Consider the following 229308-nt stretch of genomic DNA (forward strand, 5'->3'; position numbering starts at 1 on the left):
AAATTTATGTTAATTTTGGGGGAAGAAGCTCCCAAATTTAGGTACAGTTTTTACCAAAATAATACCATAATTTTACCATAATAAGTTGCCTTGAATTAGGTGGGGTTTTTTCCCTTTGAAAAAAACATAAACACCAACTTTTCTCTTTGAAGCTGGGGTTTTTTGTTACTCTTCGGTAATCACTTCACAACCCACCTGAAGGAAATAGTTGGAATTTCTAACAGCAGTTTGCACTTTTTTTTCCAAATATGGCCTTAAAAATTCTGACTCTAAAGTTCAGAGAGCAAGTCAGAGGACAAGGCTTTATGCAATTTTCTCTCAAGAAGAGCTTCCCTGTTTTCGGTCCCACTGCTGAGTAGGTTAGAAGGTCAGCTGGAGCTGAGCTTGCCTTGTTTGTTTCAGCTCCACTGTAAATATCGATTTCTTTCCCTGCCCTCCCCAGCCATCAGCAACAGCAGCACCAGGAAAACGTAACATGATTCCAGGAAAGCAGAGAGGAGAACTCCACAACAGTTTAAAGGTTTCTTCACCTTTTGCTCCATTGTTGTTCCCGAGCTATTGAGCTGCCAAGCCCTGGCAACTGAGTGCTCTGCATCTCGACTGCCGCGCTCAGATCAGATTTCCATTAGTGATACTGAATTATTTAGTGAATGCATTGAGGATTGAAATCAACTACTTCTGAGCTGTTTACCCTCTCACTCTATCTTTCATTTCAAGCCCTCATACTATCATCACAGAGACTATCAATCTTATAATTGGAGTAGAAAAATCCACGGAGTTCAGAAATAATAATTCATACCTTACTCCCTAATATTAAAGTAATCCAGAGTATAAAAAATCAGATTTCCCAGAGGTATGTGGAAGACAATGGCAAGACCATGAACCCAGAAGAGTTATTCTTTCATGCACATATGCTAAAAACTTAAGATATTTGAAAACAAAGCCAGTGGCCCAGAACTTGATCTTAAGCTTCAGTCACCAAACCATGAATACATGTCGTAACTTTACACATTTGACTGACTCCATTTTCTACAAGGGGATTAAAGCTCTTCTGCTCAAAATTATTCATGTGCATACATCTGCATGCTGCAGTTTGAAATCCACAAATATAATGTGACACAGCAGGCCTTTCCAGATCCCCAGCATTTAAAAGGCTGCTCTTCATATGTTGGCTTCTCTCACTACTTTCTTCTTTTGTTTGTGCTGGCATTCCTGGGAGTGGAAGTCTACTGCATTAAAAATAAAATACCTTAGCTATGATGAAAAAAAAAATTGCTTTGAGTACATGGCCACCTTTTTTTTTTTTTTTTTTTTCCATAAACAAACATGTTCATTTCATTCTAGTTTTGCAATTTAGGGAGAAGTTTAAACCAAAAGAAAATGGCATTTTATTATGAAGGGCTGAGCAACAGCTACCACTTCTGTTCTGTATTCTGGGGGTTTGTCACTATGCATTGTAAAATCGAAGCAAAATGCAAAAACAACATGTTTTTCCTTTGAAAACGAACCAATAAAATTGACGTTTTTAATTTATTTCAAACTTATGGCAGAAAATTACTCTACAATTAGAATGCAAATTTCCCTTTCAGTTTCTCCCAGGAAGAACCTGATTTGCTAATACCTATTTTTTCACAAGGCACTACACCCACGTGCCTAACTATTCTATGAAAGGACTGGCTTTAGAAGTAGAGAAGATAGCATTTATAATCCCACCAAATCTGTCCTTGATGCTTCATTAAGGCAATCAGCCAGTATCAGACACACTACTAAATAGCTTTGCCCTGGGCACTGGACTGAAATGGTCAATTTTACTCTCTGCCAAGCTAGCAATAACAGATTAGAGGCTCTAACTCTTTAGCAGGCAAGTGATTAGAAAATTAGAAGTATTCTGATCCTTTCCCTATGATCTAAATCATGACACATTGTATTTTTCAGTTAAAACTCTAGTAACCACCTTTTGAAATGCATAATCACTAGCTTTCAATCCAATTGTGCGTATATAATAAAAAAAAATATTTCTTACTATATTCCCTTTAAGGTGAATTGGTAGTATTTTGGGAACAACCATTACAACACCCTTTGCATCTGCAATATGATGCAACCAGCGCAACTCTGAGCCTGAATGCATGAACAAAGAAGAAATTCCACTTACCAGAATGTTCTCTTGCCTTCTGATTTGTTTGTCAATTTGTAAAGAGTTCACCTGTGTAATTATAATGATGCTAAACTTCACATTTAAAGATAAATATAAGTGGTTTTAACAAGTCTTTCTTATGCACTATCAAATGTTAAGAGTTCTCCTTTGGAGCAACTGCAGAACAGGCAGCTAAATCATTGATTACAAATCTGAGTGAAATCACAGCAATAGAAGGAACACTGAGAAAATAATATTGACAAATTAATATCAAACATATTCAGAAATACCATTACTGAGAGTTCTTTACAGCTGTTTTTCCCAAGACTCTGGTGGCTTAGTTCACAGTTAAGCTCATCAGCTCTCAGTGGTTACAGTACAAGCTTGCACATACTAACAGAGGGGTTTCTCTTCACTTTAGTTAGTGGCAGTCACTGTAGTAAAGGCAAACATGTATTGAGACTGACAGTTGTGGAAGTGACAGCAACTCATCCATTAAGTAGGACATAATAAAATTCAGGCCCTAAAATGGTTGCTTCTGAGGATGATAGGGTTGCAAAGCACTTTAGGAGCTAGCTAAGTAGATAGATACTTTCACAAGAGAATAAAATAAAAAGTGAAATTGTATTAAAGATATGTAGTACTCCTTCCCTGATACCATGTTTTTAGAAACAGCTGTGGCAAATGGGAAATTTGGGCGATATCACATCCAGAGATAACAAGAAACCTACATAAAGGTCTGTTGTTAAAAACACAAGAACTGGAAGACAATCAGCTATAACCTGCACATGTGCAATACCTCATTAGTTAATGTAATAGCCAGGATTTTTTTGCCCATAAGAACAAAATTAGGTACATCTGTTCTTAACTTACTGGCAATTTCTTGCTGGAGATTTGAGCCAGTTGCCCTCATAAAGCACAATACATCTTTGATGGAAACTCCTGTGGGATGCTGTTGGCTTCAACGCCAGCTTGATCTAGGCTTTCATGTTCAGGAGTTTAACAAAATGTGGCATCATCATCCACAGGCCTAGACCTGGACTGGCTGTTATTAAAAAAAAAATATGCACATTAAAACCTTTTAACATTCACATTAAAAATTTCATTCTGATATCAAATTATGGGGATTACTGTGGGCAGTGCTAACACTTCTTGCTAAATGATGTCAGTTTTTTCCCCAAAGACCTAGTTCCCAGCATTATGTGATTGATTTAGACATTTAGTTTTCAATAGTAAAAAGTGCAAACATAGGGGAGAAAGTCCTGATTCTTCCACTTATGCTTTACAGGAAGATCTCAGAATACAAATGTTAAAACATTGCTAAAAAAAAATCCAGAGTCAATAAAAATTCCCAGAATATGTGTCAAACTGTATATAATAAACTTCTATATTATAATATATAATACATATAACTGTTTAACACTTGGAGCCTTTCTCACAAGAGCTGGTGGGAGTTTTTTCACATTTTTAATTCTTGGAACCATCAACATAGTGAGAAAGGCTCGATAAAATGGCCACACATGTTGTTCTTTTGGTTATTTCCTCTGGTACATCCTTCACTTCAGTAGTTTACTTTGCATATTGGGAATCTGAAAGGAGTAGAACACAGGGGAAGGTGTCTTCCCATTCAGAATAATTTCTGACATCACTTAAAAAAATCCTAATTTTAGGCTCATTTCAACAAAACCACTACAGCTATTGCTCATAATAATTTTGCTTTTACCATTCATTTCTACAGTGGAATTATGGAGGTTTTAAAAGGAGTTAGGTCTGAGCAAAGATACATGGTTCTACTTTAAAGAGAGGGAACAATCAGGCTTACCCTGTATCATGCACAGCTCTTCTGGTCATTAGTCTTCTTATTTCTACCGAGAAGTGGATAGGAACAGGGTCTCATCCTGTTTTCTAAGATCCCTCAGGTACTTTAGGCCTTTTGAAGATACCATGTTTTTTTAGTAGTATTTATGCAATCTTTAAAACAGAGGAACACAATCTTAGCTAAGGTTCTTTTTGTCTTAACTTTAGTATTAATGTTAATTAATTAATATCTGACTTTATTGATGAAATTATAGTCAGAATCTAAGAGGATATATGTACTTGTACTTCAGTAGCAATATTTTTGCTTTTTCAATTTCCTTTTCAATGCTACATGAGATTGTTCAGAATTGTTTTTACCTCACCAGAGGTACTCTTGTTCTAGTTATTCTGCCTAAATGTTATGATATTGCAAAGTAGACCTTTCCAAACAGTTGAGTTCTGTCTCTCTCTTCAGCATTCATCCCTCTCTTTAAATAACCTGCATCCTTCTCTTTGTCTAAATGATGCTAATATAAGATCTGATTAGGACAGCATAAATAATGCACATCTAGAAATTGCAAGGAGTTGAAAGCTGCAACACCACCAGATTTGTCTTAGGAACCACAGTTAACTGCCTAAAGGCAATATTGTATATATTGGAATGCTTCCAATATTTTACAAAATTCCCATGCTTCTGGTACAATTTGCCTATCTCCATTGCCTTCATCATATCTTTTCAGGAGGTAGAAAACGAGTTTGTAACAAGGAGCTCATATGAGTCTGTGACCCTTTATCACTATTGCCTGAATTCTTTCTTTGGTGACATGTTTTAGATTTTGATTAATTTTTTTCCCTTTTGTGTATGTGTGTGTGTGACATCTGTTTTGTTTCAGCTGTCTGGGATAGGAAATGAGGAGCACTTTCCTCGCTGCATTGCCTGTCTTTACTCCAGCATCTATGGGTACCGTTCATTTTCCAGATGAAATATTGTTTTGGAATGTTGTAAAATGATACTCCCTTTATGTTTCAAATTATTCTTACAGTGTTGGTCAAAAAAATGAAAAACACCTAATTTTGAAGCATAGGCATAGGACCAGGTCACAAATGTAATTCAATGCTTTTTATATAGTGTTTTTCCCCTGGTTATTCTGATGATGAAAGAAGTGCTGGGAATCCATGAACTTGTTTAGCAAGTGTGTCTTTTGTGGGTTTGTTTATTCATGAAATTGAAAAGTGAAGATGGGTAAAATCCATGCAAACTGATACACTACCTGATCTGGACAGGAAAATGCCATCCTCCATGGAATCCTAGTTTATTAGCAGGGATAACATTTTTATTAAATCCTAGATGAACCCCCACAGCTGGATTCCCCTGCTGCCCCAGCCTGGCTAGGAGGTAGATTTATCCTGTAAGGAATGCCCAGATCCCAGTGCAGGCACATTGCATCTGGGCTCTTCTCCTGTGGAGCCGATTCTCACCTGTGGTTTCCCCACTAACTCAATAAGCCAGCTGTGTGACTGAGTCTGAAATATTACCTGGTACTTTGCTACAAGAATTGTTCTAGGAAGGGGATTCAAGGCAAATTTTGCTGGGCTTACTGTTATTAAAGGAAGAAAAAAAAAAAAAACACAAGACAAAAAACCCCAAGACCTGCTCTGTTGAGTAGGTAAATTCATTGGAATTTACACCTTCTCAGGCTGCAATAATAATATGTTTATTAAACTTCAGGATCACAATTCCCGGGACATCAAGGTATCACCCAAGATGTCTCAAAACCATGACTGATTCAAACTTTTCTCTGATTACAACCATTCAAAATTCAAATCCCACCCACTAAGATTATTGAATAGAATTTGAGAGAGGCCAACAATATTGTTTTAATATTCAGGTGCTTTTTTATGTGGGATGGTTGAGAAGAGGAAGAGTGTTGGATTTGGAATCTCTTCAGAATTCAGATAATTTTTAAGCTCAGGCTGTCTAAAAAAATGAAGATGAATTAAAGAAAATGGAAAGTGATTTCCTGTTACCCTTGTGCAGAATTACTCGACCAACTTGACTGTTAAAATTCTGGCATTCATATCTGTTAAAGTCATTAACTAAATGTCCTCCAGCTTAAAGAGGTCTTGTTTCATACATCTCATCAATACTTGAGACATGGGACAAGACTGAACTGCTGGTTTTGACCTCATTCTTGTGCCAAATTTTTCACTATGAACTCTTAAAAGCCTTTGTGCAATTAACATATGAAGAGGATTAAATTAGTCCCTTTTGGTCAAGGTTTGGGGTTTTTTTGGTGTAGTTTTTTGTGTTGCTTTTTTTTTCCCCTTAATTAATATTTTAATATATTAATAAGAGCAACAGCCAAGAATGGGCATAATTGTTTCAAAAGGTAAGTTTGAAAGATTGAGAAAATGAAAAAAGAAGGCTTGGAATAGTAGTTCTACCATAAGGATAATTAGTTTTCTTCATTTGTTATTCAAAACTGTAGCAAATTTCATCTGAGAACTGAAAGCTACATCAATATTACTGCATGCTCTACACTGGTGTTTATCCCAATGGTTAAGATAAGTTAAAGCCAGTATTTGCATATTTTTTAATTAGTAAGCAAAATAAATGCTAAGTTCAAGCCTCTGGATGCTGGCTGGCCTCTGTGTGTGTATGTGTGAGACAGGAACTGGCCCTTCTGCCCCCCCCGGCTGGAGCTTCAGCCCTGCATTTTGCCTTCTCCCATTCTAGGACAAACCATGCTGGCACTGGTTGCTCTTTGCCTTGTGGCTGCACCAGATCTCATCAGATTCCCTTTCTTCATGGTTATTGAAGAAAATGATGACGAGGACTGGAAGACAGAGGTCACTGAGGCCTGAGTCAGTTGGCTGAGCTGTATCTACATCGTGACACCTCCGTGGGAGCCTCCACCTCACACCCTTGTGGCAGGAAGATGAGGAATTACCTACCTGCTTACCTGGAAATTCTATGTGCTTCTTCCAGTCAAACACACTGCTCCTCCACGACCATGTTTGGGTAAGCATGAACTCAGCTGTACCCTGAACAGATCATTTTTTAACTGTTAGGTTCAGCTCACACTGAGATAAAGCCATTTTGTTGTTGTTGTTGTTGGCCAGTGCAGTGGTATTTGAACCTGTGGAGAAAGCAGCTCTCTCTTTTTCCACTGACTGACAGTCTTAAACCAGGCCCTGTAGTGCTTTTTACTGCTATGCTCACATTAAGATGGACAGAAGAAAAACGAAACAAAGAGAAAACATTTCCATGTCTATTGTTTTAGGGGATCAGAATCAGACTTTTTCCTGGTGTCCATGTGTATCAATGGAAAGAATGTGGCAGGGCTGCAGGCTGTCCCTTCCTTCTCCTCCCAGTTTCCATTTAAAGACCCAACACATTTGAGAAGAACAAATCTGTTTTCTGTTTCCTATTTTCTGCACAATAGGAATGCAACTTTTAGCTTCAAGGGAAAAAAAAAAAAAAAAAAAAAAAAAAAACACCCACAAAAAAACCCCCACCACCACAACAAACCCTAACAACTGAAAGAAAAGTGCATAAGTTCATGAAAATACCTTTGGCACAAGAGACTGCAGAAACTGGAAAACTCAATAGGAGACACACAGTGCAACAGAATTTGCCAGATGTGAGGTTAACATAGTGAGAGTCAGAGGACTTACAGGTCTATTCTTTACACCCACCAGTGATTTCCTGGGTGACTGAGTAAAGGAGCCTCTCTTTAGTTGTCTGTGGTGTGTTCAGCACCTGATTCTGAAAATCATACACATTTTGTGTTTCTATTTGTCAATTCATATTCCCTGTTCCTTATAGCAAATACTTTTTTCTTTCTTTCTGCTTTTATAAAAATCCAAAGAAGGCCTTGATATGACCTAAATAAGGGTCCTAAATTCAAGGATCCAACCCTGATAATCCTGCCCTAACCTCAAAGTTGACCCTTCTTTGAGTGCAAGACTGGATCAGATGTTCCCACCAACATAAATTAGTCTACATTTGTATAATAAAATTTATATTTATGTATAGGTTATATAATATACGCAAACTGTTTCTGTAATCTAGTGAGGAAACATAACAAAGAGCTTCCAAAAAATCTCATATTGGTTAGAAAAAAGGGCAGTAACAAACGGAAGGTTCAATATGCTTGGGTAGAACCAAAGTTCAGATCTGAGACAACTAGAGCTGGACATCACAGTCTGGAAACAGAATGTTAATTTCTCACACCAAAAAGTTTTGTTTCCTCAAGACACAGGTAGTAAGAAAGAATCTAAAGCAGAGAAACTAGCTTTGGCCAATGAAGTTCCTGAATTATCCACCATTCCCAAATCCTTGGATCCAAGATCTTCATAGAACCACAGAATCATTTAGGTTGGAAAGGACCTTTAAGATCAGTCCAACCATTAACCAAACACTGTCAAGTGCACCACTAAACCACATCACTAAAAGCCACATCTACACAGTTTTTAAATGCCTCCAGTGGCTCCAACACAACCACTTCCCAGGACAGCCTGTTCCAGTGCTTGCCAACCCTTTTGATGAAGAGACTTTTCCTAAAATCCAACCCAAACCTCACCAGGCACAACTCAAGGCTATTTCCTCTTGTACCATCACTTGTTCTCAGGTAATGGTAGAGAATGATAAGGTCTCCCATGAGCCTCCTTTTCTCCAGGCTGAACAGCTTCAACTCCCACAGCTGCTCCTTTTCAGACCCTTGCTCCAGACCCTTCACCTTACACATACATAAGGCCCTTTTTACAGATGTCTTTTTTATTGGATGACTGAGTTGAGACACTGAAAAAGGTTGCCATTTAGAAGGAACTGTGAATCAATACTCTGAAAAGATTAATCTCAGTGTTTGTTATTAATAATAACAAAAAAAAAAAAAAAGAAGATCATCAGATCCTGTATCGCTGAATTTTCAAAATTAGAATACAGGAAATTACAGAAACTTTAAAAAAAAAGAAATCTTAAATGAGAAGGTCAGAAAGTATTGGCATTCTAAATCAAACAGCACTTCATAATCCTAATTATCCCTTATTCTCTTTCCCCCACATAAGCACAAAGGTGATTCATTTCTGGCCACAGATTGGACCTTCTTCATTATTAAAAAGGTGAAGAAAAGCTATAGATGATCTCCAGAGCACTGCAATACTGACCTTGCTCTCCCATTAAGAGGTCACTTCTTAGAGATGGGCACTGCAAGTAAAAATCAGCTTGACTGCAAATCTAGTATAAGAATTTCAGGGTGACTTATGGAATCAGACACTGCTCACTTGGTTTTGTATTGGTGAAAACTTCAAGCTACAAAAAAAACCTTTAAGTGACTGGAAAGACTAACAAGAACTTTTAATAGCAGTGTTACATGGAGAAACTGCTGGTTATCTAGTGACCCCTTACTGTACAATCATCGCATTCAGCTGGACACCACTGTTCATTATACATTTCATAAAAGGCAGAAGGGAGGAACAAGGAAAAAGAGTGAGCAGCCAGAATAATAACCCCTTATATTTATATGGAGCCTTGCATCCCATTAAGATGTACCTCAGGGATGATAGTGAGACACATTAGCAAAACACAGATACTCCTGGAGCTAAGTATGTATTCATAAATGGACTGAGAAAGACCAGAGCTTATTAGAATATCATCAGCTCTGTCAGTGAAGAAATGTATGAGGTACATATATGTATTAACAAAAAGAGAAGGCAATCATACCCTGTTTAAAGCAAACACAGTCCTCAGCCTGTTGGCTGATTATATCAAGAAGAAAATCCCCAAAATCTAGACACAAAACACTAGTCTGAATCAGCTAACACAGTTTTTGACTCAAGGTCAGTCAGATTTGAGCTCTGGGATCCAAACTATTCAGAACTACATTTTAAATCTTATTCTTTCCTTTTTAAGTCACTTCTTCATTCCCTTATCACCCTTAAAAAAGCCAACCAACCAACAACAACAAAAGAGATTCTGACTACTCTGTGCCCTCAGTGTTTTGTGGAGAGTAACAGAACTTCCTCCTGAGCAGGCCTATTTATATCCTTTGGTGAGAAGCCTCCTCCTCCCTCTAATTTTAGCAGAAGGTTTCATCCAAAAGCTGAAACCTCTGTGGCTCCCTGTCAAGGTGTTACATGCTTTGGAGACAAATGGAGAACAATGGAAGCTGCAGTCAGAAGTTCTTCTGACAGTCAGTCCTACTAATTTTCATTAGTTCCCTGATAGCAAACTGTTTATAGGTGTTAACCAGGCAGCGTTCGATTCTCCTGGCTTCCTGTCGTCTACAGATTGTCCATCTGAATCAACACCTAGCAGCCAACTCCTGTTTCTTATCCATGGGAAACAAACCCTTTACTTTTCTGTATCTTGAAAATCACAGCTCACCTTTAATACTGCAGAAGTGCTTGCCTTACTGAATGAGAGCAGCAGAATCTATGCACTTGACCCACTAATACTTCTAACTCCACACTCATACGGCAACAGCTCCTGACAAACACACTCTTATACATCCCTGGTGCTAATTTAGATTGTGGATAGGTGAAGCAGAAGCAGAGAGGGTGCACCTCTGAAGGTTTCCTTGTGCTGCTGTGAACAATACAGCTGTAAATACAATACTCATGTAGCAATATCAAGCCTTGAATGTGAAAACATGAGATCAAACACCTTGAAATTATGGGACTGCTTCCAATATTTACCTATTTTTAGACTTAACAACCTTGGCAACATGTCTTACAAGCATCACTACCTAGTTTAAAAGGTCCCTTGTTAGGGAGAACCACATTTTAACTGCAGGGAAATGCTGAAATCACTTGGCTGCGGTGAAGCTGCAGGGGTTTTGGGGAGAAAAGGTTTCAAAGCAAATAATTCCTGTCAGGATTGGGTTTTTTCCTCTCAAGAATGGGGTTTTATTGTTTTCATTGTAGTTACATTCCTACTATGAAAGCCTTAGCTTTTTAAAGAAACGTTATTACATTTCATATGTAAAGAAAGGTTGCATGAAAAAGGGAATTCCTCAGTTAAGTATATTAGCCTATGAGATAGATATTTTAATATATATATGTGTGTGTGTGTATACAGTTATGGATTTCACCAGCTCTATTAAAGAATTTTGTAGGGAATATAAGCAAGAAACAGCCCTGTGTTAGAAACAGTTAACAGAGCTGAAATTACAGGAGAAATTACAATGAATGAGAAAAGAGCAGTTGGACTCTCTTCAGAACATGTGTAAGGCCACACACATGCAAGAATTTGGGGTTCAAACCCAGTAGGATGCAAAGCTGTTTTCTCATTTTTTTAGATGCACCACTGAGCAGCTCTGCCTGCAGGTGGTGGAGCACCTCCAGAGGTTGCTGTGGGGGCAGCCCCGAGCACATCAAAAAGCACCACTTCTCCGCACACATTTCCAGAGAGCAGCTGGCAGCCATTTGGTGCAGCTGGTGGCTGTGAAGGACCCCAGAGGAGCCAGTGCTTTGTACCACAGGGCTCATGAACGTCAAAGCAGTGCTTGGTAGTTATTTCTTGCTGTGCAGGGAACTCATGACTAGGCTACATCCTCATCCAGCCCCAGCCAGTCCTGCACAGGCAGAACAGTCAGTGCTTTTAGTACTACTCTTATTAATAATAATAATATTCCTAAGCTGTCTGAGACAGCAGGAAAAGGGAGCTTAAGACATCTTTTAAAAGACACGCACACAGCTGGCTGCTGGCAACAGCAGCGAGCATCAAAGGGCTTGGAATGGAGGAGGGAGACAGAACCATGTGTGAGGGAGGTGTTTTGGGGGCAGGCACTGTCCCAGAGAGAAAGGACAAAGGAAACATCACAGAATGATTCAGAAATACAATTTCAGGGTGGGACAATTTCAGAGGCAGGGGAGCTGTTAGGAAATACTGACTTGCATAGAAGAAAGATTACAAAACTTTTGTGTCAGAAATGGCACAGAAACTCCTGAGTGAGGCAGGGAGGGGAGCCGCTGAAGACAAGAAAGCAAGCAATGGCCATGAAATTCTCAAAAAATTTTCCATCAGACACAGCTGGGCAGAAACAAGCAAAGTTTCATTATATGCTTATGGGTTGGTCCTGAGATAACATGGAGGTGAACCAGAGAATGCACTGGAGAAACTCTCCTGAGGTGGTTACCTAAGATCCTGAGGTGACCTACACACCTACATTACAGTCCTGCTAATCTCTGCTGGTTCTCTCCTGCACACACTGAATGCTGTGCTGGCAATCTGAGTTTACTAAGGGACTGAAAAGATGTTCCTGGAAGTATTAAAAGGTACTATAAACTTTTTTCTTTACCATGAGCTTGAAGCTGATTTATACAGAGGTTTAACACTCCCTTCTCTACACCAGCAGATATGCACATATATACACACATATGCAGAATTTTGACCCCTGGCTCCCTTTCCTCCACTGCCCCTCCACTCTTCACAACTTCCAAGTCACACCAGTCTTTCCACTCTGTCAGAAGCAGTAACCCAGCTCTGCTGGCAAATAACACAAAGAAATTCAGCCCAGCCAAGGCATGCACTTCTTCACTTTTTATTCTGTACATTTCCACACAAGTCACAATACAGAAAAAGAGTCCAAATGGAACATTAACCAGCTCTTTCACTGTATACATATTTCTTCCTTCCCCCACTTTAAAATCTCTTTAGTTAGCAACACAGTGATAAAGATACTTTGTATAAATAGGAAATGCAAGAAAATAGTGGAAGAAAATACTTTCTTACTTTGTTACAAAAAGCCCCTCCTCCTTCTTGTGTTCCCCCTCACGGATGATTACCTGTGCCTTGATTCTCTGTTAAACAAGCATCCTCCATTCATGGGTGCTGCTGCATGCCTCAGGTTCCTTTTGCCAGCTGGCAGCCTCAAGATGCTCCAGCGCATTATGCACAGGGTCAGGTAGCATAAAAGAGCCCTTTGAGGTGTTATTACAACTCTTGGAGCAGATGTGGGTTCAGATAATAGGATATATACAAATACTGGAACTCTGGATGCCCACGAAATGTAGGTTAAAAATGCTCATTTGTTATTTGAATTTACTGCTCGGTTCAGGGGGCCAAACACATTATAGAATGGTCCAGCTTCTGACCTCAGTCACATCTTGGTTCACCAGGAGTGAAGCTAGTGCAGAGGAGATCAAAATCTGCCCATTGTCCTTTCTCCACCATCTCCAGGAAGCACATACATATATATATATATATATATATATACATATATATAGCTTGATGAAACTCAGCCTTTCCATCAAGAGTCTGTTCATCACCATCCCACTCCTTCCTGGCCTTGATGACTCCTTCCTAGCCTCCTTCCTTTTTGCACGAGACACTTCCAGCTCCCTAAATCTTTGCTAACCCTTGTCCTTGTACTTTACCAATTTTCATATCCCATTTGCCAGGTGGCCAGAGGAGATGTTAATATGAAGGCCAGAGAATCTGTTCCCTCAAATGTTTCTGTCCATTGCCCAGAAACCTTTCACATCAACAAACCAAAGTGATGATTTCTGGACTCTTAGGCAATATTCTGTCATAACAGCATAATAGCAGAGAGGTGACAGAAAGAGTTATTTCTGAGATGGGCACTCCCAAAGGAAACATTCTGTGCTCAATGAACTCAATACAATGGAATAAAGCTGCTCTAAAATTCAGCAAAATACTCTTCTCTGAAGAGAGATAAACCACCTGAATGCTTTCATTGACTTGAAATATTACCTGAGTTGCAACTTTTAATACAAGATAGTTCAAACATGGAAATCAAGCATGAAAAGTGCAAAATAGCTCATTGGAAAATTCTCATTCTCCATCCCTCTTTGCTATCTCAATTTAAACCAGTTAAACTAAAAATCATGGGACAGGGCTACTCTCATTCTCTGGAGCAAAAAATGGCTTCAGAAGAAGCAGAAGACGAGTAACATTACAAGGCACAATATAAAATAATAATAATAATAATAATAATAATAATAATAATAATAATAATAATAAAACCCACACAAAACAAAACAAAAAAACAAAAAAAAAAAAAAAAAAAAAAACCCAAGCCACCAAACAAGAAAACCAAAGCCCATACAATTCCAAAACATATAATATAGAGCATATTTCAGGCTTGTAACACAAAACACCTTACCTATTTGTGTATGGGAGATTATATTATCCCCATTTTACAGATAAGAAAACTGAGGCACAGTAAGGATAAATTATTTACCCAAAAGGACTCAATGGAAGTAGCAGGAATACAACCTCAAACCCGTGATTTGCTACCTTTGGACCTATCTCTTCGACCCCAGTACCTCCAGAGAGAATTCTGATAAACTCTGAAAGCGAATACTTTCCCTATTCTGTGACACAACCATGTGGCACATAGTTAAACTTGTTAACTATCCTAAGACAGAAGCATACCATTAAACTAAGTGATTATTTTTTGCATAATCTTCTTTGTTTTGCAGCAAAACAAAAAGTCAGGTCTTGCTGGAAATAAATCCTCACCAAGCTAGCTGTGACAGTCTCATAAACAGAGCTCAGTCTTACATACATTGCATTTTCATTTGCACGAAACTGCAGCTGAGGAGTGTTTGTGTCCATAGGAAAAGCATGTTTTCCCCCATACCACTGTGTTTTTCCCCACTGCAAGGCTGCAAAACCATAGCTGTTCTAAAAGCTGTGCAAAGCAGCAATACCAGTGGCACAAAGGCAGGCTGGTAGCTTGTAGCAAAATATTCTGCTCACTGACTCAGAGAGGACACTGAAACCTCCACGGACTGCCAGAAGGTTTGTGTGGGAGCTGCAGAACACAAGTCCTCAGCTTCATCATTGGCTAGACTTTCAAAAATCTTTCAAAAGCCTCCTGCTTCCAAAAAGCTGTCTGCATCCAAAATGACTGGCACAGGGCTTGCAACACAAAATAATATGGGCAGGAGAAAAATAACCTTCATTTCCCACTGTGAAAGCACATTTCACCTTGAGGAGATTTCTACAGAGAAATGTTGGCAGTCATATTCCATTCCATATTCCCCTCCCCAGTGCACTGCACCCTGGTGGGCCGGTGGCCAAGCTCCTAAGTCCATTTTGAAAGGGATTTTAACTCTTGATTATTTCATTTTCCAATGGAGTTACAGGACACAGAGCACATGTACCACATGGTGTGAGGGCAGCTGGATGGCACCCATTACAAAGGACATCCTCAGGATGATTACTCTGGGAAGACACAAGCAGGAATCCCTGTCATGAGGCACCAGGAAGAGAATCAAAATGTGCTTGGAAGAGCCCTTAGGAAAGGAAGTCAGCCCCTACAGGCTTGCTGCTGTCCATATGTATTTTACACTCTACATGGCACTGGTGGGGTGTCAGAATAGGTCCCTTCAAAGAGTTGTTACTTTTGCCAGTGAGGTGTGAGATTGATCTTTCTGCACATAAAGCATCCCCTGCTTTCCCTTTCCCAGCTCTGTGAGGTACAGCAGCAAGCTAGGGAGAGACAAAGCTCCCAAGAGCTGCTTAGTTCTTTGAAGGCTCAGCCACTTCTTTTCTTTCCTCCCAAAGCTGTTGCATGATCAAAGGAGGCAGATGGAAGAGAATCACTCTGCAGTGACATGTAAATGGAACAAAAAATCCTGATAAGCCCCTGCCATCTCCCTGTGATTTCTGTGAGGTACATGCTGAGCAGAAAACTGTACAGTAGCAAAGCCAGCCTTTTTGCATGAGACCAGCACGCTCGCTTGCCAGTTGGAAGCAGCTGCCTCTTCTTGCAAGCATAAGCACAGAGTAACAAAATTTCATTTGCCCAGGAAAAGATTTTTTTAACAGGAAGATCACAAAGGGAAGAAAGATGAGAGTAGACAAAAAAAAAAAAAAAAATAGATATAAGAATTTTCCTATTGATATTAAAACTAAGTCTGGAAAGGCTGAAATCAAGCCCTCAGGTATGAAAAACCAAAGTCCCTCATACTTCCCATCTGTTTAATCCTGAGATTACAACTTGGGCATTACTGCCCTCAGAGGAGTCTTTAGTACTGCACATCCAGCTCATTCCTAGTACAGAGAATTTCAACATTCCCTACCCATGTCTTTACATGGTCAGAGGACATCCAACCATCTGTGACTGGTCAAGCAGAAGTGTCCCAAGGGTAAGCATATGAGCAGGACTTTGACCTTTCCAGTCAAAAATGAAGGTAGAATCTACTAAGGAAAGAAGAGGTAATGAAAGATTAAAGACCTCAGTACAGAATCTCTAAAAGGGGGGGGGGGGGAATGAAGAAAAAAGCAAAGAGCACTGAAGAATATTTAAAATTAAATTTAAATAATATTATGTTCTATTTCCTTCCTGTCATTAGCTGCCAGCAAGATCACTTTTTTCCTTAGCTTTGACATGAATGTACTCCTCCCCTATGCCATGTAGATAAGGTCTTACAACAGTAGCAAGACCACAGACAGCAACAACAACTGCACCCATCTTTCTATTAAAACAGGCACATCAACAGACTTCCCATTCTGATGAAGAGAAAAAAAAATGGTCCTGGAAAAGGGCTGAAGCAGGGCACAGGAGAAGAAGGACAGCTATTCACTTTGTGACCTACAGCAAACATTTATTTTGATGTGGCATTGCCTCCATTCATTTGAAAGGAAAGCCTCCAGCGTGGCTCAGGAACAGGGAGGGCTGACCTTGCTCACCTTAGGGCTCATGTCTCACTTCACAAAGCCTAAAGCTTTGCAAACAGAAGGGGCCTCCTCTAGACTGTCTGGTGATCTCTACAGGGGCAGGAATACCTCTGCATCTGGGTGACATAAATATTGGACACAGTGAGCACCTACCTCACTATTAAAATTAGATATATCTAATTATGATACATAATTACTCATTACAGTGTCATTCAAGAAGTAGCATTGCAACCCCCTATCGAGAAAAGAACAATGCATGTGGAAGCCATTCTGTAGAATTCCCCACTCCCAGGGGCCAGCTTAACTTTGCTTTTCTAATTTTGTCATCTTTCATTTTTTATGTGAATGTCACACAGGAAAAGCAGCCCTAGAAAAGTGGGACTGCTTATTAAAGCCTAATTAGCCAAGTAGAAATCACTCATCTCTGTTCCATCACACTCAAGAGCTTCTTGAGCTTCTTCTCCACACCTACAAACCTAAGTGATTTGTACAGTTCCTAGACAGGATTTGGATTCTGTAGGAACAGAGATTACCTTCTACTTCTTCTTGACCAGAGGTTGAGGAAAAGAGTGGAAACTGAAGGTAGCTGGAATCAGAAGGGCATTTTTCTTATTAAAATGAAGAGCAACACTAAGAAATGAATTTCACATGGTTCATATGCTAGTAGTTAGGTAATTGCAGCAGCACTTGGGCATTGGATTGCCACAGTGCACACTTCACTGAGTGCTGGGCTACACGTCAAGCAGCCTCCCAGACGGGGACTAATTGAAGAGCCAGGTGTGGCACTTCACCAGCAAAAGGAGGCTGGCAAGAGACGAGGCAATTATATATGTAGTATTATATTGCTCAAAGAAATAGTGCTTTTTTTTCTTGCATTTCAAAATGCTGCAGTTTCTAAATACTTTGCATATGAATGCTGAGGCTGTTAAAATATTGGTGAACTCTGAAATAGCATTCCCAAATCAGAGCTCTGATTCTAGTGGATGAGGGTGGCAAAATAGAAACAGATTTTTGAAGAAAGTAGTTTTTTTGCTCTTTTGGGCATTCACCTACCTTTATGTGTCTGTCAAGAGAATTTCTGCCTCCTTGGATCCCCCAAATCTCTGACACAAAGGAGATCTAAGCTGACTGTTTTAACAGGACTTAGCATCAAATTATTTCCTGAAATATAGATGTGTTAATATTGAAACAAATGCTTTTGTTGGCAGGCTTCCCCCTGCTCAGACTTTAGAAGTCATGAGGTACTACCTCAGAATCAGGAGATTTTTAAATGATCTGCCTGCCTTCCCTACTCTCCGGGTAACTAGATACATGTGTACTGCACAGGATAGATTGGTTTTTTTTGTCTTTTGGTTTGGATTTTTTTGTTGTTGTTTTTTTTAAATCAGTCAGGGAAACAAGAAACTACAGCTGAGACTGGAATGTGGCACCTTATAAATAAGGCAGGAGACAAGATGCACTCTGATGGCTGAATACAGTAAGGTTATTCAGCTCTAAGCCTGCCTAATCACTGAAGTCAAATGTAATGAATTTACTCGTGTGATCAAGGCCCGAGGGAGGGAATTTTCCCCTTTTGCACACATGGCACAGTACGTGGGCCAGGAAATTCCTTGGCCAAGGTAGGGGGTGCTGCTCCAGTGCACATGTACAGGGGGTGAGAGAATACCACTCTGTGGGCACAACCATGGGCAGCAGTGCTGGAAACACACCAGGGAGGGGAAACCCCTGAGCTCTGGTACCTGCAGGGGACCTCAGGCAGGCAGTCCAGAGAAGTCCAGTGCCACGGCAGAACCTGGGCTAAGAGTAGCCATGGTCACTTGCTGTGGCCACCTGGAGTAGCTTGCACCACATTAGTGAGTTGCTGCTGCAATCAACAGATTTTGGCAGGCAGATAATGGAATTTAAGGCTGTAGCAACCTATTGCTAAGAAAAATAGTTGCTAAGAAAGGAAAATGAGACAATGAGTACCACATAGCCTCACATGTATCCAGAAAGGCACAGGAATATAAGCTGTTTCCAGGACTGCTGAAATGTCCAAATATACTCACATTTGATGCTTTAGACTAATTAGGAAATTAATAACCCAATGTAATTTTGGCTCAGATTCACTGAGGAAAATAAAAAGATGAAACATTATCTTATTAATGGAAAAGAATAGGTAAAATGGAGGTCAAAATGGTACTTGTAGCAAGCTTAAAAACAAGTCTAATAAAATACTTCTCTATAGATGTTAGTTTGGTGCAAAAGAAGCAAAAAGTGGGAGAAGGAAAATGACACACCTCAATTGGATCAGCACAAGGAACTGCTTTTTTCTTGTAGTAGATAAAGTACAAGGAGAGAATTTCCTTGGGGCTTTTTCAAGGCATTCAAATTTCCAGCATGCCCATACATTCCTCAAGTACTATTAAGCTCCCAGAAAACTTAAGGCTACCAATGTATCTTGCCCATTTCATACCTCAGAGACAGATCATGTCAACATACTTTTGTCATCCTGGAAGGGTCAACACATAAGCATGTCCCACAGAAGGCATCTGGGATGGCTGAAAGGGAAACAGCCCTTTCTAGATTAATTTGTGTTAGAAACTTTCACTACCATATGTTTCACCATCACAGCAAAGACAAAGACAAAAATGAGCCAAAGAGCCATGAAATATTACTGAAACAAACCTCCCACAGCCACATGACCAGAAAAACTATGTGCCCCATCTATTCTTACACAACAGTACCAGCTCAGCAAATACACCTGGGAAGACCAGTGGCAACAAAATATCAATTTTGTACTATTTTCTTCGTCTATGGTTCTTCTGTATGACAGTCCTAATGTAGCAGGGGACATCTCATGTAGACTGATTCCAGGCTACAGCACCATGAGTTGGGACTGAGCAATTCTACTGCTGCTGGGGGAAAGCAAGAGTGGAAACACCTTGGTTTTCAGTAAAAACACCTACAAACATCTTAAAAGGCTAAAACACAGACAAGCAAGACACCACATGAAAGGGTGAAAGAACCACTGGAGTCTGACACCTGTTTTGTAACAGGCAAAATTTGTCTTGAACCCCTGTTCAAGGCATAACTCAGCATAAGCATTGCATAAGTTTTGCATAACCAAAAACTCAGCCTCACACTTCACAGTATTGAGGGATGCCCAGAGAAGTGGTGGATGACCCATGCCTGGAAGTGTTCAAGGTCAGCTTAGATGGAGCTCTGAGCAGCCTGGTCTAGTGCAATGTGCCCCTGTCCACTGCCATTCTATGCTATAATGAGTAAAAAATGTATGACATCATCATGCCTTGAATAACACATAAAAGATACCTCTAGCATTGAAACATGAAATAATAAGAGTAACTGATGCTATTAAATTACAAAATTAAATTTATTTTATCAACATTATAAATACTTTCTTTCCCTCCATTTAACTCCAAAATGAGATAGTAAAACCAGTACAATGGAACAATTCAGAAGCTCCCCAGTCCTACTGAAAAAGCTTCCCTTTAATAACAAATTAAAATGGAAAATGACATTTTGTCAGTCCAGCAATCTCAGTAGCTGAGCATCCCTAGGGGCTTTGTCATTCAAATGGCACAATTTCAAGTGTGTTTGCATGTGTATGTGTGCACCTATATACATGCATACTGATATTTATAAATATGCATATATATAGTAATATACACATATTAACAGACACAGCCACTGAACAGATGCTTTAGTAAATGGAAATGTTTTACATGTAATTTAATTGGACTCCCAGCTGCATGCTGGAATTTGGGCCCTGCCCAGTGCAGGCACAGTTGTACTGTACTAATCTAGACTCCAAGTGATCCAAAGATTCAATACATATGAGTTACCTTTAACTGCTGCAGAGTTTGCCTGCTTCTGGTAATCCCACCACACATGAAAAGGATAAGGAATAGTCCTGGTCCCAAACTGCCCTCGGTGAACCAACTTTTGATATTCCTTGCCACGCACGAGCCGTTGTGGAAAACAACAGATGTGCTCTGTTACCTGCAGATAGCAAACCCCACCAGTACCTAGTGCCTCACGTGTGCAGTGCTTCAGGACACCTCAAACGTTAAAGGCACCACATCCAGCCTGGTCCTGCCCTCCCCCTCCAGTGCTAGGGGCTATTTTTATCAGACAGTAGCTGTCTCCTACTGAGCACACAGCACAGGCAGTTTTCCAGAGACACAACAGGCTCACTCTGATCATACCATCATAGTCCAGCTTTCAGTGAAAAAGGCAAGCCACGCTCTCTCGCATGCTCCAAGTTCCTCTGAGCAGTCCAAATGGCACAAAATTGCTCAGGAAATCTGCCTATCCTGCCAAGCTGCTTCAGAGCCAGCCACAGCTGCAGGCATCTCCTGGGTACCAGGGATGAACTGACAAGGGGAGGACAACTGGGGACAGAGGGACCAGAAGCAGCTCCCTTATCATAATCCACATCTGGCCTCTGGAGGCTACCTGTGATGAAAGTAAACTGCTTCATGGGCCTAAACGATCAGGGAGCTCTCACAGGCTCAGTGACCATACTCAGCTTGGCCTCAGCACAGGACAAAGCCAAGCTCCTGTGCTATTGAAACTTCCTCCATTTCTCAGATCAGTAAAGCAACTTGTTTTCATCAAATGTATAGAAATATTACAGTAATGTCTTTTCTCACAGCTGGGAAATGATGCAAAACCATGAAACCACAGTGTGAGGGTCTTTTCTTGTGGAAATATCACATACACCAAAACGATATTCTGAGTTTTTATTTTAACAGTTGCCAAATTCTGTTCTAATATATACACACACTTATTTTCTCCACAAGCCCCTGGATAATTATCAAGGGAAGTAATTTGGCTTTCATATTTTATTTTTTAAATGAGAAAGGTAAAGACAGAAAGTAAGACAAAATACATTTCATGGTGCCATTGATCTATAGATTACAAATATATATAGTTTCCTTCCAGAGGAAGAAATACTAAAGAAATATTTTGCCCATATCAAATTAACTTTTGAAAAGAGGAAAAAAATTAAAATATATTGTTCAGCTCCCCACTCCCTACCACAACAATCACTCGTGCTTAAAAAAAAAATTGCATTCATTTGATTTTCTCCACTTCTACCAAAGAAGAAAAACTTATCTGGATAATGACCTGAGTTATTTTCATGGTTTCCAAATGTATGTAACCCCAATGATCACCATCTATCAGAGAGCTACCCCTAGCAAGGGATGTGAAAACAAACACTGGTGGATCTTTTGACTTAAACAACAAAGCAAAATTCAAAAATGTATTGCAAGAGTTATGTCACAAGTCAGCCATGAGCATCTTCATGGGCATTGGTCTGACAAAGTAGAAGTGGAAGCTCTGCTATTTTGTCAACTGAGATATCTGTAGCAATTGGAAACCCAAAGATGAAACATTTTATTTATGCCTGTGTATTTGTTTGCTTTCTCTTCTTTTATGGTTATAAGACAGAGAACAGATGAGTACAGAAGACACAGCTGGCCTTTACAGCAGCTAAGCTTTACATTTCAAACCTATTGTGGGTAACAAGGCAAAGAGCTGCTGCTTGTCTTTCTCCAGGGACAGACTCCCCAAAACTTGGTTCCCCTGAAAAATCAGATAGTTTACAGGTTCAGTCAAAGAAGGTTTTCCCATTCCCAATGTGACCAGGCCAGTGCCCATTTGTTTGTTGGCAGCAGCAAGCCCAGGCTAGCTGCTGATGTTCCAGGTCTCCTTCCTCCCTCTGGATGAGCTGCAAAGGGGACTAGGTCTGTCACTGAGTCCATCAGAATTCCCTCAGTCTTGCACAAATCTCTCCCCAGTGGAAAACCCATCTTTTCAGAAGTAAAGAACAGCTATCAACTTCTAGGCAGGCCTGAAACCTAAGAAGAACTGGGTCAGCCATTACACACACAAAAGTGAGATGAGAAACCTTCCTGGTGACTTTCTGCTCTGCCATTCAGCATGGAAAATCCCACAGAGCTCCTCTCCATACAAATGCCTGTCTTGTGAGGATGCCATAACCGTATGCCCAGCAATGATAAGGTTGGGTTTTATCACTGCTGTAAATATGACTGTGCCGCAAACCCTGGGAAACAAGGCAATAAACAGCATCCTCTCCAAAAGCAAGGAAAGTCCATGGAGGCTGGGTATGGACAATACAGCTTCTGAGAGGATGGCAGGGGAGGGAATGTAGCTGGTAAAAACACTGGATATTTCTTAAGGGCATCCAGAGCTCCTCCAACATTTTGCTACTGCCTGACCATTTGTGAAGACAACACAGAGATAACAAGTAATATTTAACTGATGAGAAGTGAGGGGAACAGGAGAATAAAAACAATGCAGGAAACTGTAAGGATGGAGCAGAGCCTGGTTGGGTGGCTCAATGTACCAGTTAGTTTGGATTTTGTTCCCCTACACCCTCTTGACTCTTTCATTTTTTTCTTTTTTTTTTAATAAATTATACAGATGAACATGGGAGAAGTTCATGCTACTTGCTGGAAGCAATAAAGGTAAATTTTTGTGGCCTATGGATTCCACAGACCTTTGAGTGTCCCACCTCATCCATCATGGGCTAACTTATGGAACATAACCGTTCCGCAGCAAGACTCAGTAGCCCTTAGAAACTGGTGGCATGTCCTCAGGTATTTTCCTCAAGAATGAGACACGTGGGTTCCATCAGTTTCTTCCTCACACGATGCCCGAGTGCCTCAGGTGCAGTCTCAAGATTTCCAGGGATCCTCTCAGACATCAGACTGCTGTCTCTAGATCCTCGTGGGAAACCATTTGATAGTTTTGTCGACTCTCCAGGTAGGAGGCCAGATCTGGATCACCAGCTTGCTGAGCCCTGTCACGAGGGGTCTTACCCTGTAATAGGAAACATGAAGAGAAAGTCTTGTGCTAACACGTTTAGAACAACAGATGATTTCTAGGCACAAGATGATTAACAAATCAGAAGCCACTTGTCTGGATTTTATCTGTTTCAGAAAGCTTTTTGCAATGTACAATTCTGCCATCTGAACATGAGATGATAGAATCATAGATGACCTCTCTTCCCATTACAGGCTACCTCATAGAGCCCAAGAAGGCAGAAATTGGTTTTGATTGCCCAGCTGCAGCAAAGGTGCTCCTGATTGTGGAGTCCAGAGAACCAACTCGCTCTCAAGCTGCTGACCACAGGGTGCTTGTGCACAGAAACTCCAGAGAGGCAGCTTCTCGACCATGTTCCTAAGCAGATTGCTGTAATGACAGAATATTCCCTGGATTTCATTTTTCCCAGATTTCTTTCTCAGTCAAGCTTACACCAAGAGAGTGCTGTGGTTAGTGTCACTCCAGTGAGCATAGGGGCAAGCCAAGGCAAAAGAAAATAGCCATCCTCACAAAGCAAGCCAGCCACAATAATCAAGCCTCACAGATGCTGTGCAATCAGAAACCAAGGCTCCTGCAGGTGGTCCTTGCCCACAGGCCTCTCTTTTGACCACACAGGAGGAGAATACTGCTGTGCCATGGAGATGTCTCATTCACACCCAATGCACCAAATAGTTTGAGGCCATACTTTCACTATGGTGACAGTGACCCACATTGGGGACAGAAGTCTCTTGTGTTTGTTTAAATCAATACAGTTTTCTCTATAAAAATAGCTTGCTTAAAAGGAGCTGCCCTCGGCACACACACGGAAGCCTGAGTCATGCAAACAGCAGGGCCGGATGCTGCTGTCTCGCTCGGCTGCAGGGGTTTGTAAGTGGCTGATGGAGCTGCGTTACCTTGGAGTCTGTCTTTCTCAGAGAGGCTCCCGCATCCACCAGGAGCTGGCAGACGGCGCGGTGGCGCTGGCAGGCTGCCTTATGTAATGCTGTCTCACCCCTAGACCAAAGTACAGAAACCAGCAGTGAGACACATCACACCAATGTACATTTACGAAGCATGAGGAGCAGATAGACACAGAAGGATGCTGCATTTCTGCGAAGTTCCCTCTTGCTGGCAGAGGTAGATTGTGCACTCTCTCCCTTAGCATCTACATCCTTTGACTCAGTAGGAAAGCCTGCAATGCACAAATAGCAGACGAAGAACTTCTGAGGGATGGGAAAGAAACATTGACAGATTTTACGTATTCAGAGGACTGAATGTCACATTCCCATCCAACCACCAACTCTGTTAACTGCTGCAAAGGCAAGCTAGCCACCTTCTTATTTCACAGCAGGCAAAACAACAACAGGGTTTGTTTCTTCCTGCAATTTCTTTCCTCAACCTCATTCTTGGAATCATCCTAGAAAAATCCTACCCATCAAAGCTATGACTGGTGCACTTGCTGCCCCAATTCTGATACCCTGCTCTCTTGGATGTATGAGAGTAAGAGCTCTCATGTGTTTTCCACCACTGGACTGCTGAGCTACCGGGGAAGATTAAATACATGTTTTCCAGCAGAGAAGAATGTGTGGTGGGAGCACATTTGTTGCAAAGCTTTTCACTCAGACTGCAGCTAAGTCTGACAGGATTCTGAAACTGACTGAAACTAGCTTACTCTTTACTGAGAGTAAAGAAATCTATCTAGATTTGCCTAGGAAAAAGAGGAAAGTATGCTTTGAGTGGGTTGAAAAGGAGTCCTTAATATCAGTATCCAACAACTAGGGCCATTACATAACTTGTGAAAGAGCAAATTACAAGAAATACATGTAGCAGGACAAATCTTGCACCTACCTACACAGAGTACATAAAGGAATCTCAGCCCCCATCCATGACAGGGGATGTTGAGATACTAAGAGGCAACCTTGTCATCAATATGCCCTTGCTGCACCAGAACCAGTATCAGAATAGGATACCATCCTATTTCCCCCTGAGGACCAAAAGACAAATTCATACTGCCAGTAACAGCTTGAACCTTCCCTTTCCAAGAGTTAGAGGTAGAGGAACCTCTGTAAAGGGAAGCCCTCATAGCTGTGCTCACTGACACTTTATGTGGTTGTACTACATCCCTGGATGAAAAGAACCAGGCAGCCCATCCCATCCCTGTCACCTCTGGACTTTGCTCATGCACCTTGTGCAAAAGGTGTTCTCTATTAGCAGAGGAGGGCACTGTGGGATGAGAAATGGTAGGCTTGATCCCTATGAGAAAGACTGTTTTTATTTCATATGTATTACACGTATTTTCCAGGATTATTCATGCTTCCCTTGCATACTTTTGTGAAATTTTGATTATACAAGGTGTAAAAAAATTGAGACTTGGAAAGGAAAATAATTTGTTTGGGTTGGGTTTTTTTGTTTTGGTGGTTTTTTTTTTTTTTTTTTTTTTTTTTTTTTTTTTAATGAGAACAGAGCTGATTGACGTTTTTGCTACTTGATGGAAACCTTCAATTGCACAAGTCCTGGCCACTTGGGAGAGCTAAGGCAGAGCACCCTGGATGAATCAAGACGGGACTGAAAAAAAAGGTGTAGAGCAAGAAAAGTAATTTCCTGGCTTTTGGAATTTACTCTTCAGGTTGGTCCATTAGTAGCTGGAGGCCAGAAACATCAAAACACAAGGGAGGGCTTCTATTCCTCTAGAAAGATTAAGGAAGCATGGGAAGCAATAGGGAGAAAGTCCTCTGTGAATCCAATTAATGTTTGTTTTAGGCAAGAAAGCCACATATGAGGTGGTTGATGTGTGGTTTTTAGGGGGCCTTCTGTTTGTTTGTTTCTAAAGAGTTGTGCCTTTTTACAAGCTTTTTCCACTTGAAAACCAAGAGGAGTCTGCTCATTTAACACACATAACATGAAGGACAGAGTAGGTTGTACTTACGTTTCACTGTCTGTCATGTCCAGTAATTCAGATGGACCTGCAAAAGATAGTCAGGTATGTCATAAAGCATTTGCCTGCATGACTAAAAAATATGTCTACCAGGAGAAGATTCCCAGCAAAAATATATAAAAGAAGCCAAGTGAAAGCTCAACCTGTACAAATATATCAAACTTCAATGTAATATTTGCTTGTGTGAGCCCTTGCACTAATAAAATTCTGAAAGCACAGTTACTGCTGGAGTGTCAGCAACAGGGAGTAGCAGCCTCTAAATTATACTGGGAATGAATATTCATGGAGTTTATTTTCTCACTCTTCACCTTGCTCAATTAAGTGGCTCACATAAGTACAGTACACTGAAAATGCTGATATACTGGAAACCCTGATATATTGCAAGTTAAAATCCATTGTTGGTATTAGAGGGAAAATGTCATTAGGAATTTGAAATTAGCCAAATTCCATCCTGAATGACATCCCTGTGCTACTCCATTTAATAGCGTTATACAAAATGTAGATCAGGGTGGAATATTCCCAGCGGTCTTTATATTGATATGCAAATCCTGTACTCTACTAGTTAGCAATGATCAGGAAAGTAAGATTAAGAAAAACAGAGAAGATTTTTGTTAAGTGAGAAAAAATAATACATTTATGTTAATGTCCCTCTGTCCTTGATATTCACTTCAGGCAGATATTTATAGTGGCAAATTCCATTGCTGAATTACAGTGATATGGAAAGGCTGGAATCTGGATTATCATTTGAAAAAAATCAACTTTTCCTTTGCAGTCTGTCATAGTATTCTTCTCTCCTGCGCTCTGGAGTGTAGTGTTAGATGGTATAGAGCAGTTAGCAAGGGGAACAAGGAAACGTCACAAGACTTCTCCTTCCTGCACATGAGTATTTCTCTCCAGCACACTGTGACTTTGAAATTCAGGAGTCCTCAAGAGCTTACAGCAAATCTCACCTGAAACTGAGGAATTTCACACTACTTGCTTACAAAGGCTTACACACAACCTCTCTACACTCCCTTTACTGAGTCTGTGTCAAAACGGATCAGAGCAGCCTGTCTTTACCTCACTACTTTTACGAAGTACACATGGAACATCACTAGGGCTCCTGGAGCTGCAGGCAGCTCCTTCATTTCATCTTCTGTCGTCATGAGAAAGGGTGACGCTTAGTCCACAGTGCACAGGGCATTGTGTACCACTGCACACTTGTCATGACAGTTCTCCAAACTCAGTGGCCACCGTCAATTATTTAATGCAGCCTGACTCTACCACCATGCATCCTCATGTCCACACTTGGCAGTTGTGTGTTCACTCCTGCCTATCAAAAAGAAGAATCAGTCACTACCCCCGAGCTCCCAGAACCATGAGGAAGGATAAAGGGGGATAATCAGAGCCTCTTGTTCAGAGGAAAAAAAGATAATGCTGAGAAATTAAAAAGACAAGTAAAGAAGTACATATGAAGAAAAGGAGTCAATACATATGAAGAAAAGGAGTCCTTTACATTTCCTAGGAGAAAATTGTGTTCTCTCAAAATTAAAGGTAATTCCCCATAGCTTCCTGCAATGCCACATCCCTTTGATAAGTAAGCAAGAATAGAGAAGACACTGCCACCTATTATTTCTGCTCATGGTTGGAGCAAGGAAGGTTGTATTGCCAAGGTGGAGCAGGATGACAGGTTTAGCTTTATGGGACATAGATGTACTTGCCCAGGTAAGCAGAAGAAGCTGTTATAAGGTAAGTAAAGGTAGTAAAACAGAGAGTATTCAGAAGAATATTACCTGAGAGGGAGAAGAAAGCTGAAGCAGAGTGGGTCTGGAGAGAAGCCAAGGGTAAAGGACAACTGGTGTGAAGCAGGAAGAAATAGCAGGGCTAGGACAGAGGAGCTCAGTGCTGAGGAGCATGGGGGCAGACCTGAGTACAGACCTGAGGAGATGATAAGTACACCCCGCCTAAGTGTGAAGGGTGCTCTCCTGGATACTGTCCCAAATTAAGCATTTCATGGAAGAACCCTGACTCCATCTGAGTCATACATAAGGGCCAGATACTGTGGTTAATAATTAGCTGCACACCATGGTACCAGGATTCTTTAATTTCATTCTCTCCGGCCTGTCTCTGAAGCTGGAATGTCCCAACTCACAGCCTGAGCGGTGCCTTTTCCTTCTTTATTTTATTTTCACTTGTGCTTCTCTTAAACCATCTCACGCCCTCCTCTTAATTCCCTTTCCCCTCTTTTTTGGACCTCATTTTTATATCAGTCTCCCTGGCGCTGCCAACCGACCATTCCAAATCCCCCTCTGCCCGGGGACAAAAGCTGCACAGATGTGGGAAGGGCTGGCACTGGGAAAGCTAACGGCACTGTCATCCTGACCCAGCGGGGAGGCGGCTGTTTCACTCTGGGACAAGAGGCAGAGAAAGAAAAGGGGACCAAGGCACGGAGAGAAAGAGGACAAAATAACCCAATAGAAATCCGGAAGGGAAATGCATGAGTGAGATTTCTATCAAGGAAAACAGCAGGAGGGGAAATAAAAACAAAAGATAGAAATGTGTGGAGAGGTGGAGGGAGGAAAAAAAGAGAGAGAGAAAGGGAAAAAGAGACTGGGGGGCTGAAGAATGGCAGGATGGGGACAGGGGACAGGGTGGGGGGAGGATATTCACTTGAAAAGAGCTGAAAAGCATGACATACTGAGGGGAAGCCCAGCTGAGATCACTCTCTTTCCTCAACATCGCCCATAGGCTGTCTGTGTAGAATTATTAACTTTTTTTCTTCTCTCCATTTGCCCTCTTTCGCTCCACCAAAGCCCTTCTCCAGTTTCTCAGAAAGCAAAGCAGCCTGAGCTGGGTATGGGAGGAGAGAATGCAAGGATACTCAAAAGCAGCTGCTTGTTCACTGAGCTCACTACAATAAAAAAAAACCCCAACATTTTAAGTGACCATATTTCAGAGGCATTTCCAAAATATACAGCTCCACGCATTCTTGAAAGGCCTCTGAGCCCACAGCTTAGCCCTCTCCAATGGATGTGGTTACAGCTACCCACAGGAGACCCACAGATACTAACCCCTGCCAGTCCCATGAAGAAGGGTATTTACTCTAAGCAGTAATGTCAGACATTATCAACATTTCTGGATGTTTATCTGTCAAAACCCTCTTTGTTTATTAATCTGATTGAGGTTATTATCTGGGGAACAAAACTGGATGTGGATCCTTACCTTCAAAGTAGGAGTATTTTTAAAATAACATTCTGGAAATCCAGAACTATTTCAAGTCACTCCCCAACACCACACTTTTTTTTTTTTTTTTTTTTTTTTTTTTTACCTGATGGGAAAATTAACAGTGGTCTTTTCTACTAGTGTCTTTTAGCTCAGAATTTCCACTATAATATAGAGGCTAGACAGGTTATGGGAGCATTCCTTCCTACATGTCCATCAGCCACGTTGCCCAAACATTTGGTACGCTTGAAATTAAAACAAACTATGTTATACCTTGTGCCTTCCAGAAAAACTAAACTGTTTTCTGCTCAGGCCCCTCACAAATGACCACTACCCTAAAACATTCTGCAAACCTAGACATACTAACAAAGTGTCATGCAAACTCACTCTCATCCAGTGCTGCTTTCTGATGACTATTCAAACTTTGCCTCCAACACACATCTCTATCACAGCAAAATTTGCTTTTCCAAAGCCTTCCAAGGAACTTCTGAATCTGATCAGGATGCAAATCAGTGATGGCTCTTAGCTCTGGACTTTGCAATGCTAAGATTAATGAAAGTATCATCATTTTTTTTTAAATCAGGGGATGCTTTCTAGTGAAGCAAGGACAATGCGGTTTGAGGACACAGAAATATTAAGGATGGGATGCCCTATGTACTGTCTGTTGCAGCAGAAGTTCCCACCACAACCTCCTGAGGCAACTGTAAACATCTTTCCTCTCTTCTGTTTAAAATCAAGATACCATAGATGAACTTTACAATTCTTGCTTGTCTTTTGAATGTCTAGAGAAGACAAAGGCAAATGGGATTATTTGTATAAGGTTTATAAATTACAAATTTTTCACAGCTGCCAGATAAAGACTCCAATCCAAGTTTGATACCAAATACAGATGATTTAGAAGGCTCCTTTTCTAACAGATGTTCTTAAGCCTTCCTTAATTCTGCTTGTGTTAAGCAAGTAGACAGTTAACTCTTCTCTAATGTACATGCATTAGGATGCAATGCAGTTGCTGACTGCAGCACTAAAAAGCTGTGGTTGTGATACCCACTGAGTTTGGCCCTCAGTTTCTAGCTAAGCATTTCTTACCTCGGCTACAGACAAGTTTTTAAAGCTGACCCTCCTACTAAAAGCAAAAGACCCCTGATTTAGGTGGGCAATCTTGAACGAGTGATAGGTCTGTGTCTCTATGTATCTGCCCTTCCTGCACAGGGGATAGAACAAACTGTTTTACTGCAGCAGCAGCCAGCACAACTCTTCTTGCAGCAGCAAGCAGCTGTTGTCCTGACACCTACTACATTGGTGCTTCAGCTGCTATTCCAGGCTTGTGCTGGGCCACTGTGAATTATCTGGCAGCACTGCACAGCAGTCCCCCTGTGTGACTCATCCCTGCTATTTCTAATTTAAGATAGGTTATTTTCCTTCCCTTAACATCTGAAATCATTCTGATCATGATCACAGAATAACCTTGCATATAAATGTGCCCTGCATGTTTGCAGAAAGCTATCTCCACAAAGGACAGCTTTAGCACCACTACACTGTTTTTCTTCCTTTGTAATTCTAGTTCTATGGGTGCCACTCCTGCATTGCATTGGATTCATCCCACTGTTTTTCAGACTAGAAAGTTAAAGTTCCTGGAGCAGTGGGTTTTTTCTTCTTTTGTTGCTGTTGTTTTTTAGAGATATTCAGAAGATTTTTCACTGTGTGGTTAATAATAGATTTTCTGTGCTCTGTGCTTGAGGGTATTTTACAGTGGAGCTCCTATTATCATTCACTATCCTCAGCCATGTATTGAGAAGCAGACAAACTCCAGAGGAAGTGTAACTGGGCAGAGGTAATTGTCAGAGCAGAAGTAAGATGCATTTTTATGAAATTTTTATGGGTAGATATGGGAAGAATCAAGAAGCTCCACATAGGGAAGCCCTTAGATATTAGTAGCATTGGATCAGGTCATGTACAGTAATTAATGCTGAGCAGATGCCAAATGCAAGAGAATGCAAAGAAAAACAAGGGCATGATGATGATGATGATTCAGCAAGAGAGCTCATTTGTGGCTGAGAAGTGCCCAGAGTAGAAATAAGTTTCATTAATTGCTTGGTGGGAGAACAGAGGAGGCCTCTATTAGATTGTGCATTGTCCCATGCACTCCCTGATCCCCAAAAGAATGCATTTGGAGAAGCCCAGAGGACATATGTCTGGAAAGATGCAAGAGCTTCCTGCCATCCTTGGGGATAAAGAAGGGAGAGAGGAACTGAGCTGACATTTGCTCAACCTTCTGATTTGCCTTTGTCTAACAGTCCGTAATCCCTCACGTTTCTCTATTTACTTAAAAAATTCCCATGGATTCCCTGCTTACATTCTTATCAGTTTAAATTATCTCACTTTAAATATTCACTAAAAGAACAGTAACTGGGTCGGACTGTGGCTAAGTTAAAGTATATGTGTCAAATAAAAATCCTAGAGAGGCATCAATGACAGTGAGTTGGCATGGGCCATGTGCAGTGTGAAGAGATCAGGGCCAGTAAGAAAACAAAGCAAAATTATGCCTGTCTACAGAATTCAGTGGCATATGTGTGCACTGTGACTAATGCAACAATCCAGAGCAGGTAAATAGGAGGTAGAGCTGGCACTGGTAAGGTTTGCTATAACTGGTAAGAAAATCAGTCATTATTTGGATATACAGCCAACTGCACTGACCTATCCATGTGTAGGTATCTATACATAAAGGAGTAAAAGAACAATTCAGGCCCTCTCAGTCAGATTTTTGGAACACGGTTCAGTTGTCCACACACAGATATTTTGTGCTGTTTGATATACCTATGGGCAAGCCTTGGGATGCACTTGGAATGACAGAGATGCTTGCTTGGGCTTTGGCTGTCAGTGCAGGTCAGGCCTCCTCTGGGCCTTGTGTTTTATCTTGTAGACCCAAGCAAATGTCCTGGATATCCAAGGGCAAATGACATTAGACATTTATGTTTATCTAAATGAATAAAGTGCACAGGTAACTGCTGCCTGAATTACTTTCTGGGCTCCAGTGACTACCTTGACTAAGATGCCCTTTGAGTTAGCCATGCTAGAAGCCTGCTGCTATTAAGGATGCCCTCTTCACTTCCATCTGCCACCAAAAGTGCCTCTGTCATACCAGAGCAAATGAATTAAGTCACAGATTGCTGCTGACAGTGCAGAAACTTGGACATATAGAATACCTGACACCTATATGTTAATACCTAACTTAGGGGTCAAGATTGAAGAGATGCATTGCTGCTTCTTCCTTTCTTAGGAGTTGTGCTTTTTTCTTCTCTCTGTACAATTTGTGCAACATCTTGGAGCAATAGCTAACACTTATTCTAATTACCAGAATTATTAATTATTAATTATTCTAATTCTCTCTGTTCACACTAACACCTCTGCTGAAATAATGTAGCTGATTTTGACATTCAGAAGCCAAAATAGCCATTGATATTTTGAAATGGGGTCAGAGAAGAGTTAAACTAGAAAACTTTTCCTATAGTGAAGGAGGCTGATAACTGTGACTTCAGCTCTATGTGCAGGGCAGTGACTATTTTACTGTGCCACTCTCCAGCAGTGAGGGAACAAGGTTACAGTGGTTTAACAGTGAGAAGCTCCTAAATGTGACTGCCTCAGACACAAAAAAAATTCTGCATAGCCTGCCATCTCTGCTACTGACAAAGATGAGTGAAAAGGAAAAAAAGGGCAATAGAATGATCACAGTCCATAAATACAAAAAGGAGATCATAAGTTTTTGCTGTTGGGTGGTCTTGAATCTAACAGACATAATATTCTAAGGCTGGAATGGAAGCTAGATGAATTTGTCTAGAAGTAAGGAAGCAGATTCCTGACCAGTGTGTTACTAAATGGTGAAATAATAACAATGGTTGTATGGGCTCTTTGTCACTGTAAATGTTTTAATAGAGATTAGATGCTTTCTACAACATATGCTCTAATTGAAAAACAGTTCAGAGGATCCCTGTGCCAGAGGTTTTAACTAAAGCTTCACACTGCTTCTTCACAGCGCCCCAGCTGCTGCAAATGTGAAAACACCATCCTCTTCAAAAGCCATTCTACTTCATCTTTTCACACTTTATCTGGAGCCATCACTCTCATTTCTACCCCATTCCCAGCCTCCTGCTCACACATGCTGCAGGTGGACATTTCACTGAGGGACACCACAGGTGAGTGAGGCAACTTCCAGCAGCCCAGTGTGGTTTTGCCTGACTGACACTTGGCTGAGGTACAGCTCTCTGTGGATTTGTCCGCCGGGACTCACCATGCTCCAGGATGTATTTCACAATCTCGCCGTTCCCAGTCTTGGCAGCGTGGTGCAACAAGGAGCAGTGATCAGGTCCTTGGATTAACAAATTGGCTCCTTTTTTACAACATTCTATGAACTGGAAAACAAAAAAAAAAAAAAACAAAAAAAAAAAAAAACAAAAACAAAAAAAACCCAAAACAAACAAAAAAAACAAAAACAAAAAAAAAAAAGAGAGAGAAAAAAAACATACAGAAGGATAAGATGGGAGGAGCAGAAAAACAAATATGTCAATAAATTCTCTTCTGGTTTTCACTGCAAGTCAGTACCAAATAAAATATTAATTTAAAGCCATCTTTTAGGCCCTGATATGAAACATCTGAAACCAGAAGTATTGACAATTACATGGGTTAAGGAGAACAGTCTGTATTTCCTAAACAATGAGACATTGCTACTCTGCTGCTGATGATTTATTGCTTGCTAGGAATTCTTGCAAACCACATCTGGCAACACTGTTGGGATATTTTAAAATATATGTACTTGATAGAAAATTCTGGCTTTTTTTGCTGAAGACTCAAATTTTTCCTCAGCATAGGAGTCAAAGATTTTCTGACTAAATCAGAAAAGTCCAACTCAAAATTCCACAAGGAGGCAAGGTGACTGTCATGGACCTCCTTTCTCACAGTGCCCCCTGTTCAGGGCTGGCCGAGGAGGAAGCACTATGTGTGGTAAGAATGAGAGGGGAACAGCAACCAGGCAGGTCTCAGAAATACTGCAAGCTTTGGGGGAGAAAGGGTGGGATTTGCAGTGCAGATCACTGCAGAAAAACGAGAGAATTGCTACAGTGAGGACTCATGATGCGGTGCATCTGAAGAAGGGCAAGGAGTTTGCCCATCAAAGCCAGCTCAGGAAAAATGTTTTCAAGAAGTGCAAAGGAGACAATATTTTTATGACTGCTTGAAGGACTGCTCCCTAGATGGTGCAGCCACAAGAGCTGAAGCAGTGGTATAGAAGGGAGGCAAAATACCTGCAGGCAAAAAGTTGGCCTAACAGCACTGTCATTTTTACAAATGGCTCCAAGCTGGCTTCTCACAGATAAAATTGCAATCATTAATCACAGTCCTCATCCAAATTCGAGAGCATGTTTTCAGATCCTGACTTGGCTACTGAGGCAGGCAGCCTGAATAACTGTCTGATGTAGGACTTCACTCATTGGCACAAAAAAATTTGCATGAGTAGTTTTGCCTCCCAAACTTACTCCCAAGGCACTACATGTTTTGAGACATCCATCAGGTGATGAAACAAACCAGCTGAGGTTTGTTCTACCTGGTCTGGTGGTTACCTAGGTAGACTTTGACAGAGCTAGCACTTGGGGGCTTGGCCACCAAGCTCACTGGTATAAAATATCCTTTCCTGTGTAAGGCTGTGTCAGAACTACCCTGCTATTCAACACTGCCAGTATAGTAATTTCCCTGTTAGTAACTGGCACATTGCTCTGTGCAGTGGGCTCTGAATCCTGGGCAAAAAGGCTCTGGCTAACACCAGATCCTATTCATGCAAATTTCATGCCTCACCTGAATGATGTGTTCCCCTAGTATTCAGGGTTTCCTGGAAAGGCTGTAAAATGGCACTTGCCAGAAGTCTCCCCAGCAGCCTATTTATGATTTGAGCAGAGGTGTAATAAAATGTACCGTACATCTGACTGGCAAAAAACTGTAAGTGGACACTCAGTGCTCTGTACCTACCTTCAGTAGATCACCAGATATGACTGCTTGTAAAAGTGCTGCAAAAGACAAAAAGAAAACTGATGTCAGGCAGAAAGCATTATGCATACAGCTTCACAGCTGAGGACACAGCTCAGAACATGTGCAAGTTAAGACTGACATCCCTTAGTCACCTTGCATTCTCATATACTACCAAAACCAGTGTAAATCCTGTGCTGACACATATTGGAGAGGCAGAATATAACCCATGGTGATGAAAGCTGTATGGACATCAAGCCATCATTTCCAATACTCTCCTGGAACTGCAGGCTTCTGTCTGAATTTTTCACTTGGGACACTTCTGAGACCTTTCAACAGTGTCCACAAGGTGGACAAGGTCAAGTCTCCAACACCTGAACCATCACTGAAAATATCAGTGTTATCTGCACAGAGAACCTGAAACTGTCTACAGACCTGTCAGACTTTGTCATATTGATGGTGGAGTGGTAAGTCAGTCCCCAGTACACAGAGAATCCCAAATTGTAGATGACTGAGTGACAAGAGAGAAATTTCTTAACAATTACTTGTATTACAAATACATTTTGAGATGCCAGAGGGGGGCAAGTCCCCTGAGTTTGGCAGGCAGGGTCAAAGACAGAGCAAGAGCCAGTCCTCACCTCATCAGCCTTTGTATTTTAAACAGACATAGAAGCAAAAAGAGACAAAGTGGACAAGGACTCACAGCAAGCCAGGACAGCTGCAAACAGCTGGGAGTTTCTCACTACCCACTACTGTCTGCCCTGAGCCTGTTAAAAAACAGAAGGAAGCAAAAGCCTGGGACCCTCTATTGCCCAGAGAAGCTGTTACAAACTTATCACTATGTGGCTATCTCCTTCTTTTCTACTCCTTCTCCCTGTCATGATATATATTGTAAAAAACAACGATGAATAATCTTTCTGAGAAAGCATTTACATGGTTTGCATCTTAGAAAGCACTAAACATGTGCCTCAACTCACACTTTTTCAAGAGTGTCTAAGCCCATTTCTATCTTTGTGTCTAGGCAGGGCAATCAAATTAGGCATTTGCTCAAGTGTCATCCATTATAAAGATGCCAAAAGTTCATGTAAGCAGGAGCAAGGGGGGAAAAAGAACCACAGCATAGCCCTGCCTCTGAAAAATAACACACAGGAAAATGCAGAGTGGGAATTCCATGATGAGCTTGCTACGCTTTCAGAAATGACAAAGCATCCAAGCTAAACACTGCAGAAGAGGAAGGATGTTCAGAGGCAACTCAACACATGTCCTTTTCTTTGAAAACACCTGGAGTTATTATGTGGCTTTCTGGTCTCAGTAATGCCTTGTGCCCTGGCCACACCACATGGGAAAAGTAAAACCCCAGTCCAGGTAAGCTCTGCCTTGAGGAAGCAGTAGCAGCAATTCTTGCAACTTTTGATTTAGGGCGATTTTTCAGTGACCATGAGTTAAATCAAATCCTAAAAATACCCCTGCATCTGTAAGAGTGAGGACACGCAGATTTTAGGAATGGAAGGCAAACATCAGCAGGTAAGAGCTAGAAAATTCTTCAGTTTTTATTTTCAGTGGTTGACATCCTTCCTTTTTTCCCAATATTTCTAACAATTGCTCAGACCATATTAGTAGCAGAGCAGAATTTGACTCATGTAATTTGCTTTATCTATTTCCCCTTTTTTTTGGGTCAATCTGGTCTCACTGACAGCTTTATTCTTTAGGCTACTGCAGTCTGAACTTGCAGTAGCCTAAAGAATAAATATTTTGCACTCCTCGCATGTGAAAATTAAATGAACTGGTGACATGAGTTTTTCATTGCCTTCAACATCCAATTTTTTAAGACATAGCTTCCCTGAAGTCACTTTCCTAAAAGGCAGTGGTACATTTTCTTATGCAAGCCATGCTGAAGATTACACTTCAAAAAAAACCAGGAGAGAGAACTATGATTCTATGAAAAGCCTGACAAGATGTGAAAAATCTTCTACACTGAATATCCATAATCAGAATTGGTCTGGTGATAAGGCTATTAGGATAAAACAGCTCTAAAACAAATTCAACATAATTAGACCAATCTTCTCATCTCTTTCCTAAGCCTCAAATCCAGCAAAGCATTTAGGCAAGTACTTAGCTTTGAGCTAATTACATTCTTTTCACGCCAAGTCTACCTGCACTTTTAAAATTAAGTGCTTTGCTACAGTAGAACCTACTGGATAAACAAATACATTACAGATCAACAAAACCAGCTGGCATAACAAGAGATTAGACACCAGTAAAATAATTCAGAGCTGTACACCCCGACACAGGAAGATTAGAAGCTGTTGAGCTAGAAATGGAGAAAGGTTCTTTAGAATCAGGAGCATGTTTACATAAATATATGAATATTGCTTAGCACACTAACCCCATAGACCCAAATGGGGCTGCTGGGCATACTGAGGAGGAGGGTGAAGATGACAAAAATCACCTGGTTCTTAAAGAGGTGGTGAAACAAGCAAGCAGATGGCATTGACAAGAGAGAGCAGACTGAGAAGTTGGAGAAAAATGCTGTTAACGTGCAGTGCCAGGCTAGCTTAACATTAGAAGGATTAAAGTGAGAATTGTTTTATTTCTTCTAAGCAACACTGGTGTAATACATAAAATTAACTATGCCACTGTTTTATCATATAGAATATACCTTCAGGTCTTAAAGATGTGTCAAAAATCACTTGAATTAATTAATATTTTAATCATGCCATTGTTTTCTCTGTTTCTCCCAAGAAAAGCATTTCTCATTACTAATAAAAGTGTTTTATTACCTTTTATATTTATTTATTAAGTAGCTTTATTGCTGATGTGACAGCTTGGCAAAACTGCCAACTGGAGTGCTCTGTTTATGTATTGAGGAAGCACTCGGGCCTCGATCCTCAGGCTGCCTCCTCAGCAAAGCTCTAACTACCCAACTTAGAAAAGAATCTTCATTTAAAAAAACCCAACAAAAAAAAAAAAAAAAACAAAAAAAAACCCCACAACAACAAACAAACAAAACAAAAAAAAAGCCAAACAGAAAAAAAAAAAAAACCCACACAAAATCTAAACATAACCCCACCATACCCAGGCCTGCCAGCAAAACCAAAAAATGACTAGCAAAACAAACACCAAAAACCACCCTCTCCAAAACCCCCTCACACACACACACACCTCTCCACCTCTCTTATAAATTATTATTGAGCAGATACAGGTGTATAATGCACCAACAGGAAAAAAAAAAATAGCCACGTTGAAAAGGCTGCTAATTGAATTGTGGTAATGCTGCAATCTAATACAGATTGAGACACAGGATAAACAACTACTAGTAGTCTCTCATGCTGAAAACAATACTTTTCCTAGAGCATATATCACTCATCTAATTTCTATGTTATTGTCTATTGCTTCCATTGGAAACAGCTATTTTTATTTCATATTCTAAAATCTATATTAATGTCACTGAGTTACAAAAAATATTTTTGTTTCCCAGACAAAATTAACTTCTGAAATAACAATTGCTCTCTGGCTCTGCATGTGAAGCCAGCACCATTAAAACAGTGCTGCAAAGTCAGTCATTAAACACTGGGCATCAGAGAAAGGAGGAGTGAAGTATTCATACTCCATAACTTCAGAGGCTGCAAGATGCCTGAGAGGTCTCACAGTGTTGCTTGGATGGTCAGAAGAGAAAATAACTCTCCATAGAAAATAACCTCATTTGCCCTGCAACAGTTCATGTTGTGCTCCATAGACTAAAGAAGCCCTAGATAAAATTTCCTCCAACCTGCAGCACCTAAATTAAGAGTCAAACTAAGACAGAGAAGGCATCCTTCAGAATGGCATGACTCCAGGAGACATGTCTGATCACCTCCAGGAATGACAACCAAAAAAGGGCAAAATGAGAGGTCCTCTTTTAAGGTTTTCCAAGGTGTGATACTCCTAGTTCCAGGCAATGCTCACGGTCTTGGAAATTCCAGTTTTTCATATACTGTACAGGCACAGAATGAGAATGTCTCATAAATGTAAGGGCTAAGGCCACAACTGCAGCACGTCAGAATACAGCAGAAGAGAGGCAGAAGTCATCACCATCTCATTGCTCACTTCAAAAGCTATGAAAATTCTCAGAAGCATCACAAGCAACAACTACCCCTTCCTGTGTGCCCTGCAGAAAATTTTCCTCCGAATCCCAAAGCTTAATACCAAGGACAGACGCAGGGTTATTATCACACCAGAAACTTTGCTGCTAAAACACCTTCTGAAGGAACATGAAGACAAAAGTTCTTACAAAGCCTTGTAAGTAATGCCTCAGGATCACAAGGTTCTTTGCTTAAAGTAGGTTGACATGGAAGATATTAAGTTATTTGAATAATCATTAGTGAGACAGTAAAAGGAGATGGTCTGCACTGAAAAGAATCTCAAAGAACAGGGTGGTTCTAGAGCCTGCCACTGTCAGCAGTTCAGGGATGACATGTCTTTTCACTTGAGTAAAAGATTCATAAACCAGAAGTAGCCTCCAGATTTTATTAGTCAGATTGCACACCTGATCTGACTCTTTCAATGCCATATTTGAATCCACTACTTCTGTGCCAACTAAGCCACAAGGAATGCAGATAAAAATGTATAGCAACTTTCAAGTTTTCAACACTTACAAGCAATTCTTTAGAGAAGATCTAAAAATTTTGAATGAAGGGAGCAGAATTATTTAAAACTGTGTTATAAAGTATAAGCACCACACCAAGGAGTTGTCATATTCATGATTAAAATGCAGACAATTATAGACCTATGAATGAAATACAGTGTGACAGCAGAATATTTGCAATAATGCATCCTATAATGAGTTAAAAAATACCAGAGTATCAATGCATGTAATCAGAGTATGACAATATTTAAGCACATGGGAAATTATGGCAGAATTCAGCTACCATAACTCAAGACCTGGTTGGAGGAGGGTGCTTTGACCAAAGTGGTTTGGTGGGTGGCATCCCTGCCCATGGCAGGGGATTTGAAACTAGGTGCTCTTTAAGGTTTCTTCCAATCCAAACCATTCTATGATTCTCTGATCTCAAGCAGAATTAGGGCTCATAAAACCCTTAGCTCTTTCAAAAGACACAGTAAGACAGTTGATAATCTGAAGTGATCAGCTCCTTGCAGAAACTTCATTTAACAGACAACGCCTGCATCTGTCCAGCCCTTTCTAAGACACATCTAATGCACTGATTCAGCATTTGGAATTGATATGCCATCAGCATCAGTGCTGAATGCTTCTTACTGGTTGGAGGCAGCTAATAAAAAATATAAGAGCTTTGGTGTGGAGTGCCCAGAATTTGAGTGTCAATGTTCACCACCATCTCCTGCTAGAGTGCTCAAGGGAACTCTTAAGGAATATCTCATAAAATACTGCTTCGTTCAAACCTTGTAGAGCTGAAAATGGAGAAGAAACTATAGGAGAAGGTGACATCATCAGATTTTTGAGTTATTAAACTTAACTTGGACTATCATTAGCTTCCAGAACATTTCCAACCCTTTATTGCTGTTTTAGTCTCTGTGTAATTCATAGAGTCAGAAATTTAAAGTAATTACTGCTTTACATATTGAGATGTTAAAAGTGGACCCTGATTAGAGGAGTACTTTTACACAGTTGGAGTCTTCCGAGCTGTTAAAGATCAGCATTACAGAAAAGATAACAAAAGAAGCCCTCGGGGTTTATTTTTCACCAGTTTTACAGAAATCAATAACTTCTATTTCAATCACTCCAAAAGCTATGCCCTCAGAAGACTGGAGCCCATTCAGAAATACACTATTTCTCACAATTTGTTCATAAAAGGTTTATGACAAACTGACATTAATATAACTTACCCAGAAATGTACACAACTGATTTTTTTCTACTCTAGTCATGATCTTCAGCCTTGACCTCCAGATGAAAGGAGTGAGGAGTACCACAGAAAATTGCTTTGTGGATTACTTCCCTTCTGAGAAGACTGTGAGAAACAGGCATGTGACGTACAGAGCAGTGAATTCACTTGGTGTTTCTGAAGGGCCTGACAGTCCCATAGAACCATTTTAGGGATCCATGAAGAGAAGTTGCAAATCTCTGCACTTGAGCTTTCACAAAAACTACCTCTTTCCAACATTTTATCTGCTTTTAAAGTTACAGAAAGAAACATAAACCACCTATAAAATACACATGCCAAACTGTCTACATAACTGAGAAATTCAATTACAAAACTAATAACGCTTTGTTGGAATGACTGTGAGCTCACAGGTCTTTGATCTACAGACAATCTCAAGTCTCACCAAATCTGATGGTGATTAAATATTTCCTTTGAAGATAAGCTGAGTGAAAGGAGCAATTAAATTTTTCTTCATGTATTTTATGCACCTGCAAGTAGTGGAAGTGACAACTGAAAACCATGAAAAAATTAGACAGAAATTAAACCTTGCAGGTTAAGGGGTCTTCTAGATGCTGGCCAAAAAAAAAAAAAAAATCCAGAAATAAATGCTAAAACCACTTATTCTATAGTCACTGAAAATATATTCACTATATTCACCTAGACATATTCACTGATATATATTCACCACATATCACTTATTCTATAGTCACTGAATTCACTGAATATAGTGAATATATTCACGGAAATATTCAGTATATTCTATTCACAGGGGATGGAAAAAGGCTCCTGAACTTGCTAGATGAGCCCAAAGACTGCAGAAGAAGCACGATGGAAATAGGACAGCAAAAAATAGATGCAGTTTAGAGGTTTCCTGCCTAAATCATAATATCCCTTGTGCTGAATAAAGCAAAGAGTCATTGATTTTTAATTTCTTTCCAACATCTATCTGTTTGCTACCACTGTCTTAAAGAAACAGGGGTTAAACAAGGGTTCCCCACAGGTTTTCAAATTCACAAAAGTCCTGGCCTTCTTATGGAACCTGAAGGCAATGCCACCAGTCCAGGCAGGTCACAAGAGCTCTGCTGTGAGGCACTCTTTTCCATGAAAGACAACAAAATAAAGAGCCTGAGAGCTCAAAATACTCCCAAGAGACCAAGAAAACTAATAGTGCAGCAACCTGCTGCAACCAAGAGCTCAGCAGCGCATCAGCTGAGCAGCAGCCAGGCACACACACCTGTTCAGCAAGAGGGATATTAGGAAGGCCTTCACACACTATCTTCAGCTACTTTGTCTGGACAGGAAAATGTGCAGAAGGACACATCTTCTTGTGGTCTGAGAGAGACACTTCTGAAGTCTGCTGGCTCTCTGAATAAGTCATGCCTCAATAACATCTATTTCTAGGATTGGACAAAAAGGTAGAAAACCCTTCTAAATATTTGAGGGCTGTTCTTTAGTTACAAAAGCACCACATCCCATGCAGATTTAGAGAATTGACATCGTTTTGACTACACCTGTTTGCCTAACTTGTGAATAAGAAAAAAATTTAACATGTAAAAAAATGAATCATTACTCAGGTAGCTATAAATATGCATTGTGAACATTTACTTTTTAAGAATTTAAAAACTCAAACAACTGCACCAAAACACTGATAAGAGAGAAGGAGCTTGGGGGGGAAGGCGAAAATAGCCACACATGCTTGCTGAAGGGAAAGAAAAGCTAAATTCTCACTCACACAGAAGTCCCTTCATACAACTCTGGAAGGATAAAGAGGCTTTCAAGCAGATGTAAATTACACTTAAGCTGCCTTTAAAGCCCCATTTTCACTCAGACTAGTTTAAAGCTACTTTGATGCCAATTAGAGTCCAACCTGAATTGTTTCTGTGGCACTAGTCAGAGCTGAGAGTGCAGTTGATAGGAGTGAAAATATTCATACTCTAATGTTGAACTTTTGCTGCAAGACCATTTAACTCAGATTTATAAGAGAAAAATATGGTAAAAAAAAAGAATTCTTCCTTTGTAACTACTTCATAACCCTAAAGAAGAGTCACAGATAAACTAAGCACCATCTGGCTCACATCATCACTTTTTTGCCTTCCTTTTCCCTTCCACCATTTTAATTTTTAAACCAAGGCAACAATTTATGTCATTCTCAGGAGTGATGCAGTGGAAGAAAATGTCTGTGATGAAGTGAGAACGCAAGGCAGGGAAGACTTTGGCTGACTAATGCAGTAATTTTATCAATAGAGTGGCACTACCTTGGCAGAAAGAGAATTCTAGGTAAAATAATTAAGCAGAGGTTTATTTTTAATTTAAAAATAAATAGGACAGCAAAAAAGAAGCATTGTGGGCCACACTGTTCCTCTTCTCTGGCTTTGTGGACCATTCCCATGACAGGCACTCTTAGCACACTCCCTTCAGATTTTTGCCACTGCAACACTGGCTGCAGTGCCTTTGCCTGGCAATATCTAAGTAACCCTTCCTCAAAAAGCTAGGGCTTCACAGGAGGACTACATCATCCGAAATTCAGTTCAAGAATATTTTTTGTAGCCAAGTTCTTTAGTGGGTGAAGTGATTGCCACTCTTATCTGATTATGAGCAAGCTCCATCAAAAAAACCCAAACAAAAAAACAAACAAAAAAAACCAAAAACAGACACAAAGTAGGTAAGTAGGTTGCAAGGTTACCCAGAGCTTCGGCTTGAAAACAAGCACTCTGATTCAGACAACATATTCCTCACTCATACTTCCTCCAGAGGGGAAAAGGATAATGGCAGTGGCTATCGTGAAATAAATGTTTTTCTGGTCTCATCTATTACTTATTCATATGCCCACATCTGCCAGACATCTCCCCTCAGATGCCTGCTGACCCCTCCGACTGTTTGGATATGATGAGAGGTGGGGTGTAGGCACCTTTTAAAGGTTTTATCCAGAAAGGACCTCCCTCAGCCCTAGACATGTGCTTTCACAGAATGCTTTCTCTTGCCAGGGGGACCCCAGGTCTGCATCAACACCAGCCTCTGCTGAGCTGAGAAGCAAATGAACAAACCCAGAGCAGATCCCCAAGGCATCATTGGCTCAGCCACAGATACTTTCAAAACACTATCCAGGAGGGCTTTCTTCTCAAAGTGATTAATTAATCAAAATAAATACCTGCAGTCGGGAGCCTCCCTCCAACACCTCCCATACTCTCTTTAATTTGCACAGAGAAAGCATTCCAAGACAGATCAATTTGTTGCTGGGTAAAAAGCTGCAGCATCACCATTAACAATACAGCATCTCCTCTCTCTCTTTCAAAGGCCTCTGGTGTACAAAATAGCCATTCATTTCTTTATTTTTTCAATTCTACCAGGACTTAAATGTTTGGATTCATCTGCAGCACCCTGCTCATCCTTTTCATCAGTATGGCAGACTGCTTCAAAACTCTGGAGAAGAACATCCCTTTGCAGACTGTGACTATTAAGATTAGTGGAAAGTGGCTCCAGAAAGAAGAAAGGAGGCCAAGAGAGTGAAGTCTGCCTTCCCACAGGCCACCACGGGCAACAGGAAATCCCATCTATCAGAGGTTCCAGGAAGTGTTATTCCTTCTTGTGCTATTTTCTGGGACTCCTGCAACCATCTTCCTCCTTGCATGCATTTAGATGTCCTCTATTTAATGGAGCTGGAGCAAATGCCAGAGTGTACAGGGCATTCTGCCTCCAAGGCAGGAGCAGATACTGCATAGTAAATCATTTTCCTGTGTGGGATGGAGCCACCACTGCCTTCCATGGACTCACTGGATCAGTCCCTTCCTTATCTATTCAGAGGGATATCCAGAGACAGAATTACACCTCCCACCTAAAACTTCTAGTTTGAATCCATGCCAAGCCATCCCTGTGGAAATTTTTTTTCTAATAGAGACTAATTTAGAAGTCACCATTATAAACTCACTTTACTTCTAATGCACTCCTGGTCCTGCACAAATTCCTCCCAGGTGTAGGATATCCAGGCTGGATGACTCCTAGTGATGGCATGACTCCATGGCATGGAGCCAGCATCTGGCAGAATCTGAAAGACTTTTGAGGGTTGCTATTTGTCTTTTCAAGCAGAAAATCCATCCTTTATCTTAATCTCTTATATAATATTATTACTTTGTAATAACTGTCTTCAAAATTTCTCCATTGAATGTATTTCTCTCTTGTCTTAATTTCTCAGTTGTCCCCTATTCCCTCATGAATTTTGGATCTATTACAACAAAATGCCCAAAACCACAAACCCTAAATCACAGAAGTTATGCTGATGCAGCAAAACCACATGTCTGCTGGAAGCAAACAAGGCAAAAAGCCCAATCTCATTGGTTTATAGAGAAATGAGTAGGAGAGCAGTGACATAAATATTTGAAACCTCGTGTCTCCTGATCAGAATGCAACTCAGGTGTGTAAGGATTAAGCTCTGGTTGACTGCTACTTGAGGTGCATTAGTATAGCTACTTAAAACTGAATAATTCCATCAAAGGCAAGGTTCCTCTGTTTGAAGTCAGACACAAAATTATTGAGCAGCATCAGTTCCAAGTTGAATAACATACCAATGAATAACCAAGTTGAATGACACACCAATATCCCTACGTCATTAATAGCAACACTCAAGAATTTGCTGGGTTTTTTTCAGAATACTTGAAATGGAAATAGAACTCATTGTACTCTTTTTAAGGCCATTTCCTTCAACTGCTCACGTGATAATGAAGAATCAACCCAAATGTACAAGGTAAGCAAAGAACAGTAGAGAGAACCTAACTTTGGCCAGATGAAACTACAAATATGAATATTTAATGTAGATTTCTGCAGGGTGGCTGTAAATAGGAGTGGGCAAGGCATGATCCAGTGTGCACACAAAATACAGTGCAGCTCTGAAAGGTGCTGGGTGAATGAAGGGTTTGGCAAACCTCAACCATTCACCTAACCATAACCAGACAAGGGTGCACTGGATAACCAGGCAATGACTGTGTAGTGGTTATACAATGTATTAGAAGTCTGCATTCTCATCGCACTATCATACTTGTTCCAGAAACAATGGATGCAAGAACCTCCAACAGTGTCAGACCTCCTGGGCATATCACCAGGACTTTTTATACAGCAAAAATATAGCAGGTGATACCCTTCACTAAAAGATGACTTGCCTGGCCCTCCATTATGATATCTACCAGGTCTTCCGTGGGCCTGACACTTTACCATTGTTGAGTCTCATTTAACCCCAAAACCCAGAGAAAACCACTGACTTCCAAGGCTGCAGCTGCACCAGGGTGTACCTGACTGACCAGGTCCTTTTTCAGAGACATCAATCCCCTGTCTAAACTGGTATGCTTTAGGATTTACTTGGCTTGTATCACTTTGTCAATCAGAGCATTTGAGGGTTAGGGGCTTTGTCTACTCATTTTGCTAATTTAAAAAAAGGAGAAAAAGAAAAGAAGAAGCTGATGGATTTCACTCTTTGGTTATCTGGTTATTTGGTTATACCACTCTTTGGTATATTTGGCTACCTGTACCAAGAAAAAAGACACAAACTTTAAGAGGTTTTGGGTATTTTTTTCTTTTGAAATTTGGGATCTTCTAGCAGTTCTCTTTCTCTTTCTGTGCCAATTAAAATGGCTCTGTTTTGCAGCTGATAAAGGTGCCTCTAACACGTGTCCCCAACAAGGAGCATGGTGTGCAGTTACAATTGTTCAATAGATGCCCAGTCCCAGACAGATGGTGTTTTATCTTCACCCACTTGTCAAGACAGCATAATGCATTGTCCTGTCAGGAATTAATGGAAGTGCCACTCACATTAGATGCTAATTCTGGTACAAGTCTGTTAGATGCTACAGTTACTGTTTCCCACTAGTGCTTGTGACAGTCTATCCACCCTGGAGCAGAAGCAGGACATTCAGAAACCAAGGTGAGGAGCACAATGCAAAAATCTATGCAGAACGCTACCTTGTGGTCAAATAGGAAAGAGTAATTTAAAAAGCAAGAGGATGATAATAACAAAAACCCTACAGAGAAACAACAGTAGAAAAAGTGACAACTGAATATTAAAGCAGACAAAACACAGATCAGGAACCAAGAGGGAGGTTAAAACAAAAGATCTGACACAGAGAAAGAGCCTTTTCTCAGTAATGATCAACATATCACATCATCAGAAAATCAGCACTAGAATGGTGTCCATAATGGGGAAGAGCAGCTGTAATACAGGACAGAAAGTAGGTACAGTAAAGGTACATTATTCTGCTGTTGGGTCTTCCCGCACTATGTAGGCCAAAGCATTATTGTCTTATAAAAAAAAGTAAATGTTTAACATATTGAATAGGTACACAGTTGAGTACTGATTATTAATGAACAGATAAGTCTCAAAACAGATTTCAAGATAGATACTCCAAGACAATATGCCAGGAAACATCTGCATAAACACTATAAAAGACAGGTAATTCAGAGATAAGTTTTCAGCTCTCTCATGGACACTGTTTTGTTTAGATAAGAGATTTGAGATCTAAGGCTAATTTGAGATGCCTCCACACATGCAGTCTCAGCGGACTGAGAACCTTCTAGACTCTAAAGAGCTTATGCTGCAGCACTTTTATGCCATTTTCCTTTTTGTACTGTGCCCATTTCACATGGCCTGTAGCTGGCATAGTGGGATAGAGGAAATCCAAGTATTGGACCCTTCTTTCTGAAAAGTCTCTGGAGAATGGGAAATCTTTCATGCTTGAGAGAAGCTCCTACATACTTATAGGAATGACAAACCTAGTTAGAAACTCCATGGTCACAAAACTTCTAATAACTAGCATTATCACATCACTAATTGGTCAAGGCCTTTCACTCTGCATTTCAGAAGAGGTTGCTTATGAGAGAAAGGGAAGAAAGGCAAGGAAGAAGAGGCTATTCAGAGATTTTGATCAAACCTGAAAAGCCAAACCATGGCAGCAGATGGTAGATGGCAAACAGGAAGGTTCTATCAAAAACTCAAATAGTATAAAAATAGTGGAAAGAAGAAAAGCATTCTGACAGCATGAAATACTAACCTTTAAAGATACACAAGGAAATGCATATACACCGTCTGTTGCTCCATTAATAGATAAAGATGGAGCAATAGAGTAAATGCAAGGGAAATGAAATAGCAAGAGCAGTCCATAACAAGTTTATGCACTGAGATGCAGCTTGAATCCAGGTCCTGAAATAGTATATTAGACCATAATGATTTCAAATCTCTTCTGAAAGTTGGAGACATGAGGTATACTGTTAATTTCTCACAGTCCTGTACTGCATATTAGAAGCTGTGGCCATGGTAAAAAGCAGATGAACTATTAAACAGGAAAACTCCATCTGGTTCACAAAATCAATGAGCTGTAAATCAAAAAAAAATCTAATAGGGCATACCAGGAAATTAAACATGTATATTTCTACCAGTCTCATACTTTTATTTGTCACAGGATTAGCTGCTACCAGACACTAGGAATGGACTAGATGGGCCAGATATATCATTGCATGTTTGTTCATTTTTATGGCTTTCTTTACAACTTTTGTTATTGAGAAAGGACTCACCAAGGAGATGGAAGAGAGTTTTTTAATGACAATATGTTTGACATCCATTATAGTGGACTTGGCTGGGGCCAAGGACAATGTAGGTTGATACCTAACTAGTCACTCCACACTCCAAGTGAACATAGTTCAGTGACACACTTCCAGGCTCAGACCTCCTTACACCTCCATTTGCAGCAGTCCTTACTATTCCCATCTGGACCTTCCTTGAGTAATGCTTATGGTATTGGCCAGAAAATGTTCTGATTGTGTGACTGAATACAAATTGGATGCCAGAAGAACATAGATATTTCTTTATTGGACCAAAAGTGTATTCCCAGTTCAGAGCCACACAATGAGCTTTTTTCTCTCAGTCTCCCTTTTTTTTGTTCCTCATTCCTTATGCAACTCTGGCAATGCAATTACCACTCCTTCACAGTATGTCTCTGGATTTCACTACCAATGTAGCCATATATTGATATACTGCAGATGGACTTAAGTTTGCCAAATTATTAAGCAGCTGGTCACCACAAACTCCCTCTTTAGCCCATAGGAAAAATCAGATCCTTCAAGTCTCCCTCACAGCAAGCTTATTGCTATAACCTGCAGCTCCTGCTACTCAAGCCATGAGATTTTTCCATGTAGAAGAGCCTAGCTAAATTCCCTACTGTCCTACTAAACTGACTTTACTGGCAAGCCAAGATAATGTGTGCCCAAGCCTTTAAAACACAATGCATTCTTCTCTCAGTGACAAAGATGCTATTCTATGAGAGTCATAAAAGATGTGCTTATCTTTACAAAAAGCATGTATTGTCCTTTAAGCCACACATTTTCCACAGGTGAAGCTCTACACAGTTGGATGAATAAACTGTAAACTCTTGCAATAGTTCCATTTGATTAAGCAAGATTCATTTTACAAATAGCTCAACAACTTCTGTCAGTGCCAATTAAACTAACCAAATGATCAAGCACTTAATGTCTAGGGGTGAACAAAGTTTCATCAACATCAAAGTTTCATTTTTATAAAAAACCATTTTTCTCCACCACAACTGTGTTAAAACAGAGCTTACTCACTAGTCTTTGGTCTCATTTTTAATATGCTGTTAGTATCTATAAGACAGATCTTACCTTGATCTTCTGAAGAAACTGGTGACCTGGAATAAAACAACAAAATCCAGTCAACCTTGGGTAAAAGGAAGGTCACAAATAAAGTTCAGTCTCAGTCTGGGGAATGGGATATGGAATAATTTGAAATTGTTATTCTTTATTCCTTAGAAGAGAGGACTGAAAGGCATCTGACAAAAAAAAAAAAAGAAAGAAAAGAAAAAGAAAAAAAAAGAAAAAAAAAAAAGAAATAGAGCTGAACAGGTCATCTAGCAGCAGATTCTGCAGGCCAGAGTGACCATATGGAGGCATCTCCATGAGGACTGATGCAAAGACTGTTTCTTGGCAGAAACTCATCTGCTACTGCCACTGCCAGGAGAAAACCTCACAACAAGGGGTGGTCAAGGAAATTACATCTCACACTCATTACACTGGCCATTTGTTTGCCATAAATCAATGTAGTGGTTAGCATAAAACAGTAGTCATAATTAATAAGAACTCATGCCATCTTCACAAAAGTAACACAACAGATCCAAAAAAAAAAAGTCTGGACAGATGTAAATACAGAAAAAAGCAACCTACCAGCATCTACCAGCTTTTGTGTTATATCCTATAACACAAAAGCTATAGAATACCCTAGCCAGTGGATTAGGACTCTGATAATACCCCAGGAGAGGGAAGGGTTGTAAAACACAAGTGACGTCTCTGTGTCCCTGCTGACAAAGAGAAGAACCCCAGTGAATTCCAGGGATGTGTGTCACAGTTTCCTTCTCTAAGGATCACACTCCTGATGATTTTGGTCACCACCTAGAACAAAGGAACACCTCCATTTTTCCCTTTGCTGCAGTAGCGTGGCTTAGCAAAACTGAGGCTAACCATGGAGCTGAATCTGGGATGTACCTTCATTACTCAGACCAGACTGACAGCACACAGTCCAGGGGACTGGACCATTCCTCAGCACTTCCCCAGCACAGATTTCAGTTGTATGCACAGCCTTCCCACCCAATGAGTTTGTTCCTGCAGCGAGTGGGGCAACCCATGTTTCCTTTCCAAGATATTTAATTTCACAACAATGTACAAAAATAACAAATTAGAAAAGATTTAAAAATGTTAGTGTTGCCAGCAAAGAGATCAAAGTCAACATATGAAAAGGAGCCGCAGAGGGGTGAAGAGAAAAGAAGGAACAAAGGGGAAAAGAGCACATGTATATTTAACTGAGTCAGCAGGGGCTGAGGGCTGGAGGGGGAAAAGAAGTGAAGGAACCCCGGGTTAGAGGAATAAAGGAGCTGAGGAAGAAGCCATGATCTCATTTCATAACAAGGGCTTGAAAATGAAGTTGAGGGATTATAGAACATCAGAAGCAGATATGCAAATATGTAGATGCAAACAGGAAAATTTGAAAGAAAAGAAGGAAGCTTTCCTGCCAAAGTATGTAAATTTTTTTGCTTTAAAATAGAGAAAAAATTGCAAATAAAGAGAGGAAAGAGTTAGAGCACAGCTGGAGCAATGGTCACTGTGAAAGGAAAAAAAAAACTTGATTGCCTAATTAGGATTCTGGCTGCACAAGAAGCCAGTGTGTCTGTATGGATCAGAATTAATTAATCCTCTACTCCCATTAAAGGCTCTGATTGCTGCTGAACATCCTAAGCATGTATCCTTATCCTGTTCTGCTGCAACCAGGCCAGCTCTGCCCTCACCCTTCAGCCATGTGTGTGGAAACACAGCAGGAATGCAGGTAACCCAAAGGATTTAGCAGGCACCACTAGAACTGTCCTGCTTTGACCAGTCAGTTACAGACTTTTATCCTTAACTCGTAGCAGAACCCCTTTTGAACATCAAAACCCACTGCATTTTCTACAAGGCTAAACAAATCAGAATGGGTCATATCAAGAGGTGAAAGTTTTTTAGATACTTGAAAATATTTTTACGCACAAGAGTCATACAAGGTTCCTTGGCTCACATATTCTGACTCTCCACACATTGCTAATGCAGTATTCCACTGCATCAGCAGAATTTATTCCTTTGTTTTGTTTCTTAATTGCCCAGTTTCATCACCTTTCAGTTCTTTATTTGAAACAATAAAATAAACAATAAAGATTATCCTATAATTTGGCTCTTCTTTATGCTTGGTTAAACAGATGTCATTAGTTCCTTAAAGCATCAACAACAGAAGAGATGTTATTACAATACCACAATGACTTCTCAATTAAAACATTGATTGAAGGGGAGGATGAAAAATATGTTTATTCATATTTTGTGTGCCTAAAATTATTATATATTTTTCAAAATATTATTGCCTTTCTGCTTTGTTGCATGTCTCAAATACAATGTTTGTAAGAAATTTAACAATACTACTAATGCTACTATCAGTGGTTTTATTTGAAAGGATCCAACAAGTAACTGTGTAGCCTGGTATCCTGAGAAAATAAGGTTTATATAACCTTATTTATATCAGTTTCATCAGGTTTATATCATTATCTTGATGTATACATATGCACCTTTCTGTATCACCCTGATAAACACTGAGCTTGCTGGCTCATTTCATCCCTTGTTAATTGACAGAGAGTCAATTCCTGCTTTCACACAGCAGGAAACAAAATAACATAAGCTCAACTTTTCCGATGTAGCAACAAAGCCACAAAGGAAGGTTTTGAATATCCCAGCCACAGGAAAAGCCTCAATGAGAGCTTCCACCACTGGAGATACCAAAGGCTCAACCACAATAAACTGGGCTTCCTTTATTCCACTACAGACATGAAGTATTTTGGCAAAGAGCAGAGAGGACTTTCAGCATCCTCCTACAATTCCAGGCCATACAATCTAGCAAGGGGGAAGGAGGCTTTCCTAACTGCTCAAGTCCTCTCTAACTACACCAAGGGGAGTCTTGTTTGTGGCTATGATGGAAGGAAGTGAGGCTGCAGAAACCTCCACACTAAAGAGAATTGGGCATTTTGTGCACTGACTCGTCCACCCCATGCTTATGGCAGGCTCCAAGGGAGGAAGGAGAGAAAACCTAATCACCTGCTCTAAACCACATGACTCACTCCACAGCCACAGGGGCCCTTCCTGACAGGAAAAAAAAAAATCCAGTAGATGCTCATATTTCCGGTCACACATCTTTCTCTCGGGTCTGTAAGAAGTGTGAGAGACATGCTGTGGCAGCACTGGTCACCAGACAGGTGTTCCAAGAAGGGAGGATTCTCATCTGCTAACATCCACACAGGAACCATCTGTCTAGTACCTGTCAGCTACCCTCCCAGTATGATCCTGGCTATGTGTTTTACTGTCATAAAGAAGCAAGTTATCATCTTCACAGCTTCCATGCCTTAAAAAAAAAAAAAAAAAAAAAAAAAAAAAAAAAAAAAAAAAATTAGAGACAAGTCAGAGATACTTCAGGAAAACTAATATACTGTCAAGATCTGTGGTCTCACCTGGGTCAAAACACTTTGCCAAATGACATCTTGAAGAGATTTTCATTTGGTTTAACAAAACAGAAAAAAACCTTCAGGAAAAAGTTCAGGCACTGCAATATCCTCTTCTTGGCCATTTCAGAATGGAATAACCTTTTTCTTAATATGTATAGATATACACATCAACTGGGTTTGGTTTTATCTTGGTAAAATTAACTTGTAGAAAGAAAGGGTCACCATCTCCCCAAGAGAGTAAAGGCAGGCCAGATTATCTGTGACTGACTACATTTCCAGAGTCATGAGATTCAACTATCTCTTCTACCAAGAGTGATTTTTATTTTCTCATGCATAAATGAAACTGGGGAGCCTGATTTCACATATTTTCACCAAAGGCTTTAACCTGTCTTTCCTCCTGCTCTAGTTTTACAAACAGCTATTGTTGTAGCAGATAGTTTGAGTAAAGACATATTTCTGTGATAGGAAAGAGGATCAGAAGGGAGGAGCAGGAAAAGCATGTTGTCAAGAAAGGTCTTAACACCTCTGTTTGCTTTCCATGGTGTTCATAATCCTCCCTTCTAATAGGTCCTGCAGCAGTGTTGTCCTGTTGCAGAGTGGCAAACTCAATCCAGAGGGATAACAGAACTTGCAAGCCTCAGCCAGCAAGGAGAAGCTGTGCCAGGTCTGTTCCACCATCCCTTATGCAAGCAAAGCAATACCCTTTGGGCTTAATGCAAAATCCTCAAGCATCTTCCAGAAATCAAGGTACACATCTTTAGAAATGCATTAAAAAGCCATAAAAATGGTGTAAAAAAAAGCCTGATCATACACACACTAGATGAATCCAGCAAATTGGAATACTTAAAATATTGAAGTCATGAGACCTGCCCACCCGAAACCACAACAGGCCTCCAAGTTCACTGTCTGATCCAAAGCTCCCTGGAATTTTCCCACTCAGTATTGCAGGGTTTGGATGAACTGCTGCAGAAATCTAATCCTCAGAATAGGCAAGGCAACCTTCAGTATCATACAAACCTTTCTCAAAGAGCCCAACAGTAGAGCTGTTTCCAAGTGCACATTCCAATATGCAAGCTCTAGGTTTATTCAGCACTAGGTGGGTGGAAGAAGGAATATTCATTTCTAAGGAGGGAAGTGCAGGGAATGTCACAATTTTGAGCCTAGTCAACTGAGATTTAGGAACCTAGAGATATACAGCCAGACTCCAGGAAATGAATTGTAACAAAATTTCAGTAAAATAGTACATTATTCATGAAGACAAAAGCCTCTGAAGAAACTAAGTTGAAGGTGATGCAAAGCAGCTATTTCAATCAATAAACCTGTAGCAGAAACCATCTGCACCAGGCCCATTTAAAACCAGACATTTAATATTTAAAGGCCAAATAACAACCTCTATGCAGGCAATTCTACTGGGGTTTATGACCATTCCATTTTTTTTCTGCTTAAGGAATGTATTTCTGCAAACTTTTTAATTCAGTCTGATAACAGCTGCCTGTGATGAGGGGAGAGCAAGAGCTGTCAAATTAAACCCATTCCTTCTCATTTTGCAAATGCTTCTCTTCAGAATCAAAAGTGGCATCCCTGTTGGGATTTATTCACATATCCTGATTGCAAATGAAGAAAATTTTTAGCACACCAAGTATTTTTAAAATATAGGTGAGGAAACCCTCTCATTCAGCAATTTGTATCAATATCCCTGTGAGTTCCCTGCAGTCCCAGCTGCAAACAGTACATCATTTTACTGGTAGAAAGGCAGAACTGCTTGCTTTCCTGGTCCCTGACTAGATAATGCTCAGTCTGGGCATCACCATTTTCTACCATGGCACTTGATGAAAAATAAAAGCCTAAGAATTTTTGAGAGCTTCCCCACACTTTCACTTTGATCCGATACATTCCCAGATCAGACTGACCATCAGAGGCTGGAGAAGTACAGCAAGTTAGCAAGTTCAGCAAAGGCAAATGCAAAGTCCTACACTTCAGGGGGACTAAACCCATGCAACAAGACAGGCTGGAGGGTCTAACACCTGAGAAGAAGCTTTTCAGAAAAGATGCCTGATGTACAAGTTGATCATCTGTCAGCAGAGTTCCCTGCGATGGAAAGGTCCAAAGACACACTGAGCTGTATTTGCTAGAGCAGAGCCATAAAGTAGATGGAAGTGATTTTTGACCCTCTAGTCCATGCCTGTGAGACCTGAGAACAAGACAGACATTGACAAATTGGACTGAGTTCCAGAAAGGCCTGCAGAGAGGCTGTGGGCATAGGAGGACAGGCTATGGAAGCTGGGTTCATTCAGTAAGAGGAGAAGGTTTGGGCAAAATCTAATTGCTGCCTTTAACTACTTAACAGGAAAGGCTAGAGAAGACAGAGTCTGCATGAAGAAGCAACAGTCACAAACTGGCACATGGGAAATTCAGATGGGATGTTAAGGAAAAAAATTTCTACCATGTGGATGATCAAAGAGAAGAACAGGCTGCATAAAGAGATTGTTGAATCTCTAGTTTTGCAGATATTCAAAACTCATATGGAAAAGGCTCTGAACGTCATCTATCTGGATCTATCTTGAAGATTTGTATTAGATGACCTTCAGAGTTTTTCCCAACCCAAGTTCTCTGCAATTCTTTAAGTCTCTCTACAAAGCTTTCTGGGTTTACTACCTCATTTTTCCTGTCATTCTTTCTTCTCAAATATTTCTTATAGACTCATACTGCCTCACACACATGGGAAAATGCTGACCAGCAAAGCCCCCGGAATCTGAGCAATTCCATTCAAGTTATTTATCAGTTTGCAGAAATCTGTCTGGACATGTCCTGTAACCTCCAACAACCATCTACTGACAAACACAAGAGATATTATCCTTTTTTAATCCTGCTAAAGGACAAGTTCAGTATTCCTTCTAGCATCTCTGTAACTTCTGATGCCTCAGGTAGTAGTTTTCATATTTTTCAGATTCTGTACTGCTTTAGAGAGTACTTCTGAGCTTCATATTAAGGAATGGTAAGCTCTCTTCACAGAGTAGGTAGACAAAGCAATTCCTTTCCTAGCTTAGGACCAAGGAAAACTAATCCAAATCTCAGGCCCAAGAACATAAACAGTGTGGATTGAAGAGAGAAAAACAAGGAAGATGGGACTTCATAACCTAAAGCTATAATTGGACAATTAACTCCAATATGCTAATGGATGAGACTTATAAAAATGTGAGACCCTGTGACCGATTGTTCATTTTTTATGACCATTTTGGATTCATCTTGGGTGTAGCCCTGGCTGGGCTCTTGTCCTGCCCAAGATGTACCTATTAAGGCCTCCTAATAAATACCTACTTTATGTTTTAGCTCTGTCTAGTCTCTGTTCTAGGTAGCTTTCATAAGGCATCACTTCCTTCAGCAGTCTCCGTCTCCACCTGCACAGCCATCACTGCCTCAGGCTGTTCACATGCAGTCCAACACACAGGAAAGTAAGTGGTGCTTCTTAGGGAAACCAGGGTGGCTCAGATGTGTTCTATGCTGGGTCTCAGGCATGTCAGTGTCCCCTGTATTGTCTCATGTCTTTTTGCACTACTACTTAAATTTTTATCTCTTACCTTTCCTCTGTCCACTGTGGAATGTTTTACTGAAGGCTTGTAAGACCACAATGCAGCTATACCTGAAGCTGCACTGACACCCAGAGGAGTTGTCTGGGAATTGCTGCTTAAAAAGGGAACAGAAGATTTTATTGCAAAATCAGATATAAACCCAAACACACCTGTCATTAATTTTTTAAAAGGAGAAGAAGAATAGAGAAATGTTCTATGAAATTCATCTTGGATAAGATAGTTCCACCTCAAAACATTACCTGAGCAAGCTAGCTTGGTATTTACTTGAAAAAGAAGGTATTTCCAAATGAGCAGCAAATTCATTGTAGGATAATCACAGCTTGTTTGGATTCGGTTTTTTGTTTTGTCTTCTTATAAATGCTTGGCCTTTCCTTCTCTTATCATCACATGACACTAAAATATCTCAGTGGAATGCAAGAGAATTATTTTGAAGAGGATTCTCTCCCAGGTTTTTGAAATGCTCTTCTTCCATTTCTGTACTTTAATTAAATCTTCATAATCCTATAGAAAGCGAGATCTAAGGACACCATGTAATGCTTTAGAGAAAAAACAATCTGGATGTCAAGGCATTTGATGTTGTTTGACACAGGTCACTGTTAAGAAGACCTGGAAAAGGAGCTAAAGTGGGTACATTTATGTACTTCCTTAGCACTCTACACAAGCATAAAAGCATATCTATTAGGTAACCATAGGTAACATCTGGCTCTTCCTCAACAACAAATCACTGCACTTTTACTTCTTTCAGGAAAAGATTAAAGCAGAGGTCACTTTGTTAGGACTTCAATTTTTATTTAACCCAGAAAAAGAAATTATTTTGCTAAGCACAATGCCATGACAGCCCCATTTTGGGCACCTCAGGTATAACCTGGTTCATAAGATACATCTTCATTTGGCCCTCAGGCTAGATGGAGGTGAAGCACATCAGCTGCTTGGTTTCTTGAGATACTACCCAAATAATTTTAGGCCACTTGGGGTTTCTAAACAATCCAGAAGCTACCCTAAATGGTGTGTTTGTTATGACAATGCAAACCACTTTTGAGAAACAGCATTTTGTTCCCAAAACACATTAATCTCTTAGAAACAGATTCTTGCAATTATGTTTTAAAAAGTCATCTGATTTTCACAAGTGCTAAGCACTAAGAAACCCTCACTTTCCTGCCATCTTTTAAAAATAATCTGAAAATTAAAAAATCACCTTAGTTAATATGCATGACATCCTAGGCAGAGTAGAACTGCTGAGCTGCTTACACTCCTGCTATAGATTAATTGATGGAGAAAAAAACTTCTATTGGGACTTTCAGATATGGCTTTTGTGCTGCACTTTTAGATGCCTGGCAGAGAAACAGGAATCTAGGAGTCAGGGTTACACTGGCTCCAAGCCATCTCTGGTTCTCTGATTTCAGCTCTTGGCACAATTTAGCCAGGTCCATCTATCCCTGCTTGCCCATGGGCATCAGCACTGCCAGAACCTCAGCAAGGCTCTCTGTTACAGCCCTGCTCCCCTTTCTCTCCCTTGCACACACGTCTGTGCCAGCACTCCTAAACACCCTGTCTCAGCTACCAAGACAAAGCTGTGCGTTTCAGTGGGTCTTTCCTAGTGCAGAGGAGCAGCAGGCAAGCAGGGACAAACGGAATGTTTTTAAGCTTTCAGAAGTTTCTCTGCTCACCCAAGTCCTTTGGCAGGCATGTAAAAGAGGCACTGTACCTCCTACACCCTGACATATAAGCCCAGAGCCAGGGGATTCAGACACTCACACTAGACATGGAACAGAAAGGGCAGCTCCCTGCAGAGCAGCCATGCCAAGACATACAGACTGGGAAACAATGAACTTTCCAAGCAGCCCCAGTGAAAAAAAATCTCACTTTTTGTTCAATGAGTCAAGTGAAGGCTCATGTCAGAATATCGTTCCCAGCTTCACCCAAACAAGTAATTTCTGCAGGTCTAAAATACCCCATTGCAAACCTCAAAAGATGACCTCTTTTCACACAACTATCCTTTGTCTTTAGCTTTTTGTCACATGGTATTTTTGACATTTCCCAGTTTTCAGCCACAACAGAAATACAAACATGAAGATATCTGAAGAATTATGGAAAGGTTTGGCTTTTTTGAATTTAACACAGGCAACTCAGGTGAAGCAGTACTTCTGTGTGATAGTTTAGAGCAGCTATTTTACCAAACTACATTTCTATTCTCTCTCTCTTTGAAATCCTGTTAATCCAGAACTTAGTGATATGAACAGGAATAGAAATAGAAATGTAGTCTGAATGCATATAATGAGATGTCCAGGTGTGAAAGCTTGAACACAGTATGTAGCCCAATGTGTGTGTAACACATGTACAGGGCTGTGTTTCTTACCCAGGCTCTGAAGCTCACTAGTTTTGGCTTTCATAAGACAGCTTGGTACTGAGTGAGAACACATTAAGAACCAGTCTCCTCTCCAAGCAGATGGCAGCTCCTTATGGCAGGGACAGAGCACATGGACACAGGCTTGCTATTCCTGTGCAACGCTCAGAAAACTAGGACCAGGAGGTTTGGGGTTTGGTTTTTGTTGTTTTGGTTGTTTTTTTCTTACTTCAACTTTTACAAATGAGTAAGAGGTACACATAAATATAGACATACATGTCTAAAACAACAAGGTACACAACTTTTCCAACCTTGATTGGCTTTTTAGTCTGCCATGTTGGAGAATATTTGACCTATATTTATAACAGTGCTTAAAGTACACCCAGAAGAATATATCTTTCTGTCAATCATCCTTTATCACCCCAGTAAACCCATCCATCTCCTTTTCCAGCGCCTTTAATGTCACTGGGGACCTTAGGTCTGTTGTTTCCAGTCCATAAAGCTGGAGAGAGGCATATTCACATTCTACAGGGGCATTGTCAGGTCCACTATTGCTACCCTGCTCCTGCCAGGTACAGCTACCACATGTCCAGTGCTTGCAGGGAAAGCAGTAGGCCCTAAAAATTAAATTTTCAAATGTCATTTTCTTTTATCCAGAAAAAAAGAAAACAAGATTATGAGAAGTTTTTCTCTTGATATATTACTGCCTTCTTTGCTGTAAAGCTGTTTTACTTCTCAGAGAAGGTTCTGCTTTGCAAACCAAGAACTAAAGTAGGCAAGCAAGGATGGAAGCAAAGGAGCAAAGGAACACAGGGTTTTTTTTGTTTTGTTTTTGGTTTTTTTGTTTGTTTGTTTTTTGGTTTTTTTTAAGAGAAAAGAGATTCTACTGCTTCAGTCCTGGCTATCAGCCAGAGTGTGTAAAGCAAATTAATAACTGTTATGGTAAACCACTTAAAGAAAACCAAGGTACCCAGCTGTCTCTACTTTGCCAACATGATTTTTTTATTCTTTAAATGCACTCTAAAATAAAAAATTACATTCCATGTGGAAAACCTGGCTTTGCCCCTTTGTCTACTGGGAATATTCAGAAGGCATTTTCAAGATAGGTGGTAGCTGACTTTTTAACATTCAGGTAAGATGGTTCCTTTGTCAAGTACATGTGCATTCGGTTGCTTGAAGTTGCCCCAAGGAGAGGAGGAGAGCTGGACTGCTTGCATTTCCCTTTTGGAAAGTGGAATGCCAGTCAAGAAGCAAGATCTCTCTAAAGAAGCCAATTTGTAGTCTCATCGTGTGTGGGAGTGTTTTGCATGTCACTGTCTGTCAAAATAATTTGCCAGCAGGGTGAATTTCCTCAGCTGTGCATCAGGTGTTGAGATGGTACAAAAGTCATTAAGAGGGGGCAGCTTGGTGAAAAAAGAGGTAGACAAAATCCCACCTAATCCACTCTGGGGAGCTAAATGCTGAGTAATAAGATGTACTGGTAATAAATACTGAGGAGAAAAAGAACACTGTACAGGACACAGTACAGGATGTGCTCTGTTTCTGCCATCTATCGAAGGAGTGGATGCACAAACCCACCTCACCTGTGCCCACTGTTACTAAAACCCCTTTGCCTCAACAGCAGAGGCTGGAGACTTCATTCTTGAAGAAAACACACTCTCTGCGTTGCATTTACATATACAAATAAGGTTATAGATATGCAAATCTAAAACAATTTCTGATTTGTTCTTTTCCCAATTATGGTTAACAAGTGCAGAAGCAAAACTTGTGTCTTAAAGCTCAGTATTACTGGGCTGGGGTTGTCAAGATGACATGTAAGTACCAATTACTAATGACTGTTGCAGAAAATTTCAAGAAGTAAAAGCCATGAATTTTCTACAGCCCAGTTCTCCGTAGATAAGGCCAGACTTGGCAGTAGTGGCATAAAACTTCTACTAATCAAAACAGAGGAAGAGATGATTAAATAAGGATTTGCCTGTATGCAATCACTTAAAGGTAACACCAGAAGTTGCTGAAAGTTTGTTTTGAATAGCTTCCAGAACCATCTGATTCTCACTGTTTGCAAAGCTCCCACAGGTGCAGTGCATGCCATCACCACAAAGCCATGGCTCATCCCCTGACCTAGCAGGGCTTGTGTGTGGCACCACTTTGTTTTGTCCTGCTTTTGTGCCTTCAGACACCACAACTAAATGCCAGGATCTTTCCATGCCCAGAACCATCCCTGAAATGGTACCACTCCAGCTGAAATAGCACAAAGCCTCTTGAATCCTGAGTTGAGAGCATCTGTTGTCATGTTTTACCCACTCAGAATAAACCAAGAGCATATCTCATGTAGGCCAGTCTTTGCAAAGATATTTCAGTATGAACATTCCTCTCCATTCTCTCTCTTTTTACCATTGTTTTCCTCTCACAACTCTGCCTTTCTTCTACAGCTGAGTCAAGGTTTGTCTGCTAATCAGACATGGCCAGGAGTCCTTGAATAATTCTTGTATTTTTCCCCACTGAAATCTCCCAAAACAATGAACATAGCTAAGAACTTGATTTGTATAGAGAAATCATATTCAAAACAGAAGCTTAAAATACATGACATTGTTTATCACACCTGTGCGCTAGACTAAAAAAAAAATTAACAGGTGCCATCCTTGTCAAAGAATTCTTCATAAATGGAGGTAAGGGAACTGAAGAAAGGTTTGCCTAATGGAGGATAAATTGTAGCTTTTATGTAGGATGTGTATAAAATTTTAAGTATTTAATTGCATCATGCTGACAAATAGCAAAAGCTTTAAAAATACAGGATCAGACCCCGCACCAAAAAGCATCACTTTTTTCATGCTCAGTCTCACACAGAGAACTTGTTCTCCCTCCAAACAATTTCTTATTCCTTTGCTGTATTCTTATAATTTATTTTTCCTGCTTTGTTTGAAGTTCTTTTCCTATTTAACCCATGTTTACCTTCTGAATAATTCCAAGTCCTCTTTACAACACTTTTCCCCTTCTTTGGGTCTACATCTTCCTTTCCAGTGACAACCCCACCTTTTTTACATCACTTCCCTAGCAAGAGGCAGAGTTGCTTTAGGCAAATCTCTCCACTTTTAGGTAGTGAGAGAGATGCTTTACAAGCTATTTGTAAGAGTATCCAAGACAACAGAAGAGAAAGAAAAGAGAGAGTTGAGCAAAAAACAGACACTGCACTCTGGTATATTCAAGTTCTGTTATATGGACTACACAGGAGTGTACAGTAAAGGTAATGGTGATTTACACCTTCACTAAAATAAGATTTGTTTGAAAGCAATCAGTACTCATAGAGCCTCATCTGCAAAATAGAAAGCAATTCTTATAGGTGTACAAATAACTGAATAAGACATACACACTTCACTCTTGCAGTGTAATTTTATTAATGCAGCTTGAACTAAATCTGAACCTGAAAATTAATTCAGATGTTGCTATCAAAAACACCAGGGTAGACAACTCTGCCTATTAAGGAGCTGATGCTGAGTTTTCCAATACAATATTTTTCGGGCACACCCTTGGATTTCTCAAGTCCTTACCAACCTTTGAAATTTTAAAGATTCACTGTCACCAGACAGCCTGCTTAGCATGTTCTGAATCACCTCTTTATAGTTCCTAAACTTCTACTAAATGAGCATTCTTTCTCCTTTCTACATGCAAGTTTGTATCCCTGATGCTCTTCTCATCTTATAATAAATGAAGATTTATCTTTAAAAAATACCCTAAAGCACCTTGTAACATCTGTGTTGTCACACTGATTTCCTGGGCAATGATCAGATTCTTGTGGCTGAGTGAAACACTTGGCATTTAGCCTTTTTCTTCTTCCCTCTTAGAATCTAGGTTATTATAGCTTCATAAAGCAATGCTTGGATGGTATTACTAGCTAATTAATGTCTATTTAGTGGAAAGGGCTGCAGCCATCTTCCAGCACCTACAGGCTATTTTTTCTTCCTCTCCTTGACAAGACCAGATGGCATTCTGGCCAACCTTCACCCACCCTTCACAAACCATGCACTTGATTCAGAAAATGCAGCCAGCAGCTTGGGAAACACATTACCATCACAGCTGGACAGATGCTAGAAAAATGCTGGTTACTGCCACAAATGGTGGGAAAATTAATGACTTCAATTAAAAGATGTAGATTAAACCTATACCAAAATATAGTCACCTTTTAATCTCTGTATGCTTTTGGGGTTTTGATTTTATCAAATTTTCCAGCTCTCATCATATAACAGGGCGACAAACAACTAAGAAGAGAAATATATGGCCAACAACAAACACACAGCAGGCTGTGAGGTCTTCTGCATCTCACTGCACCATTTGATCATAGGATGAAACTACTCATGTACAAAGGAAGTGTCCAATTTCCTGTATCAGTGCAGTCAGACCAGAATATTTATCTTTTTTCAAGATCAAGCACCTCTAGTCCTAGCAAATTGTCTTCCCAATGTGGGATTTTTAATACAGTGTTCACACTAATTGATGTTCTTATTAAACTACAATCTGCCCCAGCTCGTGGTTACTGCATCAAGACACTGTTTCATGTCCTGTTCAATCCATCACAGATCAAAAAGCCACCAAATAAGGAACAAAACATGAAATACTATTAACCAACAGCTACCTGAAAATAACATGAAGTTCAGTTAATTGAAAATAAAAGCTTAATTTTTCTCTCAGAAAGACCCCTGCCTCAAAACCATTATAGTAACACTATGCTTTAAACAAACAAGCTTGTGATCAAAAGCAACACCTAACATCATAGTTATTTTTGGATCACGTATTCCATTCTCTGCTTTCATTTATTGAAATATTATAAGGGATCATTCAACTTTGAATTTTTAGTTACATTCCTCACTTGTCAGAAATAATTACTTCATCTTAAAGAAGTTTTATAGGTATGGATATATATAGACATATATAGACACATATATATATATATATATATATATATATATATATACGCATATACACACATCTGTATGTGTGTATATAGGTGTATATAGTGAGGACAGATACACTCTAAGCATCCTGAAGATATTTTATGACCAGCTCTGGTCATACCCTGTTAAGGAGAAAAAATGACCCCTGAGAAAGCACTCCCAGTGAGTCAGCTATGGCACTTTCTCTCACACCTAGTCCCCTGTCATTTGCCCTAGGCTAAACTATAATGCATTTTGAGCTGTACAATATTTCTGACTAGATAAAAACATTGGATGCTGATGACTCTTAGAAGATCCATGAGAGCTCTGTGTACAGAAGGAATTGACTGCTCTGTTCTCTGCCATGTTCTTGTTTAGGAATTTTGCTGAGATCCTTTTCTCAAGTTTTAATTGAAAAATAATTTCTGAAGGGACAAATCTCTGCAAAGAACCTGTGAGCAACTTCAGCTGCCAAAATATAAAAATGCTTTCTAAAGTACTAATTTTTTTTCTTTAAAGCGTCATGTTAAAGAGATTTTTTAGATTGCTAAGTCAAACATCCAGAAGCTTGGAAATTTGGGATCTCACATCATACTGTAACCCTGTTGCACTCAAATGTTATGAAAATTTTTAGTCACGTTGCTACTTTCTATTTTCTTCTACTGGACTCTTGCCTCCGTGTTTAAGTCAAAACCTGCTTGATATCCTCCATATATGCACTGCAAAGCCTCCAGATTTATTTCTTCCACACTGCCAAAACTGTGCACAGAATGCACAATGATCCATGCCCTGCTAAGCATCTCTGATAGAGTCTCCCCATAGTATCTAGGTTTCTCAAGACCATGAAATTTACCCTGTGCTCCTTTAAGGTGAGGTTGCAATATTATCTGTACTCTACAGCCGGGAAAGCAGGCACAATCTTTCCATTCATTTTAGTCATACAACCTGAGGTAACAGAAATCCTATTTCTCAGTTTCCAGCCTGAGAAGGTCTTTCAAGACCTCCTTGTAGTGGCCTCCCAGTAACCAAACCTACTTCACAGTTGATATACACAGAATGAGGAGCCCATGGTTAACTAGCCACTTGCAAAAACTTGTTGCAAATCCTCACCATTCAGAAATTCTGTCTTGGATGCTGAAAGGAGAAGCCAGTCCCACAGAGCATCATTCAACTGTCTTAAATTTAATAATACCTCCAATGTGGTCCCCTGACTCATTTACCATACACCTCCCACCTTGGTAGCAAGTGAAGCAGTGTCTAAACATATTTCAGAGCTTGCCCACCTGTGTAACAACCTGATTAAAGTCAGAATTCTGTATTCTGGAGAGAAACAGACATAGACCCTTCCCCCATGCCCCTAGCCTGTCTCCTTCATCTCTTACCTATCTGTACCCCATGCCCGCCTCCTTTTCATTATTCCCATTCTGACTCCCCAGACACCTGGTTGTCCTCTGTGCCCTGAGCAGCTCCATCCTTTAATCCTGTTCCCCAAGTTCCTGCACATGCTCCCTTTTTGCTTCTACTCCTTTGGCTCTTGCAACCTCTTTTCCTTGTTCCTTCACACACCTTCTCCTGACCATCTCCATCTGACCATGACTGATGCATCCCTTTTCTCCTTGCTGCTGGAGATCAGCTAATGAGCAGCACAGTCCCACTTCCCTCAGCCCTGCTGGCAGGTCTGCAACCTGAATTAAGCACTGAGGAGCATAACTCCTCTGTGAGCATGTACAGAGAGAAACTTTTGGAAGCAAAGCTCTTGAATCTGAGGTGTCTCCAAAGTGCACAAACAACCTCATCAGCAGGGCAAATTCAGGGGTAATTTTCAAGGCAGCAAAAGGCATCTCCCTGGTATTATGATGACATTTTACTAAATGTCAAGCTTCCAAAACTTAATTCCAGTGAGGTTCATTCCACTACCAGCACTAACATCTCAGGAAAGAACCACTGGATTTATTTATTAGAAGGAAGGTCATGTAAAGGAACACATTTCCCACAAATTTTGTCTCCAGAAAGAACTGGCTTTTTTGTTAAAGTTTTTACTAAAATAAAAAGAATCAGTCATAGACTGAGTCTTAGCATGAAAAATTTCAGCCAAAACATTTAAAGTTTAGAGAAATTGTAAAGTTAACAATTCCTCATAGTAGGCAGTGACAGGGACACTACTTTGAGCAATGCTACTAGCTTACTTCGTACTTAATAAATCCACCAAATGTAATTGTTACAGCTAAGCAAGCATTTCCAGTCATGCTGATGTAAACTTCCTATCAATAAGAAATTAGTCCACATGTTCTCACCATCTCTCTACACTGCCTAAAACTGTCTAAGCATAATTTTTCTCACAGACTTTCCAGGTTCAGATTTTAGGCCCTTCCATTCCAGTCTATGGAAAAATGAACCTAAATTCACCATTCTTCACTTTGCAAAGAATATAAAGAACTGAGCCAGAATCCCTCAGGGAGAAAAGCAGGCAATTTTCTCCTGACAGTGGTACCTTGATCAGCCTTTCTTGCCATGACATCTCCTCCTGACAGCAGTATACTGTTAGCTGGAAAGTTTCCAGTTGGTAGCTTCATGGCTAGACAGCCTGCCATCCACACTGCACCTGTCCCAAAGCTGTAGGCTCTGCCTGCCCTGTACCTTGCAGCCCTCTCCCACACACATCCTGGCAGAAGAAAAAACCTGGAAAAAAGGCCCCATTGTCACTATGCCTAATTTTTCTATACGAAGTTTTAAAACCTGCCCATAGGGTTGCTGATACAGTAGAACAATGAACTCAATTATACATAACATAATTGTTGGGGGATGGGGGGAATAAGACACCAAAACACAAATAACTTTCAAAGCCAGCAGCAGAGTTCTGACAGACATTTCCCATCTAACCTTTGGTAGTGATCCATTGATGGTTTTGAAAATCTAAAGTGAAATAACCAAAAAGTTGAGAACAATATCTAACATAGGTAAGCAGAATAAGAGTTATTTTTAAATCAATCTGAACATAGTAGATAGTACTAAGGAAATAACTTATTTTATGGGGAAATTATCAAAAAGAAAACCACTGTACAGCCACCCTACATGATTCAAGATTATATAAAAACCTTTGCCTATATCTTTGACAGCAAGCAGCAGTTATAGTGGTTTCTGCTTTATCACATTGCATCAGAGCTGCCTTGAGGGTAAATGCTTTGACCTTTCACCAAACCAGCTGACAAGATGATTTTCTTAGCTGGAACTTCAGACATCCAAAAAAAGATATTTTCTTTCAAAAACTTGGATTTAGGTTTATGAAAAGGGGAGGGTGCCCAGAGAATGAAACGAAGGCAAGAACATAAAATGATAGACAAAGAGGACAAACATAAGGGAGAAGCAAAAGAGAAATGGCAAAAAAGTATTTGTAATTTCAGCATGTCAGCCCAATTCATTAAGCTTAAAGGAGACATTAGGAGTTGTCTGTGGTGACAGGGACAGTGCATCATCAAGCAGAAAAATGCAGAGGGCTCTTACTGCAGCATATGTGTCTGGTTGGCGTCCTTTTGTTTGTCAGGTACCTCGTAGTGGGGAGAAATCTTTCCAAGGCCACTGTCACTCAGCATCCTCTTCCGAACCGCAGGGTTCCACCGCTCCGGTATTCTAAGGAGAGAAGGAACAACAGAAAGGCATTCACACCCCACTTGGAAGCTGTCTTTCATTGCTCATTGATTGCCAGCATTTTTCAGCCCACGGCAAGTTCAAATAGATTAATTCACTATGAGTGCTGTTCCTAAAGACGAATAGAAGCATTTCCGGTCTGTCAAGAGGATAATAAAAACCAGACATACTTCATGATCATTCTTCGACACAAAGGGCTTCAGGTCTTTACACAGTGGGATCAGAGCTCTGGCCATGCAGAGAAGTTTGTAACTCAATTGTTAGAGATTTGTGGCAGGATTTAGGGTCAGGTGGTGTGAAGTGATCAAAAGGTGCTGAAGCCCACTAGTCCTGCTGTGTATTCCAGGAAGCCTACTACTGTCCTCCTGTCATTACCACAGCTGGATTTGTTCCTACAGAATACCTGCCCTCCCACATATCTCCTAATCCTTCAGAAAAGGGGACCAGAAAGAGATGCCCATCTCTAATACAACTGCTGAAAACCAGATTCCAGCAGCACTCACCCAGTCGCCTGCTCCACTACCAGGTCAGGCATTCCTGGTGGCGTCCCCACCTGCTGAGACATTACCATCTCTGGGTCCAGAATAAAAATCTCGTCCTGCGAAATTTCCGTCACAAAGTGCAAATGTTCCTGTCAGAGTGACACAAGCAACAAATAATGAACCTGCAGCATCACTGGTCCCTCAGAGTACCCAGCTGCCCTAGAATGAGTTGAGTGCATGTCAGGTTCCCTGAAGAATATTCAAGGGACTATGTGTATTTAAGTGTGTACTCATATATACACACACATTAAAATCAATGCCACAGAAGTAACCAATTTATATGTCATTGATTTCAAGCCAAACAAGATGCCCCCTGAGCAAGCTGCACACTCACAGCAATATTTAAAAGGCTGTTACTTGATGACTATGCCATTCTGATGAAACCTGGAGGTCTACCCATAAAGCTGAGGTTTGCATTTTGAAATGAGGACCAACACCTGGGGTCTCTTCTTTGATGATGGTTGACAGAACTTTTCATTGTTTGGGGGTACTCTTCCAGACCTCCAACAGTTGTACATTTGGTATTCACATCTCCATTACCAAAGAAACCAAAAAAACCACTGAGTGTGAGTATGCCTGTCTATGTAGAGAAATGGGCAGAAAATTTGCCACTGTTTGTGTTCTGGGACCAACACACAGTATTTAATTTTTTCCCCACAGAATCACAGGATGAAGAAGTAGGCATTAAAAATGGCCATTACTACAGTACCAAGGATTAGAGGAATGCAGAATAAGCCAAACAGAGTCAAATTGCCCAGTTTAATCTGTAGCAGCATCTTATTCATCCCTGCCTTCTGAATGTTAGATTACAACATCAAACCATTTATTTGACTGTGTGCAAAGAAGCCCCATGGTGTCTACATGCAGACACTGAACATAGGAACTCTGAACTAAAGTCACAGCTCCTTCTGCTTGAGCTAAAGCACCATCTGCTTCTGCTAAGAAACAGCAAAGTGTTCATGTGATTCAGAAACAGCTTACACAGCTCTCAGGGGGACCAGATACAAGCAACCACAGTGTGAAATCAACAATTTGCACTTAATGCTGGGTCACTAATTGGCCTGTTCTGGCTACAAATCGGAAACACCAAAAGCTGTGTAAAATTTTATTTGTCTTTTAAAAAATATATTCAGATTGTCAGATCTATGCCACAGGTTTGAATCCAGCAGAGATACACATTGTTTTGAGGTCCCTTGTGAATATTTTGTGCATCTCTGTTCATAATTCTCAAATTGTAACAATATCTTAATTTCCATAGCTATTTCATGGTGCGCACACACACGCAGGATGAGGACTTCTGATGCCTAAAAATATCAATGAAAAGATAAAAACAAATACAACGGTGCCACACAGATGCCCCTAGTAAGATTTGATTAGGAAAACAATTGCAGAAAATTCTGATCTGTATCAGATTGGTAGTAAAAAGAATGGCAGATGGTCAGCAGATACAAGACTTCAGTGAAACAACGTGAATTAGATCAATTAAAAAACAGCCCAAGATTTTCTTCTCTACTTCTCATGAGACATCATGAGTAACATTTTGCAATACACAGGAAGAATGGCAGATAGTTCATTTTAAGCTGCCTTTAATGTAGCTTTAAAATAAAGAAATCTATAGAAACAAAAAACAAATAAGGATTTACCTGAGATCTGTCAATGCGGTAAAAACGATCAGCAGAAGTTGCTGCAAGACAGAGAAACAGCAAAAATAGTCTGAGCAGGACTGCATGGACAAGATGGGCTGCACTAACACTGGCTCCTAAAATAACCCCTGTGTCACGGAAGTCACAGTCGCTCCACAAGAACATAAGTTAATTCCTATATGAGTGGCGTGTCTCAGGTCGGTACTGTGACCAACATCTTTGCGCGTGGCACAGACAGTGGGATTGAGCGTGCCCTCGGCGAGTTCCCTGCTCACACCAGCCTTGGTAGAGCAGTGAACGTGCTTGGAGGAAAGGGACACTAGCCAGGGGGACCTTGGCATGCTTGAGAGGTGGGCCAGTACAAATCTCATGGAGTTCAACAAAATGCAAGGTCCTACACAGGAGCCATAGCAATCCCAGCACACCTACAGCTGTGCTGTGGAGAAGAGATTTAGAGCAGCCCTACAGAGAAGGACTTGAGGGTGATGGCTGGTGAAAAACTCAGCATGAGCCAGCTGGGTGAGCTTTTAGTCCAGAAAGCCAGCCATGTCCTGGGCTTCAGTAAAAAGAAAAGTGGCCAGCAGGTCAAGGGAAAGGATTCACTGCCTCTGCTCTTGTGAGATCCCGCCTGGAGTGCTGTGTACAGTTCTGCTCCCCCAGCACAAGGAGGACCTGGAAGTGTCAGAGCAAGTCCAGAGGAGGGCTGTGAAGTTGATATGGGGACTGGAGCACCTCCCCTACAAAGGCTGAGAAAGTTGGGGCTGTTCAGCCTGGAGAACAGAAGGTTGCATGGAGACCTCAAAGAAACATTCCAGCGTCTGAAGAGGCCTACAGGGAGGCTGAAGATGGACTCTTCATCATGAACTCTGGTGACAGGACAAGGAGTAAGGGGTACAAACTGAAAAAAGGGAAAGTTTCAGCTGGATATTAGGAAGAAATAACTGTGAAAGTGGTGAGATAGTTGAACAGATTGCCCAGGGAACTTGTGAATGCCCCAACCCTGGCAATGTTCAAGGTCAGGCTGGGTAAGGCCTTGAGCAATCTGAACTAGTGAGAAGTGTCCCTGACCATGGCAGGGGGGGTCAGGCCTAGATGATCTTTAAGGTCCCTTCCAACCCTTAACATTCTACAATTTTGCAATATTCATATTGCATTAAATGCTGAATTTAAAGATAAGGCTTAATGAAACAGTAGTCACTGAAAATATTAACTTAAAATAAATATTTTAAAAATGCATAAAATGGATTTCAGCCTTATAAGAAGAATTGATTACATTAAAATATGTGACAGAAAAAGCTGCTTTGTTCCAATGAGAGTATAGCAAGCATATATTGAATTTGATGGGTCGAATGGGATTAATTCAAATTCTGAATCTAAAGAACAGTAATGTGCTTAGGAGCTCTTTATAAATCAAATGCTCGGCCACAGATATTGACTCTGAATTAGCAATATGGTCAAGGAAAATTTATGCTACTCATGAAAAACACATGAAAATAGAGGGATTCACTAAATAAAGCAGGTATTATGAATCTTGTCATTGCCAAATAATTTATATTACTAACCCCACAAGTATTTATCATCTACAGTGTGTTTCACCAGATGTGATTTTTTTTGTATCTGCTTTGCATTTATTTGGGTGAGTGAAATCAGGTTCATTCACTCTGCAGTTTTGACACAAGAGTACAGTGATGTAGGATTGTAGGTTTTGGCACTTCACAGGAATATCAAATACTAAAGACAAAAACTGAACACATCTACCCATCCAGCTTTCTCCAAAAACCAAATAGATTCTCACTATGGCTTTAATCAATGTCCCTCATAAGAGACAAGGAATGGTGATTAGAAATTGCCAAGGAGAATTTGGTTTTGTTTTGAGCATTAAAAATTTAAGCCTCCCCATGCTGAAGCTTTTGTAAAAGCAGATGCCATCCATTTCAGCTGCTAATTCCTGTGCTCTGGAGCCTGATGTAAGGCCCAGTTAAGTCACCTGCTTTGACAAAGTCTGGGTCAAGCACAAGTGCAGCTCTCCAGCACAGAGTTACAAGGAAAGGGAGGTACACCTTTCTGTCACCTAAACACTGTAGTGCCTAAAGACTACAGCACCTGCAGAGAAACCAGGGTGAAGAACTCAGCCTTTACCAGCAGCAGTGAATTGCCACAACTGGCTGCACTCTGAGCACAGGCAGTGCATGCAATAAATTCTGCTCATCACAGGAGAGGCACTGATAAACCAAGCTTCTAACCTGCCTCAGGGGAACACCTCTCTGTGGCATGAAAAAGCTACAGCAGGTATTTTGATTGTTAGATGAAGGGCCTGTTTCGTTTTTTTAGAGGGGAAAGGGGGACACTCAGCTCCTTTTTTACATGCTCAGTGTAACAAGAAGGAACAGTTACCCCTCTCTAGTAATCCACCCAAAACTATCCTCCAGAAGCAGGCAGCATGAAGGGAGATACACTTACCATCTAGGAAGCACCATCTAGGAGAGAGCCTCTGAACAGAAAGTACTCTGGGGAAAGAGCTTTCCTGGTCCTGGATAGGGCATGAAAAATATGTTATTTTAAAAACCCAGCAACTGTTTCTTCTCTGAAAAGGACTATTTTCTAGACTTTGACTTTTTCATTTTGCTTTACTGACATTGCACAATGTGCAAAATCAATATAACCCAGGAACCAAATGAAATTGCTGAGGAGGAATTAAGATCTTCCTGAGCTGTATATCAAAGATTCAAACAGGCTATCCCATGTGTTTTTTACTCTTACTGGAGAGACAAAAGGGATCAAAAGGGATCTAAGAGAGCAGAGGATGATTGTGGCTCTGCTCCATGCTGCCAGTGAATGGTCAGCCAGCTTCCTAAATCTGCTGCATATAACATTTAAACACAAACATATTTGCACAGGGAAAAACACAGTAGCATGGATCTTTGGCACAGACAAATTGTATAGACACAGATTCTATCCTCATTCACATTTTAAGCAGTACAATCAACATATCCATAAATGTTGTCAGTTCATGTTGGCTCAAGATTAAATTTTACTCCTCTTTCAGACAACAGACCACAGAGAGTATATCAAGTCACATGGCAGGAAAATAAAAAGTAAAAACAACAGGGAGGATTTTACTTGATCCCATAAACCTTATTCTCATATAAAGCTTATGGTATCCAGCATTACAAAGATGGAGACAATGACAGCAAAACATCCCATTAAGTGAACTATAACTGTACATGAGGAGCAAATAACACATCTCAGGGATTTAATAGAATCAGATTTAAAATACAGCTTTGTCTAATATGGGCAAACCGATTTGTGGGATTTTAGGTTTGATTGTATTGCCACTGGAGTGCTTGTCAGAAAATCAAAAATCTCTGAGATCCACTAGGCTTGCTGACATTGTTGTATCTACATGCACAAAGCTTTATGTATCTTAATATTTAGTCCACTCTGGGTCGAATGCAGGGGACTGCAGCACAAAGGACAAAAGGAAGAAAACATCCAATGGTGTGTACTAAAATGCAGTTTATAAATAGAGACGAAATTATTAAAATTCATAGAGTACAAAATGCTGAGAAGATGAAGATAGGAACACTGCTGGTAAATGCCAAGTTGAGTCACAAATTGCACATTGTGACATACTCCCTTCAAGACTTCATTATAGTTCAACTACGGAACTAGCTTGCAAAGTTTCAGGCCCACGAGAATATTTTGAAGCATTAAACTCATTAGAGAAACAAAACAGAATGAGAAAACACTTCAGTATACTTTTTCTCATTTGCACCTGGGTTTGCTTATATTTCTGCTGACTGCCTATGTTTTGAACTGCAGAGGAATCACACAAGAAAACTGCATTTATGAGATTTGAAAGTACCCATGACACTTTATTAGTGAGATATGAAGACAATTCCATCAGCTCAAGCACTCTATTCATGCCCTTTATCCCCCTCTTTTTCCCATTTCTGTAATATGTAGAGGCATACCAACAAATATGGAACAAACCTCAAATTAACCTAATGAGACAATTTGCAGAAATGAACCACTGAGGGGAAAAAAAAAAAAAAAAAACAAAACCAAGAATACTAGACAAATAAATGCTGAAGACAAAACACAGAGAGGGTGCATTTCAAATGTGACATCATAAAAAATGAATGGCATGTTAGGGATTTCACACTGCTGTGCATTAGAGAAGATGGGTAGGCAACTAATTTATATACTGCTGCAACTGCAGAGGTTAGAGCCAAGTATGGAGCTGATTTCTGACATTTCATACTCTCTTGTACATCTCCCCATATACACAGATTTTGTTCTTCATTTTACCTCAGGCAGTTTCCTACACATGGAGCAGTCAACAGCTACTTAGGTTAATTCATAATGAGTGGAACAGAATCATACATGCTGGTTTATTAGTCAATTTTCTAGACACTAACACTGTTCTAAAACCCAGTTCCAGGGCAATGATTGATGGAAATGTCAAAAATATGAAGTTAGCATTGGATAGGGAAACAAAGAAACAAACCATCAACTGATATAAAGAAGGGCAAGTCCAGGAAAACATGCCAAATTGCATTTTCTTTTAGCGTCTGCAGTCAGTGCATCTACAGGCATTCTCATGAAACTGGAATTCTGCATCCCCTGAGTAATCATTAGCCCCAAAGAAATTATCTGCAATTTCACCACAATTGGTTCCTGTAGGTTGGGTCTCTGTATGCTTTCTCAGTGAACTCATTCCTGCTGATCCAACAAGACCTGCATTGTTATTTCTAGGAAGATGCTATCAGCACCATGCAAACTTGTCCTGTGATCCTAAGCATGTCAACTGACCATGGTTTGTGCCAAGTCTCCAAGCTAATATCAAATCATTTCAGGAGTCAGTAGAGTTAGTCTCACTAGTTTACTTCCAATTTAAGCACTCTACAATGAATTGTTTTACTGAGAGAAATATGCACTCTCGAATGATACTTCCAACTGAAAAGTTCTGTATTGCATAAATTGTAGAATAAAGTAGTAAAACACAATGAGACCAATTTTAAGAACTATCCACCTAAACTAAAACCTATTTATCTTATGCAGAAAACACATATGTGCTTAGGATGGACTAAAAGTTATCCTGAAGATTATGTAAAGTAAAAGTAGATGGCTGTCCTGTACAGAATTATTAAGAGGCTGGGCCTGCTAAAACACCTTTTTTTCCCCTCAGTGATAGACCTTATTACAACAGCTATGCAATACAACATGTCATTGTTCAGTTTCTCAGAGAGAGAAACAATTTTACTTTTGTCATTTGTCTTACAGGACACATTTTCTCATTCACTTCAATATTGAAAATACTGCTATTGCAATACCACTAGCATCATCAAACTTTGTTAATTTTAAAGGCGATTCCACAAAACTTTTCCAAGACAAAGCAGAACTAGCTTCCAGTATTTAAGGGTAAATCAGATAATCAGATAATTAGAAATTAATCTAACATATGGGTTCAAATGCAAAGAGTGTCATTCCCATTTTTAAGCCTCTTTCTGTTCTGATACTAAAAGGAAAGTTTATCTTACCTGGTAATGAACTCTCTGTGTAGTAGAGGTTACTGACTGTAGGTCCTAGCAGGAGAGTGAAAGAAATGGCAGTGATGAAAAAGATTAAAGCAACAACAAAAGCTGTTTGTAGTTCTACTGTCTGAAGTGGTTGGGCAAACACAAATCATTTTGCAAATATTTTTCACTAGTTTTAAGCATATGAAGCAAACTCCACAGAAAAGTCAAGGAAAGCTCAAAGTTTAGATTTGTATGCATTTGACCTAAAAAAATCGTTTCAAAAAGAGATCACACTAATGTATCTTTATCAGGTTAAAAAATCTATTTGTCCCAAGAGATCTAAATTTACAATATCAGCAACAAAATTAATGAAAATATGCCAAAAATCTTTAAGACACCTTTGCAAATATTTCTGAGTGATTAATGCACTAAAGAAAATCACTGACAGTTCTCTCTATTTTAAGACAACCTCACTCCAAGAAGGTCATATCAGAATGACCCTGACATTTAACAGGGTTCAGGCATCTCATTTATTTTAATAGGGATTTTGTCAAATAGTTACAGCACATGACATAGTCTACTAAAGAGCCTGGCCTGCAGATCATTGCCCTCCAGCAACATTCAAATTGGCAGAGCTCAGCAAACCTTGGCATCTATTCGCAGCAAATGGGACCGAGCCGAACCAAGCACACATGCAAAAATTAGTACAAGCACTGCAAAATGTTGGAGAAACACAGTTCCTCCACAACCACTATGGATAATTCAACCAGAATATCTAGCTGTGCTTCCTTCAGGGGTTGTACCTAAAACTGCCTGAACTCAGTGTGAGATCACATTTCTAATCTGATGAGACCATCATCATTATTATTTCACTGTAATTTTCTGTACTGCATACTTCAAATATGCACCACCTTGCAATATGAATTTATGTCTGATAATAATAGCCATACCAGTCTGATAATAAAAGTCTGAAGTGAGATACTAAGTTTCATAGTCAGACTGCAAGTGTGGAGTCTCAAAATCTATTGGAAGTCAATGGCTCCCAAAGAGTTCAATGGAAGGGATGAGCTTCATAGTTCCTACATAAACTAGACCAACAATTTATAAATTCTTATAAATGTTCATATATATATATATATATATATATATATATATATATTGTTTATAAATGTAATGTCATCAGACTTGTAAATGTTATTGACAGCTATCACTAAGAGATTGAAAAAAAATCAGAGTCAATACATAAATGAAAATCCATTCGTTTTATCACTAAAGTTCACATTTAAAATTATTCGGGTAATGAGGCATTTGGAGTCTGCATTTTCCAGAGTGTATTGCAGTATGAACTCTCATGAGACAAGGTGTTCAAGAATAAGAGCAAAACTATTGTTAGCTGCATGAACACCCATTTCTGTGTCTTGAAAATATCTAGTTGATATTTGTTGTGTTTAGTGGCCTCTCATATTACTCCATTATTAGAGAATGGTATTTGCATAATTAGACCCATTCAAATGCCACAGTGTTTATCCTTGCATAACACACTTTCTAATCCATAATTTATGTAATTTCAACAAGGTATATGCAAAGTCCTAGTATTCCTTTATAAATCAAGGAGAAGTAAATACACCCATCCACTTCAATTCTGTTATCATTTAAAAGGAATCAGTATTATTTTTAATTTCCTGTTTAAGGACTATTTTTCAGTCCTTTTATTGTCATATCTTAATTCTAGAATTTTGGTTTAAATAGTAGGCAAATTGCAAAACTCTTGAAATGTGGCTGTTGCAATTATTAGACCCCTGCACTCAGAACAGAAAGAAGCATAAAATAGGTTTGTGAATGACACCTGAATTCACAGAAGCCTCACCTCTTGCAGACGGTCGATGTACATACGACAAGTCTCCAAGTCACAATCTCCTCGTACAACTATGATTCCTAGGGGAATGGCTGAAAAAGTCAAAAACAAAGAAAAACCTCTTTAAATGAAGTCTCTTGAACTGTAACAGACTTGCAATGGTTTCTGATTTTTTTTCATATCCTCATGAAAGTTCTCCGCTATCTAAACCTTAACAGTTACGTAAAAGCAAGAGCATATTATTCATCATCAGTTTCACCCATTTATAATTATCAAATATTTTGTTTTCAACCACCTTTCATGGTTTCATGAAATAAGCTAAAATATATTCAGTTAAATTGAGTACTTCATTTTCAGATCTGAACATGAAATATTATCTGTAAAACAAAGGAACACACCCCAGAACAAGAGTTATGGGAGGCACCCTTGTATCTTGAAATAAGAGTGATATTTCATTCTCAGAACTCAAAGTCTACAGGTTTAAAGCAATGGAAATCACAGCCTGATTTCAGGGAAAACTATCCAACACCAGATTATTTTTATCTAAGGCTGCTTTTAAATCAAAACAGATATTATTCAATTTACACGCAGAATCGACACATTTCCATATTTAGTCAGACAGAAAAAAAAAAGCTTGCAAAAATAGAGCAAAAACTTTCAAGTTAGGGCAAAATTTTTAATAACAGGAGATTGAGGTTTCCGCATTCATTCTGTTCTTGCCATCAAAAAGAGTCCAAAACAAAATCACAAAAAGAAAAATAAATAATAAAGAATACAATAAAAGAGAAAAAAGTGAGCCCACAAGAAAGGTTCCAAGAGAGCTACCTACTAAGATCTCATTAAATAAAAAGAAAACAAGTGAAAACTCTTGAGTACCTGATTTTGTGAAAGTGAATCACTGAATTAAGTTATTTTTTTCTCCCTGAAGTGTCTTAATCAAATAATGGCAAAAAGATTTATGGGAGCAGCGGGAAATATATTTAAATCCTCACATGAAATATTCCAGAAGCAGAACAGAATATCAACTCATAAACAATTTTGATAACTGGATAATGAGCAGCAACATAAAATCACCAAGGTTTCTGAGATAAACAGAAAACACAACTGTGCTGCAACCCTTCCTACTGTTGAAAAGAAGTTGATTAAGTGGGAGAGATGTATTTAAATACTTACAAATTCTTCATTCTGATAAGAAAATAAGACAGTGCTAAAAGATATTGGGGAAGAGAGCTCCTATTTTTCTGGTCCACCAAAGCCTGAAGCACAAAGAGGAGCTCAGTGGTTTGCAGGGAGAAGAGCTGGGGAGCTCCTACTGCAGTCAAGGTCACTGTGGACCTCAGAGGCCAGCACGGGGCTCAGCAATGCTGCCAGAATTGTGTTTGGAAAGCAAATTGAACAGCAGAAGAGCTACAGACCCAGGAAAGCAGGAGGCAGGGAAAAAATGCTAGGGCGAGAACAGGAACATAAAGAAGGAATAGGCAGGAAGGAAGAGGTCACACATCTCCTGAAACAGCACTGACATCTAATAGTGATGACAGTCCCCCTGCACATTTTCAGAAGGGCCAGGTAGAAACAGTGCTCATGGAGACCTGAGATTTTTTCACTACAGAACAGAGACTGAGGCACAAGTGAGTGGAAGGCGAGTCAGAAACAGCTTCAAACACTCCAGTGCTCTGGGTTACAGACTGATTTTCTTTGCCTAGGGTTTATTATTGATTAACCTGTTTTGGCAGGAGCCCCTTAAGCTCTTTGCAGAGACTTCTTAATGGCTATCTAGATTCAATTGAACAGATCCCTTTGCAGCCCTAACTGAAAGAAGCATTTGTTAAATTCATTTATAGCACTAAAAGCTGAATTGTAGCAGACATGGCTACACCTCCAACAGCTACAGAGCACTAGACAGTTACAGCACTGGCTCACAGACTGTCACCACAGATTTTTTTCTCTCTTCTATACACTTAATGGGGACTAAAGCTTTGACCTGACAAAACAACACAGATAACAGAATTGGAATCCTTAACTATCACCATTCCTGACAAACCAAAAGAGAAGGACCTTAAGACATTTGTAATTCTAAAGAAATCCACCAAAATATCTAAAAAGAAAAAACTAGCATGCAATAGATATCTTAATGGTGATACTTTGTGAGTCTCATCTAATGATTGAAGAAGTACTGATTCACAGCTTTAATTAAATTATGTGATACTGGTTCTTAGTGATCAAAGAACAGTTCTGAAACTCTGGGCTGTGCGACTTTGCCCTTCAAAAGAAAAGTGCTGCCCTAACTGTTTGGAAATCATGAATTAGCATGATCTATGGCTTTTGGGGTCAATAGCTAGCTAAGGTGCAATGTGTGAGGTGGGTCTCAAGTGGTCCCATTCCATATGGTTCCTAGCCTTTGAAAAGCCTTTAAAGTCATTACTGGATAACACTATAGTTTATGCTAAAATGTTGCTTCCCAGTTTATGTTGTTGTTGTTTGTTTGTTGCTTGATTGGTTCCTTTTGCAAGACTCATTTGGCTTACAGCAAGGAAAACGTTCACAGCCCTGATTTTTATCATAAACCACAACAAGCAATCAAAATGCACCACACAGTCAAGACTTACAAAGTGCTTCACAATAGTTGCTGTTCTAAAACAAAAGCAAATGCTTAGTGATTGATAATGGGATAGAAACTCTGGGGTTGCTGCTCATTCTACAAATGGTGCAATACCATGCAATAGAAGCAAAATGAGTTAATTTCTGATAAAACAGTTAACGGTCAAGTCAACATACATAGCAAACAGTGATATTGTGGGCACTTTCATCCAGGACTAAAGGAGCCTCTGCATTTGCTGTGTGGATGAGGATGTGGACAGAACTGTGCTGTGGGGCTCAGGGATTACTGGATATGCCAGGAGAGAGGTGGGAGTGCAAACACTCACATTAAGAGCACGGGCACTACAAAACAACTTTCCATGTACCCACACACTGTCCACTCCTGTGAATATATGGATAAATCCACACATGTGACTATGCCAAAAATAAGGGATAGTCTCAGATCATGAGCCAAGCCACAGCACTCAAGTGCCAGATATTTTTCTCCTGAGGTGCCTGCACTTCTGGCCACTTGCATGCATCTCCCAGTTCCTTTATGCTCCCTGGATGATGAAAAAGGATTTTGTCCAGGCAGTTGTGATGGGCAGCAGTGCAAGAACAGCAGGAAATGAGATAGGCAGACAGTTGCTTCATAATCTGAACCAGTATTGCAGAAAGACTTTTGTTCCTAGCAACACCAACCAAAACCAAGGATCAGCAGGAGGAAGGTTAGGCAGATGCGGCAGTATGGGCAGCCTGGTGCTCTAATTAACTGCAAAATTAGGAGTGATTTTCTAAGTCCTCATGAAATTAGCTATGGAATTTATAAACAACAAACAAATCTTCCACCTATTAAGTACCCATTATGCTAAATACCTAGAGCTAGTGAACTCTTTAATAGTATTGAGGACACAAATGAAGGAAGCCCAAGCATACTTATATATATATATTATAAAATTCAATTAACTTACCTGTTTATTGTTATGAAAGGATTCAATTTGTGATCTTAATACCATGATTAACCCACTCAAATCCCAAAAAAAAAAAACCAGCTTTGAGAGAGAACTTTACAGTAGATGTGAATGCCAGGAAAATTCATTCTGATTCTGACATACCTTGGGGGACTGGGGAGATTACACATTGGACTGTAAATGTTTAATGGAACAAATAAAGGATCCTCACTACTGAATATGTCATAAGAAAGCCATTTTCCCGAAGGGCTTCCACTGATATTAAGAATATGACGGACCAAGCAAATACATGGTAGAGTATTATAAAATATTCAGGCATTTATGTTAAGAGGTTTGGCTTTCACCAGTATGGTTTTAATAAAACTGAGTTTGTACAAAAGGATTTTCTTACCACACAAATCTAAGTCATGTGTCTCTTCAGATCCCTTCTGCCTATTATACTGAGAAAACTCAATTCTCCCTAGGTTTATTGGCTACTAGGTTTTTTTAGCTCACTCGCAAAATCCTCACATATAAGGAGGTAAAACAGTGGGGGCTATCAGATTAAACATTTTAAACATTTTCAAACATGTTTGAAAAGTCAGGCATCCTCTCCAGTCTCTCAGTGATTTTTCCAATATCCTGCCAAAAGGGAAGAAGCTGCCCAAGTCAAAGAGAGAAACAGTGCCAAACACCACACAAAAAGCAACAGATTATAAAAAAAAATTTGAAGGGCTGGGAATTGAAGCTGGCTGGGAATGGATATTGGGACTAAGAGCTGACAGCAGAGATCTGGACAAACAATGAATAAAGTATTTAGGGTAAAGAGAAAGAGCAGGAATCTGCACTGTGAGGTCTGCAGAGAGAGACTAAGGCAGGAAGGATGTGTGTGGGATAAGTTATCCGAAGGGTACAGCCAGGACTGAAAAAGTAAGAGGAAATCAAATCAGAAAAGCACTGAGGAAACATGCAAGTAGAATATGGACAGAACAATCTCACAGAAAAGCCTACACGAGAAAGGCAAATTACAGTGTGATTTCCTGGAAAGTTTAAAAAGGAACTTAATATTCTTGCTTCTCCCCACTTCCCTAAGGTAAATATAAATTTTTTATAAATGTATAAATTTTATATAAATATAAATTTTATAAATATAAATGCCCATCTCTTCTAGTTTAAAGAAGATGACAAACTTAACACATTACAATTTCCCACCAGCTCAAAAGGCAAAGGACTGCACTGAATATGCCCTGTGAGGTGTCAAGACAAGGTAGATTTAGATTAGATAATAGGAAGAAATTCTCTACAATGAGAGTGGCAAGACACTGGAATGGGTAGCCCAGATAAGTGGTAGATGTCCCCATCCCTGGGAGAGTTCAAGGTCAGGAACTCTGAGCAGCCTGCTCTAGTGGAAGAGGTCCCTGACCAGGACAGTGGGTTGGAACTAGATGATTTTAAAAAATCCCTTCCCACTCAAATCATTCTATGATTCTATAACCTCATGATATGAAATATCAATGGCTTGGGTTTACTCCTTCCCCCAGCCTCAGACAATAACAATTTCCAATATTTAACTCACTACTGACTTTTAATCCTCTTGCGCTCACTTTACTGGGAGGCTTTAAGCAATCCATTCAACCCCTCTCAGTTTCAGGTCTTATGAAATCATCATGATGAAGAAATGCCTAAATTAGCTAATGTGTACAAAACACATATTGACAAAACAAAGTTGTTAGAGCAAGGCACTGACTTCTAAGCAGAGTGAAGGTAATGTTGTAATTTATGGAGCTTCTACCATATGCCCAAAGAAATCCCCTGACAAATACATGCCCATTGGTGTATCCTTTACAGGATGAAAGAGAAGGTTTGTAGTTGTACAACCTGCCTCAACTAAATCCATCCAGCTCAAAATTGCTTTCAAATATAAGCACATTTCCTTCGTGGCTCATCAGGAAGTCTGCTCCCTGCTGACTTTTATATTACATATTCAGGATATAAATACCAAGTCCTAAGTGTTGGGAGTTTCTTACTTAGCTAGTTCAAAATCACATGAGCTAGTCTCCAAATTAGCCTCACCTGTGACATACCTAAGTTTTAAAGAGTCATAATGCCTTTCATAGATCAAGTGCATTTCTGGTATGAGGAAGCTATAGTATCACTGTACATGTACACATCACAATGACTCACAATCTTGTCACTCTGTGTACACCCATGTATCTGATAAGAACTCCTAGGATGACCCCAAAACCCTCAGGTAACCCACAGATACTAGAGGCACACACATTATAGACATTTAGCTACAGATTATCAAAGAGACAAGAATTCAAGGTTAAGATCCCATCCTGTTACAGCATCATGCACACACAGAGCAAGGAGGCTGCACAGAAAAGGATTGTTAGGTTACAGACAGTCCAATCATTAAACACACAGAACTAAATTTTCTCTTAAAATTTCTTTTTAGTCTAGTGTGCTATTTTATTCTAGAGGACATAAGGAGCAGCTGCCTCTGTGTAAAAGAAAGTATGGGACACCCACAGCTGATACAGCTCTGGAGTTATTTCTGATACTGTTATCACTGCAACTGGTTATGATTCCGCCCTAGTCTTAGTGGCACTGAGGAAGCTAAGATTATTCTCTATGGCTAGGGCACACACAGCAAGTTAAGGGCAGTAAGGGCTGACATACCCTATTAAAAATCCCACCACTGTTTAGTTACTGCTTATGGTGAGTTATTTCACGGATATGTTTTTATGGTGTAAATCTGGAATGGTGTTACTAGGAACAACTAAGAAGCACTGAAGATCACTAGGTCACTAGCTAGCTTATGTTTGGTTTGTTGCTTTTTTTTTTTTTAACATAATTCGTTTCTGCATATGCCTCCCTTGTCAGGAAATTCTTAGTTATATTGGAAAGGAGAAAATAGGGTGTCACACAGGAAGATTTTGCTGTCTTAAAAACAACTCAGTTGTTCACCCACAGTGCTGCTTTGGCTCACACTTTCCCGCTATAACAGGAAGCCAGAGAGAGTGCACACAAGACAAGCAGGCAGCAGTGGCAGAAATAAATTCTGTCCACCTAGAAACATCAGTCCACCTCACTTCTTGAGTAAGATAATCTTGGTTGTGGTCATTGTAATGACACAACTCTCATATTGTCCAGAGATGGTGAAGTTTGTGACTAAAGTGCCAAGTGTTTAGGACATGAATAAGGAGGTATTAAAAAAGACAACTACATTTGCAGTGAAGAATATTACAACATAACTAAAATGCCAACATATATCCCTTTCTTAAAATGCTGCATCAAAGCATTCATCCCTCCTCACTGAAGGATCAATAAGCACCCTCTGTACCATCATTAATCATCCCACACACAATACTGAGATGCTGACAGGAGAAAAGAAGGAGCAAGGGGAGGGAAGAAAGGGACAATTCAGAAACAGCATCTGGGTTAAATGCCAGCTGCATTGTCAAGAAAAGTAGAAAACAACAGAAGGAGAATGAGCTAAGGACAGTCACGCCCTTCAAAGGAAAAAATTACATTCTTTAATTGTTCTGGAGGCTCTCAAAATGAGGTGTCTACCTCCAGCAGAGTGAAGATTAATCTTCATGGAACAGTTTGTATGATGAGCTCCTCTATGTCAGGAAGGCAATCTTGGGTGAAATAGTTGCTAGATTCAAATCAATATTTCAAACAAACAAGGGGAAATAATGTATTTACTGTGAGTTAAAATGATCCAGATTATTACAGTGAGGTCAGAGCTTTCAAAACTGTATTATGGAGACATGTAACAGGCAAAATCCATAACAGATTCTTTGCTATTTTTCCTTCACGGGTAACTCCTTATTAACTGGCTTCCTTTTCCTGTTCAGATTGCTGTGAGATTCTGCTTTGCTCTTAAATTATTTAGGGGGTCAAAGTGTTTTTAATCCTTGTGGATGGAGAATGGATATTAAGTATAGCATTCTGGATTCAATTGTAGGTATTCTGCCAAAACCTGAACAAGTACATAAAATCGGTTTCCTGGCAGCATCTAGTGAGACATCCACACACACAAGAGCTACAGTCCTGCTGAAGGAAACCAGCACCTCTTCAGTAACAATTCCCCAGTAAAAGAGGCATTTCAAGTTATATAACCAGAGAAGCAGGCTTGTGACCACCAGTATATAGTGCAAGTTACATGCCCTCTCACAGGACATTCCAACTGCAAAGGCTAAGGTGAAGTATCTTTTCTGGTCTCTTTTAGGATAATGGGGATATTTACTTTCTCATATTCTTACAGTAGGTAACAACAGTCATGCACAAGCACTACCGGGACAGTTAAAAGAGGACTGATAGGAAAAACAACTCAGTGAAAAATATCTGGGGAGAACAGTCCAGTCCAACTGTGTTATATTATCATGGTGGACATGCATTAACTTCAAAGATACAAAAGGGTTTTATTACAAATGACCCACCAAAAGCAATTATTTTAACTCTTGATGAACAAACATCTGTTTTTTGAATTATAACCTCTTAAGCACACTCCTAGTAAGTGATCAAATCCACACGAAATCTAAAACCAAGATGTTAGATCAGTTGCTGGCATTTTCTTATAATGTTACCATTATGAATTTTGGCAGGTGACAAATAACATAAATACACAATTACCACTGCAGTGACAATTGTGTAAGTTGCATATTTTGTGTCAGAACATGTAATGGCTCCTAAGAACAAAATGCATGCTAACTACAGACACAGAAAATTTTCATCCATACTCAGTATGGATGAGTATAGCTCTCCTCAGATGGGAAACCCTCAAATGAACCAAGTTGTTTCTGACAGTGTTGGGAAGTTGTGTGTTCAGTGTGGCCTGAAATCTACTCAATATTAAACTCTCAATTTAAACTTGAAGCAAGTTCTCCCCCAGTGAGGAATAATCCTGATCCTGTTAAAATTCTTCTCAGTCCAGTGAAGAAGGCTTTGATTGCTTTAAATATGACCAAAATCCACTAACTTCAGTTAAGGTTGTCAAGACCTATATTAAAATTTAAGCTGTTTCAATTCTTTTGCTGTAAGGAGAGATGGTAGATTGAGGAGGGGTGGGACTGGAAGAGTGAAATGGGAACAGTTTAACTATCTTCCAACAATAAGATAAGCAAACCAATTAAAAGGATTGTCATCCTGTAATTACCAGAGCACTCTGTACTGCAGAGGGAACTGAAGCTCTGTTGCACAACAAACACTCATGCTTGTAATTTCATATGAATAATGAGCCAGATGCATAACAAGACTATTAAATTGTTATCACAAGCAGCCCTGTCCCTCATTGATTAATGGCTCTGTGTGTCACCAAGGAAAGGAATTCCATTTTTAAGTTCAGATTGTCATCATCGATGTTGCCAAAGCAACCACTGTCTGCTTTTGACTTACCCCTAAACACAGCAATTAAACCATTACATGAGGAAACAAAGCAGTGATTATTCTGAAATGGAAAACTGAAGGCTGGTAAAGAATAAGAGTGTGGGCAACCTAGATTTGTTCCCCAAGATAAATGTACATGTGCAAGAACCATGTTCCAGGTCAGTGCACATTCTCAATATCAAATATATCATGGTCTCCCACTCAGTTTGAAATCTGATGCTAATCATAAAATCTGGTACCCTTTCATATACTAGAAACCCAGAAGAACCAACAGAATAAAAAATACTCAGTGTGAAAAACTTATTTTACAGTAAATATAATCAGAGGGCAGAAACACAGTTAAATAAGAAAGCAGGTGGAATCTCTATACGTGATCTTTATGGAGGATATTATATAGAGAGAACACATTTGTACATATGCACATATAGATGAGCACACTCTTTACATTACTCATCCAAAAATGTATGCTTGACTGTGTTTGGGGTTTTTTGTTGTTATTTTTGGGGTAGGGGTTGTTTTGGTCAATGTAAGATTTGTACAGAATGTTCTACCAAAAGCAGCTACAATCTGGCTTCTTCCAACTTACAAGCTTCCCGGAGCTTTTCCTTGTCGTAATGCAGCCCCTCGTATTCTTGTAAATTAATCCTGTTCACTCTGATCCGCAGACGATCTGGGATGGAATGAGGGCTGCAAGAAAAGAAGAAAGCTTCTTAGACAAAGTGTTCCCTGGAAGAGCAAAGGAAAACAGGATATGAAGGGATTTCAATCTTCCCTGAAAGAAGAAAATGAACAAGCCTCTTTTAAAGTCCCCACAGGCCTATTCCTGCATTTTAAAATTATGACTTTCTACTGCACAACAGCATAGACATTACACCTTAAAAAATAAGATCAAGAATCCCATTTGCTGTTTTCGTGACCTGAAACTGCAAAGGTTTTTTCTGAGTTCTTACACCCCTGTGTAGCTATCCTGCCCTTCTCCAGTTTGGCTTTGTGTAGATTCCCAGAACCCTACCACAGCCAGTAGACTGATCTGCCCACCTGAATTTCAAGACACAGAGAGATGCTTCTTGGGAAGTATCTCAGAACAACCTCTGCTCACGAGAGCATCTACACCACATTACTGAAGGATCCTGATCCAGCATCTCAGGTCTGAGAAACAGTCAACAAAAATGGGGCTAAGAACCAGATTTTGAAAGTTGCGAGTCTAATACTGTGAACCCAGGAAGACCTTTAAAAGCAAGTAACAGTATGGCAGCCTCACTTTTACAGATTTTAGTCTGATTTAGATACCTCAACTATTGATGATTTTGAAAGACTCAATAGGTCAGTATCTAGAAATTTAGTGTTCGTATACTTAATATGAAATATCCATATAAATATGAATAGAAATTTGTCCAGAAAAGATTTCTTTTTCATTTCACACTAGTTTCTACCTTAACATAATCTATTATTTGTTTTTTTAAGCTTAGCTAGATTGTATGCAAATTAATTTAGCCACACTTGTATCTTCCACTTTTAAAGAAAGACAATCTGTGTGTGATAATGCACATAGCAAATGTCTGTCCTATAGGAACTCAGTCCCATGTCATTTAAAAGTAGATTACTCATTCTGTGCTTTTACCAAAAGACTGTCTATATTTTCTGTTTTAATCTTGTTACTACCAGGACTCTGTCTACAGTAATATTGACTAATTTTATATATATATATATATTTTTTTTTTTTTTTTTTTTTACACACTGCCTTTTCAAAGTCATAATGCTGTGTACTATCATAAATATACAGTTTTGCTTCCTTCTTTGTCTCAGTTTTCAACTATTTGATCTATAGTATTTGCACTACTAGTGAAGGACAAGGCACGTCTCACAAATGTTACCTGTGTTACCGCATTTCTAAACACCAGTCCAAACGTGAATTTCCTTCACTAATGTCATCAATTAATCAGTGGTAGAGTTATGTCCTATCACAATGGGCCTCATTTCAAACTCATTATCACAATGAATAATCTGGGTATCTCATGAAAGCAGGAGAGGTAAGACAGGGAAACAGGATGACCTCACACCAACATCTGCCAAACCATGGCTGATTGCCTCTCTTCCAACCTACCTGGAGAACAGGATGGTGTTTGGACACCAAGGGGAGAGAAAAGACAACACTGACTTCTGTAGATTTGCTGACTCACTACCTAATACCACGTAAGGAAGAAAAACAAATGTTATTTCTTAGCTTGAAGCCGATGGCAATCTACTGCATGCACAGTATCACCTTCTGAGTCAGATTAGTCCTTTCACCTGAAAAGAAGTGAACAAGTTTTTTTTCTTTGCTTGGAGCTGAAGGAAGAAAAATATCTAAAATGAAGAGCAAATCTAGAATATATTTTTTCTTCCAAGAACCACACACACGCTCTACAAAATTCTCTTTTAATTAGAAAATGTTTAGGAGGACACTTCCCATGCTTTTGCAAAAAATATAATTTTTTTATCTATAGGTGCACTGTCTATCTCTGACTTTGCTTCTGCAGGAACAACAAGCACGCCATCTAAAGTGTGATGTATTTTCTGAGGAGAAATAGGAGCAGGTCCAGTGTAGAAGGGCAATCAACCGGCAAGTACCAGAGCTTGGTATTCTGTTCTGCCCTCCTCTCACACAATTTTTATAAAGACAGGCTAAAACCACTACATAAACAGGTTGTGTGCTAAAACATAAAACTGGAGAGAAACAGAACTTGGTCTCTTGTCTATTTGAAAAGTTTAGCTATCTTAGTGAAAAAAAAATGTAACCTGGAAACAGTAACTTTCTATAGAAAATAAACTATTACCAGAAATAACAATGCCAGGACTTCCTTTCTACAGGGCAGAAATTTATACACTTAGGCAGCTCCAGTCACAAGTAGATATTCATAACACAAATAAACAAATCTACACGTTCCTAAAAACATGTGTGTATTGACACATACACAAAAGAGACATTTATTCAGTAACTGAAGCTTGATGGTTTTGTTCATCAGTTCTTTGCAAACACCCTTTGTTCTCTTATAATAGTCATTGGCTGGCACATCGTGCCATTAAATTTTATTACCTATTCAAAATAAATTTGATTCTAAAACTCACTATTTGAATATTCATTTCTTATGCTATCAGACTAGCAATTGACACCAGGGTATATTGTCCTCATCAGTCAAACTAATTAACTCATTCATTCACAAAACTATTTAATGCAGCTGAGCAGAATACTTCCACTACTGTGTAGTGGAATGTATAATAGTACTTCCATATTATTATACAAATAGATCAATTTGTCTTTGTTTAGACATACTCAGTATATCCAGAAACCAGAAAGATTAAATACATAAGCATGTCCATGTAAAAGCAAATAACAGGGTGATGAATGTCACTGAACACAAACATTAGTACAGTATTAAGAGAAATAGATGTCTCTGAATACTGTGTAAAACAACTTGCTTAATGGCAAGGAGAGGAAGAAAAGCTTTCCACATAAAGCAGCAATTTATACATAAATTTGGGGAGATTGCTGCACTTTAATTCAACCTAAATTACTTAAATTATTTACCTCTTAACAAATTTTTTAAATGGTGTAATACATAGTCTACACAAAGTATTTGAAAGTACAGATGAATGAAGTCCATTACCTCCTAAAGAATCTAATTAAGAACTCATTCCACAAACACATCAATCCACAGAATTAAATCCTAAATGTCATTTGCCTCATGAGGATGCAAATAAAGATTGATGTCAAATAAGACATTCTGTTTGTTCATGTTTATTATTTATGACTTCATTTAAGCACAAACTTAAACATGAATCTTCTCCAAGATCTTTCATCTAGAAAACATACTTGGCTATTGATAAAGTAGTGACTTCCTCCTCTCACCCCTATTAATCATCCAGCAACAAGTGAGAGGATGCCAGACAGCTCACTTGGAGCACAACTAGTTTTCCTAGGACACGTGCTCCTGCCCCCAGTCACCCAGGGAAGAGCACAGGCAGAGCAAGCTTGGGTCCTGCCCAAGCCTGGCACTCCTGCACAGCAAACGGCTACACTTCTGTCATGTCACCAGCTTGATTCAGCTGGGGAGACAGACTTGTAAATTATAAATACCCCAATCCCTGTTTCAATTATTTATGAACCCAGTGAACCATTTCTTACACTTCATGTCTCCACAGAGAAAGGAATAATAAGAATAAACAGTCCAACAAGTCTACAGTATCCAGTGATAAATTTCTGATACATCTTCAAGAATACAGCCAACACCATCCTACACACAAATTTTAACATGATTCAGTAAACAGAAAAGGAAATCTACTTCCTCCCATACAAAGCATACTTGAGTAAAAAAATCAGTCTTTTAGGGGATGTTTGCAGTGACAATGAATGATTAATGAATTACCTGTCTCCCAGAGAAGAAATAAACATGAAAAATTAATTAAGTGTTCTGGTGTTTAGAACAATTGGAAAGAGAAAAATGAATTCACCTTACTTTCAAGATCACATTGACAGAGCTTGGAAATGATACATTAAAAATAAATTTCTGACAGCATCTATCTACTTGAAACATAAGAACTGCCACAACAGAGCAGACTAATTCAGTCTCTTCTATGGACAAATTTCAATGCTTCACAAATGTTCCCTATGATTTTAAGGTGAAGCTCTTGCTAAGCTCTTTACCTAAAAAAAAAAGCCAAACAAAACAACCCCTTGAAATTATAAGCTCTACCATACATTTTTCTTTCATTTAGGAATCTGAGCTAGATGAGCGGCCATGTCATAGAGTGCTGGGCCAAAGGACAGTCCCCTTAGTTAGGAGAAGCATTGGAAAGAAAAGATAAACCTCGTAGATGGGATAAGAATTTCATGATGGAACAAAATAGTATAATAATAATAAATATGGTAATAATAATAGTAATAGTAATGATAAGTGGGGGGTAGAGAGAATTACAAACACGAGAGAAAAAAGTGATGCACAATACAACTGCTCACCACCCAACATATCCCCAAACAGCAGTCAGATCCCTCCCAGGTAACTCCTCCAGTTTACGTACTGGGCATGACCTTCTCTGGTGTGAAACATCCCCTTGGCCAGTTTGCATCAGCTTACCTGACCTCACTCTCTCCCAGCATTGAGTGCAGCTCCTCAGCAGCAGAGTGTGAGACACTGAAAATAGTGTTTACTTGGGATAAACACTACTTAGCAAGAGCCAAAACATTATTCTTGCAATACATAAAAAAAAACAAACAAACAAACAAAAAAACTAACAAAAACCACTTCTGTACAGCTACTAGGGAGAAAATCAACCATGTCACAGCCAAAATCAGGACATAAGTGTTATCCCAGATAAGCCAGGTTAGTAAATTCTTTGTCACTTTCTTATCTCACAATTGCTTCAGCAAACACATCTGGTTTTGTAGAGGCTAGACCCACACAGACTCTTAAAGTACAGACATATTCTGAAGTGCCCAGTAGAATCCTGGAACTTGCTTTTCTTCTCCTGCATGCTAACTATGGTTCTCTCACACTTTACCCTTCCAAGCACAGGGGGTTCTCCATAAGTAATAATCCCTCTAAACAGAATTATAGAATTTTTGGGGTTGGAAGGGATCTTAAAGATCACTTAGTTCCAACTCCCTTGCCACAGGCAGAGATACCTTTTACAAGACCAGGTTGTTCAAAGCCCCATCCAACCTGGCCATGAATACCTTCAGGGATGGGGCACCCACAACTTCTCTGGGCAATCTGTTCCAGCACCTCACCATAAAGAATTTCTTCCTAATATCTAATCCAAACCTACCCTCTTCCAGGTTGTAATGATTCCACTTGTCATTACATGCTCTTGTAAATGATCCCTCTCCATGTTTTTTGTAGGCTCCCTTCAGGTACTGGAAGGCCACAATTAGGTTACCCCAAAGCCTTCTCTTCTCCAGGTTGAACAATCCCAATTCTTTCAGCCTTTCCTCATAGGAGAGGTGATCAATCCTTCTAATCACCTTGGGGGCCCCTCTGCTGAACTCACTCCAACAGGTCAACATCCTTCCCATGATAGGGACCCTGAAGGTGGATGCAGCACTACAGCTGAGGTCTCACAAGAGGGGCAGAATCACCTCCCTGGACCTGCTGGCCACGGTGCTTTGGATGCAGCCCAAGATACGGTTGGTTTTCTGGGCTGCCAGAGAGCACAGGACAGCTTCATGTTCAGAAACCCACAAGTTAAACAGGAAAAACTGATGAAGAAATGAGGAGACTCAATTCCCTATAAATCATGTTTCAGAAAAAAAGGAGGTATCTCTAAGCATTTTCATCCTTAATTCTGCATTTGGAGAACAGTTCACTTTCTCCCTTACACCTTGCCTCCTACTGTTCTTTATTAGACTCTCCTCTTATAGACAGTAACCATATTCAGCCTGAGAAAATTGATTTTGTTTGGCATTCGAACCTCTGAAAGCAAAAATATTATTTTCTATTACCCTCTTCTTATTCACACAGATTTTATACACATACTCTGCTGCAATCATTACCACAAACTCCATAAAGGAGTAGTATTTACCAATACAGTGATATTTGTATTTTCATTTATGCAGATTTTGTAATTGAAAAAATAATTACAGCCTACCCATAATGTTTATTCCACTTGTAGAAGAGCTGTAGGATCTACACAAGTAAATATCTTCCTTTTCAATGATAATTTTCATCATTCCTTTGCATCAACCACACAAGACAAATGTACTCTCACATATGCATCTTCTCATCTCTGAACATCCAGCAGGAAAATGCAAGTTTTCACCTTCCTTTTAAAAGACCCTCAAAAATACAACACTTGTATTTACTTACACACCTTGTATAAGCATTTGCAATGGATCACACTACAGTTCTACTGTCTCTGCAAAAAAAGACCATATGAGCCTAATAAATTAGCTGCCCAAAATTCCCATGGATCTCCTGCTGCAGAAATCCTGACATTTATCTAAGACAGGCTGTAATCCATCACCAGGTCTCAGTAGGATCTGCCCTGCTGTTCAGTACTACCTGGAATTCAGTCTGCTTCTATGTTGTTCAACAAAAAAAAAACAAAGCATTATTTGAATCTCAAAGCCATCATAATCCAAATCAAATTTCCCTGTTACCTCATGGGTTCTTATTTTAATTTGCCAGACACATTAAGTGGCAGCCCCAGTGCAGCAGCATGTTTAATCTATTTTTACTGATTTTAAGATACAGAACATCTTTGACTTTCAAATTAGCTTGGGGCTCACAAGTCTTTCTCTCCCTGCTTTATTCTGACAGCTGATATCAAATGGGACATTAAAATGAGCTGTATCAAAACTTGGAGGTCATTTTCCAAGGGATATCCCTGAGCTTGGAAAAAGTATTCGTTCTCTTAGACACACAGCTCAATGTTCTCTGTAAGAAATAAGGGTTACCTCAACTTTTTTTCTAGAGGCTGATTTAGATGCTGAATTGGTGGGCAAGTTGGTTTCATTACTTTAGGCTTGTCAGCAGAATACAGCAAACTGGACCCATGGAAAAGGCACACCAAACCAGACATCTTTCCTTTTTCCAAAATAACAATGAAGTACTTGCAGGTTTCTGAAGTTTCACAGAATCACAGAATGGTTGAAGCTGGAAGGGACCTCTAGAGGTCATCTGGTACAAACCTCTGCTCAAGCAGGCTGTCCAGGACCATGTCCAGGCAGGGTTTGTTTGTGACTAAAAATGAAAATTCCACAATCTCTCTTGGCAATCTGTGCCAGTGCTCTGTCAACCTTATGATAAAAAGCATTTTTTCCTCATGTTCAGAGGAAACCTCCTGTGTTGGATTGAAAAGATCTCATCTCAATTCTTTCCAGGAATGGTACCTGGCATTAAACTTCAGATGTACCTGTTGCTATGGATGTCTGGGGAGCTGGCTCATAGCTGAACCTGGTCACCATCACCAGACACATCCTGCTCACCTTACTTGGAACTGTGCCCTTCCTGGCAAGATCCTGCGCCCATCAGTCATGCTGTCATCTGAGCTCCCTCTTCCCATTTGTCACTGGATTTTACTGCCCCATCTCTCAGCTGAATGACATAAGGTATTAACAAAAGGCTGTGGAACTTACAGAGAAGAAAAAAGCCAGATACTCACACAGTGAAGGAATCAGGGGGAGCCGAGACTCTCCTCAGGTCAGCAGACTGCACTTTATGGATACTACAAGGCAGCAGGAAATGAGTGGCCAGGAGAAAAACAGCACACAGTGAGGACAGACAAGAAAAAAGAGGAGAGAGAGAGAGAAGAAGTGGGAGAGAAGAAAGAGAAACACACACAACATTTAAACAGAAACAAAAGGAATGTGTCACATAGAAGCTGAATGAAGGGACATGCAGAGCTTTGAGCTCACACTAGGAAGCCAAGAGCAACTGAAGACATGCAAATGGAGAAAATCACTGCTATGTGGCACACAGGAGCTAAAAACACAAGTGAGCACCAGTGAAAAGCTTAGCACATAAATATACAAGACAAGGAATCCCAGAATTTCTTCCACAGGCACTGAAAAATTTCAAGGCAACAGACTTTGGAAGCAGGTCCAGAAACATAAATATCAAAGCTGAGATCCAGATGGATGGAATTGTCTTCAAGAGTTGACCAACTCTAATTACTGTTTAAGAAAAAAGTACTCTTACTGGAGATTTTGTATCTACAATGACAAGTTGCTGTTTCCATTTCTCCTGCTCATACCTTAGGGAAACTTGCATTTTATTAATATTCACCTTTAGTGTTTATATTCACCTTTAGTGTTTATATGAATTCACCTTTAGTGTTTATATTCAAATAATCCCTTTCTTTTTCTTTAATGTATCAAATATTCTTTATCTAAAACTCTTCCCTCTTCTTTCGCTTCCATTATGCAGGATGTTCTCCCTCAACCCAAACTAAAAGTCAGTGAGAGCAAAATATATTTTGCAATTCAGGAAGTGTTCATTACCTAAAACTTTCTAGGGAATACACTATGCAGGAGTTTCTAATCAGAAAATTATTCCTGGAAAAGCTGAACCACAGTTTCTCTTCTTATTCCCCATAATTTTTGATATAGCTCACAACAACCACATTCTTGGCTTAGTCACAGAAAATCAAGCTGTGTTGTTTCTTTCACATGCTACCATGATCAATAGTGGTGAACAGGAATGAGAACTTAGCCAACAAGTGTTTCAAGGACGAAAAAAAAAGACACCCACAGAAAAAAAGAGGATCAGGACAAAAAAAATACAGAACAGTGTAAAACTTCAAGTCTTTTTCTACTCACTCTCACTTCTTATCTGGCAACGATATCAAAGCTGACAATAATAACAACTCTGCATTTCTGTGACCAAGATAATTTTCTAATTGCTTTCCTGGCAAGGAGCTAAAGAAGAGTTGTCTAGTAATTAAGGATAGCTCCAGACCCGCTGACGTATTTCACACATCTAACATTCAAATGATAGTCATTAAAAAACCCTTCATCTATCATGTTCAATCCAATACAAGGCTTTCTGGAAGATTCCAACAGAACAAGGAGTTATATCCTAGAGATCAAGTTAAAAAAACAGATAAACATATTTAATCACAAATTTCTTCACTTATGCAATACTACCAATCAGCATCATATTGAATGAACTTCTTACAATACTAATATGCTTCCTAGATTTTAACCATTAACAAGTCATTTACTTTTTATCACAGTAGAAGAAGATTCAAGTCCTCTCTCCTTCCTTTTTAACACCTCAGAGCAAAGCACATACACAGATATATATATAGAAATAGATGTAAATATCTACACACACATTTTCTGATATGTGAAGCTGAGACTACAGTTCCTGACAGATCATTTGCATTTTCCCAAGACACAGATCTGCAGAAAAATACCTCAGCCAAATCAAAGGACTCTGACAGCAATTTAGTGTACTGTGGCACATTTAAATCAAGCTAAACCACGAAGAATATCCCCTTGACAATTGGCACGTACTACAGATCTGTATTTCCCTACCAAAGTTTAAATTCAGACTTAAAAATCCAAACCTAAGCCATGCTAATTATCAGTTTGAAATACCATGAATTCATTTCTTTACATTTGCATTAGTCTCCTTCAGTGCAGGAAAAGAGGAAAAGATGTCCCTGGCCTGCCCTTTGCTTTATTCTAGCTTTCACTAAAGATTGAGGAGTTGTGGTTGGGTGAAATTGGACACTGCTGCCCATAGTTAAGAGTCTGCTATTCTCTGCTCAAGAAAGATGAGTATACCTTATATATTTTCTAGGCAAATAGAAATTGCATGTTAGACAAATTGGTTTCTATGCAACTTAAAGCATTAGTCTCAGTAAGAGAGCAGAGTGCTAAATTGAACAGGAACACATTGAAAGTAACCAGGGTGGCTTTGATTACATTAATAGATTGACAGCCAGGGGATGACAAAAAAACTCTTAAGGGCTGAAGTCAAAGTTTGAAGTAAAGCAGAATCTTTCTCTAGATATACAGCTGTAAGGGAGACAACTTTTAAGACAGGCGAAAAGAAAAGGTGTGCCTAAGACCTTGTCCTTTTTTTTCCAGTTATATGAGTTAGTCTTTTAGAAGGTATTACATCTCTTCACAGAACCTGCCTCACCATTACAATTGCAATAGTAAAATTCCCCCACCCATTTCCCCAGAAATATTAAAGCCCCAGTGCATGAGTGTTTGAATTAAATGTGGATCCGTAATAACTTTAGGGCATTAGTTCAGTATCTTTGGATAAGGGACAGACTGTTTTGTTTCACATTTGGAATATTTGATGAAAAACAGCAAAGTCCCTTGCAACACTCATTTTAGCAGCAATAAAGACCTACACAAGGATTGCAATAATGCCCTCTACAAAATAATCTAAATTATTTTATTGGATGGCCACTTTCATAGCTCAAAATTTGACTATTTAGGTTTCTTCTGATTAAATTATATCTGTAGTGCTTGTAAAGAAAGTTTAATCATCAAAAGGAATGTTAGTCCTGTGTATTCCTCCTACAAGCTACTAGTTTCCAATCTTAGCTTTTCTCTAGTCATATTTACAATACTAATTTCTCATTTGGGTTTCTATACTGAAGAAGGATTTCCTACAAACAGTTCTTTCAGGACATTCAAATCTTTCTCCATAGACTCTGCCAGGCAGCATGTGCTCGTAGCAGAGACTGAAATATGTCCTGATTAGTTCTTGATTGTGACAATTTCTTACGGGGTCTTCAATGAAGCTTAAAAAGCAGATCAATAAGGCTGAGAAACTAAATCAAAAAAACTTCAAGGGCAAATGGCATACATATGCAGAAGCCAAGGGGCACACTGCCAAGCCTGCAGAAACCTCTCTAAATAATAAATATATAACAGATAGAACACCAGTCTTAAAGCAAGACAGGGGTAACTCAGAGGATAAAGAGTAAAAGAAAGTCAGATAAGTATTTACAATAGAGTGAAAAGGGACTTCAGAAGATGTGATTTTTTTTAAATTTATTTTTCAAATGCGTTGCAAGTCCAGTACATGCAAAATCCATGACGGAATATGCTGCCCCACATGGGCCTCCTGCCGTTAGGACATGCACATATGCAACTCACTCATTCAGCAAAGGCATGGACGTTCTCCTCTTGCTTTTCTGCACCATGTTGGCTTGGTTCCTTAAGGAGATCCGGATGAGGGAGGGAGCCAGCCGACAGGGCTCGCCGTCCACTTGCATGGGGATGGACTTGTACGTCAAAAGCGTCACCTCCCGGCACTGGTGCAAGCGCTCTCCATGACCACCCACCTGGAGAGCAGCCTGCAAACAACAAACAAAATAGACAAACAAACAAAACACCAAGCAGGGAAAAGATAGCTCAGAACAGAGGCAGCTGAGGCAGTTAACAAATCCAAAATGCCACTTTGCTGGCAGCATCCACTACACAGTACTCCATACCTAAGCTATTCTGAAAGAGCACAAGGAAAGTGTTTTCACCCCAAAACTGCAAAGCAACAAGCAGATATCTAACCACATGCATTATAGGACTCACCATCTATATATACACACGTGTGCACACAAAAATTAATAACTGTGTTCATTTTTAAAGCTTTCTATTTGTTTTGGTTGGTTTGTTTTTACAATAACAGTCATGCTAATAATTATTTGCTCTTTAAAACAACATCCCTTATTAGTTACATCTGGGAGACAGGCAAACTATTTCCCCTTCCTGAACAGAATAGTCCTTAATATGAATTAGATATTTTTTTTATTATGAAAGCTTACACATCAAGTCAACCTCAACATTAGATAGGCTGAAAAGAGCAAGCAGAAGGACCTTGTTAAAACAATTAAATATCATGTTAAAGAATTCACTTCAAAGAAATTAAGTAAGGAAGACAATGAGCAGATCCTTCAAGTTCTAGGCATACATGTTTGGGCAGAAATGTATTTTTTTAATGAATATGAGTATTATGTGACAATTAACTCTCATGTCTCAGATGCAGGAAAAAAATCTCATATTAATGCAATGCTAACAGAGAACAGTGCAAACACAAGTCAAGGCCTGTGCACTTAATATTATGGATCAATTGACAATGTGATCAATAATATAAGAATGCTTTTTATAAAGTAGCTCTTTCCCTTGGTTTCACAGACCCACTTAGGTACAACAAGCACATCTGAGACATACAAGGCAAGTTAGGATTATATTAACACAGTCTACGGTTACAATCGTTCTTCAGCATCATAACCAAAGTACACCTGTAGACCCACAGTTCTCCTTTAAAAAGAAACAGAAGCTCAAAGGGCCCTACTTCTTAAATTCAGCCCCAGCTGAAATTGTTGGTAGCTTTCAAGATCTATCTAGCCACTTCCATTGACTAGAACTATATTAGTGGCAAAAACAAAAAAACAAAAAAACTCTTCTGACTGAAAACTGTCAGTTTGTACATGCTATAGTTTTGACAGCATTTTCAAAAACATGTCCTAAACTCCTCTTCACTTTTATTCCACAACATCTATTAGGCTAATAAACAAAATTTTTCTTGTGGGTCATTTCCCTAATCCACCAGGCCCATTTGAAGATCAGATTTGCCCGAATTTCTCTTTGAGGAAGCAAACACCATTATCATGGGTATTTACTGAAAGTGACATGGACTGAGGGCAGGTCACACAACAAAGGAGTTTAGCTAAAACAGGCTTATCCATCTTTGTTTTAAACTGGGTTACATGAGACAGTAGCAAAGGCCTACAGGTATGGAGCTAAGTGTGAGCTATAAAAACTTGCCAGCAAGTCCAGCTGAGGGCCTTCTGCTGGCTACACTAAGCCCAAGCTGCAGTGCCTTAGGTAGGCTGATGCTAACATGGGGATAACTGCCAACTCTGGCTGCATTTAACCACCCCCTGAAGACACTGTCACAGTGACAGCCATAGCAGGACACCAGGGTATTTAGAGGAAGATTGCTTTTATGGTAACTCAATTTAGTTCACTTTAAGGACAGCATTGGAAGAAAGTGCACTGACAAATTAAAATTGTTGGCTGAATTTCCTTTTCCTATCAGAATAAAAAGGAGAGATAAAATTAATGCAAGAAATACCAATAAAGTCTTCCACAGCTATTAGTAAAGTTTCACAAGATTTGTGGTGAACATATGGAAATTGTATATCCATATAAGTTTATTTAATATTTAATATTTCTATACCAGCTATATTTAATAATAGACTTTAAAGCCATAGAATGAAATATATAAAAGTTAAAGAGAAAAAGGAGTGTTTATTTGATCATAGTATTATTAGTATTCCCACAGTAAAATAATTACTTCATGCTCTTATCATGCTGTTCTTACTGTAATAACCTTGCCATTTAACTTCAGAGCACTGCACATGCAAATCAGCCATATTTTTCAAGTAATACTTTTTATTATTAAATAACACTTCTCTTATCAGAAAATAACTATTTGGCTCTGACATTTAACAGCAGAGCATGCTTTGGCCTTATATGACCATGGGGAAAGACATCTGTTTTTCAGTATCAAGGAGTATTTTGCACTCTGCAGGGCTGCCCACAGAGCTCTCCCAGCCTGGCAGCACCCCCTGTACTCACCAGCGAGGCCATGGTGAACCCGATGACTTCAATGTAGCCATCGTCGTGACGCTGGGGTTCAAAGTCTCTGTGGTCACCAGGGTTCCCCCAGGGCATTGTGCCAGCACAATACCTACAGAGAGAGGTTTGGAGAGCCAGTTGGAGAAAGCAGCTTGCCCTGATGGGTCCTGCCTTTTTGCTTGTTCTTTTTGTTCCCAAGCTGATACAACACCCTCAGGTATATCCACCATAAACTTTATCAGGTTCCTCTCTGAGAGGAAAATGGGGAAACACCAGGAAATAATTCATGGAGCAGCAGCACTCCTTATTTGCTTTGATTCCTTCTGGTAAGCTGTTGAGCCATAAAGCTGTTTTGCCCCTCTTCCCCCTCTTCCTGTTAGCTCAACACAAAAGGAATGCAAAATGTTGCATAGTTTGAGGAGGCAGGGAGACATAAGAAGCTGGAACAGATACAGCTGTGGCATCTCTCTTTTCTACCATCAAAGAATAGATGTGAAAGTGATCTGAAAGTGATAGAAGGGGGAACTTTGGAGAAGTGGCACCAAGAAGAAGCTTGCAGTACAGGATTCAGAAGATTAAGTGCTTGGGACTGCCTGTGGAGCAAAGTAGGAAGTTGTCTAAAGCAATGGTCTCCAAAGTGGGGTGCATGCAAGAAAAATCCACAACTGACAAGACAATTAGAGTGTATGAAGAAGAATATTAATTTTACTTTCAATAAGAAAGCAAACATTAAAAAAAATTCAATTAAGCATGTTTCATCTTTATGACATTCTTAATCCATATTTATGCATGCTTTATATTGCTGGTAATACTAGAATAGAGGTACATGTATAAAATTTATAAATATACATATATTGGGGTGGTGTTTAAAAGCTTTCAACTGATAGAAATGAACAATAGAATTAAGTTTGGAGACTACTGTTCTAGAGAGCAGGAGATCAACAACTTTTCATAACTCAGCTATGTTTTTATTAAGGACACCTTGTAACATGTTAAAAACTATGACTTCTTTCAGCAGTTTCATATTTCTGAACTGGTAAAATATTTATCCTTCCCCTCTCTCCATTTCTGTCCCCTCCTCCCCTTTTCCTTTTTTTTCCACACTTTGATTCTAAAGGTATCTGCTCCTTTACTAACGTGTTTGCAGGTTATATGCACAGCTCTTCAAACTGTGTTTGTTAAGCATTTCTACTGTATCAGGATATTAAACTTTTTAAGGAATGGTTTTGCTGCACCCTGAGCTCTGATGCCATTCTGTTTAGCTCATTAACAGCATTATAAGCAGCCAGCTCTGAACAAGGTAGCCCAGAGGCAAAATGCGTCCTGTACATTCACCCAGCCTAGGACAAGTGGTAGGTGTGTCTTGAAAACTATTGTTATTTTTCTTGTATAACTTCAAGAATCTGTCTTGAGCTTACCTGGGTATGTTTAAAAACACTATACACTGGAACTTCAGCTCCTGGATCTTTGGAGTCAGGTCTGTACCATCACACTACAAAGCCAAAGTGACAGAGCACAGAGAAATTGCTGAATGGAGCCACAGACAAGAGAAGTGTTGCTGCTTTGTAACAACTTTCCCAAGACTTTCCTTGGAATGTGTTGTAATTGTCATGCTCAAAACTGAAAAGTAACAGAGCCATTAAACTTTCACCTCACACTCTCTCCAAACCTCCACCTCCACCTCCTTCCCACAATGCTATGACACTATTTCTTATACTCACCACAACTTTAACATGCTTGGATAAATCTCTTGAGCTTCTTTGCAAAAAGTCTGTAAAGGCTGCCTGCAACAGAAATCAGCGCAGGAATTGTCAACACTTCCTCTCTTTTTTTTTTTTTTTCCCCTCAGTTCTTATCCCTCCACAGAGCTAATTACCAAAATGCCATCCTTTGGTCAAACTTCCTCTCTCAGAAGACATGATTTGATTTTGTTGTTTTAAATTGTGATACTTCTGCTTTTGAGAGCTTAACTGAAAAAAAGTCCTTGGACACCCAAGTGCAACAGTATCCTGGACCATTAAGCACAAATTCTTGCTCCCTTGTTTCCATGTTTAAGGTACAGTGGGTCATAATCCAGAAATACATTGTATGCCATTCATTATCAAACTGGTGTTTGCTCTTAATGGCTTTAGAATAAAGTGTTGTCCATGTGCCTCCTGGATGCACAAGTGAATAATTATATGTGCATATTCACTCATCATTAATCACTCAAAATATCTGATTTGTGCTCTGCACTCCCCACCACCCTACATCCAAGACTGCTCCTCAAAGCTACAAAGATACAGGCCAAAACTTTGGGAATTCCTCTAGGAAAGTCAGTATCAATGCAGTTCCCAAACCCTGAAAGAAGCAGAGCTGTGCCTTGAGAAGCTTATGAGCCAGAAGCAGAGGGACCAAGATATGACCAGGACTGTGTCCAAAGGAGTGGCACTTTTCTCACCTGCCCAGCTCTGTATAATAACAGTACCAGAGGCTCTTTTCTACAGACACCTGTGTGTGGCACTGCCAGAAACAGCAGGAGTGCACTTGAAATTGTAACAGGCAGAATGAACTGCCATAAGCTCCTGATGTGAGAAAGTGAGTGGGAAGGTAATTAAGAAGACATTCAAGCAACTAAGTTAACATCATTCTGTAAGACAAATCTGTACTTACCCCAGCATAAAACATTTTATTTCTAAATCGGCTGTTGAATTTCTCTGGATTTGCTTCTGTGAAAGGATGAAAAATAAAAGTAAAATACCCCAATAAAACTAGTAGACTTCATTATACCTTCACATTCCCTGCCAGCACTACAGTTCTTTCAATGTATCACTCATAGAAAATATTACCATAACTATGTTTTCCATGTGTGAGTCCCCCATCTGTGCATTTCTCTGCTATCAGATTTCAAACATTGATATTGAATCCATCCCTTTTCTTGTAGAGAGTGGAAATAGAGCAAGAAGGTAACAAGAACTCAATCAGTTAATTTAACACCTCTCAGACTATTCAACTTATGATCCCTCAATAGAATTTGTAGAATTTCTGTTTCTAACAATGGAGAACAAATCTGTAAGAATTATTAGAAATTTATGAAACAATAACCCATGCTTTGAACCAGGAGTAAAGCATTAGTAAATTACAAGATGAAACAGCCCCTAAATTCTGATGTGTTAGAGTTACTAAGGAATAGACATTTCTACCCAAAGATTTCTGCAGAAAAAAAAAAAATGAAAAAAAAAGAAATTGCTTACTTTAAAACCTATTTAGAAACCTATTTCATTTTGATTAGACTCCAAGAGATGGATAATTTTAAGTTTAGTAGTAATGTACATCTAATGGTTAATTATTCTCGCTGTTAATGTAAATGTGGCAGCTTCCAATCTTGAAATTTTCAGTCTTCAACTGCCAACTGCTAAATCTTGTTATACTTCCCTGTCAGAGTAAAGAGCCTTCAACTATCAGATATCTTCTCCTTGAGTAAATACTTATAGGCAGTGATTAAATTGCTTCTTAACCTTCTTTCCAATAAGCTAAATGGAGCTCCCTTAAGCTCTCAATAGAAGGCAAATTTCCCAGAATGTAGTTCATTCTTGAGCCTCCTTGGAAATTGCTTTCCTGTTTGTGGCATCTAGAGATTCCAGAAGCAGCCCTTCTGACCCTGTATTCAGTGTTAGTGCCAACTACTCACCCTGGCTCATTGATTCTCTAGTGAAAACATCACTGCTACCAAGGCAGTCCTTCTGGCTAAAGCATCACATTAGTGTGGACACATCCAAATTACCTCTCAAATGACCACTTAAAACAATACTTCCAGGTCTCTTGAAAGCCACTACATCTCACAAAATATGGCTCCATTTTGTGAGAATGAGCTGCTTGAGGTTTGATTTGCTTGTTGGCTCAGTTACTATATCTGTTGCTGTGTCACAGGTGACTCAAACTCTGTCAGGGCCACTTCTACTTCAAACAATGAATATAACTGCATAAGTCAATCTCATCTCACTTATTGAGCTCACAGCTCTTCGTAGAGAGTCTCAGCACTCAATGCTAAGCAGCAGAAGGCTTCTGAAGACTTAGTGCCTGTGCTGCACATTCTCTCATGTGAGTATCCCTGATCGTTCCAAACAGCAGACACCACAGCACTGGACCTTACATGGATCTTATGACTAAAGCACCAGTTTAGAACAAGGAAAGGAACCTTTCTGATGTCAGGGATTCAGCAGTCCCTCAACTTACTGGTCCTACTTCTGCCAACACAGATGAGCACGGGTAGGGAGGAAAGACTCTGTGATGTAAAATAGAGCCTTAAGTTGCTTAGAGTGTAACTTTGCTTGTAGAAGTAAATTATTGAGTGCATATCCAATGCTTACTCCTTCCTCACCATTCCTAAACCATCAAAGAAGTAGAAAATGGAATGTGTTAGACTCTGTGTGCAGTGGGGAAGTTTCCTGCAAATGAACAGTCATGAACAGCTGAGGGATCAAACAGCATGTCAGCGGGGATAAAGTAAATTGCATCTTCCATGCTCTACCAAAGCATAAGGGTACCAATGGAGGAAGCTGGAAAGAGCCAGTATGCAGAGCACTTCTCAAAGAAGCAGAGCTAAATACTTTAGACTTGGATCCAACCCTCAAGTCTCAATCTGATTAGTCATAAGAAAAGTGTAGAAGCTGCCATGGAAAAGGCCACATTAATATATAGGTTCCTCTGAGACGCTGCAATCATTGCTTATTCTAAATATAGCAGCTGACCAATATCTACTGCTTAAAGTGTCCTGCTAGGCTGAGAGCTCATATTAATGTGTCTTTTTTTTGTTTTCAGGCATGATATTAATTTGTTTTAATACTATATATGATTACAATAGTTCCACATGAGGTAATTGGCTGCATACATTTGCTTAAGAGTACAAATGCTATAGCTGTGAAAGTACTTAACATTTTGCTACCATTGCTAAGAATTTCTCTGGATTATCATCAGTGGTAAATAAGATCATAATCTGCTTTGAATTGCTTAATTCACCAAGCCACAGGATTCCATGGCCTGGAAGGAGCCTTTAAAGTCCATCTAGTCCAACCCCCTGCAATGGGCAGGGACATCTTCACCTAGATCAGGTTGCTTAGAGCTTCATTCAATCCAACTTTGAATGTTTGCAGGGATGGGGCACTCACCACCTCTCTGGGCTACCTGTGCCAGTGTTTTACCACCCTCATTAAAAACTTATTCCTTGTATCTAGTCCAAATTCACTAATTTTTGCTTAGAGCCATTATCCCTTGTCCTATTGAAACAGGACTCATTTTTCCTATAAATTCCCTTCGAGTACTGAAAGGCTATAATAAGTGCTCCCAGGAACCTTTTCTTCTCCAGGCAGAACAATCCCAATTCCACATGAAAAATAATACAACCCACACACCAGCAACAGCAAGGCTATAAGCTTTCCTCTTCTAAAATACATAGAATTCACTTCATATATTTTAGCATTTGAGAAGACAAGGACTACACCAGCAGTGAAGATTTGTGCTACAGAACTCTGCTGGCCATATATACTCAGACACACAGCTTGCTCTGCCAAGTGCTTTTTCACCCGTGTAAATTTTTAAAACCCTAGCATGTCTGGAATAACATTCATCCTTTATAGGGCTCCATAACTTCATTATTAAATAATGCCTCCATTAAGTGAGAAAGTAGCCATGCGTTTAATCTATACAGTATATTCACAGTCACATTAGCAATGCAGAGTGACATGCACTCATAAAAAAATGCATACAGCTGTCATAATTTCATTCCTGTGCCCTTTTGTGGCCCCTCATTATTATTCCTAAAGCTTAAAGCAGTCTTAAACATCATAAAATATGCATTAGCTCATTCTATCATGTATCCTGCTCTTTATTTAGCCTGGCATTAGAGTGCTTTCTTTTCATCTTGAAATGACACTGATAGTATGACAGTGACTATAAGGAAGGCTGTGTTTCAGAAAAAATACCTGCATATGAAGCTGGAATGACCAAAAGCTGAAGGCAGACATTTAAGCAAGGTTTGTTTCCACAAGCACACTTGCCTAAACCATATAAATAGAGCCGTTCATATCAATGCAAAACTGCTCACATCAGTCCTTAAACCACAGGTCAGTCTGTAGAGGGTGGCATAGCTGCCACTGGCAAGGGGACAGACAAGGTGCTACAACTGCTCCAATTCCTGACACTTCTGCAGACATTAAACCCTTTAACTTGCATAGAGACACTCTGGGTCTGTACCAAGTCCAGGGATGTTGTGGTATGCTGATCCATATGTAACAGCTGTTCAGTTTGAGAACACAATTATATTCCTGTCACTTCCAGTCTTGTGGCTCTTCTCTTCCTTCCACTTCCACACTCACACCTGACATATCCTATCTCCTTTACAAGATCTACCACTTTGTAAAGCTTCCCTTCCAGCCCTTTTCCTCCAGTACATTACAGTCTTCTTTGTACTTTTTACATTTCTTAATCATGAAGTCCCTTGGAAACTCATAACACAATCACTTTCTCTTCTTGTATGTATCTTAAGGTTTTATGTTCCAGCTTTACTTCTGAATTATAAGAACAGGATGTTAAATCCAACTCTATTTCTAATTAATAAAATAACAGCCCATCCACAAGGCTAAGGAAATAAAAAGTTCCTATTACCTCTGGATTCATGGAACTCCAGTGTAACATGTGCATCAAATCCAAGACTGAAGTAATTATTGAAGACATTGAGGGGAAGCTGTAATTAGATAATAAAGAGACATTAAACCAACATGAATGGAACATTTCTCGACACACCAGGGTATAACTATTTAAACTTGGCTCATCATAGAAACCTACTAAGAACAAAGTGGAACATATCAGGGAAATGTAAGCAGAAGGTTGCTCTGAGGGTTAGTAATGGCCTGTGGAAAATGGTCGGATACAAGAGCCTGAAGAACACAAATAGACCTACAGTGCTTTATGATCATATGTGTGTCTTTGTTAACACATTAAAGGGTTCTTTATGTTGTCATTTAGATTTCCCATAAGACTGCACCACTTAACATATCACCAACACAAAGGTTTTCAAAGGTTTTGCTGGCTCTTCAAGCTCAGCATGGCAAATGAAGCTCCAGCTGTGTTCTTCTCGCTCCATATATAACCAGGAGCAATCCAAGTCCCAGATAAGAAGCTCTAATCCTACTGAGGAAGCAGGAGGCAGGCAGGCACACATCTGGCCTCTTCATTGTTTCACACACCCAGCAGGCCTCTTGAGAGGCAACTGTAGCATTCAATAGATAAGCAGGAAATTATAACTGAGAAGAAGAAAACGGTTCACAGAATCGGGGGGTTTTTTTAGTTTTGTAGTATTTTCAACATCTCCAGTCCAAATGATAAATTACTATGCGATTTCCTTGCAAAAATTTTCCCATTCATCAACTACCAAGACCCACATAGAAAGAAGTTAAATATAAAAATACACTATAGCTTGCTGTAAAGTGGGAAACAGTTTGTATCCATTAGCAGAATCCTAAGGAATTAAATTTTACATCCTGTTTTTAGTTTTGTCTAATTGGGGAATGCATGGCAGTGACAGGGTTGCTTTTCCTGTGACTAGAGAAAAGCAACAATGACCTTTCTGATAAAATGCTAGGGATTTTTTTTTTTTCCAGGATTTAATCTTTGACATAAATGTTCAATGCCAGGGTGTTTCAAACAACAAATAAATGCCTTTCACACAACTCTGGAATCACTGACACATGAAAAGAATCAAAGGGAGAGATGCAAATAGAAAATTTGAAAGTTGCAGAACTCCCTACCCATGCTGCTTAAAGTGTAACCCAAAGAGGTCCGTGAGCATTCTGTAGCTTCCATGGGGAAAAGCTCTAACCTTACGTGCCCCATCCTCCAGCTCATCTTGGGGCAAATCAGGATTGCGCTCCACCTGGAGATTCCAACGGTCCAGCTGGACAATGGTTCCATCTTCTACATGGCACAGGATCTTAGACACTGGCTCATCTGTGTAACCCTGACAGCAAGTGAACAGAGTATCAGCCACAGATGGTGAAAACAAATCAAGTTACCAATTATCTACAGACTTCCCTCCTTTCACACATGCCTAAGACCCTCAATAAATTTTTGATCGAGCATTTTAACAAGCTGCTATTGAGGTGCACAAGTCTAGGGCATGCAAAGTAAGGTCATAAGGAGAGAAATTCAAATAATATTTGCCTTTCCTGGAATAAGCTGTAGTAAAGGATAAACAAAGAGAAAGTTCAAATTATGCTTAAATTAGAAGCCTGTTTACTGTTCTTGTCACTTGACCTTAAATACAAGATATATCTACATACACTTTGTTGTTGTGATGCAACAACATCATTAATAATTCAAAATCCCAGACTGCAAATTGAAGCAAACCGTTCTGCCAGAGTGAAACAGAACTTGGACACAGGTCTGCCTGCTATTTTAGCCAAAAGGAAATTCCACCCCACACAACTAAATCTGAGCAGCAAGTTGAGAACCCCCACATAAAGGTACCCCAGTCCGTCCTTACCCCACCCCAGTTGAGGGTGCGGGCAAGGTCATTCCCAGTGCCAAGTGGAAGGACAGCTACAGGAGGTGGTGGGCTGAGTTGCAGCTCATCGAGGATGGACAGGATCCAACCCACCTATAAAAAGGAAAATAAAGAGAACCCTCAGGAATATTATAGGGGAAAAGACCTATCTTGATGATATCATACTCTTTTTTACAAAGATCAAATAAAAGAAATCTAAAAATGAATGAAGAATAATATGGACAATTCCAGGTAATTTTTTTTTAAAATCACCATTATGTCAAAAGAAACTCAACCCTTGACAAATAGTTATGAAATAAAATGAGAGACACATTAAAACAGTATGATGTCTCAGAACTTGTCCTGCCAAGCATGAACTGACTCACAAGTCTCCCTCTCCCATAGGAGAGACCTTAGTGCTGAATTATTTCACTCAGTACAAGGCATTATATCTATATATATATACACAATATACAGATATGCACACACATACATATCTAATAAAAGAATAAAAGACTAGACTAAAAGGCAGACTACAACTCTGGGTTGGAGGCTTTGGATTGGAACAGTGGATCTGTCTCTTTTGTATCCTAAGCTATTAGTTATTTCAGAGAGCTATTTCTTCTATCTTTCTTCTGGACTACATAAAGCTTTCAAATAGAAATCTAGCCAGAAGGAACAAATTACTGTAAATTATTTTGTTTTCATTAAATGGTAATTTTCAAAGAGGATAAAGAATTGTTGCTAAAGATGTTATCAAACTTTTGGTGACTCAAATTCTTGCTGCAAAAAAAAAATTCTTCTTCCTTGAACTACTTGTCACCTAAAAAAAAAAAGCTGAAGAATCTCTGCTGCATTTTTAGATAAAGAATTAATAAAAATTAACAGAAGTTTGTTTGTTTGTTTTTCCTGTTTCCAGTTTTAAAAGATCCAGTTTCTACTGCAAATGTGAGCTTTTAAATAGGACAGAAAATCTGAATTCTGACTACAGCTGGACTGATTTTTTCTTGCCCCTGTTAATATTACTGTGATTTCAAAGATATTCTCAATCCAAACCAGGGTAGCTTCACAAAAGGCGGCCAGTATAACATGGCTATCAGGAAAAATAGCTGGAGTTTGAAGGACTGCAGAGGATGTGGCCTGATAAATGCAGAAACCACCATGTTATTTAGTATTCCAGGGTATTTCTTTCTCCAAGTCTCTTCAAAATAAATTTCATTTTGCACAAATGGCATTTATCAGACAGCTACTTATCATAACCAATTGTCCAATTATTAAAGCATTCATCTGGGATGTAATCCCCTACTTGAATTCATTGTCTGACAACAGCCATCTCAAGTACTTACAGTTCTCATGACCTTGGATGTCACCAAAAATACTGAGGTCTTTAAAGGGATTTTCAGAGGTAAGTAATCCTCTCTCTTTGAAAATATCTATACTTCTGCACTGATAACAGGAGACAGAATAAAAAGTCAAGATAACATCAGTAGGGCCAGGACTTCTTAAAGAAGTTGGTCATTGTCATTACCACTGACTTAACACATCTGTGCTTCAGCCTCCTGCTGCTACAGGTAACATCAAAATACCCACCACTTTTCTAACTGCTTTTAACTGATGAACAAATTTCTATTTATAAGGACAACATCGCTATTTAACTTGAGGTCAGTTCTAAACCTTGTATGTTAGTTGCACAATCTAGGATGACACATACTATCATTTCCCTGTAAACAGAAAGCTTCTGACTGCTTTGAAAGCAAAGCTTTCCACTTCTGCCCTGAAGTAACAATGGAAAAGTTACTATAAGTTCTGATTCACCTCAATAATGAGAGGTAACATCTGGTCTCATTGCATATTCATTAAGTCCATTTGAGCCAGATTTTTCATTTCTAGATGTAATGGCTTTGGGAATAACTAGATATTAATTTGTGCCAAACTGAGCAGCGGCAGAGGTAATAGTGGAGTGCTGCTCATACTAATGAGAAGGTGCTGCCACCTTTCGCACAGTTCAGCATAGGGAAATAGGATGGTCCGACTCAATGTAGTTGTATTCTTTTCTCTTTTAATATCTTAATGATAAATTTTCCCCCCCTTCCTCAGATGGGAAAGAAAACAGATGGAAACACTTTTTCTCAGCTGATGCCTCCTGCTAAAGGACTGCCTTTCATGTTTCTTAAGGAAAGTTCATCATTCAGTAGCAATCATGTCTTGTTTTCCCATGTACCAGCAAGGCAGTGGTCTTTTCACTGATTTTTTTTCTTCGTTCTTGCAAAGGAAGCATTGATATTAATAACCCTACCCCTGGGGTTTTAAAATAACCCACAGAAGCTGGAAAAATTCCCCCAGAAATTCAAGCCAAGGTGAATTAAGAGAGGGGATTCAGCTCTCTACAGAAGAAATCAACCACTTCTCCATACCCTAAATCTATAGAGATATGTACTGTCCAGTCACTGAATCTTGAGAGTAGTAATGCATTTTCCTTACCATACTTACTGCTAAAATTGCCATCAAATGCATATTGAGGAACTGAGGCTCCTAGAAATTCAAGGTCAGTTTTTCAACTGTACTAGCACTCAGTGGCACAGACTGAAATTTAAAATACTTTTAACTACTGCAAAGAGAATGCAGTTATAATAACTCCATTACCACTCATGACCTTCTGCCCATGAGCTGCAGAGTTTTTCTCCAAATGAAGGTGCACAAATCCTTTCAAGACCTGACCCCATTCACTTATCCAGGAACACAAATCATGTTGTAAAGAAAAGTACTGAATGTGGATCTGACAGATCTAGCAGGAAGGAGCAGAAATAAAAATGTAATGGCTCCCAGACACTAGGTTAACCTTCTAGACCCTCAGATCTAATGTATAGAATGAGAAACCAGCAAAGTTGTCTTTATCCCTTTTAAGCTGCACAAAATCTTTATGCATAAAAGAAAGAGGGCTTTGGACATGAGAATATGGCCCCATATCTTCACAGGGCAGACCACACAGAAAATTGAAAAACAAATATTAGATTTCGCAAGTGTAAGATATGTTGTCTCTCTGCCTCTGCAGGCAGGGTGAGGTGGGAAACCCACCACTGCGAGGAGTTTAATCACTTGGCCAAAGACCATGGCACTGCCAGGTCCCCGTCACCTACCGTCCCATCCCCACCGCATGCCAGGATCCGCAGGTTCGGCACTTTTCTGTACAGCTCCAGCCTGCCCAGGGAGGGAAAGTGGGGAAAAAAGGAGGAAAATGTAAGAACAGTAATGCAGACATTTCTAATGCATTTTGCTGAGTGACAGTGTAACCACCACTTACTGCACTTTCAAATATTCATTACTAAGAATATGAGTAGAGGTGGAAATGTGAAACCACAAGGATGTGAAATGAGGCCTTCCTCCATGTCAGGCAGCACCTCCTGACAAGTGTTTGATCAGTTTAGCATCTTCCCAGATTTTCAAATTCCCGCTAGGGAGGTCAAAATCTTTCCTTTTTCTCTTACCCTAAAGCAAACACATTTAAACACTGAGATTTTAAAACAATATTTAATGTTCTTCATCATGACTTGTTGAGCTACCATTTCTCAGTCTTGTATAATGTGACAGCTTCTTCAACTAGTGACTGTATTTTAACACCACAGAAGGCAAGAATATGTAATAGTCTTTCTCTGGGTATGTGATCTAAATATCAACAGGAGAGACAAAAAAAAGCACCCACTGAAGTCCTGCTCCTTCAGTTACACCCTTCTGCTGCAACCCAGAAATCCATAATGAAATGTTTTGTAACAAAGGGGGGAACATTCACATGAAGAGAGCTGAGTGACCAGAGGACCTAACCCTCTTTTTCCCCATTATACAGCTCTGAAAAACGTATGTCTAACTTAAAGCTTCTAAACTTCATGAGAGAACAGCAGTGCAGGTGTTTCTGCAGGATAATATAAAGCTTGGGTGCCTTGAATAGGAAACGCTTGGACTGTTCTTCTACAGGAAGATATTTGATTTTACATTATTACAGTAAAATATTTGTAGTAATAATATTTACAAAAACATACAAAACATATTTATAAAATGTGAAAGTAGTTCTGAACAGATGGTTAAGTAAAGTCAGTATCCCCATGTCCAATACCACAGAAGGATGGTTTCTTAGCCCTTGGCAGCAAGAATCAGCCCTTTAAAGAGAGGTACTCTCTCCTTGGAAGAGGTTTGCTCTTCAGTTATTGTCTGGTTAAGCTGAGATAGTTACTCAGTGAGCAGGGACAGTTGTACAGTGCTGTCACAAGGCAGTCTGGAGGCAGCCTCCCCCCATTGGAGTGCTCATTCATTAGGGAATGATCAGGCATTGGGATCCTCAGCAAGCTTTGGAGCCATCTGGACCTGGCTCTGTCTGGACACAGGGGCAGCTCCTGACCTCTTCTCACAAAAGCCCCCACTGCAGCCCTTCCCCTTGCCACCAAAACCTGGTCACTAATCCAGCCAAGCTAGATCTTTTCCTGTTTTCCTGACCAGACCAGAAATAGGGTGCGCAGCAATGAAGGCTCCAGTACTTACGCATCTCTCGGCCCTTCCTGAGAGAGATCAAAGACCTGGCGTGGATTCAAATACCACATAAACATTTGGAGAACCTTGGTACCCTGGAAAGAGAGAAAAATCAAAGGAAGGGAAGTCATGAGCAGTTTAATGATTATTGGAAATAATAGTGTGCATTATTCACTGTATTTCAACTGCTTTTCTTTTTTTCTGTGCTTTATAAAGCCAACATAAAACAAGAAGACAAGCTAGAAAGTGGCATAGCAAATGATTGCTCTGTAGAATAACAATCCAGGACGAGGTGCACATGCAGGCATATAGACCAATTTCAACAACACAGATCACTAATGTTCCATAAGAACAGGCAGTTGGGGTCAGACCAAAGGTTCAGCTCCCACAGCAACCTGTTCTCCTGCTTCTCACCACCTGCAACAAGAAGAAACCTCTGTTATCCCACCTCACCCTCAGCTATCCATGACAGCAAGAAGTTGAACAAGGTTGTAGCCAAAGTCTTCATCACATTGAACACTGTCCAAGCAATGACAGTTCTCTGGCCTCCACCATCACCATGATAATCATTCATAATTGTAACCTCTACCATCTAATGAAGCAGGAGTCAAGGAATTTGTGGGGTACAGCTGCGCCAGTGGTCCCTCACTCTATGCAGTGTGGCCCAACCTATCACCTAAAGGTATAATTTCTGTTTTCTCAAACTCTGGGGTTCATATTCCCACTTAGATCCCTTCCTTCATGTTCTGCCCAGACACAAAGTGACAAGATCTCTTACTAGTAGCAGAGAGCTAAGAACTCTATGGGCTGAACTTGTACTCTAGTTCAAGAATGCCTTTCAGACATGGCCTGAGGGTACAGATCAGGAATTTTCCATAGCTCTTCCTTCCTAGGGATGGCTCTTCTGCCTGACACCTTTCCTGAAGTGAAGAACTGTGGCAGCAACTCTCTGGCCACAGAGAGCAGCACACAACTTTCCCAGGCATTGTCCTGTGGAAGGCTATGAGAAGATCAGAGAAGAGAATGAGAAACAATTCTTATGTTCACTAGCTGCACCTGTTGTTGTGAACATGTGGAATGTGTTATGGAGATTTTTTTACCAAAGGGTGGTTTCTTGATTGGCTAATGGTGATGGTGTTTAAATTGAAGAACCAATTGGGTCCACCTGTATCTTAACTGTCTGTAAGGGTGATGGGTTTCTTAATAAGTATAGTATAATAAAGTGATTGATCAGCCTTCTGAGAAGCATGGAGTCAATGCTAATTATTACCCTGCTGGGGCCTGTGGAGACAAAGAACCAAGAAAGCAGTCATAGTACCTAGGAGAAGGTATAAGACTAGAGAAAATAAATGTGATGTTTGCCATAAGTATTCTTCCAATCTCAGCTGAGTGCAGTCCATAGAACACTTGAACCAGAGGGAGGCACAGGACTTCAGATTTCACTTCCAAATATCTCCTCCAGCCTGTGTAAATGTTTAGCATCCACAATATCCTAATGCAAGGAGTTTTTCACTGAACTATAGACTGTGAAAAGAACCAGGCTTTTCCTTTTGTTTTGAATCAGTCTAAAAAGTTTCATTTTATATCCTCTCTAATTCTAACAGAGGACAAAATGAGCAGTGCCTACACTACTCTCCATGCTCTGTAGGCCTCTGTTGTATCTTACACCAATCCTCTCTATTACTAAGCCCTGTTTATTGAAAGGCACTCCAATTCTTTGATATTCAAAAAGTAGCAGAACCAAGAAAATATTCATTCCAAGAATCCTAAAGAAGAAGTCTGCTGTATTTTAGTCACTGAAACTTGGTGTCTGTGGTACAGTACAAGACCACTAATGATTTTTTTAGATGCCATAGGAATATGTAATTTCACATTCAGTAATTTCAACAGCATTTCCTAGCAAAGCTAAACCACTTTCTGGATAAAGTCTGAAAGCTTCACTAGAAACCAAATTTTCTGTGGAAAGATGAAATCTTCTGAAAGCCTCCAAAATATCATTTTAAATTCCTTTCAAGAATCTGAAGATAGGAGTACAACCACTCAAATACTTAAGCATCCATTCCAGTCATCCAACTCTACTGAAGTAGAAAGGTCATTCCACAGCAAGGACCTCTTCTGAGGAAGGTCTTCAGGCTTCTTCAGGCATAAAGTCCTTTCTATCTGACTGTCCAAGAAATAGAGTCATTTGCATAAACCCTGCTGTTAAACTTAAATTTTGCAATCCAGACCCAGCTGATACTCTTACCTGATTCCCTCCACTTTTTGGATTGACAAAAACCAGCAGTGGCTTCATGAGTGGAGAAGAGATAGGTTTTATCACAAAAGGCCGGCCTTTGTTATCCTGAGAAACAGAAGCAAGAAACAGCTTTAGTACAAGCAATGCAAGTTTCCTTAGCAGAGCACACACAGAAGACCCAACCTAGCCCTGACAAAACTACTGCAGGTACTAGAAATAGTACAGCCAAGACAGTGCAGTGCCCAGCTGAGAGTAATTTATCCAGCTGAGACAACAGAATAAAATAAGATGGGGAAAAATATAATTTCAGGGTAGCTTACAACTATTTCAAAATTCATTCAAGATTATTTCTGACCCTATCCCCCACAATTAGTCACACAATACTAATAACATGTCAGAGACAGTGTTATTTCCAACACAAACAGTTTTTCCAAAGGAAAATAGAATTACAAAAGTTACTTATTCCATTAATTCCATCTAACAGACAAGTTGCATAAGTACTTATTTACAGATAATCTGCTCTCAAATTCTTGGCCTTGCTGCCTTCCCACCTTTGAACAAATGCCACAGATCCAACATGACTCATCAATGAGAAAACTATTTGCCTCCCTGCTCCCTAGCCCCTGCAGGACATGCAAGAGCCCAGTAATGGGGGCACTGTCCTGGACTTTTACAGATTCCAGTTTCTGGACTGCAAGAATGCAAGGAAGGACTTGAACCAGAGCCTTGGCTATGCAGGGGTGAGTCTCCCTCCACCTCTCCCATGAGGCTGATTGTCTATATAATTAATTCACTAGGAAGGATATGGAAGCAAGGTCTTCTATAGACACATGGTAAATAAACCAATAGATCAATAAACTGTTTTCTTTCTCTGTGGTCCAATTTTAATATGAGATCCTCTGAAGAAGACATCCTAAAATGGATCACATCTGGATCACAGCCTTGCATCAGTGGGTTTCACAGCCCCAGTTTCACACCCCTGTTCTGCTTAGTGGAAAAAAAGGGTGTGAGCTGAGTCTATTACATCCCAAGGGAACACCCTTTCACTAGGGTGGTGGTCCTTCTGGAGTATGGTACATTGTTCCTTGAAAAAAAATCAGCTCAGAAAATAAAACTTCTCATACAAGTTTTATCTCTTCTAACAAGAAATTCAATATCATGGAATTTCCCAGGGGGAAAATACATTAAACACTTCAGTGAAAAAAAAGGGAAAAAACTTCTAAGTCTGTGTTTAGACATTTCAACAAAAGGAGCATGATTTCCAAAGCACTGGAATACCTACTTCATTTCCTCTTTTGCTGGCTTTTCTTTTAAAGGACGTTCTCTTCTTTCGCCGTGTTGAAGTCTTTAAGGAGTTCTACATCCAAAGAAAAAAGAATACATGAAAAGCAAAACAAAATTTAGAAGACAGGCCCAGACAGAGCCCCTTTACGAAGCTCTTCCATGCATGTCCACTTGGAGAATGATAAGAGTGTCTGGCACATGCTTGAGATTTAAATTACATGCGCTGCATGCTTTACACTTCCACACCACCGTTTATGGAGAAAGCCACACACGGAGACCAGACTGGTGCTTTGGAACCGGAAACTTTCCCACGCTGTGAGGGGGGAGAAAAGATCAGATGCTCCCATAGACTCACATAACACCACATGTTGTACCTGCCAACCCTCCCAAAAGGGGTAGGAGACGCCCGTTTCCCCTTCGGGGCTCCAGTCTCCTGCCCAATCAGGCTCGTCTCCTGGTATGGAGACCACCTGCATAAAGATGTAATAAAAAAACATGATAAATAAGGTATTTTTCATGTTTTTTTTGTTTTCTTTTTTTTTTTTTCTTTTTTTTTTTTTTTTTTTTTTTTGTTAAGGAAAGAAAACAACAAGTTTTAGCTCTGGCAACCATTATGATTCAACAGAATGTAGGCCACCATGGCATATGATGCTGGCACTGTAGAGTCAGTTCCAGCCTATCAAGAAACTTGTGTGATCATCTGCTAAGGAACAAACTGAATTGCTAATTTTTAAGGATTTAAGTAAAGAAGGTGTTTGTGGGGTGAGTTTTTTGTTGTGTTTTTAAATAATAATACCACTCAACTACATAGGAAAAAACGTACAAGTACTTGTATTTTTGCAGAACCTATTAAAATAGAACTAATGTTAAGGCTATTCTCCAGGCAGAAGACAGTCTGCTCAGTGACACAGAGCAAAAAGGTGTTCTGGTGTGATAAGAACAGTCCAAAAAAAAGGAATTTTTTTAAATTATTTATTTTAATTCACTAATTGAAGTTATACCTGCAGGAAACCCTAACCATTTCCATAATGGAAATTTTGTCTTATGGGAAATACTTCAAATATTTTTGCAGTATTTCAACTTCTAGTCTAACCATCACCAGGAAATAAAGTAGCATGAGGAATTAGAGGAAAGTTCATTGATTTTTTTTTCCTTGATATAAGAGGGAAAGCAAGATTCACTCAGCTCATCTGAAAGTTCTTTTCTGTCCTGACCTTGATCAGATGTGCACCACTAATGAAAGGCAACAAGCAGAGATCATCAAATCTGTAAAAAGTGATGTTTATTCTTAATCCTGCTCACTATTCAACATCAACAGGAATAGCTACGAAGTTTTGTTTAATACACATCAACCACTTCCAGAATTTCAAGACTTAAGTATGACATGCCAGGTACACAAGTTAATGCTTCCACACCCCTGAGAAGAGAAACTACAGCTATCTAACTGAAATGTCTAAAGGCATTGTCCTCTATCACATAGACCAAGAGAAGCCTGCCATAGAGCACAAGGTCCCAAGCTCCCAGCATTCCTGGAGAAGGAAATAGTCACATCTTATTGCTTACTGAAAACACTGAAGACAAGACAGCTCTGTAGAGCAATATAAGGAATTTGCCCTTTTAAACCATATTTTGAGAAACCACCTAAAGAAATGTTCATACATCCATAATCTTCCCTACTCTGATACAAAGTGATCTTGAAAGCATGATAAACCATAAAGACTGCACTGCCTACCAAGCGCATCAGCAATCCCATCTGCATGGTCTTGTGCTGCCCTACCTCAGTAGTCACATTGGCTGCAGGCAAAGGTCAACAGAAAGATATAAGGGCATTACATTCAAAGCTGCCTCCCATGGGGGCCTTAGCCCAGTTCCTCAGGCATTCTCTGAAGGAGTCTCCCTGGATTTGGGCAAAACACAGGTCAGGGAGAGAAGATCTAGTCTATCCACACTCTTTTTAGCAGTGTGCTGAAAGCTCACACGCATACCAAGGGTAAAGACAATTCAGTCAAACTCTGACTAATTATAAAAGAATAATTTAAAGAATGTTTAAATGTAGTTATTACGTCCCACCATAATGGACCTAACAGTGGGGTGGGAAAAGGCATACAGCTATATTAAAGAAACAGTTTAAGGCTACACCTCCATTCATGATTATAACCATTTTCATTTCCATACTCAAAAAGGCACTAAATGCTGCACCTCTACAATGTTATTTCACCTCTTTATATATATATATATGTTTTTTTTCAAACATGCCTTCACCTACAGTGTTAACAGAACCTAAAGCTTTGCTACAGTAATTGCAACCACGTGTCCATAGCAGATGAACTGCAAAAAGCTGCTTAAACATAGGCAGGGTTTTTTTGCAAACATGCAGCAGAGTAACAGCCAAAGAGTATCAGCAGTCTTTGCACACCGAAGTTAAGACATGGATACATCATATCTTGTTCACAGAACAAGGTAATGAGTGCTTTGTAAACATATAATGTATTCAGCAAGGTACCTGATAGCAAAGCATACCTTTAAATGGCCACAAGAAATAAATCCTAACTTCCCTCTAGAGAGGAAACCTCTCTTTTGTGGATGTCAGTTTGTCCGTCTTCAAAAAGAGATTTTTCATATTATTGAATTGTCAGTATAGCTTCTCAGAAAGCTTAGGTAGATGAACAGAGGAATAGGAGTCCTTCTTGTATGGTGTTGGATGTTGTGAAGGCCATGGACTATCTCAGACAAATCCAGTGAAACCTTTCAACCTCTTCCTTTGCAACATTTCATCCTCAGTTTTCAGAGGCTTTTAGCACACTAATTTTCAAATTACTTTAACAATGAACAGCATCTGGGAAGGTCAATCTTGACCATCTTCTGGTTGTTCACAAACCACTCTCAGACAAGCCAGCTGCACTCAGCAATTGAGGAAATAAAGAAATAAGCCCAGAAATGTAAGTATTCACTAGAACTAGTTCACAGTCCTCAAAGGAGGAGGAGAAAACACCAAGTTTATTCACCTTGAACAGAAAAACCTTGGAATTTTACAGTTACTGCCTTTGTCTTCCCAAACAGAAGACAGACTAAATCAGTAAATCCATCAGTCAGATCCTCCTTATCATTTACTTTTCTCCCACAAAACAAGCATACAGCAAGTCCACTGCCAGAGCTAACACCACTTTGGCTACCAAACCTTACCTATATCAAAATACCACCAGTCAACAAGCGTGACCTGCTTCACAGACTAGGAAATGAAATTGTTTTGAACCCCAGGAAAACAGAGTTGGTATCAAAGCACTGCTAACAATACAGAAATCAGTAGAAAAGTTACAGAAAGTGGCTCACATTACAAATAACATGGAAGAGGTATTGGGAGTTTTCCATTCATGTAAGGAGGTCACTACACATAGGGCTACCACCGATTCCAAAACTGTTTGAACCATTCTGAATATTCTTCATCTTTAAATCAGTTGCTTACAAGAAGCAAAAGCTCCCCATTTAGACCACAGATTGTCAGCAGAAATTTGTTCTTAACCAATTAAACCATGATGCTTCACTAGCACAACATTGTTGGTAACGAGACACAGTGTGGTCTTTGTGCAAGCCTAATATTTGAAAGGTGGTGACCCACATTGTACAAAATAAGCATGGAAAACAATTTTTGTGGCAGTCAAAAAATAAAAAATTGTAAAACAGGGCAAGGTTTTGCTACAAAATGCATTTCTTACTTACTTAAAGGAAACCACAAACAAACAGGATGCAGGCACCACTAAAATCAATTTTATATGAGCAGGGAATTCAGTTCAGGAATTGTTTGTGACCATGTAAGTAGTTAATTAGAGCTGAGGAAATATTTTATACCCAAAAAGCTTCTAGCCATATTTATTCTGACTGTGGAATATGTGAAAAACAGATTGTTGGTTACACATTCATTTTTTTTAATGTGAAATTACAACAATTTGTAAATATTGTGTTTGTACTCTCTGGATCAAGTGATGTGAATATTTCATAGTGTTTACCAAACATTTCTATAGGGTGAAGAGAGTCATAATACATAGAAGTAGAGCTGGCCAGAAACAGCAGGAGAGGAAAAATATTTCCTAAGAAAACAATAAATAAGAAAACAAGACTTCTGCCAAAAAATCTGAAAACACATGCAAAAGCTGCATCACTATTTTCTAAAGTAATAAGGATGCATTTCCCATAACTCCAATGGGTGCTATTAGAAAGTCTCATGGAAATGCAACCTTTATCTGTGTTAAATACAATTTTGATCTATTTAATGCTCCAGCTACTCAAGATAAAGTTTTGCATGCTACTGACCATGAATTTCAAGGACTAGAAATGTGATTGAAAGTTAATAATCAAGTATTTTCTCTGTGCTCATGACTCAGGCACACAAAGCTAACAGCTATTTTAAGCTGAACATTTTAAGCCTTTATTTAAAAGATTTTTTTCCATAAATTATAATTACCAAGATTAGATTTATTTTTTTTCATTTGAAGCTTAAAAAAAAATGGACTAGAATGCAAATTATCTACAAATATTATAAGGAAGATACCCTGCTTTGGGCAAAAGCCAAAGCAAAAGAAAATTGCACGTCAGGGTTTGTTGGGTTTTTTTGTGGTTTTTTGTGGTTTTTTTAACTAAAAATTAGATAAAATTTAAAGGATTGAAGAAAAGCTTCTTTTAGTAAGGTCAAAAATCAGTACATCTGTCAAATACCACACCATTGCTGAAAATTAGCCAAGGAAATTAAGTCCCTGCCAAAGACTCAAACATTCTTCAACAAAAGAGAAAAAAGTATTTCTCTAGAGAAGACTGAGTAAAACAGAGAAAGAAGAATGTGGGGAAAAATCTACAATCTACAAAAAATGGCAAAAAGCCTTTTTTCTGAGAGTGGAGGTGGCTAGGAATCTTGCTATGCTCTCTCTTGACATAAAGGAGAAACAGAGGCCTCTTTGGTTGACTTTTTGCTAACTCTACCCATATAGAGAGAGGGAAGGTGCCCTTCCCTCTGCACCTTGTCTTTAACAACCAGTTTCCTACTCATGCCCAAATCTGTCACATCCCTAAGCTGGAACTAAAGGCAGTGGCACAATTTAGGCCTCAGGCCTTTTTCTGGTTTCATGGACTACTTTTTTCTTAGTGCCTTGGCTACAGCCTGAACTGTTTAGCTTCTTCTTGACAGCCAGAAGGTAGAGTCAAAAAACCCAAGTCACTTCCAAAGGATGGACTGAAATAAAGAATATTATTCTGAAATAAAGATTTAACCAGCGTTTCTGACTCCTTGATATGTTCAGTGTTTGCTTCTTTCAGCTCAACTTGGAATAAAAACAAACTTTCAAAGAAAAAATTATTCTCACATGATGCAAACCCTGTTTTAATTTTTGGCCAGCTCTCTTTTAGATATCTTTTTCCCCTGTTGTTAATTCAGCAGTGAATTACCCTCTCCAAGATGTACCACATCCATCACAAAAGCTTTGAAGTCCAATGCCTGTTAGGTGCAACTCAATGAGTGGATGGTTTTGTTTACTGTTGACTGCGCAAACACTGGTGTAAGACCTGATTCTTTACATGTCCATTAAAGAAAAATTCAGAGGGATGCCAGTCCAGACACAGCCAATTCTTACTGAAGTTCAAGTGAATGCTTGTGAAGTTTTTCCCTGTATTTGCTCAGCTCTATTTAATGAAACATGCCTACCACACGGGATCTCTTGCAGTATGCTTGCTGAACTCACAGTTACAGGAAAAACTCTGAGCTGAATTAGCTCAGAACAAGTCATGTTTGTTGCTAATCATCCCAAACAGGGAAATTTACTGAAGGACTTGATGGAGGGGAAAGAGGATACAGGTTCATAACCACCATGGTTGTATGCCGGGTTTCAGGGATAGAGGCAGGGTTGAACAAGCATGCCTTGGTGAAGGAGGACCAAGCAAGAAGCCAGGCTGGCCCTGCACAGCCAGACAGGCCCTGCACAGCCAGACAGCTTCAAAAACAGACATCAGCATGCAGTTACCTGAGGTTTCTTCACCTTAATGATCCAGGTGGGAGGCACAATGACAGCAGCATGAGCCCCCAGGGAACATGGCTCCTCAATGTGATGTAGCATGAAACAGGTGACTTTGTTATGAAACTGGAAGAGAGGGAAAGAGTAGAGTCAAGAAAGACAAAGGGGGAGCCTGGAGAAGAAGAAGAGGGTGACAGTACAAAAACTGGAGCAATATTCCCAACTCCATCATCTTCAAGTCCTTCAACATATGGAGATTTAGGACATGTAACTAAAGATTATCTTCCTAAGCCATGCCCTCTTAGGAAAAAATAAATAAAAATAAAAAGACATAAAAACAAACCAAGACAAACAAAAGCACTAAACCAACAAACCAAAAAAACCTCACAATCACTCCTAGTTAAATGCAGTCTCCTGAAGTATTTTCCACTTACCGCCAGCTTGCACCAGGAACAACTGATAGCCACAATCTCTTTACTATGGAAGGAGAATTTCTGCTGAAAGCCCTAGAATAACCAGGGGGGAAAAAAACATTAAATTCCTCTTGATTATAAGAAAATATATATCTCTAGCCAAGTGAGTGTGCTAGGCAAGCAGATTTTTGGGGGATAAAGCAATTGCAGGAGGTAACAGAGAAGGTTCTTCCTCTGGGGTATAGTCACAAAATTATTTTAAAAGAATTTCTGCAAGATTTTTCAATTTCCTTAAATTTTTTTTGTAGTTAGAAACAATGGAAGAAATAGAGAAGAAATGTCTATTTTAATTTTTAATGGATTTCTACAGATTTGAAATTTTCAGATTTTCTATTGAACGAAGTGTTCTGTCATTGCAGCCTTGTTTGTTCTAAATATAAACAAGAATTTGAATTTTCCTTTTTTACTACAGAGTAGAATTACCTTTTTTTTTTACAACAGAACAAAATTAACTATAATGTCTCTCTGGGAATGTTCTGACAGGAAAATGAAGTAATTAAGTTTATAGTTTTATTGAACTGACTCAGATTAAAATCTTTCCAGTAAGTTACAAAAAAAAAAAAAAAAAAAAAAAAAAAAAACAAAACCAAAAAAAACCCCACTATGTCTTGATTCAGATCTCACAATTAAAATAAATTATTTCTTTGCATTTTTAAAGCAAGAAAAGCCCACCCCAACCAGAAAATGCAATTTTATTCTCCTAGAGATGAGAGATTCTTCTTTCTATAGAATGTAATATGACTTTGCTGTAAATTCTAAGGCTGGAAAAGACAATTGAGTCATATATATCCTTCTGCATGCAACACAGGCAACAAACAATAAGGTACAGTCTGTAATTTTGAGCTGAGTTAAAGGTTATTATAGTCAGAGAAAAAAATTATTTGTATTGATGGCTGGAGAGATGGAAAGTCCACAATATCAGTGAACAGTTTGTCAGATGTCTTTATTGCTTAGATTTCAGATTTGCAGTTGGTTGGATCCTTTGTTCGTGGCCTTCCATCAATCCTCTCTCTACCTCTGTAAGCAGCCCATCACCACCCAGAGTTTTCTAATTCAATCTCTCTACCAAGTGATGAATCTCTGAGCCAGTTTTCTTTTTACCAAGCTGAGTATACCTAAATCTCCTACATGCTGGAAAATGCCCAAGACCCAATGCAAAAGAAGTTAGAAACTTATTTAGTAACATCTAACAGATCATTGCCTCATTGATTCTGTTATTAAAGTCCTTCTTTCCCTGCAGGACAAATGAGCCTATTAGTGTTCAGTGAAATGAAAAGGTCAAGCACATCAAGAAGGAGAATTAAATTAAAAAATTAAAAAAAAAAAAAAAAACAAAAAACAACAACAAAAAAAAACATGCAGAGATGCCTTGGTCTTCTGAAGTGAGGGGTTGAGCTACGATCTGGCTATACAGGGTGACTGAGAACAATTCTACTGACAGTCAGAACAGGAGGAGGCTCTACCTGCCTGCCCAGAATGCAGAAGTACATCTTGCAGCTCCATCTATGGGTGTCCCCAGCATGTACTCAAACCAGTTTGCCACATGGACCTCATCACCAAGACCAACTCCTGAACAGGCTTGTGTCACCTCTGGCTAGATTTTTGGAGATTTGTTTCAGTCTTTCCCCTAGTGCCTCAGGGTTCACATTCAGAGAAATTCAAAACATAAATTTTTCATAATGATGGTGATTTGGCATATTCAGGTTTAGCAATGGAGTGTAGTGAAGTGGCTTAACAAAGACAAGCTGGCCAGATACTTCTGGCTGGGCACATCTTGTCTGCCATTCAGTGTGGGCCTAAGAACAGAGTGACGAACTTGATACAAGTGCTGGAACAGAAGTCTGACACTGGACAAAACACTCTTTCCTTACTTACTTACGTTAGTGCTTCACAGTATTTCTAACAAATCTCACTACTCCTTGTTCCAAAGTGCATTAAAATAAAAAATAATTATTTCATTCCCTCATGGGCACAAAGTGTTTTGGTTTTTTTCTGCTTCATAACATCAGTGGGAAAACCCTTCTCTCCCAAAATCTCCAATAATAAAAGTCTAAATTCAGTACATTAATTCCACAGCCCATCAGCTGTGCATTTTAAACATATGGACTGAGCAGCTTGTCTGGTTCTGGATGGATCATTTTTCATTTATTTAGTAAGTCATTTGGCTTTTAGGGAGCCATTAGAGAAAGTTATACAGCAATAAAAACATATTAATGATAAGTAGCAATAAACTACCACTTTCCTTCCTCAAATTGCTTTACAAATGTGAGCTAATTCTTCCTAAGGATACAAGTTTCAGGTAAGATAGCATTTATTTGAATGCTAGCTTCACAAATAAAGTAATTGATAAAATAAACTGTGCACTGTGAGTCACAGTGAGATTTGGCAGGGACTAATGGACTGAAACATAGGAACCCTCCATATTTCATGAGAAATCATATTTTCTGCTGTCTCTGAGTGAGAAGAAACGCTGAATTTCAGATGTCTTCAATCATGCAAAGAGGTCTTCTGCACCAAATTAGAAATTTTGAGATAGAAAATTACTTTCACTTTTTTGAGAGCATAGGCCTAACAGATATGATTAGCACTGATTCTCCAGTAACCCTCCACAACACATGAAACCCCATGGTGTGAGCCACTCCTGTAGAAATAAAGAGTTGTGCACACCAGAAAAAATGTACTTGTAGGAAAAGAGCACCTGAATGTCACAAAACCAGCTTGTGTTGGTAATCCAACCTGTCTGAATAGTCTGGATTAAAGTACAAATTAACATAGATACCTGTGCACTACAGTCAGCACATAAGGATTACTAGTTCTGATACGTATTATTTATATTCCCCAAAGTATTCACTATTAAAGGCTATTTTCACACCAGTGTTAGGGCTACTAATAATATTTTTTGCAAGTACTTTCCTACAAAAAATTTTCTCTCTTTAGTGCTCTTAGAGATACCCTAATGCAGCATAACTGTAGGAGAGACAGGTATTATTAATTATTACAACTCGAATACAGACTGCAACAGAAGCACTTGGATGGCAATCTCTGCTAAAATACCAAAGAACCAGAATGGCCTTTCAAGCACTAGAAATTTCAGTCTTAACTTTACATGCAGCTCTGCATCAATCCACAGGCCTTTAAAGGGACCAGTGACAGAGACACTGTAGACACATACTGCATCTGTGTGGAAGACACCCCACTCTGTACAGCACAGAAGGTTAAAGAAATAGTGTTTGTTTAGCATTATGGTCCAAAATGTGTTCTCAGTCTCAGAAAACCCCTCAGCCACTGCTAGCTGGAAGCATATAAGAAAAAAATCCCTTTTCATTCATCCTTAAGCTTCTATTACTGCACATAGTTATGAAATGGATGCTGGATCACATGGTCTGAGCATTTTTATGTCATATTATAGAAAGAAAAAAATTAGCCATATTTCTCTGATGATCTCAGGTGACAAATAGCTAACAGCTACGAATTTTTTTTTCCACATCTTCAAGAGAAAGAAAAGGATTATTAAGCATCATGAATGGTGTGGATGCCATGGCTTGGACTATTAATTACCATTCCTTCAAACACAACAACTATGAAGCATTAGGAAAAAAACCTAATGTGTGACAGGTTTGAAACAAGCAAATGTAGTTCTTCTCATAGCATGTAGTTAAGTTCAGGAATTTCTTGCTAAGGGATATTTTAAATGCTACAACTTTACATGAACTCAGGGATCGACAAGGCAAGACCACAGGAAAAAGATTATCACAGATTGTTAAATATAAAGGCACAATTTCTGGAAATTCATGAGACAAAAACAGGAATAGTTTTCTTGGTTACACTGCACATTCCAGGCTCCCTTCCCTGGTACCAATTTCTCTATAGAGTACTTCAGCAATAAATCAGTAAAATTACCCTTGCGAAGAAGAGTAAAAACCTAAAGCCTAGATGAGTTTCTATAAGCTGTATTTGCACTAGCAAGTAATGTGTAACAGGGTAGCATAGGCTCTGTTAGTATTCAGATTACACATAAGCATTTTCAGAGGATTTTACTTTGAATTAGCTGCAGTCTGGTCTGGTGGACTGAATTCCCACCAGTAACTGCAGAGTGAGCTTCCAATTAAGTTTAATCTAAAAGGAATTCAGTTTATTTGTTACTAGACTGTCCCCCATCTGAACCATTGCAAGTGATGATAAGAAGGAAAATTTCTTTCAAACTGCACTTTTGATCTAAGGTTGAACACTGACAGACCCCTGTGTACTCCATTTTTCAGGAAGTGTCAGCCATAGCAGATAATGGCCCACAGAGTATAAAGCCAGGCTATGCTAAGGATATGGAGTGCATTAATCCCTATCCACTTACTTGATTTGAAGCATGAGATGAAAACTTTCTTTATTTAAACTGTAATTAATGATCATTAAAATACTTAACCATCCCATTCCAGGCATGAGATGGAACCATAACACAACAATGAGATCTACCAGAATCCTTAAGTATTCCATGAATAATACTTTTTTTATTGCTTTAAAGGTACTGTCATTCTGTTTCAATTATAATTTCCCTTTTCTTGCAAGACAAGAGAATAATAAAAGTGGCTCTTACTTGGAGGTTTTTGAAATGCTATAGTAGTGCACATGCATTTTGCTGTAATAGGAGACTGTGTGGCCAGTAAATATAACGGATTTTTTTTTTGTTATAATTTTCTCTAATTCTTTGTTTCCTGGCAAAGAACAACTCTACTACAACATACTTATGTTGTTCTTAACTGGATATTTCTTATATAAGGGGAAAACTGAGATTTTCTCTGAAGTTTTCTATATTCTCTGTTTGATAGTTGGATTTCAAGACCTATACCAAGCAAGGCTACCCATGGGGATATACCTAGCACAAGTTTTGATATGATACCTAGTATGTACTCTCACTGCAAAATCAACTCCAAATGCCTGCAGGGGAGATCCAGGCCAAGAAGGCAGAGAAGGATGGCAAAGTCATACCCTAAGAATGCTGTGTGCAAACTGCCTTGCTGCACCATTCCCATGGTACTTGCTATAAAAGAGCATCACGTTTTATTGCATGTCCTATTGCAGCTGGTAGCTGACAATCTGCATGAGTATCCAGATACAAATCTCATTTTCCTCTGACTGAAGTGCTGTGCCATGGAGATGAGACCTGGACTTTCTTACTAGTTGTAAACAGGGAGGCAAAAGTATAATACAGTGCTAAGGAAAGGAAATTTAATCCCTGTTAATTTAATTTTTAAGTATCTCTCAATATATTCCAGGGGTTCATAATATTTCAGAAGACCTTCAGTAGCTAAAGTACTTCTTCCCCCTTTTGATACTTTTTTAGAAATAAACTTTTACAATCTATGAAGCAGAGGAAACACAAAGAAGTCTCACAAATCTTAGAGACTGCTGGGGAAGAAAGAAAGCAACAGCCTTTCTGTTCCAGAAGCCTAAAAAATAAGCCATCACAATTTTGGCACAGAGGACAGCACTGCAAGAAAATCATATTCGCAGAGGGTCAGCTTAGCAATTAAGGCTCAAGAAGCCACAGCTTTCCTCCTCCTCACTTTCAGCAGCCAGTACACCACAACCTCCCAGGACAAATGCTGTGCTCATTCCTGCAGATGCAGCTGCCTTTCTCTTCCCACATGGGAATCAGGATTGTAACTCAACATCTCAGGCTTGTCATTAGCTATTAAAAGAGGCCAAGTGTTTGTGATAGAAAAAAATGCAGTGACTAGAAGGACCTACTGGTTACCCTGAACTCCTAAGTGCCCTGTGTCATGCTTGTGCTGTGCAGGAACTCTCACCTTTCCACACTGCTTACATTTGCCCTCCTGCCTCCGCCGGTGCACCCAGTGATGCCGCACAAAGTTCTGCAAACAAGGACAAAAAAGATGTGTTATAGGAAGCATGGGCACCTTGCACTCAGTGGTACCATCTATGTGAAATTTGTTAACAGACACCAAGGGAAAAGTCCCTTCAGCCAGCTGAGGAATTTCTGGAGCAAAATGTGCAGCAGGCACTGCAGGAAACCTCAAAAACCACCAAAACTGTAAGAAGAATAAGGACAAGGTGGTGTTTTCTTTAGCCTCATTGAAATAAGGCCAGAATTACTTCCTCAGTATTCAGGTTTTTAAATCTTTGATTTTGAGATACTTCTAAAGAGGAAAAAATATTGAGAAGAAGTGAAAGGAGAGGAAAATAGTTTTTTAAAAAATAAAAATAGTAGCTCAAAGGCCAGGAAGAAAAACAATGGTGCCAAAAAAAAAAAAAAAGAAAAAGAAAAAAGATAGAATGACTGAATGAATGGGCAAAAGACAACAGAAAGGTGAAATGTTTTCTGTCAGTGTAAGTAATAGAGTGCTTCAGCTAGAATTCATTTTACATTTATTCTGGAGAGGGGAATATGTTCCACCGGGAACCGATTCTCTAAGACTACTCTCAATCTCAAAGCACTTCTGCAGCTGCACACCAGGGGGACCAGAACACATGTGAAATGAAAAGAAAAAAAGAAATTGTCATTTGTGTATTACTTACTTCTCTCGGAGATCTGGAGCCTCCTTCTCGGAAAGTTGGTTTACAGCGAAAATTAATCTGGCATTAAAATAAAAGTGTTAAAATTTAAGGTGAGCTGAAAGAAAATTTATTCCAATATCTTGATCTAGGCTAGACTTCCAAAGTACTTATTATCTATTACAATATTAGCTTCACTAGATGAAAAAAAGTTACGTACCTGAATGTCAGAAAAATCTCTTTTCATATGCCATGTTAATTCTCCTTGCTAGACCTTGACACAGCCCCATCTTCACTAATGCTATTGCTGCCTACTCAGTTCAAATATTTCAACTGCCTCCTCCTTCTAGAAGGAAACCACTTTATCTGTTCTGTTTTTCTGAAGATCATTTGCAAACAAGTGCAGACTTCAGCTTAGGTCTCAAAAGTCAGTAGATGCTGGAAACTTCACTCTGTAAGACCTTTTTGCACATCCTATCTTTATGTCTTTATAAACAAAATCTATGGAGAAGTTGCCACTTACATAAAAAACCATGCAAATTCTCATAGATTTCTACCTTTTCCTTAGACAAGGATATTTGCATCCACCTCCCAACCACAAATCTTTTGGGGAGCATTGTATTGCCTCATGCAGTGGTGTTGCCACTCCAAAGAGGACAACAGGAGCTCTCATGAATGGAAAACATTTTGAGGAAGGTGAAGAGAAAAAAAGTATTTAAGAAACAAGAAGGCAGGTCTATGAGAAAAAAGTTTTGAGAAAAGAAAAATAGAAATAAGAATAGAGGGATGTAGACACTAAAAAAGACACTGAAGAAGAGAGAGACCCGCAAAAAGTCTAAAGGATATGTGAAGTAAGGATAGGATGCACTAAATGAAACAAATACAGGTTTGAGTTGACTGTCCTTCAAAGAATTAAACATTTGAAGATAAAGCACAGCTATGCTTTTGTCACAAAGGTAGAATGATCAAGTTTCTTCAAATTTAAATACAACCCTCCCCAAATAAATAAGTTCTCCCCCCATTTAATAGTTGCTTTCAAAATAATAGTTCTAGGGAGAAAAATAAAAATAATAATTAAAAAAAGGCACACACAAAAAAAAGTAAACAAAATACCTAGTACATCTAAAGAAATGAAAGGCATTGTAATACTAGTCTTCTTCCATTGCTCTTCACCTGGAATTGCAACTTGTTATTTCACTGCTTAGTCATGGCAGGCTGGAAAGACCCAGCTTATATTTATTTTCCTTAAAATTAGCACCTTTGAAGAGAGGGTAAAGCAGAAGACTGATGTACTAGTTTTAAACTTTATGGACTTTTAAAAAGTCCTCTGTCAAGAGGTGGATTTCATGGTCTCCAAAACAGCACAGAGAAGCTGGGTTTTATCTAAGTGTTCATTTTCTCTGGCTGGCAATGCCACCAACTCACTGGGCTATGGAAAGTCAGCACTGCTGCAATGAAGGAAGTCATTAAAAATTCACTGGTAACATTTTGTGCTGAAAGCATGTGCTAATGTTAATTTCACTGTGTTTAAAAGCATCAGGGGTGGAAATGGTACTTCTCCAACTTGGTATTATGGCAATCACTGTGGGAGTTGTCAGCATGAGTCCAAATACTTGGAAAGGAAAAAGCCCTTTCCTTATAGAGTTGCTGCTATAAATTTGTTATGCATCAGCTTCCTTTATGAAGATCAACATTTCTAAACATATAGGAGTGAAAATGAAGCTCTAATGAAAGCAATGGGGAAATTCCCACACATATTTCTTTGCACATACCCCACCAGGAATGAAAAGGGTGGGGAGGAGATTTCTCTAGCACATTTCCAGTTAGGCATAATGGAGACAAATCTCTGAGGGGAAGACTGAAGTCAGTGATAGATATTCTGTAGGTGCTTGGGTGTGATCAAGGACCCTTGAAGGAAATGATAAGCAGAACAGATGCTCACAGAAATCATGGTAGTATAAAGGAAAGGTTTGATGTTTTCCATTTTACAGACAAAACCTTGAATTCTAAAGTTTTGAAGAGAAAACAGTATAGTCTGTAAATACAGGGGGGAAAGCTCACACTAGCATCTTATGCTGCACTGCTCATAATAAATATAACTGTCATACAATGACAGTTGGGGAATTGTAAAAGGCCAATTTTGTACATGACCGGATACTCCATTTTCAAGCTTTAATTTTCAATCTAGAAGCAGAGGTAAATTATTTTTTAAAATATTAAAAGTGTGAAAGCATTCTGTAGTTTTTTCTTTGTTTGGTTTTGGGGTTTTTTATGGTTCATGGGGTCCAAAGTAATATACTTTAAAAAAAAAAAAAAGGTGCAATTTTAAGCCAACTTTTGTTCACAAGTACATTGTTAAAACAGCTGTGAAAACTTAATTTGACACAGAGGGTTTTCCAGGCTGAAACCTCACTAAAATAATTAGCATGTTGGCTATGTCAGGCTCCAGAAGATGGCAATGTCTCACCTTCTCTAACTGCTCCATGCAGGCGTTGTGGACCACGATCTTGCAGGCAGCACACTTCCTCCGCAGGGCAGACTTCTGCAACAGGAAAGGGACAGTGTGTGCGTGGAGCTGAGCTATGCCCAGTGGGAAAACAGTCAGCTGAAAAACAGGAGATGTTTCGCTCCGGATACAACACACTTCCCCCCTCCTTGGTGCTCTCAGTTGTGTATAAAATTAAAAAATAAATAAATGAAAAAGATCTGCAGTTCTTCTGGTTAAAACATGAACTTTTGTGAAAAAAAAAAAAAAAAAAAAAAAAAAAAAAAAAAAAACCACAACCAGCCACAGCACTCCAGCTTGTGAACTAGAAGTGAATATCTCCCTTTAAGTAGGGGATCATGTTAACACTGCAGAGCATCACTCTAAAAGTGAGCATCCTAAGAAGATGATGAGCAAAGAGGAGAAAAATTGTACATGTAAATCAGAACTCAGATCAGTTTGCAAGAGGTCTTTTCATGCTTATCGTAAAATATTTAATTTGATGGGCCTGACCATTGCCTTGCAGAAAAATACTTGGGTACGTGGGTCATTTTAGCAGAGAATGGCAAAATTCTCAAAGAATGCTGTTAAATGCTTCTTGAAATGTTACAGCAGGGACAAAATTCTCAATTATGCTGGTTAGTTTTATTAATTTCAGTAGGGCTTTTGAAATCATTTCAATTGAATCCCCTGGGCCGAGGCATATCAAAGGCAAGAGAATACATCCAGAAGAGATAATGTATTTATTTTCTTTATTTCCATAAACTCAATTTAATGAACCAGATTGAATTAATTTTCATAGAAGTTTAACTTACAGACTTGTGCTTGAGGGACAGAAGATTTATAAATACACAGTAAGCTGAGATTTCTTTGCTTCAGATTTTTTACATTAAATTTATTCATGTCCATTTAAATGTCTAATAAATGATTTCTTTATAATTTTCAGCATATTTTAAATAAGGTCATTTAAAAAATAAAAGGAACACAGCTTCAGCTCACATTATGGAATAATTTTAATAATTTTATTAATTATCTTAATTCTCTAGATACATCCTAGCTGTACATGTTCATATGTATATGGTGTTCTAATGTTTAACCTGAAGAATCATGGCATTGTGTAGCAGGCTAATCTTTCATGACTTGGTAAGTCCATGGTTTTTATCTCTGTGTTTACGAAGTTTGTTTTTTATCTCTGTGAAAGCCATACACAATATCTTATCAAATTTCCATATCACTTTCAATGCACTAAATCATGAGGAAGAACTTTCTCCATTTTAAGAAGGCAAAAATCTACTGAGAACACAAGAACAACCACACTGGGGCAGACAAAGGTCCACTCAGCCAAAGAAATCCTGTGTCCAGCTTTTGCCAGAACTTGGTGTCTCAGGACCAGTGTAAGTGCACAGCAAACACGCAGTGACAGTGACACTTCCTTTGAGTACTACCACACAATCAGCAGTTGTTGGGACTTTGCTTCAGAACTCTGAAGGAGGCATAGGCTTCTGGGGCTTGGCCTTAATGCTATTTACCATAATGTAACCAATTTGCTTGGGAAGTTTTGGGAGATGGGTATTAAATTTGGGCTATGGAAAGCACTAGCATTTTGGATCACATTGCCCTGAAAACTGGGGGTGATTAGTGGATCAAAATGCTTTGATTAGAATTAAATGCTCAGAAGGTGGGGGGGCACTGGGGAGGGTGGTAGTAAAAGCAGAAAGACAGCATCATGAAGAGTCACAGGTGGTAACCACAAATATACCAGAGAAAAGGAATTCCCTTTAACATTTTCAGTCCAAGGGCTAGGATACTCCCTTAGAGCATTCTTTCAAACCAAAGACATGAACACGGGATCCCCACTCTCTTCCCAAACTTCCTAAATACCAAAGTAAGAGGGGTTTGGGTATTTTCTTCTCTTTTGATGAAGCAATTTAACTGAAACCCTAGGCAAAAAGAGCTCCTGAAGTAGACTGGAGGTGTAACAGTCAAAGAACAGATACTCATGGATCTGAGATCAGTCCAATGAAATGTTCCCATAGACAGCAGAAAAGCTTCAATAGGAAAAAGGTAACCTTGAACATTCCCTAATAGGAGAAGGTAAACACTCAAATATGAACGCACTCATTGCTGGTGAGTGTATTCAAGAGTATGGAAAATTCAGTTCAAACCCGTGCAATGATTAAAATTGCAGAGATTTGATCAGATCCTCCTCTCAGAGGCTGCAACAAGTGATGTATTTGTGTATATTTTCATGTAAAATAGACTAGTGTCTTTTCATATTCCTGAAACATATCAGTATTCTACTCTTTTTTTCCTTACCATGTTAGTAAAGCTGTTCATTACATACATTCTCACTGTGTAAATAATCTGGATCAATCAAAACTGGTTTGTGGTTTTTTTTTTTTCCTGATGCTATAAGGTCTTTACCAGAAGCCTTTTACCCTTTTTGCTCTCCTTTTGGAACACAGGCAAACAATTCAAGCTCTCAAGTGACTGAGCACTGCATCAGTCTGAAACCAGGCTTGTTACCTCAGAAAAAGAAAAAGAAATCCAAAAGTAACTCACTGAGAATTTGACTTGGCAGCTCTCCTCCCCCAGGTAACAGAGGTCCCCAGAAACATTTGTCTCTAGCCACAGATGCTCTCCATTCACAGCATTTTCCTGGGAAAAAAAGAAATAGTTGTTCATCTGTTTTGTGAAATTCAGCCATCTGAGAATATAGGGAAAAAATAGGTTATTCAACAAATTTAGAAAACTAAAATAAACTAAAAAAAAAGCGCCAAACAAAAAAAAACAACTACCACACCACCAGGTATTGCTTTGGTTTTCTACAACACAAAGCCATAGCATATAACAGTATTGCCCTGGCTGACCATCCCAGCTTAAAAGATGCTGACAATACAATGATGTGTCATCAGTCTGAACACAGTTCAGTTAAACTTTGCTGATGTTCTTCCCACATGCTGCATAGTTTAACTGGGAATTCAGATTTCATAGGTGTGAGATGTACACAAAATTTTAAAGAAACAGAAAATTCAGAGAGATGAAACAAAAACACAAGTAATGAACTTTCAATGGGAGAAACCAAAAAATTTGAGAACTGGGCACAGGAGTAAAAACCAAAATGCTGACTATGTCTTTAGGATGATAGGATAAACTAGACTAGGGAAAATGCTTTCCTTGAAATAGCTGGGTCAACACTCTGTTTGTGAATACCTCAATAAAGCATTACACTACCAAGAGAGACTGGACTTGAACTTTATACATGAAAGAACAACACACTCATCTGAGAATGCTCTCAAAAAAAGGATCTACCAAGCACACTGACAATTAGGAGTGATCAACATCTAACATCATAGGCTAACATCTAACTTTGTCTTGACAGCCTCATTTGACCAAATTTGTACCTTGATTCTGTGTAAATTCTTGTTCTAGAGAAACTTGATTGTAGATGGACTATGGGTTTCACTTGCCTGTATTCCTGATGTGGCTAAAAAGCCTAAAAGTCTACTGTACACTACTTGAACAAAGTGAATAAATAGGGATTCCGTTCAGCCAGAATTAGAGCATACCAGAAAACACTTTGACAGTCTGATATTTGCTTCCCACACTGCAGAAGTCAAAAACGATGATGCTCACCAAACAGATGGCGTCCGACAGCAGGATGCTCTGAATAGCCATCTTGAGGAAAATAATTTATTTAAAATACCCCTGTCACTTTCAAAGTGATAAAATGAGATAGCTTCTCTTGCTATGCTGATTTCTTAGTAATGCAAAAAAGCAGAAGTAGCAAAATCCTTTTCCTTCTGGAGTGCATCCACAACAGCCAGGACCTAGGCAAGACTGCATATGGTGCCTACCACAATCATGGTGTTCACTTCCAGTAAAACAAGAGGAAAAGACCAACACTGGCTGTTTTTTGGTGAGAGGTCTACCTGTCTGCAGGTCTTCAACTTCATCTGAAATGTTTCAATTCCCAGATCACAATTGTTTAGGTGAGGATTTTCAACACTTTTATAATGCAAAACAATTTCTAAGAACTTGCACTAGCTTAAGAAATTCTTCAAGCCTTTCTTAGAGGGTATTATTCAGACTGTAAATTCTGTCCCTAATGTGTGTCCTTATATTGCAGCTATTTTCTCTTCAGCAGCATGATACAAGCTCACCAAAGAGTGCTTGACCTGAGCAGATTCTCTGCTGACAAAACAGTGCCAACTCAACACTGTAACCCAGAGGTAAATCTCGTAGTATATAAAAGATTGTTAGGAAAAACCAACCCTGAAAGCTAAGTAAGAAAGCACTCAGCTTCTAGGACAGAATTTTTAACAAGGAATAAAAATTATATTAAAAAATAGATTAACCACCGCTTCATTTGGACCAGATCCACATAACTTGCCATCAGGATTTCTAAAGATAAAGTGGCCTATTTCCATAACCTGGTTTGGACTGTTCGTTCCCTATTGTTCCAGATTGTATCAGAGATTTACATGTCAAACTTTACATTACCATGTAATTAAAATTAGTTAGTAGTCTATAAGGATGACCTTCATAGTTCATGTTATTATAGAGTTCTAACACAACTAGGTAATAAAAATGTAAATAAGCTGATCTAGTATGAGTGGCAACCTTCAGACACCTTCTACCACAGAAAATTTCACAGCACTTTGTGTGAAAACTCACAATTTCAATTCTAGCAAATGGACTTTTGGAAAATCTTTCATCCTGAATCAGAGCAAAGAGCTGAGACTGCTCAAGATGAAATGCCCTCCCTCAAAAATCATTCATTCTCAGTTAATTTGTCTCAATAAGATCAAAGGGAATTATTTGAACTTCACTGTTTTAAATATTACAAGGCTCTGTCATTTATATGATGAGACATTCTCTTGCCACTTATGAAAATCAAGATGATATAGTCAAAGGAAATGCTGTGACATTTTGTAAGCCAAAATTTTTTATTCACTTCTGACAGAAAATTTTAACAAAAATCAATGCATTTCTATGAAGAATTTTGACTTCAACAAAACAGTATTTTCTACTGCAAAATTTATGGACAATATTCCACAACATTCTGGACAAAAGGGCACTCATCCCTATATACCAAGACAGAAGCTGACAGGGGTCCCTGGAATAAGCTGCTAACACCTCTAGGATGATATCCTGTATAAGACAAAGCTAAACCACAGTAAAGGTTCTGTCATCACTTGTATATTTTGACACAGACTTTTTTTTTTTTTTTCATAAGATGTTTGCCAGTTTGGTTTATTCTGTACTTTATGTCTTTATGTAGGCTTTAGGATTTAATGTCTTTTAAAGAAGCAGCTGTTCTCTTTTTGTCCCTGAAGACACAGATGCCAGTCTCATGCTCTTGCCATTTTTCTCATGTTGAATCTGTTGTAGCTGTAAAGCTACACACAAAATCAGTTCAGCTAATGGAAAAAAAACTAGATATCTTATCTACCAAATCAGATAGACAAAATGACTCGCCCTGTGACCACATAACTGTTGGATCTGACACAAAGAGTGGTGGGTTAAAGATGGCTTCAGTGGGACTGATGCTTTTGGTGCCACCTCAGCTGACCCAGAAAATCACACTTTTGTGCTGACACATTTTGCTCTGACTTGCTATGTGGAAAATGGATACTGTCCATCATTATGGATAAAACAGCAATGACTGTGGCCTAATAAAGAAAACTGTGAACTCTCTCTCCTCTCCAGCTTCCCAGCTTTCACAAATGTGTGAACTCAATGTCCTGGGAAGAAAAAGAGCCCCTGCTCAGTGAAGCGGAGGCAGCAGTGCTTTCCTGGCAGCCTGGCTCACAGGGGACACACCATCTCAATATCTCTCCATCTCCCAGATGGAGACCTCCCACTTGATTGCTCCTGATCCATTATCACCTTAATAGCAAACAAAAATAATTTCAGTATAGCAAACATTCCTTGCATACCAAACAAATACCACACACAATCCCCCCTGAAGTGGAAGAGAAATAAGAATTCAAGGACCAGGCGTTTGGGAACCATGTAATTACATGCGCGTATTCGTGACTTGCTGTGCACATTTCATTGATTGAACTAGATTTCTTCAAGTGCTCCAGCATAGTAAATGACAGAGCAAGAGTCACCATTTTTTTAATGCCCACCACTATCTCCATACCTCACTGTTCCTCAGACTGCAGTCAGCATGGTTTCAAAAGCAGTGGAGATAAACCTGGCTGTTTTAATTTGCCATGTCAAGAAGCTGTACTTATTCAGCCAAACAAATAAAGCAGTCAGCCCAAACTTCTAGCTCAAAAGAGCTGTAACTCCAATTGTAACAGGAGGAATGGAACTCCACTCCCACTATGACTGACATTCCACAAAAAATTATTTAAGAAAAATCTCTAAATTAGATCAGTAAGAAAATTTTCCCTTTGTTAACCCTCCAGAAGAGAGAAGAATCTTCTTGCAAATACACATTTGGGTGATACTTATGATTAGTGTAAAATCAGTGGTCATCAATCTAAACTTAATTAAATATATTTGAAAGCAAAAATTACTAATTTTGGCCCTTTTTTAATGAGATGACTATTGAGTAGAAACAAATTTGTTTGGATGTCTCCTTCCCAAATATCTTTCTGTCATGTTTGGATTATGTTTCACCTTTAACTCTGAAATTTCAGAGTTTGCAATACTCATGTTGCAAACTGGAGTAGTGCCTCAAATATTTTCCTGTTAATATACATTCTCAATTTTAAGTCCATCTTAGCACATTTTAATTTGGGAATACATTTCATGTAGAGGTCACCTATTCTTTAATTATTGCAAATGTAATACGTGGACATAGAGCAAAACAAAACAGCATACGGGTACGTTTCTCCTTTCCCCCACCATGCTTTCCAACATCTCAGCATCAATTGCCTTTTGAGATCCCCCTGAGCCTCAGCTGAGAGATCACCTGTATACAGAAGCAGAATAACAACATTTGTCTTCATAGAGAAGCAATGTTCAGATGCTATCAACTGAGATGATGATTCCCCATGTCCTCATGAACCACTACTTCAGCTGATAACAGCTGCATTTCAGGAACATGAAAAAATATTTTCTAGATGTCACTTTCTGCAAAATCACTGCATCCTCTACGCCACTGGAAAAATACAAAGATATGGCCACCATTCTGAAATATGACAGACCTCTTTTCTCTTTAGATCTCTCTGGAAAGAATATCAGATCTCAAACCTTCATGAACAAAAAGTAGCAAAGTAGAACTACTGATCCAGAGCACAGCACTTCAAGTGTCAACTGTACACAAAAATTCATCCATTTTTAAATATGCATGGGGCTTGCATTCCTCACTACATAATTTGAGCTAGAATTCCTATCACCTCCTCATCTTTTTATGTGACTAATGGAATACCCCAGAATTCTCCTTTTGTCATGAGAGCATATAAAAATAAACATCTCTTTTCAACTGAAAGCTTAATTCCCAATTACAAAATTTAGCCTTGAAGACTCTCTAATGGAAGAGAAATACATCCCCCAGTGTAAAAGTTATATAGCTTTTAGGAAGTTATGATACAAAAGCCAAACCATTAATGGCAAAAAAAAATAAATTTATCTAGAATGTGGGAAATGTTTCATCATATGCAAAACATGTGCTACTGTATTAACACATAAGCTAATTATCCAAGCTTTTGTACATCATTAGGCACTTCCAAACACTTACTGTCCAGAAAAGTAAGCAGACAGAACTACTGACTAGTACCAAAAAGGCACAGAATATAATGCAACAGACTCCTTTAAAAGTCACATTCACTAATTTTAAATACCTCACTGATATAGGTCACTTGATGTCTATTTGTCTAGCCCACACCCCAATCAATTTATCTACAAGGATGTGATGGAAGATGGTGTCAAAAGCCTTGCAAAAGTCAACACAATGGCCTTTCCTCTCCCCTCATCTACCAAAACAGTCATTTAATCTGTTAGGCTGGTCAGGCACAATCTCCCATCCATAAATCAGTGCTGAATACTCTCAGTCACTTCTTATTCTTAATATTTTTGGAAATTACTTCCAGAAGGATTTGCTCCACAACCTTCACAGAAATCAGGGTAGGATTGATTAGCCTGGAGTTCCCTGGATCCTCCTTATCCTTCTTGAAGGCAGAATGGACATTTGTTTTCTTGCAGTCCTCAGGAACATCCTCTGACCCTCATGACCATTCAAAGACAACAGACTGTTCTAGCAGTGATATCAGCCAGCTCCCTCAGCACCTTTATGTGCAACTCATCAGCTCCCATGGACTTCTGTATGTTCAGTCTAAGTATTCCCTAACTTGATCATCCTCCACAAGACTTAGTTTTCTTTCTTTCAGACCCTGGTATAAGTGACCTGGGACTGCTGAAGGCAGCTCTTACCAGCAAAAATAGAGGTTAAAAAAAAAAAAATACGGGACTGAGCAATTCCAATTTTCCATGCCCTTTGTCACCATATTCTCTGCCCTATTCAGTGGCAGCCCACCATTTTTCCTGCTGTTGCTATCACTGATGATTTGCCTACAGAAACCATTCCTGTTACCTTTCCTGTTCCTGTAAGATTCTACACTAGATGAGGTCTGGCTTTCCTTACTCCATCCATGTGGAATCAGGTAGTGCCTTGTACAATCCTCCTGACCCAAGCCTGCTTCCACATATTGCCAAATGCCATTTTTTAACTTCTAGTCTGACACAGTTTTCTGTTCTTGTTAAGACCTAAAAGATTTCTTTGTCTTTTACACACATAATTTATGGTATAAATTGTAATATTTCTCCTCTAAAAAGCATTCAGCTTGTACCCAGAGGACTCCAATTCTGCATTCACTGAGCAGAAAGCATATATCCGTCAAGTTTTTTCATTGACCACCAAGAATGGAAACTGAATACCTTCAAATGCCTCTTAAGAAGTGGGGGAAAGATTCGGAGCCTCATTGTCATGGGAGAAGGAAAGAAATGGGCATCAACAGAAAAAATGCACTATTAAAAAAAAAAAAATATTTAGGGATGTTCAGCACTCTACTATTCTAGTGGCTGTCAATAGTTTTGTAGGCACCACAGAAAGCAAGAGCTAGAAGGCAGTAATTAAAAGAAAATTACAGGAAACCTTATGGTTATAATCCTTAGTAGAAAATGGTAATAGAAAAATACACAAAGACCTGGATCCTCAAAGGTGCACAGACAGTGTATTGGGTGGCTCAGTGTGTACTCATTTGAGAATCTGGGCTAGAATTACCTGCTTTATTATTTAACACTTGGGAGTGATGTCTGAAATGAAGGTGTGTGGGAGAAAGGTATAGGCATAAACATATCACAGGGGCAGCCATTTAGGTAAATTCCTTTTTGGTAAGGCATCCCCAGCACTCCCCTCTGGTTATTATAACACCTACTCCACACACTCTATTCTGTATGGCCCTGGTGTGAAAAGAGAATTTTAAAGTATACAGCAAAGCTACAAGTTAACTTGAACTAAGTGTAACAAATGTGATGAAACTGGACATTTGTAAGTATGTTAGGGAAAAGAAAGCTCAGGGAAGAGTGACAGTAGCAAGAACAATAGTAAAGAATACTGGGGGGGGTTGTGTAAAAAGTCTTAGGGGACATGAGAATCATCACCTCTATTTTACAGCTATAGAGGCTGATGTATTGAGAGAAAAAACAACTCCTCTGAGCTCACTCACAAGGTAAGTGACAGAGCAGAGAATGGAATCCCACACTCTGACTCAGTGCCCTGTTCACAGGTCCATCTGATAATGGCAAATCCCCTGCAAGGAACTCTCAAAAACAGAGGCAACGGCCAGAGAATTCTTTCCAGTTATTACTGTGAAGACTGTGGTAGAAAATATCTCCTGACTTTTAAGTCAAGAGACAATTTATGCTCATGTCACTTAGACTTTGGAAAGATCTCCCATCATGTGTCCTTGGAGAATCATCCTCAGAAATACTAAAGAGAAGGATGATGAATATGAGGATGCAACACACACTGATCAATGCTGCCTTCCAGTGATTAAATACAAAAACTTCTTGTCTGGCTCCGAAACATCAATTGAAATATCTGTTCACTCTGCCAAATATACCTCTGGACTTAATTTAAAACTTAGAGCTTTTTTCTCTGTTGAAATTCACTACATATTAAAAACCTTTGGTCCACTTCAACCTCCCCACATCTCCAAACCTCACTTCCATCATACCTCAGATTTGAGAAATACCTTTCTCCTTTTTACCAGTTACCACAGCTGGTCAGTTCAGTCTCCTCCCAGCCACAGATGTCTTCCACTCACTATTATGTCCCTCTCCCCACATGACACAGAACTGCTTCCTTTCTCCAATCAAAGTGTGAGGTAAAGCAGCAACACCAGTCTGAGAGGCTGCAAACAGCTAATAAATTGAACTGATCAAAAATCTAAACCATAACCATGGAAATAAGCTACAAAAAAAAAAAAAAAAAAAAAAACAAAAAAAAACAAAAAAAAAAAAAAAAAAAAAAAAAAAAAACAAAAAAAAAAAAAAAAAAAAAAAAACACAAACCCCAAAATATTTAATCAATTTTTACCAACTTATAGCAAATCTTGCTGTATTTAAGTATAGGGATCACATGAGGTAAAAGGAGTAATCATCATGGGATCATGAATCACCCTGGTAAAGGAGTAGCAGACAATTGGCTGAGTAAGGGCAATCTGTGCTTGTTGGACTTGGGGTTCAGATTTTTTTTTTTTTTTTTTTTTTTTTTTGCAGGTATTGTTGCTGTTGCTTTTTCTAAGTACAGTTTTCAAAGGTGTTTAATTTAGCTGATGTGCTTAACCCTTCACTGATGTGACTGGTCCTTCAGATTTCTACTGAACAGCAGTGATGACTCAAGACAGGCATTTTTACTACCTTGCTGAATCAGCACCTGGGTTGCTGGAATGAAAGAATAAGGTATTCTCCAAATCACTTCCAAGACGATTCTGTGCAAGCTTTCAAACTGCAGACCTCATAGTGAATCTAATCCAGCTTCCTGCAACACAGCCTGCAAAATTTCATCCCCTTAAACTTTGAGTGCAACACCTGGAGTTCAAGAAGAGCAAGCCATTTAAAAATCAATTCTGTTTTGGTACAGAGAACAAAGATAAACATAAGCCATATTCATCAAAACAGAAGTTATCTTCAACTCAAAGATGCTTGGGTGGCTGGTGCCTTGATACTGCAATGTATCAACCTCTTTACCAATAGCCAAGGGTAAAATCTGCTGCACACTTTGCTTTGATTGAGACATTTTTGTGACCTGCTGGCTTATGCTCATCTTTTTAGCTCTTACCAGTGCATAACCACATGGAAGGTGTGTGGGGATGGTTCAGGGGAGGTACAGACTTGCCATTAGTAAAAACAGAGAGGGTGGCCAAACCCTGCAACAGTCTTCCTAGAGAGGTGGTTGATGTCCCATGCTTGCCAGTGTTTAAAAGACGTTTGGACCATGCCTTTAACATTTTGCTTTAACTTTTGGCCAGCCCTAGAGTGGTTCAGCCCAGAAACATAAAAGAGCAAGACAAGGGGTGGAAACATTGTCTCCATGTCTGCACACGAGCTTGGGCTCAGAAGAAATCTAATCATACCTACCAAGAGCTGTGACCAAAGATTTCAATTACCTACTCTACAGATGCAGACAATTTTACGTGTGTCTTCAGCCTTAAATTTTGGCCCATCAAACAGAGGCACAAAACCCTGCTGTGCTAAAGTTAGATCAACCTTTGATGGCAGACTTTGTCAAGAAGGAGGTGGGAAAATGTAACCAGATAGCTTCCAAGCTGGAAAATCTGTCCTTTTTTGCTCAAGTCCCCACAAGTTTTCATGTTTCTGCCTTGTGCTTCAGCTCATAATAGAAGCATGTTCCTAATGACTAACAGCAATTCTGATAGCAACATGATGTCTTATGTTGATTTAAGGATGGAGAGGGCAACAACTAGAGATACCGCTCAAACTAACTGCCAAAAAACCAAACACCTACAGTCCACTCTAAGGCCGCTCTTGGTTCCTTCACAGGTCCATTGGTGACTGGAATGTTGAGGGAATGCACAGGAGCCAAGTGCTGGAGGCCTGACCTGGAGATTGCTTTCCTGCAAATTGAAAAGAAAAAGAAAATTGAGCGTATATATGAAGTGTATATGTAACAAATACATCTCTCCAACATAATTACCCAACATTCTCCCCAGCCTTCTCCAGAAATCAGAGGAGGCATCAATGCATTTCATTTCAGCTTTAGTGAAATGGTGCTTGAATGCCATCTCCTGCTAAAGCAGTTTAGGAAAAGAATAAAGCAACCTGATCACTGGAAATTACTGTTTAATGGAGATCAGTTACTCAGCTGGCACTAAGCTGAAATGTCAAATCCAGTGGACTATCTGTGGTTATGTTTGCCAGTGTCACTGGAGTCCTCATGCATTTCACCTTTTCCTTACACACCAACTAGATCTGTTGAGTCAGTTTATGCATAATTCCAAATACCATTCATAGGAGATAAAATATGAGTTTATACAAAGAATCAAACCCTTGTTGTTTTTACTTAGCTTATAGGCTGGAAAAAGTCATCCATTCAGCATCCAACTACATAAAACAAGACATGGGGACACCACCAGGAAGGGAAACCATAAACTGCTACCTTCCTTGATCATATCAGAATCCCTCAAGGAATTACAGCTTCTTTCCACTTCTATTTCTATTTCAGTTCTATCTTTCTGGTCCGAAGTAATTTTTACAGCTCTTGAGGCATAGATGCGACCTTCCTCAGAAGTCACAAGTGGTGGCCAAAAACACTGCTGAAGCTGGCTCCAGAGTGCTGAGGGGACATCACCCCTGGGATGTCCACCCTCAGGTGCAAGCCCGGTATGCTGCCAATACAGAGCTCAGCTGCACCTGAGCAGTCTGTTTCCTACAGCTTCCCAAAACTATTGTATTGTAGGTATTAGAACTTGATGGTAGTGGCCAAAAGAATCTCACTGCTTCAGCTGCAGTGATTCGGAAGAGGACAAAAATCATCTCTGAGATCTCTCCCTTTGTAAGCCAAATACACACATCCCCCACAAAGTAAAATGACAGGCTGTTTGTGTAAAGTGCATTTTTGTGATACTGCTCCCACAGTACTGCAGCTATTTATAGTATCTCCTCATCTTACCACTGTCCCAAGGCAATAAAGGTCAATTGAGCCAGTGGAGACAATCCAGGTCAGCCATATGCTAAACAAATCTTTTCATTGTCCTGAAAATATACAACGCAATATATATCTGCACTAAAGGAGCTTGGAAGCCTCGCTGCTCACAGTGCATGTCTGGAAAAATAGAGGGAACTGAAGCAGAATCTATTAAACCCCCTCTTTTGTGGGCAGCATGAACAACTCAGAACATTAACATCAGCCTCTGACCATCCAATACCCTCTTTCTACTTAATGTGGGCAAGACTTTGACATTAAGGGTTTTTTTCCCTAAATATTTTGCATTTGATAAAAAAGGGGAAGAAGCCCAAGGAAAATACTTTTACTATCTGGCAATGTACCAGGAGGGAACAATTTAGCAAGAAAGATTTTATGCCAAATATATAAGCACAACATAAGCTACACATCTCAATAACTGGATTAAACCCTTAGAGAAATAAGTTACAAGAAACTAAAAAAGTGCTTTTAAAATATATTTTTCAAGAAAACTTTCCAATATTTGGCAGTTTCTTTCTATGCTGTTTTTGGTATCAATGTAGTTATTCAGGCTTCCTAAACACAAGAGCACGTTCTTGTGTCTATTTGTGATTCATAACATGCTCATTTATTTGGGTGGAAACAGGGCAGTATCACTTTTTCCACTCTGCATCAGTGACAGGGGTAAAGCAAGCCTACTGAGGCCTGTCCTCACAAGAGAGGAAGGTAAATATGTGTAATGAGTGGTTGCAGACATCTCAGCAGCAAGCCTCAGATACTATTTCAAGTCAGAATTAGAGATGCACAAGCCTCCCACAGGAGAACCTGAGACTTGACCCACATTTCTTTAAGAGCAAGCTGAGGCTGATGAGCCTTTTTGGGGGAGACCTGGCACAGTTTTGTGGCAACAGCCTGCCCTTCCTCTGCATGCCAAGCTGGATTTATGGTTTGTCTGGAAAGTACACATACACAAAACACAGGCATGACAATAATGCCTTTTTTTCCTTTCCTGGTCTGTTTTAACATGTTTAACTTAAAATTATCTCAGGGATTGCAAATTTGTATGAGCCAGCCAGAAGTGACCCCTAGGCCCAGGAACAAGCCAAAAAATGTCTATTTTTGCACAGTTTCTTATCAGAATTTTCTCTCAGAGCAAAGAGAGACAAAGTGTCAAAACACACCATATGCACTGCAGAAGCCTTTCCCATTAAAAAAGGAGGCCAAGCTAAAGAGGAAACACATGGCCTTCAAATAAATATAGACAGACAAAGGAAAAATGGGGAAAAGGGGGAAAGGTAAGGTAGCACAAATCTGATAGCAGAGCAGATGCTGAGTATCCAGGTGACCATATCTCATATTACTCTGACAAATTACACCACCTGGCCCTTTTCCAATGGCAAGGTAACACAATTGGCTTTTAGTTATCTTTCCCAGAAATTTCATCTCCACTGTGCTGAGTGCATGAATGGAAACACAGGCTTGACAGTCAGCCTTTCCCATAGAAATAATCCCTGTTCCCTGATAAGGGACAGACAGAAAAATCTGTGGTCTCATCATATATTCCATTCTTCAGATGATGAGGAGCACAACTTTGCTAAAATGGGCACAATCAGTCCAGTTGCTGGTGTAGTAACCAACAGCTAGGAAATATTTCATCATAAATAATGAGTTGTATTTTGATAACTACTTTTTCACATCCAGTAATCAGTTATTTGTAGTAGATATTATTGACTTAGCTAACACACCACCGTTGAGAACAGGCATGGGTACACATAAATGCCTACGTCATTGAATATACAACTAACAAAAATATCTGATATTAATTCCATAGATACCACAAAGGAAATTCTTTAACAGAGCAGTCAGCTGTCTTGAAAACCAAAAGCAATCAGACAGTCAAGACATTCAAGTACTCTAACTGACTTTTTTATTTTTTAAAAGCATTACATTTGCATTTTGCTGGAAAGTCAGGCAAGACTCAACCTACTTATTAGATCAAAGGATACATATTTGATCAGGGGAGATTTGAGCTTATATCCCAGCCTTTGGCTTTATTGAGCCTTTTCCTCCCTTGAAGGCATATAAGTATCCTCCAATGAGTTCTTTAGACTGAACAATTTTACCTGAACCTTCAAAGAGCACAACAATTAGTCAATAGCATGCAACTTATTTCAGTGCTAAGAAAAAAATCTATTTGGAATAGAAAGAGTAAGCTACTGTTGCATGTGGTTAACAGCTTTGACTGTCAATTTAGCTGTCACTGGTGTTGGAGTTGCTGCCTTTCCAAGGCTGGGATTATCATCCTCCTTTGTATATGAGCATTACTATTGGGGTAGTCTCTCAGCTGCAAGGTTGAAAGAATATAAAAATGCAGAGAGACTGGCTTCCACAGATCCTATGGCTAGGACGTCTGCCAGGAAAGATGTTTTTATGAGTCTTTTCTCAAAGTTAGCCTAGATATTTACAGAGAAAGGGACAATCATTTGTATAATGATGTTTAAGTTACAATAGCCCCGAATTTCTTTGCATATTCAGTGTGGGTAAACTGTACACCTGCCAGCCCTCAGCTTTGCCAATTAGAGCTCTAAAAGCCCTGTACAAGGCCAGACAGCACCTGTATGCTGTATGAACAAATTATATGTGCCTGAGTTTATTTGGAGGTGGCTTTCACTCCTGCAATTTGGTGCTTATGAATGTTATGAAGAAAATGTACTGGCTAATTTCTGGCATTATTTAAGTTTTCCCCATGTATCTCTGCTGACTGCACCAGGACCCTGAAAACCCACTGTTCCCAGCTTGCCTTCTGGGCATGCATTTTTCTCATTTTCAGCTGACCACTGGGCAGTGATTATTTCACTGCAACATCGATTCCCAGATTTTTTGCATTTGCTATGAAAGGAGCCAACTTCAGCCAAATTAAATAATCTGTCTGGTGCACAAACCCATTCCTGACAGTAGCAGGTTTTTAGAGAAGAACTGGCACAAATTGGGTGATCCTTCCTCTAACATACTCCAGTCACAGTTTCCAGTAATCAGTAGTTTAAGGACTTCCTGAGATGAAGGCTGCTTCCAGACCTTTGCACTTAATAGCCTGTAATGGCTTTTTACTCTAGGAATGTGTTGGTCCTTCCCTGAATCCATTTATAGTCTTGGTCTCCACAGCAGGCTATGTAATATGCTCCACAATTTAATTATGGGCAATGTAAAGTACTTCCTTCTGTCTGTTTTTAAAATCCTGCCTGATAATTCAATTGCTGTATCATATTGTAAGTAACAGAGAGTAATCACTTGCCTCTCTACACCTTCTGTGATTTTATGAATCTATTGATATACCCCTTAAAACACCACAATTCCAAGTGGAAGCACCCTAGACTACTTTGACTTCTGCTAATCCTGAATCTTTTCCATCTTTATCAATATTCTGTAGCTCAATTATGGGTTTTTTTGAGGTACAATTGCCAGAACTAGAAAAAAAATTCAACATCTGGCCACACCAGAGTGGTGGTGTCATCATACTTTCTGCATTATTCTCTTTAATTATCCAAAGATCTCTTTCCTGAGTGTTAATTGATAATACGAAGTCCAAACTTGATAGCTTTTTAATCCTGCACATGCATTATTTTCCCTTCACCAATCTCACATTTCAACTGCAATCTGCCTCAGAGTCATTCAGCATCATGAGATCCTTCTGAAAATTTTTGCAATCAGACCATGCCCACTCTAACTGTGTAAAACAAGCTTTGCCCCCTTTCATTTTGCTTCCAATGCAACTGCTCCCATCACAGCACTGCTCCCATCACAGGTCCCCAGCGGTCCTCACCAGTAAACACCTAGGTAAACCTGAGCACCACCCTATTGCTTGATACACAAACAATTGTTTAGCCATGAGGACACCAGGCCTTCCACCCCGGTTTCTATATCAGAAGCTGTTTCTCTTACCAGATCAAAGCTTTCTGGAAGCCCGCAGGAGCTCCCCTTGGCCAGACCACCCCAGTTCACAGGCCTCATGCCTCTGTCACAGCAACCTCTGCAAGATTCACCAGTCCTAGTATGGAGAAAGCTGTGCTGGCTCTCCTCCAGCACATCACATTCAGCAGGGCATTTACTAATCCTGCATCTTACCAGCAGCCTTACCAGTTTCTCTGATTAGAACTTGCTGCTGGGTTGCCCCATCAGCACTCTGTGAACCCAAGTGACCACCCCACTGCTTTAGGAGTAGAGCTCACTTAACAGGGGATTTATAAAACCATCTCAGCAGTTTCTTATTTGAATTACACCAGAATACTTAGCAAAATCAAACCTTAGTGATTAGTTACTGCCCCTTTTGTGGTCATAAGACTCCTACATTAACCTTCAAGTTTTCCTCAGGTTCATCTGCACAAGTAGCAGCTCAGCCTAGGACACTCTCAAGCACCCTCAGCAGTGAACATTGATGCAAAAAATTCAATAAGTACTAAAAGAAACAGCCCTTTCAAAAGTCCTCATGAAATGCTTTCCTAAGCATCTGTCACTCCCTGCTGCCCAGGGAACCAGTGTATGGAAAAGCCAAAATTTGGGTAATTTCCCGGTCAGTCAAGATCCACATCACCAATACCCCAAACAAACCTTTCCTGCCTCTCTCTCCACCCCTCACCACACAGAGCTGTCTGAAAAAAGGTGCGTGGAAACTGGCACATATTAATGAGACACTGCAGCTCTATGCAGCTCTGGGCAGCTTTGCTTTCAGCCTCAAGCCCAGCCTTCCTCTGCCTGGAGTGGCTCATGTTCACTAGAGACTGACCTGAAAAGAGTGAAACAAATTCTCACTACAACAAACTTCTCAAGTGCCTCCAACAGCAACCACAGAGCTGTAACACAGTGCATCGACTCCCTGGTAAGTTCTGCTAGGAACATTTGGATCTACCACATCAATAAACACTTTATTCAGCTTGTATTGAGCAGCTGCAAGACCAAACAGAGCCATCAAGCCTTCCAACAAAAGGAATTACGAGGCAAAGCAAAGGGAGCAGAAAATAACTGCAGGGAGTTGGATCAGGTTAACAGAGGAAATGATTCTATGACACAATGATGTCTTTTCTGTGTCAACACTGCAGCTCACAGACATTTCTGTGTTATGCACATTCTTTAAAAGGAAGCATTTTGGTATTCTTGACCCTCAAATTCTGGGTGCAAGAATGGCAGGTTACTTTTCCTATCCCAAAAGAATAAAATGGATTCATGAAACAGGTCGTGTGTTACAAGAGGCATTCACAAGTTGTGGCATGAATATGTTTGCAGTTTCTTCAATGTAGACATGCAAATCATCACTGCCCTGTGGTTATACTTGGAGCTTGATTTAGTGTCAAAATAGTGCAAGTCCAAAAGCCAAAGATCTCTACTATATATCTTTTCCTCTTCTCTGCTTCAATTGACCAGTAGGCATACATTAAGCACCAAATTTTATCTTTTGGAAAGCAATTTATGGCTTCAATTTGATCCTGAATTGTGCTAAATTATTCAACCCCTTAAATCTTATCTTCCATCAAGAGTTCATCTTCTCAGAAGCCAGAGAAAGCACACAGTTTTGTGTCAGCTCCTATCAAGGTGACCAATATATCTTGTCCCAGATCTGTAAGTCACTTCAGAGTCTCTATTGCACTAAAATCAGGGTGACTTTGTTCCTGCATGCTTTCATTGGCCAGGCCCTGGATCCAGCTCATTCCCCTGGAAATTGTAACAATCCTCATCTGCAATGTTGAAAACTGAATATGGCTTAGATTCAAGATGTGGATAGTTAATGACATAATTATAAGAAAAAGTCAAAGTCATGTGGAATTCTCTCTGAGCTCCTATCAGAGCTCAGATTTCCATATATCAATGGTTAGCACCCATTTCTTCTTCCTGCTCACTTTAGGAGTTTTTTTGCCTTTCTCCTAATTCATTCTCTAGATTTCTTAGCAAATAGGATAAAACATGAAGGAGACTTACTGTACAAGGCAACGAAATTTTAGGACCAACAGGATTTCTCCCAATATTTTGTTTAAAATTTCTAAAAAGATATGTACAAATAGGGTGCTTTCTCTTGCCACAAAAAGTGACAGGCCGTGGAGGACTCTTTGTAGTAACAGAAATGCCTGCATTAAGATTCATGAGGAGGAAAGGGTAAAAAGTGATACAGTTGGTGATGCAATTAAGATGAAGAGTATTCTCTATCTCTCTAATTTACTGAGAAAGAGGCAAACAAAGGAGCCTAGGAAAGCTGGGGATAAAAAAGATACAGAAGCTTTCTTCTGAACTGGTTTATTTTGCTTTATTTTTGCTTCAGTCAAAACCAATTTGTTTCAGAAAAGGGTTTAAATTTTTTCTAGTCTGTAGCTTTTAAAGCTATGAATATATCAGACCTGGAAAGGACCTTTTAGGTCATGAAATCCAGTCAACTCTATTTCAGGCAAACTTATCATATGTTTGAATTCACAAAGTTAAAGACCCATTTCAAATCTAGCCCAGTTGTAGCTTCCCTCTTATTCCTACTGAGAAGCTATGCTAGATCTCCACTCTTTTCATCATTAAAATCCTTTTTTTTTCTTTGTAATTTCTATCCAATATGCATGCCCCTGCACAATCTTTCTTAAATTCATATTATTAGGATTTTCACATTTTATCCAAAGAGTTAAAGTTGAACTGACAACCAGTGATTTTATATGATCCTTCTACAGAATAAAAGGCATCTGAAAGTTTTGATCCAGAAATCTTTAAACCTTAGGATCAAAATCCTTAGAGTGAGTTTATGTAGGGCAGAGATGTGCAGAGGGAGTTAGAAGCTCACATTTCAAAGATTCTGGAATCAATCGAGTAACCAAGATGATAAAATTTAATCACTGTCTTTCCAAGTAAACAACAAGAAATGCTCTAGGGAACTCTGAGCATAAATGATTTCCAGCTGCATCACAGACTGGACATCAGCATTAGAGAAGATTGATACATTTTTTTAATACTTCAGAAAGCAAAAGAAGTCTGAATGGGAATCATTTTCATAACACATTTTCATACATTTCATCCAGACAAAAATCATGGGCTATGCAGGACCTGCATTCTGTTGCTCAAGTGCAGACAAACAGTGGTGACAGCAAATTGGATAGACATGACTATGGTAAGATTGTGACCTTTTTTGGAATATATATATTCAAAAAAAAAAAAAAAAACAGTGCAGATACTCTGTATTATCATTGCCAACCAGATTAAAAAAAATTAAGCTCTTTTTTTCAGGGTGCTTCTTGGTGGCATCAATCAATATTCATTTGATCTGGAAGATAAGGAGAAGGAAAACAAAACAAGATAGGGAGGAAGGGAGGAATTTAGAGCAGCATTTTAACATTAGTCTTGGAAATGTTTTGTTGCCACTCAGATGCTAGCACATGCTTTCTAAAATAACTTAATTTAAGGTAATTTCTATATCAGACCAGGATCCTTCGTTGGCATAAGCTATTTACACAAGCTGAAATGTCATTATGATTCAAGGACTATATAGCCTCACATAAACTATAAAATAAACTACTATGTTTTTATCCTTTTCTACAAATCCAATGTGTGCCTTGCAGTTTTGCACTCTAAGCTTCAGACAGTTGCTTCAAATATGGATTTTTTGGAACCTTTCCATGCCAATGAATCATTAAGTGTTCTTTTCTTTCTTTGTGTGGTATCTTTTCCTTGAAAATGGAAACACCAAAAGCTGTGATTGTCCATTTCCTCATTTTTCCCCATTATAAGCTTTCATTTAGCATGCAAGGGTCTCAGAGGGGTTAAAAATAAAAATCTTCCATTTCTGAGCATGCAAACAAAAATTGAAAAGTTAATGGAGATTCATACTTACTAGACAAAAATAATTCCACAGTTTATAGACAGCGGATTTAATAAAAAAAGGAATATTATAGGGGATGCCAGAGCAAGTTCGTTATCAAGTATTGATATAAGATTCAAATTTTCTTCCTTCCAGATATATAAATACCTAGGACTCAAGGAAAGACCCAGAATAAAAGCAAGCTTTTAAACAACATAAAGCAACTATTTTTTTCTAACAAAAGATTTTGCAAGAACACAGGACAGAGAAATACCCTCTCTTCTGAAAAGCAAGTTAGACTTTCACACTCCGAACACAGAGTCTAGAGAGCAGAGCAGGGAAGGGAGTTCAGGCTTTGCCTGCATAGTTCATGGAAAAAGAAAAAAGAAAAAAGAGGGGAAAGAAAAAAGCTTACATTTACTTCTCAATAGAGTGACACTCAAGAAAGATAAAAATATAAAACTACCATTCACTAACCAAATAAATTTTGTATTTTCTCCCTAAGGAAGGAAGTCCAGCAACTGAGATAAGATGAAGGTTTTCTCCCCCTTTCCCTCCCCAGGATCCTATGAGATACAAAAACTGATGCAAAAAAAAAAAAAATGCAACAAGTGCCTTTTTATTTTCATTCCTCACCACAAAGACTACACAATTTGATGGCATCTACTGCTGTGCTTTAAAAATATTGTTTTGATCACCTGGGACAAGAAGCCCTTAATGCCTCAGGGTCTGGTAGCTGTCAGGTGAGACAAGCACCACCACGCTCCAAGCACCTGCACCTTCATCCTCTCCATACCATCCCCAACTTTCTTCCTTTCCCTCTGGCATAGTTTTTATGCACCCATGCCAAGGAAGCAGATGTGTGTCCACCACTTTCAATTTCCTCTGTTTGAAGCAAACTGAAAGAGCTCAGCAGAAGGGGGAGAAAGAGAATTTACTGCAGTGAGTGAATGGCAGATGAAAACAGAAAGCATCAGTTCCCCACAGCAAATCTGTGTAGAAACCTATCCCTGCAGGACCCCATCCAAAGCTCAGATTCTAATCAAAAGGTTTTGATTACTTTTAACAAGTTTTAGCATCAAAGAACAGAGGCTTAGGGATAAAATTTCATCCCAAAAAAATCTTAAACCAGGAATGAAGCATGTGTGTAGAAAATACAATAAATTACCACCTTCCCCTCTCCTCATCAGCAACAACTATATGGCAATACAGAAATGAGGAAAAAGTTAACCTCCTGGACAAGATTCCCCCTCTCCCTTCAGTCCACCAAAAGCAGAAAACTTAAGAAACAGCTTAAAAATAACTTCTAAAACTGGAAGAGAATCTGACTCAAGCCCTGTTCTGAGGTGTTAACCTCAGAATACCCAGTGTGTTTATAAAAAATGAATTCCCACTCACAGAATCACAGAATATGCTGAGTTGGAGGGACCCATCAGGACCAAGTCCAGCTCCTGGCCCTGCACAGGACACCCTGATAATCATGCCATGTGCCTGAGAGCATTGTCCAAATGCTTCTTGAACTCTGTCAGGTACTGTGACCATGCCCTGAGGAGCCTCTTCCAATGCCCAATCACCCTCTGGGTGAAGAACTTTTTACTAATAGTCAACCTACATCTCTCATTATGCAACTTCAGGCCATTCCCTTGGGTCCTGTCACTGTCACAGAGCAGAGATCAGTGCCTGCCCCTCCTGAGGAAGCTCCTTTGGACTCTCTCCAATAGTTTCATGTCTTTTTTATATTGTGGCACCCAAAACTGCCCCCAGCACTCGAGGTGAGGCTGCCCCAGCCCAGAGCAGAGCAAGACAATCCCCTCCCTTGCCTGGCTGGCTATGCTGTCCCTGATGCCCCCAGGACAGGGATGTCCCTCCTGGCTACCAGGGCACTGCTGGCTCATGTTCAACTTGGCATCAACCAGGACCCCCAGTCTGTCCATACATCCAGGGTTATCCCTGTCCCAGGTGCAGAATCCAGAACCTTCCCTTGTTGAACTTCACCTGAAGTGAACTGGGCGAAGTGAACTTCGCCCACTGGGTGATGGCCCAGCTCCCTAATTTGTCAAGGTCTCTCTCCACAGCCTTCCTGCCTTCAAAGGAGGCAACAACTCCTCCCAGTTTGTATCATCTGCAAAATTGCTCAGTATCCCTTCCAGTCCTGCATCCAAGTCATTAATGAAGATGCTGAAGAGCACAGGGCCTAAGACAAAGCCTTGTGGAACCCCAGTGGTGACAGGTCTCCGTCTGATGTCACCTCTTGACAGTAACCCTTTGTGTCCAACCCATGAGCCAGTGCTCACCCATTGCATGGTGTGTTTATCCAGCTGTTTAGCTCTGAATAGAACATGAATTACCTACCAAAATACTTATGATTGAAGCTTGATCTTGGTAATCAACTTTGCAGTTACACATAACTTTTTTTTTTTTTTAATCAGACTTTCTGTAGCAAACCTTAACATTTCTGCCTGGAAAAGAAATCACACCAGGTTTCACATCGGATTTAGACAACAACATTGCCTGTGTCATGCATTGTTAGAAATCTCACCAGAATCACAGTGAGGGCATTCTCCCTTCACCGTGCAGCAGACACTGAATTGTGCTGCAGGGAGAGGCCAAGGCACTCTCAGTCAGGAGAGAGATTATTGCATTCCCTCCCAACCCCAAGGGACAGCTGTCACAGGGTTCAGCCTAGCTCTCAGTTTTGGAATAGGGAAACTTTCAGGGAGACAATGAGGCAGAAAAGTGCAGGCAGTACATCAACTAGGTCAGTGATCTCCATGGCTGAGATGAAAGTGGAAGTTTTTAGCCTTCGTTAGCAGCTCAGTTGATCTAGTTAAACAAACGGTATAACTGGAGTTTGGGTTGTGTTTCTTTTCTTTTGGAACCAATTTAAGAAATGTTCATTTTTCTCATAATACGCCCGTTTCTTTTTTTCATCTAAATTTTGTTAAGTTATACATATGTGGTTCTGCTTCCTCCCTGTTGACTCATCAGTTGTATACAAGCAGGCTAAAATAACCTCCACAATACAAAGCACTGTCAGATGAATATAACAGGCAAACAGTAGGGAGGAAGGAGACTTATTTTTCTTCTAATTTCTTTTTGGCTACAGTAATACTGGGTGCTGCTTCTCTTGTGCCTATATAGCTTCAGAAAAGGACAGAGTAAATTGCTGGTTCTCCTTCAGGGTTGGATAAATCCTCAGACAGAATGACCTGAAAGCCTACCTTGACCTGGACAAGATCTGGACATTAAGCTTATGACAGGACATGCACTATTACTTGAACATTATTTTAATTTGAAAGAGATTTTGAGTGTAAACCAGGGATCTGTAATGCCACACTCTTAACTCTTGTCTTGGTGTATTGCTTAGTCCCTGGGGTCAAAATACTGACTTGAAGTTAAGTCACTGATAAGACCGCTATAGAAAGAAAATATTACCTGTTGATGCACTGGTTTTATTATGAAAGAATAAGACCAGTACCTGAGGCTCTTTTCTATCATTGAACACTAAGATGTGAAGATAACTGACAGCACAGGAGATTAAAATGCTTTACCACAAAATTACCAGGGCAAAAGGTATCACCTGTACAACCATCCCACCCATTTTTACCCTGGAGTAACACTTGTAGCACTGAGAAGGCAGGTCAATCACCAGATTCAATCCAACTTTGACCTCATCTTTTCTTGAGGTTTTTCAAGAAGGGAGACATGATCCAATTGTCTTATGCAAGGATAAAACTACACGTCCCTTAAGACGTGACCTGTGTGGGAATGCTGAGTCATTTTACATTGGCACACAAAAAAATAGTCATTAAATCATGCTGGTTTCAGGTAGAATTAAATCTGGATTAAAAATCAGCTAGAGGGAACTGCTCATCATGCCTCGAACTGGCACTGTCTCCAGATACAGCACTATTAAAAGAAAGAAAATCCAACTCTGGTGAACTAAAACCAAGTAGCACTTTCCTTGTTTCATTACATCAGCCCCACCAAGCACAGTAAGGTACAGAAATGCAGTCATTTATGTTTCTCCCCACATATTTTACTGCTGCATCACCTATTCAATAAGATACACACAGAGAAACCATTTATTTAGATAGCAACCATCTGTTGGGTGAAATCACACCTTGACCACAAAATGGCCATTGTTCTATCAAACAGGAGCAAAAACATCCCAGCTGCCTTTTTCTCCTGGCAGATATAGAAGCAGCTAGGCCAGGGTACCCTTTGGAAGCTTAAATACAGAATGAAACCTGACCTTTTCTTAGCATGGAAATCCAAACTACCTGAGATCATCTGATCTGATGGGATCATAATATAGATGTAAAAAACACCCAAGTGCAGGACCAGATTACTTACAGTTATTCACTATGCCACTTTCCCAGCACTCAATAAAGGACTGAATCACTGGGTGTTATTCTGGTTTTGGTACTACGTCCACTTCAGAGGGAGGAATAAATTCTCCCCTTAAACTCCATCCTGTATATCCCTTCAATAAAGCCTTCAACAAAATTCTAATGGGCAATGAAGTGAAGTGAGAGAAGAAATATTTTGAGTAGAGTGCTACTAAAATAATATCATTGCCCTCTTTCTAGTGACATTCCTTAGTAAGAGGGAGAGCACAGCTTGGCCAAACCAGCCAGCCAGCTTGGGGACCTGGCCCACAGCATATGAGTCGCTGAGGAGGAGGACATGAAGGAAGTTACACACTCCCACCCTGCTCCAGCTTCATTCTTCCAGCTGCCTTTACCAGAGCAGAAGGACAGAATGAACATCGATAAGAGAGAACATGAATAAAAGGCACATAGCAAAAGACAGAGAAATCCTGAAATTTTAAGGGAAGCATGACCAATTTCTGCTCAACCTAGGATTAAAATGTACTTTTTAGGATTGATTTTTGCTGCTCTAACAGTGAGCATAATCATCCCATGCTGATAGTAGGACAGAGTTCACATCTTGGCACATTTACATGAGCAACAGGGAAGAGAAGGTCAATGCTCTGCTCCCAAGTCTTGCAAAAAGTACCTAACTGGTGAAGTTAATATGATCACAAAACCCATCCTTGCTAACTGCCCTCACAGCAGATTATCTTGACAACTCCACAGGTGATGCTTCTTCCCTACAGCCACATTCAGGCTTTCAAGCCCTGAAGGTATACTGAAAGGTTATGAAAAGTTCCTACTGAGAAAAATCCACCAGGGAGGCAATTGCAACTATTCAATAAGATCCTTCCAGATACAGGCAGGTAACTTCTCTTAAAACAAATACTGCACTAAAGCTCTTGCACAGGTAAAGTTCTGGCAACAAAAAAAGAAAGAAAATAAATCTCTTCTGTGGAAAAGCAAAACAGACAGAAACAAAAACAAAAAACAAAAAAGTGAAGTACTCTTGCTATTCTTTTGCCCCAGATTTTCTTCTATATATTGTCTGTTCCTGGAGCTGAGTAGGGGTGGCCACTTCTGAACATGTAGAAACCAGGAGCTGCCTTGCTGGGATCAAGAGCCCTCATCCCCAGCAGGCAAATATGGTCTAACTCCAACTCCAGTGAAGTAATACCACTTCGGATCACTTGATACATTATCCACAAATTAGTTCTTCGCAGACTAAGAGTATTCTATTAAATCAATTATTTATAAGTAACGCCAAGCAGGAACCGAGTGAAAAAAAAATAAATTAGGCATTGTCAGGAAAAATTTCAAAGAGCAAGAAAAACACTCCAATTCCCATTGCTGTTGGGAGGCACAGAAGCAGATAACTTCTTTGTATGGTGGGAACTAATACAACATCATGACCCACACCAAATGCTTCAACTTAAATTTTTAGACTACTTAATTCTTACTAGTCCAAATAAGAGTGTGAAAATTACTCTCACTTAATAACATCTTACTGCAATTAAGGCCAAGTCTGTGCCCCTCGGACTACAACAACCTGAAACCACTGCTAAGGGAGTGCCTACAGGAGACACAGTGCTCTGAAGCCTCTCCTTCACACTGATACGTAAATCAAGTACAAATTTCCCAATTAGCAGCCCTCTAGGAAAAACTAAGTAACTAAGTTGTGTACAATAATAAACACTGAAAAATCTACAGTGCAGTGAATACCAACTCCAATTCTTACAGGTCCTCCAGAATGTCCCCTTATTTTGTTATTGTGATGGCTTTGTTTTTTAAGACATCTGATGACTGAAACCACATCTGATTACTGAAATTCAGACGAAAAAGCCTGTCTGAATTTGCAGAGAAACTGATGCAGTAATTTTGGTTATAAAAAGGTCGTTATTCAAATGCCAATGACATTACTTCAACACTGATGAAAATGCACTGCTAATTAAAGTGTACAGGAGATGAGGGTAAATACCTACACAGTCGATTTGAGTGACTGCTCATTTTAGGTAGGCTTTTAAAACATTGCTGGTAGCAGCAATACTGCAAGCCTAGTTTTCTTGACAAGTCAGGATTCAGCTTTCTAAACTTGAGAGATGCTGCATTAACTGATGAAGATTGTAATTCCACCTGGGGGAACACAATAAATTTGAGCTTTGTTGTTGTGGTTTAGCATGTCACCAGAAACCTTTGCTGGAGTTACAGAAGCACTACATGTAGACAGGAGTGCATTACCTCATCAATAAAATGTTTCACAAGCTTTTACAGAGCAGCAGCAGAAAAACAAAGAGCAATTTGAACTTGAGAGAAGCTGTTTGTTCTATCTTACGAGTTAATTTATAATTCCAAAATATACCATTAACCAAAGTACCAGTTTATTTGTAACTTCATTTTAAACTCATAAGTAAAAAGAAAAAAAAATACTTTGCAGCAGTATAAATTGTGACATTCCATTTCTACAGAGTGGTTCATATTGCAGATTTTGAAATGCATTATAGAACAGGGAGAAAGCCAGCATTTTGTAGATATAAACCAAAAGATACATCTTCCTCAGATACAATTTTTTCCCACAGAGCTCTGGATCTTAGCTTTGATCAGAGCAGCTAATATTTTCAACAGATGCTGAGGATTGGATTATCTTCTTTTAAAACAAATAAAAGGCATTTGCCATCATATCTCATCCGAATGACTTCATCCTAAATTTAGAGCAGTATTTTAATCTTCTGATCTGTACAAGACCTTATTCTGAAATCATGTTCACTTTAGCGTGTCCATTGTCAATGGCTTGAAATTCAGGTGAGAAGGGAAAGCACTAACAATTGTTTACTGAGAAATATTGCTTTGGAGAAGGGAGGAGACTTATTCAACACTTGTGCGCATCATCTGTCTCACTAGCATTCCAGTCTTCAAAAGGCCCCCTGAAAATTAACTTACTGTTGAATTTAGCACACCTAATTGTACAGCTCACCAACCTCATCTTTCCCATTCATTTCATCTAACAGGGAGACACTCTAAAGAACATGAGGCCAGAGCCTATACAGAAAGAGCCAGACTAACTAAAATCTTGCAGAAAAAGTAGGTTGCCTAAAAGTAAGAATTCAATTTCAGGTGCCCTGAGCCTTTCCTTGCAATGCCCTGAGCCTTTCCCTGCAATGCCCACTTTTAGGAATTTCCTCTGTTGCACTGAAGACCAAGTGACAAGTCTGGTGCTACTCCCCCCAGATGGAATATTCCCCCCAGACACCTACACACCCCTATCTTCTCATAATTTTTATGAGCTGCCTGACACTGAAGTAAATGCAAATACACTTGACACCTCTGGTTCAGCTCCATATGTGATGTCCTACATTCAGGGAGCTCAAAGTGAAATTACATTACCTCCCTTCACCAGCAAGGTTTAGAAAGGCAAAACATAGCTTTTTCAGGGTTGCAATAAAAGAGGAGGAATCAGACAGCAACAAAAATTAAGGCCATTGCTGAATCCAAAGCCCTCCTGTGTTCTCATTTTACTACTTATAGGTAAATGTATCATCCAGGTATCTTGTCACATTTTAAGTTTGATTATCTGCACTGCTCCTTTGGCATTCTGTCAAGAGACGCACATATGTAGTTGTCATTATTCCAAGCAAGTTTTAACACTTGCAATTGTAGAGTTTTCTGAAGCTTATCAGAAAAGAACAAAGAATTGTTCTTTTTCTGCGGTTTCTATTCAACAGGTGAAAGCAAGAAAACTTTTTTAAAATCAGAACAGGGATTCGATTCATATGTGAAAAAAAAATGGTGATTTCTAAGGTGGAGCAAGAGAATGTATAATGTTAAAAACCTTTGGTTGAACCAGGTTTCATCTAACACAATAACCCTAATATCAACATTTACTGGATTGATATTTTATCCCTGAGCTTCAGTAACTGTGTTAAAGACTGTCATTTCCCATGTCACTGGTTAAGCCTTTTTAAACATATTCTTTACTTTGCCTTTTGTGCATTCCATCTTTCAATGCACTGTTTGTGGCACCAGGTACCTTCTAAAGTATTTTATTAGTCTTTACAGTAATATACTGCAAATAACTTATAATAAAACAAAGATCAAGGTGAAGAATTCATAGGATTTGAATTCTATTTGCATAGCCATGGCAATATCATGCATCTCATACTAAACAGGAGACAATATGCACCCACATTAAAACACAAAATATCTGCACAGTTACTGGTTTCCTTTGACACTAAACAATGCAAAAGAATATGTCATTTAGACATAAATAAACCTTGCATCAGGAAATCCATGAACATAATAACAAATCCTAAAAAAAGTTTTAGATTCCTTTGTTCATCTAGAGCTGAGGAAGAATTAAAACTCCCCATAGCTGTTAAGTAGTTTATATTTTCTAGATATGACTTTCAGGTGATGAAAGTCCCATAGCTTCCCTTAGGGATCTAATCCACAGGCTACCAGACCTCTGGGTCAAAGTCCTGGCTGTAGTAAATTAGTCTAGCTCCTTTGGCTTCGGGCTAACTAGGTTGATTTTTCACCAGCTGTTGTATTTTTACAGCAGTACAGAGCAGAGCAAAATTAAATGTCATTTTTATAATTGCCCCCTCATTTAACTCAATCTCTCTTAGAAGACTCCAGCACTGTAGACTTCTTTGTTTTAAAAGCTTAAAAAGGAGGTGAAAATGCTACCTGAGAAATAAAGGTCCTTTAAAACTCCAAAGGCATTTCCCCATGTTTCCATGGAAATGGGGCTTCACTCTTTAACCAAGATGACATTAATGATCATATGCCTGAAGTCACACAAAAGAGAGAGAGGACAGAAATTGCCAGCTACTCCAGAGTGTGTCAATCTGGAGCACAACCTCCCCAGTTAGGGGTAAGACTTGATGCCCTTTCTGCAATTCAAAGCTTCAGCAGAAGCAGCTCTCACAGCATTAGAACAGAGCAGGCTTGCTGCTTTATTTTTAATTTGGCTCAGTAACCATGTTTGCTAACTATAGAAGTACAACAAATAAATCAATGCCATCATCATCTGAGGGAGGAAGAGGAGGAGTAGGAGAAAGAAAGGGCAGCTTTAATAAAAGTAACGCTAAATGTGTTGCCGTGCTCCAGCCCCCTCGCAATGTGTCTGTAGCTGTTTTATCTAGCCCTGCTACCCATGGCTGCACGCTGAAGACTGGAAAGGATCACTCTGGATTGCTGTGTTGGAGGCTATCACCATTACAGCATGAGCTGACAGCAAACACCCAAACTTTACTGAGCTAGAAACGTGTGCCATGAGCAACAGACCCTGCTGGTATGAGCTGTTGGTCCAATGGCGAGTGGAAAGGAAGCAGAGGTGTGAAATTACTCGTTCAGGTTCCATCTTTTCCATGGCCAAGACAAGAGTAGTCAAGTTCCCTCAAGATATTCATTGCATCCCTTACCAGTGGATAGCCCTTACTCTGTGCTGAGGAGACTTTCAGCCTGGCAGATCTGACCACAGATGACTTAAGCCATATCTGTTCATTTGTTTGTGCCAAAGTGTCCTGACTTTCCATTTGTCCTAACTGCAACACCATCATTTTTTCACTGAGCAGAGCTGGAGCCTTGAAATGGATTCAGTGAAGAATGTGCCAGATCACAGTTTGCACAGTGCCCAAAGAGACATCACACACTACACAGGTGCTGAAGTGTCAAGGAAAATGCCCATGCTCTGACCAGAGAAACTACTCCAGTCCACCTTGAGATCCATACGTAGAGCAAATAAAGGACAGATCACATACAGACAAGTGCATTTGGCAGGGGAAATATCAGCTAAATTATTATTTTTGGGACATTAAAAAAGGATACCAAAACCCAGTATTTTCAGACTACTTCTACGTAACTGTTTCTACTTTAGATTCTGCTGTTCAATGCTACTCAGACCATGAATCTTCTGAAGCGTCACTAGGACCAACTGTCGTGGTTTGACATGGAAGTGAATTTTTTCCAGGAAGTTGGGTCAAACCAATCAGTGGTCAGGTTTGGATATTGGCACCTGGAGTGACCACTGAAAGTATGGACACGCCTCTGAGAACACAGGGGGTTAAAAGCAAGAATTCCCAGGGGAACTGTCTCTTTGGTTCCGGTTGTCAGAGAGTGCAGACTCTCCCCTGCCCAGCCACAGGCTGGGTGGGGGAGGGGAAGCCACGCGGCCTTGTCCAGGTAGGCCGAGGGGACTGAGGGTCTGGAACCGAGCCAGCTCCTGTGGACGGAAGGGTGGAGAGAAGCGGAGATGCCTTTGTTTCCCCCCCACAGAGGGAAAGTGACAGAGAACCTGACAGCACCTGGAAATTTGCCGGCAGAGGAGAAGGAGAAGAGGGGGGGATGGTGCCCAGCGTGGGAGACGGAACGCTGGCCCGAGATATCAGCCGTCCAGGGAGTCTGAACTTTTAACCCTTTCCAGGAAATGAGGGCTTTGTAAAATATTACTCCTCCTTGATTTGTAGTGGAAGAGAGACAGTCCGGGACCTGACATGTTAGAAAAAGAAATATTTAGGTGGGAGGAGATGATGAAGTAGCTTTTGGCTGGACTTTTCTTGTTAGCTATTGACTGAACCAAAATCTCCTGCAATAGAGACTGCATTTTAGGGGGATGCAGTGGTGACCCAAGGAGACCTGCTTCAGCTTCTAAAAGCACAGGAAAGGCAAGAACAGAAGAAAGCTGAGGAGAGAATGGTGATGCCCTCTGTCTTCAGGAAAGAAGATGATTTCTGTTCCTGGACCCTTGGCCCCAGGGGAAAATGGGGGGGGACTGTAGTCCCAAGATGAGAAGCTGAACTGTTGTATCTTTGGGTCTGTGGCAAAGCATCCTTAAAGGGGCCCTATGAGCAGTCTGTCCATGCATGGTGGTGAGAGCACTGTGACATGGAAAGGAGAGTGTCACACTGGCAGATTTTCTCCGGGCAGTTGCCATGTGTGACAGGGAAAGACAGGAGGTGGCAACTGTGTTTCCTGGGGGGTCTGTGGTGCAAGAGAGACTTCTCTCTCCCTTGATAGACTGAGTATTGATTATCTGAAGGGTGGTAATTTGATCAGGAATCCCGGGTGATGTTTCATGGTGGGTGTTTTAGGAATTGGGAGGAGGAGGGGTGTTTTAAAAGGTCTTCATCCTGGATTTAGTTTATGTGTGTCATGGTTGGACACTGGCGCAATGCCAGCGTCCCCATGAAAATGCACTTTTTCTAAATAAATGCTGTGAGATGTTATCAGGAACAGAGCAGAGCAGGCCCAAGCTTAATAACAAAGGAAAAAAAACTTTATTAAACTACTACTAATACAGAAAACACATAAACTAAATTCAGGATGAAGACCTTTTAAACCACCCCTCCTCCTCCCAATTCCAAAAACACCTAGCCATGAAACATCACCCGGGATTCTTGATCAAATTACCACCCTTCAGGTAATCTATACTCAAACTATCAAGGGAGAGAGAAGTCTCTCTTGTACCACAGACCCCCAGGAAACACAGCTGCCCCCCTGTGTTTCCCTGTCACACATGGCAACCGCCCGGAAAAAAAAATCTGCCAGTGTGACACTCTCCATTCCATGTCACAGTGCTCTCACCACCGTGCATGGACAGACTGCTCATAGGGCTCTTTTAAGGATGCTTTGCCACAGACCAAAAGATACAACAGTTCAGTTTCTCATCCTGGGACTACAGTCCCCCCCATTTTCCCCTGGGGCCGAGGGGTCCAAAAACAGGACTCATCTTCTTCCCGAAGACAGAGGGTATCACCATTCCCTCTTCAGCTTTCTTCGTTTCTCGCCATTCTTGTGCTGCTCGAAGCTGAAACAGGTCTCCTTGGGTCACCACTGCATCCCCCTAAATTGCAGTCTCTATTGCAGGAGAGTTTGGTTCAGTCCATGGCTAACAAGAAAAGTCCAGCCAAAGCTACTTCATCATCTCTTCCCACCTAAATATTTCTTCTTCTAACATCTCAGTTCCCGGACCATCTCTCTTCCACTACAAATCAAGGAGGAGTAATACTTTTAAAAAGCCCTCATTTCCTGGAAAGGGTTAAAAGTTCAGACTCCCTGGACGGCTGATATCTCAGTCCAGTGTTCCACTTCCCACGCTGGGCATTCCCCCCCCTTCTCCTTCTCCTCTGCCGGCAGATTTCCAGGTGCCGCCAGGCTCTCTGTCTCTTTCCCTCTTGGGGGGGGGGGCAAAGGCATCTCCGCTTCTCTCCACCCTTCCGTCCACAGGAGCTGGCTTGGTTCCAGACCCTCAGCCCCTCGGCCTACCTGGGCAAGGCCGCGTGGCTTCCCCTCCCCCACCCAGCCCGAGGCCGGGCAGGGGGGGAGTCTGCACTCTCTGAGGACCGGAACCCAAAGAGACAGTTCCCCTGGGAGTTCTTGCTTTTAACCCCCTGTGTTCTCAGAGGCGTGTCCATACTTTCAGTGGTCACTCCAGGTGCCAATATCCAAACCTGACCACTGATTGGTTTGACCCAACTTCCTGGAAAAAATTCACTTCCATGTCAAACCACGACACTCCACCCTTCGCCTCTGAGAACACACATTTCTAAAATTATTATCAAAATTACATTCAACACACTTCTACATAAAACAATAACCTACACTAACCCTCCACCTCTATATTGGCACCATAACCTAATACATGCTTTGCTCTTATTCCTTTTGATCCCATCTCACAGCTCTCATCTTATCTTCATCTCATCCTGCCCAGAATTCGATTCCCGGTCAGGGAACCAAAAATGTCATGGTTGGACACTGGCGCAATGCCAGCGTCCCCATGAAAATGCACTTTTTCTAAATAAATGCTGTGAGATGTTATCAGGAACAGAGCAGAGCAGGCCCAAGCTTAATAACAAAGGAAAAAAAACTTTATTAAACTACTACTAATACAGAAAACACATAAACTAAATTCAGGATGAAGACCTTTTAAACCACCCCTCCTCCTCCCAATTCCAAAAACACCTAGCCATGAAACATCACCCGGGATTCTTGATCAAATTACCACCCTTCAGGTAATCTATACTCAAACTATCAAGGGAGAGAGAAGTCTCTCTTGTACCACAGACCCCCAGGAAACACAGCTGCCCCCCTGTGTTTCCCTGTCACACATGGCAACCGCCCGGAAAAAAAATCTGCCAGTGTGACACTCTCCATTCCATGTCACAGTGCTCTCACCACCGTGCATGGACAGACTGCTCATAGGGCTCTTTTAAGGATGCTTTGCCACAGACCAAAAGATACAACAGTTCAGTTTCTCATCCTGGGACTACAGTCCCCCCCATTTTCCCCTGGGGCCGAGGGGTCCAAAAACAGGACTCATCTTCTTCCCGAAGACAGAGGGTATCACCATTCCCTCTTCAGCTTTCTTCGTTTCTCGCCATTCTTGTGCTGCTCGAAGCTGAAACAGGTCTCCTTGGGTCACCACTGCATCCCCCTAAATTGCAGTCTCTATTGCAGGAGAGTTTGGTTCAGTCCATGGCTAACAAGAAAAGTCCAGCCAAAGCTACTTCATCATCTCTTCCCACCTAAATATTTCTTCTTCTAACATCTCAGTTCCCGGACCATCTCTCTTCCACTACAAATCAAGGAGGAGTAATACTTTTAAAAAGCCCTCATTTCCTGGAAAGGGTTAAAAGTTCAGACTCCCTGGACGGCTGATATCTCAGTCCAGTGTTCCACTTCCCACGCTGGGCATTCCCCCCCCTTCTCCTTCTCCTCTGCCGGCAGATTTCCAGGTGCCGCCAGGCTCTCTGTCTCTTTCCCTCTTGGGGGGGGGGGCAAAGGCATCTCCGCTTCTCTCCACCCTTCCGTCCACAGGAGCTGGCTTGGTTCCAGACCCTCAGCCCCTCGGCCTACCTGGGCAAGGCCGCGTGGCTTCCCCTCCCCCACCCAGCCCGAGGCCGGGCAGGGGGGGAGTCTGCACTCTCTGAGGACCGGAACCCAAAGAGACAGTTCCCCTGGGAGTTCTTGCTTTTAACCCCCTGTGTTCTCAGAGGCGTGTCCATACTTTCAGTGGTCACTCCAGGTGCCAATATCCAAACCTGACCACTGATTGGTTTGACCCAACTTCCTGGAAAAAATTCACTTCCATGTCAAACCACGACAATGTGTTTTCAGTAGTAGTAGTAGTTTAATAAAGTTTTTTTTCCCCTTTGTTATTAAGCTTGGGCCTGCTCTGCTCTGTTCCTGATAACATCTCACAGCATTTATTTGGGGAAGATGCATTTTCATGGGGGTGCTGGCATTGCGCCAGTGTCAAACCATGACACCAACCCATTGGGAACTGCTGCTGAACTTTGATTTTTTACACAGAAATAATAATAATAAAGAGAAATTAACTTCGGATCTGTAAGAAGGCTTGCCAAACAGAAGTCACATTGGGGAAATGAAAATCAGGTCTGATTTATTAATATGCTCTTCTAGGCATGCAAAGCCTTAGAGAGGCTGCATACAGGAAAAAAAAATTCCCTTCTTTATCCCAAATTTAGATCAATAAAATAAAGGAGCTCTTAGTTAGTCTAGAAAGCAGAGAAGCCTATGATCCTTTGCACCATGACAACCACAAAGCGAAATGCTGAAGGTCTGGGGCAACAGATCTGTATGGAATATTTTTCCCCATATATTCTGTACAAGGTGTATGTCCTACCTTACACTAGTTCAGAGCACCAGACTGTAGAAGGAATGACAAGGGGGATCCTTTTGTGCAGATAAAAATAAAATATTAGCAAACATTTGAGAGTTTTTAGGTTTGTTTAAGCATTAAATTCTTGGTAGATTTAAATGTGAATCAGAAACAGAGAAAATATATTAAAATATATGAAAAAAAAGCCCACAAAAAAGACCAGAATTTGATAAATGGTGCAGTGATCCTACACATTATTCTGGAAATAATTATCATTTTTCAAAACCACATATTTACAGTATATAAATCTCTTGTATAAAGAGATGGAATTCAAAGAACAAGAATAACTTTCAGAGTAATATACCTTACATGTGCATACAGTACCACCTGAAACGGAGGTTCTAGTGAAAAACTGAAATTTGGGTGACTCATTTTACAGCTTTGGTGCTTCTCTTCTTTCTGTTTCAAATATGGTCAAGTCAAAATACATCTGTGACTAGACCACAGAGGTCTAGTTACCCCTCTGATTGTGGATCGACCACCATGCAAGTGGGTCAGCCTCAAGTCCAGTCATAATGACAGTAAATTAATTATATGGCATTGAATTAAGACTCTCAAGGAGATCTGATGAACTGGAGTGCCTAACACAGACAAAAAGAACAGTTAGTTGCTTTGTTTTGGTTTAGGTTTTACTAATCAAATACAGCAGTGCTTTGCCAGCTCGGACTCCAAAACTCAGCTTTACGTAAAGACCAGGACTAGAAATAACTCCGTGTTTTGGGTAAACGCCGTGAACGTACAAAATGTAAACACTAAACACAATCTGTGATATGGACTACAGCAAGTGTATGAATCATTGTGATGCAGCTACATGTCAATATATTTTATACTGGGATTGCCTTTGAAGCTAATATACTGGTAAATCAATTCAAATGTAACCAGCTGAGTATAAAAACAATCAACTTATTTGGCTTTTGCCACAATGAGTATTCCTGCATCCTCTGACATTCATTGATTTTTCTAATGGTACCACCAATGTAGAGAAACAATAGTTTGGCTGTTAGAAATTAAAAAGGTAACAGGATTACACTAGTGGCTTGTTCAGGTTCCTACAAAAACTCAAGAGCACTGAAGGAAATCTGAGCTGGGTTCTCAGTCTCTTAACTGAAGCCAGCAGCCCCACACATTCTTTTCTACATCTATTACTATTTTTTGGCAACAGAATGCTGTGCTAACCTACCGACCAAAAGAAAGCCGATGGTTGGTATTTGAATCTTCTCAAAGCACTACTTAAAGGGAAAAAATAGAGAAATTTCACTGAAACAGACAAGACCAATAATAATATGAAAATAGATGGAGTGTGGGTGTAAAAACAACTTTACCTTTCCTATTCTTTAGTTTTTCTCTCTCCTGTGGTCCTCTAAGCATTATATTTACAAGAGGCTTGGTGCTCTATTCTGGTACAGGATATCTCTGAAAAGAATTGTAAAATCACATATAGGTAACAAAAAAAATTACCATATCAATTTATTTTTTTAAACCAGGTAAGAGTAGGAAAAAACTTGGACTGGGATTTGAAATGAGACACTGGGAATGAGGAGAATAATGGAGATGATGAAGTCAGAAACACTTGGTAAGACTGTTGGTCAAAAGCACATCCTCAGTGTTCTTGCATTCCCATGGTTCATGGATGGAGTCAGGACAGCATCTAAGATCAGACAGGACCACTGCAAAGAGTGTTCATGAAACACTTATGCTGTCATGAAGATGAGCAAAAAAGAAAACAAAAATCATGAGGGCATCCATAATTCCTCCCTCATTGTGCAGCCTGAATAATGTCAGGAGGAGCAATGAGAAGAAAACAAAATACTGAATAGCTTCTCTTGAAACAACAGCAGACATCCCAAGCACAGAGGGATGCAGGAATTCTATGGGAAAAGCAGTGTGCAACCGTGTAATTAAAGACTGAATCACAAGGCATATGTGCAAGAGGGTGGGGAAATCCACATCCTAGCATTTCCTAATTTTTGTATGTTTGATTTTGCAGTCACATGAGCACTCTTTTTCCATATATGCTGGTTTTGTCATGAACATGTGTCCAGTATGTAAACAAACACTCCAGGCTGCAATTCAGCATTGTTCCCCCCAGACTGAAGGACTGCACTGTACTTAACCACTTCCTTGAAGCCACAGCCACCACCTGGTGTCCCCACATTACAGCAAGGATGGGAGTCACCCTGCAGTTCTGCAGCTGGGGAGGGTGCCCAAACCCAGAACAGTGTTATCCTCATTCTATACAAATACCCTGAAATGGAATTCAGGTCCATTTCTACAAGTGGAGGATTGACTGGACAGGTCATAAGCCCATCAGAATTGTAGATGGAGCAAAAATAGCCTTTGAAAGAAAAATGCAGCTAACACTTAGACTAGCACTCATGAGCAACTTGTGGCAGCTCAGAAGAAGGGAATGAAAAGGAGAAGTCCACTACTAAGTGAATATATTTGAACAGCAACCTGCCAAGCATTGTTGCAGCACCAGTTCGGGGTGGAGGAAGAATAAAGGAAAAAATTGAACAGGACCTTTTTTTAAAGGTACCTTAAAAAGCTCTTTTAAATGACTTAAACTACTGCATCAACTAACTCTGTTAACAAGACACAATCCCTCCATTGCAGCAAAGTTGCTCACCTTCTCCTCAAAAATCCTGCCTGCCAATGAAACATGTGACAATGAATAACTGGACTCCAGTAATCTGGTTTTTGCCAATTGAAGCATTACATGAGTAGTTGAGAAGCTGCTGATATGTGTTGTTTCCTCCTCTTGCAGAGATAAGCTTTTGGGTTAAATTATTCCAACTCAAAGCCAACAACTCAAGGATTCCAGGGGCTGACTCTATTGTACTCACTTCCAGAAGAAAGAAAGGAGGAAGGTCACATTTTACATTTGGATTACCAATATAAAAATTTCCTATTCTTCCAGTAATTTGATCTTAAGCATTATTTAATAACAAGTGAACAATTAACTTGCTATATAGTAAGTTTCATTGTTTTCACCTCCTCCATCTATGAACCAAATTCAGGCAAGAGAAGTAGGAGGGAATAGAAAAGAAATATCAAGAAATGGAATGTCATCCTTAGGAATACCTGTATTTCTGTTCCCACTCCCAGCTTCTCATCTCTTTGATCAGTCTTCCTCAGGTAGCATGTCTGATTTCCATCTCTCTTGCAAAAGCTAATTAAGGCTCCACAGAATAACAATAAATACAATGAGCAACAGATGAAGAAATTACAAAATACTTTCAGCAAGAATGTCTTCATGCTGATAGACAATTTTGTCTGAGATTACCTTAAGGAATATAAAGCTCCTTTGCCACAGGAGCTATCAATTCACGTTGGGACTTCAGTTCCAATGCTGCAGTTTGGCTGGGTCTCCCTAGGAACATGCCTCTGTTATTGGTCCATGTAGACTGCTTCAGAACAAACACAAATGAGCAGCAATCATAGATCTGATTCTCTGGGACACCTCTGTTACAGCTGGAAAAATCCCAGCACAACTAGAAAAACTCCCATCCGAGTTCCATCCACTGGCTAATGTACGTCCTCATTGCTGAGATTTCCATTCCCTCAGCACTTATTCAACCTGCTGTATTTAAGTGCTTTTGGGCAGTGTCCTCAGTTGTATTTATTTATCCAGCCATTGCCTGGCACTAACAGTTCATGCTAAGAGTTGGACTCAACATACAAGTCTCCCTGGCAGTCACTGTTACAAAATCCCTTCCAGCAACACAGAATCTGTTATCAGTTGATTTTGGTGAGGAAAGTCTGGTTCTACCAAACCAGAGCACTCATTGGTACATTTTAAAATAAAAGGCACTATTTCAAAAGAGGTGTACACTACCACAGTTTTAAAAAATGCCTAATGACTTTAAAATATATAAGACCTGTTGGGGTCCTAAGTGGTTCCCTTGGGCCATTTCAGACAAAAGAAGTTAATTCCATAAAAGTTTGGTCAGAGGAGGATATTCTCATTGGAGAGGTCTGGAATGAAAATAAAGTCTTGATTTTCCACTTGGGTCTCTAATGTTCTTTTAAACACACAAAACTGAATACAGATATTATATAAAAGGTACAAAGAGCATTTTCCTCACTCCACAATAGGCTTCTCATTTTTAATAGAGACACGTATGGAAAATACAGTCTTTCCACTACCTTCAAACTAAAATTAAACGCTGTATTGACAATAGAGTCTTTCTAGCATGTGATGCATTCTTCCATGTCAAGAGGGCATGATGAAGCATGATTTCATTTCCTCATGGGCCTCTTGACCATTACTCCCTCCAAAACCATGAGCAACTTGAATATTATTCTTACTTTTATAACTTTACTCTCCTGGTTACCCACCACAGATTAGATTCTTAAGTTTACTTCCTGCACCAGTTTAAACCATTATCTTCTTCCCTTTCAAATCCCCTCTGAAGGCCTACTTCTCCTGCATTGCTTATTAAAAAAAAAAAAGGTCAGCAAGCATAGCTTTTGTTCTCTTTCCCTAATTTACAAGAGTCAAAACAGGAAAAAGAGGGCATTGAAGTAGTGTTTGAAGAAGCAGAACTGAGCACTTTAACAAAAATAAACCAAACAATACAATTGCTGGCAGTCATTGCTAACAAACCACAGTGATTGTACCACCTATCATTCTCCCTCAGACTTTCAAATTCAAAACAGCGATTGCACTTTCCACTTTTGCTGGTATAGATTGGCAATAAATTGCTTTTGTGGGAAAATACTTTTCAAAAAAAAAATTAACCAAAAAGATTGGAAGCTAGAAGGAACGTTGCTTTTTTAAGTGCAGAGCTCTCTCTCAAAGCATCTATTTTCTCTCAGTTTGATGCATTACCTTATGATACATAATGTGCTTGGAGGCAGCTCTATGCACTGGGTACACCTCAGAAGTCTTCTCAAAATGAGCAGGCAGAAGGGCAGGTCCTTGTGTGAACTTACAGATTTTAAACAAAGAAAACAGGGCACTCCATGTAATCAATCTGCCATGTGATTTCCCCAGGTTGTTCATTTCAGGCAAATCAGAATATCTTTTCTACTTGTGCTAATGACTACAAATCCCACTCATCTGGCACTCCCACTGTGAAGTAAAGCAATAACATCCCCCAAATTTTATTTTTCTGTATCTTAGAAGAGAGTGACATGTAACAAAATCTATGGCTTTTTATTTTTCTAGGCTAAGGTAGCTGGCAAGAAAACATCTCTCCAGACAGGTAAAGGAACAAGACCTTCATTCTCCAAGCGCTTGCTGCTGGAGCAGAAAGGTGAGAGGTATCAAAGAGATGGACAAGATAGAGGAGAGAAGGCAAAGGACACTGGATTCTCCTTTGGCTGATATTTGCACCCACAAATGTGTCAAACGTTCTCCTGAGTGGGTGCCACCCACACCATTCCTCAGCTGCTCACAGATGAGGATGGAGACAGCTCGTGTAGCACCAGCCTCCATTGACCCAATGCTCCTAATTTCAACCCACATGTTACTCATATCCCTTGAGGTCTGTGTGAGGCAGGAGACACCAAGTGAAGGGGGATGTTCCAAGCCCAACAATCCCTGGCTGCACAGATGGTGGGAAACCACTTGTTGCAGGGCAGAAAGGTCAGCCTTGGACCTCACAGAGAGTGAAGACAGCAGTTTTCCCCCAACACACCAGTGCCAGAAAATGATGCTTTCCATGGCCAAAGATAATCCTCAAAAGATCAGCCCAGGGGTGCAGAAGACCTTATTGAAATCAGCAAAAAAATCAGAGACAATACAATCTGATCCCGTGCACCTTAATTTTGGTGCTTTATACACAGCTAAGAATTAATTCTGTTCTTCAACATCTTGTTTTCTTCTCTCTGCCACATTTCTTCATGTAAGGTCTGTTTTGCCTATGTTTTTGGATTTGAGGATTGTTTTTTGTAGGGGTTAGGGGGTTTTGTTTTAATTGGTTGTTTTTTTCATGAGCAAAACAAAGCAATTCCTTTTTCTAGTTTTCTAGACAGTGAGGTCTTTGAGATCAAAGGTAGACTAAGCTACCTGAGAAAAAAAAAAAATCATTTGACTCAACAATTTTGTTTTCTTCATGGAAGGTGTATACATCTTGTGCTAGGATTGAGGGCACCTCCTTGACTTCTACTTTAACCCCAGCTCCAGCCAGTCAGAGAAGATGCTCAAACAGAAAAATAAGTTTTAAAGTAAGGAAAGAACAAAAATACTTTTGAACTGGAAATTGTAGCAAAGAGGTGAGGTTTTAAAGTAAGTCTTTTTTTTTTCTTTAAACCACATTACTCTTCCTTAATGTCAAAGACAAACCTCAGAGGACTCATGGAGGGCACTGTGTACACATATACAAGAACTAGAAAGAATTTTTTCTTGTTTTTCCTGGAAACTATGTGTCAGCTTCTGTACAGACTCATTTTTTGGCATGGATCTCTAGGATGCCACATGCTGAAGGACAAGTGGATATCTACTGAGCTTGCTAAAATCAATGATACTGCCTTGCAAAAAAATTCACTACAGCTTTGGCCAAAATAAAAAGCAAGTGCTGAATGTCTCATAAATCAGCTTTTAGCTAGTAGAAAACTGCAATGGCACAACAGAGCCACATCAGTGTGCAGAGGACAGCACCATTCTGTGCAGCTCTGCAACTGGGACTAGAGCATCAGGAAAGTGGGAAAAAAAAAGACAGCAAACCCAGCTTCCATTCCTGTTCTTTTGCCCTTGCATACACATCAGAGATCTGACAAATGCAACAATTTCCCTGTCTGGCAGCTCAGCAAAATTGCTTGTTTCAGACTGAGTTTTATGATGTTTGAAGGATTTTCTAAGCCTTCAACAGCAAAACTAGAAGCATGTGGGTAACATGGATTATTTCAAGCTTAGTGAACTTTCTCAGCAGTTCCTAACTGGTTTTAGACCTTAAACATGCATGAGGACAGCTACATTTTCAGCTTTCAGCACAAATAAAAACAATGAAACATAACAGGAACCATCTGTAAAAAAACAGGCTCCAGAACAACAGCTTGAGGCAGAAGCAGATTCATGTATTTTAATGTGGAGTCTTGTAGATATATTTTTAGATAACTGGCCCCACAAAGAAATACAGACTCCCTACATAATATTTTATTGAGAAGAAATGAATCAGGTTCTTCCAAGTAACATAGCTACTAAGCTGGCTAGTAGAAAGATGCCAGGAGAGTGCAGCAAGAGTGGTCTCTATATCTGCTTAAAATTCCCATGCAGTCCTGACAGCTCTGTGACAGCAAGTGCCTCCATGTCTGTAGCACCTCACATGAATGGATCTCACATGGAGCCAGTCGAAGGCAGCAGGATCCAGCAATTTGGGATTTGGGTTTTGGATCAGTCTCAGTGCCATGTCAACAAGTTGAGCTGTTCTTCAGACTCAAGCTCCCAGCTGTACTATGCAAAGAGCAGTATAATCTCACCTCTGTCTGCTGTAGACAGACTCTAAGACTAAGAGAACAATCTTACTGAGACAGACCAAAGCCAGCAGCTCTTGCTCACAGCAAATTAGTGATGAGCATTAATAGAGAAAGCATGAGAACATGGCAGGTGCAAAGTTATGTTGCCTTCCACATATCCATCTTGCCTTTAGCAAAGCACAATTTTAGTCTCCTTCCCCTTAAAATCATCCAATCCTCCCATTCCCTGTTCACCAGCAGACTTTTGGTGTTCATTTAACTGGATTTTTAACACAGGTACGTTTGTCTCCATGACACTGTGTGGCAATGAAAACCACCACATAATATTGAATTGTAAGCAAACGTTATTCCTCTTATTTTAAAGCTGTTTGACAAATTCATTTGGCTCTCACACTAACTTAGCCTTCCCTACTTGCCTTCTGTTTGCTCTCCAAGCCATTCAAGCTGGTAAAACTTTTTCTATTTAGTCTTTTCCCAGCCATAAACTGTTCAATTTCACTGATCAAATTACTATTGCTCTATTTGAGCAGTAAGCAGAAATATTCAGAGACTCATCTACAGTGACTACTAAATCTCTCTCCAAATGGGTAATAACTAATGCACAGTCCATCCTTGCCTGAGTTAACTGCAATGTAGTGCAGATGGAGAAAAGTAGCCTTATCAACACAGAATTGCAATCCCCATTTTATAGTCCATTCATTCACTACAATTGATCTTCTCTCCACTCCACAGTTAATTCTCATTTTAAATAGCTTAGAGACAAGTTTCAGCACCCCATAGTTTACTTCCTCTTTCCAAACAATTTTCAAGAGTAAGAGTACATTTAGCACCAACTGCTCTAGCTCCACATAAATCTCTGTAACCCTTCCAGACCAAGCACCACTCGTGTCTAGTCTTTTTTAATCCGTTTTTAGACCAAGAATCTTCACCCCGCAGAATGCAATTTTGCTTCTTCTAGACCAAGAAGAATGCTGTTCAGAAAAACAAAACTGTAGCAAATACAGATACATTATGTCAATTACATCATTAAATAAACAAACAGCTTTGGCAGAGGGACCAGAAGTAGTGTGACTAAATACTGTCACTTCAGCCCATCTCCAGCCTTGAGCAATCCAAACGCAATGCAAGCAAATCCCAGTCAGGCTCAGGGATTTGTCTGCATATCAATAGTAAATCCAAATCCCTGGAGGATTCACAGTTATCTCCAAGCTCACATGTATGGGAAATAAAGCACTAGCCACTCATCCCTAAAGCTGTTACAAACCACAGCTCTTGCTCACGGGGTAGATATTGATGGTGCTAAGAAAGCAACTGTACAAAGGCAGTAGTTGGATTATTCCTGGAGCATTTCTGGAGGTCGAGGTGGGCAGGAATGGCATGCCTTCACCATATAAAAAATAAATATCTTCCTTTCTTACTGATAGAACTGAAATACTGTATAACACATGGAGGTAGCAGGCATTGCCCATTTTTTTTTTTTACCATGTATTTTTAGATTAAATAGATTGAAGTATTTTTAGATTAAATGCAATCAGAGCGTGCCTCAATAGCTGATTCCACCAGGCTGCTAAAACACTTTGGCTGTCTTTCAGCTGCCAGATAACTCTGCACAATAACTACTCCACACCACTTCCCCAGTAAGGCCAACGTGTCCCAGGTGTCTGCAGCAAACTGTGAATGGCATCACAAATGAGAAGTGAAAGTGCTCAGAGCCTCTACAGCATAAGTCTGGGTTGCTAAGGAGGATAGATACACTGTAGAGATGTAAATGATTTTAGCCTATTAGTGATCTTCCATGAGAAGCACTCACAATGGAGAAAAAAATCTGGGAATTCATCTGCATGTATTTTTTTTATTCCTGCAATTCCCTTCAGTTCACTGGGCTGTGCAGACAATCATTTTCAATACAGTCCAATAGCTCTATTTGTTTTTCTCAGACTTCTTCCAATTTCAAGCCCTATAGACTTCAGCTCTGCATTATTTTAAGAGAAGCACCATAAATCTCTTCAAATTCACATGCATCTCTAAATTAAAGTGCATTTCTGAAGCTTTTCTTGCCCTTTCCCCTTAAAAGCATCAACAGCCCTGACCTAAGAGGAAGAATACAATTATGGTTGTTTGTCAGTAATTTTGTTCATAAAAAGGACAATGAAGACTAATTTTTTTTTTTTCATAGAAAAATACTTTCACAGCAATGCCAAATAGCTAGAACACAAAAAAAAAGAGGTGCATCTCCTATGGATGAAAGGCAAAAATCTTTGCTAGCACATCTTTTTCTAGTGCAAGCAACACAGACATGAAACAAGTAAAATGCACAAAGAGGTCCAAATGCATGCCAAATAAATTATAAGAGAACTGAGCCTCATATTGACCAGGACCAAGAAGTGCTGAGCTGTCACTGAAGCCCAGGCCATTTAAATTTGTTTTGTGTTTAGGAACACCAATGCTGACATCAGCAGAAACATTTTCAGAAAACCATTTCCTTCCCACGTAAGGAACGGCAGAAGAGAATGCAACCCAGAAAAATGCCAGTATAGATCAGTTCAAGGGTTTATTGACCTTATACTGACAGCAGTTTTGTCTTTTCCCACAGGATGTAATCCTAAACTGCTCAAAGTTCCACTGTTTGTGTAATGCTCTTCCTATGCTATACAGGATAGAGACAGGTTTTGAACAGGTTCACTAAGTTAGGAACTGGCCCCTAACATAAATGACCACTTAAACAGGAACTAGAAAAAGATCAGATTGTTTCTAACCAATATTAGATATCTTTAATGGAAGTCATATCCCAGCACAAAGTCTGTTGGGTACAGGGTAATATAAATGAAGACTTGAGGAGAAAAATAAAGGAACTCTTGAATAATACCACTATGCTAAACATTTTACATGACAATTTTCTCACCTACAACATCCTGCAGAGATGTCCTTATTAGATAAAGCAGCTATAAAGAAAAGTCATCTGCTTATTTTGCTTTGAAGAAACAAGATTGACCTGAAAGCATACACAGGAGTGTACAGTAAAGTGAACTGTCAGGCAGCCTTTAAATACTGGACCAAGTCAGGCTCCTTGTCTGTCAAGTGAAGAGAAACTTCAGGGGGCTGCAATTACATGCCTGGATCCAGCAGCCTTCCTGAGACAGAGCAGTGAATTGCCAATATTGCTAGTGAAACACCAAACCCATCCTTTTGAATAACAAGAGCTTCCACAGTTTCTCATGTCACTCACCTCCCTGCCTTAACTCATTCCCTCTCAGCCCATGGGAGTTGATTCCCAGCCTCATTTTGGGGAAGGTGAGAGAGATACTACAGTTCCATAACCATTTTCCCTTTGGGCAGAGCTTTTTGCTATCAGGAGCTGCTGAGTGCTTTTAGTACTAATTAGAAGTAGCCACACTCATTCCAGCACCACTTGGTGAATACAATGATGTGAGATGCAAAATCTTTTGAAAGCAAAAAAATCTCAGACCTTGACAGGGAGTAACAGCTCTACCCCTGCATCACAGTCTTTCCAAAATATCCAGGTGACTGGCTATTTCCTTCCCCATGGAGGGGTATAAATCCCAACCTAAAACTCCTTAAAGGGTTAAATGTACCAATCTCTGTACTCTTTCCAAGTCCCCACACCTCTGATGCTTTTTCTAAGGGCACAATCTTCAGTCTCAAAATAATCTTTTCAAACCTGATCTAAAATAGCAGTTTCCTACTTGAACAAAGAGCTATGTGAGCTGCTCTCTGTTCCTCACAATTGCCTACATATTCACCAGGAAAGAGAGAAGTAACAATATACAGCAATTCAAATGCTTTCTTTAAAACAACATAAAAAATAAAGACCTTCGGCAGTAGAGCGCTTTGCTCCTTGTAGGAGCTCCCTTCCAGCCAAAGGACTCCAGTGATTCCTTCACAATTCACAATGATTAGACCAATATTTTCTGTCTTGAAGCTGAGGGAAAACCTTGAGTTAAGGGAATTTCAGTAAATATGGAAACACCTGGTGATTTTCATTCACCTGTGCAGGCAAAGAAAGAGTAGGAGTTAGGCAAAGATTTCTCACCTCAGTGCTGCTTTTGATTAATTACAGTGAAATTGCACTCTTTTATCCACTACTGTAAGCAGAATAAGATTATTACAGGAGAGACTGATCCCTGAGAAAATACAGAAGAAATGGATGAACCCAGTTACCCACTTTAAATTTCTACTTAGCTTCCACAGTGTTCCTCAGAAGACCCCTCTTCTGTCTTTTTTTTCCCCTTTTCTTTTCCAGCTGCAGTAATGTTCTGTTTATATATCCTCACTGAAATATCCACAGTGACTTTTATTCCTTAGGGAGCTCCACAGTACTTCTCTCCATGTGAATTTAGGCCATTTTTGCCAGCACGCATTACTTGACATTTAAAGTGTCGCCATGGTACAAAGCTCCTGGCACACCAAAATCTACTTGGAGTTTTTTGTCCTCCTTAACAGTCTCTACCAAATGTTTTCTCCTGTCTTTTTTTTTCCAAACAAGAATTTTCTGCAAATGAAAAAGTACCCTGTGAAATACTTTGCCTCTCCAAAGAGCATACAGATTCAGAAACAGATGGAAATTTAGACATTCTGCTTTATCTCAGTGTATCAATACAATCATGTCAAGGGTAGTGGATGTTGAGGGTCTAAAGTCCACAGGATTGTTCATCTCCCTTGTTCAGATGCCCCTTGGATTGCCATTTAACATCAGTGCTGAGAGCAGGAGGTGAACTGCACAGATGCTTCCAGACACACACACGTACGCTTACAAGTGTTTACAGCATTCAGAATGGGCACAAACACTCATCTGGAGTTTTAAGAGAACATGTCCTAGCTGTGTTTTTCTTAGAGGATTTGGTTGCACTGGGGTTTTTTTGAGGCTATTCAAGTATTACGAATATTTGATGAAGCAGCCTACTGCATGCAGATTTCCCAGAAATGAAAGAACAAAGATACACTGATGAGCTGTGTTTATCCACCTCCAGGGAGAGATATAAAATGTATGAACTGCTTCAGACCAAAACAAACAGGAATTTAAGAACTTACTGACTAAAATGATAGGGATGAGAGCTGGCAGAAGTTATACTCACTTCTTAATTGTTATTGTCAGCATTTCATGATACATACTCCAAATTCTGACAGATAACTTACTCAATGAAAAGTCTCCTGAAATACCAAGTAACTCAGGTCAGCTATGCTGGACTGCCCTTATTCTGTGTTCATATGTAGTCCCACCTGTGCCACTTCATATCTGCAAAGTCTAACAGTGAGTGAAATGGCAATTTGACCCCAGACTTACATGCTGCCCTTTGCCATCCCAAGAGTCTCATTCAGCTCCCCTGCAGTGACCCTGCATCTTGCCCATTCCCTGATTTCCAGCACCTCGCTGCTCCAGTTTGGAGGCAAATCCCACACCAGTGCTTTGTCAATTGTCACCAACAGCTGTTGACTTTGCAGGATATATCACATGTCCTCATCAGTACCAGTGTTATTTCACACTGTATTCCCTGCAGTAATCCCAGATGAGTATCATCCAGTCTAGGTCATCTATCCTCACATTCTTTTGTTGCTTTATATAAAACAGGCACTTGCAGATCAGAAATCCAGAGTACTGAGAGAAAGCAGTATGGAGTAATGTTCTGTTCCTGATGTAAAAATCCAAAATTTGCTTGCAACAAATATTTCCATATGAGGTTAACTTGATTTTAAATTTAATCTCATTGCCAAACAGATGTTTGCCTTGAAATCAACACAAACACACAACTGGGAGCTTGCCACTTTGAATCTGACCAAATCCTACTGCTGCCTGAAAATTCTGAAACATGGTTAAACTAATTTTCATAGATTAAAGATTCACATCAGCTTTCCAGCCTCTTATATTCAAAGAGCTGTGGCACATTAGACATCCAATTATGGACCAAGTGGGGGGAAATGCCTTTGAATTGCCTATATAGTTGCAGTTAATAATTTGACCTGTGATTTTACCTTTGATCAGAGGAGACTAAACTTGTTAAAACTATTCAGCCTAAAAACAGTTTATGAAATGTTAGCCATATTTAGCATATATATTCATATTACAGATGAGGAAACAAGCAAGTGTATGTTTTATCTGCCATTTCCAAAATAAGAGGAATGAACATGCGACTCCCTATTACTGACATTTTCAAAGTTAATTTGAGGTAAACAGTTGAACAAATAAAAAAATTTGAAAGGGACATTTTCAAAAATGACCATGCACCCATGCTCAGCAGATCAGATTATTGGTCTCAGCATGGACATCCAACATGATTCCTTTTTTCTTAATAAAAAAATAAAGGCAGTATACCATGTTTTAAATTATCTATACATTCAGAAATTACATTATTTTTCCAATAATAAAGTTAATAAATGCAAAAAAGCATTTCTTTCCCTAAAGAATAACATACCCATCTAGAGTCTTTCAAGCATATGATACAGGTAACACAGACAAAAATATTCTGAACTGCCAGATTCAGAAGCACGTTCAGCATTCCCCTTTGTCCGTTTTACTCAACACTTACTCCCAATGTTGTAAGAGGAGACAGAATCTTGGCTCTTTTTTTATTTTTTGGGCTTTTTTTTTCCTTAGGGTTTCAATTTATAATAGCGCAGGATAAGCTTGACTGCAACAAGGTGACTGAAGAGTCTTCTGAACACCACTGCTCTTCTTGCATGCATTAAATTTTCTGGAAACTGAACTCCAAAATGCCTGGATTTAGTTCAAACATGTTTTCCCAGGGATTTATTTGGAATTTTCCAAGCTTTCAACTGCAAGTTCAGTCTGCACCCCCCATGAGGAGCAGCTGGGCTCCTTGCAGCTTGGCTGGAGGCACAAGGGGACTACCTATGCCTAAGGGAACTCCCCAGCCTGTCAAAACCTCAGGGGAAGGCTAGAAAAGGTCTATGCTTTTGAGACACAGTTGCCATACTGAGACAGAATGCTAGAGGCACGGAAGCAGAGAGATAGAGCCAAAAAACAACAAATCACTAAACTTTCTAGCACAGAAGGGAGCGAGAGTTTTCTAATTCCTTAGAGATATCTCAGCAGGGAAAGGAGCTTTTGTTTTTATCTTAGATGGCCAATACACATCAGGATTAATTAGTAGTCATTAGAAGATATTTTCCAATGAAAAATAAACCAACTAGGAAAAAGAGGACCTTCTGAATACTTTGAATTCAAAATGAAGCACAATTCTCACACATGCAGCTCTCATTACAATGTTTTCCATTGCCTTGGAGATACACATTTCACTGAAAAATTACAATTTTCTAACAAAAGAGTGTGACTTCAGAAGCCAGGTTCCTTCATAGGCACACTGCTATTTTCACTACACAGACAAGAGTAAAATGTGAAGGATAACATCCTCTAAACAAAACCAGAGCATCACACACCTCTGCCAGTTCCATTTACTTTGTTCTGAAGAACCCACTTTCAAAATTAATCCAAAACTTGCAACTGTCTTGTGAACAGGAAATTATCCCAAACAAAATCTGAAACTTGGGTTAGAAGATAAGTTCTTTAATCAATTGTTTCAAATATTCTCTCCTAGTCAGATCAATATTAAATTGCTAGTTGGAGGTAGAGAATTATTCCATTACCTCTTTTAGAAGTGCAGAAAATTGCTTTAATTTGTCAATGGGAAAGGAAGAGAAGTTTTCAACCTTCATCAATAGACATCAATACAGTCTCACTATAAATCTCTCTTCAAACACCTCCACAAGTAATCTTACAGAAACAAAAAATTAATTTTTTCTGTTACAAGAAAAATAAAATGCATTTAACAAAGATTACAAATAAACTAGGTTTTTGTACAGAAATCTACCTCCTATTAATTGAATAAAGTTCTTTTGCTTTCTTAATTAGTGAGCATTATTCAGTATAAAATTGTTTTTTGGGGTTTTTTTTTGTTTGTTTTTTGTTTTTTTAAATTTGCTTTAAGTGTGTTTGATGAAATGAAGGACAACTGAATGGCAGGATTCCTCTGTTCCAAGTTCAGTGTGATGCTCACATGGGCAAATAACATCCTGCCATTAGTACATGCATCCTAGATTGCAAGGCAAGATGTTGAGATTCTGGGAATACCAGCATGGCTTTTTCTGCACTGGATTTCCCAGAGGATCAGCTGCCTCTTCAGAGGAAGACTACACCCTTTTCTACAGGATTGCTCCAACAGAACCACACCTGACACTCCAGGAGGACTGCAGCCATAATTCCCAATTGGACTGCTGCCAACACCCTGTCCAACAGGTTATAGGTTATTGGTTGACAGGTTATATTCTGACTCTGCCAGTGTTGTTTTGGTTCACTGCATTGTTTATCTTTTTATTTTCTTCCCTAATAAAGAACTGTTATTCCTGCTCCCATATTTTTGCCTGAGAGCCCCTTTTAATTTCAAATTTATAACAATTCAGAGGGAAGGGGTCTACTTTTTTCTTTTTTTTTTTTTTTTAGGGGAGGCTCCTGCCTTCCTTAGCAGACACATGTGTTTCCAAACCAAGAAAATGTGCCTGGACAATGAGGGAGAGGGTCTACAAAGGCAAATGGAGGGGCGAAAAAATACAACCACAAAGTAAAGCAGATCTTCACAGGAATCAATGAGAGCTTGTAGCTTGATCTCAAGTGCCATGCAGATGATGGCAGCCCTGTATCAAACCATTAGCATTACACAGCAGAGCTCTGCTCAGCTTCGCAGGAAAGTTGAATTCCTGGTCCCTTGCTCAGCAGAGGTAGAGACCTCTTTCCCAAGATTGTGTTAACTTTTGAAGGAAGCATTATTCCTTCCTCCTCAGCCAGGGAAAAGATCAATTTTTGCACAATGGAGACCCTTTCAAAGAGGGAAGAAAGTGTTATGCATGAGCACTCAGGAGGAAGAAGTCCCAACAACCCAGGTGCAATAACCACCCAGCAGTAGAGGGAGATACAGTTTGCCAGTACTTAATTCAGACATTCATTACCCTAGCCCAGAAAAACGGCACAATAAATCATTGCAAGTAAGGCAACTGGCTTTTCTAAATGCATACTTTTCCCTCCCCCACTATCATTCCCAAAGCCCCTCTTGCCTTTCCATCTCAATTCTCAAGCCATTTTCCACTGAATGTGCACAGTACTGGACGCCAGGAGCAAACATGATCTGGTACAATCAGTGAACTGTGCTGGATACAGCTCATCTAAAAACACCAGCAGATATGCCACAGCATCACGTGTGATGAGAACTGTCTTTCCTCATGGATTAGAGAAAGGAGTCCAGAAAACTTGAAACACCTTCAGTGCTTGTGGACAAGATTGGCCATTATGTCACTAAGCATTATGTCATGAAACTTTTCAAGCTTAAAATTCAACAGCTCCTGCAAGAACCCACTTACCAGCTATCCAAGGAGCCTGACACTGCAATTTTACACCTGTTACGTTTCCTGCTGCTTTTGCAAAAGAAATCCATGTATCTCATAACTTCCAGGAAAATTTAAAAAAATTCTCCAAGTCCAACACCTCAGATAGCCAGCCTAGAAAACAGGGACATGCCTCCTCCCACTAGTGTGTCCAACTGAAACAGGGAAATCTAAAGCAGGAGGAAGAAAAGAGGTAATATCATCAAAGGCTAATTCCTGGAAGAGAAACGTTGCTGGTGAGCTGATCAGTATGAGTCTGCTGAAATGGTGTATGGCGAGGTGGGGAGGGCATGTGTGCACACACATGCACACAAACGTCAGCCCCTTCCTTGGAAGTGGATTAGGTGGCAGATGGTGTCAGAACCTGAGCTGCTGTCAAGAGCAGAGTTCACACTGTCCTGCTCTCCTGCACTTAGAGATGAAAGCAGCAAAGACAAGCCATTAAAAAAAGGCTGATAAATAGCTGACAATCAGCTCTGTCAGAGGCAGAGAGTGGAACGACATCACTTCGCTTCCTCCCTTCTCTTCCTCCCTTCTCTCTCCAGAGTCCTTACAGGCAAGATCCTCTCTGAAATGGAGACAAAAGAGGAAACAAATGTGTGTGTGTGCAATCTCCCAGCGTGAGAAATACCAGAGGCTCCGTTTTTCACAGAGAAATTAGAACCTGCTATTACCAACCCAAATATCAGAGCCCAGGACAGAGTGGGGGGAAGCAGAACACTCAGCTTAAGATCTATTAAAAGCAAAGTGAGTAGGGGAGAAAGAAAGAAAAAAAAAAAAAAAAAAAAAAAAAGAAGAAAAAACTCACTGCCCTTGATTGCCAACACAATGAAAATAAATGAGGGAAATAATGCTTGGGAGGGGCATACCAGCTGAAATCAGTCACAATGACTTTGTGCAGGCACTCCTGTTATTACTAATTATTACAGATAATAAGGGTTTTCAGGCTGAGCAAAGGGATTTTTTTCAATTCCTAAAACCTCATTCTCTGTGTCCTGTCACCTACCTCCCCCTTTTTTCTCTGGCCTCTGAGCACCTGCTTTACATAGCTTTCCTTGTATTATCATTAGCTTTGTGGATAATTGATAGCTGTGCTCGTCCAGCTGATGCTAAGAAAAGAGCGACAAGGTGGTTTGACACACACTTACTATAAATAGACACACAACATGGCTAGCGTTTGCCAACATCTGATGATGCCTTCCCTCCTGGATACTAAAGTTAGCTAGTTTCTCAAAGTCAGGGAAGAAAAGGAAAGCAAGTTAAAATGCCTTCAATTACTTTTGCAGAGATTGAAGGGATAAAAATAAGAGTGGAGCTTTATATTTTTATGACATGCTAAAAATACCTTATTAAACCTTTGGCATAGTTTGCAAAGCAGAGTTTAAAAGCCTTTTTTTTTTTTTTTTTAGCAACTGTGAAGCTCCAAATATTTATCTGCTGATGGGGTCTTGGTCAATAGGGCTGAAAAGGGTCACAAGCAGATCTCTGCTGCAGAGGATGACACAAACCTCTGAGCTGCACTAAGCCCAGTAGCTCTGCAAAGCCCGTGCTCATGCTCCGAGGGTGAAGGCTGTCAGTCCTGAGTGCAGGGGAATCACAGCTGCCTCTGCATGGTTGGCAGGAGGCTCAGGCTGCCTCAGGCACTGACTCAGCAGCAAAGCCTCAAGACTCATCTCTGGTTGGTTCTGGACACTTCTGGGCAACCTGCTGACCTATCCTTCACCAGACAAGCCAGAGGGAGGCTTCCAGCTGGAAAAACCTGAGTCTAGCTTGGCCCATCACCAAAGGAGGTATCATATTTCATGCAGTTCCCTTTGGTGAATACCTGCTTGCTGTTGACCCTCCCCAGAGCTCCCTTCCAGTGCTGCAGTACAGAAATTGCCTTTGTATGATTCACCCAGACTTTTGGCAGGTTTACTCCCATGCCCAGCTTACCCCACTTCCCAACCCTGACTCTCAGCACATTTTCTCCTCCTTTGACAAAAAGCTACCCAAACATGATGTAGGCTCCAAAATAACCTGCTCCCAGACTGGAGGAGATGCTTATCTCTTTTTGTCTTATTCATTGTATCCAGGTGGATTTTGCAGATCAAGATGATTTTTTTTTCCCCTCCAACATAAAGTTTTTACTTTGGGAAATTCTTAGTGGCTTCCATCTACAAGCACTAATATAGACTCAGTTCTCACTCACTAAGCTTCACCAGTACAAATAAGGCAAAGAGCAATTTCAATTTTTTCCTGCTGAAGAAAGCAGCTGCAGGAAAGTATTTGTCCCAGCACATGCCAAGGTATTGGCACTGCTTTTGTCCTTGCAGTAGCCACCTCCCATTTCAGAGCTGATGAATTCATAGATGCCCTCAGGACTCTCTCATTTTCTTTCTGAAAGCAATTTTAGACTGCAGGAGTACAGCAGCATGAAAATAAACAACTGTTTGTCCTAATCCTCAATCAAATACCAAAATAGAGAAAATCTGGCACCATGTGTTCTCACACACAGACAGTGTCCAGTCACGATACAACAGCAGTATCTCAGACTTCAGGGAAGGGAAAAAAGAAGAGAACCTAAGCCAAGACTCCATGTAGCTCTGTGACAGGCAGCCTACACACAGCAAGAACAGTGGTACAAAGCCACACAACTTTGAGGAGTGGGAGGACTTTTTCTTTAAAAAGCTCCAGAAATCTGCATAAGATGGAGGTTTCATCTTAAACTTGTAGCTCAAAGCTACCAAGAAAAGCTGCATCAGGAGCAAAAGAAAAAAAACCCTTCCCTTTTATAAAATTGCTTACCTAGTCAGTGCAGGAGGGCAAACACTCTATGGATGAAACAAAGAATAAAAGCATTCAAACAGTTTTTCCTCTCACCAGCCAAAAAAAGTACCCACTAAAATGGAAGCTTTAAATACTTAATGTCCAACACAAACAAGCAAATTTACCCACAAGACTGCTGGTTCAACACAAACCAGCAGCACTCCCTATAAAGTTGATAGAGGTTTTACATTATCTGCACTAATACCAGCTGGGGACAGATAAAACTCACAGAAGAAAAGATGCAGGTTCCCTTTACAGTAGCAGAAAGATAGGGATCAGATGGAGAACAACTGACCTTTCCCATTTTTGTTACACTTGCACAAAGCAGTTAACATCACCAAAAGTGTGGGAGACAATTTAGCAGGGATCAGTGCTTGGAGTCTCAATAGATTATGCTACTATTTTGAGATTGTGTAAGAGAACAAATTAAACTTCTTTATAAATCTTGGCTTACTTTAATAGATGTAGTGGATATCAGACTAAAAATAACATCTTGCATTCCTTTAATTTGTGTACTGATTGACCTCTTACAACAAATATCCACTATTTGAGCACTGGCACTATTAACCACATGGTCAAAGCCTCAGCTGCTTGATTGATGTCTTGCTCACACACTTGTAACTAAAGCAGTCACCACCCTGAGACCAGCAATATCCTTCCCACAAACTCAAGTTAGCAGAAACCTTGGAGATTTTCCCAACTTTCCTTACAACAGATGGCCCTGTGTATTTCCCCAAGATCACCTGGGTATTTTCACTACCAAATTCCCACTCCAGCAGGGACCCACGAAGCTGGCAATGTCTGACATCTCCCTTGATGGTTCCTTGCAGCACAGGAGAGTTTTTCAAATACTTTGCTAGAGGGCTTGATTTTATTTCAGAGATATGAGAGTTCCTTAAAAATTTAGGTACAAGAAAATTTTGAAATTTTTTTCCCCTGTAAATCCAGACTTTTCAATTATGGTTACCTGTAATTACAGAAACAGTACTCAATGATCAGCATAGTCCCATCCAATTCCTTATTGCTCCCCACTTATTTTTTTTCCATGTATAATGTTTTTCCCCTACGCTTCCAAAAATTACAGAAGAGTTGGGGTTTTTTTGACAGGCACACAAGCCTACACCCCTCCACCCCTCACACAGGCAGAAAAGCATTTTTCTGCACTTTAGCCAAAGATGTGATTGATTTCCACCTATGTTCAGCCCACCACTGAAATTCTGCATTTCAGATGCAGCTTTAATATAGCAACCTATTTTACTTCAAAGTGGGCTGAACACCCAGAAGTTCCTACTAGTGGAGAATTCTAGTGTAGAGTATACAGAGGAAACAGGAGTGGAAAGTTTCCAGATGAAAGCAAAAGTCATTTCCCAATGAAAACATAAGTCAGAGGAGTGATGCTCATGATGGTGACAATTGCAAAAAGGAAATCTAATTGGAGATCAAGAGAGGCAAGGTGAGCTATCAACTAAGCTGAAACTAAGCCTAGGAAAGTGAAGCCTTGCTTAGAAACATCATCATGCTATTATTAAACTACTCACAGACAGCTCAGCCTGACAGATTCTGTCTTACTGAGAATCCCTGAGGCCTCACCCCATCCACCACTTAGTCTGTTGACTCAATCTTTGACTGTAAATGAAAAATTTATAAAAGGCCTGGTAGGGAGAGTGGTTGAATGGCTGCAACCCCCTCTAGAACAATTCCTTCATGGTGCTTACAAATCAGAGCACGTGTTTGGCACTTCCGTCTCTCTGACAGAGTTCAGCCACAAATGAATGCCTGGGGTAGGCATCCCAGCTTCCCTTAAAACGCTGTTTTGCAGGCAGACCAGAACAAGGGAGAAATAGTGCGCCGCAGGCAACACTCATGAATTCATTCAGAGCACAAGATACTTGGAAGTCTGGCTTAGAAGTTGTAGCATTTCTAGGCACAAATCTTGCAGATATGCAGGAGAATCCCATGCATCCTCCTGTTTTGCCATTCCTGGCTGGGCACTCTAAGCTAACAGGAATTTCCCTATAATGCTGCCTGTCACAATTTGTCATGGCTGTTCCAGGGCAGAGCAGGTATGCAAGAGAATGACAGCAGCTTCCATTTAAATATAGTTCAGGCATTGATCACAGGACAATTTTGAGCATTATTTGCACTATTTCATCTGTCAGTCACTCAAGATACACAGACCACATCTGCTTCTTGAGGACAGCATTTGCTCCTACCACTAAAATAAAATCTTTATTACAGAAGTTGCTCAAAAATATGCACACTACCCAGTGCTACATACACTAAGGGTATTCTCTGAATAGCAGGAAAGTATTAGAAACTGGAATTAAACTGTGTCCTCACCCTAAATTTATGTAGCAAATGTATAGGCAGAGGAAGTGTGGAGGGGATTTTTGTTAGGTCATCTAGACAGTCATACCCTGTAGCTGTAGAGATTTCATTTCCTTTGGCAAAGGCTGCCCATTTCCATCAGGGAGATCAGGGGAAACATAAAAGTTTACATGGGAGCTCACAGGAACATGTGTATCTGAGAATCTCCTGAAGGTGCTGTGTCTGCAAAATAACACACTGTCACCCCTGGGGATTCTTTCTTTTTTGCCTTTCTCCTTTTATTTTCCCACCTTTTTGTTGTTGTTGTTTGTTTTATAGCTCTATTCTTCTTTCTGAAGTTTTTGTTGTCCACTGCTCTCTCCATCATCCCCTTCAAAATTAATCCATCTCCCCTTTAAAATTAATGCACTCTCTCTCAAATCCTTTGCTTTCCCTAGGTAATAGAACATTTTCTCCTCCTTTCCCTGCTCTCACCTTTTAGATCCATCCCCCACACCTCTCTAATTCAGTATCCTTGTTACACTTATGTTCTCTGCTTGCCTTCCTTCTCCCACCTTCCCCATTTAATCTCCTCCCTCCCATTGCCTTACAAATCTGTACCTTCCTTGCCCCGTTCATTTTCTCCACTAACCATTCCTCCCTTCCCCTTTTATCTGGCTCAGTATCTACTCCCCCACTTCATTCCTACCCACACAGCATCCATTGTGCCTTTCTCCTCCTGCCCCAGTTTCAAATCTCCTCATCATATTTCATTTTCCTGAATTCTATTCAGGCTCGCATATCAGCCTATCTCCCTTCATCATGTTACTGCATATTTCCCATCTCCTAAATTTTTCCTTCCCCATTCACCCTCTCCATTTATAACAGTAGTGGGATCATTGCTCTTATTGACAGCTATGACCTATTAAAATTTTGGGCATACATTTTCTGATCAGAACTAAAGCCCCTTCATCCTCCTGTGCTATTTGTCTGTCTGTAAGCCCCTGTCGTGGTTTGACATAGAAGAGAATTTTTTTTTCCAGGGTTGGGTCAAACCAATCAGTGGTCAGGTTTGGATATTGGCACCTGGAGTGACCACTGAAAGTATGGACACGCCTCTGAGAACACAGGGGGTTAAAAGCAAGAATTCTCAGGGGAACTGTCTCTTTGGTTCCGGTCGTCAGAGAGTGCAGTGCAGACTCTCCCCTGCCCAGCCACAGGCTGGGTGGGGGAGGGGAAGCCATGCGGCCTTGTCCAGGTAGGCCGAGGGGCTGAAGGTCTGAAACTGAGCCAGCTCCTACAGATGGAAGGGTGGAAAGAAGCAGAGATGCCTTTGTGCCCCCCCCCACTAGAGGGAAAGAGACAGAGAGCCTGACGGCACCTGGAAATTTGCCGGCAGAGGAGAAGGAGAAAGGCGGGGGGATGATGCCCAGTGTGGGAGTTGAGAGTGCTGGGCAGAGATTTCAGCCGTCCAGGGAGTCTGAACTTTTTACCCTTTCCTGGGAAATGAGGGCTTTGTAAAATATTACTCCTCCTCGATTTGTAGTGGAAGAGAGACAGTCCAGGACCTGAGATGTTAGAAGAAGAAATTTTTAGGTGGGAGGAGATGAAGAAGTAGCTTTTGGCTGGACTTTTTTTGTTAGCCATGGACTGAACCAAATTCTCCTGCAATAGAGACTGCATTTTAGGGGGATGCAGTGGTGACCCAAGGAGACCTGCTTCAGCAACCACCAGCACAGGAATGGCAAGAACAGAAGAAAGCTGAGGAGGGAATGGTGATGCCCTCTGTCTTCAGGCAGAAGATGATCTCTGTTCCTGGACCCTTGGCCCCAGGGGAAAATGGGGGGGACTGTAGTCCCAAGATGAGAAGCTGAACTGTTGTATCTTTGGGTCCATGGCAAAGCATCCTTAAAGGAGTCCTATGGGCAGTCTGTCCATGCATGGTGGTGAGAGCACTGTGACATGGAGAGGAGAATGTCACACTGGCAGATTTTTTCCGGGCAGTTGCCATGTGTGACATGGAAACACAGGAGGTGGCAACTGTGTCCTGAGGGGGGGGGTGGGGTCTGTGGTGCAAGAGAGACTCCTCTCTCCCTTGATAGACTGAGTATTGATTTTCTGAAGGGTGGTAATTTGATCAGGAATCCCAGGTGATGTTTCATGGTGGTTGTTTTGGAAACTGGGAGGAGGAGGGGTGTTTTAGAGGGTCCTCATCCTGGATTTATAGTATAAAGATTCTATAGTAGTAGTATTTTAATAAAGTTTTTTTCCTTTGTTATTAAGCTTGGGCCTGCTCTGCTCTGTTCCTGATAACAGCTCACAGCATTTATTTGGGAAGGTGTATTTTCATGGGGGCGCTGGCATTGCACCAGTGTCAAACCATGACAGCCCCACACATGTCTCATTCCTGCTACATGCAGTCTTCTGTCACAATCAGTGCAAATGCTCTCCTAATATGGAATGGTTTCATCCTAGGATAGCCCATGTTCATGGAACTGTATCACACAGCTCAAACAGCAGCTCTTTCTGGTGGGACAAGTTCACATCTTACTATTTACTCCATGAACACTGAAATTAGCCTAATTTCAGATTTCACCTGCAGGTTGACTTGCAAACTCTCTCTCTCTCACCCTTGCCAGCACAAGCTGGTACATGTCTGTGAGTGCACAACCCAGGATGAGCAGGGAACACTTCCCTGTGTCCACTGCTCAGCAGTAACACACACTCTAATGAAAGCTATGCCAACCACCAGATGCCAAAGGACAAATACAATTCTTTCTCAATGTGAGGTGTAGGGGATTTTTTAGTAGACAGAGGGGCATGATTATAATACGTTATTAAAAATAAAATAAAAAAAAAAAACAAGTAAGTGAAATCAACAGACAAAACCCCATTAAGAAAATCACTCAATCAACCTCCCAGGGTTGGGTTTGATCAGGGGACTGTTCAGTAGGACCTTCAATACAAACAATTGAGGTCGTATAAAGATGGTTCTTCTCTGTACTGTGCTGATATAAAGAGAAGCTATACTTAACCTCCTTCATCCTCCCCTTGCTCCCAAATTCAAATGACTACATGATTTGGCATTTCAAATCCAAATGGGAAAACCACAATACCTGGTGAGAGATGTTGTTCTCAGTAAGAGGTCTGACATCAAGCAGAGAACAAATACAAGCACCCAGGCTCTGGGAGCTACTACAACACCGGAGAAAATAATATTTTTTTAAAGACCCAAACAAAACTGACATATTAAAGATTTCTGCTGTTTGTACATACATTTATCTTCTCTGATTTTGTTGAAATGGCAGTGTCTGAAAGCCAGAGAAGAAATTTGCTCCACAACCTTTTTCATATCTAGGAGAAGGGATGTGGCTCCTATGGCCTTGCAGAATAGGGGACAGAGTAAGATACCATATCCACAAACCTTAACTTGTATCCCTTGTGCACTTGCCACTCAGCTTCTAATGTACCTCCATCATCTGCCATCTCCCACTCCTCTCCTTCAGACTGGGAACATGACAGGACTGTCAATAAGGCTATTCCTGTTGACTTTAAGGCCTTACTCAACTAACATGGAGAACATGTCCTCTGCCTCTGGTGCTGAGGACATTTTCATACATAAAAGTTGTTCTTCAGCAAATAAGCTGAGAATGCTGCTGCAGCTGGGTAAAAAGGTCTTTCTAATCCAAAATGTTAGAACCTTGTGCTTAACCATTCCATCATTCCCCCCCTCTCCTCCCCAAGTCCTTGAGGTGCTTCTGCTGGTAGCTAGTTGCCATAGGAACCCAAATCTTTATGTGTTTTGCTTGTTAAATAAACTAGCTGGAGAAACAGTCGCTGTGTGGTTTACAATTAGTTGTCCTATTGCTGTGCTTTGCACAGGTCCCCTGCTTGCCCAGCACACATGGATGCTCTTATACCGCTATTTACCAGGAATGCAGCTAGGCTTCCCCCAGACTCTTTCAGAAAAATACCTTCTTAAATTAGCAGCCCTAAATTTTAAGTGCAAAGTTCAGGCATAATTCAATTGAAGCTTCATATGTGCAGCTTGGCTAACTTTTCCCCCACTAGTCTGTATTCTGCCAAACTATAATCTTTTATGTTCTGGATCCTTCTGACATGCCCATTACTTCTTACTCCTTACAAAAGTGCTGGAAACAGCACTCAAGCAGCCAACTCTGGGAATATTTATGTATGTGTGCTCAGGCCCACAGGTAGAAAGAAGAGACAAGTGAATAAAACAATAAGTTGAGCTAAGGTTCATTCATTCTGGATGAAGGTGTTGCAAATTCCTACTTTAAATGAATCTGCCCCGTGACAGAAGTCTCTTTTCTTTGATAAACGTGGTCCTTATTCTTCAGGAAAGCCATTTTTAAATTCAAGCTAAGTTTCCTCTCTCCCTCTACTTTGCTTTTTTCATTTCTCTGTGGGGGCTTCTTTTTTTGAAGAGGTGTACAAGGGAATCCCAAGTGGCTTTGCTACCCCCCTTATGTAAAGTATATTCTGGGCTGTCAGAGTGCACAGATCAGCAGTAAAGCATTGTGGGGGCTATTTCTTCTTCTTCAATCCCCATGAGTCTCCTACCTCCAGTTTTCTCAGAGATTCATAGCTCAACAACCTTAGAAAAATATTCAGTTGAAACTATTTCAACTGAAGCCTCCTTTGGGTTTGTACCTGAACTAGGAAGAGGTGCTCTAGGGGCCAAGGGGAAAATTGTCCAAGATTTATTCAATAAGTTAACCATTTGCCATTTACTTGAGATTAGACTTCCAATCCCTCAGAAGGTTTGCATGCTCTATTTTCACAAACTCCACAAGGTAAACACTATAAATAAATAGGTGGGCTCTGCAAAGAGCTCAAAGGCTTCTCCACAAGAGCTTGGCACAGCAGTTTTCATTCCTTTCCCCACCACAGTTCAGCCCATGCAAAATTTCCAGTGTCCTCCTCAGTTTATGAATCCCTGCCTCACTAAGACTTCTCTGCCACCACCCCCTCTCACACAGTGACTCAGACTTATTAAGATAACTTCTCTTTTTCTAGTTCCTCACCTCCAACACACTCAATGCATTAAGGCACATACTCCTGCACATATTTGAAATCCTCACCCAACCACCCTCTCTCATGCAACTTTCCTCCTACAGTTCTTGCACTCCCCCATCCTGGGATGACAGAGACAGTCAAAACCCACCAAAATTAGTTCAACTTTTTACTTACACTTCTGGCTTCTCTCAAGATTATTTTGAGCTGGTACTTGAAGACACCAGGACAAGAAGGTCTAAGGTAGCTCTCCTCTTCCACCAGCACAGCCTTTGGTCATGCACAGAAGATCATTCATGACCAGACACACGGTGGGGAGAGGCCTTAGTGCTACAATGCAGCTCAGTGCATGTGCTGCAGAGGGGTCTGGCTCTGACCCACATGCTGTGTGCAGACCACAGCCATGGTATGCCATGGACTGGTTTAGGAATGTACTGGTTCCTTTGAATAGTGACATTTTGTCCCATGCAAGAAGAGGGATTTGTATATAACCCTGCTTTAAGACGTTTATGGCAACAAGAGCTTCTCATCAGGTTTTAGCACCATCAGGTACCCTAATTTCCTACCAGGCTATGGATGCTCTGTAGGCATTTGAGTGGTCACTGGGCATAAAGCAGGAGGCTGAGGCAAGACACAAAATGATCCCTTCCAGCCCCTGGGTCCCAGTGTCTGTGTCAGCACAGGAAGGACCATGAGCTGCACAGCAACACTGGCACTGCAGGGGAAAGAAGGCTTTTGCTAAAGCTGGGGATTTGCTCAGATTGACACCTCTGCTGCTGTACAGAGTTCTGCACATTCGCTCATGCTCGCTTTTGTTCCTTTTCCATAACCAGCAACAGGTGGGGAGGAGTGGGATGTACATGCAGAAGGAGGATGCAGTGGGAGCAGAGAACATGTTCCTGACATTCAGGGATATGTGTAGGGAAAGCTGTCTGCCTGGAGCAGAAAGGGACTGGAAAGGCAAGGGGCCTGCTGAGCCGTGGGTCGCTTAGGTAGGAACAGGGACAGACTTCTAATTCTGGCTGCATCAGGTGGGAGTTGGGAAAATGGCTGAGGAGAAGGCTGAAGCACAAGGAGTGCACACATCAGATTAAATGAGGGAATCTGCATCCTTTGTACCAAATGTAGATGCTCTTAAAATAGTCTTCTGTCACACTTGTGTACTGATTAAGAAACAGTGCCCATTTCTGAAGCATAATTCTGTGTGTCTTCATTTCATATCCACTGGAAAAATGCAGGAAACACCTGGAGCTAGGCAAATGGCTGTGCAAGTCTTTTGCTGTTTCCCTGATCCATGCAACCGTAGTTCATGTGCATCACTTCTACTTCAACATTACAGTCTTCCCTGACCAAAGGCTTCCAAGTCTAACCTATTTGAGATATGCATACCTAAGTGACACTGCTGGAGACCCACAAGGAAAATTAAACTGTGGCTCATCTCAGGTAAAGACTCCTCTAATTTCACTGCAACTCTTCCAGCCACCTTCTCCCACAGAACAGGTTTCTGATTTGCCCTACACTAGTCTGCTTTCTGGATAACAGGAGTTGGATTCATTTTGTTCCTCACTCAGAGGCCAGGCACACAGCATTTATCTTCTGTGTCCAAATTTGCAGCATAAGCCTCACACATGAAACACCAAAGGAAAACAGAGCTAGGGAGAAGAGACATAAAAGAAAGGTTGCCCTCTTCACTTTTCCAGGATTTTTATTTTTATTGGGTCGAATTTTAAACACTCTGGAAAGTTGCTGGACTTTACCCAAAAAGATGTTTAATCACTCTAATTCTGAGTCAGGATAACGGGACAAAAGAACCACACATTTGCTGTTCAGAGAATAACTGAGACATCAGCAGTAACAGAGAGGCAGTACATGATCCAAGACACCTCATCTTTGAGCATGAAGATACCATTCCCACGAGAGAAGGAGATATAATATCTGGACACACACTAACCTAGGCCTCTGTGATGAGCTGCCAAAAAGTGCTTCAGCTCCTGTTAATTATGGTGGTGTTTCTACAATGATGAGATGACTTCTCTGTGGAAAAGAGCTCTCATCAGGAAATTGGTTCTATTGCAATTAACATCTTTGAATATCCAAATTTAACATCCTCCTTGAGCCTTCTCCCTTATTTCAGGAAGTTTGTGATCAATCAAGTCCTGAAATAGAGCTGGAGATCTAGGATTCAGGGAAAGGGGAGGAGTTCTGTGTTTGGGGGCAGGAGGGTTAAGTACACCACAGTTTCAAAATCAGCTGGTTGATGTCTCCAGCAGCATTTCAACCTCTCATCCCCATATGCATAATTTCCAAGAAAGCTGTTATCATCATCACCACTATTTAGAGTCAGAATGTCAGAATAGGTGACATATCCATTTCCTTGCCTCAGCTCTGTCTTCAGGTTCAGCTGTAGAGCAGAGTCTGAGACACAGCAAGCCTAAAGACACAAACATCCTCTCCTGAAACAATTAATACAGTGTGTTATGGAACACACCTTTCCTCTTCCCCTCCTTCAAAACAGAAATCATCAATTTTCACTGTCACTCCATCAGTCCCCAGCTACTTCAGCTCCTCAGAGAGCTGAGGTAATGTGAATAGATGCCAAAGGAGAAAACAAAACAAAACAAAACCCTCTTGCTGATCTTGCTCTGGACCACACTGCATCTGAAACACCCAGTACTTCCAGCAGCAGCCCTACCACAACTCAACTCATAGCAAGAAGGCAAATTAGTATTTCTGATGTACAACCTTTCAGGGGTGAAGGCAAACAGGTTTTCTATTCCCAGCACACTTGAAGAAAAGCATATAAGCCTAGCCACCAAAATTTTCCTCATCTTGTACCACAACAAGAAATTTGAATAGTAGATGCGCTCACTTTATAGCACTGTAAACAACTGGGGAAAAGCAGCCATACACAGGAAGGATTTACCAAAAATTACACTGCTAGCTGGCTATTAAATTTTAAGCATATATTCACAGACAATACTATCAGAAGGTTAAAGTTCAGGGCTCAAAATTCATAGCCATGAAATAAGATTTTTTTTCCCTTAATATTAAAAAAACATATTACTTTTGTTGTATTATATCCAGTTATATAAAATCTGATTTCCTGCTAGATAGCATTAAATCCTCCCCAGCTTGCAAAATGTAAACACTGAGTGCTTGCATACTTATCTGGACAAATCACTATGACTAAGAAAAATTGTATTACATTCAACGAAATTGAAATAAAATGCAGCACCACTTTATGTTCTACAATGCCACCTCTTGTCAAAAAGGACAAAAATGACAAAAAAAATCAATGAAACTTGAGAAATAAATACAATAGATGCAAAATTAGGGTGCAGAGTCTTGGCCCACAGCTACAGCAGCTCACGCAGTCATCTACACCTGTTTAATAATCAAGAAAATATGCCTCAAAATCACATTTGGACAGTGGAGCCCAGGGTAGCCAAAGAAGAAACCACAGGGAATCACTCTGTGTGTTCCAACAGATACCAAATTAGACATGAGATGAGCAGAAAACTGAACAAATCAATCCTACAGCCTTTCATACTGAGTCCTTCTTTGTTGTCAATGCGGGATGCTGTTGAGACAGAAACAGGAAAATACTTGGATAAAGGCCTGTTGAATGAAGTCTAAGATTTAGAATAAGAGAAATAGAAACCAGAGAGATGATGGGTTAGAAAAACACTGCACAGCATGAAGGCTCACATCCGAGAAAACAGTACAGAGGGGTTTGCAGTGTTCAGTGTCTTCTGCAGGGCTGCCTCTTTCAAAGGAGCAAGTGAAGTTATAAACCAAGTGTGATTTATGAAGATCAACACACAATATTATGATTCATTAGGGAAAGCTAGGAACTAATAATTGGTGTTCCCTTGTCCCAAATGACTCTATATTTAATACAGTCTGTACAGAGGCTGTTGTAAACACATCATCCTGTCTTCCAAATCACTGTCATTTGTGTGCATTCACACTGAGAAGCATCTTGACCATGAAGAGTTACAAATACAGTTGAGGGAGTTCTGAAACTACTAATTTTACAGCTCTCAAAGCCAGGGTAATTTCAACAAAAGAAGGAGGATAATAGGAAAGCCAACTCTTGGGGATCCCATAAGAATTCCATTTACTGGAAACTGAGGTCGGGGATAACCAGTAGGGATGGGTGCTCAATCTATCCACTCAGGTAACCAAAGGGACAGGCACTGAGGAAAGGTTTCCTGAGTGGTCTGGCATCCTGAAGGTGTCCCAGCTTTCTGTGCCTGCTGCCAGTGACTCGGCAGCAGAGCCAACATCATCCAGAACATCACACCCCAACTGCAGGAGGAATGAAAAATGCACAAATCAGGAGCACCAAGCAAACTTTTGTTCTGGGGGCAGGTCAAATTTCAGTCCTCTTACCCTTCACATAACCCCTCTAAAATTCTATCACTTCAAGGCATGAATTCACAAGAAGTTATTAAAAGCACAACATCATTTAGAGTCTGCAAAGTCCTCTGTCACACCCCAGTACTTCAAGTGTTCCACACCATACATCTAAAGCCACTTGGTTCTTGGTGACATTTAAGGAGAAAATTCCTCTTTAGCTCTCCACTCAAATTGACAGAAACCAACAGGGTGAGTTAAAGAGCCCCTTTGTTTCTTTGCTCACTATTGTACATACACAAACGTGTTGACACATACTCTGCAGCTAACGTGGATCACATAGATTGCCCACAGAGATATAAATACACACCAGAGATATAAATGACAGCCTGGAGCACACAGATATATGTGCAACAACCTGCACCATACAGATATATGTGCACCAGCACACATGAAAGCTTCCAACCTTCGTGTGTTCCAAGGGTGCTTGTCTTTCCACCGATCCCACATTCCTGAGAAGTCCTGCTGGCTCCTGCCCCCAGCACCCAATGTCTGACTTTCTTGTCAACTTCAGGAGGTGCCCAGCATGAAGACAAGAAAGCACTAGATCCAGGGAGGCTTGAGGAGTACCCTGTGACTGCCCCAGGGCAGCCAAGTGAAAAAAAGATCAGGGGGAGAAGGAGGGAAGAGGTGGTTCCTGAGAGGTCACTGGACCAACTGTCATATGAGTAGGTTTCAGTTCCCTTCCCATTTTTTATATTTAGGTGAAAACATGAGTAGCTTCTTATAAAATAGGAGGGGGGAAGAAAAAGCTCCACCTCCTTGGCTTATATTTTTCCATGGAGGACCTGACAATGTTTGAACATCATGACAGCAAGTAAAAGAGTACGCAAAACCCATGCAATTTCCAGATCCTGCTGAAATTTTACTTCAAATCCAGGGATGAGCATTGAGAGTTAGAGCAGTAAATAAAGAATCCCTTGCTTTTGCTTCAAGCAGATAACCACTGTAGCTTTCTAACATCTCTGAGTAGCCTTTCATAACAAGTAACAAAGCCAGGCAGAGCACATAATAACCCTTACTCTGTGATAAAGTATAATAATAATAATACATTACCACCATTTGCTGGTTCATCTTTATCCATGAGTAAGGAGTAGCTACTGTGTTCTTCAAACAAACATTTTGTCTGGCTACAAGCAAAGCTCTTAAAGTCAGAGTGGATTCAGGAATAAATTTACTTAATTTACAGTGCACAGCAATAGTCCATCCCATGCTAATGGCAACTCTTATGCTTTTTGTCAATATGTTCTTTTTACAGGGAACTTGGATAGCTTTTTAGCTGGTTCATTTGCTATTTTGTGTCACACATCACCTGCTCTTCTCTGCTGGTGTTTTCCAGCTTTACAGCTGAACATTATCCCTTTGGGCTGATCATCCTTTTTTCAAAAAGGTAATGCTTTGAAATACAGGAAGCAGATATAACAAATCCAGAGAGGAAAAACCTTTCATAGATGTCTGCCAACTCTTCAATCTTTCCATTCTCTAAATACTCCCTTCCCCTTAACACCTGCTACCCTCTTACCAAAATGGCTGAGCTTCAGTGCACACACAAAGTCTCCTCCCCAAAAAGTGGTCACAGCATCCCACCTTCTGCAGGCAGGCTTCACCAGCCAAGGGCAGTAACAGCCTCCACTGCCTCAAGTCCAGCTCCAAAGGCCTCTAAGCCAGCTCAAAGAGAGTAGTTCAGCCTCTCTCCTTCCCTGGAATCCCATCACCCATGTGTTCCTGGCACCTGTGCCTAGAAAATCAAGGGACTCGCTGACCTGGGTTTGCATCCCTGATTTTCACTTTGAATAACTGCTTCCTCTGCCATAAATGGGGACACTGGGCACGATGTCCCCAAAGAAGCCCCTTGAATTTAGTATGAGCTCATCACTTGTACTACTTTTAACACTTTGTGATCATTTCTGCATAGAAATAAGTAAATCTCCCATCTTCTCTCTCAGGGACAGAGAGACTCTTCTGAAATATTTCCATTCAGCATTTTTTCCAATCATATTTTAAATGTTTTTCGTAAAACCAAAGCTGACTCATCCGCTAAAACAAGATAGTCTGACTCATATTTAACACTTTTGTCTCCATGGCTCATTTTGGTCACCAATTGACTTAGACTTTTCTTTGTACTACATGTAAGGGGAAAGAAAAGAGAAAAATGTACTTTAAACATCCATTCAGTTCCAAACTGTTGACAAATGCTCGGGATAAATCCGCAGAGAAAGGAAAATTGTTTTAGCACCTAAAGACCTATTACAAATTAGAACAGAAATGAAATTTTTCAGCAAGAGACAGATTTGTACTTTCATGTTCCCAGATTCAGATGAAAAGAGGGCTCTCTGTTCAAGAGATATTTGGCTAGAGGATTTTCTTTTTTTCATTTACCATCATCAAAAATCATATAAGACTAAACAACAGCACTTCAGAAATTAAATAACAAGCCAGAAATAATTTCCCATTTACACATATCTTGCAGTGAAACTTAATATTTCTAAAATGTCTAAAAAGGGGAGCCCTAAAAAGTGAGGCCCAGATTTAGGTGAGATATAAACTGTTACTGCTTCACCCATAGGAAGCCCCCATTTCAAACAAGGACAGCATCAACATCCTGTTTAGATCCCCGAAACCCTAATCCACAGAAGGCCCCTCTGAGGTGGATCCAATTAAACCACCTACAGCAATTTTCCAGAGGAATCAAAAAAGCTGGAGAGCAGATCTTATGGAAATCAATGGGATCTGGGGTGTTGCTTGCCTCTAGCTTTCTTTCAAAGACCTCCAGGTTAGCCTGAGAGCCTGGTCTTCTCTCTGATATGGAGATCACTAATAAAACCAAAACAGTGTCTTCACCCATTTGTGAACAAACTAATATCAAAGGCTTTTCAGTAACTTATAAGTGGTAGAGGACTTCAGTCCCAGCTGAAGTGAAATATACTCACAGGCTAGAACTTAAGAAGTTGTTTATGAGGTTTGGGTAGGGACTTTTAAAAATCTTCTGATTCATTAGGACAAAGAAAGAAAAAAAACTGGGGGAGAAGAGGGGAGAGATTTTGACATAGCAAATGGAAACAGGTTTTAAATGTCAGAAGGTGAAACAGGCTTAGTTATGGCTGTGTTTTGGAAAGCAGCAGGGAACTCAAGACTTCTATATAAACACATAATTGAAGTATTCTGGCTCACAATTCTTGCCTAGGTATCAACAGACAGAAATTCCCCTTGCTTCACATACTTCCTCTATGCTCTGGCAGATGTTAGCATCCAGACCCACTGCTCCCACACACTTTTCAGCTTCACCTGCGTTTAATGCCTCCTGAGATCACAAGAACTGCACTTTCAGGGAACACTTTTGCAGCCCAGGCAGGTAGGACCAGTCTCTAGAAAACCCTCAGCCTGGGGACAGAAAGTTGTTGTCCAACCCTGCAGCACCTGAACTCTGCAAGGGCAAGGTGACTTTGAGAACAGTTGTGCTAGAGATGTACTTCACACCGTGTTTGAAAGGAGGGACAGCCCTCTCCTGTTCCTCACCCACAGAGAGGCAGATCATAAGCTCTCCTGTCACAAGGGGCACCTCCATCACCAGCCCCAGCAGCACAGCAGGCACACAATGGAGATCCAGCCCATTTGTTCTCCAGTGCGAGGTACCAAAGGTCCAATTCCTCATATGCCTCCACCATTTGCCAGCTGCATGTGATCACTCATGAACAATGCTCTCCTGCCCAGCTCAGAGGCACACAGTTGTGCCCTCTCACTGACCACATGTCATACACAGACAGTCCAAGACACAACAGTGTTATTTCAGTGCTTTATAGCACAGGAGTTAGAACAGAACACTTTTCCTTCCAGCTGTACACCTTGCCTTTGCTGTAACCAAGAAGGAAGGAACCTGGTGCAGCCTGTTGAAAACAAACATAATGCCTCTGATTTTACAAAGGAGCACTTGGGATTTAAGGGAGAAAACCACATCTGAGAGAAAGCCATGGCAGTGCTTTCCCCCAGATTTACCCCTCTGAGCTACCAGCAGGTCCCTATCACTATACTGGTGGCACCAGGTCGCTGGACAAATATTGAGGAAGCCTGGCACTGAGCTGAGGTGTTCCCAGGGCAGTCAGAGCCCCACATCTCTATGTGGGAAGGGAGGAGCTTGCAGACTGCTGGATAAGTATAGATGGAAAAAATAACCAAGTAGTTCCTTGGGCATTACATTCTCAAATTGCCTGAATCTCCACACCTGGTGGTGGGCACACCTTCTCAGTCTGGAGGAGATAAAATTGTTTGTGCCTTCTTAGCCATTCCTCAAGGAATTACTGCTGTGATTTAGCAAAAGACTCAACTAGATAATCTATTTCAGAGGAGAACCACCAAGGTCTAGACAGCAGAGGGGTTTAGCTCCCCCAGAAAGCCCAAATTATAGAGGTCTGTGTTGGCACACATCATCTGCCCTGCTCTGGGCTCATCATGCCACTTACTGCTCCAGGACTTGAGAGCACAGAACTCCAGCCTGCCTGCACAGCTCAGAGCAGCCATGCTCCTACTCTGTAATATTCCTACTGACAGAAAACATGGAGAATAAAAATTTTCAGTTGCCTTGAAGATGCAAAATAGAGCTTAAGGACTAACTAGAAAATTAGATAAAAGAATGTAAAAGTAGGCACACAGGATGAAAAACATAGCTAGAACCAGTGGATAATCAGATAATGGGGAGCACAGGGCTTTTGTGGCAAAGTTATGCAACAAGAAATAACAGCACATGCTCTAAGAGAAGTTCAAGGCAAAGTCATCACAATACTGGGGGCTCTCAGTGAATACAACTACCAGAGACCCCTTTAGATTACCCTTCAGAACCATAAGAGGACTTCCAGTAAGAGGCAGAGGCATCTAAATTAATTCTAGGAAAAGTGATGTTCATGTATTAGCTAGGAAATATGTTATAATGAATATGATCAATCATGGTGGAATAAACACCCTTTTGTAAAATGTCACGATGCACATCCAGCTGGGGGAAAAATTTCCCAGATGTATCCAGCACTGTAATAAAAATGCCTGCTTTCTAATACTTCCAATTATGTTAAAATTTTTGTTCTCAAGCTGATTTCAGTATCACTACCTTAGAGGGCAGGACTGGCCAGAATACAGCTCATGGCAGTTATAAACTGCTCTTCCCGAAGTATTGCAAAACAGCAGGGTTGGATCCTTGGCCAGCAAATCCTTTGCCTGGAGGCACAAAGGCAGATTGAGTTGAAATGCTGTACATTGGGCTGCTACATCCAGGAAGAATGAAGGTCAAAGACTTTGGGAGAGAAAAGGTAAATGAAAGGAGAAGGCAGCAGTCAGAGAAAGAGCATCCAAACCTACTGGCACTATACCCACAGAAATCCCTTATAATTGTGGTAAAACCTTCAGCCTGGCTAAAAATCAGAGAAAGCCTCTTAGGTGCCCCAAGCTCATGTGTCCCTGAGCAGCTACTCTGAAAGGACTGTTTTAACTCTACAAACATCTGAAAAATTCACAGTTTAACCTTTACTCTTGAATTTCATCTCCTGTGGTAAGGGAACAGCCTGTCCTCTGCCACCCCAGTGATGTTGCAGAGATTAATGTATGCCTGTACAGGATTTTGAAGACCACTTTATAGGCCCCCAGAGTGTGTCATTATTCCCTAAAAATGCTTCAGAGAGAGGCTTGTGCTCAGCATGCAGCAGCCAAGAGTAGGGCCAGGGCCACAGACACCCAACCTTATGTGCCAGCAGCACCCCAAGGCAGGAGACAATCCCAGCAGGAATACATCACAGGAACACCTGGCATACAAGTCCCTGTCTGCAAGCCAGTGCTTTCTGGTAAGGATTCCCATGCACTTCAATAATGGATGCAAGAGCAGCTCTGCTCCAACACTCGGCAACAGCAACCAAACAGTGCTGTTCTTATACCACTCCGAAAGTCACAACAAAGACCAATATCATGGCAATAAGCAAGAGAGCTGGATCCCCAGAAAAGCTCAGGTGCCCTGTGTTTCCCCTCCCATGCAGGCAGAAACAGTTGTTCCTCTCCAGCTCATAACAGAGGCATCAAGAGCCAGGAGGAGAGAGACAGAAAGAGTCAAGCAAATCTAACAAGAGCAAGAGAGACAACAAAGCACTGACACCACACACAAGCCCTCAGGTAGTTTCTTGCCACTGAGTCCATCCCCAAGTTCGACTTTTCCATCCCCTGTCATATGTTAATAATTCTTGTTGATGGCCCTCCTGCTAATACCTGACTGCCAGAGTGGGTCAGAGCAGGCAAAGGCAGTGAGACCTGCAGAGCCACCCGGAGCCTGCCCAGCTCTGAGGGAACGTAAAAGACAAAGCAGCCAGCACGGACATTCCTGCTGCAGAAACAAGTCAGATTTTTTTCGAATCTTTGCTTTACAAATTACATACAATCACTAGCATGAAAAACGTGTGTGAACGAACCATTTAATGCAGTAGTTCAGATTCTGCCAGCTTGGGCACAGGAATCCTGTCTGCTTGATTTACTCTCTGTTAAGTAGCAGTCCCAGCTTTTACAGCACAGGCAAAAGCTTAGATGATCCATACTGAAGTATGCTAGCTCCAAGAATCCTGATTTTCTTGACAACACCCATTCCAAACAGACAAGCCACTAAAATTTGGAGCACCCTCACAAGTGAATATATTAATTTGCATCAAAATTCATTTATCTTTTACATATCGCTTCCCTCATACTTATTTTCTAAACTAACTACAGTGGAACATTAACCCTAAGTACACATAGATTACATGTTTAAATATACCAAAAGAAAAGATGCAGAGAAATAAAAAACTGTGGAGCTTCACACCTGGAAAAGACCACATGAAACAGGAGATCTGTTGCTCATTCTAGCATTTCTCTGCATGGATGGGATTTCCTTTACAGTGCAGCATCCTGATAGACCCCAGACACTTAGAGCAATATCCTTTTGGATACATAATAGTTCCTTCAGTGCGTATTTACTTTCATGCAGCCCATCATTCTTTATTTGGAGCTATATTTTTATGCACAAAACAGTAGCTTTCAGAGGAGGCAGGAGTTATTAAAAAGTTCATCTGTTCCAGCTGCTTAATCTTTACTTAAACTCATCATTAATCCTTTTTTTATGACACCATAATTGTCCCTATGGCAACCAATTATGATGTCACAAACAAGATTAGAATTTTAGATATGGGAATGGAATTAGCTTCTCTACCATTTGATTAGGTCCTTAGCGGCTGTCACACCTGATCAGATCACTGCCCAATGAGTTCAAGAACTCTGCTCAATATCCCACCAATACAGGGCAAGGCAGACAAACACAGGCAGTGGCACGGGCCTAGTGAAGGATGGAAAGTTGCAATGCACAGACACTCCCTTTCCAGCCCTCCAGGTCACATTCTCAGCTCCTGAAGCAAGAAATCATTGGCAGCCCCAGTGACATTGTGGGTACTCAGTAGTCAGACTTGTTACGAATGCAATTAATTTTCCTATAAAAGCCTAATCCTTCTTTGAATTCTACTGAATACTACCCTTCAATGATTTGCTGCAGCAGTGAAGTCCCTATTAGATACACACAAAACATTCATGTATGGCAAGTAAAGAAAAAGCCCCTGAGCTCACTTGTTTCATCATTATTTCTTCTACTTATAAACCAAATAACCACAGTCTGTCATCTCTCTTCCTGCAGAATAATCACAAACACACTTGAATGACTGAAGTGATTTACCCTTCTTCAGTCCTTTTTCATTTCATCTCTAGCTTTTCAGGCTCCGAAATCAAAGGAAGAAAATACTAAAACTAATAGAGAGGTCAAATGTCAACCACCCAGGTACCATTCAGCACATCATCAACAGCTGGAGGTGTCACATATTCACAATAAAGATGATTCGTCTCCATCCCTTCCCCCCTGCAGGTTTTGTTTGTGCCATTCTGGCGAGGTAAATGAATTAGAGTAACAGCAAGTGTTAAGCTAAGAACAAAGCTCACCAAAAAAGGGACTGTTCCACAGAATAACATCAGGACTTGCACAGAGGCACCTGCCTCTAACATATGATCCTTTCAGCAGCCAGGGCTGGCTTTGAACCCTTAAAGAACAATCCTGAGAGACCAGAAGTCAAGGGCAATCTGTGCATTTTACTTTCCAGGCAATCTAATGTAGCTCACAGAAAACACGACAAACATGCCCCCTAGATATACATGCCCTAGAGAGGCAAGAGATTTGCTGTCATGTCCTGCACCAGGACCAAATCACAGAACAAGTGGCTCCCAGCTGCCCTTGCAGCTGGCAAAGCAGTTCATTTTCAAGATGCAGCTCACAGCAGGCAAAATGGCAACATCTCTATTTGGCTGTAGAGATATTGCAGCACTTTATAAAACTGACATACTTGCCAGCATCCACTAAAAGAAGTCACCACTTCCACTTCAAAGCAGATTTATATCTTGCAAAAAAAAAAAACAAAAAAAAAAAAAAAAACAAAACAAAAAAAAAAAAAAAAACACAAAAAAAAAAAAAAAAAAACAGCAACAACAACAAAATTTAAAAAAAAACCCACTTTTTGCAAGAAAAATTCTATGTTTTGCGTTTTTTTTTTTTTAATTTGGAAGCATTTGTCAAACACTAACAAGCATATACATCTATTCATCCTGTTTGTAGGAAGGGTCTACATAAAAACTAATTTTAAGACTGCTTTCTTTGGACTGCCTGCAGTCAATAGAGAAGGGCTCTTCCAGAGGGCAGTTTGGAGCCAGAATTATGTTGGCAAAATGGTCCTCTGGAGAAGACTCACATGCTAACGACCATTGAGTAGGGGTAGCCTCCCCAGGCTGAAATTATCCTTCAGAAATAATTCCTCCTCTCCTCATACTGACTTTTTCACACATACCAGTACTCACAATTTTTCCAGAGCCAGCAGGGCGTGACACCAACCACTAAGATGTGCATGTGGGGACTGATTCATCACAGCAGAGCCATTAGAAGGAAATGCATTAGTCTTAATGGCAAGAACTGCACATTCACATGGTCTCTTCCCCAGAAAGTTCTTAAATCCTGTGGGAGACATATGTCTGGAACAGCAAAACCAGTACAAGCAGACACTGTTCTGTGACTGACAATTCAGCAATCCCTTGTCCAGACATAATTTACTATAACAAACTCTGCCTTGCTATTTAACCTCTCTCTTATATTTGTTGCCAGGCTGCAGTTACCAACACCCTTCAGTCTTACCCTCCCCTTCCTTTTCTGCTGCCCAGACCAGTTGGATGGGAGCTCCTCAGTCCAGAGAGCCAAATCTCACGGAAACTTGACCAGTACAAAATTCTCACCCTGTCAAGCTGAGCACACTGTGGTGCTCAGCAAGCAAAGCATGGTGGGAGAAATCATCGTTATCCTGCCAAGATCCAGCACCCTGGTGCCCCCTCCCTGGGAGAGGGTAATTGCTGATCCAACTGCTCCATGCTCAGAAAGGAGCAGCAGAAATGGCTAAAGAGCAGATCAACACTTCTTCAGGGAAGAAGCCATTTAAGCTCTAACATCAGACATCACTTTCATCTTCTCTGTAAGACAAGAGTTGTTGCCAGTAAGTGACTACTCAGCTTTCTACTAACCAGCTACTTCCACCAGTAGCTGCAGAGGAAGACTTCCAGATATAGAACATTATCAGAAAGAGAAGGAAAAAAATAACCATTAACCCTACACTTGATGTACATTCAGCTTTCAGACACCCCTGGAGAATGACCTCCCTCTTTAGCTAGAAAAATTTGGATGGCCACCCAATATAACTCTGATAACATGTTTTAGTCATGACATCAAGAAGTCCCTGCTAGCAGTCAGAGGATAACTCATCTTCCATGTTCCTTCAGTCTCTGGTAGCTCAGAAGAGGCTAAGTGTCACAGGGCTGACCAGCACCAGATGTGATTATTGCATCATAAATGCAATAAAACTACACAGTTTCTACCATAAAAAAATTAATCATGGCCAAGATAGTTTCAGAAATGCTACCAAATAACAACTTTGGCTTGCACTCCCATTCATTGGAAAATTCTCGTATTTCAAATCAAAACAAAATCACTTTTCTCAATCAGAATCAAAAGAATTCAGGAATTATAATATCAAAATTTCTATATTTTACTTTTAAGATGAATATATAAATACATTGGTCAAGCTGGAAGATTTTTTTAAACAAACCAGCATCTTCCTCAGAAGATTTCAGTTGGAAAATATTATGTCAAAAATATTTTTTAAATGGGAATATTCCACTGAGAATTTTTAAGCTACCTTTCTCTACTATAGAAGACTGGAATTACAAGCAAATGCATATATTGTGGTACCTTCACAAGTGTTACCTGATGCCCAGCTTCCTTAGAATGAGTAAAAGGTCACCATTTTAAAAAACAAGCATTTTTTTTCCCACTGCCTCTCTGTTTGAGCAGACTCTTCACAGAATGGCTTTGAAATCTTCCTTGTGTTTCAGCACACACCCCCAGCTCAGCCACATCAGGCACGAGCCCTCCAGGCTCACCTGGCTGTCCCCAACACCTTCACCACTCTAGTCAGCCACTGACGCACACTGTTGTGCCTGCAGCCACCCATCATGAAGATATTTTCACTGGTTTTCATTAGCCTCCTATTATTTGTGATTCCACACATAATAGAAGCTGCTTTGTCTGCCTGTGTAGTAAATTTGTCTCATAGTCTTACAACCTCGCTGTGAGAAGCTGTTAGGATTGATTCACAATAGGGCCAACATTTCCATCAAGCAAATATCATGCTCAGCACCTGACAAATTGTGACACTGTTTGCAAAGTGACTGAATCAGAAACAAAAAGCTTCCACTGCGTGTTTGGGTAGGGGTGGCTGGGAAAGGGGCCACCATGCAGGAAACAGGAGCTGCTGTCCAGGCACAGCTCGGACACAGCAAATACCCGTGATTTCTGGGCATGATCCTCATGATGCAGGCAGGAGTGGGCAGGAGAGCTAACCTGCCTGGGAACTGCCTCTTGAGACAGCAAGCTGTGTCTCCTACAGGAGAGGAATCCACATCTTTCTCTTTTTCACCCATTAAATTAAATTGGGTGGAGTTGATTTTGGTGCCCCAGCTTTTTTCTTCCCTCTTTTCTTTCTCTCTGTATTTCACAGTCTTATTGGCTTCTTTCAAGCTTGGAAGAATTTTTGTTATAAAGTATTACCCAGTGCACTCTAAGCACGACTTTCCACCCTTCCTTCCTCTCATTCTTCATTTTATAATTGCTGGTGACCCACTGGAAAAGTCTATCTTTGGTCAGCTGGGGGATCCTAAACCCAGACTGGGTTGAAATAATCAAATCCTTTTTTTATCACCTGCAGCTCCCAGCACAAACAGATGGGAGAAGCAGACACATGGAGCAGGCCCACATCCATATCCTTCAGGAGGCAGTCAGGCTTAGCTTTATAACTGATAAGATGCACAGCCACAAATGATAGTAAAATAAAATCACTGGTGGCAGAAAGGAAAGGCCATTTGCTATCTTGGCACTTCACATGTAAAATGGGATGATCTCCAATTTTCATGGAGCAAAAGACTTGAGTAATCTTAGGACAAAGGCCAAAGACTGAAAAGAAAGTGAATTACCTTCTTTTTCTGCTAAGTCAGAAGAGGGGTATAATCAGTGTGTGATGGAAGCTCTCCCTGATTCTGTCTGCACTGCACCTCTCCCTGAACAGAAAACAGCCCCTGCCAGTTAGGAAATGAGGAGGAATGAACCCAGCACTTTCAAAGCCATAGGTCAGCTCCCTTCTTCCTTCCATCTCTCTCCCCAGATTAGTCATCTTATCTTCTCTTCCCACAGAAGAACTGCATGAGCTGTGAAAGGAGAGGAGCCCCCACGCTCGGGCTCAGCAGGTGTGGCTTACTGGACCAGGTACTAACATAAACACCAAACTCAAAGTCTTTCTTCAGAAAGAAGGGAAATTGGCATTGTAAGAAGCCAATATGGGCAGGAAAATGAAAGCTTCAACCCATCATCTGCTGATGACAGAATGATATTTCAATGCTTTCCTTTCTGCACTAAGGAGGTGGGGGTAAGGGGAGAAGAGTGAACTGAGCAATCCAGGGATTAGGGAAAAAATACCATATTGCCCAACCAAGGGATCAGATTAGGCTTTCCTTTTAAATTCCCTGCTATCTGATCTCTCACATTTTCACCAGCTATGAGGTGAAAATTGGAAAGAATGTATTCCTTCCTCTTGAATAGGTGACTATAGAAGATCACATATGAGGAAATAAAATTACTTGTGTGTCATATTAAACATCTCACCCAATTGCAGCCAGAGATAGCTCAGCTTTGTGTCCTTCATTTAAAAAAAAAAAACAATAGGAAAAAATAGCAGAATTTGCTCCACTCAATCTCTTTCTCTTTTTTTAATCACATGTGAGATTTTTCTAAACACATTCTTTAAGAGGGGACCTCACACAACACTCTCTCTGGGTTTATCCTGTCCCAGACAGCATTTCTTAGAGTGCTTCTGGCCTGAGACTGCCCAGAGGCTTGCATAAATATGCATAATGCTTGGCTTATGTTGTTGATGTCCATCACATCCCCAGGAGTCTGGGGTATGGACAGCAGCTTGCTCTGCACTGGGAAAACCCAGGCTGTTCCCAGAGGGAAAGACAAGCAGTATCTCCTCTGGAAAGCAGAAAAGCTGTGCTTCTGCCAGCCCTCCCTTTGGAGGGTACCAGAGCCTGCCAGGCCAGACTGCCTACAGCCATCCCTGCTGAAGGTTATGGTTTTTCTCCCTCTCAAATAGAATAAGGTTTGATCGGTAGGAGGATTTTTGGGGAAAGAGCTGCCACTCCTAGGCCACTAGACTGAAGGCCATCGGGGTAGCAGTTTCTAAACACCATATGTAAAATCTGTGAGGGGGCATCTTAACTGCTTCATTGGTCTCAATCCAACTCGTAGCTGCCCCAGCATCACAGCCAGCATTACTCATCCTTCTCTCTGCTGAAAAAAGAGAAACAAAATGCTGCCAAGACAGAGGCCAAATAACCCGACACTCAGTAATTTTGCTGTTCACTCTGGAACACGGCACATTTATCAAACGATGATATGGTCCATATCACACTCAAGGAAATGAAAAACACTGTTTTGCTTTTTGCTGTCCAGGATGAATCAAGATTCACAAAGCCAAAAGATAGTCCAGGCAAGCATCATAGCCCTACCCTGTACCCAGCCCACTGGGAGCCTACTCCTGCACTGTTTGTTATGCATCGGTGGGGCTTGTCAGACAACTCTCAGCATTCCTTCAATACCTGAAAAAGCTGGAAAAAAAAAAAAAAAGCTGAAAAGTTGGAGAGTGTAACTAAGTCCCTCTTCCTTTTTGCCATAGGTTCATGTTGTACTGATAGAAAGAAGTCAAAAACGAGTCTGTATTCCAATTACACCTTAAAAGACCATGCAACTCCTCTGCAACACAGTTTACCACTGCAGGGCTTGGAAATTCCCCATATTGTAACTCTAAAGGGGAGAAGGAGGCAGCTTGTGGGCAACTTGATGGCAAAGAATCAGAGATAAAGCATTATACCATAAAGCTCACACTAACCTTGAAGGCAGGAAAAAAACTGTTTGAGCAACCTCAGTAACTTAAATCTAACCTTGTAGAATTGTGAAACCCAGCGTTCATGTAATTCTGTGTTCTTCATTCATTTACCGCACACTGCACAGCCCCAGATATATAAATAACACAGAGCACAGGGGTCTGGGGGAAGGCAGGGCAACAAAGGAAAATTATAGAATTAAAAGGTCAGAGAGCAATTAAAAAATACAGAAAGAGATAAATTCTCTCATGGTAGACACTGGCCAGGGACAAAACTGCCTGCTGCAAAGCCAAATGCAGTGCCTTGCAAGAGAAGTGACAGTTGCAAACTGTCAGCTGCCTGCAGAGACAAAAATGAAAAACAAGGAAGAGCTTAAGTTCTTTTCACTAATGGAAGGCCACCCACAACCAAACATGTCAGCTGCATCAGTACTGTTGCTAATTCCTTCTTCAATGTCATTTTAAATCAAGCTAAAACCTGGAGGTGACTACAGTGCCAGAAGCAAAGAATCCTACAAGCACAAGCAGCTGGCAAGACCCTGGTACTGGATATCCCTTGAGGCAGAAACATCAAAGGCACTTATCTTTTGTTTCCTATCTACATGAGGGTTTTTAAAATGCGAATTCTCTCAGTGTCTCAACTTACAAGCAACCTCAAAACTCATAATGAAACTCTATTCACATCTTTGGCATTTCACTTACTTTCACAGGAGAGTCCATTGCCCCCTAGGGCTCCATCAGGCTACCATCAGCAATTAGTAATGAAGGACCTGGCCTAGCGTGCACCTTCACATGGCATTTCACTGCCTTCAGAGCACCTGCAGGATGCAATGCTCCAGGAGGAAAGAACCTCGATATGTTTTCACAACAAAAGGATATACTCCTGGGATCACTGACTAATTGGATAAAAGCATCAGAGCCACCCCATTGCCATCCCTAGAGGAAACTCATTAGCAACCTAATGAAATAAAGTGATGACAGGAAGGTATTTTCTCATCATCTTTTAATGCTAACGGGCTTTAAAGCTATTTTGCTTCCTCATCCTCTCCTGTGGTGCCCAGAAACCCCATGGCACCTCTCAGAGCATCACAGGCAGTCCCCTCTCCTGCATATTACACAACATCAGGGAGCAGTTTCAGAGCACAGAGGGATTCTAGGGTGTTCGACTCACCATCTTTGATGAATCTGTGCAATTGAAGCTTAATCCCTGCTCCACTTGGAAAATGCTCCCCAGTGGGTCAAGCTTCCTGATGAGTCATACAATTTAGAAGAAATATAACCTGACTACTAAGGACTTTGCTGTTTGGTTTTATGACAGGCAAAACTCATGAACATTTGAAAGTAATGAGAAATATTGAAACAAATTTTACCATTTTAGAATACTTTCAAGTAGGTGAAATTACAAATACAGAAGTGAGTTCTACATAAGCATAGTTCTTCTAATAATTATATACCTATTAAACATGATAATTTTTTACTCCTTCTCTAAAAAGCATCAGCTCATACCCCCAAACACTTCTGTATCATATAGCCTTAATATGCACATATTTTAGATATACATATTAAACACAAACTCCTCAGTAACAGCGAGGGAGGCATGGATAATTTTGAATAAATCTGAAAAGGATATTAGAAAGCAAGACAAAGTATTCACACCCCACATTTCCACTACCCACACCTCGGACCACTAAACACCTTCCTCCAGGTCCCTGGACATTGAAAAAGAGCCCACATCTCTTCTCCAAGAGCTCTTGCACAGAGTCAGACCACCAAAAGCATCAAAACCATTTATTTCTGCAGTGCATCTGTAGCCTAGCTGAGGTTACAGGGCTGCCAGCAGCACCACTGCTCACTGCCAATAAGTGACCTCGTTGCTGGTGGTACATACCTTATTGGCAGCCCAAGGGAAGGGCATCCTGCATCTTCTCATCTCTCTTGTTTAGCCACAGGAGGAGCAATGAAGTGTTCAATTATACCTGAATCCCAAGTACAATTAGACATCTCCCTTTTCTCTGACTGCATGGCTATTTGTCTACAGCAGTGGGGATTAGTGTTAGGTAGTCACAGGGCTGGTGAGCTGGAAATCTTTATAGGTAGACTTTAACGCTATAACTCCGCCCGCCCCCCCCCACCCCCCCCCCCCCAAAAAAAAAAAAATTGCATTAACCAAATCATGAAATAGCACTTTCCCATTAGGAACTGTAAGTTTTGAACCTAGCTAAGCTTTCAAGTAGCTGTTAAATGGAAAGGGATGCTGGCAGTGCCATTCAGAGCTGCATTGGAATGGAAATCCAGTACTGAAAGGTTCAGGACCTCATTACCAAGGTTTTCCTAGCTTCCTCAAAAATACAGTATAGATAGGTATTAGGAAATATCAGGCTCAATTCCAGAGCACAAATAAAGTCAGCCCTGCACCAGCTTTCTTTGTCATGAACACAGTAGTTAGTGATCATTCATTCCTCAGAACTACCTAACAAATCCTTCCCTTTCCCCTCAGCCTCTCCCCCAACTTCATGCTGAGCCATTTCACTAGATTAACTAGAGGTGCTGAGAATTCAGAAGAACCACTTAGTGTTCTGTGGCAACCTCAGGCTACAGAAAACCTTTAAAAATGAACCCTCCCACTTGCTCAATGAAACAAGTCAGAACCAAAGCTTCACAGAAACAAAGAATGCTTTGGTTTGAAAAGGATCTTACAAATCATCTTGATCCAACACCCCATCCATAGGCTGAGACAATTTCCACTATCCCAGGTTGTTCAGAGCCCCTTCCAACCTGGCCTTGGACACTTCCAGAGATGGGGCATGCACAGCTTCTCTGAGCAACCTGTTCCAGTGCCTCACTACCCTCATAGGAAAGAATTTCTTCCTAATGTCTAAATTCATCTTTTTTCAGTTTAAAGCCATTATCCCTTGTTCTGTCACCACATGCCTCTGTAAAAAGTTCCTCTCCAGCTTTCCTGTAGGCCCCTTTTAGATATATTTGGGTATATTATACTCCAAGCAAGATCAAATTATAATATTCATGCACAGCTGTCCTCTGCCTCTCCCCCAGCCTTCAGGTTCTCTCTGAAAGTTGCAGTTTCAAAGCTTTTCTCTTCCAGTCTCATTTTGGCCTGGATGAGAGGTCTTGCTCTAAGTGCTAGAGTTGAAGATCTGTTCCCACTTTGTCCCAGAGACTCCATCTGCACTCTAAAATAAGTCTCTATGTTTCTTTCCCTCTGTTTCTCAAAGTGTACTTACAAAAATTCAAGCCCTACACTGCCTGTGTTATGGATTGTCACAGATTACAGCCCTACAGGTGGAAAAAGCTGAGACAACATCCAATGGACAAAAATTACACTTTTAATTTGAAGTAAGGCTCTGACCAGCACACTAGATATTTTTGGAGTCAAAAACCAAACGGCTTCTTCCTTGACACTACATAGTCTCCTACTTTGTGATCTCTTCTGCAGACTAAGATGGGGGACTGAGGTCTTTTGTAAGTGAAAAAGTTCTGATGAAATTTAAGGTAGAAAAACCACTTTTTTTTTCCTAATCACAGTCATGCCAAGCCCAGTGTTTTCCTCAGAGACCAATTCAAGCACTGACTGGACTAGTCTGTGCTAGTATGTGGCACACAGCAGCCAACATATTAGAGAAGGTGGTGCCGGTGTGAGGACTGCACACACCTTAATCTTCATGGACAAAATCCTCCCTGAATTCCTTTATAGGCAAAACACAAGTTTCCAGGTAGGGGAAAAAAAACAGCCTTTACTAGCTGGCTGAGAGGCAATCAACTTCCCTGCTGGCAGCATGAACAGGGCTGTACATGCATCAGCAGAGCCTCACCAGGAGCTCAGCATCCCCAGAGAAAGGGTAACGGGAGAATCCAGGGGCTGACACAACATGACATCAGGGAAGAAGCTGCATCCAGCACATCCACACCAAGAGGTAGAGACAGAAATGAGAAGTGAAACCAGAGAGATGTAGGGGCTTTTCAAGAGAGAGAAATGTGCCTGAAAACCTGGGACACAGCTCTTGGCACTGCCCTTTCCATCAGACCTATGGCCTTTGCTATGAGCAAGCACATTAATGTTTTGCATGCATAAATACGCATTACCTTAGAGAAAAGGACAGAAAAAGGCTGAAAACTGACACACCATACATTGGAATTAGCAACATAATGACATCCCTTCATCTTTGTCCCTGGATATTTATAAAGAGCATGCACCAAGGCCCACAAGCACACAGCACACTGTGGTATGCATTTCTCAGCCCACGGAGGGCCCAGCAAATTTTTGGTGAAAGCATAGAGGGTTTTACCACATGATTGCAACTTTTAAAATACACAGCAAAGTCCTTCGTGCTCATGCACCACCATAAACCCTCTTCACTCTGAAGGGACATCACTTTGGCCACACACAGCCACCAAATACCCAGAACTAACCCACACAGAGGCCCCTCTAGTCTCCCTACACACACATGGGCTTCTCTAGGGGTACTCTTAACACTTTTTTCAGATATACCCCATCCCCCACCACTTTTCTTTGCTAAGAACAACAAATCCTAGAATCATTCAAAAACTAAAAGAAGCAGGAGAAAAAAATGTCCCCAGGCCAACACTGGACATGTGGGTGAACATGTCAAGTATACTTGAGTTCATGCATTACTTCCACTTAAAAAGAGCTTTTAAAGAACCAAAACAACAACTTCGTAAAGCGAGACAAAAAAAGATCTCCAAATTTCTACATACAATTTATTCAAAAGCAAAGTTTCTCACTGACAGTTCTGTAACTAGAAGTGGATACAAAGATATGAGGCTGTCATTCCTGACCATTTTTTTTTATTATTTTTTCTCCTGTTCCTCTTTTCCTTAGCATCTGTGAAATCTTTTGTCTGACTGTCATGTGTGTATCTTATGCCCAGGCTCTGCTGCATGTACCATAAAGCAACAGGAAGAGCACAGAAGATTGTTGCCTATACACATCTCCTTCCCAAAACCTCTGCCAAGTTACCAAATTTTAAAAAAAGAAAAAATTAAAAACAAAACACCCAAACAATCAAAAAAATAACCAAACAAACAAATCTATCAAAAGTCTGGTGAGGCTTCAAGAAGATAATTTCATCAGCCCCATGGCTGATCCAGGAGAGAAGAACTGACTACCTGCTCATTTATTCCAAAGGACTAGAGAGAGCAAAATCAGTTTTCCACTTCATCAAAGTTATGTGGCACCTGATTCAGCACTTTTTACACGATGAAATTTTCCACCTGCAGGGCAATCTGAGTGTACAGGTCCGTGCCTGTGCTACACAACAGCTTCATTATGTGCTCACAGAGGCTCACCCTCTCAGATCACTGATGCACTTATCTCATTTTGACTATGTACATAATTCCATTGCAGCTCATGTGTCATTTTAGTCAGAGTTGCCACTCACATCATCTCTTTTGTGAGGTGCTGCTAAGCCCAGATACAGAAGGGAGAAGGTCAGACACGCTCTAAATTCAAAGACAGTCCCTTTACTTTGTGCTGCATAGAGACATTGATGGCCAGACTGGCAGCCACATCTCAATGTCAGGAGGGAACCTTAAATGTCAACTTGATTTTCCTGTGGTAGGATTCTTCTTTCTGACTGTCCCAGCATTTTTCTGCATTTTGCTGCAGCACAGAGTTTCCAGCTCAAAGCTTTATAAATCAAATAGCTTCATGAAGGCCCCCTCATGTGCCAAAAACATCCAGTCATCTGCTTTGGGAGGAAACAACAAAATGGTGATGAAAGTCTTGGGTGACAAAGTAAACTGAGTTACTGTTACACGAGTGGGTGGTAAGAAGACTGCACAGTACCTACCCACCACTCCTAACAAAGACAGTTGCATGCAGATCCTCTGAGATTAGGCCAGAAAGTGAGAATTATTTCCTTGACATTTGGTAGAAAATAAAAACCCATCCATCATTTTCATGCAGAGTAGCTGCACTCATTTATAGCATTAGAATGTGTTAAGATTCAAAGAAAGTTAGGTAAAATAAAACAACACAATCAAAAGTTCAAAGGCTTGTGTTGGGTGTTTTCATTTTTACAAATGTCATTCAGCTTAAGTTATTTATAATACTTCACAGTACACTAGTGGATGCTGTCACATTTCATAAAACAATTAAGCCTTAGTAATAGGAGACACCTCTATTATCCTGTCTAATATTTACTGAGAAGTGATGTGTGTCTTATGACTGTTATCATGTCTGAAAACAAAAGAACAAAAAAATTAGGGTGTTTCCAAGTTTACATTTCTACTTTAGTCCCCATCTGTAGTCTCAGGTACTTAAATGCTCATCAACAGTGACAGGGTTTGTGTAGTAAGGATTTCCCAGAATTTCCTTGCCATAACTTTTTCCCCTTCAAACGCAGTGATAAAACCACCTCTAATTATAACTCCTGTTACTTACTGCCACGGCAGACAAGCAGCTCTTGCTGATGGTGCAGGGGGAGAGGCCAGCTCGATTCTTGGCTTCTGCTCTCAGAGGAAGAGTCGGGAAAGCACACAAGGCACATCCCAAACAGATTCATATGGCAAGTGGGGGAGAAACTTCAGCCAAGGAAATTCAAACCACCTACTTGAGGTGGTGCCCGTTCACAGTGACTCATTCCTCCAGGAGTGGAGCTGGGTGGCCAGGGGAGCTAAAGGAAAGCAGTGCCTCCAACCTCCTCATTACCAAAAGGGCAGTGCACGATTCCCTGCTGGAATTCCCTGTCTGGCCAAAGACAAGGCAGGAGTGCTGAGCTGCCGAGACGCTGCCAATTAGTGGCACAGGACTCTGAGGGGGTTCATTACGGCCCCACATTTGGAAATTCCTGGCTCAAAGAGGAGCAAAACTTCTAAAGCCTGCCACCCACTGCCTCAGTGAGGATTTCTCAACCTGGTCAAAATGAAATTGCATTTCTCTAGGAAAACTATTCCCTGGCAACAAGTGTTTGCCAAACATCACTTGAGCTCTCACAAGAGGGACATAAAAAATTACAACTCTATTTTTATTTCCAATGCCACTAATCAAGATTCCCTGAAATTCTAAATAATAATTAAGAAAATAAAAACAATTTGCTCTATTGATTGTTTCAATTGTTTCAAGTTAGCTTGCTCTTTAGGTTGTGTTGTTTTGATTTTTAGGGATGCTCTTTTGTTTGGTTGGGGTTTTTATTCATTTATTTATTACTTTTACTATTTCTCTAAGCTTAATTAAATGACAAGACTGCATTGCAGATTAGATTTTGGAGGTGCAAATACTTGCAGGAAACGACCAGATAATGCTTTATTTTCCAGGTTTCCTCTTACCTTAGCTTTTTATTGTATATTTATTGTATATTCTTACTAAGCATCCATCTTTGGTACAATCTGAATTTCTCTTTATATCAAGAATTACTTCAGGAAAGCAACTTTAACCTCTACTTAATCTAAAAGACACCACAAGGTTCCTCACAAACTTTGCAATGACAAAATAATAAAAATTAAAGGGAGAAAAAAATTTACCCCACACCTTTCTGTTCCAATATCTTGTAAATATTCTGCTGGGTCTAGAAATGTATGGGGTAAATACTATTCTGAGAACCAAACTGTAAAAAGCATTTCTCTCTGGCAGATGTACATATTTAATTCACTTTTCAGTTTTCATTTGCCAATCTTTTCACAGAGGGCGGGAAACCGAACTTTTGGTTTTATCAGTTTATTAAAAAAAAAAAAAAAAAAGAAGAAGTAGTTTTTCATTTTGTGAGCCAATATTTCAGATTTTCAGCAGAAGAGCCAAAACATCGTTAAGATATTTAACTCCATATCTTCAGGGTAAAAAATAAATTAGGGCTAAGAATTGCTGCTTAGCTGTTGGCATCCTGATATCAGCATCCAACCATTGAGTGGGTCAGCCTCGTTTAAGAGATGAAAAAAGATTTCTCCCTGAAAAGGGAGATTTCTCTGGTTGTCACTCGGTCTGCACAGCAACAGGTGCTGCAAGAGACCCCTCAGCAAGGGATCGAAGGTTCTGTTTGAAGCCCCCCGTCCCCTCTGTCTGCCCCGGCGGCTCCCCCGGCTGATCCCGGTCCTGGCAGGCAGGAACAGCGCTGGGAGCAAAAGAAGATCCGCTCAAGGGATCTTCCAGCGCACGGACACGAGCACAGCCCCACTCTGAAGCCATTAGCTCCTGCAAAACACGGGAGAGTGGCACATCCCCACCGTGCGTGTGTCCCCAGTTAGAGCACAGCGAGCAGATCTGCTCCGAGCAGAGCTCCTAGGGTGGACAACGAGCTCTGCGGACTGCCAGGTGCAAGGTGGATATGGCTGGGAGCATGGCACGGTCGTGGGAATTCTCAAACTCCCCACGAGGCATACCTGTGTTATTTAAAGCAAGTTTTTGCTCCTGCTGGTTTGACTGGGGGACAAACACGCCTATGTTGGTATTTGCTACACAAAATTATGACGTATTTAATACAGCAGCTCCTGCATTTCAAGCTATAGGCCACATCAGTACAAAACATTGATTTCTGAACAAGTTACTCATAGTTTTGGTACAATTCTAGATAAATTAACAAGTTATTTGCATGCAACAACAACGTCAGCTAATTAGAGATGAGGATATTTGCTGTTTAACAACAAATTTAAAAAGAACATCATACTTTAGGCCCAGATTCAGGCAAACTGTAGTTTAATAACATTGGCACAGCAGAAGTTTTCCTTCCTTTTTACCCCTGTAACAATACCCTGACCTCCCATTTCACTCCTTCAACTGCCACCAATAGATTTATTCTCTTATATGCATTTTCATACACCTTTATTATTTTAAGCAAGTTCCAACTGTTGGGGTTATTTCCTGAATGTATAAAAACAGCTCTACAGGTGTATATGGCAATATAATGCACCTGCATAGAGAGCCCTAAATGAGCTGTTTGAAAGGCTCTATGAAGCTTGAATAATTTCTATTGTGCCAGTGGGTAAGGGAGTCCAAGTGCCAATGTAAATAGGTTTTCCTGGACCTAATATAGCCATTTACATTCGCAAATGTATTTCAGCACCATAATTTACTGAGGGAAATGGTAGCAATTTAAAGAGACTGAGGTTACAGGGTGTGGAGAACTCAGTGGAGGCCCTCTGCGGAAGTTTTATACTCTTCTATCTATCCAGATTGTTCTCATTATGGATAAATGATAAAGGAAATATTATCTATAGGAAACCAGCCGTAAATGAGGAAAAGGTGTGGAAATCCACAGGTGCAAAGAAAATGTACTTTCTTGCACCCTTCTTAAGTCAAGTAGAATGACTGATATGCATCAAGAGATACTTAAGAAAAGGCTTTCAAAGTCCAGGACTTGTTACATGCTTGCATAGACAAAGGAGAGAAGAAGGAGGGGAAAAAAACCCTACATTTCCTCCTAAAAGCATCTAATATGAAACCCTTACAAATATTGACCATGCAGAAAACTTCAAGAATACCCACAATATTAACACATTTCTCGACAACCTAGACAGCAGAACATTAGAAACAGATTTTACTATCTCCACTTCCCTATCCCCATACCATCCCCAAAAAAGGCAGAAGACTTATTTCAAACTCCTTTCTTTCTGTCCCAAGAGCAAACACATGAGCAAACCTGTCTTGTTAGCAGCCACTTTATTTCAGCAGCTCACTGCAGACTTTGCCTTTACCTGCAACGGATTTACCCCTAAATGGCACAAGCTAAGAAAATTGTCAGGGTAGAGATGCAAAAGTACCAAAGAGCCTACTGATGCAATGTTTGTTTCAGAGGTATTCAGTAAGTTTTCATTTTCACATCGCTCACCTTACTGAGCCTAGGATGAATCATCCCAAACTTCACACACTGCTGGGACCAACAGCCCATGATGGGGAATGTGTCTCTGCACACATCAAGCATTATATGAAACTGCAGCTATGAAGAGTGTTTAATTACATCATCTTTAAGCTCTGCCACATGCAGAGCTTAGACCAGCTCCTAAGTTATCCCAGCTGTAAATTGACAGCACATTAAGCATCCCCAAGGCTGGGGAGAGTCTTCAGCTAATTTACCTGTGGCTAGAGACACCCTTTTCTTGCAGTGACAAGTAACAGCTCTGTATTTTCTGTCCTCCCAGCTGAGAGGGCTCATCCCTAAGCACACTAGAACATTAGACACTGATGGTGTGCTGCCTCCACAGGGGCTCTGCAACTAGAATTAGGTAAGACTCAAAAACTTTTTGGCATGGACCTTCTCAGACAGCAATCAGTTTTGGCAGTTGCTGGCAATTAGCAGCTCCTAGCTGGTAACAGAAGAGCAGACAAGCCCCAGCGACGGCCCCTTCACGCAGGTGTATTTACAAGAGGAACAAAGACATTTATTTGACATCAGGCACATGAAGCAAACGCATAGGCATAAAAAACAGAAGACCCTGATTATGAAAGTGACGTCCTGCTCAGGTCATAGCAGGGCCTATGGCACCCGGTGGCTGTCTGCTGGTGGCCCCCAGCCCGCAGCCACATTTGAGGTGCCAGGCACAGCAGCCCCCCTATCTTATCAGCCGCTGGGGCTTATGCAACGGCGACCGGCGCGGGTGCGGAACAGGCAGGGAGGGGACACAGCACTCCGGGAGAATTCCCACAGACAAACCCATCCCGGGAGCAGCGGTGCCGCCAGAAAGGCTTTTCCCATTCCCTAAACGAGCGTTTGGAGGCGCCGGGATCACAGGCGGCTGTGTTTTCACTGAAAAGGGCAAGCCCTAATCCCTAACCAGCCGGGCAAGAGCCCCAACTCTGGCTCGGAGTAACTCTGAAGTTCACCCACATTCCCTGTCACGCTCCTCATGTCCCCTGGCGCTGCCGCGCCGGAGAAGCGCCCTAAACCTGACGGCAGCAGCAGGGCTGAGAGCCGGTCGCTCGCTAGCTTAAGGGAATGCAGATCTGGGAGAGCTTTCAGACTTCGGAATGAAGAGGAAGCCTCTTAGGTGTCAGGCGGGTCCGGCGGTGTTGCCCTCACACCGCTGCCTGGCCGCAGCACCACCGGACTCGCCTGCCGCTTCCCCACCCATCGAGAGGCGCCCGCCCGGCCGGCACCCACCTGTAGGACACCTGCTTCCTGAAGGTGAGGCTCCGCAGCTTCTCCTCCAGCGACTCGTCCGCCGCTGACAGCCCCTGCTCCTCCGGGATCCCGGCGGCGCCCGCCGCCTCCCCGCCACCCTCGGCCCCCCGGCAGCCGCCGCCGCCCGCCGCCCCCGTCTCCTCCCCGCCGGCCGCGGCGGGGGGGTTCATTGCGGCGGGGCAGCGGGGCTGAGAAGGAGGAGGAGGCGGGGGTAGGGGAGGGCCGGCCGGCGGCTGCAGGCGCTGGGGGGCGGCGGCGGCGGCCGGGGGACCGCAGCTCCCGGGGCCGCGGGGCGCGCTGCGAGCCGCGGCGGCTGCAAATGGCAGCGCGACCGCGCAGCATCCATCGGCGGCCGCACTGCAGCGAGGCATTGTGGGAAACTCCTGGCCTGCCACGCCCCCCACCACGCTCCGCCGGCCGCTGGCCAATGGCAGCGCCGCGCCCCCGCCGCGCCCCCGCGGCCGCGCCCCGCCCCGCGGCCGCGCCCCGCGTTCCCCTGCAAACACCTTCCCGAGCCAGCACAGGTGCCCCGGGGCACCCAGCGCTGCCCTCGTCTTCTTACACCCGCGCTTGCTCGTCTGCCAATTGCTTCCAATCTGTTCCCCCGGTGATCTCAGTTTGGTGCACTCAGAATCAAAGCACCCAGCGGCAAAGAGTCTTCTGACAAGCATCACGGTGCCCCTTCGTAAAGTTACTGTACTCCCACCTTGTTCCTTGCTTCTCCCTTTTCTTCATTAGGGGACACTAAGGAAAATTTCACAGGAAAGCGTCAGCATGTTTCAGCACAAGAGTGCTGACAGTGACAATAAGATTAAAAAGTACAGAAAAGGTTGAGGTCCGTGGCTATACAGAAATTATTGCAGGAATTATGCACAGACAGTGCTTTGTTTTCAGTATGTGAAAGTTCCCTGAGGTAATGCAATCCAAAATAGAAAGACATAAAATAAATAAATAAAAAAAATCCCATGAACAATTATGCTTATTTATACAGAGAAAGCAAACCCTACAGGAGGAGATTTCAGAATCTCCTCTGCTCCCTAAGCAGCCTTGCCTCTTCTGTGTGAACCCTATGCCAGTCAGGTTCATGACAGTCAACAGATTCCTTACACCTGATCCTCACTCCTTTCCAATACCATTCCCAGATTACTTTTAATTACTATTGAAGCACATAAAGCATAATATAGCAATGTAGAACCCTTGCTTATTAGAAGCAAAACTAAGGTTCTTATGCAGGACTGTAAAAGGAAGGTCTGGATCCTCCTCTGAGCTGTGTGCAGAGAGATCTACAAACCAGCATGGAGCTCTACTGGAACCACTGGTCCTTTTCCATTGAGAGCTGGGACCTCAGCTGGAAAGTCTCTGGTTAACTCCCAAGGAAATCAGCAGCGAATGTTGCTTGTGACAGCATTCAGTCTAAGATCATGTGACAAATATATTTTTTGCAGAACCAAACTAAACCAACTTGGGGCGGACCTGTCAAAGAGCAGTTCAGAGCCAGCCCAAAAGTCAGCTTCAAGGATGGGGAGTGGCACCATAAGTCCCTCTCTTATCAGTGCTACTTTTGAGGTTTTGCCATTCGTGAAAATTGTGTGGCCTGTCGCTATGAGAAGATGCCAATGACATGTGCTAAAAAACTGTAACTGCAAATTAATTTTGCACTTGGAGAGCAGAACACTGTGCATCATCTCACAGCTTTATTCTCCCAGCCTTTGGTCCACATGAGAACAGCTCTGTGGCCTGTGCCCCAGCTAATGACTCCACCTCCTGCAGAGCATCTGGAGCAAAGCCTAACAACTAATCAGGATTTCCTACCCCCTCTCCAGTGAACATCCATGCCACTGAGCCACCTCCTTCAGCACAAGCCCTCCTGTAGCTCCTGCTTGTCAATAACCCTTTTATCCAGATGACCAAATTTACACTCTGCTCTGGGATTACCTATTTTTTCCTCTGACTGATGCAATTTGCATGACTCATTTGCAACATGAAGAGCTAAATTGACTGCCTTTTTTCTGAATATGAGCAATTATGAGAGAGTCTGAGGCTCGTGAAGGAAAGCCCTGCTTACGCTATTACACCTGTGGTGTAGCTGTCAGCCCTTGTGGGTACAGGAAGGCAGAAACTTTGTAGGAGTATCATGTTTGCTCCAAGGTGTGGCTGCAGACATACCACTGGGCCAGGAGGGAAAGGATGAGCACAAAAATAGATTTTTAGCAGGTTTTGCCAGTATATGGGATTATCATGCTAACAAAAAATCCGAACTCCCAGGTCTGGGTTCTCATCTCTTAAGCGCTGTCAAGTTAAATGGGGCAGCTCACACCACTCTGTGGTGCCTCCCCTGATTGTCTGGGAGAGCTGACAAGGTTCAGCAGGTGGGGGGCTCTTTTTCCTGCGTGGAAACTTCTCACCATACTGCATGCCATGAATAGCAGGGTGGATGGTGGGAATGAGAGAGGAACTGCAGCAAAAGGAGGGATTTCAGCCTTTTGGAGTAATGCCAAGGGAAGGTTTATTTCATTACTCACATGCCTGTAAAATCCCATTTTGAACACTCCAGTGTGCACAGACTGTGTGTACTGCAGTAAGTTTTCTTTTGAGCAGGAGGGACTGAAAATTCTTTTTCTAATAGAAAAGAGATGGATATATTAAAAAGGGGATTGGGGAAGAAAAGGATGAGGCAACCTTACTTGTTCAATGTGCCAGCCTAGCCAGTGAGAAGTCAGTCTACTTTAAATGCTCCATATTCCTTAAGTCCACACAAAATTCATCCCCAGGTTAGCCCCCAACATTCAACTTTCAGGAAAAAAATACAAACCATATAAAAATAAATTTATACACACAGACATGTGTATGCATGTATTTGCATCTCCTCCAATTGTAAATGTTTTTTTAATGTTACATAAGTGACCAGCTTCCCTTTCCAAATCCAATGTTGATAGATTGGATCCACCCACAACAACATTCACTTTTGGTCAACATTTGAAGGTCTAGTGGAGCACTGCTCATCCATTGTGAAACTGAGGGATGTTGAGGCTCAGCAAGGAGGGACCCACCTCAGCTGAGCAGATCAAGCACAGATTTTTACCAAAGAGGTTTAAAAAGAGGGCTAACCAGACCCTAAGCATTTCTTTAGACAGAGAAAATGAGACAATCCAACAGTCATGGACTTATTCTTATCCTCCCTCAGCTGTGCCACAGCAAAGATAGGGGCCAGAACTTGTAATTTCCTCCTTACGAGAGAAACACAAAATAGTAATTTTATAGCAATGTATAGAACTCGTGCAAACACAGCGTAAGACTAATTTAATAATGAAAGTGTAACCATTTGAAGCCCACAAAGAGACAACACCAAGAAAATGAGAAATCAAATAAATCACTTTGATTTTTTGAGGCACAAACTGGAGGGAGACAAGACACTCAAGCATTATTATTCATTAGAAAGGAAATATGCTTTTGTTTCCAATTGCTATCTCCTTTGGATCACCTTGCTTTGCTGAATCTCAGTGTGATTTACAGAGAGGAGGAAACCACCACTGGCCTTGCAGACCAGGAATCTGAAGCATGGAATAAATAGGGCAAGCCAAATTCACCAGCATGCCACAAGCATGAGGCCCACGTTTCTAAAAAAAAATCCTAAAGCAAACAAATCAGGAAAGGGAGCATCAGGAATGAATCTTCCATGAAATACCTTCAAGGGGGGAGAAGTCTGTACTGTCATAAAATAGGTACAAACAATAGCTACCAGCACAAGGAGAACACTTTCTACCCAAACATGCCATGAGAGGCATCATGAGCTGCATTTGGACATCCTTCCTCCTGCCCTGCAACAGGAAAAAGGAGCATCAAAATCCAGCCTTGGATTCAAACAGTAAGATGCTTTTCCAAGAACAGCATGTCTGGAGGCTGATAGGTAGGGAAGCTGACAGCTCATCACACAGCATTTCCCCATTGTGTGGGGGTTTCTTTTTCAGGCACAGACTCCCTGCAGCATCACCTGTTGTGTGATGCTTTAAGGGTTGCACAAAATCCGAGGAGATTCTTAACTGATGGCTGGTCACCAGCCTGTGTTTTGTTTGCTTGAAGGAACTGAGCTCAGCTAAAACTAAACTGAGGGCAACTTTCCCAATCAGTCACAGTCTAACGATTTTCCTCTAAAAATGCTATATGTGGCTTGATGCTGCAAACAAGTACCCTGGATCAATAGTCCTGGCAAGTGAAATTGCCTCTTTGGAAAGCAAGAGGCACACAGGGTAGATCCTTGGAGAAGAGCTTCTTTTTTTTCTTCCCTCACTGCCAATTTCTTTTGCTACTTTAACCTCTTTAGCCTCAAAACAAGGCATTTCTGAAAATCCACATCAGACAGAAATTTAGTGCAGGCCACGGTGTTCCAATTTCCATGGTATGCTGCCTTCCCCAAACTCTAAAGCAACCTTCTTTAAGAGGCCTTGGAAAGGATGCACCAATGCCATCTGTCTCACTCCCATTTTCAGTTAAGCTGGAACTATTACTTCCATAGCTAATATTACCTGTGGAAGATAAATTCTTGGTTGCTGTTGCAGGGGTGCCTAGTACTCATATATGAGGTCTCCCTCCCAGTAGAAAACTAACATAAAACAAATTACTGTACCATTT

The 229308-nt window shown here is 40.4% G+C and overlaps 1 protein-coding gene across 3 annotated transcripts; it reads right to left on the minus strand.

The window, feature by feature from the left end:
• Positions 1 to 21317: 21317 nt before the first annotated feature.
• DGKI (diacylglycerol kinase iota) lies at positions 21318 to 224811 on the minus strand. 3 transcript variants are annotated; one of them, XM_053978149.1, is made up of 33 exons: positions 224659 to 224811; positions 144584 to 144692; positions 135157 to 135252; positions 132577 to 132651; positions 130134 to 130190; positions 129404 to 129469; positions 123564 to 123635; positions 123139 to 123255; positions 117132 to 117206; positions 115859 to 115954; positions 113626 to 113708; positions 112233 to 112293; positions 109096 to 109209; positions 108433 to 108570; positions 107220 to 107298; positions 103230 to 103285; positions 102299 to 102361; positions 101996 to 102069; positions 100578 to 100689; positions 98094 to 98293; positions 87078 to 87178; positions 77580 to 77659; positions 75734 to 75778; positions 72651 to 72720; positions 70191 to 70231; positions 68509 to 68636; positions 67862 to 67987; positions 50098 to 50123; positions 35569 to 35606; positions 33842 to 33962; positions 26347 to 26383; positions 24335 to 24434; positions 21318 to 23438 (listed from the first exon to the last, which is right to left on the minus strand). In XM_053978149.1, the coding sequence occupies exons 4-33, from the start codon at positions 132592 to 132594 to the stop codon at positions 23322 to 23324; spliced, it is 2511 nt and encodes an 836-aa protein (XP_053834124.1). In that variant the 5' UTR covers positions 132595 to 132651; positions 135157 to 135252; positions 144584 to 144692; positions 224659 to 224811; the 3' UTR covers positions 21318 to 23321. The 3 variants fall into 3 exon arrangements, with proteins under 3 accessions (XP_053834124.1, XP_053834123.1, XP_053834125.1); XM_053978148.1 differs by lacking the exons at positions 144584 to 144692; positions 224659 to 224811 and having other exon boundaries at positions 123154 to 123255; positions 135157 to 135236; XM_053978150.1 differs by lacking the exons at positions 21318 to 23438; positions 24335 to 24434; positions 144584 to 144692; positions 224659 to 224811 and adding an exon at positions 24475 to 24612 and having other exon boundaries at positions 135157 to 135236.
• Positions 224812 to 229308: the final 4497 nt, after the last annotated feature.

This window comes from Vidua macroura, chromosome 5 (assembly GCF_024509145.1).
Source record: "Vidua macroura isolate BioBank_ID:100142 chromosome 5, ASM2450914v1, whole genome shotgun sequence".
Taxonomy (NCBI): Eukaryota; Metazoa; Chordata; class Aves; order Passeriformes; family Viduidae; genus Vidua; species Vidua macroura.

Coding starts and splice junctions, on each gene's coding strand:
- DGKI (XM_053978149.1), bottom strand. Junction 108,571..109,095: donor GCACCCTCAACTGGGGTGGG/GTAAGGACGGAC, acceptor ACTTGCTGTCAG/GGTTACACAGATGAGCCAGT. Junction 107,299..108,432: donor TGGAGGATGGGGCACGTAAG/GTTAGAGCTTTT, acceptor ATCTAATTACAG/CTTCCCCTCAATGTCTTCAA.